Source organism: Sphaeramia orbicularis, chromosome 10 (assembly GCF_902148855.1).
Source record: "Sphaeramia orbicularis chromosome 10, fSphaOr1.1, whole genome shotgun sequence".
In the NCBI taxonomy this organism is placed as follows: Eukaryota; Metazoa; Chordata; class Actinopteri; order Kurtiformes; family Apogonidae; genus Sphaeramia; species Sphaeramia orbicularis.
The window spans coordinates 3,906,243-4,194,600 of NC_043966.1; the positions used below are offsets into that span (position 1 = coordinate 3,906,243).

Here is a 288,358-nt window from a genome sequence, read left to right on the forward strand (position 1 = left end):
CACTGACTTCAGTTTTCCTTTGACATCTGCAGCTCCGTCACATTAAAAAGGGTTAAATGTCTGATACTAACAGCTCAGACACATTAAAAAAACAGAATTAAAAGATGAAACAGGAGATAAAAGTCATTAAAAACAGGAACCCCAGATCTGATGCGTCTGAGGACGTCATGGTCAGAACCTCCTGGTCTGCAGATCTGCAGCTCATTGGTGGCTTCTGTGTGACTCAGACATAAATGAGTGGTTTTACAGTCAACAATCTGCTCGTAAACACAAGGAAATGAGTCACGGCTTCAGTAAATTCATCCCCTCTGCAGATTCTACTCAGATAAACTCATTTAATCACAGCCTTTAAAACGTGACGTCACGGAGGCAAAAACACCAACATGATGTCGACGTGGGAAACGATTTAACAGAAGAGTCAGAACCAGAACATGATCATGTGACCCATAAACAGCTCCAGTTCTGTTTCCACCACAGACTCATATATATAAACTATATAATCTATTACAGCTTATTCTTTATACAAGGTATTTATTCTTATGTTTTTACCTGTTTTTTTTTTTATTTTTATTTCAAGGTCTTTAACAAGAAGGAAGAGGGCCAACTGCAGCCGTTTTCAGTCCTTTAACTCTAGCCTTAGTTCTATCCATGGGTTCAATGCACAGGTATACCTCTGTCTGAGTCTGGGCTCTATCACTCTACCCTTTAGTTTTCTTCTGTTTTTCTTTCTGCCAGTCCAGCTCCAGTTCCAGTGTCCACCATTACAGCTAAAGAAATCCAACAAATCCCTTTGTTTAGTTCAAAGGACAGATCGGACTCCTCACTCGTTCATCTCACTTCTCTCTACTCAACTCTGCCGGTCGGTGTGTTGTTGTCATAGTGACATAAGTCTGCCATAAATCAGTCCAGCCTGGTCCGACCCGACCAGGAACGCTGGAAATAACCTATTTTGGTGAAGATAATCTCATTTTAAATTGCGGACTATGATCAGGCAGATATATAAAAATGAGACTTTTTATAGATCACGTATAAAGTCTGTTCAGCACTTTTAATGTGAACCAGATCAAGAACTATACATGTTTTTTTACATTTGCAGTACATATCTAAAGTTTACAACTTCACCTGAACGCCTCATTTTAATGTTAATATCAGACACTAAATATTATTCTAATACTCTGTTTTATTACGTCTAATTTCACTTCTTAGTGGTTTCTTTCTCCCAGTGTTTCAACTATTTATCCTTCATATTTATTGGAGCTCAAAACTATTCAAACAATGTATAAAGCAAAGAATAACTTACTACCAGGCAATATTCAAGAAATGTTTTGTGAAAGAGAGGGAGGCTATGATTTACGGGGAAAATTAAATTTAAAGATTCATAAAGTGCACACCAGGTTAAAAACTTTCTGCATTACCATCTGTGGAGTAAAACTGTGAAACAAATTGTGTGTGGAGATAAAACAAATATCTAACATAATTCAGTTTTAAAAAAGATATAGAGAATTGATCCTTGAGAGGTTACAGTATTTAATAATGACAATGAGGCCTGTTTGTTCATGAATGATGTATTGATAAATCTGCTGGAATTATTGAAGAAAACTGTTGAATAGTTGAGTCTGTTTGGATGACTGTACTGCCATGAACATTTGTTTTGTATAATTCAATTACTGCATTATGTATTTGTTATGGTTCGATGCTAAAATTAGGAAAAATGTATTGTTTGATTCTTGTATTAAGTCAGTGATAAAGGTGTAAAAGCACTGAGGGGTTGGATTAAATAAGTTCATACTTCTTCCTACTCCTTTTCGACCATGCAGAATTCAGACTTGTATGTGCTTGAAGAAAGATTCTGTTCATTTAAAAGTTTTGTTTTTGTCTTAATTTGCTTCATTTTGTTTATTTGCATGTTCAAAATAAAATAAATAAATAAATAAATAAATAAATAAATAAAATGTAATTATTCCAGCGTTTTTGCGTCACAGCTCATTTGTTGCGTTTCATTTATTTCCAGCTGATTTTCGCTCCGTTTGGACTCCTCTGCTCCTCTTTCCTACATTAATAATCCTCATTTATTCCACTGAAGTTGTAGTTTTTCTACAGGTTCAACTCTTCGACAGTGGCTGGTTTCGATGTGAACACAGTGGATTCTCATAAACATGTTGAGGAAACAGGAAGTGAACAGTGTGGAGGCGGCGGCGGTTTGAGGAGGAAACACTCACCTCCTCCATCTCGACGGCTGCCGTTCTGTCTCTTCTCTCCCTTCTTCCCTTTGCTTTTCTTCTGATAAAGACAGGAACAGAAACAGGATAAATTCAGTGACTTCATCTACAAAACAGTCTGACATAAACCAGGAACGAGTCCACGGCCTTTGAAGCAGCAGTTCCACTTTAATTCACGTCCACATCTGATTCTAAAATGAGTCGATTGGTGCATTTATTTCTATTCAATGTCTTCAAGTTTTCAGCTTTTAGTTGGTGAAAAAAAAAACTCTGAAGATGAGAATAAGGGAAAAAACGCTTCTAATGTCCCTGTACGTCAGCGTCTGTTCTATGTGGATCAGAACCAGGTGAATGTGTGAGGTTGTTCAGGTTCTGTTCTGTGTTCCAGTCCTGTGGTTCTGGATGCACATCAGTCTAACGATAGAAGTGGGCGGGACTTTGACTGGAGGAGAACTCGACTCATCCAATCACAGTCCATATCTGACTTCTATCAGTGATCAATGGGAACTAGACTGATATCTGGAACCATGTACATGTTCTAAACCATCAACATATGGACCAGGAGAAGGAAAGGAACATTTTTAACATTTAAAAAATTCGTCAAAACTTTAAAAAATTCTCAAAACTGTGAACAAACTCTGTAGACGTTGTCCCAAAGAAGACACGTCTGCATTAGTGTAAACAAAACGTGAATTAATTCACTCTGAAATTCTACCTCTTTTTTGGAGGAATTCTGTAACTACAGCAACAACTTTGTTTTTTTTGCTTTTTTCAACATCATTTTTTTTTGTTTTTCAACAACACCGCCACAGAAAACTACATGTTCCAGTTGTTACATTTGTTTTGGTTTTTTTACACTCTGCTAGATCAGGGCTGTCAAACTCATTTTGGTTCAGTTCCATATTTAGCCCAATTTGAGCTCAAGCGGGCCAGACCAGTAAAATAATGGCTTAATAACTTATAAATAATGACGAATCCAAGTTTTTCTTTTTGGTTTTAGTACAAAAAAAAAAAACAATTAAACAATGAAAATATTTACATTTTACAAAAAAGATGTGAATAACCTGAAAAAACATAAATTTCATTCAAAAAATTAGTGCAATTTTAACAATATTATGCCTCGACTTATTATTTCTACATGTACATTTACACACAATGTTCCATAAACATTTGGTAACAGGCAAATTATTGTTAAAATTTTGGAGTTTGGAACTAAAATTTCAACAATTCCTACAATATTCCATCTCTTACTATTAACACATGTAAAGATCACAGTGGATCCATAAAAGCACCAAACATTTAATAACAGGCAGAATATGATTATAATTGCACATTTTGGGTTTTTATTTGTTTTTATTTATGTATTTATTTGCATTTTATTGTGAAAGAATAGTTTTGTAAATGTAAATATTTTCACAGTGTAATGTTATTTTTTTCACTTAAATTTGTTCCACATAATTTTCACAAAGAACATTTGCAGTTGTCATTATTTATGGGTTATTGTGTTGTTCTTTTGACTGTAGATCACATTGGTCTGTATGTGGAACCTGAACCAAAAGGATTTGGACAACCTGGACTGTTCAGGTTCATTTTTGTACTTTCATCCCATGGGCCGGAATGGAACCTTTGACGGGCCAGATTTGGCCCCCGGGCCACATGTTTGACACCTGTGTGCTAGATCATAAAACAAAGCCAGCAATGACAATGTAGAAGAAACTATTTTTCACAGTTCCTTGCCCAGATGTGTCCGAAATCTAGACATTAGTGAGTTTGACCCTTCAAGGTCACTCAGGGTCAAAGGTCATGGACCTAAATGAACATCCATATATGACTTCTATCAGTGATCAATAGGGACTATATTGATATCTGTAACCATTTACATGTTATAAACCAGTAAAATATGGACCAGTAAAAGGAAAGGAACATTTGTAATATTTCAGAAAATTCAACAAACTTTGTAGACATTGTCCCAAGGATGAAAGGACAATGAAGACGACGTGGGACAGCGTCTTCACGGTCCTTTTCAGCATTCATCAGTTCAGGATTTTGGCCTCTGGAATCTGGGCGTCGCCCTCTGATAGACACTTCGGAGTCACATGTACCACCTCAGATCACCAAAATATTTACACCACATGAAAGAGGAGACTCTGCTGAACGTGCTGATGTATTTTTACGTAGGTTTAGTTGAAATTATGTGAAAATACTGAGTAAGTTTTTGTGGATTTGAGGTTTATTACTGGTTTTAAAGCTGTGCTTTAATGGAACTCCGGTCTTTGCTCAGGTTCTGTAAATAACTGAGCTTTGGTCGTTGCATCGTCTGAAAGAGGACAAATGCAGCTGCACCTGTGGTAAATATGACGAACAGGATGTAAACAGTAACAGTAAGAAAAGATCGGTTCTGCAATATATCACGATATTTCATTTCACAATACTGTATCGATATTACAAAGTACTGTATCAATATTTTTAGGTATTTATGCAAATGCAGATATTGTGGAGGTTCATTTTTCTTTTTTGTTCAGATTTTATTTCTTATTATTTAACACTCTTTTATTAAATAATGTTAGTTCCTTTGTTGGGATTGAACTCAAATCCTGTTCTGATGTTAGTTCTGAACTTACAGAATATGAACATTTGAACAGGATCTGAAACTGGAATGTCTGTAAAACATAACTTAAGTTTGAACACAGGAACATTTTGTGACATAACATTAGATCCTGTTGGGATCAAATAAAAATGTGTTTAGTATTTGTGCAGATTTCGGGTGTAATTCAATTCTTCCAGGAAATAATCATTTAAAAAAAGAAACAAACAAAAAATTGATCCTAGTATTGTGATTTGTATCATATCTCCAGATTCTTGCCGAGCCACAGCCCTGGTGAACAGTGTCAGAGGAACAGAAGGGTAAAGTCAGAACTTTCTCAGACCCTTTTAACTCTTAAGGCTGAACATTCTGACGAAAAAATGAGGAAAAAAACATTCAACTTAAAAAGCAGTTTCATAAATATCATATTAGACATGGAGACACTAATTGGGCCAAATAACGTCTGAAGACTAGTGATCGAATTGAGGTTTTAATGATGTTTCTGTGTTAACGCACGACAAAGTAATGAGGCTGTAAAAAGGGGTGGGTTCCATCACTGCCACAATGTATTCCCAATAGAAATGAATGGGAAAATTAACAAGGTTTTTTTTTATTTTTTTTGCAATTTTTCCATTATATTTACTCAAAAATTGAAAAACTGTATCATAACACACTATTGCTGAATAATTCCCATGTCCCATGTGATTTATGTACATACACGATGAACTACGTTCAAGAACATCAGGTAAATAATGATGATTTTAGAAGAAATGAGGAAATAAAACCACATTAATGGTGTTTTTCTGGTGGATGTTTGTTAAATGTTCTACTTTAATATTAACCTAGTTTATTTAACCCCCCCCTCCCTGTTCCTGTTCCCGTCCTGGTGCTGGTTCAGGTCTGAGCTCATTATTCTCCACATGACTGACGCTGGAACGTTCCCTCTGTTCTGAACTTACGTAACGTCAGAACCTCAACGTCGTCATGAATCCGGTTTTCTTCATCCAAACTCCAGATAATTCTGGTTCTTCTTCCACTTATGTCACATTTAAAACAGAAAACACTTCAGACCAGTTTAATGTGTCGCCTGTGATGGTTTTTCTGGAACTAAAACGAGGTCAGAACCGTTGAAGTGAACTTTACTGACCCAGATCTGAGTGTGAGGTCCATGAAAGGGCAGGTTTCTGTGACATCAGCTCCTGTTTATTCTGGTTTTTCATGGTTTATATCAGGGATGGTAAACTTATTTTATTTAATTCAGGTTCCACATTCAGCCTCCAGTGAATCACACCAGTAAAATAATAACAGAATAACATGGAAATGATGACAAATACAAGTTTTTCTCTGTGTTCTAGTGCAAAAAAACCCATTAAATTATGCAAATATTTCCATCTACAAACTATCATTTAACAAAAACGATGTAAATAACCAGGGAAAAAAATTGATTTAAGAAAAATAAGTGCAATTTTAACTTAATTGGAGTAACTTTTAGTAAAACTGAACTTTAAGCATATTTACATGGAAGTTTTTTAGTTTTTTTTTTTTTTTGCATTTTTTGTATCTTTTCTTTAAAATAAATGAACTAAATCATTATTAGATGTAAAATGTAGTGAGTTTTACTTTCATTCAGACCTCTGATCTTCATCAGAACCAGAGTCTTCATCACACCTGAACAAACATCTTGATATTTTGTGTTTTTTAAACTGGATTTTCTTCTTCACTTTGAACAGAAACATGCTCTGAAATGGTGTTAGGGCTGAAGGGGCACATGTTCGCCCCCTGCAGGTGGGGGGTGGGAATATGACGACGTTTTATGTGTCTTTTATACTTCTAGTGGCACTTTTTTATGCTGCTTTTTTTTTATAAGATATTTATGCCGTTTGGGTTTTTCTTTTGTATATAATTTTTTTTTATATTCTTTTATATACATTATCAGCTCCTGTTTATTCTGGATTTTTATGGTTTATATCAGGGAAGGTAAACCTATTCTATTTAGTTCAGGTTCCACATTCAGCCTCCAGTGGATCAGACCAGGAAAATAATAACAGAATAACCTATAAATAATGACAACTACAAGTTTTTCTCTTTGTTTTAGTGCAAAAAAACCTAAAACATTAAATTATGCAAATATTTCCATCTACAAACTATCATTTAACAAAAAAGATGCAAATAAACAGAAAAAAATTTGATTTGTTAAGAAAAATAAGTGCAATTTTAACAATATTATTCCTTAAATTATCATTTAGACATGTTCATTACACACAAACATTTGGTAAGAGGCAGAAAAAAAAGGAAAATTATTAACTAAAATGAGAATAATTTCTACAATATTACGTTGCAAATCTTCCATCTGCGTCTTCCATAAGCCCCGCCCACTTCCACCCCTCCCCCTCAGCCAATGACAGACCTCTACTCTAATGTGTTCTAGACCAACAGAAAAGAACCCAGCCTCAGATGAAAGATGACATTTGGGTTTTGTCAGTAAAGGTTCAGGAGTTACAGGCATTTGGACGACGACGGATGAAAAAATAGGGTTTTTAGCTGAAAATGTGACGAAAAACTAAAGAGGAAATAATTCAGCGTCATCATGATGAATTAATGTGTGAAAACGTTTAACCCGGGTGCGTGACCTTTGACCTCTGAGTCTAAAATCAGCTCCATGTGTTTGGTTCAGTTACAACAGACACATAATGAGGATGTGGGTTCACATTTCCACACACACACACACACACACACACACACACACACATCAAATAACAATCACACCCTGTACATACAACACAAAACACACTTAAACCAGCGCTGAACGCCTGAATGCACCACGTCACAAAAATGTACCAAGCCCCGCCCTCCCACTGTGTAAACACACTGTGGCGAGCTCAGCGACTGGACGCCGGACGCCATTCAGCACACAATCGCACACAATCACACACACCGAGACGTGGCACCCAGATAAACCACAGACACCTGAACGCCTCATTCCACTCAAACAATTCATCACAGAGGCTTTAGTTCCTCATTGGCTGCTTTTACTGTCAGTGGGCGGGGCTTAGGTTTAAAAATAGGCTCAGACCAGATTAATAGGATGAACTCATGAGCCATCGGTTCTGAATATTATCCTGTTAGTGAAAACGACTGGTTTAGTCACAGCTGGACTTTATTAACTCACTTTTACTCATATTTATGTGATTAATTAAACCTCAAAGATCTAAACGAGGGCGGACTGATGTACCTGTTTAACACCGGTGGATCCACTAATTCTACCAATACATGGAAAGAACTGAAGGGAAGAGTCTGTCATCTTTCATGGTCACATGTTTTATTCACAACTGAATATTGAAAACATGTTTAACCTGAGAAAATGGAGCATTTCAAGGAAAAATGAGGATAAAATGTACAAAATGCCAGTAAAACGAGGAAAAAACAAACCAAAAAAACCTTGAAATGTGGCATAAAAGTGAAAAATACTTTATGAGATGATGAGAAAATGAACAAAAATAGTAGAAACAAAGATGGGCTTAAATATTTTTTTCATGGTTTTCATAGATTTTTCACCATCCATTGTGATATTATCTTCTGTATTTGACATTTTTCGTGTAAATCCTGTATTTTCTTATATTTAATTCTCTGATGTCCATTAAAACTCCGTTAATTCAAAGGTGATTCAGTCATAATAGATCGATAAAATTAAGCTGTAAACGACAGCAGTACTGGTATGACACAAAGTTTATGATGGCAGTAAATGTATTCGTCTAATTTGCATATTGTGACGTCACAGGGCAGCGGCCATATTGGATTGGGTAACTTTTACTAAAACTGAACTTTAAACATATTTACATGGAAGTCTTGTTTAGTTTTTTTTTTTTGCATTTTTTGTATCTTTTCTTTAAAATAAATGAACTAAATCATTATTAGATTTAAATGTAGTGAGTTTTACTTTCATTCAGACCTCTGATCTTCATCAGAACCAGAGTCTTCATCAAAACTGAACAAACATCTTGATATTTTGTGTTTTTTAAACTGGATTTTCTTCTTCACTTTGAACAGAAACATGCTCTGAAATGGTGTTAGGGCTGAAGGGGCACATGTCCGCCCCCCGCAGGTGGGGGGTGGGAATATGACTATGTTTTTTGTGTCTTTTATACTTCTAGTGACACTTTTTTATGCTGCTTTTTTTAGATATTTATGCCGTTACAGTTTTTCTTTTATATATTAGTTTTTATACTCTTTTATATACATTAATTATACTTTTTATGGCACCTAGGACAATTGCACTTTTTTAATTTCGTTGTACCTGTAAAATGACAATAAAGACATTCTTCTTCTAATTATCTGGAGCTAAAGTCGGGTTCATTCAGTTACGTTACTTAAAGGGTTAATGGAAGCTGCTCATATTTTCACGTCTGTTGGAAAGTTTGACATTAAAGCGTCAGAAAATCTGCTCCGTCTGACACTAACATGTAAAGGTAATGGATAAACCGCTGAACCTGCGACTGCTCAGACCCATATGTGGAACTCACATGTTTTATTTGATTCATGTTTATTCCAGAGACGCCCAGCGCTGGCGCTCCTCTGGGGGCGTGGCCTCCTGTTCAGGGTTAAACTCACATAAAGTTCAGACCTTCCTTTTGTTTTTCCTCCAACCTGCCAAATGTCTCACCAACTGCCAGAGAGTTCACACTTTAACCCTTCACAGCCACTGTCTTCAGAATAAAGACGACGGAGCATCAGATTCAGTTTAAAGAAAAAACATCCAAATGAAACTTTGAACAAGGAATAAACGACTGGAAAGAGAAAGAGATGAGAAGGATCTGCGATAAACAGTGTTAAAAAAGCCTTAAATCTGCAAAATCTGGATCAACTTAACAAACCAGAGGTGAGAGCTTAAATATAAAAAAATACAACTTAACAATAGAAAATATAACTACCAAAATAAAACTTACATGTAAAAAACTAACTTAAATATAAAAAATAAAACTTAACCATAAAAAAGTACAACTTAAATATAAAAAGTACAACTTAATCATCAGCAGCATCAGGATGAGATGGTGAACCGTTTCCATGGTAACGACTCTCTGTACTTCAGTTCCAACCAAAGAATCTTTTTGCGTTTTTTGTTGTTCGATAAACTTTGTACTAAAGCTGCACAAATGAATTGTTTAAGTGTTGACCATTAAACCAAACACTGAGAAAAACTGAGCATTTTAGTACAAAACAGAAATAAACATCTCAAATGTGAATAACTCCTGTTTTTTTTTTTCCTTCATCCTTACGTTGTGAACACACGTCTGGGGTTCTGAAACACTTTCTGACATTTTATGGAAAAAAAAACAATTCACTAAAATATAAACATCACATAAATAAACTATATATGTAACTGTTGGATGCTGATATTGAACGAGAACAGTGATATGGGTGTGACGGTTATCATGTGCTGTTGTGTAGTGTGTGTGTGTGTGTGTGTGTGTGTGTGTTGGTACACTACAAACAAAAAGTTAAGGATATTTCTTTTTTTTTGTAATTTTTGCCATTTGTAAATAAAACTTTGTCTGGTTATTAAAAAAATATGTTTCAATTCAATTCACACACAAAAAAGTAAAAAGTGCTGTGCAAGAATCCCAACTGAAAAAAACAGCCCAAAAATTAAAAATATCCTTAACTTTTTGTTTGTAGTGTATATATGTGTGTGTATATATATGTCTGTATGTATGTACGCAGCTGTTCTGTTGTTTAGAGGAGATGGATTTAACTCTAATAAAAGAAGAAACAAATACTAAATATAATTTGTTCATATAGTTTATAAATACTGAGAAAAACACTGTAAATATAATGATCTTTGTGACGTCTGGTTTCGTTTTGTTGTGAATGTTTGGTCTAAACTGAACATGCTCTGGTTTACTTACTTAAATCATGTAAAAAAAAAAAAACAACAACAAATGCATGTAAGACAAAAACCTTATTTTTAAATTTTTAAATTCAACAAGAAGGAAAAATCTACACAAACTGAAACATCATGGACTCAAAGCATTAATATTTCAGTGTGATCCAAATAAAAATCCAACTATCAGATATAAAAACCAGTCTGACTCCGACTCAAACTCAAACGAACTTGTGTCGACGTGTTTACTGATGAAATCTGTGAATAAAGACTCGTAAACCTGGACTGAGAACCCGACGCCTCCTTAACATTCATCACACACTTCAGTTTCATTAAAAGTCAAAGAGGGAAAAACATCTGTTTACGAGACGACGACGACATCCACGAGGAAAAACAATCAACGAGCGAAACGTTGTCATAAAAACCAGAACAGAAGAGTCAATAAAAGAAGGACGGAGAAAAACCAGATCAAATAAAACCACCGTGAACATCAGAGTCTGGATGAAACCACATCTGTGAACGAAAACAACCTGCAACCGTTTCAGAAAGAAAAGCCACGAGAAAAACCAAGAAAGAAAAGCATGATGTTCAAGATTTACTGACAGTTTAATCTGAAAGTTTACTCATGTTTAAAGACAGCGACAAACTCCATAAAAAATGTAAGAAAATACATAAAAAGAATAAAAGACTAGATAAAAAAACAGAAACTATAATAAGTAATAAAATGTTAAAAATATGTATATAATAAAAAAGAAAAAAACTCAAATGAAACAAAATAAAAACCAAAAAATAAAATGACATTAAGTACATATATATATGTATAAAAATAGAATAACATGAAACAAAATACAAAACAGTTTTTTTCCTTTTTCGTTTTGTACATTAATTTATTTTTATATAATAAAAATGAAAAATAAATTAAACATTAAATAAATAAAAAAAGAAAAGAAAAATTAATTAGAAAAACAAAAAGTACAAATAAATAAAAATCTAAATTATGACCAATAAATCCATCTTTTTTTCTATATATATCAGAGGTTTTACTAGAAAAAATTACCAGGAGGGAGCACAGGTAGACGAGGGAGCGAAGCAACCAAGCGGGGGGGATGGTGCACGGTCTGAAAAGACGCCAATTCGTGTCGTTTTGAACCATCAGACGGTCTACCTAATATGTTTACAATAGTTTTGGAATAATTATATCGTTTTTGATGACCAGGCACATTGTCATGTGTTGTTACTGTGATAGTTTTGCCGGGAAAAGATCGTTTTTGGAAAGATTGCATGTTGTGTAAGTACTGTGTTGCATGTAACTATAAGTGTATGGCGTAACTTTGAGCTTTGGGGTAAAAAAAATTTGTAAAAAATCGGAATTTCGGTAAGGGGCTGCTAGCCGAAAGTATGAGGGCACAGCGCCCTTGTTCCCCGGTTAAGAAAAACCCTTATAAATATATATTATATATATATATATATATATAAATAAAATCCAATAAAATAAATTTGAATTAAAGTTTGACATTCTCAGTAAAAATAACAAACATATGTTTCTCAAATCCTCAGATTTGTTTAATTTTCTGGTATTTTTCTTCTTCTAGAGTCGATGAAATGATTGATCCATAAAAGAATCTTCATCAAATCAATGAAACAGATGATTTTTTTAATGACAGTTTAACAGTTTTCAGTCCGATATGACGGAGGTGGATCTGATTATTCACTGACTCCAACAGTAAATATGAATAAAACCTGTTGAACAGCACTAAAGGCTCAGACTAAAGGAAACTGCTGGACTGTGTTGTTCCAGTTCCAGCTTTTATCTGAACATTAATCCATAAAGAAAAGAATGTGTAGAAGCTTTGACTTATGACTGACTACGAGCGACGCCCAGATTTCTGGGTAATGAAGTCATTGGTGGTTGATTTTTTTACAGCGTTCACTTCCTCCATTCCTGAGGATTTCAATAGTTGAGTGAATATTTGTTCAGACAGAATCCACCTCTGGTCTCAAATGGACTCAAACTGGTCTAGTGGGCCCAGGATCCAGGATCCAGTGTTTACTTCACTGTCACTAAACACAGTCGGCATTTTTGCCTCTGGGTCACACTCATCCATTTGTCTCCGTCGTCCAGATGGACTGAGTTGTTAAAACAGGCAGACGGACAGATATACAGACACGGACAGACGGACAGACCTTAAAACCACAGACAGGAGGAGGACCAGGTCTCACCACATGGTCCAGACCTCAGAGCTGGTTCACAGGAACTATTTAAATCCTCATCGACCAGAAGAACAAAAAAAACAACAAAAAAAACAGGAACTATTTAATCACAGACGCTTCACAACCAGGTTCACGTCACAGATCTAAGAACCACTGAAACGACAGACCAACAGCCCCAGTGTCCCTGTACGTCAGCGTCTGTTCTGTCTGAGTAGACCCCAGTTGAATGTGTGAGGTTGTCAGGTTCTGTTCTACGTTAGGCTCTGTTCAGATGCAGGTAAATGTGGCCCAAAACTGATTTTTTTTTTTTGCAAAAATATTTACCTGGAGTTCTTGTTCAAGCCGACAACCCAAGAGCTGGATTGGTCGACCGGAGGCTGAGTGAAAAACACACCCCAACAGAACAACGTGGGGAAAAAAAAAAAAACGAGCGTGGACGAACTTACACAACTTCATCTCTTGAAACTCGTTTGTGCTTCAGGAGTTTTTGAAGCATTTTAATGAAGGGGAAACACGGACAAAACCATTTCTGGTAGTTAACTTGGAGTGGAGGGGGGCGGGGTTAACGCTAACGGCACAAAGGAAAATTTAAACGGCACAAATGAAGAACAAACAAACGCCACCATTTCCGCTAAATTTTGGAGCTGGGGTTGGGGGTGGGGCTAGCTGACCTCAGAATGACCTATAAAAGAATTGTTAAAAACTCGAAAACCATAACAGCACTAACGAAAATTTTAACAGCACAAATGAATGAGACTAGTTATCCGGAGATTTTCGTTGGGTGGGGGTCCAAATTCACGCAGCTACTTGGTAGACCTAACCCCATGGAACCTCTGCTACGAATTTCAATAGATTCTGGCTGAAGGTTTTGGAGAAGTTTCTTGAAAAATTGTTTATGGACGACAGACGCCGACTCACACCAACAGTCCGTCGGACCTTCAGGCAGTTGGACTAAAAACTGCTCCATCTGAGCCGACGCATCATCTCACACCTTCACAACAATGATCTAACCTTCATGAGGTGCTGACTCGGTTGCCATGGTGACGCACAACATCTCCACCCTCCTCAGTAAAACTAGCGGTCATGCGGATGTTCAGATGAGCGGAGCGAAACATCAGCTGAGGAACATGAGGACACAGAAGAAGGAGGAGGATTCAGACGGAGCTTCTGCACCTCAGGCCAAAGTCCAGCAGCCAGTCTGAACATGTGGCGGTGCGTTCAGGTCCTGGATCTGCTCCAGACATCAGGGCTCCACACGGAATTTATCTATGTAGAAGAAGAAGGGTTTGGACCAGAGCTACGAGACCAGAACAGACCAGACTCATAGGTTTATTAAATATAGACCAGTTCTGTGTGTGTGTGTGTGTGTGTGTGTGTGTGTGTGTGTTGTTGTATTTGTGCATCCTTTTGGTCCATATTACTCCAGTGTTTGTCCAATACGTCTGAAATAAACACTTGTCCACAATTGTGTCAGTGTTTCATTCCAACAGTTTTAAGATTTTAGAGACGATTTCTCACTGGTGCGACTCTTTCTGGGCTGGGTCCAGATGTTCCTCTGATGGTGTGTGCTGCTTGGTGCAGTGGACATGGGCTAAGGAGAAGACATGAACACCTCATGACCAGCAATCATGTGTTCGCATGGAAAACGGAGCTGTTTGAAATCCTGCTCGCTCCTCGGGTATGGCACTGTCAAAGCACTGCCACGAGCCCATGGGCCTCAAATTCTCACACTGTGCATGCGCCTATACAATAATAGCCAGCTACTGTAAGCTAATGCTAAGCTAACAGTAGCTGGCTATTGGTCTAGTGAAGTTTATCTGTTGCATCTTCCCTCTAGTTCCCTTCGCTGTAGGACTGACAGCCCATACTGTCCACGTGTGGACAAACAATTCCTGCACCAAACACGTGGTCGTATTTTCTTCTGTTTGGATTCCTCACAGATAATGGCACATATTACCAAAGCAGCTCGTTGGTTTTTGTTTAGCACTACCATTTTGTGACTCACGCCAATACACAATCGTCTATGCACTTCAGATTCCTTGGTGTTTTAACGTTGTATTTCTGGATTCAACACTGGAACATGTGGTGCGTCCTCTGGTGTATGGTCCGACAGTGTGGTGCATCCTCTGGTGTATGGTCCTACAGTGTGGTGTATCCTCTGGTGTATGGTCCTACAGTGTGGTGTATCCTCTGGTGTATGGTCCTACAGTGTGGTGCATCCTCTGGTGTATGATCCGACAGTGTGGTGCATCCTCTGGTGTATGGTCCTACAGTGTGGTGTATCCTCTGGTGTATGGTCCTACAGTGTGGTGTATCCTCTGGTGTATGGTCCTACAGTGTGGTGTATCCTCTGGTGTATGGTCCTACAGTGTGAGCAGTCAGGTCACATACGAGCATCGGTCCGTACAGTGTGAGAACAGGAATCGTGAGCCTGACTTTACGATTGAGTCGCACAGTTTGAGATGGAGCTCCGTGCAACAATCGAAATAATCGCACAGTGTATGGCCGCCTTTACCATGAGTCCAAATGTTTTCACCCTCTAATGTAACTGTAAAAGCATCTGTGGAAATCCGACTCACAACACGTTACACTTCACAAACCATCAAACATCCTCAAACACTCACAAATTCAGCCATGAGACAAAAGAAACAATCAAAAAAAAATCCCTTTATGCAGATGATCGTCTATTATATAGAACAAAAATATGCCACCATATTAGTGATCTGAGAAAAAACTAACATCGTTATGCAAGTCACTATTAATTCAACAGCAAAATAGATTAGATTAGATCAGATAAAAGTACACTAGATTATATTAGATGAGATAAAATTACAGTAGATTAGAATAGATTAGATAAAATTACACTAGATTAGATAAAATTACACTAGATTACATTACATAAAATTACATGAGATTAGATTAAATTGAATTTTATTATTCCCTGTGGCAGAGCCTCTGGGAAATTAACCCTTTAAGCGCTAAAATTGCAATATTGTGACAAGCAACATAACTGAATGAAATGAACAACTTTTTGAAATCTTGACATTAAAATTGAATATTTAAAAAAAACTCCACCGCCTAAAGGGTTAAGGTTCCAGTCACAGCACAACATCATGTGTTCAGGTAGAAGAACTGGAAGATAAAAAATTAAATAAGAAAATAATAACAACAATAACTAAAGAAACAGTAATAAAATAGGCAACTGAACCCTAGAAATAGTAATGAATAAAAAACAATAAAATACTACTACTAATAATAAACTTGCAAAAAAAACACTACACCAACAACAACGAACAAATGCAAAAGATAACAAAATAAGATGTTCCACAGAATCTGCAGGTTAAAGACACAAAAACCAAAGACCTTAAAGCAGAAACATCATAAATAAACATAATTAGACTGGAATAAACTCACTGGGCTAGCACATTAATGCTAACAGCTACCAACAACATGCTAATGTCGCAACACGACACCTTCTGTGAAATACTGTAAAAACAGAAGATCACATGACCTGTTCAGATGGATCACCATCTAAGATCAGGACCTGGTCTGAGTTAAAGCCTCCGTCTGACTCACTGCTCTTCCTCTGGTCTATTCTGAGCTCATCAAAGATTTACTGGGCTTTCCCGTTACGTAACAGATTTACACCTGAGTCTAATCAGAGCGATGGAAGTGTCTAATCTGCATGTGTTTGGAAATCCAACTACAATGAGAAGGACGGAGCTGTCACATGACCACACCTTTAAATGACCACCATGGTGAAGACAAGCCAGCAAGAACCACCTCCATGTCCTTAAATGCAGCACGAGGCTGAGTTAACCCGATAAGGACCAGAGGGGTAAGAAAATATCAGTACTGCAATAAATCACAATATGTCATTTCACAATACTGTATCCATATTAAAAAGTACTGTATCGATGGTTTTAGGTATTTATTCAAATGCAGATATTGTTGTGGAGGTTAATTTATGTTTTTCTTTTTTGTTTATATTTTATTTATTATGATTTAACACTCTTGTTAAATAATGTTAGTTCCTTTGATGGGACAAAAATCCTGTTCTGATGTTAGTTCTGAACTAATAGAATCTGAACATTTGAACAGGATCTGAAACTGTCATGTCTGTAAAATAGAATTTCAGTTTGAACACAGGAACATTTTATGATATAACATTAGATCCTGTTGTGATCAAATAAAAATGTGTTTAGTATTTGTGCAGATTTCGAGTGTAATTCAATTTTTCAAGGAAATAATCGTTTCAAAAAAGAAACAAACAAAAATTGCCTTTTTTAACAGTAACATGATATAATGTGTTCTATCATATTGTGATCTTAGTATTGTGATTTGTATCATGTCGCCAGATTCTTTCCAATACACAGCCCTGATAAGGACCACCACTACAACAGACCGGCTAGATTTATGTTGTTTTAACCCTTTAAATCCCATGTTTGGAATATAAACAAACTATATATTTGATACAAAAAAACTTTCTTTTTTTTTTTCAATATTCTACATATAAATTGTATTAGTTGTATTAGACCAGGTTCAGACCAGGTTCAGACCAGGTTCAGACTAGGTTCAGTTCAGGGTCAGTCCAGGTATGGTCTGGGTCTGGGCTCAGGTTCAGTCCAGGTTCAGACCATAGTAACAGTGTTCATGGTACCAGTGGTCATGGTACCAGTGGTCATGGTTCCATCTGCTCGTCTGCTGGGACCTGGTGTTGATCCACGTTCAACCTGTGAGGTGTTGTTTTATTAAAGTTCAGCTTCGGTTCATGGTCGAGCCGAAACATGCAGCTGTGTCTTGTCGATGACTTCATCGATGAGAACATGTTCGCCACAACACAGATAACGTAACCTGCTTCACACTTTCAATCCCCTTCGGCCAAATATAGAGTAAGATTCTGTTAAAGTTCCAGTTCTGGCATTTTAGATCAGACTGTTTTTGTGTCAAACTTATTACATTCATATAGTGTGAGTTCTGTCGTCCTCTGTGTCTTTTATTTATTTATTTACTTTTATTGATTTTATGCCTTTTTAACTGTTTGATTTTGTGTTATTTAGAGCATTCCTGTACTTTTATGTACTTATGTATTGTTTTTAGTATTTCTCTTAATTGTTTTATTCTTTGTATGATGTGCAGCACTTTGGAAACGTTCTTGTTATTTAAATGTGCGGTAAAAATAAAGTGGATTGGATATTTATGTGTGAAAGTACTCAGATATTAGAACTGCACAAGGACACTGGACCTGGAAACAGTAGGTCAAAGGTCACATGTGTTCAATATTCTTCTGCTCCATGCCCAGATGCATCCACAGGATAAATGTGGTGCAGATATCTGAATGTATTCTACAGATAAAGCGATTATGTCGTTGAATGGACAGAGACAGACAGACAGACAGACAGATGAAAAAATGATTACAACACCCCTTCAGCCAGAAGTTGACCAAAGGGGAAACAAAACCATCCAGAAAAACACAATCAATCACAACACAACCAGATGAGCCAGTTTTCTCCCTGATGACGTTCTCCAACCGTAAACAACCGTCATCACAGACCTTCATCATCAACATATGATCCTGACTCATGTTCAGCTTCGACTTCACCAAAAACAAAAACAAAAAAAAAAAAACACAGAAATATGAGTTTGAGTCGAATGCAGGTTAAGAAACTAGTTGACATACGAGAAGTTTGTCAATGTCAAGTCTGTTGAGTTCAGATTTGCGAATTTAGTCGTAGTAAAAATGGTCCAAGAGAATGGACTTCCTAAGAACACACGTGTCTGTAAGTCGACAGTAGCACGAAATGCATCCTGGGATTTTTGCCAGAAAAGTCCACATGAGTCACCAACCAGTGCATCCTTGGTTTAAGATAGCAGACAAGAATCAATAAACCAGCATCAGTACCAGTAAACCAGTATCAGGACCAATAAACCAGTATCAGTACCAGTAAACCAGTATCAGTACCAGTAAACCAGTATCAGTACCAGTAAACCAGTATCCGTACCAGTAATCCAGTATCAGTACTAGTAAACCAGTATCAGGACCAGTAAACCAGTATCAGGACCAATAAACCAGTATCAGGACCAGTAAACCAGTATCAGCACCAGTAAACCAGTATCAGCACCAGTGAACCAGTATCAGGACCAGTAAACCAGTATCAGGACCAGTAAACCAGTGTCAGCACCAGTGAACCAGTATCAGGACCAGTAAACCAGTATCAGCACCAGTAAACCAGTATCAGCACCAGTAAACCAGTATCAGGACCAGTATACCCACCTAGTGGACAGTGGGCCAGATCGGAGGTTACTGACAGAACCGAACATGTATGAAACAGAACTAAATGAACATTCACTCCAGGTTCCATTGAACAGGTTTTCCCAAAGTGTCTGAAGCTGCTGATGTTTGAGCGTAGAAACTGACACAGACGCTCATGACTGACATATTTACATGGTTTTAATTCACTACAAACTAAATAAAACAGTCTGTGAAACACAAATCCAGACGGTTCAGATGAACTGGACCTAAACAGGCCTGAACAGATGTCAATCAAAGACCACGTGTGATTAAATGTCAGTAACTGTTCTTCTTCATAAAGTGTATTCTTCTAAATTCTGTTCTTCTAATACTTTGACAGAAACAGAAGGTAAACAGAGGTTTGTTTCCATCCTCAGTGTTTTCCACTTTCTAAACACTGAGGATCCTGAACCTGTTTCAGGGCCTCCTGGGTCTGATCAGACCGGATCTACTGGATCTGGTTTCAGGCCTCGGGGTTGAACTTTCAATCTGACGACGACAGGCCTGAACTTCACTGATCCAGTCAGGTCAGGACCACCACCACCCCCTCCCCCCCAGGCCCCCGGACCTCAGGTTGGGCCCCTTCGTCATTGTCAACCAGCTGTTTTTCTGAAGCCATAAATAAAAGTGTCGACATGAAGCGGAGACGAGAACACGACCACGGACCCACAAATAAACCGTTAAATCGAGGCTGCGGACCAACAGGACCCACGTCACAGATCCAGCCCAGGGGTTTACTGATCGATCGGTTAAGACTCCGCCCACAGCGACGCCTTCACAGAGATATTTCTGTCTGTTCTCACGATGTCACATCAGGTGTTTATGGAGCTGGACATTCCTGAAAGTCCAGGACGGACGACATCGAAGAGTCTGAACCGAGAAGAAACTGATCGACATTAAATTTAAGTCCATATGAGCAGGAATTAGACTAAAATTAGACTAAAACTAAACTAAAATTTACTAAAATTAAACTAAAATTACACTAAAATTAAACTGTAGAACCACAGAAGTTTAATAACAATATTTCTGCACTTAGTTATGTATATTTGTTTAATTTTCATATTGATAATATATTGTCAAATACATATTGCTGTGTTTAATAGAGTGTTTACACACACATACATATACATATATATACACACACACACACACACACACATATACATATATATATATATATATATATATATATATATACACACACATATATATATATATATATATATATATATATATATATATATATATATATAAAATTGTTGGAATTAAATTCTTTTCATCTCTAAAATCGTTAGATCAGCAGAACTTCACAGATCTGTATTCTAAACACTAATGATCAGTTTAGCTCATTTTTAATTCTTTAAAGTAGAAATACAACACATAGAACCATAAACTAAGAAAAACCTGTTTTCTGTGACGTCTGAACCAGTTGCATGGAAACACTTCTGCCTCAGTTTGACCCAAAAATCCCCGTTTACACTAATATGTTTCCTAAATGATGCCAAGAATGCAGAGATTTGAGCCGAATCACAAACACACAATCACTGACTCAGGGTTTCATGAGCAGCTGCAGATTTAGGAAGAGAATGTGAAGATCATTTCAGGTAAGATTTGAACTGTTATTGTTACCAGACGTGTGTGCAGAGATAAATAAGACAAAAGCAGATAAAAACGATGCAATATGAAGGAGAAAGAACTCCTTAACCCCTGAAGAACAGGTCCTTTAGCTGGTTTCACTTGGATGTGGAAGCAGCGACCACCAGTAGAAAATAAGAACAGGACGTTTTAACAAAAGCTTCATGATCTGTTCGTATAGTTCAGGGTTTGACCTGCGGTTTAAGGCTCAGGTGCAGAATCACAGACAAACTCTTCATCTGTTTTAGTTTTTCCACAGTTTGGACTCAGGTCTGGTCTTAATAACTGATGAAAGGACAGATTTTTACTGGACATTTGAACATTTTTCTCCTAATTCTTCATGAATCATCAGTTCTATGTTTGATCATGTTTCACTTGTTGCATGTTTTCCATCAGTTTTATCTTTAAATCTGTGAAAAATAGAATAAAATACATGGAGGACTGGATAGAGGTTAAAGGGGATAAACTGTCTGTTAAAGTACACCCACTGTCACATACTGACGCAGTATCATCTGCTCAGTCTGGGTCATTTTATACAATTCTCAAAGCTGAAACTGCCTTTTAAATGTTTACAAAACTGTCAGAAACATCAGAGGTGCAGCCGGTGGTAACCGTAAAACCACACATGGACAGACCTCCATGGGCCGTCACCGTTCTCTAGCAAAGGTTCTCCGCTGTGGAACACACTGTCCACAGAAAGACAAGAAGACAGAAAATGATGTGTGTATGATCAGCATACACACACACAGCTGTAAACAGTAAACAGAGCTTTGTCCATCTGTCTTAGTTTGTCATTTTGCTCTTCTTCTGCTCTAGTGCTTTTTGTGCTTCACTGCAGTAACCTGGAAATTCCCCTAATAGGACAAATAAAGGCTTATCTTATCTTATCTAAAAACTTAACAAAAGTGTCAGAGGCTAAAGCAAAACTAGAGATGAGAGCATTTTTAACGATTCTGAATTTACTGAAGTTTTATGTAACTTTGATGTAAATATTTGCTATATTTGTATTGCTTTTTTTTTTTTTTTACATCTGTGACTGTAACATGTCATTTTATGCAATCTTAATGATCTCCGTTTCTTTCTTTCTTTCTTTCTTCTTCTAAAAGCCTGACCAGGGACTGCAGATGGAAACTACCAATAGTTGTAATCTCTTTATGTGACTCATCAGTTACTACAGCTGGTTTGTAACAGGTAGGAGTTATATTATGTAATTTGCATTGTCCCTATCAAATAAACTTTATACATAAATAAATAAAATTGGCAAAACTGGGTTGATTTTGTAACAGGTTTAGGAGCTGATTCTACCTGATGAGGCTAGCGTGTATAGACCCATGGAAACCTCTGGTTCAAGCTACACTTTAAATGTTGGGTTAAGGACGTAACGATTACCAGTATAATGATAAACCATGGTAAAATCCCCGACAGTTAGTATTACTGTTTAAATTCCAATTATCATGATAACTGTGTTCGATTACTGCACTTTCAACTCAAACTTAATCTGGAAAATGGTCAAACAATGGCTATAAGGTTCCATCTTTAATGCACATTTGCATGTTTGATGTTTACATGTTAATATTTGAATGTTTCTGCAACAGAACATACATTTTGCCTTTATTTATTTATTTATTTATTTATTTATTATTTATTTATTTATTTTTCAAAATACAACTTGGTTCAATTATTTCAGTGTGTGTATTAGTACTTTTTGAACATTTTGAGCACATTTCTACAATACCATGATAATAATGATAACCGTGATAATTTTGGTCACAATAACGGTGATATGAAATTGTCATATGGTTACATCCTTATGTCAGGTGTTCATCTCCTACAGGGAAAAGGGGTTCTGAAAGGAAAGGATGGAATGGAAAAAATACTAATTATTTCTCATAAACATTATTTGAGTTTTCTGTGTACATTTTTGTTCTTTCTGTCACTGCTCCTCTGTATGAATGGCTTTTTGTTTTTTTCTTTACATATATAGAAGTTCTATACATGATGTAATATACTGATAACATACTGCTGCCTGAAAATAATAAAAAGGTCATTAAATCATGTCAAATCAGCCGAACTCTCAGGATTCTTCCCTTTTCGGACCTGATGGGAATCCTTGTGGAACACATTCCTCTTCATCAGGTCATTTTCAGAGACAAAAGTTCTGGAAAACCTCCCTAAACTGAGTCCAACCTCAGAACAGTTCCATCAGCCTCAGAGGGTCCACACAGGCAGATGTTCAGGTGAGACAAACACTCGGCTTTTTTCGGACACAATCGTGGGAAAAACGACTCGAACACGATGTGAGATTGAAAACAGATGTTCACCAAACCACCAGCTAACGGCTTTTATCGCGTTACTTTGACTCCACAAAACTCAGCACCTGCGACAAAAGTTTAGCTTTAAGTATTTTTGACAAAAGTCGTGTTTTAAAGGAGTCCGGGTCGGTCCGGGTCCGGGTCCTGGTTATGGGGTTCATTCTCGGCACGTTTTGTGTCCGCGGACCAGCAGCGGATCCCGGCCGCCTGCTAATGAGCCCCCCCCTCCGACCTCCAGCGGACCCGGAGCCTCTTCTCTCGCCCGGACCGACGGGTTCGGGCCGGGGTTCGGTGCCGGGGACTCACCTTGCTGTGGCCGCAGCCCATTCCTCCCACTCGGAGCTCTGGATCCGTCCGAAGCCGCGTCCGTCCCGGGTCTGCGCCTCCTCCTCCCGCTGTTGACAACTTTCAAACTCTCCGGAAAGACGGGCCGTGAACGCACCGGGCTCAGGGGGCGGAGCATGCAGCCGGCCACTTCAGGGACGACTCGGAGATCGGACATTCCGACGTTTTTACAAGTTGAATTTAAAGGAAAAGTCTCCAGGAGAGAAACAAAACAAAGTCATATTCTGTTCCATCATGTCATCCAGCCCTGTTCAGGTTCAAGTGGGGTTTCTCAGCTGTCCTGCAGTGAAACAAACGTCTTATTTACACATCTAGAGGATTCACAGCTAATGCATTCAACGTTCTGCAGCGTTACTTTCTTAAAATAAAAAAAATCCTGGAACCGCTTTAGGAAAGGTTAAAAATACTGACTATAAAATAAAACAGATGAATCTTGATGTTTTCCTGAATCATATGGTGTTTGACTCTGATGCCAGTTGATACTGTATGAAAGGAAAACTAAAAACAGTAAAATATGGATCAGACACCAAGACAAGTGTCTTAGGCCTCTACATTAAAATAAATAATAATAGACATGATAGCAAAAAAATATATAAGAAATCCAAATAAAGACACACTTAAAAAACTTGAAAGAAACAAGAAATTAGTTACACCAAATAATGACAGCATTTTGCCATTTAACATAATAATAATAAAGTGTACATATATTTTTAATTTTATTCTTTAAGTGGAAGAGCATCAGCTGCAAGTAAAGATACAACAAATAATTAATTAATCAATTGGTTCACAGCTAGTAAACTAACGACACATTCTAATAATCAAAATCAGTTTGTGTAATTTGTTAATTACAAAAATCCTGATGTTCAAAATCATAGTACAATATAAGTTCTTCACTCTTTGTACTGAGTTCATCTCACTTTTATGACTTTAATGTTTTTATTCTATGCTGTTGAATTTTATGACTTCTTTCTTTTGGATAACTAAAGCTACTTTCTTTCACTATGGTCTTTTAAATGAACGCTTTAATTGCATGCACGTGTCAGTAATAAACAAGGCTGAAACTCACATGGCGTCACGTCCTGGTTCCTCCTCATCACGGGTTGAATCTGTAGTAGCTGAATTTCCGACAATCTGTGAAGGCGTCAGATTTTCATACTGTGACATGCGCAGTGGAGGGTCCATTGTGTCGGATGTAAACGGTTAAGGTGAAGACAGTGGAGCTGGTTGTGAACAGAGTCAGGGTCATGTGGTCCTGTTGTATTCATGACAGCAGAAATGTGGTTCAGATTAAAGTGTGGACGGGGGGGGTCTGCGGGTGTGTGTGTGTGTGTGTGTGTGTGTAGGGGGGGGGTACAACTTCCAGATTAGTCCTGAAATTAAACACCAACATATTTTTAGATGAAGCTGCCTCATGCAACCACATGACATTGAGACTTTTATTAATGTTATTGATGAAAGGTTTAATTCTCATAAAGAGTGAAAGTGAACGAGGTTTTATCGATTAATGTGAAACATTTCAACCACATAATATTTTATAACGATGAGAAAGGCTGTCATTACGTCATAAACTGAAGATAAAAACTCATAAATACAGTTCGATGCAGGTTTATTTACATCCTCATTAGGTTTTAGAGCGGCTGCTTTTCAGGAATTCACACCATCATCATCATCATCATCATCATCATCATCATCATTTTGTATTCATGAGGGGGGTTAAAATGTCCAGGTCCAGCAGTGCCACATGGACCCAAACTCAAAAACTGATCTCCATGTTTAATACATGTATGAACAGGTCTGAGTGGTACGACTGACAGAAAGAACATTTAGGGTAAAAATACTGAAATTCCTCCTGCGTGACATGTGGATGCAAAATGAACAACTATTATTATTAAAGTTAATAGTGCATTTACATATATGAGTCCTGTTTAGGTTTTGTTTTATATTAATTATATCTTTTTTTCTATCAGTGATACTGATACTTTGTAAACAGTTCAATAAAACAGAGTTCTTCAGATAAAAAATGAGTCTGTTTGAGAAATGGCACATGAAACTGTTTCTGACCCTTTAATTTAAGAGGGAAAATTAACTTTATTATTCTCTTAATATGAACGACCAGGATAAGTGTTTGTGTTTGAGACAGATTCAACATAGAGATGAAGGAATGTGTGCATGAAACTATTAAAACACAGGGACAGGGATGAGGGAGGGGTCACCGGGGGTTCACTGGGGTCATAAGGATGGACAAGCATATATGTGTGTATGTGTATGTATATGTGTGTATGTATATGTGTGTGTGTGTGTATATATGCGTGTGTTATTGTGTAATTATGTAAATTCTATTTATATTTCTTCTTAATAATATAAAGTCAGAAACAAAATTATTGAACAATAAGTATCAGTTTTTAGAGTATAGATACGTTAAACTAAGATGTTTATTATTGTTATGAATTATTTAAGGAGGAGGGGTGGAGTTTATAAGTGATACTTCTTCTCAAATATGTATTTTATGTCTTATGTTGAAATATTTTGTTTATTTATTTTTCTTTTAACATTCATATTCAGAATAAATACTTCAGTCATCATCATCATCATCATCATCACAGTTAAACCCGTCATAACACACATGCACTGAAACTAAAGTTATGAATAAACTAAATTCATCTGAACAACAGACAGTCCAACTGGATCCATCCTGTTTCTGAACACAAACACCATCATTTCACTGCAGGTCCAGAGTCATGAAACAATGAGCTTCATCCAAGAAACTGTACATGAACAAATATGATCGAATTCTGTTCAGAGATTTATGGGATTCACCAACGTTCTCCTACTGTTCCTGTAGTCACAAGAAAAGAGAAAAACATCACAGTCCAGGAAGTATTAGAAAGAAAGAAAGAAAGAAAGAAAGAAAGAAAGAAAGAAAGAAAGAAAGAAAGAAAGAAAGAAAGAAAGAAAGAAAGAAGGGAGGGAGGGAGGGAGGGAGAGGATGGATGGATGGTATAATTAAATATAACAGACCAATGAGACAAACTCTGCAGCGCTAAGCTAACAGTGCTAAGCTAACCCTCAGCACATCCAACAGTACAAGGGTTATTTATTTACCAACAGAACGCACTGAACGAGACAAAGAAGACAAATAAATGAATATTATGAAGACGTGATGAGGACTGTTGACTTAACTTTACTTTTTTCTGATCATAACTTGGTTTTATATGAATGGGGCTTGGCTATCAGCTAATGGCTAATTGCTAATAGTGAATTGCTAATGCTAAGTACTTTATATATGTGTGTGTGTGTGTGTGTGTGTGTGTGTGTGCGTGTGTGTGTGTGTGTTATGGTCCAAACACAGACTGAATGTCCCCACAGGGATAATAAAGTGAGTTGACCTTTAACCTCTGTATCCATTGTTTTGTGTTACGCTGAAATGATTCCTACTGGAAACAAATGGACCAGAGTTTAAAAACATATGAGGTCGATTGTGTCTGGAATGAAATGTGACGTTCTATAAAGTGAATCCAAAACCTCATTAAAACATGAACACAAACTATTTTAATGCACAACAAACACCTTGTTGATGAATGTGGTCTTATATTTACTGTTTTTAATCATAACTTGGTTTTATATGAATGAATTTTCTGCTGTCGATGTTCATCCATCAGTTTGTGTTGGACTGAAATGGTTCAGACTCAAATGAACCAGGGTTTAACAGGTTAGGATCATTTTATGAGTCAAGGAAATCACAGTTTGTGGTAAAAATAGTAGAAACATCTAGTTTTGTGTTAAATAGCTCAGCAGACTGAATATCAGGTCTGTTTTACCTCAGTCGTCGAGGTTTAATGTGGTTTTAAGAGTTTTTTCACCTGGAAAATAGTCTTTTAACTGAAAAATATTAATATGTGAAAATGTTGCAGTAATTCAATGAGGATTAAAATATAACTCATCTATCAACATTCACTGTAATATAACAACTATAATATCTTTTTTTTTTTTTTTAAGCTTAGATCCCGTAGGATGAAGGGGCGGGGCTTCAGCTGACCTAACGTTAGCATTAACTCCTGTTGTATTATAAAATAAGTCAGTGTTAAAGAGATAAATAAAAAGTCACTAATTGTTAATTAAGTCGGTGTTTTCAGCTGATTAAAGTTTTAAATATTAAAATCCTTGAATCTGACGCAATCGGATGCTGAGGATCATCAACGAAATGGACAAAAAGACAGAAAATAAATTAAATAAGCAAGAAAGTGAACAAAACTATCAAAAAATTAGCAGAAATAATCGATTAAATGAACAAAAAAAACATTAAAAATGAACAAAATACACAAAAATGATTAAAAATAATGAATAACTAGAAGCACTCGGAGAGCGCAGACCTCCGCCAAGGCTGATCAGTGGGCCCCCCCCCATGGGCCCCCCCACCCCCGATCACCACCAAAATTTAATCATTTCTTCCTTATCCCATTTCCAACAAACCCTGAAAATTTCATCCAAATCTGTCCATAACTTTTTGAGTTATGTTGCACACTAACGGACAGACAAACAAACAAACAAACAAACAAACAAACCCTGGCAAAAACATAACCTCCTTGGCGGAGGTAAAAATGACAAAACATGAACAAAATTTGCACAAAAATTTACAAAAAAATTAACAAATGATTTAAGATGAATAAAAAATAATCAATAAAATGAACAAAAATTGCAAAAATGATCAACAAAAAGAACAGAAGAATGTAATAATAACAGAATATCTGCAGATTCACCACTAGATGTCACTCATTTTCACACTTTAATGACATTAATTCCCTCTGGATCCAAACTGATGTTGTTTTTATCAGTGTAAATATGATGAGGTGTTTTTTTTTTTTCTCGTGCAGATTTTGCAGATGATGGCGTCATACGTGACGTCATACAGGTGGACACCGCCAACGCCGCCGTGTTGCCATGGTAACAGAAACAGAAGCAGCTGTTGTTGAATGGAAAGAAAAGAACAACTGGTGCTGAGGCTGAAAATAGAGACCATACATTCCACACATGGACGAGTCCACACGGCAACACACTGTCCAGCAGGACGGGACAGGGGGCGTGTCTGTGGGGGACAGGGGGCGTGTCTGTGGGGGACAGGGGGCGTGTCTGTGGCCTACAGGGGGCGTGTCTGTGGCCTACAGGGGGCGTGTCCGTGTGCAAACAGTACATGCCTGAGATACACATTCACACACTGCACACAACAGACACACAAAGGACGACAGGAAGACCAGGACCACAGAGACCAGGACCAGATGAGACCAGGACCAGATGAGACCAGGACCAGATGAGACCAGGACCACAGAGACCAGGACCACAGAGACCAGGACCAGATGAGACCAGGACCACAGAGACCAGGACCACAGAGACCAGGACCAGATGAGACCAGGACCACAGAGACCAGGACCAGATGAGACCAGGACCACAGAGACCAGGACCACAGAGACCAGGACCATATGAGACCAGGACCACGGAGACCAGGACCAGATGAGACCAGGACCACAGAGACCAGGACCAGATGAGACCAGGACCACAGAGACCAGGACCACAGAGACCAGGACCATATGAGACCAGGACCACAGAGACCAGGACCAGATGAGACCAGGACCACAGAGACCAGGACCAGATGAGACCAGGACCACAGAGACCAGGACCACAGAGACCAGGACCAGATGAGACCAGGACCACAAAGACCAGGACCAGATGAGACTAGGACCACAGAGACCAGGACCACAGAGACCAGGACCAGATGAGACCAGGACCACAGAGACCAGGGCCAGATGAGACCAGGACCACAGAGACCAGGTCCACAGAGACCAGGACCAGATGAGACCAGGACCACAGAGACCAGGACCGCAGAGACCAGGACCAGATGAGACCAGGACCACAGAGACCAGGACCAGATGAGACCAGGACCACAGAGACCAGGACCAGATGAGACTAGGACCACAGAGACCAGGACCAGATGAGACCAGGACCACAGAGACCAGGACCAGATGAGACCAGGACCAGGACCAGATGAGACCAGGACCACAAAGACCAGGACCAGATGAGACCAGGACCAAAAAGACCAGGTCCATCGAGACCAGGACCACAAAGACCAGGACCACAGAGACCAGGACCACAGAGACTAGGACCACAAAGATCCAGACCACTGAGACAAGGACCACTGAGAGCAGGACCACAAAGATCAGGACCACAAAGACCAGGACCACAGAGACCAGGACCACTGAAAGCAGGACCAAAAAGACCAGGACCACAGAGACCAGGACCACAAAGATCCAGACCACTGAGACCAGGACCACAGAGACCAGGACCAAAAAGACCAGGACCAAAAAGACCAGGACCACAGAGACCAGGACCACAAAGAACAAATACCGGGACCACATGAGACTACAGAGACCAGAAGGACCAGGACCAGATGAGAAAACGACAAAAATAATTAAACATTAAAAATAAGCAAGAAAAAAGAAAAAAAAAAATCCAAAATGAACAGAAATGACAAAAAAAAGAATAATAAAAAACAAAAAACAAACATGACCAAAAAAAAAAAAAAATGAATATGCAAAAGAAATCACTGAAATAGAACAAAACTGAACAAAATAATGAAGAAAAAGTGATGAATGAAAAAAAATGAACAAAAAGTAACAGAAATGACCCCACATGAGCAGAATAAACAAGAAAAAGAAGAAAATAATGAACCAAACTCCCAAAAATGAACAAACATTACCAAATACAAGAACAAAATATGTAATAAATTAAATAAAAATGACAAAAATGAATAAAAATATTCAACAAAATGATCCAAATAATTTAATGGTTTATTTTCTTCCTTTTCTTTTTATCATGAATTCACTTAAAAACAACACAAACCCACTTCTTTTGCAGCAGGTTTGTGTTAAATCTGAGCTTCATGAACAGAAACCTGACTTTTATCTGATGAACCTCAGCATACACACAATGCACCACCTCCTCCTGCTCCGTTTCCATGACAACGCAGTGAAAACATGAAGCGAAGGCCTGAAGGTTTAATAATAAATGAAGTCATGAGACGCGTTTCAGCTGCTTTAACTCTCATCCATCACATGTGACGCCGTTTTCAGCTCGTCATTAATCACAGCGAATGAAAAGACGACGGCGTTTGGGTAAAAATACGACAACGCCAAAACAGGGAGGAAGAAACGCCACGAGTCTGGAAACACGAAGGAAAAGACGATGGACGACAGAAAATCAGACAGAAAATATGAATTTAACAAAAAGACCATCATCATCTTCATCATCAAGAATCCAACAAAACATCGACTAAAAAACTAAAAACAAACACATTAAAGGTTTAACTAATGTTTAAAAACCTCCAGATATTAAATATTCATGTCAACAAACTGGAATTGAATCAGAATCAGATCATTTGAACAGAAACAGAAAAAAAAAACCGAGTCCAGTTCTTTAATGTGTTCAGTGTAATTCCACAGACAGACACTAGAGGCTGCTCCAAACATAGACTTCATACACTTCTGTGGTCAGATGGTGTTTATGTTGGTTATTGTTTATTCCAGTGTGTGTTGTTGTTGTTTATTGTTTATTCCAATGTGTGTTGTTGTTGTTTATTGTTCATTCCAGTGTGTGTTGTTGTTGTTTATTGTTCATTCCAGTGTGTGTTGTTGTTGTTTATTGTTTATTCCAATGTGTGTTGTTGTTGTTTATTGTTTATTCCAGTGTGTGTTGTTGTTTATTGTTTATTCCAGTGTGCGTTGTTGTTGTTTATTGTTCATTCCAGTGTGTGTTGTTGTTTATTGTTTATTCCAATGTGTGTTGTTGTTGTTTATTGTTTATTCCAATGTGTGTTGTTGTTGTTTATTGTTTATTCCAGTGTGTGTTGTTGTTTATTGTTTATTCCAGTGTGCATTGTTGTTGTTTTTTGTTCATTCCAGTGTGCATTGTTGTTGTTTATTGTTTATTCCAGTGTGTGTGTTGTTGTTGTTTACCTTTTCACATTTTTGACATTAAATATTTGCTTTAATTGGAAACAACATGATGCAACTGTTTTTTCAGACACATTTCTTTTGTTTACATATATAATGTCCTTTTCAGTGGACTTTTTTTCAGTAAAGCTGTAAAACTCGTCCACCACAGACGACAAACGTGAGTTGCTGGATCTCAGGAGGTTAAAGAAGCAATGATAGTGTTTTTTATTTGGACAAATTTGTGCTAAAAAAAAATTGTACTGTTTCCAAAATGTGCATTAAACATAATCATGACTCCGCCCACTTTGTCTTTACAGTGGGTGGCTCCAATCCTCTGACTCCACCCTCTTTTCCAAATACGGTCACTTCTGTTTCCAAAGAATCCAAAACAAATAGCATCGGCTAAACTCGAGGCGTCACAGTGTCCGTCTACAAACCGATAAGTGACGTCACGGAGGCTCCGCCCACTTTCCCTCTCACAGTCAATAATAATAAAATGCATTAAAACGAGCAGAAGGAACTCACAGCGGACGCTTCTGTCGTCGCTCCTGTTCTTTATGTTCAGGCTGTGGTCGTCATGTTCAACCGTCCACACGTCACATGGCCCTGAGTCGCCTGAGGGCGGTCCCTCCTGTTTGGGGGCGGTCCCTCCTGTTTGGGGCGGTCCCTCGTCTGATGATGTGTTTATAGAGCGGCTGTGTTCGCTGCAGCTGGAGGCGAAAATACCAACAGGGTATCATTAAGATGTTCTGTATGAGACGTTTATGATCCGAAGGAAAAGATATTTAACCCTTAAAGACCCACAGCTGTGTGTATGGGTGTGTGTGTGTGTGTGTCCACGTCCAAACCCACTTTATCTATATTTAACCTTTCAGAAGTCATTTATGATCATTTATGATCATTTATGATCATTTTTCAGTGTAAATCAGGTGTTTTCCTGTATTGAATTTACTGATAATTTAGAAGAATATGACGTAAAGATGAAACAAATGTGACAAAAACAACAGAAAAATGACAAAAAACATTAAAAAGGTGTAAAATAAGAAAAGAAAATGATGCAAAACACGTCCCATCCACGTCGTATTTGGTGGATTTTAGCTTTTGCATTGTTTTTTCAAGCAATATATTTTTATTTTCAGTCCCACAGACATGGAATTCTTTTTGTTTGGGAATCGCTGCAGTCTTAAAAACCTACAAGTATTTTTGTGAAGACTTTTCTGCATTTATCATCATTTATTATTGTATTATCTTCTGTGTTTTGCCTTTTTTTTTAGTGTAAATCTTGTTTTTTTCCATATTTAATTCACTGATCATGTAGACGTTCATTAAAACTCACATTAAATTCAAAGGTTATTTTATCAAAACTACTACTAAACTACTAAACTGAAGAAAAAAAATTACTTTTTCAGTCCAGTCTGTCATTAACTGAACATAATTTTCTTAATTTCACTTTTTTTGTTAGTTTTTTTCTTGTCTTTTATTCAGTTTGTGGCTTATTTTGTTCATGTTACTTATTATTTTGTTGATTTATTATTCATTTTTATTAATTTTATTCATATTTTTGGCTGTTTTGTTCATTTTGTTGCTTATTTTGTCCTTTTTTACTTTCTTTTGCTCACTTTTTTCCACATTATTTATTATTTTGTAGTTGTTTTTTTTTTTTTTAAATTGATTTGTGTTCATTTTATCCACTTTCATTGATCCAACTCCGTGGGTTTCACTGGTGAATCAATGTTTCAACTTTTTATTCATTTTATTATTTTACTTGTTTTTATTCATTTTTTTTCTTAAATTTTGTCAGTTTGTGACTTATTTTGTTGATTTATTATAATTCTTTTTCATTTCATTCATCACTTTGGCTGTTTTTGTTAATTTTGTTGCTTATGATATCCTTTATTACTTTCTTTTGCTTATTTTTCCCCCACATTATTTACAATTTTGTAGTTTTTTTTTTTTTAAATTGATTTTTGTTCCTTTTATCCACTGTCATTGATCCAGCTCCACGGGTTCTCTGATTAAAGGTGAATCACAGGCTGGTTCCAGATGTTTTAACCCTTCGGTGAATCAATAAGAACATGAAGAACATAAACTTTGTAGAATCTAAACGTCGACTGGAGGAAACTTTCACCTCTGGGTTTATTTTCAGGAAGAAAACTTTACGACATCAAGTGAAACCCTGTGTTTTTACGAGCCACGAGTTTCCGTCCATAAAACAGAAGCAGGAGGAACAGGATGAAACCGGATGGGGGTGGGGGTCCTGGTGGTGGTGGTGGTGGGGGGGTCGAGCCAACACACTCACACCTGATCCAGTTAAAACGGCAGCCGCTGATTGGTCGATGACATGCAGGTGTGTCATTGCAGACTTTAATCAGATCAGCTTCACAAACAGATTAAAACCAGCACGAGCATGAAGAGGAAACACAGGCTGCAGGAGGAGGAAGTGAGGCATGCTGGGAGATGGAGTCACACTGGGAAACTGCACACAGAGAGCCGCCTTCTGCAGACCACATCAAGTAAGGATCAGCCAAATAACAGCAGAAAAGGAAGGATTAATGCAAGAAAAATGAAGAAAACAAGTGTAAAATAAATGAAAATAAACAAAACGAATGGGAAATGAACAAAATAAATGACAAAAATTAAGAAAATAAGTATTAATTCAACAAAAATGAAGAAAACAAGTGTAAAATAAATGAAAGTAAACAAAATGAATGTGAAATCAACAAAATAAATGACAAAAATTAAAATAAGTGTAAATTTAACAAAAATTAAGAAAACAAGTCTAACACTAATGAAAATAAAGAAAACAAGTATTAAAAACTACATAGGCATCAAAAATAAGCAAAATAAATAAATAAATAAAAAGAAAATAAGTATTAATTCAACAAAAATGAAGAAAATAAGTGTAAATGAAAATAAAGAAAATGAATGGGAAATCAACAAAATAAATGACAAAAATTAAGAAAATAAGTGTAAATTTAACAAAAATTAAGAAAACAAGTCTAACACTAATGAAAATAAAGGAAACAAGTATTAAAAACTACATAGGCATCAAAAATAAGCAAAATAAATAAAAAGAAAATAAGTATTAATTCAACAAAAATGAAGAAAATAAGTGTAAAATAAATGAAAATAAAGAAAATGAATGGGAAATCAACAAAATAAATGACAAAAATTAAGAAAATAAGTGTAAATTTAACAAAAATTAAGAAAACAAGTCTAACACTAATGAAAATAAAGTATGAAAAAACTACATAGGCATCAAAAATAAGCAAAATAAACCAAAAATGAAGAAAATAAGTATTAATTCAACAGAAATACAGAAAACAAGTCTAAAATAAATGAAAATAAACAAATTAAGTATTAAATAAACTAAATAGGCAACAAAAATAAGCAAAAAAAAAAAAAAAAAAAAAAAAGGGGAAAAAAATTAAAAGCAAAAAAAAAAGACAAAAATGAGCAAAATAGACAACATAGATGTGCAAAAACACATTCATCTACCAGAAATGAACAAAAAAAAAATGGAAGGAAATTAGCCTAAAATAAATGAAAATGAATAAAAGAAAATAAGTATTAAATGAATAAATTATGCAACAAAAATGTGCAAAATAAATGACAAAAATGAAGAAAATATTAGATTAACAAAATATGAAACAAAAATGAGCAAAAACACATGAATCCACCAAAAATGAACAAAATAAACAAAAGAAAACACACATTAACTCACTGTAAAATCGTCCGACTGTAAATATCTGTTAATCTGTGAAAAAGTGCAGGTCGTCAGAATTCATTTCTTCTGTTTGTTCCAGATTCATTCACACATCTTAAAACCTTCTTTACGTTGATCATTTAATATTTACCTTGTGTTTCATATGTTTGTAAATGTGTCTTGTTATTTTTTCTGATTAAATAAAGACAAAATAAACAACTGAATAAAACTAAACCAGTGCTGTAAATGTTTTATTTAATTTATGCGACTCATAAATGAAACTGTAAAAGAGTAAAAACACATTATTCATGAGCAGGATTCGACTTTAATGCACTGAGTAAAAAACAACCAATGAGGAGTGAGGATCCGTCAAAGTTGGGTCACATCAGCCAATCAGAACCAACACATGAAAAACTATGAATGATCAATACACATGTGTAAACGTAATAAAAATAAATGAATAAATAAGAATAAGACGTTGGATCACATGATGTAGAATGACCTGCAGCTCCACCTGACGGCGTTTATGATCCGACGGCGCCCTCTGCAGGTTCAACGCATCATTACATCAGAACTTTAAAACAAAAAGAACTACGATAAAACATTCAAATAACTTAATATAAACAGTAAACTGGTCCAAGTGGAGGACGGCAGAACTGACAGACCTCAGACCGGCTCCTAAACACACCACGACCTTTGACCCCAACCATCCTGTCAGACAAAACCCAGGACCGAACAGAGCATGTGCACCAGGTCCAGGTTCAGGTAGATCCGACAAAACGAGAAGAAAACCCCGAGAGACGAAAACCCGATGAGGAGCCAAAGGATCTGAGCGCTGAAGTAGAGAGGAGCCAAACTGGAAAAAAGGGAAAAAAGGAGAAAAAAACAAGAATTAGAGGAAAATATGAGGAAAAAATGACAGGAAAACAGATAAAAAAAACAGGAAAACAGAAAAAATAACAGAAAAAAACAAGAATGAGAAGAAAATACAAGGAAAAAACAAAAGGAAAACAGAAAAAAAAACAAGAACGAGAAGAAAATACGAGGAAAAGATGACGGAAACAGAAAAAACTGAAAAAAATGAATGAGCAGAAAATATGAGTAAAAAAAGGAGAGGTGGAAAAAACAACAGGAAAATGAAAAAACAAAACAAGAATGAGAAAAAAATATAGGAAAAAATGACAGGAAAAATGGAAAAAACAAGTATGAGAAGAAAATGAGGAAAAAACGACAGGAAAACAAAAAAAAAAGAACAGTCAAAGAGAGGTCAGAGGTCATCATCAGGGGTCAGAGGTCATCATCAGGGGTCAGAGGTCATCATCAGAGGTCATCATCAGGGGTCAGAGGTCATCATCAGAGGTCATCATCAGAGGTCAGAGGTCATCATCAGAGGTCATCATCAGAGGTCAGAGGTCATCATCAGAGGTCAGAGGTCATCATCAGGGGTCAGAGATCATCATCAGAGGTCATAGGTCATCATCAGGGGTCAGAGGTCATCATCAGAGGTCATCATCAGGGGTCAGAGGTCAGTGATGTCCTACCGTCCCTGAGGTGACTGTGCGTATCCCCAGAAGTATCGCAGACGTCCGTACAAGTAGAACAGCCCACAAAGAGCAGACGCACCTGGACACAGAACAGAACCAGAACAGAACTGAACCAGGTCCATGATTGTTTATGTCACTGTTTATGTTTTTGTTTATTTACTGATTTGTTTAAAATCTGTTTCGTTAATTTTTGCTGAGGTTCAATTTTGTTCAGTTTTCTTAATTTTTTATCATTACTTTGCTTTTTTTTCATATTTTGTTCGTTTTCATTCAACTCTGAATTCCATGAAATTAGATCAAAACTAAATTTGTTCTCAAAGAGATTTAATGGTTCAAATAAATCTGATTTAATTATTTTTATTGATCTACTTCTATTTTAGTCTCATGGTCCTCGTCAGTTAATACAGTCTGAGGTCACAGGGGTCATGTGAGGTCACAGGGGTCATGTGAGGTCACAGGGGTCATGTGAGGTCATGTGACTCCACCTTCGCTGAAGAAGACTCCACTGGTCCACAGCGCGGTGATGAAGATGGGGAAATACTCGGAGCAGTTGGCTCTGACAGGAGAAAACACGGAACCGGATTAGAACCACGGCATCATCTGTTACTATGGCAACGGGAGCGGTTCACCCTCAAAAGCCCAGGACTGTGTTCTGGATTCAGCCTCATGTTTTTCTTCTGTTTTAGTGTCAGTTTGTATCAGAAAGTTTGTTTTTTTATTTGGAAATTCAGTGTTTTCAGATTCCAGACGACTGTTCATCCATAAAAGGACGTTAAACTCCTTTATTCGACCGTTTTCGCAGCTGTATTCATGTACGTTCATGAACAGACCCAATGACACAAACCTTTGTCATAAACTACACTTATCTGTTTCATCTGACTTCATTAAACAGACGTGTTCAGTTCAGACCTCTGAAGGTTAAAAACAGACTGAATAAACCATCAGGACGTAGATCCAGTTCACAGAGATTCCACTGTTTGTCCCAAAAAAATTACAATCGGACTTTCAAAATAATTAATCCCTCTAAATGCTATTTCAGGGTTTGAAACTATAACTTCTTACCTCCATCTTACACAAAACCCCATTTAATTTCCTTCAGTGTTCACAGACAAACGTGGGCTTGAATGGAAAAACCAACATGACACACTTGTGTTTTGAACCCATTTATTATAAATAAGGGGAAAGTTGAGCTCAGATGGACGATGGAAAAGAGATGAGTGTCCCATCACTTACTTTGATCAGTTCTGTCACTAAAATCCAAGTTTATTAAAACCTCAGGCACATTTCGTTTGGGGGTTTTGTGTCGTTATTTGATGCAGATTTGGTCGTAATGACACGAAACTTAAAGAACGAACTTCACAAATATAAAAATAACTGTAAGCCGAAGTTTAACAGGATCAGATAAAGGATCAGTAAGTAAAACGACAACATCATTTCCACTTAAATAAACCCGACTGTGACCTCACCACTAGATGGCACTAAATCACACGCACCGCTCCATTCAAACCAACAGGTGTCAAAGCCCCGCCCCTCCCTCAGGCCCCGCCCCCTCAGACTGACTGTGCTCTGAAAATCCTCTCGAACGCCGGCGGTCCAGACGTGGCAGGGGGCGCCACCGAGTACTTCCTCCGAGCGTAGATCACCTGCAGAGAGAATACGCTGCAAAAGATGCAAACGTGAAATTAAAACCACGAAGCGGAACAAACACATGGATTCTTATTTCATTTATTTATCGGAATTTTAGTAAAAACAGACGATTTTATACGTTTGAGTTCTGTTTCGACTGCAGTAAAATAAGGCATGTACAGATCATTTGCATATATCATCTCATTTATATTTTTTACTTATTATTTCAATTATGTCATATTTTGATTCTTTATTTCTTTTTTGTGTATTGTTTATTTCTGCCATTTTTGGCTTCTGTCCTCTTCTGCACAATGTTACTTAAATGATTTTTTTTTTTTTTTAATTCTTGTTTGTGATGTGCAAATAAATAAATACTAAATACATATGTTTGTATAAGGATGTATATATATGTCATGTTGCATTTTATTTTATTTTTAAATATTTATTTTATTCAAGAAAGGAAAAACTATATATGATGCATTTTAGATACAGTGTCTTGAATTGTTTTTCTTAGTTTAACCAAATCCCCTCCCACCCACGTACATAAAAAACTACCACTAAACATGAAACAAAACAACAACAAAAAGGGTGTGGGCACAATATTATAAATCATGGCATGGGTAAATTAAATAATAATTAAATAATGTTGCATTTTATTTGTGTGTGTGTGTACTATATATATATATATATATATATATATATATGCTTTTTTTGTTTGTGATCTTTTGTACTTCTGTTTAACTTACACTTTTACAAACTCTGTTCCATTTTTATTGTCCATGAGGATAGGTGGCTTATTTTGTCATTTTTTTCTGCTCTGTTCTGTATAGAAACAACAGTTTTTATTGCCTTGACATCTTTTTGCATTATTGCTGTAAAAAAACCATAGAACTTAAAAAAAAAAAAAAAAAAAAAAATCCTATTTATATCTAGAATATTGGAGAAAAAAAACTTTTTTGTGTTAAAAAAAATTGCTGTTTACATTACAAACGTGGTATTTAAAAGGTTAAAAAATATGACATTGATTGAATATTTGGGGGTTTTTTTCCCTCCAGTGTTCTGTATAAAAACAATTTTTATTGCCTTGACATCTTTTTGCATTATTGCTGTAAAAAACAATAAAAATAACTTTGAAAAAAAAACAAAACAAAAAATGTAATACAATTTATATGTAGAATACTGGGGGAAAAAAACCCAAACTTTTTTGCGTCAAAAATATGCTTTGTTTACATTACAAACACGGTATTTAAAGGGTTAAAAAATATGACGTTTATTGAATATTTGGTATTTTTGTTTGTGGCTCAAGTTGATCAAATACAAAAAAAAAAAAATATAAAAAAACAAGTAAAACCAACTGTCCGACAAACATTTTAACGTTAGTACGAGCATAGATTCTGTGTTTAATGAAAGGGACAGTTTGGGGACAACCCAGGGTAAACGTCCCATCATTCTCCGTGGACGTGTGTGGTTTTATGTGTCCTCTACGTCCTGAACCGTTGGATTTCTGCTTTTATTACATGTGAATGAAAACATGAAGCAGCTGCAGTGTCACATGGAGCAAAGTTCACTGAGAGTCGGACTAAATGTAAATGTGGTGCGTTCAGTGTCATCTGTTTGGAGCAGAAATATCACGTTCATCACAGAAAAAAACAAAAAAACAAACCCTTTCAGATTCTACAACTCCTGTTTTTATCAACGACTTCAAACAGACTCAGAAACAGCATTTACAGTTTAAATTTTAACAAGTGGTCTTTACTGATAAGATTCAACATATAGAACATAATTAAATCTGCAGGAAGTTCTGATGCTTGTAGAAATGTTTAAAAACAGAAAAAACAAAAACAGAATGAATATAATAAGAATAAAAAGTACATATAAGAAACATGAAGTTTTGATATATTAAATATGAATAAAATAAGAGGATGAAACATAAAAATAACCACAGATGTAAATAAATTAAATGTTTCTAAATGAGTAAAAACCAACAAAGTGATTTAAAGCTGATAAACAGAACGCAGGAGGATGTTTGTGGATATTTCCCATGATGCACTGCGTCTCTCACCTTGTTCAAGCAGAGCCATGACGGTGACGGCGCCGATGCAGACCGCCTCCATGTCTGAGCGACGACCTGAACAGACTGAGCAGACGGGAAAACGCAGGCGGAGGGTACCTGCAGGGGGTGGGGCCCGGAGCAACAGGGGGCGGGCTCACCTAGGGGTTGGGGCGGGGCCATGGGGTTTCCTGTACACAGTTCTGAGGTCAGTTTAAAACACCGGTCATCAGAATGATCCATGTGGGGCATTTATTCACACATTTTCTGTAAAAATTGATGTTTTCTGAAAGTTTGGACTTTTAATGAATCATTTAAAGGTTGTAAAAGAGTTAATGTGGGTTTTGTACTGATTTAACCCCAGGATGAATATTTACAGTGGATTTTAGACTTGAATACTGTCTGTTTTACTGGAAGGTGGGAGATAAAACAGTGAGGTTCAAAAATGTTTTTCAAGTATCAATTTCCATGTACGAGTTTAAATTTTGTATCATATTTGATCCATCAGGTCTCAATGCTCAAATATTATTATTTTTGAACAAACAAAAACATAATAGAACACAAACATGTCGAACAAATTGGTAATTCCTTTTCTAAATGGTCCCAGTTCTTCCTCATTAATGTCAGTCTTGTAGTGTCACTAAAGGCCTCTGGTGAATGAACTCCTCCCCCTGGTGGATTATCTGTGTATTGCATGTATCTAATTGTATACATCTGGTTTTACAAGAAAAAAAAAACATCACACTGATCATGTAGAGGGCTTCAAAACTCATGTATCAAACATGATACATTTGGTGTTATAGGGTTAAATAAAAGACAAAATGAAAAATAAACACATTTAGAGCTAAAGAAAAGAATAAAGTCAAACATGAAAAGCTGCATTTTCAACACTATTTAATTGACTAAATTCTTATTTTGCTGTTATTTTTTCAGGTTTGTGCTTCAGATCAGATGCTAAAATGCTTCTTTGTTGATTCAGACGATAAAACTGAATCTAATCAAAAGCTTTGATCATTTGGAACAGTTCAGCTTCTCACTATGTTCAGATGCATGTAAATGTGTCCACATGTGACCTGTATCTGATCTGTTACAGTCTGAACGCACGAATCTGACCCAGACCACTTTCATATGTGGTCCTGAATCTGACCCAGACCACTTTCATATGTGGTCCTAAATCTGACCCAGACCACTTTCATATGTGGTCCTAAATCTGACCCAGACCACTTTCATATGTGGTCCTAAATCTGATACAGATCTGATATTTTGCAGTGTGACTTCAGTCTGAACGTCCAGGTCGCATTTATCCGACCTTTACGTCATTGAAATGCGACAAACGTCAAAATTGTGCGAACCTGGGAGTGTCAGTTCCATAAACACAGTGTGTGTCTGCGTGGTCCCGTATTCCATCAGGACCTCTTTAGTGCATGTGGGTCACTTCAGGGTCACATTCAGTTCAGACTCAAAACTGATAGAAGTCGCATTTAATGTAGAATATGAATGAACACACACAAAAAAATCGGATTTCACCACAAAATCCGAATTATGCATTAAGACCTGCTGTGTGAACGGACTCTTTGTCAGAACCATGAGCTGATCGTCAGTTTTACGTCACATTAACACAAACCCTCTTCTAAACTCCATTTTCTGAAGCTCTGTTTTTATTTTCACATATTAAAGGGTTAATAAACCATGAGACAGTCATCGTCATGGAAACCACCCACTGAAAGACGACACAAACACCCAGATGAAGTTGTTTCTAAAGAACTATATTTACATAATACTCTTGTTTTACAGAGAACCATATCAAAAGTATAAAATACTTACAAAAACATCCGCTGCAATATATAAAAATAACATCTATCTTCTCCAGATCATTAGGAAAGGCTTACATACAAAAAATATATTTATAGACATTTACACAGAGCCCGTTCACAACAGTTAGAACCAGACAAACCCAGAGGATGATGGGTAGGCGGGAGATGAGCGGCGGCGAGTTGGAATGGACGCCAGAATCAGAACAGGACGAACGGGACACGAGCAAGCCAGCGTTCTGGAGACAAACGGTACAGTAGATACAGGAAGACGGGGAAATCTGCCCGGCAACAGGAAGTCTGAGCTCTGACTGGTCAAAATGAGCTGGAAAGTTAAATTATCAAACTGGAAATCGAATATGATGCTCTTAAGGTCAGATTAAAGACGCTCGGTCACTTCAGGCGGACATTGAACGATGCTGGGAGATAAAACGACCATATTTGAATATTCATTATGATTATTCCGTCAGTTAACCCTCCGGTGTCCCGCCCACACAGGCCCTTTAACCACCAAAAGCATGTAATCTGTGCAGAGCGGTGGTAATGTCAAGGATTTTACATGAAGTTTGTTTTTAATTTTTTTTTTCCTTTTTTTTGTGTATTTCATCAACTTGAGCCACAAACAAAAATACCAAATAATCTTTTAAATGCCATGTTTGTCATGCAAAAACAAAAACAAAAAAAATCTCAGTTCACTACATCCTGTCATCTGTGAGTGATTCACACCGACACTGGTTCATATTATTATTTTTGGTTCTAGGTCAAATGTTAAATGTTCAGTGTGTCAGTGTGTATTTTGTGCTCACATGGCAGAAGGGTGTTAGTGTAGGAATTTAACACTGTTTATTATGGGATGGTTTTAATGGATGGATCGGAATTTAAAAATCATGAAAAAAAAATGAACAACTTTTGAATTCTGACCCGAAACAAATTGTGAAAATACTGACCTTTTATGTCCTGAAGTGTAAAGTGTGTTTAATACGCTCACCTGGACACCGGAGGGTTAAATGGTGTATAATGTCACATTTGGCAGATCTTGGCTCTGAGAACAGATTTTTGGGACAATAATGGATAATCATTCTTACTAATACTTGGAATCGAACCCAGTTGTGCCTTCAGTATTTTCAGATTCACTCATTATTCTTCCGTCGCGTTGTTAATCTGTGTTTTCTCTTATAAACTCGTCACCACTCAGAGTTAAAGCCAAAGGTTCGGAGTCAAACCAAAGCCTCTGAGTCTCTGGTGATGCAGCGGAGTTTAGTCTAAGACCAGTTGGACCAGGATGAGCAGTTCAGAACCTTTAGACGTGGTTCTGAAGCAGACAGCCCTCAGCTTTTATAAACTAACCTTCATTTTCTGAGGGAACCAACAGCAGAATGAACCCACCAGCGCACACAGATGAACATGTGACTCAGTAAAAGGACCAGGTTCTGTGGGGTTTTTTTTTTAACGTTCTACTGAAATTACATTTTAATCTCAATAAATATCAGAACCGGCTCTGACACGGTGTCATTTTTGAGCCCGAAATAAGTAAAATCGTTGATCTGCGGCCTTAAAGAGACTCGAGGTGACGCTGCGTCGACGCGGTTTTCATTTAATAAGGACGACTGAACCCGTCCTGAGCTGAAGACGCCGGTCCAAGCGTGGAGCTGAGGATGAGGATGAGGATGAGGATGATGAGGAGGAGTTTAATGCTTCATCGTTGGGTTGACGTCCGGTCTGTGCTTCAGTGCTTCTCAGTTCATTTTATTTCTGTAACTTCAGCATTTACTGTCGGCGGCGACGAAGACGTTTCAGTGCAGCTCAGGCTCTTTACGGTTTCAACCAGACGACGAAAACACCAGTGGATCCTGCACCGGTGGACAGAACCTCCATCAGAACCGGACCATGGCACCGCTTCTGCACCATTTAAGTTCATGAACCCTCCGGTGTCCAGGTGAGCGTATTAAACACACCTCACACTTCCTGTGATTAAAGGTCGTTATTTTACACTATTTGTTTTAGGCCTGAATTCAAAAGTTGTTCATTTTTGCCCAATTTTTAAAATTCTGATCCATCCACTAAAACCATCCCATAATAAACAGTGTTAAATTCAACACCCTTCCATTAAGTGCGTTCAAAATACACAATGACATTTAACACTTGACCTAGAACCAAAAATAATAATAATATGAACTAATGTTGGTGTTAATTATTGACATGTGACAAGATGAAAAAATAAAACCTAACTAATATAATCTATATGTAGAATAGTGGGGGGAAAAGACTTTGCATAAAAAATATGCTTTGTTAATGTCACAAACATAACATTTAAAGAGTTAAATATGACAGTTATTGAGTATTTGGTATTTTTCTTCATGGCTGAAGTTGATGAAAAACAAAACAAAAAAAAAAAAAGGAAAAAAGTTCATCAACTGTATGAAAAGTATTTTCACATTAGTACGACTGTGCAGATTATGCTCTTTTGGTGTTCAGGAAGGGGCGGGGCCTTTGTGGGTGTGATACCGGAGGGTCGATGACACAAACTAACTGCTGCTGTTTAGAATCACTGATATTTTGTGCACCTGAAGTTTCCGTCCTTCATCCTGATAAAAGCCCCTGAACAAACACCGCTGGTTTCATGTGTGGGATCTGAGTTCACAACAATAATCACTGACTGGACTGCAGCTCATTTCCATCCACAAACACAGCCCTGTATTGTTGAAGTCCATTTGAATGTTCGTGTCATTTTCCGTCACGTATGAAAATCAATGTGTGTAGTGGTGTTGGTTTGGCATCGTGTCGGTTTGTTCGTCTGCGTGGACTTCGAGTCAATGGAAACACAGACGGGACTTTAAAGGTTCTATGTCAGATCTGCTCCAGTTAAAGTTTAAATTAAACGACAAATTGCTTTCATTCAAACGTCTGTTGAGGACTGGGTCCAATCATGTTTCACAGATCTGAGAAATTAAGGCCATTATATTCAGTGATTGAACGTGTTTAAAGAGGTGAACGTTGTCTAATCTACATTAGAACCAGTTATGGAACAGTTAGTTCTGACTGTTGGAATTCATTTGAAGATCTGTGTAAATATTTGACATTTTCAGATGTGTTTGGTCTGAATTAAAGCAAAAAAAAAGATGTACGCAATTTCTAGGGGTGTAAGAAAATATCAGTTCTGCAATATATTGCGATATTTCATTTCATGATACCGTATTGATATTAAAAAGTACTGCATCGATATTTTAGGTAATTATTTAAATGCAGATATTGTGGAGGTTCATTTTTGTTTTTTGGTTTTCTTTTTTGTTTATATTTTATTTATTATTATTTAACACCGTTTTATTAAATAATGGTTATTTGAAGCATCCTACAGCACTTTTTACTGTCTCAGAGGCAGGTGTTCGTTCCTTTGGAAACTAGGAGAATTAGAAACATTCTGTGATATAACATTAGGTCCTGTTCTGATCAAATAAAAATGTGTTTAGATTTGTACATATTTGTGGTGTAATTTAATTCTTCCAGGAAATAATCTTAAAAAAAAAAAAAAAATGCATTTTTAACAGCATCATGATATATCGCGATATGTCGTATTGTGATCCTAGTATTGTGATTTGTATCGTATCTCCAGGAAATTGCCAAAACACACCCCTAGTCATTTCCGATCAGACAAACCCAGAATAAACTACATTTTCACATGTTTCTAAGGGCGTTTTCACACTGCGTACCTGAGTCTGTACTGTACTTGGGTACGTTCACACCTTTCTGCTGATGTTGCGTTCACATGTACCCGAGTACCGGTGGGTGTTACAGGTCGAAACAGTAGGTGGCGCTGTGGAAGGAAGTCTGTCACGATCCAACAAATGCGAAAGTTAGAAGAAGACAAACCCTTATGTCATCAACGGAGCGACTGGTCGGTTCTTTTGTCTACAACGGTGGTCATACTGTTCTATCTGTTCTCCTGTTTGAGGTAAAGAGAAGCAGAGCCACCATCGTTGTCTCTGATCTATCACCCAGTGGTTCGGTCGGTAAAACGAGCCCACGCTGTGCAGGTCCGAGGCTTTTTCAGGAGACAGGAGCAGCGTCTATGGTGTCATGTTGATTAGGTCACTTCCGTTGTCAGACTGGTGATTAGGTCACATTCACACGACAACGTAAAATCCACCGGAGTCCACACAGTCCAGACCCAGGTCTACCTTCTCAGCTGGACTCTGGTCCGGTACTGGACCACGGAACGGTTGCATTCACATGGATCAAATTAAGTGGACTCAGGTATGCAGTGTGAAAGCGCCCTAAACCTCTCGTGTTGGTGTTTATGTTGGATTTAGTTTTTTTTTTTGGTGTTTGCTGACTACGTTTGTGAGCTACAGGATGAGATGCTGAGGCTGTAGAAGAGGCTTCTGTCCTTCACAGTTTATGACGGATGGACACAACAGTAGAAATAACATCAGCGAATGTTAAAAAACACAAACTGGACTCTAACGTGCAGATCTTCCATAGCTGACCTTTAAAACCACCAAAGTGTTGAGATAATGAACGTCAAAGCGACAGAATCTCAGTTTTTCTCCACAGTATTTGAAAGTAAATAATTTCCTGCATTAATTCTGTGTTCGCTGAAACCCTCTGGACCAATGAGAGCACCGGGGGGGCGTGGCCTCCTCAGAATGATGTTTTTTGTAAATTTGGCGTTCACTCCATCAGGACTTTAAATCTTTTTCAGGTCGTTTATAACACGTCAAACATTGGTCGAACTCTTCCTACTTATATTAAACTAATATTAAACTGAAATCATCCAGTTATTCCTGTTTTTTTGACGTTTCTACAAACTCTGAAGGATTATTTCACACCAGTCGGTTTGTCAAGATGATCTGAGCATCAGCTGTTTGATACTAAACCATGTAAAACTGTGCAGATGATTATGTTGTAGCTGAACTGTGATGTGGGCGGGGCTTATCTCCACCAGGTCTAATGGGCGGTGACTTTTCTAATATTAAACTGTTACATTTAGAAACAGATTCTGCTGTTTTCTCTGATTCTACAGGTCCGTTTCCTGGACTCCATGAATCTACAGGTGCAGAAACGCTCGGAGGCTCATGACGCGGTGCAGGGGTTTCTGGGTAAAATCGTCTGGTTTTCCTGGATACGTTTCACTTCCAGTTTTTACCAGAGTTCGAACCGCTTGCATTTCAACTCGAACTAACTCACGTCGTTGCAAACTACAAGACGTGAAAACGCAGCGTCGCTGGCCCGAGTGGCGGTCGGCGTCATGTTTTCGGACGCGGCGGCCGATTCGGAGGGAAGGCTCCGCCACTGCCGCTAGTGGTGGCTGGCCAACAGTTCGTCCAGGTCGTCCATCCACTCCTGCGTGCTCTGTCCCTTCAGCAGCGAATCCACCAGCTCGCTCTCCTCGGCGAAGCTCCCCGACGCCACATTGTAACCACATGACAGCTGCTGCTGCTGCTGATTGGCAGTCCGGCTCACCTGGTATCCTTGGTTACACTGCATCCCCGGCCGCCCGCTGCCGCCCTGTGGCGGCTGTCCGAAGGCAGCCAGGTCAGGCAGGACGGCCTGGTTCTGATTGGCCGCCTGCTGCTGCTGGGCGTTGGGGGGCGCCCTCTGCTGGGCCATGTTCGCCTGCATCATCTGCTGTTGGTTCATGGCTGCCATTGGACGGCCATTGGGGTTGAAGGGGGCGCCGCCGGGGGCCATCTTAGGAATGCGAGGCTGCTGCTGCTGCATGTGGAAAGGCTGGTTGTTGAACGGCGCCATGCCGGTGTTGGAAGAAGGTGGCTGCTGCCAGGCGGCATTCATGCTGTTGGACATGGTGCTGGGCATGCGGGCGGCGGCAGCAGCGAGCTGCTGCTGCTTCAACATGGCGGCGTTGGGCTGTGACTTCAGATGCTGCTGCTGGAGGAGCTGCTGCCTGTAGGGGGCGCCGCTCATGGGGCCCATGGGCTGCCGCTGCAGGCCGGCCTGCTGAGCGGTGTGCGCCGGGTGGTTGGGGTGGAGGTTCATGTTGTTGTAGATCACCTGCTGGATGTCCACGCCAGACCCGCCCCCTCCGCCGCCGCCACATGACTGCAGGCTCAGATCGGCCTGAGACGCTGCTGCAGAAGGCGGAGCCACACCGGCCGCAGGACCGCCACCCTGGCCCATGTTCATTCCCATCATACCTTGGGTCTGAGGGAACATGCGGGATCCGGGGGCGGGGCCTCCCATGGAGCCAACATTGCCCATTGGCTGAGAAGAAGCTGTGAACAAACAACAACAACAAGTCACAAACAAACATGAAGCTGAGGCTGGAATGGACTCAGTGTTTGAGTCCAGTCACATGGTTTTATTTACACTGAACTGTGACGGTGACCGAGATTCATCTGTTGATCCGTCAAACTAAACCTAAAACTAAATTAAACTTAAACTAAAACTAAACTAAACCCTAAACTAAACTGAACCAAACCCAACTAAGCCTAAAGGCTGAGACACATTTAACTACAGTTTCTTGGTTTTCAGTTGGACCTCTTACCAACTGTATTCACTGATTATTAAACCCTGCTGTAGATTCAAACCTACTGACTCGTGCAATACTAAGTCTGTTCATTTTATTAAACATATTCTACTTTCATTTGATCCAGTTATAAACTGTGTTTGCAGTTGATGTAAATGAACTCATGTACATATCACCTCTAAATACATGATCATGAACCTGTTCCTTTACAAATATTCTTAGACGATGAGTACTAACGGCGTCCTTTTACGTGTGTTTTTAATAAACACCTGTGGTTTGACATGTAAATGATGACTCAGACATATTAGTGCACTGATGCCGATCAGAACCAGTCCAGTTACTATTATTTTCCAGTCAAATGAGCATCATTTGTTTATATTTATTTACAGACAAAGCCTCGTTTGTCCTGATGGACACAACAACCGTCTGTCCCCTTCATTAATAACTGTTTTATTCTTTATGTCTCAGTGAAACCTGAGGAGCTGACAGCGCTGTGACCTCCTAAAAGAGGACGGTCTTTTCAGGACCAGTGAAACTAATCTGCTAATCTTCATACTCATCTTCACACACTCAGGGTTTTGTGTGCGGTGGCGTTCCCACACATATTGGATGATGGACGAGTCTGCGTCCCACTGATCCGTCTCATCCTCAGTGTCGACTATTTCAGATTCAGAATTTGTGGATTATAAAACAGATCCTTTAATGTCGCATTTAAGGAGAATTATTGACCTGCTGCTGAACGTATCTACAAACACCAGTAGAACCCAGGTTTACAGATCTGTCACATGTAGATAAGGTTTACAGACGCTGAAGACAGAGACGCTCATATGTGACACTGTCCACAGAACACACAGGTTTGCTTGTTTTGAGGTGGACGTCGACCCGTAGGCCTGCTCTATGCCGTCTTTTCGTACCTGTAAACTGGTTGACTGGTGGTTGTGGGAAGGGGTTCTGATTGGCTGGTTGACCCGGTTGGTCCTGGTACTGAGGCGGAGGTCTGGACAGGTGTCTCTTCAGCTGCTGGTCCTGCTGCCGCTGCTTCTCCTGAAACAAGAGTCGGGAAAGCAGATGTAAAAAAATAGGACAGATGACCCTGTATGTCAGAGTCAGGTTTTATCAGGTTCTATGTGGATCAGAACCAGTTGAATGTGTGAGGTTGTCAGGTTCTGTTCTATGTTCCAGTCCTGTGGTCTGGATGCACATCAATCTAACTATAGAAGTGGGCGGGACTTTCACTGGACTTCAACTCATCCAATCACAGTCCATATATGACTTCTATCAGTGATCAACAGGAACTAGACTGATGTCTGGAACCATTTACATGTTATAAACCATCCAAATATGGACCAGTAGAAGGAAAGGAACATTCAGAATATTTAGAAAATTTGTTAAAAATTCAAAAACCTAAATTTCTGAAAACTCTGAACAAACTTAGTAGACATTGTCCCAAGGAAACTACATAATTAAAAAAACAAATGAATCCAACCGGTAGTTTTGGAGAAGTAGATTGTTGAAATGCAGACATTGGTGACCTTGTGTTTGACCCATCAAGGTCACTCAAGGTCAAAGGTCATGGACCCAACTCCAAGTCCATAGATGACTTCTATCAGTGATAGTAACTAGATTGATATCTGTATCCATTTACATGCTATAAACCATCAAAAATATGGACCAGTATAAAGAAAGGAACATTTGAAATATTTCAGAAATTGGTCAAAAATTCAAAAACCAAAATTTCTCAAAATCGTGAACAAACTTTGTAGACATTATCCCAAGGAATAAACATATAAAATTTGAAATTAATGCGAGCAGCAGTTTTTGTCAGAGAAGGTGTTTGAAGGAATTGCTGACGAAGACGATGAAAGCAGTTCTCAGGCTTTTACAGTGAGGTCAAAGCTCAAAGGATGACATGGAAAAGTGAGAGAACACAGCTTTTTTGGCAGAATTTTCCCAAACTGCAGAACACAACGGCCCGATCTGATATCTGAAACTAGCAAAGAAAACAGACAAAACACCAAAACATCCAAAGGGGAGGATGTTTTGTTTCAGTTCTGTGTGAATGTGGGTCTGGTTCCTGGACGACTGTCACTGGACACACACACACACACACACACACACACACACACACACACACACACCTCATAACCTAATAACAGATCAGAAAAACCAGATTAACATGTCACTTTAATCCTGTTTCCTTTTCAAATATCAATGCTTTGATTGTATGTATTTTAGACTCATCTCTGCGTCTAACTGAAAAGTGTAAACTCATACTTTCTGAATCAGTGCTTTATAGAACAGAAAATATTAGAACAGGAAGGTACTTTGATATTTTGTAGACCAGAGGTGTCAAACATGCGGCCCGTGGGCCAAAACCGGCCCGTGGGATGAATTTGTGAAACACAAAAATTACACTGAAGATATTAACAATCAACGATGTTAAAGTCATTTTATTTCAGGTTCCACATTCAGACCCATATAATCTAAAGTAGATCAGAACCAGTCAAATAATAACAGAATGACCCAGAAATAATGACAGTTCTAAATGTTTGATTTAGTTTAAATGGTAAAATTGCTTAAATTTTTTTATTTCTTTTACAAACTATCTTTTCACAAACAACCATCAACAACCTGAACGTCTGAAGACAAATCGGTGTAATTGGACTGGTTCTGTCTGTTATTAAATGTTCTGTGTGTTTGATCCACTGTGATCTGTACGTTCTAATGTACATGTAGAAATGAGGCTTAATATTGTTAAAACGACACTTATTTTTCATAAGAAATTTCAAGTTGTTCACATTATTTTAAAGGATAGTTTGTACATTTAAATGTTGTCATGAAGTAAATGGAGTTTTTTCACTGAAAAACAAAGAAAAGTTTAGAGTTGTCATTATTTATAGGGTATTCTGTTATTATTGGACTGGTCCGACCCACTGAATGTGGAACCTGAACTAAAATGACTTTGACATCCCAGTTGTAGACCAACACTACCAACAATAATAATGTTTTTCTTTTTTGTTTTAAAGTTCAGTGTTGATTGATGAGCTGTGTCTTTATTTGAAGGTCAAACATGGACAAACTCGACTGCTGAATGAGGTCAAATATCCCTGTAGAGTTTGTATTAGTCTGTTCCTCTGGTTATAGCTCCCTCTGCTGGTGAACAGAAGGTACTTTTATCTTTTTTTTTTTCTTCACAGAAACCACTCATACCACTGCACTTTTCTGCTGCTTTTTGAATCAATGGTTCCTGTTTTCGAAACATTGCATCACTGAGCCTCGTCGTCACTCTGAAGGTCATTTTTTACCAACTGATGTCAGATTTTACTGTGGGTATTTTCAGTGTAAGTAGTTGAGATGTAATGCCATAATAACCTGTAAAAAAATGTCAAATCAAAAAAATTGGAACATGAACCTTAAATTTATTAAGAAAAATAAGTCTAATTTTAACAATATTAGACTTTATCTCGTCTTTACTGTTAATATTTGAGTTTAGTCTTTGCATTTCACCAACTCACCCCTGACCCAGACTGGACCCTTTGGTGGGGCAGGACTGGACCCTTTGGTGGGCCGGTACTGGCCTGTGGGCCTTATGTTTGACAGCCCAGATCTAGACGGTGTTTGTGTCTTACCTGTTCCATGAGCTGCTGCCTCTGCTGAATGTACTGCTGCTGTTTCTGCTGTTCCAGGATCTGTCTCTGTTGCTGCTGTTGTTGCTGTTGCTTTAGAGCCGCCGCCACCGCTGCTTGGTTGCTCAGGTACGCTGCGTTGCCATGGTTACCTGCCATGGCGTTGGCTCCCGGCTGAGCCGCCATGGCGTTGCTTCCAGGCGCAGACGGCATGCTGTTGGCGGCGCCTGGACCGTGAGGAGGAGCCGGGTACGAGTTCTGGTCCTGTTGGAAACAATGAGTCGCAATGTACATGAAGGTTTGAGTACAGGTGAGTACAACTGTGTACAGGTGTGTACAGGTGAGTACAACTGTGTACAGGTGTGTACAGGTGAGTAGAACTGTATACAGGTATGTACCGGTGTATACAGGTCAGTACAGGTGAGTACAACTGTGTACAGGTGTATACAGGTGTGTACAGGTGAGTACAACTGTGTACAGGTGTATACAGGTGTGTACAGGTGAGTACAACTGTATACAGGTATGTACCGGTGTATACAGGTCAGTACAGGTGAGTACAACTGTGTACAGGTGTATACAGGTGTGTACAGGTGAGTACAACTGTGTACAGGTGTATACAGGTGTGTACAGGTGAGTACAACTGTATACAGGTATGTACCGGTGTATACAGGTCAGTACAGGTGAGTACAGGTGAGTACAACTGTGTACAGGTGTATACAGGTGTGTACAGGTGAGTACAACTGTGTACAGGTGTATACAGGTGTGTACAGGTGAGTACAACTGTATACAGGTATGTACCGGTGTATACAGGTCAGTACAGGTGAGTACAACTGTGTACAGTGTATACAGGTGTGTACAGGTGTATACAACTGTGTACAGGTGAGTACAGGTGTATACAGGTGAGTACAGGTGTATACAGGTGAGTACAACTGTGTACAGGTGTGTACAGGTGTATACAGGTGAGTACAACTGTGTACAGGTGTATACAGGTGTGTACAGGTGTATACAACTGTGTACAGGTGTATACAGGTGTGTACAGGTGAGTACAGGTGTATACAGGTGAGTACAGGTGTATACAGGTGAGTACAACTGTGTACAGGTGAGTACAGGTGTATACAGGTGAGTACAACTGTGTACAGGTGTGTACAGGTGAGTACAGGTGTATACAGGTGAGTACAACTGTGTACAGGTGTGTACAGGTGAGTACAGGTGAGTACAACTGTGTACAGGTGAGTACAGGTGTATACAGGTGAGTACAACTGTGTACAGGTGTGTACAGGTGTGTACAGGTGAGTACAGGTGCATACAGGTGAGTACAACTGTGTACAGGTGAGTACAGGTGTATACAGGTGAGTACAACTGTGTACAGGTGTGTACAGGTGAGTACAACTGTGTACAGGTGTGTACAGGTGAGTACAGGTGCATACAGGTGAGTACAACTGTGTACAGGTGACCTCACACATCACATGGAAACCGTATATTAAACAGCTTTTCACTGTAAAGAAACATTATTTATTAACTCTAACACTACTAGAAGTACTCTAGATTATTTTCCGTGTCGATTAGCATATTTTTTTTCTGATAAATCAAATACTTTGGTAACAAATTTGTCACATCTTTTGTTAAAAACCAAATAAACACAGTTTCAGTTTAGAACCAGACTATTTTTATGTTATTATAAAAGGTGTCCCTATAGTCTGGACACAGGAATCTTATTAATTATATTTATTTTCTTAATTTTGAGTCAATCTTGCATCAACCTTTGAATCACAAATGATGGAAATCATAGATGTTATTTGTTAATATTCCAGTTGAACAAAATGTTGACGGTTTTCTTTCTTGAAAATCAGCATTTTTACATCCTGTAGAATGTTTCTGAACTTTGGTTTCTTTGTGGTTCACCATTTCTTTCTTTATCTCTATCAGTGAACTTTCTATTAAGGTTCATCTTATAAACCAGAGAATATTCACATTTAATAAACCGTATTCAGAACAGTCTCACTGTTACTTGAACTGAACATTCACAGGTAAACCAGCGCCCCCTAGAGGCTGCTGTGGTTGTTACAGGTGGACAGAACGAACAGGTTTAACCACATTCAGGACATTAAACCTGAGAGAAAATACCAGGAATCACCCAAAAAAAACAAAACAAAACAAAAAAAAAAACTCATTAAGTCAAAGTGAAAAACCTTTAACGGTGAAACTTGAGGCTGTCGTGTTAACAGGATAAAAACTAAGTTTGCAGCAGTGAGAGCTGCTTTGGTGATCAACAGTTGTGATAATAAAGCGTAAAGTACAGCAGGAACAGAGCGTTCAGTCCGCCCAGAGGAAAAATACAAGCAGGAGCAGCTATATTTAAATACACAGAGAATATGAAAGGCTGCTTTGTCATCGCCTCCCTTCACCCCCTTGTGTGAGCCTTAGCAACCAGCTGCCTGACCCGCACAACACACACACACACACACACACACACACACACACACACACACACAGTGGTGTACGCCAAGGCGAGGGGCCCCCGCCGCTCAGCTCAACAAAAGGCTCCAAACTCAAACTGCTCTGAACTGGAGTCAGCTGCACCTGTTGGACTGAAACCAGTAAAACCAGTGCACAACCAGCCCCCAGCAACCAGCCTTACTGCCCCCCGACGACCAGCTTTACTGCCCCCCCGATGACCAGCCTTAATGCCCCCCGATGACCAGCCTTAATACCCCCCTGACGACCAGCCTTAACGCCTCCCAACGACCAGCCTTAATGCCCCCCGACGACCAGCTTTACTGCCCCCCCGATGACCAGCCTTAATGCCCCCCGATGACCAGCCTTAATACCCCCCTGACGACCAGCCTTAACGCCTCCCAACGACCAGCCTTAATGCCCCCCGACAACCAGGCTTTTTACCCCCCGACGACCAGCCTTAATGCCCCCAACAACCAGTCTTACTGCCCCCGATGACCAGCCTTACTGCCCCTCCCTGTCGACCAGCCTTACTGCCCCTGATGACCAGCCTTACTGCTCCTTGTTGACCAGCCTTACTGCCCCTTGATGACCAGCCTTACTGCCCCTGATGACCAGCCTTACTGCCCCTTGATGACCAGCCTTACTGCCCCTTGATGACCAGCCTTACTGCCCCTGATGACCAGCCTTACTGCTCCTTGTTGACCAGCCTTACTGCTCCTTGTTGACCAGCCTTACTGCTCCTTGTTGACCAGCCTTACTGCCCCTTGATGACCAGCCTTACTGCCCCTGATGACCAGCCTTACTGCCCCTTGATGACCAGCCTTACTGCCCCTGATGACCAGCCTTACTGCCCCTTGATGACCAGCCTTACTGCCTCTGATGACCAGCCTTACTGCTCCTTGTTGACCAGCCTTACTGCCCCCCTGACGACCAGCCTTACTGCCCCTGATGACCATCCTTACTGCCCCTGATGACCATCCTTATCCTGTAGCTCTACCACCTAACAGTTCTTTAACAGGTTCTGACAGACAGAATGTAAAAACACATGTTTAATTTGATCGCTTCCCAGTCGACAGGTGTCTGTGTTTGTTTTTCGGAGGTTAGTGTTTCTGTGTCCTGTACTGAAATAATTTGTGCTTCATCCTGATTTTATTTGAATCAAACAGTTCCAGTAGGTCTGTTCGAGGACGCCTCAGTGCTCTGAGTGAACCCCTCACACCCCCCACTCCATCCACTCTAATCATCCAGTGAAATGAAACTGGGCTGTGGGATAAAACCCTCAGTATTCCGAACCAGTTGGATTCTCCTAAAGTGGTGGAATGTTGTCAGATCAGACTCAGAACTTCCTGCTTGGATGTGACTAAGAAGCAGCATTAGTTCTGCTCTAATTTTAACCCTTTAAACACTTATTTGTTTGTGTCCATCCCACTTGTCTGTGTTAAATTAAAGGCAGTAGAAACAGTAGAAACACTAACAGTTCACACTGCAGGTAAAACTGGAACACATTAGACAGTATGTCCATATTCTATCAATAACACTTATAGTTAAAACAGATCAGACTGTTCTGACTTCTGCTGATACAGACACTGGACACTCAGCCTGTTTACTCCCCCTCCTCCTCCTCTCTGACCTCCCTTCTGCTCCACCTCTTCTCCCTCTATGCTCCTCTCTGACCCCCTCCTCTCTTGTCCTCCTCTTCCTCTCTGACCTCCCTTCTGCTCCTCCTCCTCCTCTCTCTTCTCACCCCAGCCAATACAAATCCATGTTCCTGTCTCTCCTTTTTCCCTGGAGTCTTATGTCCTCACAGGTTTTCCCTGGATCATCTCTGGACCTCCTGCTGTGCTCCTGCTCCTCTCCTCCATCATTATCATTCATTTACCCATATAGTTGTGATAGTGTTTATTATATAATAACAGGGATGGCAGAGGTCTCTATTGTTGCCTACCAACTGCAGTAGTAGTAGTATATCCACTGGTAGTATTAGTAGTAGTAGTATATCCACTGGTAGTATTAGTAGTAGTAGTATATCCACTGGTAGTATTATTAGTAGTAGTATATCCACTGGTAGTATTAGTAGTAGTAGTATATCCACTGGTAGTACTGGTAGCAGTATTAACAGTTAACTTTCAGCTTTTTTACATTAATTAATTTCCTTGATTGAAAACAGCATGATGCAACAGTCTTTTCACATACATTTTTTTAATGTAATGTCCTTTGCAGCGGACAGCAGGGTTTTTTGTTTTGTTTTCCTAATGTAAAGCTGTGAAATCGTTGTCTCTTATAGAAAACAAAAGTACATTACTGGGTCTCAGGAGGATATGTGAAAGTCAACAGCATGAATTACATTTTTCAAATCAGACCCGGGTCACTTTCATATCTGGTCCTAAATCAGATTCGTATCTGATGTTTTATACTGTGACTTCAGTCTGAACGGTCAAGTCACATTTCATTTGACTTGTACGTCACTGAAATGCGACAGGCATCATAGTTCTGCAGTGGAGGAGGCAGGACCTGGACAGAGCCATATCATTAGATGATAGGTCATGGACCATGATGCAAAATGAAGCAACAGTGTTAGGAGAGTAGTCACACACATGTCACAATTTGCCTAAAAAAAAGGACTTTATGCTATGACAAGTATGCCATGAGGTGAACGATATGTACTTCCATATACACAGCGGGACGTCACTTCAAGACATAAACTGTCCAAATGTGTCTGATGGGGGCACATTTATATTATAATGACAACCATGCAAAAAAAGGGATTTCAGCCCAAAAAATTAGAATGAAGATCTGCAGTGTGAATGTAGCATTAGCGTCATCTCAGAATACTCTGTATCTGCTGGTAAACAAACAGGAGTGGGTCATAAAGACGAAGCAGGACGCCGTCTGCCCTGAATGTAAAGGCCCGTCCTCTGCTCAGACGGACCTCCTGTGTGTTTTCTGTTCAGACTGGATGAACCGGCAGGAGGCTCTGCAGCTCCAACAGACCACCATTGTTGAGCCTGTCCAGCTCTGTCGTCCATCAGCTCACTACAGCTGTGAGTGGGGGGGTGGAGCTGCCTCTGCATTAGCACCCGCTTCTGAAGCTGCACATAAATCACATTCATGAGCTGCGTCTGCCCTGTGAAGCAGCGGTTCAGAATAAAACCATTTGGACTGCAGCGGACCTGTTTGTGTGTTACAGAGCAGGAATGGAACGTGGGTTATGAAAGCAGAACGAACCCGTCTGATCCACGAGCAACAGGACGAGGACGCCAAAGGAACGCACACACGCCATTACTCAACATGTTGTTCCTGATGACAGAAGGAATGAGCTGCTACAGTATTTATTCTTATTCTTATTTGGAGTAGTTTTTGACCCAGACCACGATAATTTGGCCCAGTTTAATCAGAGACCAGATAATAAAGCTTGAAACAGGAGAATATTAGAACTAACCCAGAGGCAGTGGTTCCTTCAGTCTGACCCGCTCCGTTCCTGCTGGTACACTCATGAATGTTCATGTGCAGGTGTTCTTTAGTGTGCCTCTTACCTGTGTGTGTGGTATGTGTGGTCTGAAGTTCATGCTGTTCTTCTGTTTGATCTGCTGCTGCTGCTGTTGTCTGAGCAGCGACAGCAGGGCCGCCTTGTTCTGGCTCTGGGTGTTGGGGGGCCGCGGGGGTCCTGGTCCAGGCCCCCCCGAATCAAAGTGCGACAGAGGTTTGGTGTTGTTGTAGTTCAGCATGGCGGCGGGGGCCGGGGCCCCCGGAGCCTGCGGGTGGCTGAGGGGAGGCCCCGGGTGGCCCAGCATGTTGGGGTGTCCGCTGGGCCCCTGCATGTAGCCCCCGGGTCCCGCTTTGGGAGACCCCTTATTGGGCTGACCGGGCATCAGCAGCTGCTTCTGGGCCGCATTAGGGTTGAAGTCCTGTGGGTAGAGGGAGGGGCTCGTGGGTTTGTCCATACCAAAGGCGCCCCCTAGTGGGCTCTGGGATGTGTTGGCCATCTGGGGCCAAGGTGGGGGGTGGGCGTGGGGCCCCTGGCTGTGGAACTTGGCCCCCGGCTGTGGCGGTTTGTGCTGCAGCTGGCTGTGGAGGTGCTGCTGCTGCTGCGCCCTCTGCTGCTGCGCTGCCAGCTGCTGCAACTGCTGGGCTGGGGATAGGTCTTTAGGCACCGGGGGTCCTGGGGGGCCAGGGGCCAGGAGGTGGTTGGGGGGAGGCTGGAGCTGCCTGGGGGGAGGAGCCGGCTGGGAGGGGGGCAGGGCTGGGGAGGAAGCAGAGGATGAGGCAATAGGGGAGCTGGTGGGGTGAGGGGGCGGCGGTCCAGATGGGGTGGACCTGACGTGGGGGGAACCGGTCCGAGAGTCCTGCTCGAAGGCCGAGGCCGGGGAGAACTCCGCCTTGACGTTGGCCAAGTCTGGGGGCAGTAAACCCTGCGAAGACGGCCTCCCCCCACTGGCCGCTCCTCCCCCCACCCCCTCCGCCCCACCTGGAGTCGGAGCCATGTCCAGGGGGTCCTTTCGGTCCTCGAAGCCATCGTTGAGGATGTCCTGGATGTCCTCGTAGGGAACGGAGCAGTTGAGCTCCTCCATCAGCTCCGTCCACTCCTGCTCGTTGAGGTTGAGGTCGGGGAACAGGCTGTTGTTGTTGCCTCCTCCGCTTGGAGGCATGATGGGCAGGATGTCGTCCGGCTCCTGCTTCATCTCCTTCCGATGGAAGTCTGATCCGGGCTCCACGCCGCCGTCCGTGGACTCCGCCGACGTGCCGTGGGTCCCGTTGGCATTCAGGGCATCGCTGACCCCCAGTTTGGAGTCCAGGGGGGAGCCGTTGGCAGTGCCGTTGTCCAGACAGGGCTTCTTATTGGGGGGGAAGCCATCGCTGAAGCCGTTGACCTGGTCTCTGCCCAGAGGAGAACTGGCGCTCTCCAACTTCCTCTTCACCGTCTCCTGAAGCTAAAAAGGAAACACAAAATTAACGATTCAAAGCTTTAACAACAACCACTGAACAGGAAAAGAAGTTTAGAACCTTATAGTTCAACTTCATATTTAATTACGTGCATATTTTTTCTTTAGAAGCATCTCCTGATTTCATTATCGTTTATATTTTTCAAGACATTGAGTCAGAAAAACTTTACACAAAATGTCTTTAAAAAGGTAAATTCTCAGGAAAACATCTCGTCAACTAATTCAAAATAATCTTTCCATACATGTACTTTCACTTTTAAAGATATTTAATTTTTGATTAAAATTAAAATACACAGGACAATTCATATGAAATTTAATACTTATTTCACATAACTGACCAAAAGGGACAGGGTTGGTTTGTGATCATCCTTACAGTGTCTATATGAGGTGATAATTTAACATCAGGAGATTTGTTTATTAGTAACTGTATAAAATATTTGATATTCTCATTCAGGCACATTCAACTTTTGTTAAAAGTAATTTTATTTTGTTTCAATTGACAAAATACACATTTTAACAAAGCTGAAGACTGTTTTTTAATAAGAATGACCCTGAAACAGTTCTCGGCTGATCATAAACAGGGTTTCTGCAGGTGTCGGCAAATTTAATGCTTTTTAATGCCACTTTAAACACATTTAATGCCCATGTCCACCTGCACTTACACTTTTATATAGTTTTATATATACATTTACCGTCCATAGGCTTTCACCAGGTTCTGAATAGTTACTCCTCCAATCACTTCTGCTCAAACTTAAATTTTCCCATTTTTCCCACATTTGCTAATATTCCCTCCGCTCTTTCACCACAGCATGAACACGCTCACAGCACATTGCATTCCAAGCATCCGCTGTTGATGACTTCAATAGTCAATTAAAGGGTTCGGCCTGTCAATCATCACACTGTACTTGAGATCAAAATTATTCAGTGTTCATAGAATCAAAATAAATCGTGAATAACAATGATTTTTTCCATCTAGTGTATTTCATTTTTTAATGCTTCTGGACATCAAATTTAATGCTTTTTATGCCATTTAAGGCCTTAATTTTCCACAAAATCTATTTAATGACTTTTAATGCTTTTTAATGACCTGCAGAAACCCTGATAAATGCCTACAGTTTTTCTCCACATCCTGTTTGAATGATTATCAACAGGAATGAGCAGCTGCAGGACCAGTTTCCATGTGCAGGACCAGTCTCCATGTGCAGGTGGCGCTGTGGCTGGGCCTGTCGTGTTCAGAGGCTGCAGCCGGAGACAGAATGAGCTGCAGGCAGGTTTACGTAACACACAACAAAGGGCTTCAGATCTCCGAGGAGTCAGCAGATCAGACGGGTCCGGTCTGCAGAACCACATCAGCGGATCTGACAGAACATTCAGGACCTCCAGACTCAACCGCATCAGCTGATCCTCACAGGACCAGGACCAGGACCGCAGTCTGCAGCGTCCAACAGGAGGACGGAGCAGGTGAGTCCAGGTTCCACATACAGCCCCATGTGATCCAAGTGGACCGGACCAGTAAAAAAAATCATAATAATCATCATCATCATAATAATAATGATAACCTATAATCACACCTATGCACCTTCTTTGTAATTTTTTCAGGTATGTTTCCTTTTATTACCTGTATATATCCTTATATGTTGTACATATTTCTTATCCATAGTAGAGTTAGTTTTTGTATATTTTAGTGGCAATTCGAAGTATTTTTGTAGTATTTGTATATTTAATATTCTATCTCTGTAGTTTGTGTACATGGCCATTATTTTTCTGTATTTTTGTGATATTTTATAGTGTTTTTTGCAGTTTAAGAATTTGCTGCTAAATGGATTTTCATCGTTCCTGTAACAGTGACAGTAAAGATCTATTCTATAAATCTTAACGGTTTGACAGTGAAAAACAAGTAAAATTACATTATGAAAATATGAATAGCCTGAATATCATGTACAACTGAAACATATTCAGAATAATAAGTGCAATTTCAATAATATTGTGTCTCAGCTTATTATTAACACAACTCAGACACAGTGGATCTACAAATGCACAAAACATTTAGTAACAGGCAGAATATTGGTACAATTACACTTTTTCATCTTTAGAAATGTGATGATGTTCAAATTTGTTCAGGCTATTCACATTTTGTGAAAAATGTAAATATTTTCATAATGAATTTTTTCTATTTTCACAATAAATCAAGGAGTAACTTTGGAGTTATCATTACTGATAAGTTATTATGCTCATCAGGCCCCTGAACTAAAAGTTCGACACCCGTGATGTTTAATGTTGACAGTCACTTTTTGCACAAATTCACCTAGGACCACTGGACCATTTGGGGGGCTAGTTTTGGCCCATGGGTCGTATGTTTAATACCCTTGACATGCAGGAAATGGGCCAATACGTGAAAAAAACTGAAAAAATTACTTTGACAATTAGGAAAGTGACCATATGCAGTGTTTTCTAACAGTAGTTTTCCCAGTGCTGCTGCAGTTCTTCATTAAAAGAGCAGAAAAGTCAGGATTACATACATTTTGTGGGGGAATTCTGTGTTATTTTCATTTCTGTGTGGACTAAATTAATAAGAATAATAACTGTATCCACTCTACTTTCAACATTCTTCTCTATCTCTTCTTCAGTTTTATTTCCCTGATTAAAAGGTTGTCTTCTGCTGATGTAAAAGTGTGTAATGGCAATACTTTTTTCTTGCCACATGAACATTTACATGTTATTAATGGGAAGGTGATCTTCATTCAGAGTAACAGAGGATCCATGGAGCTGGTTAAAGGTCATGGGAGATGAACCGCCTCTGCTCATATTATCTGTTCATTACAAGGATGTCAACCTCATTTTGTTTCAGGTTCCACATTCAGACCAATGATCTCTAATGGATCAGACCAGTCAAATAATAACAGAATAACCTATAAATAATGACTCCAAACTTTTCTTTTTGTTTGAGTGCAAAAAAGTTTACATTTACAAACTATCGAAACAAAGAAGATGTGAATAACTGGGAAAAAAACCCTGAAATTTCTAAAGAAAACTAAGTGTAATTTTACCAATATCATGTCTCAGTTTATCATTTACACATGAACATTATAACGTACAGATCCCACTGGATCTACTAATACACAAAATATTTAATAACAGGCAGAATATTGGTATAATTATACTAGATTTTCTGAGGACTATTTCATGTTGATCACATTTGTTCACGTTATTCACATTTGATTCTTAAAGGATAGTTTGCTTATGTAAATATTTCTATGTTATTATGCTTTTTTTACATTTCAGATCATATTGTCCTGTATGTCGAACCTGAACTAAAACCAGTTTGACACCATTGTCTTAATATCTTCCGTGTCATTTTTGCAAATTTATCCCACAGGCCAGATTGGAACCTTTGGCGGGCCGGTTTTGGTCCACAGGCTCCATGTTTGACACCCCTGGTCTATTATATTATACTATTATATATTTTTTGTCTATATTTTGTCTATTTTACATCTGTCTGATGTTTAAACTCTGGTCACAATCCTATTTCCACTTTGCACCTCACTCATACTAAACATTACAGTTTATTTTTATTATATTAATTGTTTATATTTTATTTTGCATCCATCACCAACATCATGCGATTGGCTGAGACAGAATCAGCCCATCCTCAAAGAGACGTTAATAGAAACTGAACAGAAACAGAATGAGATGGTTTTGGTTGCATCACAGCTCTGAGAAAGTGACGTCTTGTCCAAAATATGCTGAGAATTTCCTTGTTGTTGTGACTGAATTCAGACCTGAACGCATCAGGAATCACTGAGTTGGCACCATAAGACCGATAATTAGAAATGAATAGAAGAAATATCAGGGATTTTTTTAATAAATAAGACAACTAGTTGACTCTCAAATGTGCCAGATTTTCTTCCCCTTTTTTGTTTTATCTTGCACTATCAATGAAACATGCATAGGTTTTATTCTTATCATGTCAAAACAATTAAATTGTCCTGGAATTCCCCCTGATTGACCCATTTACACCACATAAATCCACAAAGACAGAATCAGTGTGTCCTTGTCTAAATTAATGCCATACATATTTTCTGCAGTGACACTGTTGAGAAATATCAGATATGAGATTCTTTAAACACATGGTTTGTCTCAGTGAATAAATACAGAAAACATACTGTGTCTGACCATGTGACAGCGATAGGTGACATATCATGTCACATTAAATCAAATTAATCAAGTTCAGGCTTTTTGATCCATGTAAATAAACATAAATAACTGTTTTCTTCAACTTTCCCTCAAGTCTAAATATCAGCCTTAAACTTTTTCCAAAAAAAAAACAAAACAAAAGATATTTGTGGTGATAAATACTGATATACACTGATATGAAGATTTTAATGTGAATACTTTTATCTGTTTTCCAGTCATATGTATCTGTGAATGTTTGTATTTTTATGCAGTCGTTACTTAAAGCTGTCGTATTTTTTTGGTGTTGTCTAATCATTGGTGTTTTCTGATAGGTAGATATTATTATTATTATTATGATATATTAATAGATATTATTATATTATTACTATGGTACTATATAGGACAATATAGAATATCATACGTATTTATATATGTATATGTGTTTTTGGTTTTGTTATTTAGTTTTTATTCATATCTGAGCGCTGATACTGCTATGATAATTTATAAATAGGTATTATTGTATTAGTGTATATAGGAATAAGGATGTGTGATATTGTTATACTATTATTGTTGTTATTATTATATTGATATTCATATAAAATAATAATTGCTATATAGAGATCATAAGGAGTAGAGATTGGGGGTAAGAGTATATAAGTTTATACTTCTTCCTACTCCTTTTTGAGCATGTTTAATTTAATTTCATTTATTGTATTTTTGTTATTTTTTTCTCTTTTGTTTACTTATCAACCTTTTATGTATCATTACTGATATTTTGTTGGTTGATTTTGTTTAGATTTCACTGTCTACATGTTCGAAATAAAGATTTCAGTCAATAGGTAGGAGGGTTAAATATGTGATTGACAGCTGTAATTACCAATGGCTGATCAAATTGTATGAAATGACCTGGATGTGACTCTGGTTCATCTTCATATTGGTTCATCTTCATATGTTCATATTTAGTCATTTGTTTCGACCTTTTTGTTCCAGATTTCAGCTCCTGCAGCTTTAACTTGGGTGTTTGATTTTAAATTACAGCCGATCATTTATAAAAGCTGTTTCAGATTTATCAAAACCTGGATTTAACTTTGGTGCATGGAGTTGACATCAGGTGAAGTAGATGAAGCCAGTTCCATGCAGACCAGGTGGATTCGGCTCCATGGGTCTGGAAAGAGGATCTGTTGTCTGAACCAATTGTCTACATGATGGGTTTGAGGACCTATAAATAATGACTTCAAATTTAAATCAAAATTTCACTGTAAAATTTCAGTATCGGATCAGTATCAGATCGGTATTGGCAAGACTAATCCTAAAAAAAAAAAATCGGATCGGAAGCAAAAAATCCAGATCGGGACATCATTACTTTTAAGTGTGTATGAACCTGAGATGTCAGTTGTATCAAACTTGGTTAATTATGGTGCTAAAATAAAATAAACATACTTTTAACTAACGTAGATCAGACACACTGTCTATATTACTGTGCACTGATATTTGTCTAGAACATATTACTCTAATTGTGTTGTTTCTGTTAAAAATATACAGTTTTGTTGGGAATTATCTTATAACTTGAGTCTCTTTACATATACCATAGATTTCAGTTAATTTGATTAATATTCTGATCTGATCTGACACAGAGCTGAGGTGTTTCATTTCATTAACCCTCCGGTGTCCAGGTGAGCATAACACTTCATGTTATTTTATTTTTCACAGTTTTCTTTAGGTCAGAATTCAAACGTTGTTCCTTTTTTCGTGATTTTTTTATTTTTTTTTTTTTAATTCTGATCCATCCACTAAAACCATCCCATAATAAACAGTGTTAAATTCAACACCTTTTTACTAAGTGAGTACAAAATACACACTGACACATTTAACATAGAACCAAAAATAATACTGAATATGAACCAATGTTGGTGTTAATCACTGACATGTGACAGGATGAAAAAAACAAAAAAAAAAACAAAACCAAAAACTGATACAATTTATATGAAGAATATTGAAGTTAAAAGGGCTTTTGTGTTTTTTGTGTCAAAAATATGGTTTGTTTACATTACAAACTTGGTATTTAAAGGGTTAAAATATAACAGTTATATAGTATTTGGTATTTTTGTTTATGGGTCAAGTTGACGAAATGCAAAAAATATAAATAAATAAAAAAAATTAGCCCTGTACATATTATGCGCTTTAGGTGATTTAAAGACGTCTATAAGCAGGAACTGAAGTATTTAATTTCTTCTGATGATTATTTTATCATTTCATAAACAGCATAAATGAACTTTAAAAGACTTCTGATAATCGGATCAGAGGACCCACTGTCAGAATAAGTCATAACTTTAAACAGTGAATATGATCAAATGTCGCCTCTTTGACTCTGACATCAGTCATAGTTTTACTGTCGGTGATATCTGCGGGATTGGTTTCAGGCTGACGTTAAAGAGACCGAGGCCAACGCAGCCAATCAGAGCGCAGATAATGTGAGGCAGCGGCGGGAACGAGGCGTTTCCTGACGCTGACACACACACATGAACAGACACACGGCGGTGAGTCAGCGGTGTGTTGGCGTCTGCCGGGGGTTTGTGTTGGTACTGAGTCACGTCTCAGGACTTCAGTCTGTGAGGTTTCCACTCATCGAACAGAGAAAACTGACTGAGGACATGAGCAGATTACCCAACAGCCCGACACACCGAACAGCAGCAGCAGCCACATGGAACTGTACAAGCACCACAGCCCTGAGCAAAGACAGGCACCGCACAGGAGGAAATGGGTTTAGACAAACACACAGGATGGAATTCAGCACTTGGAAAACATTTTAAGGTCAAATTCAAGAACTTTTAAGGGTAATTTTCTTTTTTTTTCCCCAATCACAGCACTTTATCACTGAGGTTAAACGCATATCTACAGGAATACATTAATTCAGGATTATGTTTTTTCACTTTTTATCACAGTGATGTACATTGTATTATACTATAAATAGGGCTGTAAGAAAATATCAGTTCTGCAATATATTGCAATATTTCATTTCACGATACTGTATCGATATTAAAAAGTACTGTATGGATATTTTTAGGTATTTATTCAAATGCAGATATTGTGGAAGTTCATTTTTGTTTTTCTTTTATTTCTTATTATTTAACACTCTTACTAAATAATGTTAGTTCCTTTGTTGGGATTGAACTCAAATCCTGTTCTGATGTTAGTTGTGAACTAATAGAATCTGAACATTTGAACAGGATCTGAAACTGTCATGTCTGTAAAACTGAATTTCAGTTTGAACACAGGAACATTTGGTGATAGAACATTAGATCCTGTTGGAATCAAATAAAAATGTGTTTAGTATTTGTGCAGATTTATGGTGTAATTCAATTCTTCAAGGAAATAATCATTAAAAAAAGAAACAAAAAATTGCCAACAAACAAGTTTACCTGTAGATCAATAGTTTACCCTTAGATCAATAGTTTACCTTTAAATCAATATTTTACCTTTAGGTCAATACTTTACCTTTAGATCAATACTTTACCCTTAGATCAATACTTTACCTTTAGATCAATACTTTACCTTTAGATCAACAGTTTCCCTTTAGATCAATAGTTTACCCTTAGATCAACAGTTTACCCTTAGATCAATACTTTACCTTTAGACCAATAGTTTACCTTTTGAATCCCTGTGGCTCAAAGTCAAAACTGACCATAAACATATTCATGAACTCTAGTAGACTTCACTGTTTCCTTGATCCTTTCTGTTGCATTTAACAGGATTTGAACTTCTGCTATAAATAAACATCTACTAATAACTGGTAAGATTCAAAAACACCCGGTCCAAGTCCAGGTTCTGGTCCAGGTGGAATATTTCATTCCAGAGTGGCAAACCTCTGAGTTGAAGCACCTGAACTGAACCTGAACCGGTCTAATCCTGGTTTTGACCCGCCTCCAGTTGAACCTGACTAATCCGTCAGCATCAGCTCCTCCAGACCAGAGGAGTCCAAGGTCCATCTGATACGGAAACCTCCACATTCCGACAGACACGGATTCTATTGACATTAATGAGAATTTGGCGGCTCGTTACTGGAGCCTCGGTCCCATTTCCAGACCTCACATTAGTTGGATTATTAAAGGTCGGATCGTGAATGTGAATGGTTCCGTTTGTTGTCATTAAAGACAGAATAATGAAGGACTTGAACCCTTTAACCCTGTCCATAATCTGCACAGTGTCCAACTAATGTCAAAATGGTTTTCATACAGTTTGGTTTGAACTTTATTTTCTATTTTTTTGTATTTCATCAACCTTAGTGGATGGGTCAGAACCCCACCCCCTTGTTTTCTGTTTTATTTTAGCTATTTATTTTCTTTAATCAGACAATTGTTGTATCTATTTTGTACTGATTACATGTCAATATTGGATTTACATTAAGAATTGTCTTCTTTTGGGTAGGGTGGGACTGTGGGAGGGATAAAAAGAAAAATGAAAGTCTTTTTTATCACATTGCACTATCATGCTGCTGTCTGTGAAATTACTTCCAATAAAGAAAATTAATAATGAAAAAATAATTTTAAAAATCATGTAAAAATTAACAATCTTTTAATTCTGACCTAAAACAAATTATGAAAAATAATATGAATTTTTATAAGTGTAACATGTGTATAATATGTTCCTTGGATACTGGAAGGTTAAGATGTTAAAACACTTCTACAAATCTATAACATGAACCAAACTGCCCGATTAAAGCTTTTGTGGTCATTGAAGGTCGTTTCAGTCTGAAATGTTTCATAAATTCCATTTCTGACCATAAATGACCTCCGGGTTCAGGTTATTCAACCTTCTCACCCTGTACATTTACTCTGTTTTAATAAACATTTCAGACAAAAAATGAATCAGAAATATTCTCATTCTATCAGATGCATTTTTATCATCATTTGAGTTTTCTTAAAACCACTCCATCGCTGTTTGACTTGCTCTTGTTATTAGAAACAGAACCATGTTTCATCTGCAGATGCACTTTCATTTATCATCTTTGTCTTTTTAGAATCATTAAAGTCTAATGAAAAAAAAAAAAGAAAAGAAAATAAAAAGAAAAAACTTAACATCAGCCTTTGTCCTGGTCATTTTCTCCTAATTTTTTTAAACATATTTTTTTTTGCTTTTTAATGAAATACCACTGATCTGATTTGACATTATAAGTTATCTATTCATCTATTTACAATATTATAATCATGAGGTTTAAGCCATTACTGAATGTTTTTAGAAACACAATGATGAAATAAATTATGTAACAAGGTCAATTCTGTATGTGAACAAAAACTCAACATTTCCAGTCTGCTAAAAGGTCATGAATAATCTATTAATTAAACATCCACACACTTCAAAGTCAATAATTATTTCATTGCCGCAACGTCTGATCATATTTTCACTTTGATTTTATTTGAAAAGTTTCTACAGATTGTGGGAAACCATTTCATGTGGTTAGAATGTGTTGTGTTACCCAGTTTTATAATTGTTTTGAAGCTGTTTGATGCTAAACTGGAGCATGTCTGACTATTTTCTATCATGTTCTGGTAATGAATGAGTTTTAAGAACTTTTTAAACATTAAAGTCTATTCTGGTCCAATCAGTGCGAGTCCACCGGGGAGGGTTTCACTTACAATTTAGGTGTTTTTTGTCTTTTCAGGATCTAATTTTTGGATTGATGTGCACATTAATCATAAAATCAAATGGAAGAGGTCAAAGGTCAGGCTCTAAGGCTGTTTTCATCTGGTTACAGACGGGTTGAACACAGCCTGTTTGGAAAAGAAGCCACAAGCAGACGAGGTCATGTGACCAGAGAGCACAACACTTCCTCTGTCTCACACACGCACACACACGCACACACACACACACACACACACACACACCAGTTTCACCTGAATTCAGAACTCGTGGTCACATGTCAGACTGAACATCCTCAGATCAATCGGCTCTGATTCTCAGACACATCATCCATTTGATCGATCACCACAAAACCAGATCCGAGTCAAACATGAAACTGTGATTCCCACTTAGATTAGACTGGAATAGATTAAACTAGACTAGATTCAATTTGACTAGACTAGACCAGATTCCATGAGGTTAGAGTACATTCTGTTACATTCTGTTGGGTCTCTGTAAACTTAATTTGATTCTGATTTGAATTGATAAAGCACTTTGTGACTCTGTCTGTGAAAAGTGCTCTATAAATAAATAAATAAATAAATTAGATTAGATTAGACTAGACTAGATTACATTAGATTAAACTAGATTAGATTAAACTAGATCAGATTAGATTAGACTAGACTAGATTAGACTAAATTGGACTAGATCAATTTAGACTAGACTAGATTAGATAAAACTAGACTAGATCAGATTAGACTAGACTAGATTAGATCAGATTAGATTAGACCATATTAGACTAAATTGGACTAGATCATTTTAGATTAGACTATATTATATTATACTAGACTAGACTAGATTAGATTTGATTAGATTAAACTAGATTAGATCCGATTAGACTAGACTAGATTAGGTTAGACTAGACTATATTAGATCAGATTAGACTAGATTAGATCAGATTAGAGTAGACTAGATTAGATCCGGTTTAACTAGACTAGACTAGATTAGGTTAGATTAGATTAGACAGAACTTTACTGATCCTTCGGGCAGAACCCTCAGAACAACGAGGTTCAACCAGCAGCACAAACACCGCATATAGACACCAGAAATACTCTTTAACTTTGAGACGTTTCTTTATCGGCCTGAGGATCTGATTAACTACAGAGTCTGGGTTTCCACAGGTTTGTGGAGGCGCTCTGGGGGATCATGGGAGTTCATCACTGGAGATACGCTGATGTTATTTGACTAAAAACACACATTATTAAACCGATACACTTTAAGTTTGTGAAAGACAAAAGGGAAGTTTAGAGGTCTTCTCAAAAGAATGTTTTTGAGATTGAGATTTTTTTTCTCAATAAAATCTAAATATAATTAGATGATTGTCTTTTATTTTAACCTTCATATGGATGTGTAAACACTGGAAAGTCCTGCAACGGATAAAGAATAAAAGACAAAGAGCTCCAACAGGAGACGGCTCCTGCTACATGTAGGAAAAATGACGTAGCTTTGATGTTTTCTACATTAATTTCACATTCATCTGATGAGGTGGTGATAAAATGGTTAGTCTTCCAAACCCTGAGATGCAGATCAGTAACTGTAGGTTCACACAGGCGTTAATATTCCACTGAGAACGTGCACCAATGTCCACTCAGAATAAAAACATCTCATGTGACCTCCTCTGTGTTCAGACACTGGTCCAATCAGGACGAGTCCTCTGGTACAACACAAACCATCAATAATCGGATCAATAGGGAAATATTAACATATAATAAACAGGTTACCATTTAATCTGATGGTTTCTGATTGGAATAAAACTATTATTTCTGCTCATGTTTAGAGGAAACGAGTTTGTAACAGAAACAAATACAAAGGGAAAAAACTAAACTGACAGAACAGAGAATATGACTTAAACACATGTTAGAAAAGATGAATGAACAAGGATCAAATAATAAAAAAAATACACAGAAAAGAGGAACACAGGCATCAGCGATCGACCACGATGTTTAAAACATCAGTATCTGTACTGGTCCCAAATCAAACTGATCTATTCTGTTTTCATTCATCTCTTTGAGACATGTAAACTAGAACTGAATGATAAAATAAAATCAAATAAAATCAGCTTTAAACTGTTTTGAAATAAAAATGATCAGTTTTAGCTGGATAATAACATCACGTGTCAGAGTTAATTTATCATGAGGTGTGACTTTTTCCTTGACTGGAATTTGGATGTTGTACTTGGCCATGGTGAGATTTTGGGTTTCTGTATGGGTAGAACCCAACCGAAACACACATTGGACTGTTTTATTTAACGCCCATGTGAACAGTTAACCGTTACATTAGTGAGGTCCATGTGAACACAACTGGTGCTGATTTTACAGCTGATACACGGACGGACTGTCAAAATATAAATCAGTCATAAAAGTTGGTTCATTCTGAGATCTGTACGAAATTTTTCTATTAAATCTAGTTTAAGATCTGATTTAGACCAAATAGTTAAATTTGTAGCCTTGGTAAAAAAAAAAAAAAAAAAAATCAAAGACTGTTAAACTTTAAAACATGAGGGACCTGATCTAGTTGGATGATGGTAGTCTAAGGTGAACAGTAAGGGCAAATTGATTATCAGTTATCAAAATAGTTGTCAGTTTAACTGAAGAACTCATCTGACATGTTACTGTTGTTAACCCTTTGCTGTTCATAGTTATATTCTGTTTATATTCAGATTCTAATCATAATATATTCTGTTTATAGTCAGATTCTATTTATAGTTATATTCTGTTTATATTCAGATTCTAATCATAATATATTCTGTTTATAGTCAGATTCTATTTATAGTTATATTCTGTTTATATTCAGATTCTAATCATAATATATTCTGTTTATATTCAGATTCTAATCATAATATATTCTGTTTATAGTCAGATTCTATTTATAGTTATATTCTGTTTATAGTCAGATTCTATTTATAGTTATATTCTGTTTATAGTCAGATTCTATTTTTTTATATTTTTCTACTATATTCATTATTGCACTGTGGGCTTTAGAGGTTTGCCATGTCAGTCTTCTGTATGTGCTGTGCTTATGGAAAAACTGACAACAGAGTTGACTTTGACTTGTTATTAATGGAATAATAGTGCATTATTATATCAGTGTTGGTTATAACCTTTAACCCTTTAACCTCTGACGTGTCTGTGGTGAGCGTTCTGAATGTAAGATTTATTTTAAATATTCATAAAAATTCAACTGTTTGCTCAATATGAACAATTTCCAATCATGCTGATAGAATAGACTTTGTTTCCATAGACATCTGAGCATGCTCAGTTTACCCCCCACTGCCTGTGGAATTAGGGGGTAAAACACAGAGCAATGCACTCATTTTTTTTTTTTTTGTTTTGACTGTTTTTTTTTTTCAGTGTTGTGGTGATTTTCCTAATTGATAACTCTTTTTTTTTTTTTTTTTACTGAGTTTTGACCGTGGAACTGCTTTATGGAGTTAAACCAGGTGTCAAAAACCAGCTGGACTGATTTAGAAAATAAAGAGCCCGAAACTAAAACTACTGGGCCCAAATTCAAATCCTTGTTGTTCAGTGTGTTCCAGTTCACAGTTCATGTTCAACACCCTAAATCTCTTGTTGATGCACACTGGGGGTTAAAGGGTTAAAACTGGAGTCGGTTTTATTCTTAACCTGTTCCTAAACTCTTATAATCCTGTTACCAATGACCGTGTGTGTGTGTGTGTGTGTGTGTGTGTGTGTGTGTGTGTGTTTTGATGCCCTGCAGCCTGCCTCGGCTCCTCCATCCTCCCTCCCCGGGTCCACTCACCGCTATCAGGGTGCTGTTCCGGCTCTGCTCCGCCGCCATCCCGCCGCTCTCTCCCAGCTCCGCGCCTCCTCCTCCTGCGCCGCCGCCGCCTCCGCCGCCCGGCGCTCTCTGTCCGGCCTGGTCGCCGCTGGCCTGGGGCTGCCGGTGCTTATTGGACCGCTTGGCTTTGGCTTGCAGGCAGCGCTGGTGCAGGGCGAAGGTCTGCTGCCGCTCCAGCTCCAGCCGCTCCAACGTCGCGTTCTCGTAGCGGCTCTCGCATGTGTTGTGATGCTGCCGGAAGAGCTCGATCCTCCGGCGGAGCCTCTCCATCACCGCGCTGTGTCGCGGTGTAACAAAATCCGCCATCATCAATAAAGACTTGTAGTAAACTCCCGGTTTCTCAGGTTTCGTCCATAAAATGCTGAATTTGGCTCTTTTCACCCCCCCTCGCCCTTTACAAAGACTCCTGTGCTGGCTCCATGGAGGCGACCTTTGTCTTGCTAATGGCCTTCAGTCACAGCGGCACTCACTGCCGGAGAGGAAAATTAACGTTTGTGGGTGCACTTACATGTATTTTTTTTTAAATCATCGTACACCCCTGATGGTTTATCTTCACTATGAATCCCATTTTAAACCGCAGCTGCTTTAACGTGCTGGGTAAAACAGACCCACCGGAGTCCTGCTGGAGCCACAATCCGCCCCAAATTTCACCCCAAATCTAAATCTCAACCCGCTGATTCACCCCCGGGGTCTAAAACAAACCAAACCCGGATCAATATTCTACAAACACCGTGAAGGCTGTACCTTCCGTCTGAGTTCTAATCAATGAAACAGCGGGCTGCCTCTGCCGTCAGACCCACTGCCATCGGGCTAAGTTCAGTTAGCACATTCCTCCACTCTAAATCAAAGTTGGAGCGTCGAAAATTCCTTAAAAACTACCCGAGTCGCCTTAAAACTCGGTTATCTTACATGTGACCGACACCAGCCCCTGCCTTCACGTGTATTTATTTGTTAACAGTCAAATCCAACCCAGTGGGAGCCTCATAACGGACCTCCAACTTGGTAGAAACTTTATTTTCGAGTATTTGGAGTTGTTAGCTCGGTTAGCAAGAGCTAGCTGGCTAGCAACTTGGCTTCTACACAAACTTATAAGCAACGTGTTAGACCTAACACCGCCTTTAAATGAGCGACTACACTTTACAGACAACATAAGCTTATGTGTGTGTTAAATTAACTTACTGTGAAGCTGTAGCTGTCGGTTGTTCCTACAGCATCTGTCTACAAACAGCTGATCCTCCGCCTCCTTGTAGCCGTTAGCCGCTAGCTGCTGTGTTTTGGGCAGACGGGCTAACCTAATGCTAGCTGTGTGGCTAGCTTTAAACGCGTAAATAAAGCATGATACTTTAAACTTAGTCCTCCCGAGCGGCCGCCGCGGATAATCCTTCCCCGGTCGAATCCGAGCCGGGGATGTGCGCGGTACGGGTTCGGTTCGGGGCGGAGAACGGGCTAGATGAGTCCCTGTGTGCTGTTTCTATTGTTTTCCAGCGGACAGGCAGGTCTACGCCGCCATCTTGAAAACTTTCTCTTTTTTTCCAGCAGCGACAGGAGGAATGTCACCGCCCCCGCGTCACCCTGATTGACAGCTAAAGGAACCAATAGACCGAAGGATTTGGGCGACAATTCACAAACATAACAAAAAGACGAAAACTTAATCAGAAATAATTAACGACTTTTGTAAAATGTGTCTGTAGAAGTTTATTTTGCTTTTACAAAATAAAAAACACGTGATCCCGCCTCGTAAATAGTAGGTAAAATGCTAGGTCTTCATTAAAGGTGTGATGGTTAAAGGGACATGTCCCGCCCACTTCTATGTTTCTTTTCCGTTTTGAAATTTCATAAAAATGTAAAACTATTGATGTCGTTCTTCTGCAAAGAAGAATATATTATTCTTTTTCTCTCATTTTTAAATACATTGACTTAAACACAAACAATAAAAAGAATGCATTCAGTAAGGAGTTGTTGAAAATATGAATAATTCAATCAGTACATTCAAGGGGGCAAAAAGACCTTTAGAATTATTTTAATTAAAACATTGTATTTCATATGCCATTATTCTATAATGAGCCTAAAGTATAAGATACATCTTAATCATGACTTTCATGATTACAAAAGACTTTGTAATAATTATCCAGTAATTTATGTAGAATTAAGCCAAATACACTGAAACACTAAAATTAACCTTATTCATTTATCCACTTTAAATAATTTCAAACAAAAATATGAAGAAGAATGTTTAATTTCTACAAAAAAAAAAAAAAAAAAAAAACAACTGTTAACTAATTATTTCTACAGCTGTGTGTTTAGGTTTTTTTGTGGAAGGTACCCCCTGACGTGAATGTTATGTGTTCATATAAAACCAGTAAATCATAAAAAATGAGCCGCCCAGCCTCGTTCAGTTTCCATTTGTCCTTTTTATTCATCAAAACAGTCGTTGACTGTGTGTCCACACACACACACACACATCAGGCTCCATCGTCACAGTATTTCTAGTCAAAGTCGGACTTCCTGTGGAGTCGGCGGTCCGTCTCTACATGACGTGTACATCAGAAACAGGCCAACCGTTTAAAGTCAACAAAAACAAAAAGAGTTACAGGTTTATGTTAAATTCACCAGCAGATGTGGAGTCTACAGTCTGTTAAAGGAGGCGGATTCAGGCCCACGACGCACAAACTCTACAGAGGACGGAGACGTCAACACGGCGGCGGACAAACGCCACGCTGCCACCGTCGACTCGCCCTGACACAAAGTGAAGAAAACAAAAACTAAAAGCAACACAAAACTGTTTACTCTAAGAAAAACAAAAGTTAAAGGTCACCTGACACGGAGCCTCGAGGCCCGAATTATTAAACAGAAGAAACTAAAAAAAAGCCAGAGACACAAACACATCTGACACTCAGGCTGTTTATGTCAATCACCCTGGCTTTTCCCCGCCCACTTTCATTCTAATTAATTAATCAGTCAACCGCCCATCGACCAATCAGTGCAGAGCTGGGTGGAGTCAGACAGACAGGTGTGTTCATAAAGAGCTCAAACAGCCACAGAACTGGACTAAAGCAGGTTTCACAGATTCACCAAACCACGAGGATGCATGCACACATTCAGCAGACGGAGGCGCTTCACACTCAACCAGGCGGAAGGTTTTTAGAGTTTCACGGTCTAGAAACAGCTTCTTCGAGTTGGAGGTTGAATTCAGATGGCACTAAGGTGAAGGTCAAAGGTCAAAGTCTAGAAGGGAAGGGACACGCGCTCCTCTGCGGACGTCAACAGTAACACGTTAACTCGAGTCGACGCTGCCTTTTGTCCGTTTTCAGGGACCAGCTGCTTTGTTCTTATTTTAACTGCCCTTCATGACGTCTCAAGTGAGAAGAGACGCACAAAAGGGACGAAGATCGGTCGAAATCCGATCACATCTGACAGAAGCGCAGACAAATCTGAGCGAGCAGGACAAAACCACGGTATGTTTATGATGCATTGCCATGACGACCAGACAAGCTGCAGGATGGACTGGCTGCTGCCGTCGGTCTGTGTCTAAACGCACTGATGCTCTGAGAAGCTTCAGCGTCATGACTTCACATCATAAACACGGAAGGTTTAGTTTTGACCCTCGTGTATTTTCTCTTTTTGTACGTGTTTGATGGAAGGTGGAGCATCCACACGACCACGACAACGCATTTCCAGTCAAACCAAACACGACAGCAGCTCATTGCACCTTCACATTTATAGGACAAAACTCAAAGCACATGATCAGAGGCTTTGAATGGATCTGACTCCATTATGTAAACAGGAATATGTTTTATTACTCCAGCTGACGTGGTTACATGGAGCATTCTGCTACATTAATACATGTTAAATCAGATCAACACATCCAGTCTGGACCGGATTACTGTACACACATGACAGAAACAGTGCACTTCACTTCAGCAGATCATTTTTACCCTTTAAATTAAAAAAAAAAAAAAAAAAGACAATAGAAAGCCTCGACATGCAAACATTTGCCATTTCTTCCATTTCATTTTCCACTTTTTGCAGATGTTTTAGATATTCCATAAAACTGTTTAACGTATTAACTGCATTATGACCAGTTTATTAGTTGTGAAATTGACGTTGTAGCTTGGGAGACCAAACAGAGAAAATGAATCGGTGATTAATGATGTAATAAATGAGCTGCTGTTATGTTTGGTTCATCTGAAAGTAAGAAAAAAAAAAAAGGACAAACATCTGCAGTGACTAAACAGAAGAGAGCGGAAACCTCGTATTTCCATCAGATTGACAGACAAACAAAAACAGACTGAAACTGGAGATACAAGGCTTCCACACATCGTGTTTTTGGGACAGATGCTCGTCTGCTGCTGCTATGGCAACCAGTGACCTTTGACCTTCCCTGTCGCCACAATAATAAACACTGAGGAGCTACGTTTTCAACCCAACATGCTAAGGTGAACGTGATTAACCACTAAAAATGCCAAGAAATGACTGAAGACGGACGATGCTAACATTTAGCTTTTGGAAATCACTGCTGTAACAGGTTTAATCTGAAGGTAAAGACACTGTTAGCTTGTTGTTGGTTAGACGTGTTGGTTAGCCATGTAGCAAGACATTTAGTAACTGTAGATTAGCATATTTTGCCTTCACAGAGACTGGTGAAATGCAGATTGTAGATTATACTAATCGGCAGAAGATCTAAACGCTGTTAGCCAATTAGTCAGACCACTTACAGGCTAATTAGCAAGACATTTGGTTGTATTTTATCACAGAGCACATTTAGCCAAGCAAGTTGACTTAAGCAAACATTAGCAGGTTGTTGACAGGCTAATTAGCATGATGATTCCAACAGGCTTATCCTGCCTGGTACACCGTTTGTAGTCTCATTAGCACCAAAGGGATGAGCTAATTAGCAGACATTTGATAGTCAGGACAACTGCAGTTGAACTTACAACTTTTCAGCCAAATGCTTTCTTTGCTTAGTGACTCCTCAGTGTTGATGCCAAGCTTTATTATTGACTCAGGCTTCTCAGTAGTTGCTTGGAGGTTAATTAGCGTCAGGCTTACGAGTTATTAGCCCAGTCATCTAAGCTGCGTTATGGCTACTCGTAAAAATGTATTTCCTTAAAGTTTCAAGGACAACTGCGATGTCTACGCCTGTTTATCTGGCTGTTGTTTAGCTAATTAGACAGTCTGCAGATTAACTGGTAACTATTAATTTATTAAAATTAGCCAGTTGCTACTATTCATGCATTTTAGCTAATGTGTCTGTTAGTAGGACAGTCATGACTGATGTTGTCTAATTTGTCTCCAGTTTGTAGCCTGACTGTAGATTAACAACAGCCAGCTCAGAAGCTGATATTAGGCTAATTATCTGTGCTTTTGGTGATAAATTCTTTGTGTGCTCGTTAGATGGTAGTGTTTGGTTTGTTAGCTTGACAGTTTTCATGGCTAATGTTCTTTTTTAACCCATCAGGAACACAGATGGACCGTTTTTAGCCAAATTATGTCAAGATGTACAAGCAAGTAGTTAATGCTAACGGTTTCTGTTGGCTAATTCGAAACCTGCTGCTAGTATTTTAGCAACATTTTTATGGCTAATTATTGGCTAATTGACACACTGCCTGCAGACCGGTCGCTAAGGGCATAGGCTAACTGCTGGATGCTAGTTAGCGGCTGTTAGGTGTGTTAGCTTAGCGCGGTGATGGGCGGTGATTCTGCTCAGGTGTTGTAAAGGAATGATGCAGGAAGTTGTAGTTAATCTCTTTCATAAACAAAAATGGTGCTAACTCGGTCCTGTTCACACTGGAATCATCGGGTTTCTTCCACGTTGGAGGTCTCGATTAGCTTCCTGTCGGCGTCGCTGCTTCCAATGGGCTTCATCGCCTCAGAGCGGAGGAGTAGAAGAGGAGGAGGTCGGGGGGCATGGGGGCATGGGGGGTGGGGTGGGTCTGGAGGTGGGGGGATCTGGAGGTCAGGGCTGTCAATTCAGACACATCAGTCCCTTCTGACCTTCCTGTTCCTGGGAGATCTCCGCAGAACGTCATCCTCCAACTTCTGACAAGAGAAGAAGAAAAGTTAGACCTGTTGAATTATGCATCAGCTGTTTTCAAACCAGTCGAGTCTAAAAAAGCCAAACAGCAAACGTACAGTACAGGCCAAAAGTTTGGACACACCTTCTCATTCTTCGCATTTTCTTTATTTTCATGACTATTTTCATTGTAGATTCTCACTGAAGGCATCAAAACTATGAATGAACACATGTGGAATTATGTACTTAACAAAAAAGTGTGAAATAACTGAAAACATCTCTTATATTCTAGTTTCTTCAAAGTATCCACCCTTAGCTCTGATGACTGCCTTGCACACCCTTGGCATTCTCTTGATGAGCTTCCAGAGGTAGTCACCTGAAATGGTTTCCACTTCATAGCTGTGCCTTGTCAGGGTTACTTAGTGGAATTTCTTGCCTTATTGATGGGGTTGGGACCATCAGTTGTGTTGTGCAGAAGTCAGGTTGATGCACAGCTGACAGCCCTATTGGACAACTGTTAGAATGCATATTATGGCGAGAACCAATCAGCTAAGTAAAGACAAACGAGTGACCATCATTACTTTAAGAAATGAAAGTCAGTCAGTCTAGAAAATTTCAAAAACTTTGAATGTGTCCCCAAGTGCAGTCGCAAAAACCATCAAGCGCTCCAACGAAACTGGCTCACATGAGGACCGCCCCAGGAAAGGAAGACCAAGAGTCACCTCTGATGCTGAAGATAAGTTCATCTGAGTCACCAGCCTCAGAAATCACAAATTAACAGCAGCTCAGATTAGAGACCAGATGAATACCACACAGAGCTCTAGCAGCAGACACATCTCTACAACAACTGTTAAGAGGAGACTGCGTGAATCAGGCCTTCATGGTCAAACAGCTGCTAGGAAACCACTGCTCAGGAGAGGCAACAAACACAAGAGATTTATTTGGGCCAAGAAACCCAAGGAATGGACATTAGACCAGTGGAAATCTGTGCTTTGGTCTGATGAGTCCAAATTTGAGATCTTTGGATCCAACCGCCGTGTCTTTGTGTGACACAGAAAAGGTGAACGGATGGATGCTACATGCCTGGTTTGCTGGTGACGCTGTTGGGGATTTATTCAAGATTGAAGGCAACCTGAATCAGCATGGCTACCACAGCATCCTGAAGTGACATGCCATTCCATCCGGTTTGCGTTTAGTTGGACCATCATTTATGTTTCAACAGGACAATGACCCCAAACACACCTCCAGGCTGTGTGAGGGATATTTGACCAAGAAGGAGAGTGATGGAGTGCTGCGCCAGATGACCTGGCCTCCACAGTCACCGGACCTGAACCCAATCGAGATGGTTTGGGGTGAGCTGGACCGCAGAGTGAAGGCAAAAGGGCCAACAAGTGCTAAGCATCTCTGGGAACTTCTTCAAGACTGTTAGGAAACCATTTCAGGTGACTACCTCTGGAAGCTCATCAAGAGAATGCCAAGAGTGTGCAAAACAGTCATCAGAGCTAAGGGTGGCTACTTTGAAGAAACTAGAATATAAGAGATGTTTTCAGTTATTTCACACTTTTTTGTTAAGTACATAATTCCACATGTGTTCATTCATAGTTTTGATGCCTTCAGTGAGAATCTACAATGAAAATAGTCATGAAAATAAAGAAAATGCAAAGAATGAGAAGGTGTGTCCAAACTTTTGGCCTGTACTGTACTCCCAACGTGATCGTAACAGTTTCGTTCAGGTCTTTACGATCAGATCGAATAAATGTTTGTGGCTTTGGTGTCAAATAATGTCACAGAAAACTGTTCTGTTCTAATTTTGCAAACATTATGTTCTAAAGTTCTAACTCTACGTTGGTGGAATGTTCTGACCATGAACAAGCATGTAGAACAAACAAACAAACAAACAAACAAACAAACAAAATCTGCCTTCATCAACTTCAACCAAATGTCTCTACAGTTTAAAGCATTCAAAGGACCCAAACTCCTGAACCGTCCTCTACATTTATTATGATCTAAACTTAACCTGAACTGAAATAAGAAGGAACATGGACACAAAGATCCACACAATCTCAAATGTTCAAACACAGGTTAAAGAGTTGAACGTTTATTTCTATCTCAAAGTTTCCTTCTAAACATTTACAAATGTTTTTCATATTATACTGTATACGATATTAAAAAAAAAGTCCAGGTCTTCTGTTTTGCTAGAAAACACTGTTTTCAGCCTTTATTACATATACTAATGATAATTAATGGACAGATATTGAAAGTGAAGTTCTTCCTGAAAAAAAGGTGCAAAAGAATTGACAAAAAAGAGGGTTTCTGACACTTACTACAAAAACAACATCAAGAACCTAAAGAACCTAATTCTGATTGATTGAATCTGACTGACTGGTGTGACTGTAAAACCAACAGTTCCCCCTGGAATTAATCAAGTATTCAGATTCCCATTGTCATTTACTTAGATAATTATTGATCGACTAATGGAGAAGGTTTTACTTTTATATTTTTGCTTTTCTTGGGTCTCACCTCCTCAGCTGCTTCCTCCTTCTCGTCCTCCTCTTCGTCTTTCTCAGGCGTTTCCTCCTCTCCTTCGCTCTTCTCCTCCTCCTCTTCCTCTGGAGCTGAAACAGATCAGATCAGTCAGACCTGAAGGACACATGGGGGGGTTGGGGGTGGGGGTTTATCCCGTCTGTTTGATCCATCGTCTACCTGGACTGCTCTTCTCGGCCTCCTCGGCCTCTTCAGCCTCCTCCGCCTTCTCCTCTTCCTCCTCCTCCTCTTCCTCCTCCTTCACGTCGGGCTGAGGTTCGTCTGTCTTCTTGTATTCTGCCGCCGGCGTGGCTGCGCTCTTCTTCTGTTAAAACAATAATGAACACTCAGAACTATCGAAAAACAAGTTAAATAGGAAAACAGACAAAAATTAAACGTGCCAACGACCGTCGACTGTTGATATAGAACGGAGGATTCAGACGTATATTAGTTCAGGTTCTACATTCAGACCAATAAATAATAAAACAACCGATAAAAAATGACAAATACAAAGCTTTTCTATGTTTTACAGTGAAAAAACGTAAAGATTACATCATGAAAATGTTTACATCAACATCGTCTTGTAAATATTCAAAATGGAAAAACTGACTTCCTCTGTCAGAATCCAGAGGGATACATTTGATCATATTTAGGACAAATGGATCAAGTTTGCATCCTCTTGCCACCCAGAATTTGAAACCCTCCTCTAAAAATGTACTCTTTTTTTATCATCTCCCTGTATTTTTTTCTTTGTTTTATGTTTTTCTGCATTAACATGAGTACTGTTTAAAGAACCCAGAGGTTTTGTAACACTAGGATTCTTTTTAAGTGAGAAATACCAAAACTGTAAGCACCTGATTCATGTTTTTTGTTTTTTTACACGCATTTATAAAATAAGAAATATGAAAAGAATTCTAATAGATAAAATATGTATGAATGGTAATGTTGAAGATATTTTGTAATTTTTTCCAAAACAAAAATGAAAAAAAAAAAAAGAAAGAAAGAAAATGTTTACATCTACAAACTATCCATAAAAAACCTTTGAAGAACATGAACAGGCAGAGACCACTTCAATACACAGCCTGTGGAATGACAATAAAACCTATTCTATTCTATTCTATTCTACTTTAAGTCCAGATCAATGTGGGATAAATTCAACAGACTCTAAACTAATTCTGTTCAGTTTTTTGGAGCTGGATGGAATTTGTGACATTTTTAAGCATGAATGAAGACGATGAGGACTTATTCACTACAGCGTCTGGTGTTTATATAACGTCTGACTCCAGTAAACAGAGGAAACAGACGAACAGCTGATTGTAACCCTGTCCTTTCACAGATGAACTAAACACACACCACATACACCCACATGACACCAAAGCAGATTCTGGAGATTTGACGTCCAATGCAAACTCTGCCAACGCCTCCTCTTCTCAGTTTTAGTCTTTATTGGTTGTTGTCAAACCAGCCCAGAGGTGCAGTAGTGCCACCTACTGGACTGATTCTACATTCCCATTCAGCCAGTGTTAGCGTCTGTGACCCCTGGAGGCAGAGCTGGACAACTTCTAATATACAGTAGAACCCCTGGACTAATAATAATAATAATAATGGATTAGATTTATATAGCACTTTAATTTGCTTCACCTGTCTAACAGCGCTTCTGTTTTAAAAACCATTAAAAGGATTTTCAGGTGTTTTTATGGGGGCTGGAAGTCACGGGTACAAATTCTTAGCCATCCTTGTTTTTTCAGTTTCTTGTTCATTTTAATGCCTGGTCCAACTAAAGGTCCATTTGTTTGGACAAATACAATGATAACAAAAATAGCTCATAGTAGTTTAATTTCAGAGCTGATATCTATCCATTTAACATGTTTTCTTGATAAAAACCAAAATCACTTCAGTTCTTACATCAATATCCATATCATTATACTGACAAAAATAGACAAAAGAAAACATGGAATGAATAAAAGCACTGTTTTAGTCACATAACACGCACACAGGAGTTAAAACTGGATTACATAACCACTGTTTTTGATGACTTTGGATGGTCTAATAATTTTTTCCGCAACTGTATATTTCAATTCATTTCAATGGTGAAAACTGATTTGAAAAACAAGTAAAAATCACAGAAAGAGCTCAGTAATGAATCAAATTAAACTTGCACTGCCAGGTTTTACTGTACGATTATTCTTTCAGGTTTTGTTTTCTGAAAATCATGAAAAATGCAAAAATCACCAAACTGAAATCATTTCCTGGAGGCTTATTTCTCCAGATGTGTATGGGTTCTTCTCTGAAACTGGGTTTATTTTAGTATCTGTCACTTTTCCACCTTTTTAGACCCAATAATAAAAAGGTAAATGTAGACATACTTCCCCCCAGGATGGACCTAATGATGACCTCAGATAAATGATCCATCCCATAATTAATGAATTTATAATCAAATATTGGATCTAAAAATAGGACCCAAATATGGACATTAAATCGCCGTAGGTGTCAGTGCATTAGATGTGTAAACATGTATGTAAACGGTCTTCTATATACTCTAAATACAGACACTGTGTTCAATGTGTGGATCCTAGTGGTTTTCTAATCCACACATGTGGGTTTTTCATCAGTCTCATTCCAGGTTTGGTGTGGAACCCATCGTGTCCACTGGTGTTACATGTGGAACAGGAACATTTAAACATAAATAAATCATGAGTGATTTTGCAACAGTGGTCATTTTTATTTAACACTCTGCCTTGAATAATTAGATTCCCAAAATGTACCTGTGAGAGAATAAAGAGATATAAAAAAATAAATAAAAAATAGTAGTGTGTAATTTTCGTGTCCTTTTGACCGTGTTACGTGCAAATTTTTGTATTAAATATAATGTAAAATAATATAAAAATGTGTTTTATCTGAAAAGTAGTTTCTCTTTTATCTCAGTATTTTTTTTTTTCAAATGGACCCAAAGTGCTTCCAAACCTGCTTCATAACATTAGTCTACATCTGATTTGAATTTCTAGCCCCATGTCCTGTTTTTAGACCAGTTTCATAGAAGCACCCACACAGAGGAGTGTTTCAGTAAAGACAGTATATTTTATATCCATAAACAGCTGATTATAACTGTATTGTATTGTAACTGCATTTTTGGGTCATATTCTCCAGCTTTACCTCCAGCTCAGACGTCGTTGTTTGGTTCCTATTGAACCGGTCTGATTACATTAACACTGACCCACCCGTCGTCCACAGTGGGTTCTACTCTACAGAACCAGAACCACAGACACAGCCACACCACACAAACCACTGAAGCGTCTACACTACGACCATCAGTCACCGAGGCCGAAGCTCCGGATCCACGGCGCCGTGGACGTCCGCTGTCTGTCAACTCGTCCTGTAAACTGTTGAGACTCAACTGACCCTGAGCCGAGCCCGACGACCTCTGTGGACGGTCACACATAGGCGTCACCACGGCAACAGGAGGCATGACGACCAACTAAGGTCACATCCAAGGTTCATTCATTCAATGTAGCATATGAACGAAATGTGTCCTCAGGTCGCAGTAATAAGATAACAGGATAAAAAAAAACAAAACAGTAAAAATATCTAAAAAACAGCCATAAAAAACACATTCATATGTAAAACAGAGTCAAATCTGCACATTGAACTGTAACCGCTGCTCTCTTTGTCCATATGAGGCCTTTAGTTACCTCTGAAACACATCACATGACCTGCAGATGGAGCTCATCAGAACGGAATCAGAAAAATCACCATAAAAGCAGAATTTAATAGAGACGACGTCCACGCCCTTCTGAACGGGTCATGTGACAGAGGCTGCTCAGGTCAAAGGTCAGTGAATGCAGCATTGGTGATTCTAAAAGTGTGTTAAATTAAAGCCTTCATTTGAATGTATTGGACATGTCCCTCTGTAGTTAACTTTTGGACATCAGTTCTCAATACCCTATCAGAAACCGTTCCTCACCGAATTGAGCCCAATCCCCAGACTGGTCTTTTTGGCATTGCTCCAGATTCAGAGCTCCCTAAACCCATACTCAACTTCCTGGCCTTTGCTTCTTTACTAGCGTGATGGGCTATTTCACTAAAGTGCACAGATCCAGCTCCTCCGTCCTGTTCTCATTGGCTCAGAGACATGATGTCCTGCATGAATCTAGAGAAGATCAGATACACTGTTCAGGGATCAGAGACTAAATTCAGCAAAAATATGGCACCCCTTTTTGGTATTTTATGAGAAATCAACAACAATAATCTCTGAGTAGCTGCCCCCTCTTTCAATTAAAAAAAAAAAATTAATGTATTATTTTTTTTATTATTTTTTTTTTATTGTCCGTTTTTGTTTTTTATATTGTTCTTTTACACTGCACTTATTAAAGCTGTTTAAACATGGTTGTTAATATTTTTTTATAATTTCCATCCCATCTTTTCATACATTTTTTCAGTGGTTGTTTGTATCTGTTCATGTTTGAGTGGGTTATGTGTTGTGTCATGGGTGGATGTTGTTCAGAAAATCAAAAATCTCCTTCTTTTATAGTGAATAATTTATTCATGATCTGTTATTCATAAAAAGACCTTTGAAAGAAAGTCTTCATTTGGGAAACAGACCATCTAAAACAGGGGTGTCAAACATACGGCCTGTGGGCTAAAACCGTCTGCTGAATGGTCCAATCTGGCCCACGGGATGGATGTGAAACACAACAAGAATGACACTGATGATACTAACAGTTAAGGATGTCCACAACATTTTAGTTCATGTTTACTCTAACATTTGACCAATATTCTGCCTGTTATTTAATGTTTTGTGCATTTGTAGATCCACTGTGATCTGTAAATTAAAATGTACATGTGGAAGTGATAAACAGAGGCAGAATATTGGTAAAATTACATGTATTTTTCTTAAGAAATTTCAGGTTGTTCATGTGATTCACTTTTTTTCATGATGAATGACAGTTTGTAGATTTAAACATTTTCATCATCTAATTTTACTTTTTTCACTCTAAAACAGAGAAGACTCAACTTCATTCATATGTAATTGTATTAATATTTCAGTGGTTTGGTTGTATATGACCCTAGAACTAAAATTAAGTAAAGCATCAAACCCAACTAAAACAACAACAGGTTGTTTTATTGTGAAAAGCTGCTGTTCAGTTTTAATCAGCTGCAGCTTCATCTCAAGTCTTTTCAGTCAAAATCCTTCTATTTTTCATGTTATTCAGTGTTTTGTTGTTGGTTAAATTTGCATTAGTTCTGCAGAAACATCAGTTATATGGGAAATTTCAACATTTTCATAATTTATTTTTGTTTTTCTTGCACTAAAGCATAGATACATTTGTAGTTGTCATGATCTCTATGTTATTCTGGTATTATTTTACTGGTCTGACCCACTTTAGATGGAACTGGTCTGTATGTGGAACCTGAACTAAGATGCATTTGACAGCCCTGCTCTAACCCTGTGTGTGTGTGTTGCGGTTACCTTGCCAGTGCAGCAGAAGACGATGATGAGGACGAGTGGTAAAGCCACAGTGAGGACGTAGACGACCCAGAGCCATGGACGTTCCTCTGCAGCGTTCAGCATCTGAGTGGCCAGACCGGGCTACGACAACAAAAAACAACAACAAATAAAAAGGGCTGTTCCACCAAAAACCACAAAACACACACAAGACTGTCAAAGTCATTTTAGTTCAGGTCCCACATTCAGACCAATATGATGTCCAGTGGGTCAGAACCAGTCAAATAACTTCATAATTCTATAAATAAAAGTGGAAGTATAACAATATTCTGCCTCAGCTTTTATAACGTACAGATCACAATGGATCAACAAAGGCATGAAATATTTAACAACAGGCTGAATATTGGTACAATTACACTGACTTTTCTTTACAAAATGTCAGTTTGTTCATGTTATTCTCATTTTTCAAAGTGTTCATGATGTAATTTTACCTTTTTCACAATAAGACACAGATGAAAGTTTGTATTTGTCAGTATTTATAGGTTGTTCTGTTCTTATTTGACTGGTCCGACCCCTTTGAGTTCGTATTGGTCTGAATGTGGGACCTGAACTGAACCTGAGTTCGACGTCCCTGCCTTAAACGGAGGGAAACCCCTGTGTTGAAGGTACAGGAGGCTCCACCCACCTCAGCGGCACCCTCTGCTGCCTTCTTCAGGCCCCAGCCGTCCGTGGCCCAGCGCTCAGCCGTGTTACGGTCGTTCGTGATGAAGAAGTTGTCGAAGAAGATGTCGGAGGTCATGGACCACAGCTCCAGACCCACGGCGCTGAACGGCGTCATCTTGTACGGGTGGAGGTCCTCGAAGAACGCTGGGTTGGGGATCTTCCTGGGTTTCCAGACACCCTGAGGACGGAGACCAGCAGGTCAGTTACACCTGATCCACAGCGGATTTAACCCTTTAAGGACTAACAACAGAACAGGCAGGCCTACATTTATTATGTTTATGCAAAAAATGTCTTATTTTTGTCAATTATACTGCACATTTTTTCAGGGAAACCTTAACTTTCACTATATGTCCATTAATTATCATTATTACATGTAACAAATGCTTAAAACAGTGTGCTACAGGAAAACTGAACAAAACTGACTTTCATCATTTATTATGAAAAACTGAATGTTTTCTAAACTAAATGTAAATGCTTTCATCTATTTTCCATGTGTTCGAACATTGTAGTTGTTCTAGATCATTGACTGTCCATGTTCTTGTTCTTTTTGGTTCTTTGGTGTCATTTGGATACTTTTGACAGTCTGTTCACATTGTGTCTAGTTTTAGACAGAGCCCCTCATTTCACTGACAAAAACATCCATCATCTGATTCAAATTCAGACACTGCATCTGTTTATGACCCGGATAGATCTGCATAGAGATTTACACATATATACAGCCATTTAGAGAAGATTTACAGATCAAATACAACTATCAATAAACTATACAAACCACAAAAATACAGAGAAAAACAGTGAAAAAAGGTGAAGCCCCCCAGCACAACTCAACAAAAAAGCAGCAAAACACGAGTAGAACACTCCAACAGTACTATGACTATTATATACAATTATTTACAGGAGTTCACCATGAAAACCTCACTAAAACACTGCTCAAAGTCATAAAATCTTCCATTTCCCTCTCTCACTGACTGCACTCTGTTGCTCTAAGCTCCACCCACTTCCACCCCTCCCCCTCAGCTAATGCAGACCCCTACCTTAATGTGTTCTAGACCAATAGAAACAACCCAACCTCAGATAAAAGATGACATTTGACTGTTGTCAATAGTACAAATGGACATTTCAACGTCCTCCTAAAAGAATTAAAGGAGCTTTGAACATTCTGAATGTGGGAGGGGCTTCGTGGCTCACCTGGTAGTTGGGGTTGTCAATCATGGGCGGCTTCCACTTGCCCTTGTAGTTGGGGTTGTCAATCATTGGGCGTTTCCATTCGCCGCAGCCGGGCGCCGTCTCACAGGCAGGGTTGGGGACCTGAGGGGCCTCCCACTCTCCGTCCATGTCCTCGTCCCTGATGGACGCAGTCACATGATCAGGCAAAGACCCAATCAGGATGGAGTGTGAGATGAACTCAGATGTTCAGTTTAATCAGTTTTATGTTCATCTGCGTGTATGTACGTGTAAGTGGACGCAGTTTAAGAGTTCATTTACGTTTCAGTTTTAACCAGATTAATGTGGAACCACTTTAACAACATGAATGAAGGTCTGAGGTTGGATTAAAGGATGGTGTAAGTGTGCATCTGTAGGTGGACCGCCCAGTACACAGCCAGTACATGCCCAGTGGACTGCCCAGTACGCACCAGTCCTCAGGTTTGACGGCGTCGGGGTCTCCTGTGTACTCGGGCTCGTCATCCAACCAACCGTCTGGTTTCACAGCGTCTTCATCTGGAATCTGAGCAGGAGCGTCTTCATCCCTGAACAGAAGAAAACAATGAATCTACCTCAAACATCACACACTGGACATGTGGCATCAGGAGGAAAATGGAATGTGCTGGTGAGATGTAAAGATCTGAGGATTTAAAATATGTGTTAAAGCTTCAGGTTTAGAGTTCAAAGACCTTTGGGTTTTAACCCAAAAAAAAAAAAAAAAAAATCAGATGGACGCTGAAACACCCAGGAAAGAAGAGAGATGATCTGAGAATGATAATAGATGCACTGACGGAGGAGAAGGAGGAGGAGGAGATGAGGGAGGAGAAGGAGGAGAAGGAGGAGAAGAAGAAGAAGAGGGAGGAGGAGGGGGGAGGGAAGGGAGGAGAAGAAGAGGAGGGAAGGAGGAGGAGGAGAAGAAGGAGGAGTCTGTTATGTGATGCTGCAGAAACATTTTTTGTTTCCTTAGACAAAAGTTGTTTTAATTTTCATAAACTAATTAAAGCTGTGACTTTTCTGAAGGTAAATCTTTCTACATTGTCTTTAAACTGACAGAATCTAAAACAGTTTATAAAAACAGTTTTCATGGACTAATGACAGAACCACAGAAGTCCATGACCAGAGGTTTATGGAACAGGGTCTTAGTTCAGAACCTACTGGACCTTTAAAGGCGGCCATACACCGTGCGATTATTTCTATCGTTGCACGCAGCTCCATCTCAAACTGTGTGAATCAATCGTAAAGTCAGGCTCACGATTCATGTTCTCACACTGTACGGACCGATGCTCGTACACGACCTGACTGCTCACACTGTAGGACCATACACCAGAGGACGCACGACACATTCGTGTTGTATCTGGAAATACAACGTTAAAATACCAAGGAATCCGAAGTGCATAGACAATTGTGTATTGGCATGAGTCACGAAATGGTAGTGCTAAATAAAAACCAATGAGCCGCTTTGGCAATATGCGCCATTATCTGCAGGGAATCAAAAAGAAGGAAAGACGACAACGTGTTTGGTGCAGGAATTGGTTGTCCTGATGTGGACAGTATGGGCTGTCAATCCTACAGCAAAGGGAACTAGAGGGAAGCTGCAAAAGCTAAACTGCACTAGGCCAATAGCCAGCTACTGTTAGCTTGTACGCTACTGTACGCTTCTGTGTTCCCGCATGCACAGTGTGAGAATTTGAGGCACATCAGCTCGTGGCACTGCTTTGACAGTGTGATACCCTCACGAGGAGCGAGCAGGATTTCAAACAGCTCTGTTTTCCTTGCGAACACACGATTGCTGATCGTGAGGTGGTCGTGAGGTGCTAATCGCTTCTCCTTACCCCATGTACACTGCACGAAGCACGACACACGATTAGAGGCACATCTGGCCCGATCCCAGAAAGAGTCGCACGAGTGAGAAATCGTCTCTAAAATCGCACAGTGTATGGCCGCCTTAACTCCTACAACTAAGACCAAACACACTGTGTTCAAAATCCAAACGTAAACCTGAGGACGCCTCTACGTCTGCAGTTTCATCACAGATAGAATTCAGGCAGACCAGCTCTGAGGTCAGACATGAGGACACGGTCAGAGTCCAGTCCTAATATTAGCTTCTACTGTCATTTAACCTGCGAGGTCCATGGCGACAGACGACTCACCAGTCCTCGGGTTTGGCGGCGTCCGGGTCCTGGATCTTGGGTCTCTCGTCCCAGTCCTCAGGTTTGTGGTCGTCGGGGTCCTCGATCTCAGCAGGGGGGTTGACTGGGGGGGTCATGTCTGTCAGCAGACTGCCGCTGTTCACCACCGTCTGATCCACCAGAACTTCGAAGGTGTTGTCAGGGTTCACCACTGGGGGGCGACAAACACAGACGGTCAACAGCACATCAACAACAACCACCTTAGTCCTGTCTGTTGTAGTTTATAATATGTCAAAATGCAAAGAGTATTTTAACATTTTTTACTTGTTGTCCAACGTGTAATTGTAGAGTTGTGTATTTTAACCCTCGTCTTGTACTTGTCTGTGTTCAGGTATTTTAAATTCAGAATAAACATTTTTTTTTTTACTACTTTTAGGGTGATAATCTAACATCTGTCCAGTTACTGCAGACGAAAAACAGCCAGTCTGATTCTGGAGCATTTACAGCAAAGTGAACTGAGGTACAATGTCCCTGTTAAATAAACCAATAAGTAAAAATAATGTTCATAAAATAATAAAAACACAGCAAAAATAATTATGATTATTATTAATAATATTAATAATAATGTTCAACAAGTTGTCTCCATGGAGACCGTTGATGCCGTCTCACCCAGTGTGTACAGATGCGTCTTCTTGTCGGTGTAGTACGTCCTCAGGTCGGCGTCGGGCTTCTTGGCGTGTTTCTCTTCAAACTCTCCTGTTTTTGGGTTCTGGTGTCTGAAGATGAAGTGCAGTTTGTAATCTTCTCCACATTTATCTGGTCCAAACATGATGGTGTATGGAGTCTTATCCACAAACTGGTCCTGTACAAACACAAACCACAGGAAACCATACCTCTACATTATCATTCAGTTTGTGTCTGTAGATCAGCTCTATCAGGTCTAATTCTACATCTGTGTTCGTGTCTGTAGATCAGCTCTATCAGGTCAAATTCTACGTCTGTGTCTGTAGATCAGCTCTATCAGGTCTAATTCTTCGTCTGTTTGTGTCAGACTGACCAGGTTGAGTTCAGGCGTCTGCGTCAACAGTTTGACATAAGCTCCTCCACAGTCGATGCCCGACTGGAAGTTCACCTCGTACCTGAAAACACAAATGAATCCAAACCCTGAAGATGAAGCATAAAAACAGAAGGATGAAGAAGAGGAGGAGGAGGACAAGGGCTCTTACTGGATGATGAGGGGGGTGGAGTCAAAGGTGAAAGGTCGCAGCAGCTGGGCGGAGATAGCATGATGTTTAGCCCGAGACTTCAGAACCAGACCTTTATCACCAGGAAGTTTACTGTCCTTCATCTCCTCCACGGCCCATTTACCTGAAGAGGAAGAGGAGGACGAAGAAGAAGAAGAAGGAGGAGAAGGAGAAGAAGAAGTAGGAGAAGGGGGAGGAGGAGGAGAAGAAGGAGGAAAAGAAGAAGGAAAAGGAGAAGAAGATCATCATCATCACCTCTTTTCTAAACCCTTTCAGATCCAGGTTTTTATTCCGTCACCTCCACATTGCTCCTTATTTTATGGATAATTTCAGTGTAAATAAATACATTTTTATCAGTTTCATATTTTATATAAAAAATAAATCCTGTCGTCATTGATAAATAGACAGTGTTTGTTCTTAGAATTCAGTCTTTTTTTTAACAGTTCATTGATGAACTGATGCTGAGACTGGATCAATAAACACTGAAAACCAGTCAGTCTTTCCTGCTGTCTGAACGTCCTCCTGATCCACCTTTACTCCATCTTCTGAAACATTCCATCTACAAAAACATTCCATCTATGGAAACATTCGTTTGGACTTTTCGCGTCACAGTTTACATTCAGTTTATTGTTACATCTGACTGTTTTGTCTGAATTTTCTACCATTTCTGTTTTTTTTAATTCTTCTATTTTATTACATACAGTCTGTTTGCTCGTGTTCCATTTTTATTTTTCGATTCTATTTTTACTGTCTCATGCTGCTCTACTACAGTTTTATCATTATTATTTTTTTGTACTGTGTGTGTGTTCAGTTCTTACCGTCGTACTTTGCGATCTCCTCGTCGGCGTCGTCCTTCTTGGCGCTGGACACGACCCACCTGAAACCGACACAGACCAGGATCAGACCGGTCTAGAACCCCCAGACCACCTGACAGGGGTCATGGAGAGTCCTGGACTACATTCACAAGGACCGGATTATCATGATTCTATGTTATTTTAATTGATTATCATTTACTGATACATAAAACTGATTGATTGGTGATGACACAAAGTATAAACACTGACTTTTCTGGACTCTATCTTCTAATGTTTGTTAACGTTCCATTGACTCCAGTCCAGGTTTATCCTTTGGTTTCTGAGGTTCAGGTGTTTAGTTTGTAATATTTTCCTTAGTTAGATGTTACTTAGATGTTTTATTTTAGTTTCCACATTCAGACCAATATGATCTGAAGTGGATCAAAACCAGTAAAAGAATAACAATGAAATATTTAAATTATATTATGAAAACGTTTACATCTACAAGCCGTCCTTTAAAAATGTGAACATGAACCTGAAACCCTTCATTTCCTGAGGGTTCTGACAAAGGAATCAAAGTTCTATCTAATCTACTTCAGAAAAATAAGTGTAATTTTAATAATATTCTGCCTCAGTTAATCATTTCCACATAACGTACAGATGACAGTAAATCTACAAATACATGAAACATTTAATAACAGACAGAAAACTGGTCCAATTACACTGATTTATATGAAGGTTGGTCATATTTGTTCAGGTTATTCACAGTTTTTGTGAAAAAATAGTTTGTCAATATTTACATGTAATTTGACTTTTTTTAAACACCAAAACAAAGAAAAATTTGTATTTGTGATTATTTATAGGTTATTTTAATACAGGGTGTTTTCTCTTTATCCAAATGAAAATTAAAGACTTTTTCTAAACTGATATCCCCCCCCCAGACCTTGACTTTATGTACTTTAATACTATGTCATCATCATCATCATTATTACATCAGATAAAACTGGGTTTTTTTTAAGCGGACCAGAGGTGTATATGTTACAGAAACTGATGTTGTTTATTGTTTATTCTAGTGCAATGTTTGTTTGTTGTTGGTCATTTAGTTTTCTTACTGCTGCTTATTAATATTACTTCATTATAATTATCAGTTCTGATATTATTAAACTCTACACAAACACACACTGTACATACTGTATAATTACTTTCATTAATATTATTACTGTTTTATTATTTAATTTCACTAGTACTTTCTAATGTGCTCTTGCCTGTTTATCACTACTGTTCTTCATATTTTTCTGGTAATATTTCTGTTACATGTACTTTCATAGTTGTGCTCTGACTGGAACCTTAATTTCCTGAGGGATCAATAAAGTTCTATATGATCTAATCTAATCTACTCTAAACCCAGAGTACTGGACCCATAAATGTAGAATGTGATGTTCTGGTTCTGTCCCTGATCGTGTCCTCACCCGTCCAGTGTCCCTCTGTCAAAAGACTCAGCGAAGAAGTGTTCCCCCATGGGCTCCGGAGCTTTATACGTCACCTGGACACAAACAGAAGGACATGTCCAACCAAACCATCAGAGCTAATGACACGACGTCAAACCAAACATCTGGACCTCCAACATCCTACTGGTGAATTTAATCCTTCCTCCTCCTCGTTTTACCTTTGGTGCTGGTGGACTTTTCGGTGTGGGCGGGGCTTCGTCCTGTAAATCCCCTTCAGGCTCCTCCTCCTCGTCTCCGACCAGGCCCGGGTCCAGCTCGTCCTCCACGTCCACGTCGTCTCCCAAGTCGTCCACCAGGTCCTCGGTCTGAGCGACGGGGGCCAAAGTGAGGACGAGCAGGCCTGCCGCCAGAAGAACACACAACCCGACCCTCTGATCCATAATCTGAGGAAACAGAACAGAACCAGACCCTCTGATCCATAATCTGAGGAAACAGAACAGAACCAGACCCTCTGATCCATAATCTGAGGAAACAGAACAGAACCAGACCCTCTGATCCATAATCTGAGGAAACAGAACAGAACCAGACCCTCTGATCCATAATCTGAGGAAACAGAACAGAACCAGACCCTCTGATCCATAATCTGCAGAACCAGAACAGAACCAGACCCTCTGATCCATAATCTGAGGAAACAGAACAGAACCAGACCCTCTGATCCATAATCTGAGGAAACAGAACAGAACCAGACCCTCTGATCCATAATCTGAGGAAACAGAACAGAACCAGACCCTCTGATCCATAATCTGCAGGAAGAGAACAGAACCAGACCCTCTGATCCATAATCTGCAGAACCAGAACAGAACCAGACCCTCTGATCCATAATCTGCAGGAAGAGAACAGAACCAGACCCTCTGATCCATAATCTGCGGGAACAGAACAGAACCAGACCCTCTGATCCATAATCTGCAGAACCAGAACAGAACCAGACCCTCTGATCCATAATCTGCAGAACCAGAACAGAACCAGACCCTCTGATCCATAATCTGCGGGAACAGAACAGAACCAGACCCTCTGATCCATAATCTGCGGGAACAGAACAGAACCAGACCCTCTGATCCATAATCTGAATAAACAGAACAGAACCAGACCCTCTGATCCATAATCTGACTAAACAGAACAGAACCAGACCCTCTGATCCATAATCTGACTAAACAGAACAGAACCAGACCCTCTGATCCATAATCTGAATAAACAGAACAGAATCAGACCCTGTGATCTGTAATCTGAGGAACCAGAACATAAGCATCTTCTATGAGTCCATGTGACCTGATGGACGTTAAACTGAACCAAAATCATGTTATACTGTTTCTCTTCCTGCCTTTGAGAGGTAAAATTCTACTTTTCTGTTGTTTTGTGGAATAAATCAGATTTAAATTAAATTATTTATTGTCTAATTGTAAATTAATGTTCATTTTTCTGTTATTATTGAAGTAAAAATTCCAATTTTCTGTCTATTTTGTTTGTTTTTAAGTCATATCATCAGATCATTTTGTTTTTTTTACTAGAATAAGAATCACATCTCATCTTCTCTGCTCTTCTATGGGAATAACTGCCCCCCCCCCTTTACTCCACCCCACAGGGTTCAACAGGATGAAGACACCGTTTCACCTCCGTCTCTCACAGGACGCCTATAAACAGTATAAATAACACAAACTACGCGTCCATCCTTCCATGGTTCATCGCCATGGAGACGCAGCAGCACCCAGAGGACGCTCATGTTGTCCTTAATGAGATTACACCCCCAAGGATTAACGTCAGCACCCCACAACACATCTACTGACACAAACACCGAGCCTGTGGAGACACATACGGGTCATTAAACACAACACTGGAGCGCTCACATTCCCTACGTTACACAAACTATCCACAGACTTAAACCAAAACTAGAAACCAACATAAACTGGTGAAAAAGCATCGATACCACCATAAAGAGTTTCCTTTTTCAGATGTTTTTTTTTTAATGGGATTAAGAGTTTTTTGATGGGATTAAGAGTTTTCTGTGGAATAAAAGCAATTTTTAATGGATTAAAATTAAAGTTTTCTGTCTGTTATAGAGTAGAAATCTGTTTTCAGTTTTTGTTGTATAAATACATCACAACATTCTTGCCATTTCTAAAATGAAGCCACTTCTTCTGGTCTTTTATGGCATAAAATCCAAACTTCATGTTTTCTATGTGGATTAAATTCACATTTACGTCTTTATAATAGCACCAAAATGACTTTTTTCTGCTTTTATGGTGTAAAAATGTGCTCCATTCTGCTCTACATCCATGAACTGAACTGGGGAAAAGTTCTGACTTGTGGGGAATCTGGTGTTGAATCGTCCATAAATAAACCAACCGGTCTAACGCCAACACGTCCAGTTCATTAGTCAGTTTATTATTATGGCGTCATTAATTCTTCTGTGTTCATCTATTTAATGTAGATTTAGTTTTTGCGAAGCGCAGAGTGTTAACCACAGACCAGACCACACCAGGGGATAATCTGATTAACCTGCTCAGGATTAGCATGCCTGGCTAACAGCCGACCGCCGCCATTAGCTGCTAAACGTTAGCTTAGCATTGCATCCAAATCTCCACGTGGCGCTGGAGGAAATTAATGACAGAGAAGAAGATGACAACACTTCTGACTGGCTGAAGAGTAAAAAAATGATGCATTTACTGTCAAATGGGTGAGTTCAGCTCATAATGTTTATTATCTCCAGAAGTCTGTTTACATGAACATACTGCAGCGTTTAAGCTTCTATTCCTCCACAAATGAAATCTCATGTTGTGAATAAAAACTGTTCAGATTATTTATGATGATTACATTTTCACCAAAAATTAGAGACTGTGGATCCTCCTGTAAAATGTACCTTTTTCACTGCAAATACTTATAATTTAAGGTTTTTCATTATCCTCTATTTCTCTATTATTATTATTATTATTATTATTATTAGTAGTAGTAGTAGTAGTAGTATTAGTATTATTACCTTGTTACTAATTTAGTTTGTGCCAGAAGAACAAAAAACATAAGTTTTAAAGTTTTTAGAACCTTCATCATATAATCTCTGAACGAACACAAATTCAACCTGTACATATTTGTGGTAAAAACATCACTAAAACACCACGTAAGAACAGGTCAGTCATCTGTGAAATGACAAGGCTGATCTATCTGTGCATCTACAATCATCATGACCATATGTGTATGAAAAACCTGGAGCAGATTATATTCAACAGCCAAGACGGTCAAACATAAAGACAACTAGAACACTGGTCTAAGAGTAGCAAACCTACAGAACCAAGTTTGAGTCACTGATAAATGTAAATTCAGTCTAAATGCTGTGTTTTTTCCTCTAGTTTCACACATGCTAAATGATAACAGCCTCCAGCTGAACTCCAGCAAAACTGAGACCCTCATCATTGCCCCGGATAGTGCAATCCCAGGGATCAAACATCACCTTGGAGACCTGAGTTCCTCGGTAAAGACAAAACTGAGGAATCTGGGTGTCATCTTTGACCAGGACATGTCTTTAGAATTCTACTCCAAACACCTAGTCAAAAACTGTTTCTTCCACCTACGCAACATCTCCAAACTCAGATCTATGGTGTCCACAAATGAGCTCGAGATGATCGTTCACGCTTTCGTATCTTCTCGCTTAGACTACTGCAACAGCCTGTTTACATGCTTAAACAAGAAGGAGCTGGCCCGTCTACAGTTTGTCCAGAACTCTGCTGCCAGGCTCCTGACCCGCACAAACAGGAGAACCCACATCACTCCCATCCTTAAATCTCTCCACTGGCTCCTGTTCTATATCGTCTTCATTTCAAAATTCTTGTGCTAACTTTCCGGGCCCTACATGGCCAGGCCCCTGCATACATTGCTTCTCTGATCCAGCCCTACAGCTCGACTCGTAGCTTGAGGTCTTCAGGACAGCACCTGCTGATGGTTCCACGGACCTGTTCTAGCACACGCGGTGACAGGTCTTTTAAAGCTGTGACACCACGTCTATGGAATGACCTGCCTCTACACCTACGGTCCATGGACTCTGTAGAGAACTTTAAGAAACACCTCCAAACCCTCCTGTTCACAAAGGCTTTTTAGTCTCCCACCTGACCCAGGACCACCACAGACTGACTACACTCTATGTATTCATCATAACATACTCCATGTGTCATCCCCCCCCCCCAGTCTCTCTATATCTCTATTGCTCTCTCTTTTCTCCTCCTTTACTCTCTCTCTCTCTCTTTAACCCCAACTGGTCAAGGCAGACAGCCATCCTTCAGGAGTCTGGGTCTGCTCGAGGTTTCTGCTGTTAAAGGGAAGTTTTTCCTCGCCACTGTCACCAATCACAAGTGTTTGCTCCTGAAGGATTCTGTTGGGTCTCTGTAAACTTAATTTGATTCTGATTTGAATTGATAAAGCACTTTGTGACTCTGTCTGTGAAAAGTGCTCTATAAATAAAATTTACTTTACTTTACTTTACATACAGTCTATGTCTAAATGTGAAATATGTGAATTAATGATAGAACAGGTTTGTGTCAGAGCAAAAACACAGTCTGTTTGTTAAATACATAGACTTTACAGGTTCGATTTAAGCGGAATATTTATAAATTTACTGGATAAATGGACATAAACTAATATATTTGTGGAATAACACTTTGAATGTACTTTGAAAACAACAGACAAACAGCACTGTGGTCATTTGTTTCCAACTCGTCTTATTAAAATATGTCAGATTTAACACTTTTAATCTGAGGCAGAGAATGTGTTAAACCATTGTCGACCAGTGAGTTCAGTCCGCACGATACGTTTATGGACCAGGTTTCAGACTCATCCATGTGTTTTAGAGTCCGTTTGATGATAAAGTCCAGTTTAGTGCATTTAGTTCTGAACTTAATGTTCTTCATCTGAATGATGTGGGCTGATCTGATTGGCCGATAAACCCACATCCTGTCCTAATTGGTCCAGTGAAACTAGCTGAAGCAGCCATTTCAGATCCAGACCGTCAGCTCCATCAGGTCTGGAGACGGTTAATCTACAGTCTGTTAATCTGATAGAACGGAGTCGAGGCCCGAGGACATCTGCTGCTCAGACTCATATGAAGACGCCGAGCTCAGATTATCAGAAAAACGCCAATGATGAGAAACCAGAGACACAAACGACCATGTCATGAGGAGGCAGTGAATGCACCCTGGCTTCCACTGCTCCACTCCACTCTGGTCCTCATTCAACCCATTAGATGTTTGTCTGTAAAATGTCACTTTTATGTCGACTCATGTTTCTTGAAGCCACAAATATCCTGTTTGGTTCAAAGACACTGATGTTACAGTCACAGAGGAGAAATATTCACATTTAAGAGGAAGGAAAAGTCCGAAAATTATCACTTTTCTATTAAAAAACTTTTAAATTGATGAAATAATAGCGGCAAAGATATTATATTTTACATAATTAAATCTAGTCCTGCCTGTGGCCATCAGACTGTTTAATTTGACCGTATAATCACATAATTATAATTACACAACTATATGTTTGTACACACACATACATATATACATATATATGTATATATGTGTGTGTGTGTGTGTGTGTCTTAATTATTACATTGCTAATATATTGTCGAGTACAAACTGCTGTTGTAATTGTGTTTTAATGTGTGTATTTAGTGTGTATACATATATACATACATTTAAGGGCTGTCAAAATTAATGCATTAACACTGATTAATCCATCATCATGATTAATCTAATTAAACACTTCAATCGTTTGACATCACTAATATATTTTACTTTTTTTAATATTGATCATTTCTTTGCTGCTACTTAACGAAGCATGGGCTTAATAAAGTATTCTGATTACTTTTCCCTTCTAACAGGTTTCACATTGTCTCTAAACACCAACTCGTACAAGGACAACAGTCAAATATTCAAGAACCCAATGGGAATGTTTGGACAGCTGCTGAAACATTAACGCTGGACACATCAAAGGACGATGGCTCCAACAGCACTTATTATTACTGGAGTTACAGTCGTCTGTTCCAAAAACTGATTATACTTTATAATAACAGTTTATAACACTAACAGCATCAGTGAGAAGAGTATGTCTGTGTTTGTTTAAGACACTTTACAAACACAGTCACAATAAAAGGTCCAAAAATTATGCAAAAATGCAGAGTTAACAGTCAACCACAAAACCATCCCAAGTCCATAGACAAGCATGAGGTCAGTGAACGCACCAGCAGACAGACAGGAAGAACAGGTTACTGTTTAACACCGGTAGAGTATCAACAATGAGCCAAGTGGATCAGCTGGACCGACCAGAGCCAAACCCTTCACATGTACCACCCAACACAAAACACAGGCTGAAGAAGGGAAAACCTGCTTTAACAGCATGTTAGATTATTAATGCATTTTACTTCAGTTTGAGGCAGACGTACAAAAACAGGTGAGGATGTTCCCACATAATCTATCGCACGTCACTGTATTTTCATTACATTTACTACCATATTTGTGGACAAATATTTGCTAAAGCAGATAAACGGAAAACAAAACTGGCTAAAAGGGTTCACTTTGGACCAAATAGATTTCGGAAAAAGGACTTTTTTTTTTTTTTTAGCTTCTTTGATTAGATTTTTTGTCTTAGATTAGAATCAAAAACAGCTCGGCCTTTCTTTCCCAGTCTAAAGGGAAGACAAATTAAATTATGGGATATGAGCTTTATCTTATTTAACTGGTAAAAACTGAGGGATTCATTCCTCACTGAGTTCTAAAAGACAATCGGTCCAACTGTAAAACCTACTTAGTCCTCTTCAGCCAATAAATCAGAAGGTGTTTTAATGTCTGATTAAACCCAGATCAGGTTTAACAGGTAAAAATGCCCATGTTACAATCCCTTCCCTCTGGCGAAAAGAAACCACATATATTCACACACATGACATCCAGCCAACAGGCCTAAAGCTAAACGAAGCTGGAGTTTGTACAACATGTACATTATGAAGACAGACTGATTAGTTTACTTCTGTATTTGTTGTTGCATATTTTAGGTTGAAGTCAGTCATGATGTTGTGGAAAAAAATGATGCAAAATAAAGAAATGATCACAAATTTCCTTTAAAGAAGTAAAAGAAATGGGGTGTTGGATGTCTGTAAAAATGAAAGTGAAATAAAAGTAGGAAAGGCCAAGCTCTTCTTCAGTCCAATAACAGATATTTGGTGATTTCCACATCAACCCTTTAGTCCAGGGCTGTCAAAGTCAGTTTAATTCAGGTTCCACATTCAGACCAATATGATCTAAAGTTAAATAATAGTGAAAAAGTGCAATTATTTTGTGACAATGTTTTCATCTACAAAATATTCTTTAAAAAATGTGAACATGAACAACTTTAAGTTTCTTAAGAAAAACAAGGGCAAATTTACCGATATTCTGCCTCAGTTTATTGGCATGTATCCAAGACAACAATAATAATAATACTAATACTAATAATAATAATAACAACAATAACAACAACAAAAGACATGCCGGGGAAGCCAAAAACCAAAGTGGTTTATCGTGGGCCGCCCCAAAGACTTGAAATAAAATAAAAAAAATATTTGCAGTGTCTAATAATGACATACAACCATAAGTGAACAAAATTAACTAAATGAAGGAAATAAGTCTCAGTTTATCATTTCCACATGTGCATTATAACGTACAGATCACAGTGGAACTACAAATACACAGAACATTTAATAACAGACACAATAATGGTCCAATTAGACATTTCATGTTGTTCATTTTTGGTCAGTTTATTCACATTTTCTGTGATAGTTTGTAAATGTAAAAATGTTCACTTATTTACACTACAACAAAGGTACAAATCTGGAGTTGTCATTATTATTTACATGATATTCTGATGGTATTTGGTTCTGATCCATTTCAGAACACATTATTCTGGATGTGGAGCCTGAACTAACATTATTTTAACATCTTAGATAGTTAATATGTTCAGTGTAATTTTTGTATTTCACCAACTCCTGTCACGGGCCGGACTGGACCGTTTCCTGGCCCGGTTCTGGACCCGGGCCCGTATGTTGGACCCCCCTGCTTTAGTCCTTCAGTCTCCGACGCCTCCAGGTTCAACTCCGGCTAATTTAACTAGCCTAGCTTCACTTCAACAACTACACAGCTGCAGAAACCAGCGGCAACACTGGGTCACTTTGTTTAACTTTACAGAGAAGACACAAGCGGAGTGTTTCCGTCACCTGAATTCTCCAAAATGAACCGGAACTGCCCCGTTTTTCATGTGTTCATTAAACGTCAACGTGCTAACTAGCTGTTAGCTGCTAGCTAAGTGGCTAGCGCAGTTCACCTGTGGTTAATTAGCATCAGTTAGCCTCACGGGGCGATGCTAACAGCACGCACACCACACTTTAGCTGCTGTATTATTAGTATCTCTGAGTCTACCCGGGTAAAAGGCACACCGGCAACACAGCCCTCTGAAAAGACTCCACTTAGTGCGTGTTTTTCAGTCATAAATGTGCTTTTCTGGCGCATTCACTCACCTCCTCCGGCTCTCCGTGTGACCGCCTGGGAACTACTGAGGAGGATCACGTGGGGCTTTGGGAAAGAAAACCCGCCTTTCCCCACCGCTGATTGGTCAACTCGGATAACTGTTCGACGTTTCCTGTCAACTGTCAACCGCTGATTGGCCGAAATTAAATCTCAGTCAACCTGGGTAGTGCCCGCCCCCTGGAGCTGAACCTCGTGGACAGCGATGATTGGTCGCGGTGGCAGTGGAAGTGGGCGTTGATTGGCTGGAGTAAAACTGACGAAAAGACATGCGTACATTTGGTCATATCCTAAAGAGCAGGTACAGTTTAAGAGAGGGTTGTTTATTCACATGTTCTGAGCTTTTCATCATATTTTCTACTTTATAACTCAGTTTTAGTCATTTTAGATTCACAGCATCGTGTGGGATCGGAATTTATAAGAGAAACGCCATTTATAAGAGCTTTAAAAGTTGATGAGGATGAACTTTTCCGCACATTTCCAGTTATTTTTCCATAAATATAAAACCTTTTAATTGTCAGTCACATATTTGTTGATGCTTTTAACATTTTCGAGCAAATTATATTGCATCATGCCCATAAAAAATGACTCATACTGGACATTAAAATAATACAAGTATGTTGTGATATGTATGTTTTTCACCTTTACTTTATTTTAGTGTGAATATCTTGTTATATCCTTTTCATCTTGTGTGTCTTTTATGGTTCTTATACTTTTCCACTATCCCATGATGTCATTGTACCTTTTATAGCCTTTTTTATGACACCTGATTTCCTTTTATGTGTTCAACTATTACATTTTATTGTCATCATCAATTTTATTTGTGCTTGTTTTAGTATCATCTTTTCTTTGTACTATCAATATACTGTCTATATGTATATATGCCCGTATCTCATAACTTCATCAGTTTCTCCCTTTTTTGGATTTGGATTTACATGTTTTTTCATGTATGTTGAAGATTTAAAGAGTTTATTGTCATATTTGCAGCAGAAACACAGTAGTTACACAAACTAATGACATTCATACTCTGAGCTCTAACCCCTTCACTCAACTACAGTAAAATAAAGGAATAAACTTAACTCTGAGCATAGAAAGTAAATAAAATACTATTAAAATACTATATACAAAAGGGTAGAGTACAGTGAATAGTATAAAATTCTATTATCTGTGCACAGAAATACTGTAACAGTGGTGAAAGATTGACAATGTGTAAATATTATTTAGAACATCAACATGTAAATCTCAGATATTTGCAGCTGCAGCATCGATATGATTGAAATGAAGTGATTATTTTACCTAAATTCCACATATTTCCTTTAGTTTAGGTCTACTTGTAGGTTGTAAATATGTCATGTTCCTATTAAACTTTCTGTCTGTAAATTCAAACTAATGTCCCAGAGAATATTAGAGCTAAAGGAAAACTGACTTCAGTTCAACAGTGTTCAGTAATCCTTTATCTGAGTCAGAGTGGTGACAGTCATGTGATCTTCAGCCATGTGATGGTTCAGCCACAGCACAAGACGAGGGCCCAATCCAAATTCACCCCATGGCCCTCCCCTGGGACCCCCCCCCCCCTTACCCCTACCACTTGAACCAGACTTTGGTGACAGTATTCTCCATGTCGTCAGCAGCTGGAACCATCTCTGTTCCATGAGCTTTGGACTTCAGTTTACGTCTATCAACCACAAACCGCAGAAGTGCGATCTATAACACATTCAAACGGCATTAAACGGACGATCAAATGATTCAGTTGTTTACGAAGAAAATTTGTGTGTTTCTTTCATCACCGCTGCACCTTTTTGCTGTGTTTACCTCCACCTTAATAATAATAATAATAATAATAATAATAATGATGGATTAGATTTCTATAGCGCTTTTCTATGAAGGCATACTCAAAGCGCACAGACGGTGGATCCATTATTCATTCGCTCTCACATCCTCCCTCTGGTGGTGGTAAACTACATCTGCATCCACAGCTGCCCTGGAGCAGACTGACAGAAGCATGGCTGCCAATCTGCGCCTACGGCCCCTCCCACCACCACCAACATTCACACACATTCATACACCAGTGTGAGTAGCAGCACTGGAGGCAAGGAGGGTGAAGTGTCTTGCCCAAGGACACAACAGCACATGGACAGAGGGGTTCGAACCGCCAACCCCTCGGTTATTGGACGACCCGTTCTACCATCTGAGCCATGACTGCCCCCAACGACTCAAACAGAATTATGGCAGATTTGTCAGACCCCTCTGTTCGTAGTGTGGTCCTGAAAAATCTGCATTTGGAGGGTCAAACAGCCCTCCCCCTTAGCCCCTCCCCCTCCGACTCGTCAAGAATCGGGACACTACCTCTTCACATGAACGCGCAAAATGGAGGGGTAGGGCTAAGGGGGAGGGGCCAAGGGGGATTGGGCCTATCGGTCGCGCCTCATTTTATCTCCACAGAAGTTGCATTTTTACATTAATTTCTGGACGTTATTAGAGTGAATCTGCTTCATTTAAAGGTAAAATCTGAGCTAAAGGTCCGCTTCATCCTGGGATCACAAAGGCTCCGTTCAGACCACAGCTAAATGTGGCCCAGATCTAATTTATTTACCCATATGTGACCTGGATCTGATCTGTTATAGACAGTCTGAACAGCACTAATCTGACCTGGACCACTTTCATATGTGGTCCTAAATCCGACCCGGACCACTTTTATATGCGGTCCTAAATCCGACCCGGACCACTTTCATGTGTGGTCCTAAATCTGACCTGGACCACTTTCATATGTGGTCCTAAATCTGACCTGAACCACTTTCATATGTGGTCCTAAATCTGACCTGGACCACTTTAATGTAGAATTTGAACCGACACATAAACAAATCAGATTTCACCCATAAATCCGACCTGTGCATTTAGACCTGCTGTGGGCGGAGCCTTAGTTTTCAGGTTTAAATAGAAATAAACTCACCTGAAATCCACATAAATCCACAGCAGATACAGAGTTTAACCCAGAACCACACGTCATTCAATTAAATATCTGTCTTTATTACAATTCACAGATTGGATAGAAGTTTAAGATCATTTAAACATCTTTATCTAAAGGATACAAAAGACAAACACCAGGTTATAGTAATGCATTCCAGTGCATCTCACAGGAAAAGAAAATTAAAAAAAAAACTCTCAGGACATTTTTCCTGAAGCTCACAGACGCTCACGATGATCGGAGGCGAAGTCGGGTTTGACGTTTTTTATCCAGATTCAGGAGACGTCGATGTAAACGGATCCAAAAACAAGTCTGTGTGTCCGTTTAACCACCGCACCAGAACCAAGTCACCAACAATGAACCATCTACAGGGATTCATCTGGAGGAAACACATGCCTGGACAGAAACTCTGAGCTCGTCTGAGAGATGAGATCTGACAACGCATTTGGAATGAAGCGGTTTTAGAATGAGTTACAGAAAAGACAAAAAGAAACTAAGAATTGGTTTGTACGAAGGAGACGAGGACATGAGGGGACAAGGACATGAGGACTGAAGGAGACAAGGACATGAGGACTGAAGGAGACAAGGACATAAGGACTGAAGGAGACGAGGACATAAGGACTGAAGGAGACGAGGACATGAGGGGACAAGGACATGAGGACTGAAGGAGACAAGGACATGAGGACTGAAGGAGACAAGGACATAAGGACTGAAGGAGACGAGGACATGAGGGGACAAGGACATGAGGACTGAAGGAGACAAGGACATGAGGACTGAAGGAGACGAGGACATAAGGACTGAAGGAGACGAGGACATGAGGGGACAAGGACATGAGGACTGAAGGAGACAAGGACATGAGGACTGAAGGAGACAAGGACATAAGGACTGAAGGAGACGAGGACATAAGGACTGAAGGAGACAAGGACATAAGGACTGAAGGAGACGAGGACATAAGGACTGAAGGAGACGAGGACATAAGGACTGAAGGAGACGAGGACATGAGGGGACAAGGACATGAGGACTGAAGGAGACAAGGACATGAGGACTGAAGGAGATGAGGACATGAGGGGACAAGGACATGAGGACTGAAGGAGACAAGGACATGAGGACTGAAGGAGACGAGGACATGAGGGGACAAGGACATGAGGACTGAAGGAGACAAGGACATGAGGACTGAAGGAGATGAGGACATAAGGACTGAAGGAGACGAGGACATGAGGGGACAAGGACATGAGGACTGAAGGAGACAAGGACATGAGGACTGAAGGAGACGAGGACATGAGGACTGAAGGAGACGAGGACATGAGGGGACAAGGACATGAGGACTGAAGGAGACAAGGACATAAGGACTGAAGGAGACGAGGACATAAGGACTGAAGGAGACGAGGACATGAGGGGACAAGGACATGAGGACTGAAGGAGACGAGGACATGAGGACTGAAGGAGACGAGGATCTAGTCTGCTCCAGGTTTCTGCTGTTAAAGGTACTTTTTCCTTCCTCTGTCTCCACTCACTAGTGTTTGCTCCTGGAGGATTCTGCTGGCTTCTGTAAATTGGCTTAGAGTCTGGTTTGGACCAACTCTGTGTAAAGTGTCATGAGAGAACTTCTGTTATGATCTGTCGCTATATAAATAAAATTTGATTGACTGATTGATTGAAGGGACAAGGACAAAAGGACTGAAGGAGGCAAAGACTTAAGACCATAAGATAAAAAAAAGAATGAAACCAGGAATGAAGGAGGCGAGGACATAAGGACTGAAGGAAGGTCCTTCTGGTCCACAGGTCCTTCTGGTCCTCCTGGTCCACAGGTCCCTCTGGTCCTCCTGGTCCACAGGTCCTTCTGGTCCACAGGTCCTTCTGGTCCTCCTGGTCCACAGGTCCTTCTGGTCCACAGGTCCTTCTGGTCCTCCTGGTCCACAGGTCCTTCTGGTCCTTCTGGTCCTCCTGGTCCACAGGTCCTTCTGGTCCTCCTGGTCCACAGGTCCTTCTGGTCCTTCTGGTCCTCCTGGTCCACAGGTCCTTCTGGTCCGGTCGGTCCTTCAAACAGGTGTTTATTTGGTTCCACTGTCTTCACTGTGATGTTCTGTTAGTAAATCCTAATTAATAGTTAATTATCTGTGATTAGTTTGCAAGCTGATACAGGAGACTCATCTACTGATGCCTTCAGGTGCTGTTGGGAAGATGATCATTTCCACTAGTGAATTTGAAATTACACGTGTGTTGTGTTCAAGTGTTTTTGTAGCAAAAGGACAAATGTGTGAAACACAGCTTATGGTGCATTCAAGGACCCGAGGTTTGGACGGGGTCATTCATCGGATACAGCAGGGGTTTTTTTCTACGTTGTTTATTCTATAAATGTCTAAATTCATCCTCCAACAGCAGCACAACGTTGATAAAACCATCGTTTATCATTGGCCTTGAATCCATCGTTACTCTCCGTCATGTTAAAAAGGTCAAAGGTCATTTTCAACTCGTGGATCAACCTGTTTTTCCCAGTTCTCCAGTGGAAAATAAGACATGAGGAGGCGTTTGTGTGCAATTTACCAATTCATAACTAGTATTTCCCATAATTCCCACAGCACCTGAAGGCAGCATAAATCCTGTTTGGTGCGTTTTCCTTTGTGGTCGTGTGTTGAACTTTTCCTGGTTTTAAAAACAGGACCAGCGTTTAGAACCTCAGACTGTTTATGGGAAATACACTGAGCTGATACTGTAATGACATGATGATGATGTCAAAGGAGGCGGAGCTTCAGCACAGTACAGTTAGTTACAGCGTTTTGATCCTTTGTCCTTCGATGTTCAACGACGTCTACATGATCAATGAATTAAATATAAGAAAACAGGTGATTTACACTGAAAAATGTCAAATACACAGAATATTTGAATAAATGTGATAAATCCCTTCACACGCGTTTTTTCATTTTCTTCATTTTTGTCGATCTATTCCATATTTTGGTGATTTAATGCTAATTTTTTTTCATTTAATTTGTTTCAGCCTCATTTTCTTCATTTTGTTGTTAATTTTTTATTCAGTTTTGTTGAATTAATGGTTATTCTGCTCAATTTTGATTCAGTATCTACTTTTTCATTAATTTAACAGGTATTTTCTTCTTTCTTGTTGTATATTTTGATCATTTTTGCTGAATTAATTCTTATTTTGCTCATTTTTGTTGCAGATTCTGTTAATTTAAACAAATGAATTCCACAAACCCATGAGTTGAATCAAAGACACTGGGTTTATGTTCAGTTTATGATAGATTTGACTGACAAGTCACTTTCCTTCAGTTTTCTATGTATTGTTAAAATAACCTGTGAATTTACTCTGAGCTTTAATGAACATCTAAAAAAGTGAATTAAATATAAAAAAATACAGAATTTACACTGAAAAATACAGATGTTCAAATGTTTTTTTTTTTTTTTTTGTTGTTTACAGATTTTCTCTAAATTTCATTAAAATTTGGAATATTTTTGGACGTAAACATGACTTTAATCTGATTGGACCTGTGCATTTTCTGAAAATCTAAACATGGGTCACGGTCATAGACAGTTTCCGAGTCTAGACCTGTTGGAGGAATCACGGGTAATTAGTTTCCTGTGGTTCTACCTTTGGTTCTGATCTGGGTCCATTCATCCTGTTTCTGGGTCAGTTGCATATTTTACTAAAGGGGACTCTGACTGTATTAAAAAATAAGAGACGGATCAGATATAATGAGGCCTGTTGTCTCCATGTGTGGGACAAAAGATCAAACCGCTGTGGGACCAGGGTCAACAAAGTCCAGGAGAGTCCAGGGTCCAGAGCAGGTGGTCGTCAGTGACAAGGCCTCAGGAAAAGCAAAGTGTAAAAAAAAGTAAAACACCAGCTCTTCTCGTCATCAGTAGTTTCATGTGTTGAGAAGGTCAGAGGTCGCAGTGAAGGATTCTGGGTATTTGCTACTTCTGAAGTGAATCTGCTCGTTTAAGGCATCACCTACAGACACAAACCAGCACACGGACAGAGGGCATTCATATGATCTAAGTGTGTACATCTCATACATGTGTTACTGAGGGGGGGTGGTTCTGGGGGGTGGAGGTCCAGACCGGCCGCCTAAAAAACCACAACCAGGTCCGAACAGTCTCAGCAGTTTGACCTCGACCAGCGCGTGTCCCAGTGTTTGAACATCTACCTGGTCGTATGTTTGTATATTACACATAAATACAGGGCGGGGGCAGGGGGGGTTCCAGCGTCTTCTGTCGCCCCCTGCAGGTTCATCTGATCCGTTCAGTCCCTGCAGTAATGAGGTCCGGCCACACGGTGGCGCTGCTGCACCGTGGTTCCACTGGAGCCTCCAGGTCGGGTGGCTCTGAGGCGCTGAGGTATCACTGAGGGGGCGGAGCTTCACTCGGCTTTCTTAATGAAGATCTGGAACCAGAGACAAGAGACCAGTAAGACCAGTAAGAACCAGTAAGACCAGTAGGACCAGTAAGACCAGAAGGACCAGGATTAAGTGGAAACAGATCAGCATTAAAGACTGAAGTGACACCAGACACTGACCCTCAGAACCCTAAACTAGTGTCTCAGTCACTGATTCTACAAAATAAAACTAATATTAAAATGAATTCAACATACTTAAGTCATTTATTCATAAAATTTTTTACTATTTTCACTATAAATATTTTCACACTTTAATGTAGAAATGAAATGGATCCATTTTACTGATTTATTTACTATATATTTTGCTTTAATATTTTCTTTTCATTTGCTCTGAACAAAAGGAAAACATTAAGAAAATAAACATACGAAAAGGTGTTAAAGCAAAAAGATAAAAAAAACGTAAAAAGTAACACCTTAAACATTTATTCAACACGGTTTAAACCATTTCAAAGGAAAAAACTATGCAAAAGTAAACTTTAACATAGAAATGAAATGGATCCATTTTACTCATTTATTTACTAAATATTTTGCTTCTGAAATGATAAAAACCCTCTACATTTACTGTCAGTGATGCTTTTAGGATGTTTCAGCTTCATTTTCCACATAAAACTTACACTGAAGTCATGAATGTTTAAATTAAGTGTCTTTGAACAAATATTCAAATGAATTAAACATATTTAAGTCATTTATTCATTACATTTGAGCAATTTTCACTATTAAAAAACTACTAAATAGTCAACTTAAATGTGAATAAATAGTGATAAATATTATTTTAGTCACTGATTCTACATAATAAAATTGAACCAGTAAATAAAGTTTAATGATACGTAAAAAAAAAATATATATATATATATATAAAACACTTATTTCCTTCATTTGTTTATAAGCCATTTAATCCATTTATTTATATGAAAAGTGAAGTAAGTTTTGCATAAAAATCAATAAAATAGACAATTAATAAACCGAGCATAACAATAAAATTAACAAGTGAAATAAAATAAAATCAAATGAAAATTACAAAAATAAACTGAGGGATTTTCTTGTATTTACACCAAACATAGTTTATCAGTAAATATACGACTTCACTGATTCAGAGGTAGATAGTGCGTTTGGATCCGTACCTCGCTGAGGATCACCCAGACTGGAGAGTCTGTCAGCACCGTCAGACGCATGGCCTCCAGGGGCCCGAAGGTGGGGTCCACCTCCCCCTCTGCGATGCCGTTCTGGAACGTTCCTGGAAGATACCACAATCAATGGGATCAATAACCTTATGGATCAATAACCTCAAAGATCAATAAACCCATGGATCAATAACCGTGCAGATTGATAACCTCAGGGATCAATAACTTCAGCAATCAGTAACCTCACGGATAATAACCTCATGGATAATAACCTCACAGATCAATAAACTCACTGATCAATAACCGCACAAATCAATAACCTCACTGATCAATTCCGTCATGGATCAATAACCTCACTGATCAATAACCTCATGGATCAATAACCTCACTGATCAATAACCTCATGGATCAATAACCGCACAGATCAATAACCTCATGGATCAATAACTGCACAGATCAATGACCTCATGGATAATAACCTCACAGATCAATAACCTTATGGATCAATAACCTCACTGATCAGTAACTTCATCGATCAATAACTGCACAGATCAATAACCTCACGGATCAACAAACTCACTGATCAATAACCTCATGGATCAATAACTGCACAGATCAATAACCTCATGGATAATAACCTCATGGATCAATAACCTCACAGATCAATAACCTCACGGCTCAATAACCTCACAGATCAATAACTTCATGGATTATAACCTCACAGATCAATAACCTCATGGATTATAACCTCACAGATCAATAACCTCATGGATTATAACCTCACAGATCAATAACCTCATGGATTATAACCTCACAGATCAATAACACAGGTTTCAGTCAGATCTTCATGTTCATCAGCTGATATCGTCAATAATCAGAATACATATCAAATCTATTCTAATATTCTAATAAAAGGTGATCAGTGACTTCAGTGAGGTCAAACTCATTCAAGCAGTTGTGGTTCTTTAAGGGTTCATGGGTTTTGTTTTCTTTTTTTTGTGTTTTCTTTCAGATCCATAAAGTGTTTCCTCCTGTTCCATCTTTTCTGCCTTTATTTCCATTATTTCCCCGTTCATCCTCTCGTTGCTTCTGTTGTGTCTGCTCGTCAATAATCCCTGCAGGATTTGTTCACTGGATTATGGTTCAGCGTGTGATGCGTTCAGGTACCAGCGTCCGTGTAATCCCACACAGAACAGCGTGTGGGCGTGGCACTTCTGAGAGCTGATCAGCCTGTATTATCTGATATTATTGACAGTATTATTATGGTTTTCAGTCCACATCTGTCATGTGTCTGACTGGTGGAACTCAGAGTCACATGACACAGAAAAACAACAACAGACGAACAGAAAAAGGTTCAAGGTTTCCGACTGTCCCTTAAAGGCAGCACTGCACTTTGATTTCACTGTCAGGACATTTTAGTTCAGTTTAAATGAGTTTGGTCATTTAGTTTAGGTGTTTTTGTTTTTTACTCTCTAGCTCTATAATAATGACTTTATTAACCCTCTGTTATCCCGTTGTTTTTTGTTTTCAGTTCTAATTCCTGCACTAAACTCACAATTTGAACTGTTTTGATTAATTTTAATCCAGACTGTTATTAGCTTTTGGACGAAGTCAGCGTAAGGTTAAGAAAGAAAGACAGAAAGAAAGGAAGGAAGGAAGGAAGGAAGAAAGAAAGAAAGAAAGAAAGAAAGAAAGAAAGAAAGAAAGAAAGAAAGAAAGAAAGAAAGAAAGAAAGAAAAGAAAGAAGAAAGAAAGAAAGAAAGAAAGAAAGAAAGAAAGAAAGAAAGAAAGAAGGAAGGAAGGAAGGAAGGAAGGAAGACAGACAGACACCTGCTAAAGAACTACCTTTAAAAGCGCTTCCTGTAGAATACTGTAAATACAGACTTGTGGTTGTATTGACACATTTCAGGGCAGTGACAGGGGAAGGCAGCTTTATTTCTATAACTCATTTCATGTACAAGACAATTCAAAGTGCTTTACATAAAATGATGTAATGATGTAAATATTGTAAATAAATGTATATGATATGGATAATTGAAATAAAAAAAAGTTTAATTTGATATTTACTTTTTTGGTCCATCTGTGATGCAATAGTTTTGGATATTTTTCATTTAAGAATATTCTAAACTAAATCTTGCCTTTTGAGTCTGTTTCAGATGGTATTTAGACCTTTATATTTATATGGAATATTTGTTTTAGATTTGTCTGGTTCAAAAATTATCAATCTAACAGTAGTGGGCGGTCCTTCTGTGACCCTTGAACTGCCTCTTATTATTGTTTTAATTTCTTCTGTTATTTCTGTTTTTTAATTTTCCAGAAAAAATGACAAAAATTTAAAAATATTTAACCATTAATACTGGGATTAAAAGCTGACATTAATGCACAGATAATGGCGATTGACCCATGACTGGTCAGAAACAGATGAAGAGCTTCTGTCATTTATGGTTCAGACGCTGCAGCTTCGCTTTAGTTCACACCTTCAGTCGCTTCTTTAAATAGACTTTCATCCATTTACACAATAATTACGTCATTATTTTTGGATGAAAGTTGGAACAAGATTGTGTCAGGATTCATTGGTTCCAGGGCTAAACTTCAGTGTCTCACATCTAGTGAAGAAAAGTAAAAAGTGAAAAAAAAAAAAAAATCCTGTCAGAGGTCAAATATTATACTACGATGAATTTCCTTAAGAAGATAAAGTCTATTTAATCTGACCTAAACATGGTTGCGTTTTAAAAATGGGTTAAATATATAAAAGTCCAGAGATATTAACACATGTAGTAGTTTCTAAATACTAAGAGCTGAAACGTGTGTGTGTGTGTGTGTGTGTGTGTGTGTGTGGTGTTAAACTACAACTCCCAGGGTGCATTTCAGAGACAAACATCCACTTCCGGAACGTCATGTTGTTGTATTTCAACAAAATATGCAGTCGCTAATAAATACTGAGCTGTAGCAACAGATTTCAGAGTGTAGGAACAGTTTGAGCCCTCATCCCCATGGAAACAGCAGCTGGGGTTTATGGGTAATGTAGGATATAAACTGTAAACTTGAATAGAAAATCTATGACACCAGAACACCCAGGAAATGAATTAGACTACAACTCCCAAGGTGCATTTCAGCAACAAACTACAGCCACAGATTACACCCTATAAAGGGAATACAATACCCAAAAGGATTATGGGTATTGTAGTGTCTACAGTCAGTGTCGGAGCTGAACTTTACCTACAGTGAAGTCATACTGATGGATGTGGCAGCTGGAATGAACCTCATTTCCCACAAGCCCCCACTGCGTTGGACTTGTAACTTCCTGCAGGGGTTAAAGGTCAAACAGAAGCTGATGTCTCACCTATTCTGATGAAGCCGTCCTCTGTTCGATGGTACTTTGGTGTTTTTTCCCTCCCTTCTGTCAAGGCCTCTTTCTCTGCCTGGATATTCTGAAACAACACAAATGTCCCTGTCGTTAGTTTATCATGAACCGCGGCTTGGATGGACGTTTCCTGTCATCACACAGTGGAGGATCATGGAGACGAGGACAGAATCAGAGGGAGTTCAGTATCTGGCCGGTCGTCAAGGGCAACCGGTCTGGAAACGGTCACATCAGGGAAGGAGGCGTGGTGTTGGCATCTACGTCACAGAGGTGGAAAGTCTGGGTTTGGACGTCAGATCATCAGTTCCACTGTGGACCCTGAGGACGGTGGGGGTACACACTTAAGAGGGACCAGAACCAGAACCGGAACCAGAACCTTCAACCAGGATGAGACCTGATGAAGACCACCCGCTGAGACACGTGGGTCCAGTTTGAACCCTCTGGTTTCCATCTACAGATGTCCTTGAACCACCGACAGCCCATCATCTGAACAGTGGACTCATGTCAAAATGTTTATTACACAGTTTGTTTTTTCAACTTGAGCCATAAACACAGATCCCAAATACTCAATAAGTGCCATATTTTTAACCCTGTAAATGCCAGGTTTGTAATGGAAACAAACCATAGTTTTTGATGCAAAACACACAAAAACCCCTTTTTTTTCAGTCTGGATCTATTAAATTAAACAGATTAATCTATTATATTATTATTATTATATTATTATAATATTATATTATTATTATTATTATTATTATTATATTATTATAATAATAATATTATAATATTATATTATTACTAATCTATTATATTAAACAGATCCTTTATGGTCTGACATTTCTGACGATAATTATCCATATGAACTGACGGGTTGAGCTCCACTGACTCTGTCCACGTCTGGAACTCATTCATGGAGTAAAGACCAAACACTGAGACTCAAATCCCTAAAAACTATCTGTCAGCCTTTGACTTCCTCCTCTTTTCTGTTTATCTGTTTCATCCTCCTTCTTTTCCCATCAGGCCTCGCTGTCATCTCCTTTCTGTCCGCTCGCCTGGTCAGCGTTGCCGTGGAAACCGCCTCTCTGCGTGTCCCGTATTTCTGCTGGTTTTCTTCCTCCGTCTCCTCTCGGCAGGAGCCCCCCCCCCCATCCTCTTCCGTCAGTAAACCTCCTCTTCCTGCTCCTCTTCTTCCTCCATCCTCCTCCTCGCCTCCTTAATCAGATTCCATCTCCATTCATCTCACGGCCGTCAGTGATAGACAATGTTACATTCGTGCGCCGCTGACCCTCCACGTCTTTAATCTGCATCGATACTCAACTCAGAATGAAACTGAATGCCGGCTGGAGACGATGTTTGTAAATGACAGACTCACATCGAACGGCAGGACCTCCACCGACGTATTGAAGAGTTTGTCTCCTGGATGTTCAATGTTTCCGCTGCGAAAGAAATACCTGAAAAACACACGAAAACACAAGATTAAACCCGTTGACCCTTTTAAGACGGTCGTGTCTCTAATGCCACATTTTTGCATTGTTTACTCAAATTACTGCAACTCCTGAACCGTTTACACTACTGACAAAATTATTTTTCCAGTTCATATAGTTGATTGATAGTTGTATTTTAGCTGTAAATACGATATAATAATAATAATAATAATAATATACATATATATACATTTATATAATTTCTAATGAAGTTTTCTCTATATTTAACCTTTCCTAAGGGATTTATCTCCATTTATTCTAATATTATTCTCGAGATTTAGTATTTTTCAGAGTAAATCCTGTATTTTTAAAAAATGTATTCATTTTGAATATGGAAATGGTACAAGCTTCACGATAGCTACTAATTGACTTTTTTTGCACAACATAATATAGAAATGAAAATTCAAGGAAGCAAAAATAATACACACAAAAACAGAAAAAGAGAAAAAGTCATATTTGAAAAGGAGTAGGAAGAAGCATAGCTTATTAGCTCTCAGCTCTTTGTCTAAACCAGCAAAATTTATATATATATATATATATATATATATATATATATATATATATATATATATATATATGCTTCTGTCAGCCTGCCCCAGGGCAGCTGTGGCTACAGACGTAGTTTACCACCACCAGAGGGGGAATGTGAGAGCGAATGAATAATGGGTCAATAATGTAAAGTGCTTTGAGTGACTAAAAAAGCGCTATGTAAATCTAATCCATTATTATCATTATTATTATTATATACATACATATACACACATATACATATACACATACCCATGCACATACACTCACATATACACTTACATTTTCTGTATTTAATTCACTGATCATGTAGATGTTCATTAAAGCTCAGAGTAAATTCAAAGGTTATTTTATTAAAACAGAGAAAACTGAACAAAAGGTGATGTTTTCAGTCCAATCTATCATTAACTGAACATAAATTAAGTGTTTCCATCCACTGTCATTTATGAAACTAAACATGAGCACAGATGTTGCAGATTTTTTCAGACTTTTACCAAATTTATCTTCAGACACATAACTGGACTTGTCTTCTCTAAACGTGGCGCCCCCCTGTGGTGAAAAACAACCCACTGATCACACGTATCAGACGGTTTGTCTGATACCAACCTCTCGACCCGGACCGGTGTGAAGAAGCGGATCCGGATGAAGTCTCCGGCCACTGGGGTGAAGGCCCAGAAGAAGTCCTCGCCCAGGTAGGCCTTCTCCAGGGTGAAGTGTTGGTAGGTCTTCAGGCTGGTCGTCACCTCTGCCAGCGGGTTGGCGTGGCCTTTGTGCAACGTCTGCTTCCCAAAGTCCTTATCCTGCAAGCAGACCCACACAGGCCGTCACATAAAACCCAGTTCCGATCCACTAATCCAGTCCAGATCCAGGTGGTTTTTATACAAAGGCAGAAGAACATCAGTGTCCTCCACTGCACACATGAATATTTCAGTGGTTTCTCACTCTGGAACTAATCTGGACTCTATTTTACAGAAACAGGAAAGGGAAAACGAAAAATATGACAGAACATTTAACACTTTTATACAACAAGAAACAACAGAAAACATCACATGAATCTGTCCTTTAACCACATAAATACATATTATTATCCAGGGGGCGGGGCTTATGACCTATACCCCATCCAGCCACCAGGGGAAGATGGAGACGTCATTGTAGAAAGATATGAAGATTGTTGTGTTTTTGTTGCATTTTCATCATGTTTTGTCTGTTTTTGGTGTTTTTCATTTAGTTTTAATCTCATTTACATCTGTTTTTCATCCTTTTGTCTTGTTTTCTTGTTATTTTTATCTTTTTTATGTCATTTTTGTATTATTTACACCTTATTTCTGCCTTGTTCATCATCATTTTCACCTCGTTTTACATCTAACATCAGTTCGTCATCGTCTCGATCTAGACTTCTTGATGTGGAATGAAGACCTGGTTCTGTTAAAAACCGAAAGACTTGAATGACCTATATCACATCCAGCCACCAGGGGGAGATTGAGGCGGCACAGAAACATATGAAGAAGATTGTTGTGTTTTTGTGGCATTTTCATCACATTTGGACTTGTTCTGTGTCACATTTTGTCTCTTTTTCATCTTTTATGTCATGTTTTTATTTCCTTTTCATCCTTTTGTCTTGTTTTCTTGTCATTTTTGTCTATTTAAACTCATTTTTGTACTATTTAAACCTTGTTTTTGTCTTGTTCTTCATCATTTTTGCTTAATTTACATGTAACTTCAGTTCATCAACTTCTCGGTTTAGACGTCTTGATCTGGAATAAAAACCTTAAGACAAATTAGACAAATTGAACTTAAAAACATCATGGGGTGGAGTCTCCTGTTACCATCACATCTTCATCTTGATTGTGTTTTACCTAAATGTGAATGTTTTACTTGCATGTGAAATACAAGTAAAAGACGTTTCAATATTATGTTTTCAGTTCACGAATATAAAACTACTACTACATAGCTTCGAGAATATAAATGAAAACATGCAAAAAGGGCAAATACAGCAGTTAAAACCTGGTTTTGTGCAGAGTGACTGCTGTGGAAGCGTGTTCCACTCTGGTTATTTTAATTTCACTTGGATTCTCCTGCTGATTTTCCTCCTAAACTGCAGTGAACGTTTGCTTGTGGAGGGTGCCGGCGTGTTTGGCCTCCATCTGTACACTGAGCTTCAATCTGCACACGGAGCCGCCGGGCCACGACGCTGCGATCAATACTCGATCGATCGGAGTAGATTGCAGCAGCAGTCGGCGGGTTAATATCCATCGCTCTTAACACAGTAATCAGAGGCATTAAGCCGAAGCGCAGAAGCCTGTGAATCTTCATCTCTCCGGAGAAGAACCTGGACCAGAAGGACTCCAGTAAAAGCCCAAATGGGAAACATCAATATTACATGTGTTTCAGTTCAACTGTGCACAATCCAAAGCTTTATGTAAATATTAGATGATTTTGCAGCTTGATTTGTGTGGGTACGTTTCAGGTGGTGACGGAAGAGGAGGAGGAGGAGGAAGAGGAAGAGGAGGAGGAGGAATAGGGGGAGGAAGAAGAGGGGGAGGAGGAAGAGGAAAAGGAGGAGGAAGAGGAGGTGGAGGAAGAGGAGGAAGAGGGGGAGGAAGAGGAAGAGGAGGAGGAAGAAGAGGGGGAGGAGGAAGAGGAGGAGGAAGAGGAGGAGGAAGAAGAGGGGGAGGAGGAAGAGGAAAAGGAGGAGGAAGAGGAGGTGGAGGAAGAGGAGGAAGAGAGAAAAGAGGAGGAAGAGGAAAAGGAGGAAGAGGAAGAAGAGGAGGAGGAAAAAGAGGGGGAGGAAGAGGAAAAGGAGAGGAAGAGGAGGAAGAGAAGGAACAAGAGGGGGAGGAAGAGGGAAAAGAGGAGGAAGAGGAAAAGGAGGAAGAGGAAGAAGAGGAGGAGGAAAAAGAGGGGGAGGAAGAGGAAAAGGAGAGGAAGAGGAGGAAGAGAAGGAACAAGAGGGGGAGGAAGAGGAAAAGGAGGAGGAAGAGGAGAGGAAGAGGAGGTGGGCACAGGTGAACCAAGTGTCAGACTAAACAGCAGGTTTCACCAGGACACGCCTCAGTCGATGTTAGTGGGAAATGATCGTTGTCGTTAATTTAGACTAGAACAGACTTATCTATTATTACTACTCTATTATTAATTATTTCTAGTACTAGTTCTTTACTGTAATCTTTAATCTATTTTTCAGCTTGTTTTTTTGTCTCTTTTTTATGTTTTTGTCTAATTTTTATCTTGTTTTCATCTTTTTGTCTTGTTTTTGTGTCTTTTTGTCCAATTTTATCTCACTTTATTGTCATTTTTCATCTTTTTTGAAAAGTTTGCACAATTTATTATGATTACTTCTTAATTGTTCATTTCTACTAGTACTTTCTAATGCGCAACTGATTGTTTGTCACTATTGTTTTTTATAATTATTGTTAATAAATGTCATATAAGACACAACAAAATGAAGATATAATATAAAAATGTGAAAACACTTGAAACGATGCAACCAGAAAAAAGGTTTAAAAAGCTGCAAATAAAAGAAAGTTGTCATGACAAAAAAAGATGAAAATTATGTAAAAAAGCCAAGAAAATGACAATTTTACAAAAATTACAAAAAGAACAAAAAATTACAGAAGAAAAAAGAAACGTGCAAAAAAGACAAAAAAAGGGTTAAAGATGATATGAAGTTAAAGAGACAAAAACACATCTATAGGCTCCAGAAAAACACTGAAAACATTATTAAAATAAACTCTTTCAGATCAATCGATACTGAGAATGAACAAAATAAAATGATGAAACTGACACAAAACATATAAAAATTTGAAAATGAACAAGAAAAAATTTAACAATGTAAAAAGAAATAATTGTAAAAATCCTACAGTAAATTCTCTGATTTAATGATTCATTTGTTATTTTGTTCATTTTATTGTTTCTCATTCACATTAACATCTACTAATAAAACATTAAATTACAACTATGAAACGTTTGGAAATGATTTAACTCAGAATGTGAAGAAAATAAAACTAAAATAAGAGAAAAGAAAACCCTGCGTCATGATGAAGTGAGCGGTTACAGGATGAACCGAAGCTTTTAGACCCATATTATTTTCACTGTTTAATTAAAAAACTAAAGCAGCTGAAGTCGACCGCAGTGACAGTGAACGTAGCAGAGCAGCGTTAAATAAAACACACAAAGACTGAACCTGTGAATAAAACATGAGTGGAGGTTTTATCGGACGCCGAACCCACTGCTGGCGCCACATTTCATCACCTTGTTTACTTTACCTTGAGTTTCTGGATTTTTCCAGCCAGAGACGAGTGAGTGCCAACGTGTTGGAAGAGCGACGGCTTGAATCGGATCCTCAGGTTGGCCTTCTGCCGGTCACAGTGTTTCTGACGACACAACAACAACAACAGCGTCAACCACATTCACCATTGGCCACTACAGCTGTCAATCAAACCTCTGTTAAAGCATCACATGACAAATTCATATCAAAACTGATCAGAAAGATGTTAATCAACTGGATAAAAGTTAATTAACTGTAAAAAAAGAAGAGTTGCATGAGTGTAGTCTTATTCTATAACATGCAGGGGGCGGGGCTTATGACCTATACCCCATCCAACCATCAGGGGGAGATGGAGACATGGTTATAGAAAGTTATAAAGAAGATTGTTGCATTTTTGTTGCATTTTCATCACTTTTTGACTGGTTTTGTGTCACATTTCATGTCTCTTAGTATTTTTTCATCTTTTGTCATGATTTTATCTCATTTTAATCTCATTTTCATCTTGTTTTGTTGCAGTTTTTATCATTTTAATCTTATTTTCATCTTATTTCTATGTTGCTTTCATCCTTTTGTCTTGTTCTGTTGTCATTTTTGTTGTTTTAATCTCATTTTTGTCTCCTTTACATTTACTGGTCACAGTGTTTCTTACAACACAACAACAGCATCAGCCAGATTCACCACTGGCCACTAAAGCTGTCAATCAAACCACTGTTCAAGTATCATATGACAAATTCATATCAAAACTGATGAGAAATAGGCTGATTTGGACATGAATCAACTGGATAAAAGTTAATTAACTGTTAAAAAAAAAAAAGAGTTGCATGAGTGTAGTCTCATCCAATACCATGCAGGGGGCGGGGCTAACGACCTATAATCACATCCAACCACCAGGGGGAGATGGAGACGTGGTTATAGAAAGCTATGAAGAAGATGATTGTGTTGCATTTTCATCACTCATTGACTTGTTTTGCATCACATTTCATCTTTTTTAGTTTTTTTTCATATTTTGTCATGATTTTATCTCGTTTTAATCTCATTTTCATCTTGTTTTGTTGTAATTTTTGTTGTTTTTATCCCATTTTCATCTTGCTTTCATCCTTTTTTTCTTGTTTTGTTATCATTTTAATTTTTTTATCTCATTTTTGTCTCATTTACATTTGCTGGTCAAAGTGTTTTTGACGACTTAACAACACAACAACGTCAGCCAGATTCACCAACACCATTGGCCACTACAGCTGTCAATCAAACCACTGTTAAAGCATCACATGACAAATTCATATCAAAACTGATCAGAAATATGATGATTTGGACATGAATCAACCGGATAAAAGTTAATTAACTGTAACAAAAAAAAAAAAAAAAAAAAAAGAGTTGCATGAGTATAGTCTCATCCAATAACATGCAGGGGGCGGGGCTAATGACCTATATCACATCCAAACACCAGGGGGAGATGGAGACGTGGTTATAGAAAGCTATGAAGAAGAGGATTGTGTTTTTGTTGCATTTTCATCACTCATTGACTTGTTTTGTGTCCCATTTCATCTTTTTTAGTTTTTTTCATGTTTTGTCATGTTTTTATTGCATTATAATATCATTTTCATTTTGTTTTGTTGTAATTTTTGTCATTTTAATCTCATTTTCATCTTGTTTTTATCTTGCTTTCCTCCTTTTGTCTTGTTTTGTTGTCATTTTTGTTGTTTCAATCTCATTTTTGTCTCATTTACATTTGCCAGTCACAGTTTCTTACAACACAACAGCGTCAGACAGATTCACCATTGGCCTCTACAGCTGTCAATCAAACCACTGTTACGGCATCACATGATAAAAGAATATCAAGACTGATCAGAAAGATGATGATCTGGACATGAATCAACCTGATAAAAAATAATTAACTGCAAAGAAAAAAGAGTTGCATGAGTTTAGTTTGATCCAATAACATGCAGAGGGCGGGGCTTATGACCTATACCACAATCAGCCACCAGGGGGAAATGGAGACATTGGCATAGAAAGATATGAAGAAGATAGTTGTGTTTTTGTTGCATTTTCATCATGTTTTGTCTCTTTTTGGGGTTTTTCATCTTGCTTTAATCTAATTTTCATCTGTTTTTCATCCTTTTGTTTTGTTTTCTTGTCATTTTTGTCCTTTTAATCTCATTTTCGTATCATTTACACTGTATTTCTGCGTTCTTCATCATTTTTTTCTCATTTTCACCTCGTTTCTTGCATTTTCATCAGTTTTTGACTGGTTTTGGTCATATTTCATGCCTTTTGGGTCTTTTCCTTTAATTGTGTCATGTTTTCATTTCATTTTAATCTCATGTTTATCTTGTTTTTATCTTGTTTATGTCCTTTTGTTTAGTTTTCTTATCATTTTTGTCTTTTTAATCTCATTTTCGTTTCATTTACATCTTACTTCTCTGTTGTTCATCATGTTTGCCTCTTCTTTTGTCTCATTTTACAGTCAACATCAGTTTGTCATTTTGATCTAGACCTGATGGAACCACTTGGGTCAGGATTATTGTGGAGAGCATTTGACAACTAGAAGCACTCGGAGAGCGCAGACCTCCGCCAAGGCTGACCAGTGGCCCCCCCCGTGGGCCCCCCCACACCAAGGAGGTTATGTTTTTGCCAGGGTTTGTTTGTTTGTCTGTCTGTTTGTCTGTCCGTTAGTGTGCATCATAACTCAAAAAGTTATGGACAGATTTTGATGAAATTTTCAGGGTTTGTTGGAAATGGGCCCCCCACCCCCGATCACCACCAAAATTTAATCATTTCTTCCTTATCCCATTTCCAACAAACCCTGAAAATTTCATCAAAATCTGTCCCTAACTTTTTGAGTTATGTTGCACACTAATGGACAGACAAACAGACAGACAGACAGACAGACAAACAAACAAACAAACAAACAAACAAACCCTGGCAAAAACATAACCTCCTTGGCGGAGGTAATAAAGCACATAAACTTTTGTCTGATTTTTTTTGTCTCATTCTTCATCTAAATGGTCTCACTTTCATCTCATTGTCTTTTTCGTTTGGTTTTTCTACTGTTCTGGTCTCATTCATCGTTTTGTCTGCTTTTTACTTATCATTGGGTTCTTTTTTAATACTTTCTGTCCAGTTTTTCATCTTATTTGAATAATTTCACATTAAATCCATCCTCCTCATTCATCCAGACCTGATGGAACCACATGGTAACTGTTCATCTGAACATGGACGACTCACCGCATCCTTCTCTGGGTTGCAAACCTTCACCCACATGATGTGGTCGAGCAGCCAGTCGATGGGTTTGTCTTTGTAGAACATCAGCATGAACTCGACGATCAGCGACAGGTCCAACGACTTAAACATCTTACCTGAAGGAAAAAGAAAGAGAAACGAGAAGGAAATGTCAGAACATTAGGAGAAGTAAGAGGAAAGGAAACAAGGAGAGGAAACGAAAGGATAAGACAAGAGGCAAGAAAGGAAATAAGGAAAGAAAGGGAATAAGAGAGGAAAGGAAACAAGGAGATTAAATAAGAAGGAAAGCACAAGAAAAAATACAGAAATGAATGGAATAAGAGAGGAAGGAAAGAAGAGAAAAGGAAAGAAAGGAAGCAACAAAAGGAAGGAAACATGAGAGGAAAGGACCCAAGGAGAAGAAAGAAGAGAAGGAAAAAAACAAAAAAGAAGAGGCAAGAAAGGAGATTAGGAAAGGAAGGGAAGAAGAGAGGAAAGCAAACAAGGAGAGGAAAAAAGGAGGAAAAAATAAGAAAAGGCAAAAAAGGAAATAAGGAAATGAAGAGATAAGAGAGGAAGATAAAAAGAAACATGAAAAGAAAGAAAGTAAAGGAAGAAGGAAACATTAGAGGAGAGGAAACAATGATAGGAAGACTTTAAGGACAGGAAGGACATGACATTGATCAGACAGTAGAAGTACATCTGCAGCCAGGGGGCGCTACAGCATCAAACAACAGGAAATGGAAGGAAATGACTGAACAAACAAGACAAAAACGAATAAATGAACAAAGTACAAACATCAGCTGACATTCAGACACTCAACCATTTTACTCATAAACATCTGAGAAAGGCTCAGATTGAACTGATTAGTTTCTAAAACAGGTTCATTTCCTTTTTTCTGAAGGTTTTCCAACTGTGGACATTATTTTATAGAATGAACCCAATCATAAAACATAAACTCTTCTTTTTTCCTCTGATTCTTCTTCATTGTTCCATTCTGTCGAGTCGATGGAGGTTAAAGGTCAAACCATCGGCCAGGCAGATTCATCTCATTGGACCCCAACGCTGACGAGGGCGAATTAGAGGCCCGTCAGAGTGCTGACCCCGCCCCTCGCCAGTATCGCGCTCGGCCCTGATCGCTTCGGACACTTGAGCGTCCGGAGGGCGGAACGCGAAGCCCCGGCGGACGCCAACGAGGCCGGACGGAGGCTAAACTTAGTAAACGTACAAAGCTGATGTGAGCAGCTGAATTACAGAGACGCCAGCGGCGCCCAGCCTCGGCTTCTGATTTAATGCAGTGAGTCAGCGGCAGCAAATGAATGTATTAAAGCGGCCGCCGCTTAGAGGCGACATGGGGTCGACGGTGATTCACGAGGGCAGAGAAGAGGAGCAGAGGGAGCGGGTCGAACAAACACCAGATAGACTCTGACCTCCTGCAGAGAACGGAATGAAACAACCAGCAGATGATGCACGGAGGCGAAGATGACGTGAGGACGCCGTCCAGAAAACAGACGAATGCACACGAGGGCGACAGGATTCAGAGTCACATGATCTGATCAAATATTCAGATTATACTGAGACAAGGAGAGGAGGAGAGGAGAAGAGGAGGAGATGAGGAGAGGAGAGGAGAAGAGGAGGAGAGGAAAAGAGGAGGAGATGAGGAGAGGAGAAGAGGAGGAGATGAGGAGAGGAGGAGATGAGAGGAGGACAGGAGAAGAGGAGATGAGAAGAGGAGAGGAGGAGACGAGGAGAGGAGAGAAGGTGAGGAGGAGACAAGGAGAGGAGATGAGGAGAGGACAGAAGGAGATGAGGAGAGTAGAAGAGGAGACGAGGAGAGGAGATGAGGAGAAGAGGAGACGAGAGGAGGAGAGGAGGAAAGGAGCAGACAATGAGACGAGGTAAGGAGGAGACAAGGAGATGAGGAGAGGAGGAAAGGAGGAGACAAGGAGACGAGGTGAGGAGGAGACAAGGGGACAAGGAGAGGATGGGAGGAGATGAGGAGAGGAGGAGGTGAGGAGAGGAGGAAAGGAGGAGATGAGGAGACAAGGAGACGAGGTGAGGAGGAGACGAGGAGACGAGGAGAGGGGAGGAGGACCACAGAAGAAGGAAAGGAAATGAGATGAAAGGAGTCAACAAAAGAAATGAAACAAAGATAGGAAACGAGATTAGAAGATGGAGGAAACAAGCAGAGGAAGTGACACAAGGAAGGAGAAACGAGGAGAGGAAATACGGAAAGAAAGGAAAGGACATGAGGAGGACACAGAAGGAATAGGAAGAAAACAAGGAGAGGGAGGAAAGAGAAAGAGGAGAAATAAGGAAAGGACATAAGTCAAGAGGAGGAAAGGAGTCAAACAAGGAAACAAGGAGATGAAATGTCATAAGAAAGGAAGGAAACAAAGAGAGGAAAGGAGATTAAAGGATGAGACGAGGAATTAACACAAGGAAGAGAAAAAAGGAAAGGAGAAAAGGAATAAAGAAGAGGAAAGGAAACAAGGGGAGGAAATAAATGAAGAGAGAACATGAAGAATGAAGAAATGACAAGGGAAAGATGAGATGAGAGGAAAAGAGACAGAAGAGAAAGGAAGGGAATAAAATAAAAGGAGAGAAGAAAGGAAGGAGGAGATGAAATAAGAAAGGAGGAAAGGAAATAGGCAGAGGAAGGAAACAAACATTCAGTCAACGATCCATCCATCTCCCCCTCTCTCTGTTTGTGTATTTCTGTGTATTTCTGTGTGTAAATACATGTGTGTTGTGCATCATCATGTCGGTTGAACCTGTTGTGTATTTTCTTGCGTCCGTTTCAGTTTCTGTCTTTCAACAGAACAAAGACTCGACCCATACGACTCCATTAGCATCACTGTCGGACTACCCACAATGCAACAGTTTCATCAGCCTTTACAGGACACGTTTGGGTTTGTGTGTTCGTTGTGTCACTGTGTCGTCAGATAAAGCAGAGAAATGAGTGTGACGAAAACAGGAGGGGAAATGAAAACACTTTCACTTCCTGTCATTGGAATTAGAACTAATCTGTCAGTACAAGTACAAATGTTTGATACAAGTTTGCTAAATGAACATGGTTTAATGTGAGCTGAGGTGTGTTTAATCAGCTCCTGTTCCTTCTGTTTATCATGGACGTAGAAAGAAACAAATATGACCCGATTAAAAAACTGAAAAAAACAGATAAATAGCTGTGTTTACTGTGATTTCTGAGTAAATATGTCTGTATATTAACTAATATCTACAATATAAACCCATGTAAATACAGCTGCTGTTTAAAGTCAGCACAGGTTTGTCTTCAAACCTTTAACCCTTAGAGGTCCACGGTCACAGCCATGTGACCCAATCACATGACATTTTCAACACGTCATAGCATCGGAAGTCAGTCATGTAGACCACTGGTGATAACTGCATTTAAAAGTACGGACTTGAAACACTCTGGCACTTTTTATTTGATGTTGATAGAACAAATACAACCAGAGATATGATGGTTTGAAACCAGAGCAAACAAACATGAATAAAAGCATGAAAATGAGGTGAGGGGGTGTTAGAATTCTGACCATATCTACGCCATTTTTTATCCATTTTCAAAACAGAAAATCTGTCTGAATCTGCAGATCCTAATCCACCAACTGCATTAGTATTAGGGGTGTAAGAAAATATCGGTTCTGCAATGTATTGCAATGTTTCATTTCACAATACTGTATCAATATTAAAAAGTACTGTAATGATATTTTTAGGTATTTATTCAAATGCAGATATGTGGAGGTTCATTTGTGTTTTTCTTTTTTTTTATATTTTATTTATTATTATTTAACACTCTTTTATTAAATAATGTTAGTTCCTTTGTTGGGATCACACAAAAATAATGTTCTGATGTTAGTTCTGAACTAATAGAATATGAACATTTGAACAGGATCTTAATCTGTAATGTCTGTAAAACAGAATTTCAGTTTGAACACAGGAACATTTTGTGATATAACATTAGATCCTGTTGTGATCAAATAAAAATGTGTTTAGGATTTGTGCAGATTTCTGGTGTTATTCAATTCTTCCAGGAAATAATCATTAAAAAACAAAGAAAAAACTGCCTTTTTAACAGTATCATGATATATCGTATCATGATCCTAGAATTATGATTTGCATCGTATCACCAGATTCTTGCCGATACACAGCCCTAATTAGCATTACAGGTAAGGGTGAAGATGACCCCCACCTGAACTGGATGAGGAAACGGGGGGAACGTAGAAAACACCTATGTAAAGATCTGCTTTTATAATAATAATAATGGATTGGATTTTTACAGTGCTTTTCTAGACACCCAAAGCGCTTTACATTATTGACCCTTTATTCATTCACTCTCACATTCACACTCTGGTGGTGTTAAACTACATCTGTACATCTGGACAGACTGACAGACGCGTGGTTGCCGATTTACGCCTTGGGCCCCTCCCACCATCACTGAACATTCATACGCATTTATACACCAGTGTGAGTGACACTGGAGGTAAGGAGGGTGAAGAGTCCAAGGACACAATGAACTAACTAGCACAGAGCGGGATTCAAACCGCCAACCCTTTGGTTATTGGACGACCTGCTCTACCACCTGAGCCATGTCAAATATTTGAGTATAGTTTTAATTTATTACAATTTTAATTTTCTATACCTAATATTTGGAACCAATATTCACTTTGAAAGTCTTTGAAAAGGTTTGTTAAGCATCTTGTGTTATTTATGCAATAAATTATATACATTTTTCAATTCAGATTTTCTTTTTTGTGTGTTTTTTGTCCTTTTGTGTTGATATAGTAGGTTAAAGTGAAAAATAATAGACAGATGAGACAGATGAAGTAGTGCTGAAAAAAAAAAAGATACCTAACATGGGTATAATAAACATTTGTTTATATAGTATATAAATGCAAAATCAAAAGTACTGAAAAACAGCCAAAATAGACTCAGACTCCTAAGGGTTAAAATCTAATGTTATTTCTACTTTTTCTATGAAACTTGAGTTCAACAAGTATCTGTTTGTCATTCTATTATTACAATTTTCATTATTGCCTAAATAAGTCAATATTTTTGTCATCTGCCACATCATCAGTAATTAACATTTCAGATATTACACAGACACACAGAAAACTGTACAATTATTGTAGCTTTATATCTATTTAACTTTTAAATCCCATTAAAATAAACCCATTCAAAGCTCCAGTCTGTTGTTTTGTTGATAAAAATGTCTATGTCTAAAGGTTGAACCGAAAACTTCTGCCTTTAAACTCTGCAACTGAACACTTTTAGTGAATTAAAGTTAAAATATTGGCTGAACATCATCCCACTGAACTGTAAGAAAAAACACAACATCAACAGCTGTGTTAGACTACGACTCCCATGGTGCTTTGCAGCAGTAAAAAGATGAACAGACGATGAGACTGAGTCAAAAAGACACTGAAACTGAGTCGAGTTGGAACAAACAGTGAAATAAAACATGTTTAATGTCGGCGAGTCCTTGTCCTGGTAAGTTTCCACTGTGTCACACACACAAACACTCCGGCGCCTTGTTCCCATGAGGCTTTGCTGCTCCACTTCCCTCTAATAGGTCCCCGAGTGCTGAGAGTGTCATTAAGGAGACCGAGGGGACGGACGAATCCAACGCACCCTTCAGGACGGTTAGAAACCAATCAGACAGCTTCAGACGGAGATGTTTTTTTTTTTTTTTTTTTTTTTATCTGTGTTTTCTATCTGTTTTCTATCTGTTTTTTCTCTGTGTTTTCTATCTGTTTTCTGTTTTCTATGTGTTTTCTGTTTTCTATCTTTTTCTGTTTTTTGTCTGTTTTCTGTTTTCTATCTGTTTTTCTGTCTGTTTTCTATCTTTTTCTATCTGTGCATTTGTTTCCTCCTCAGTCATTCCATTCCATCCTTTCTTCCTTTCATCCTTTCTTCCTGTCTTCCTTCCACCTCATCCATGGCTGTGTCAGTATTTCCTGTCAACCTTGGTTTCTTCTAATTGTGTCCTGGCGTCATTAATGGTGACGGAGCCCATTAAACCTTTTCCGTTGGATCTAAATGTCAGCGCGTCCCCTACTCTGGATCTGGATCTGAACCGGAGCCCGTCGCTGGACCCGGTTCAGAGGACAAACCGGCTCTGATTGGATCCAGGAGTTGCTGATTAACCCTGATAGAATCATTGGAGCTCTGATCAAACCCGGACCGCGCTTCAGTGAGTCGGAGGGTTTCATTCACAGATGGACACGGACTGACCCCACCCCCTGACCAGGAGGAAGAGGAGGGTCAACACCAGACTGACCCCACCCCCCGACCAGGAGGAAGAGGAGGGTCAACACCAGACTGACCCCACCCCCTGACCAGGAGGAAGAAGAGGGTCAACACCAGACTGACCCCACCCCCCGACCAGGAGGAAGAGGAGGGTCAACACCAGACTGACCCCACCCCCCGACCAGGAGGAAGAGGAGGGTCAATGCCAGCTCTTCATGAGCTCAGAGGTTTTAATGAAACTAAAGCCAGGATGGAGTCGAGTTTCTTTTAGAAAAAAAAAAAATTCACGGAAAAACGGATGCTTTAGGATTAAAAACACATTTAATGGATAAAACACATCAGAGTAAAACAACAACATGAAGACAAAGGAAGAAAAGGCTGAAAGTTCAAAACTGAAAATATATTTTTATTTTTTATTTTTGTCTACCATATTAAAGCTGTTATTTCCTCAGTTTCAGATGTTTTTTTCCGATTTACTGTAGTTTTTAAAGTTTAAAATCCAAATTTTTCAGTTTCAAATTATATTTTTTCAGTTTTAAAAACACATTTTCTCCATTTTAAACCTTTTTCTTTTTTTTAGATTGAAGTGTTTTTGTTTGTTGTTTTTCTATACACTTTTTCCAATTTAAACTCTTTTCTTTATTTCAAAATAAAAACAACATATTTCTAATGAAAGTGTCATTTTGTTTGTACTGTAAAATCACATTTATTTAGATAAAAATATTTTTATTTTTTCAAATCCTACTTTCACTTTCAAATATTTTTTCCAAATTGAAATAATTAAGTTTTTTACATGAAAATTTAATTTTGGATATTTATGTATTTATGGATGTGTTATCTTATTATCTCAGAGTCACTGAGAAACTGAAATTCAAAACATCAAATATGAAAATATATGAAAATGAAAAAAATAATCAAAATATTTTCAAGATTGAATGAGCTCTATGCACAGCCTCACTACTTCCTGAACTTCAGGTGGGTCCTTTATTTCCTGTCTTTCATTATTGGACACACTAATTAATCCAGGTGTGCCTGCTAGTTCTTGTTGTGACTACTGATTAATTAGGCGCACCTGGATTAATTAGTGTGTCCAATAATGAAAGACAGGAAATAAAGGACCCACCTGAAGTTCAGGAAGTAGTGGGGCTGTGCATAGAGTCCATTAAAATTATATTTCAATAAAATTAGTTTTACATGTTGAATAAACTCTATTCAACATTAGCTTAAAGTCACAATTTTAACTGTCATTTTCAGATTTTGTTAGTTTACCATATTTTTTCACACAAATAAAACTTTGGTCCAGTTTTGTCGTCAATGTTTTTTTTTCTCTTTTTCTCTAAAACCTCCTGAAAACTGAAGTTGAACCCTCCTGGTTTGAAGGATGAGCGTCGTCGTCAGGATGTGGTGAAGGTGAAACTCACCGATGAAGCCAAGTTGAGAAAACTCCAGGATCATCCACTCCTCTGACGGCTGCTGCAGCGCAAAGTTCTTCATGGTGGTGAAGTAGTTTGGACGAGCAACGATGTCGTCCTCCAGCTGCAAAAATGAAGGGAAGACAGAAGAAAACATTTTTTGCTTATTTTTTCACATTATTTATTATTTTGTACAGTGTATTATTGTACTTTGTATTGTTGATGTTGGATGTTTGGGTCTTTATGGGTTAATATTTAATTCAGATACTGAACAGGACGTAAAGACCTAGCACGAAACAAAGTCAACGTTAAAACCTGAACCCAATGAAAACTAAAACGACCTCGACTTCATCCACAGAACGTCGACACAGTAAAACCATCGAGCATCAAATGAAACCAGAGAAGATAAAGTGGAGACAGAAAGGCGTCTGTTATCAGGTTCATGCAGAGGTCAGAGGCTCACCTGGACGTAGTAGGTTCCTTTGGACTGGGCGTACATCATCAGGAAACAGTAGTCCAGGTTCTGCTTGGTTCTCCACCTGAGGAACACAACAACCACCTCAGTCACATGTCACACTCAAGCCGTTTTAATTAGCGCTGTTATTTCAGGAGGCGTGAGAGTGTTTCCACTTCCTGAACCTTCACATTCAGCTTGGATTTCACACATAGAGGTTTTCCACCTTTAAGACTGGATTCTGAAAACAGCCATAGAGTTTCTGTTTCAGGATGTTAGAGGATCTGGAGACCCTGAAAATGATGAAAAAACCCTGAAAATGATGAAAACAATGAAAACCTGAAAATGATGAAAACAATGAAAACCCTGAAAACAATGGAAACCCTGAAAATGATGAAAAAGGATGAAAATGATGAAAAAGGATGAAAATGATGAAAAATGATGAAAACGATGAAAAACTTGAAAACCCTGAAAATCACTTCAGGTTCCACATTCAGCCCAATATGACGTCAAGTGAACCCGACCAGTAAAACAATAACATAATAACCTATAAATAATGTCAACTCCAAACTTTTCTCTGTATTTCATGCTATTCACATTTTTTGTTAAAGAATAGTTTATAAATGTAAACACTTTAATGAAAGAGAAACAAAGAGAAATAAAACACAGAGAAAAATTTGAAGTTGTCATTATTTACAGGTTATTACGACCTTATAACATCCTTGATTATTAATATCTTCAGTGTAATTTTAACATTTCACTAATTCATCCCTTGGGCTGGTTTGGACCCTCTGACAGACCGGTTTTGGCCCACGGGCCACGTGTTTGACACCCCTGCTCTAGACTAATGTCTAGAACACACTCAACTGTGAAGGTAGACATGTTTTTTTATTGCTTTAACCGGAAAAAATATTTTCCATCAAAAAAAAAACCCTTTTAAATCAAAGTAAAAAAGTGTTTGACTGCAAAAAAATATTTGAGATCCAAAAAATTGCATTTGAGCACTTTTTACTTTGATTGAAAAAGTTTTTTTGATTAAAATTAGTTATTTTTTGATTGAAAATAATTTTTTTGATATAATCTTTTTTGTATTTGGGCCATATTAGGGGTAGGATATTTGTGTCTTTATGATTCAATCCCAAAAATATCACTTCAATCAAAAAAAATATTTTCAATAAAAAAAAAAAAACTTAAGTTCAAACAAAAACACCTTTTTAATCAAAGAAAAAGTGTTCAAATGCACGTTTTTTTTATCTCAAATATTTTTTTGGATTCAAACACTTTTTTTCTTTGATTGAAAACGGTTTTTTGCTTGAGGTGAAGTTTTTTCTTTTTGAATGAAAATATTTGTTTTGGTTAAAGCAATAAACAAACAAATCTACCTTCGTCCTCAACCACAGACAAACAAAAAATATGTAGAAATATCTGATGTTAATAAACAAGTGACAAAAAACATGTCCTATTTTAACGAAACATGACAGTTTTTAACCAGATTTTCTGAAAAATGTGAATTCATGCACATTTCCATCCACTGCTGTCGAGTGAATATTAGTATCTGTGTTTGAAAAGGTGGTTAATCTGCTGAAAATGGACAAATAATGGACAAAAACATAAAAACATCCATTTAAATAAACATCATAAGTGTAATGGTAGAGGTTTTTTTCTGACTTTAAATGATTATTTTGTACAATTTATAGCTTTTTTCTGTTCGTTATGTTCATTTAAATTCAACTAAACTCAGTAAATTCATACATTTTTAGTGAATATTTAATTTTTTTGTTATTTTGAGTTAAATATTCAGATCGAAATTGTTTGTAGTTAATGAAACACTGATGAGGACATTTTTGAGGCTGTAATCCATGATAGTGAACATAAGTGTTGGTTGTTTTTCATGTTTTCACTGCTCAAATGTGTTGTAATCTGACTTTTGCGTGTGATGCTGTGTTTTTTCATCGTCGGCTCTATTTTTACTCCTTGTGTTGGTGTTTTTTCGTGTTTCCTTCAGGTGATGATGACATGATCGCTCTGTCGTTGCCACATAAACTTTGTGTTTTGTTTCCAGACGCTGTTTGCTGTTGTGTTGTGGTTTTATCCTCTGTGTCCGCCGCTGTGTAAAATCATCCGCCAGTCGCCGTGGGAGACGACAGAGTGTGAAACCGGGCCGTCGCTGTGTTCATGTTAGCGCTCCTATAAAAACCTCCTCTCCTCAGGACGTTTTCAGACTCAGCGGGTTTTTACAAAAACACCATCGACCGCGTGCAGTAAAAACACTTCACATAGCGGCATGAAGGTGGGGCTAGGGGGTGGGGTGGGGTTATTTATTCATTTATTTATTCATTTACGGAACAATGAGGAGAAAGAGATGCAGTTTTCTGGTCTTTGGGGCTGAAGGAGGAGACGCCATGTGTTTATCACATGACCCATAAACCCCCATGAACACCACAGGGCCCGACGCACGGGTCAAAGGTCAGATTCCAATACCCTCAACACAAATAAGGCCAGTCCTTCGGTTTCATAAAGCTGTATTACACTGGTCTACAGGTATTAGAAATGATCTGCCTCAGATTAAATGTGCTCCATCGGACATACTTTAATAAGATGAATGTAAATTAATTGACCAAAGTGCTGCTCCGCTTCTGTCGGACAAATGGAATGAATGAAACACTGCAGCGTCACAGATGGACCTACAGTTAGAACACGGACAAACACTGGAATAATTATACTTTCCTTTTTTTCTTTTGTTCAGACGAGGTATAGTTTTTAGATGTCACCAGCTTGACATCTAAAAACTATACCTGGTCTGAACAAAAGAAAAAAAGAAAAGTATAATTACACTAATAGAAGACAAAACGAACATCGTTAGCCTTAAACACTGGAATAATATGGACCACAATAATGCAAATACAACTACACAAAGCATTACACACACATTAAACATACACAAACCACAGCACAATACAGGGAAACTGGAACCAGACTGGATGGACCTGGACCACACGTTCTGGTTCGGATTCAACGACATAAACCTGTTGAATGACTGTGTGTTTTCATTTTTCTCTGACAGGATCCACAGGAGGTGGAACAGCTCAATGACCTAGTGTCGGCGCTCAAACCCACCTGACTCTCTCCTTGGGGTCGCCGAAGGACTCACGAAGGCGAGAGAAGTCTGGGTAGAAGTGGACGGATGGCGACACGACCTCCAACAGACCGGACTGGATCTCTGCTGGAAAACTGAAACACACACAAACATGTTCAACAAAACCACAAACTATGTGCTCATGGGTTTAGTTTATTAAAGAGTCTATCTATTTAAGCAGAAATGGACAATTAAGGTACATCAAGTTAAACGAACGCACGAGAATATTATGAAAAGGAACAAAATCTGTCTTTTTTTTTTTAACTGAAGCCCAGACTGAAGGCAAGAAGAATAAGTAAAGATGAAATGGAAAAAGAAAAAGAAAGAAAAAAGTAGGAGGGGAGAAAGGAAAGAAGGAAATGTAATAGAAAACTTTATTATCTATTAAACTCCATGGCACGAAAAAAAAACTGAATTATAGCTTCAGTCCGATTAAAACTGGAGGATCTAAGGAGGCAGGAAAGGAAATATGAGTGTAGGAAGGATTTTATAAATGAGGATGTAAAATAGGGAGGAGAAATTAAGAGCTGAGGAGAGAAAATGAGATGGTAGGAAAGAAAAAAAGGAAATTAAGAAGGAATGAGTGGGTAGGAAATGAAGGAGGTAGAATAAAAGAAAGGAAGGAAAGAAGGAGGTAAGGAGGGAAGTGAGGATGGAGAAAGGAAACAAAATACCTGAAAATCTATAGAAATACATGGAAAAATAAGAGAAAGGAAAGGACATAAGGAAGCAGGAAAGGAAATATGGCTGCTGGGGAAAACAGGATGAAGGAAGGAAGGAAGGAAGATAAATGAAGTAAAAGAGGAAGGAGAAAGGATATGAAAGGAAGAGGCAGGAAAGGAAGGAAGAGTACATTAAGAAGGAAAGAAGATAAGGAATTTAGTGAAGAAAAAGATGGAAATGAAATTAGGAGGTAGGAAGGTAAGAGAAAATGAGAAAAGAAAGAAAAAAACTGGGGAAAATATGAAGAAAAATAGGTTAAAAGGAGAAAAATTAGAAATGGAAAAGGACAAAAGAAGGGAGGAAAGGAAATAAGGGTGCAGGGAAAAAATGGGATGAATGAAGGAAGGATGTAAAAAAAAGGGGGGAGGAGAAATTAAGAGCTGTTAGAAAAGGAAAGGAAATGAGGAGGTAGGGTAGGAAAGAAAAGGAAAGGAAAGGAAAGGAGATGAATGGGTAAGGAAGGAAGGAAGGAAGGAAGGGTGTGGTCTGTGAACCATGGCGACGCCTTCACACACAGAGGTGAGCGAACGCCACCGTGTACGAGCCGACATCAAACACAACATGCTGTCTTTAACAGGAAGTGAAGAACCCCCTCCATTTCTGTTGCCGTGGAAACAGCATCCCATCATTCAGGTGGACTTACAGGCGCTTCAGGTTGTCTGCTACACTGGTGGCGTACTGCTGGTCAGCCTGCACACACACACACAGACACACACACACACACAGTTGAACACAGTGAAGGCATGTGAATGTGAGATAAACAGAGTAAACAGTCAAACAGAGACCTGGCCTCATTAAAACACAAAAAGAAACTTTATCCAATGGAGTTTTTATACGTACACACATGAAACAGGAAGGTCAGATTCACAGAGGCACTTAAACGCATCATAAAGGGTTCAAATGCACCATCATACTGTAAATAATTACAGTTATGGTTATTACTGTGTGTTCTGTTCACTGTAATAATAGTTTAACTCTGCATAAACACTATATAAGCAACAAGTAACACTTACATTAGTATTAATCTGACAATTCATGGGTTTTTTTTCACTTGAATTATTTCCCCCTGAAGTTGGACATGGACTGTCATCTCTGAACACAACACCATCATTCATTAGTATTTGGAATTTAAAAAAACAAAACAAATATTTCAGGTTCGTTTTGTTAGATTTTCAACTCTACACAAAAACTTCAAACTATCCTCATGTCATCACTTCCACTGATGAACGATAACCATGTAAAATGGGAATTATGTGTTATAAATCGTGCAATAACCCTCTGTTCTTACAATAACTGTAATATTTATTCACATACAAATGCATTATTTTTCACTTTCATAGCTATACACATTGTTAATATTGTAAAAATTATGTCTATTCATATTTTATGTATTTTATTCTACTTGTAGTTCTAGTCTTATTTTACTTTTGTTGAATGTTCTGTTCTATTTCTGTTTGACACAAATGTGTTGATAATATCTAGTTTAAATATGGATATATGAATATATTATTACTATAGTACTATATTGGACAATACAGAATATTATAAGTATTTATATTATATATGCATATGTGTTTTGGGTTTTTGTTTGTTTTATAGTTTTTATTCATATCTGAGTACTGATACTGGGAGGATAATTTATAAATGAGTATTATTATATTAGTGTATATAGGAATAAGGATGTGTTATATTGTTATTGCTATTATTATTATCATATTATTATTGTATTGATATTCATATAAATTAATAATTGCTATATAGAGATTATAAGGAATACAGAGTAGGGGTAGGAGTACATAAGATTTTACTTCTTCCTACTCCTTTTCGAGCATGTTTAATTAATTTTTTTTATTTTTTCTCTTTGTTTACTTATCAACCTTTTATGTATTATTACTGATATTTTGTTGGTTGGTTTTGTTTTGATTTCACTGTCTACATGTTCAAAATAAAGATTTCAATCAATCAATATTTCAAACATGTAGAACAATAAAAATATTTCAATTCTTTTTATTGTTCATGTCTGTAATATGTTCAAATGGTTCTAGGCTGAGGCAAAAGCTTATTAGTTCCAACCACAAATTCAACTAATTTCAATACAACATAGAAACTATATACATTTATATTAATACAATATATAAATATAGTTAGATCAGTTACTAATAATTATCATATACATAATTCTACATCATAATCCACCACGTGCTAAATTCAAACCAATATAAAAACAATATACAATCTGCTATAATTTATAATTACATATAACTTATACAAAAAACTCTATTAGTTTATATAACTACTATGTGTATCTATACTACATAATACAATTCATATATTACTGAGAAAATCTGGGTTTTATTGTCATTTATTTATAAACTGTTTATTGTTTTCATTCATTCATGTGTTTTTTGTCAGATTTTGGACTCATGCGCTCATGTTTTTTAGCCACGCCCACAGATATTGCTGTGTTTTGTCATGTTTCATTCGATCCAGAGCAGGTTTCTGGTTTTATCTGAAGCCCAGACCAGGAATAGCAGATACGAGGAGAAGCAGAACCGGATTATTTCACATTATTTTCACACGTCTTCTCAAACACCAACAACAACTTGTGCAACATCAGTGACATCATGCAGCTGCTCGTCCAATCAGAGGCTGGAGGGCAGGGGGGGCTCCCGGTGGGACGCGGGGGTCGCCTCGGGGTCACACATGTTTCCTGCAGCCGTGTGCGGTTTGTTTTGGCGTCCTGGAGCAGCCTGGCGGGTGGAGCTTAATGTTAACGAGGACCAGACAGAGCTTCGAGGGTTCAGTCTCAGACGCTGCGCGGCGCTGGATTTACTCAGACCATCAGGGTGAAGAACTGGGTTCAGGAGGGTTTCCCAGACCTCCAAGACCACCTCCAGGACCACATCCAGGATCTGGTGGATCTGGTACAGGAGCCAAAGACGGAGGATTTACAACAGGTTTGAACAAGAGCAGCTGGAAAACCACCACGGAAATGTGACCGAAAGACAGAAGATATGAGTGAAAATAAGACCACATCAACCTCCTTCTTCTTCTCCTTCATCTCTTCCTCCTCTTCCTTCTTCTCCTCCATCTTCTTCTTCCTCTTCTTCTTCTCCTCCTCGTCCTCCTCCTTCTCCTCCTCCTCCTCCTCTTTCTTCTTCTCGTCCTCCTCCTTCTTCTCCTCCTCATCCCCCTCCTCCTCCTTCTTCCGCTTCTTCTTCTCCTCCTCGTCCTCCTTCTTCTTGTCCTCCTTCTTCTTCTTCATCTCCTTCTCCTCCTCCTCCATCTCCTTCTTCTTCCTCCTCCTCCTTCTTCTTCCTCTTCTTCTCCTCCTCTTCTTTCTTCTCCTCATCTCCTCCTCCTTCTTCTCCTTCTTCCTATTCTTCTTCTCCTCCTCATCCTCCTTCTTCTTCTCTTCCTTGTCTGTCTTCTCCTCCTCTAAGGTGACTGATTTTGCTGCTGTTAAAGTCCATCACTGACTCGTCACATTAACCCTGATCTGAACCTGTTCCTTCCACATAATTAGTGTTAATTTTCTCCTGTTTATTAAGTTCCAAAGCTTAGAACAGTAGAACCACAAGGACTAAATAAATCAGAGACACTTCATTTAAAGGTATTAGCCTCTAGTTTCACAACATTTACTTTTGTAGTTTATGGATGAAACACAACTTGAACTACATCAGGTTCAATTTAGCTGAGACACTTTTGTTTCCTTTGTTTTTTTAACAGGAATATTCTCTCTCTCTCTCTCTTTGTCTGTTATTAAATGTTTTGTGTATTTGCAGATCCACTGTGATCTGTAAGTTATAACATACATATGGAAATGATAAACTGAGGAAGAATAATGTTAAAATTTCACTTATTTTTCTTAGAAATTTCGGACTGTTAATGGTTTTTCATTTCATTTATTTGGTTCATGGTCGTGCATTTCATCAGCAGACATTCAATAATCATCAGGTGGACAAACATGTACACACCCATGATCAAAAAGGTGCAGGATGGAAAAAATCTTCTATTTCCTGCCCCCTTCTAAATAACAATAGCCTTAATGGTTAGCCATACACAACTAGCTATAAAGTCATACTGTATAAAGTCAGACAAACCAAACAAAATACATCCAAAGATAATACAAAAGGAATAAAAAACCAAACGCAAAACTACATGTCCAGGAAGTGCAAAACAAACAGAACATAGGTAAATATATGACGAAATGGTGCAAAACAATTACAATACCAGACCAAAATAAGTAAATAAATCAAATATGAAGCAAAATGTACCAGCTCATAACTGTTCATATAATCTCATTGTTCTGTCTTTATCCACTTTTTTCAGATGGAATATGTTTTTACAGTCCCTCAGCTCATTATAAAGACAATTCCAGAGTTTAACACCAACCACATTTTTTTTAAAGGTTTGTAGATGTAAAGTTTTTCACAGTGTAATTTTACATTTTTCACCCTAAAACATAGGGAACCGTTTTGTTATTTGTGATGAATTCTTGGTTGTTCTGTTCTTATTGTACTGGTGGGGTTTGTTTGCGATCATACTGGTCTGAATGTGTTTGACACCCATGGGTTAAAGGCTCCGGAGTGAACGGGTTTAAATCCTAATGTGAACTGGTTCATCAGAGTTTCTTCAAAAAAGATGAAAATTAGAGCAGACAGTGATATATGTGGAAGTCTACAGCGTCTACATTTAATTTTCTAAATAAGAAAAACAGGTTTTATCTGAGTTACATTTTAACACCGTTATTATTTTTGGTGAAAACTGTGACTTTAAATCAGGGGTGTCAAACTCATTTCAGTTCAGGGGCCACATACAGTCTAATATGACCTGAAGTGGGCCAGACCAGTAAAATAATATAAATAATAGGATAAGAACTTATAAATAATATCAACTCCAAAGGTTTCTCTATGTTTTTGAGTGAAAAAAGTAAAATTCCGTGATGAAAATGTTTACATCTACAAACCGTACTTGAACATAACAAGAATAACATGAACAAATATGAAGAACCTGAAAATTCTTTAGAAAAAAAGTGCAGTGTTAACAATATTAGGACTTCGTTGATCATTTATACATGTGCATCACAACTTAATTTGTTCAGGTTATTCATATTTTTTGTAAAAGGCTAGTCTGTAAATGTATCTTTTTTTTCTAATTTTACTTTTTTTACACTAAAACAAAGAGGAAAATTTGCAGTTTTCATTATTTATAGGTTATTATGATAATATTTTACTAGTCTGATCCACTTTAGATTGAGCTAAAATGATTTTAACATCCTTGATTATTAATTTCTTCAGTGTAATTTTTGCATTTCACAAATTCATCCTAGGGGCCAGATTGGACCCTTTGGTGGGCCAGTTTTGGCCCCCGGGCTGCATGTTTGACACCTGTGCTTTAAATGAACTGAAGTTGTTTTACAAATTCAGTTCTTGGTCGTTCTATTTGTATAAAACCTCCGTGTTTCCTCTGACATCATCAGGTGCATGTTGTCGTTGCCAAGGTGACGCGGCGGCGGCTGTGTTCCCCTGCTGCGTTACGTCCCGTGTTCCCGTTTTCGGGTCATGTAATATTGACGCTACATGTCTCCGCTCTAAAAGCTTTAAGTGCCTTCACTGCTCATTTGTCGTCACGAACACAAACCTGATGAGACGTTTGTTCTTCCTCGAAACGTCCGGTTAAACGCAGAAAAACCAAAGCCCGACGTGTCAGGAACCCACGTCAGGTTCACGTCATGAAATTCAGAGGAAATCAAACAAAGGGAGGATATTACAAAGTGTGAGTCTGAGATAAAAACAGAGATGCCCAAAGGGAGTTGAATATTAAATCAGCCTGGACGGAAACCAGACAAAGACTAAATGTGAAAGACAAATGGATGAACGCAAACGCAGGACAGGAAATGAAACGTGGAAATTCACCCAGAACCGGCTCTGACAGGAGCTGAGGACCTGCATCTGGACCTGGACCAGTGTCTGGTCCTCCTCAAAACTCAGGGTTGAATCCCACAGAGACCGGATCAGACCCAGACCTGGTCCTGCAGGACTCGACCGACTTTAACTTTCAGTCAACGAACGACTCGATGGAAAACTCACAGTTACTGACTTTAACTCAGATTTGTAAATTCAACACTTTTTAAGACCCCCCGGGAACCCTAAATGTATGTTTTGTCTTGAGTTTTTGTATTCAGAAAATCAATTAAAATCTGAATCCATCCATAACATTAAAATAATCTAATAAAACAATCAGCTGACTGTTTGGGAAAGACTTCGTTTTGCTCATTTCTAGGTCACATGACCAGCGTTAACCTGAACATGTTAGATGAAACCTGTCCTGGTTTTATTTTCTTGTGTTTGTGATCTGAACACAGACACAGGGTTCATCCACACATCTAAAAACATCTAAAACAGTTCAAACCTTTATTAAATGTGTCCTCAAATGTGATCAGATTTGATTTATCACCCACATTTACAAACCCATGAACCCTGTTAGCAAAGTTAGTTTCAATTTTTAAAAATGAATTCATTATTTATAATCATAAAACATTTTAAGTCTCTAAACTCAGAAAGCAAAACTATGTTCTTACTCATATTATAAAGTTGATTTTTAGCTACAATTTTAATCAACAAATACTAAATAAATAAGTTTAAAATTAACCTTAGTCCCTTTATTGAAGTTAATGTTGGTGTGGTTTCTTTTATTGTTGACATCCAACAGCAAAAAATATCGTAAAATGACAGCGTGTTGTGTAATTAAGTAAATATTCATGGGAACATCTGACAACAGTCGTTGTAGGATTTGACTTTTATTTAAGGCTCAACGTGGAACATGATCAGTCTGTTCAGTGGTGGAACTTTCTTCAACTACTGGTGGTTATAGGCCTCCTCCTCCTCTTCCTGGTTCTCTTCCTTCTCATCCTCCTCCTCTTCTTCCTGGTTCTCTTCCTCCTCCAGCTTGTCCTCCTCTTCCTCCTCTTCTTCCTCCTCCTCCTCCTACTCTTCTTCCTGCTCATCCTCTTCCTCCTTCTGCTCATCCTCCTATTCCTCCTCCTCCTCTTCTTCCTCCTTCTGCTCCTCATCCTCCTCCTCTTCCTGCTCCTCCTCTTCTTCCTGGTCGTCCTCCTCTTCGTCCTTTCCACAGTTCCTTCTGGTCTGTACTTTCAGCTGTACATTCGTCTATTAGTCAATTATAATCCGAACACATCCATTGTTTATATGGACATGCAAGGGTGAAATGCATCCTGGGAGTCGTAGTTCTCTTCTCTGCGTCTGTATCTTCTGACTTTTCATCACATGTTGTAACCTTTTGGATCTGAAGTCCACATGCTGAAATGCTTGACGCTGCAGTGTAACGACACACCTGAACATCTCCACACAAACATGCCGGCACCGTTTGCCGTTAACTCCAGCAGCTGTGACATTATCACTGAGCGTTTGGGCTTCATTAGCTAAAGCTCTGACCTTTACACAACACGCATCAACACACACACGGAAACCAACACCAATTATCCACACACACACACACGCACTGACCTCGGCGATGAGGACGACGATGACGCAGTCGTCCTTCTCGGCAGCACTGAGCTCCGACATCAGAGAGGTGAGTGTGTCGGTCAAGTAGGAGTGGACCTCCCGCTTCACGCTGGGAACACCCATGACGATGGACACTGCACACGAAAAAAACCACACAAAAACAATAACACAGTGAGTGAATCACACACAAGGCAGCGTTTCAGCCTTCAACCAGATAACCAGATGAAATAAAACACCAAACGAACAAAACTGACCAAAATATGATCAAAACAGATCAAAGAATAAATGATAAAGGAATAAAGGAGATCATGTAAATGATCAAAAATGTATCAAAAATAAAAATAAAGGCACATATGCATGTGCTGACCCTCAGTTTATAGCATATTTATTTATTTATGAAAGTAAGTTTGTACCCAACAAACAGGTTAAGCAACAAGTTTTCTATCTGTTCTGTTCTGTTCTATTCTGCTCTATTCTATAAATAAATTAACAATATAAGAAACATTAACCAAATATTAATATCATCAAAGAAATGACTGAAAAATTTAATGACATTGTGAATAAAATAGGAGAAAAGAACAGAATCAAGAAAGAAGACAAAAATGACCAAAAATGAACAAGATAAAAAAATAAAAATGAAAACTCTGTGGTTTAATAAAGAGTCTGTTATCTGACCAAAGAGGTTAAACTGAGGCTGTGGCGCTGAACCGGACCCAACTAGACTGAACCAGACCGAACCGGACTGGACTGGACTGGACTAAACCAGACACAACCGGACTGAACCAGGACCCAACTGGCCTGATCTGGACCCAACCGGGCTGAGCTGGACTCAACCAGACTGAACCAGGACCCAACTGGACTGAACCAGGACCAAACCGGACTGAACCAGGACCCAACTCAACTGATTCAGACTGGACCAGGCTGAACAAGGACCCAACTGGACTGATCCAGATCAAACTAGGCTGAACCAGACCCAACTGGACTTTAACCGGGACGCAACTGGACTGATCCCGGACTGAACCAGGACCCAACTGGACTGATTCAGACTGAACCGGGCTGAACCAGGACCAAACCGGACCCAGCGGCGCCGGCTTCGTGTGTGCGTTTCCAGCCTGTATCTGTTTTTTCTGTGTGTTCGTGACCATGTAAAACAGATTTGGACCTCTTTCTCTTCTTGGTTTTATCTCCGTCCTTCTCTGCATCATAAAGCTCTTTACGTCCGACTAACCCTTTTTACCCAGAATGCATCATAAATACATCTGACTGCACGCACACTAATGTCTCCAGCCTCTGATGTGTCTGTTCTGCGCCGTTATCTGCATTAGAAAACGCTTTACGGACAAACAACGGCGTTTCCATAAATTCCACCTGACAACACGACCTTGGACCGGTCGGCTGGAGGTGGACGCGTCGTCCACGGAGACGCGGACGACGCGGACGATTAACGTCTTCACATGGTGATAATGATCGGAATAAATGTCACAGTTTAAAGGCTGAGTCCAAGTCTGAGATGGCAGACTGTTAGAAATGATTTAGAACAGATCTAATTAAAAAAAAATTATGTGAAACAGGAAAAAGATGAAAGAACATCAGAAAAAGAACAAAACAAAGATTACATCAGTGAAGAAACTGAGAGAAAAAACACAAAGAAATAATAGAAATGACAGAAAAGATGGAAAAACAAAAATGACAAAATGATGTAAGAGTTAAAGAAAAAAACACATAAAAGATGGAAGCACAAAGAAGAAAAAGAAATAAGACGACAAAAACCACTGAAAACAATTAAAAACATGAAAGAAGAAACAAGATAAAGATGAAACAAAATGTATAAAAGAGAAAAAACATTAAAGACACAAAAAATTTACAAACAGTACAAAGGATGAAAAACACGTAAAAAAATTTTTTAATAATTAATTAATAAATCATTAATGAAAAAAATATAAAAAAAATAGGACCAATGGCCCTGTAGCTTACTGGCCAAATTAAAAGCTTTGGGAAATGTATCCAGATGCCATTTATTCTCACCCAGTTATGTGTATTTATTCTATTACAGAAATAGTCCATGTTTTGGTCATATTCCAATCAGATCTGTAAAAAATTCAGATTTTAACTTGATATCATTTATATTTACTGAGTTATTGCATCAATCCACTTCCTATCTCTTATAATGGGGAAATTTTTCAAAGTGGCACCAAATCCAAAATCAGATCCGGATCCAAATAATTTCACTAACTTTTGTTGACATCATCATGAAGAAGCTGTATACCAAGTTTGAAGTCAATCGGAATTGTAGTTTTGGAGAAGAAGATGATTGAAATTTTTGTAATGGACGACGGACAACAGATGACGCCCCCAGACGACAATAGTTTACGGCCTGTTGGCCGGTAAGTTAAAAACAGAAAAAGACAAAGACCATACTTGAACATGGTATAAAAGAAGAAACAGACAAAGAGACACAGGATGAAAATGTTTAAAGTCACAAAAAGAGAGGCAAAACAAAACACAACAAAACAAAATGATAAAAACCTAAAAAACAAATAAAACGTGAAATAAAAACGATGTAAAAGAAGAAACAAAATAAAAATGAACACATCAGTTTCTTGTGGTTCTGGTCTCTCCAGAACCAGGTCTCATGTGTTGTGGTTCTGCTGCTGGTTCTGCTTGTGGTTGTTGTGATACTGGTTCTGGTTGTTGTTCTGGTGGTCTTACCTCCGGTGCGTCCCTGTCCCAGGTGGACAGCGGGCTGCAGACTGTCCTCTCGGTTCAGAAGGTGTGGAAGGTGGTGGAAGATGGATGGAAGCTGGAGGACGTTCTTACTGCTGCTGACGTTCCACAGCTTCAGCCTGGTCTCCTCTGAAACACAGACCACATGGGACCAGTTAGACCGGGTCAGACCAGTAAGACCGGGTTGGACCATGTTAGACCAGGTTGGACCATGTTAGACCAGGTCGGACCATGTAAGCGTCTTATTTTATTCACTTTCTCAGTTAAAACATTAAAACTTAAACATTTTACTTAATTCTGAACAACTATTTGACCCAGACCCCATCTCCCTGGACCAGGATCCAGACCCAGACCCCTGGACCCAGACACCACCCCCTCTGGAAGTGATCCCACCCCCCTGGACCCATTCCCCAGACCCCAGACCCCACCCCCCCAGAACCCGTCCTGACCTGAAAGGCTGCTCCAGGTGCGGTTGATGTCCCGTAGGGCCTGCTTCTCTGCGATGGCCCTCTTGATCTCCTCCAGGACCAGGTTCAGTTCTTTGGACCTCCTCAGGTTCTCCTGTTCGGCCGAGTGCAGCCGCTCCCTCAGGGCCAGGAACTCCCTCTGGTAGATGTCCACCACATCTCCTGCACAGACCAGGATCAGGACACAGACTGGATCAGTGACAGTCCTCTGGTCCGGACCCACATCCATAACTGGGTCCAACTCAGAGAATCTGGATTCGAACCAGGAGTGACTTTGGAAGGTGGACTAGATCAGATTTACTGAGACAACAGAATCTGGAGGAAAATGTTCCCAAAACATTTACAACTAGAAAAGCACTCGGAGAGTGCAGACTTCCGCCAAGGCAGATCAGTGATCCCCCCCCCCCCCCCCCCCCCCCCCCCCGATCACCACCAAAATTTAATCATTTATTCCTTGTGCCAGTATCAACATTTCCTGAAATTTTCATCCGAATCCATCCATAACTTTTTGACTTATCTTGCACACAGATAGACAGACAGACAGACAAACCAACGCCAGCAAAACCATAACCTCCTTGGCAGAGGTAATGAACTAAATGAACAAAAGTAAAAACTGCATAATGAAGTAAAGCAAAATGAACAAAATGAAGAAAAAGTAAATACTGTTTACTGAAGTAAACCAAAATGAACAGAAGGTGACAAAAAACATCCTGAAAAATATGATCAACATGAACAAAAATGAACAAAAAGGACAAAAATGAACAAAATGGACCAAAAAAATACAGAGGGATGGTAAAATCAGAATAATAAATTAATATATATACATAAGTATGAAAATAAATACATATGTATAAATATAAATACATAAGTATTAATATAAATACATATATATAAATACTCACGTTGACAGATGGAGTCCAGGTTTTTAATGTTTCATTCATTTCCGATTCATTTGTTACATTATTATTATTATTATTATTACTATTATTATCAATATTATTCATAATATGTGGCTGTGCGTCAACAGGTAGACTTCCAAACCCACTCATATAATCTGAGTCTGAAGCTAAAAGGCTAAATCCCACATCTGTTCACAACATCATCCCCATCATCCCCGTTAATGCACCGGGACGCAAATCTGCACTAATCCTGTCATGCACCCCCAGGTCCACCACGTCCAGCGGGTCCACCACATCCACCAGGTCCAACAAGTCCACTGAGACCAGATCCAGATCTACGAGGACCAGGATACAGAGACCACAATACAAAGACCAAGACATGTGGACCGGGACACAATGAACAGAAATCTGGACTAATCCTGTCACGCATCACCATGTCCACCAGGTCCACTGAGACCAGATCCAGATAGACTAGAGGACCAGGATACACAGACCAGGATACAGGGACCAGATCTATGAGAACCAGGATACTGTGACCAGGATACAGGGACCAGATCTATGAGAACCAGGATACTGAGACCAGGATACAGGGACCAGATCTATGAGAACCAGGATACTGAGACCAGGATACAGGGACCGGATCTATGAGAACCAGGATACTGAAACCAGGATATGAGAAACTCAAATCTGCACTAACCACACACCACCAGGACCACCAGGTCCACCAGGACCAGATCCAGATATAAGGCCCAAGATACAGGGGACATGAAAACTAGGATATGAGGACCTGAAGACTGGGACACATGGGCCAGAATACGAGGACCTGGACACAAGGACCAGGTTTTATATCAGTTTTCCTGTTTTATTTCTGTATATTTTATGTCTTATTTCTGTATATTTTTCTGTTTCATTTCTGTAATTTTGTTTTATTTCTGTATATTTTTCTGTTTTATTTCTGTATATTTTTCTGTTGTATTTATGTATATTTTTCTGTATTGTTCCTGTTTCCGTCTCTGCTCCACCGGTGTTGCTTAAACCCTGTCAAATGTCTGGATGCCCTCTGATGGAACATTCCAGATGTTGGGTCTGTGTGTGCCCTGTTGTGGGTCTGTGTGTGCCCTGTTGTGGGTCTGTGTGTGCCCTGTTGTGGGTCTGTGTGTGCCCTGTTGTGGGTCTGTGTGTGTCCTGTCCCCGTCCACACATGGGTCCAGTGGGCCTTTAGTCCTCATCAGGACCTCCAGCGTTAATGGAACATGTTGGTGTGTTGGACTCTTCTGCACTAATTCTTCATGTAAAGCCTCATTAATGGAGGACAATAGTCACATCTGTTTGGCTGATAACACACTCACACTGAACTGATGAGCTTTTAATGAAGCTTCTGCCACTTATTTATCTGGGACCATGAAATAATCTGCTCCTGCAGTAGGAGCTCCGTTAGACACAACAACACCGTGGAAACACTATGGAAACCCCAGACGGCATCTGCATCAGGATGTAAAGGAACGCTACAACATCATGAAGAACCTCTGAGAAGATGGATTAAAGGTCAAAGGTCAGGATGAACCTGGGCCCTGTCTGTTATTATCATGGATGGAGAACATTAGAGATATGAAAAAAAAAAAAACACAAAACACTCTAACACAAACTATAGACCAGTGGGCGGAGCCAGAGAAGATGAGGAATCAAACAAGAGTATCCGGAAAACCTCAATTACTGTCACAATAAACCCCGCCCACACAATCAAAGTGTCACAATCAACCCCGCCCACTTCAAATGTCTCATAATAAACTCCACCCACACAATCAAACAGTGTCACAATAAACCCCACCCATATAAAACCGTGTCACAATAAACCCCACCCACATCAAACATCTCACAATAAACCCCGCCCATATCAAACAGTGTCAAAATAAACCCCGCCCACATCCCTTATTATTGTTTTAGTATATATATTCGTGTTATTGAATACTTATTATATAGTATTAATTAATTATATATTTTTATTAATGATTTTGCAATTGTTTTGTAACTTTCTTCATTTTTGTTGATATTGGTCATTTTTGTTCTCAAGTTTTTGTTCATTTGTGTTGAGTTATTTTGTCTATTTTCATTAAACCTATTTTTAATTATGTTCATATATTTTTGTTAACTGTTGATCTTGTTGTTTTTGTTGTACGTGTTATTTTGTTCATTTTTGGTTAATTGTTGATTTTGTTGGTTATTTTGTACGTTTTATTTTGTTGGTCACAATTCCTCTCCTCCTCCCTCTCCTCTACTTCTTCTTCTTCCCTCCTCCTCCTTCTCTTCCTCCTCGTCCCTCCTTCCTTCTCCTCTTCATCTTCCCTCCTTCCTCCTCCTCCTTCTCCTCCATCTCCTTCTTCTCCTCCTCTTCCCTCCTTTCTCCTCGCTCTCCTCCTCTTCCCTCCTCCTCCTTCCTTCTCCTCCTCCTTCTTCCTCTTCCTGAATGATGAGCTCCATTAATTGGAGGTGAGTTCATTATTTACTCATCTAAAGATAAGTCAGTAATTAACTGGTGATCGACTCCAGATAACGGCGTTAAATACTGATTAGAACGACCTTCAAGATTCCAACCCACTGCTTTCACATCTTCTGGGTTTGTCATGTTTGAAGTTCCATCAGACGACGCTGGGACAGGAGGAGTTTAAGACAAATACAAAAAAGATGATGGAATTACAATAAAATAAATAAACACCCATTTCATGTTTGATTATTTTCTAAGATTTAACTACATCTGATATTCATGTCATGATTATATGAGAAAGGAAGATGCAATAAAAACAAAACCTGACAAAATGAAAAAAAACAAAATCAATAAAATGAATGATCAAAATAAGGAGTAAAATACAGAAAAATGTATAAACCAATCAACATAATGGGCCAAAATGAATTAAAAAAATGAATAAAAAAAGAATAAAAACTGGATAAAATAATCAACAAAGTGAAGAGGAATTGACAAAATATTCACCAAAATGAACACAATAGTGAACAAAATGAACCAAAATAAAGAAAATATCTGCTAAAAAAATACAGAGTAGTGAACAAAATGAACCAAAATAAAGTAAATGTTCACCAAAATGAAGACAACAATGAAAAACAATAAAGAAAATAATCAACAAAATTAACAAAAAGATTTTTTTAGAAGAAAAAAATCACATTTTAACACTTTTAATTCTAGTTGTCAAAATTCCCACTGGAAACAAATGCAACAGCTGTTGATTTTGCTGTAATGTTGTTTTTTAATTTAATATCTTTATTGTAAGTCGTTATTTTGTTACATCATTTCTTTTTAATTTTCCATTAAATAAATGTCATACACTCAATTACTGATTTATTCTGCATTATTATGACTTAAATATTATGATTTTATTCACAAAATATCTGATGTTTTTATCCTCAGTGTGTCTTTAATCATCTAATTATACTTACATAGTGTAAAGTATAATATCAGTTCATAAGTATCACTTTATTTTTATTTACCTTTTTATAATATTGGTGTTAATACCACATATATAATGTTATTCCATTAAATATTTGGAGTAAATCTTACATCACTTTGCTTTTTACTTAATGGAGGCATTTTCTAATATTAAACCTTATTAAAAGAAGAATAAAATCTCACTTTTACACAAAATGCATAAAACGATGCATGAAAACAGTAGTTCAATGCTGAGTTTAACGGCTTTAGATCAGACGTTAAAGGGTTAAACTTTGTCATGGATCCAGTTTCTTTTTTCTAAATGACGATGAAGTCGACATCAGTGAAACAGCAGAGACGTCCTGAAGGATCATCTGCCAATCAAAACATGACCAGTGATTGGAACGAACCAGTGGGGATGTGTGACCTTTGAACTCTCTGTCCACTCACAGACAAATAAAGAAACAAACCGATTTCATCTGATTCAGCACGGTAACGTTTAGAACAGACGCAAAACAACCGAACCGCCCGTCACACGTCCTGTCACACGTCCTGTCACAGTCTGGTTCAAGTCTACAGGAAGTGGGCGGGACACGGCCACAGGAAGTCAGCACTCTGAGGTCACCTGCTGAGTCAGAAAAAGGAGGGAAGGAAGCCGAGTCAGCGAAACGAGGCAGGTCCCAGAACTGGACCTGGTCCCAGTCTTGGTCCTGACCCTGGTCCTGGTCCCTGCAGAATGCCACCGCAAACAGGAAATAGAACTGACTCAAAGAGATCAGACGCAGCCCAATGGAACTATGGGAGATTTTAGACCCATAAGACTTATAAAATGATGTCATATAATTTGACAGACGACAACAACAACAACAACAAACAACCTCAATCCACAGACAAAGGTTGACATTCATCGCAAAATAACCAACAAAATGATGAATAAAATGTATCAAATAATCAACAAAATGAGCAAAAAATTAATGAAAAAAATAGATAAAAAGAATAAAATAAACAAATTAATCAGTAAAATTAGCAAGTTTTTGTGGGGGGTTTATTCATTTTATTGACTGTTGGTTGTTTTGATCACTAATTAGGTAATTTTTGTTCACATTCATTTATTTTTTTGGTTATTTCAGCCATTTGGATTATTTTTTCGCATTTTGTTGATTATTTTTCATATTTTATTTTTCACATTTTGTTGATTACTTTTTCATATTTTGCTGATTATTTTGTTTCTTTTCATGATTATTTTGTTCATTTGATTATTTTGTCCAATTTGTTGATTATTTTGTTCATGTTCTTGATTATTTCTCAGATTTTTTTGGATTGTGTTGTCCATTTCATCCTATTTTAACCCATAAACATGTGTGAAACCACAGCCTAGTGTTGTACAGATCCTGAACCTGAATCTGTTCTCGCTGTAGTTGTATATTTGATGTGTTTCCTACACATTCCGTTGCTGATTTTATTCCAGCTGATTATCCCGCCCAGCTCTTATTCCACCTGTTGGCCTAGTCTGTTGCCTTTTATTGGTCCAAATATGACCTGATTCTCTTTAAGACTCTGGTTCCACCTCCTCCGTGTGCTCATTTCTGTTTTATTCACTAAACCTCCCCCCCTCCCCCCATCCCAGTTTGGACCCCGTCCTGGTTTGGACCCCGTCTATCCGTCCGGGACATTCCGGCGTCGAGGCTGGACTTCACTGCAACTGTTCACACCTCGCCTGTGATTTTTCACACACTCCCACAATCCTCCTGTGCTGTTGACGGCAGTTTATAAGGTGAGAGCGGCGGCCTTTCCCTGAGGTTAAACGGACGTAAAAGCAGCCGATGCTGCTGCCGAGCGTCTTATCTGCGGTTTGGGAGGCGAAACCTGGCAGAGATAAGAGCTGAGGTTGTGGAAAACGGAGGCAGAAACAAAGCACTGTTCTTTTCTTTGGGAGCAGAGGCTGGTAGGAACATTAGCATCGGAGCCAGACGGTCAAACGCCAACAAGACCAAGTGCACAACAACAACGGCAAAAATAATACAATACAAAGTACAGATGGGAGTATGGGGTTAGGTTGGTGTCAAAATATAACACAAAATAAAGATGGAGTATGGGGTTAGGTTGGTGTAAAAATATAATACAATACAAAGTACAGATGGCGTATGGGGTAAGGTTGGTGTCAAAATATAATACAAACTACAGGTGGAGCATGGGGTTAGGCTGGTGTCAAAATAAAATATAATACAAAGTACAGATGGAGTATGGGGTTAAGTTGGTGTCAAAATATTATATAATAGAACTTACAGATGGAGTATGGAGTTAGGTTGGTGTCAAAATATTACATAATACAACTTATAGAGCGGGTGTGGGGTTAGGTTGGTGTCAAAATATAATATAATACAAAGTACAGATGGAGTATGGGGTTAGGTTGGTATCAAAATATAATACAAAATGAAGATGGAGTATGGGGTTAGGTTGGTGTAAAAATATAATACAATACAAAGTACAGATGGAGTATGGGGTTAGGTTGGTATCAAAATATAATACAAAATGAAGATGGAGTATGGGGTAAGGTTGGTGTCAAAATATAATACAAACTACAGGTGGAGTATGGGGTTAGGCTGGTGTCAAAATAAAATATAATACAAAGTACAGATGGAGTATGAGGTTAAGTTGGTGTCAAAATATTATATAATATAACTTACAGATGGAGTATGGGGTTAGGTTGGTATCAAAATATAATACAAAATACAGATGGAGTATGGGGTTAGGTCGGTGTAAAAATATAATACAATACAAAGTACAGATGGAGTATGGGGTTAAGTTGGTGTCAAAATATTATATAATAGAACTTACAGATGGAGTATGGGGTTAGGTTGGTATCAAAATATTACATAATACAACTTATAGAGCGGGTGTGGGGTTAGGTTGGTGTCAAAATATAATATAATACAAAGTACAGATGGAGTATGAGGTTAAGTTGGTGTCAAAATATTATATAATATAACTTACAGATGGAGTATGGGGTTAGGTTGGTATCAAAATATAATACAAAATACAGATGGAGTATGGAGTTAGGTTGGTGTCAAAATATTACATAATACAACTTATAGAGCGGGTGTGGGGTTAGGTTGGTGTCAAAATATAATATAATACAAAGTACAGATGGAGTATGGGGTTAGGTTGGTGTCAAAATATAATACAAAATGAAGATGGAGTATGGGGTTAGGTCGGTGTAAAAATATAATACAATACAAAGTACAGATGGAGTATGGGGGAAGGGTGGTGTCAAAATATAATATACTACAGAGTACAGATGGAGTATGGGGTAAGGGTGGTGTCAAAATATTCATGTGCATAAGACAGATATGTGTGCATATTTGTCTATAGTTGTGCAAAAATAAATATTTGTAAACTCTTGAATGAGTTCAGTCGTACATTAAATGTATTGTGTGTATTTTATCAGAATACAAATGAATACGTTTTGACAAGAATCACAAATAGGAAATACAACTTTGCGATTCTACATGACGAATATGAATTCACCAACGTGACTCTACTGTCCAAAATCCATCCCCACTTTACAGACATTATTTATGGACAGAGGATCCATGGATTCACAGACTGACCATGAGTTCAGGTTCAGAACACCGGACTAATGGTTGGATTGGACCCGGTTTGGTTCTCTGACTTGGTCGGCCATCTTGGACAGTGATCCTGCCTGATCTGGACCTGATCTGAACCTGACCTGAACCTGACCTGAAATGTCACTTCCTGTCTTTAAATATGCCGTTGGACTACATAACCCTGGGTCCTATTTTTTGGGTTATTTTGATGAATAATGTGATCACTTTTGTTCATCTTTATTCATTTTTTGATTCCAGTTTAATTTTTGTCCACTTTATTGATTTGTTTATCTTATTCATGTTTTACTGATTTGTTTATTTTATTGATTATTTAGGCCATTTTTGTCCAATAAACTTACAAAACAATGTTTTTATCCTCAGATTCTTACTCAGTTTGAGTAAAAACTCTTATTTTGGGGTGAGTGACAAATCTGTGTGTTTAGAGGGCGATGATGTGAACCCTAAAATTGAAACAACGGATACACAACAACAACCCCAATCCACAGACAAAGGTTCACACTCATCACAAAATAACCAACAAAATGAACAAAACAATGAATGAAATTTATCAAATTATAAACAAAATGAGCAAAAAAACAATGAAAAAAAAAAGATAAAAAGAATAAATTAAACAAATTAATCAGTAAAATTAGCTATTTGGGGGGGGGGGGTCATTTTATTGACTATTTTATCCTTTTTTGGTTGTTTTGACAACTAGTTTAGTAATTTTTGTTCATATTCATTGATTTTCTTGGTTATTTGAGTCATTTGGATTATTTTTTGCATTTTGTTGATTTTTTTTTTTATATTTTGTTGATTTTGCCCAAATATTGATAGTTTTTGCTCATTTTGTTGATTATTTTTTCATATTTTCTTGATTATCTTAATCCTTTTCTTGATTATTTTGTTCGTTTCGTTGATTATTTTTCACATTTTGTTGAGTATTTTATATATTTTGTTAATTATTTTGTTTCTTTTCATGATTATTTTGTTCTTTTGATTATTTTTCACATTTTGCTGATTATTTTTCATTTTCTGCTGATTATTTTGTTTCTAAGAGGAGACATAAATATATAATAGATAAATATTCAACTCACTCACTCACACACACACACACACTCACAGGCCAGTTGTATTCTATTGTTATATGTGGGGTGTTTTTATTAAATATAACGCTCTTCTTCGTTCCCCTCTGCTTCTTTCCTGTGTTTAATGGACGTTCCACTGACCTCCGTTCATTTCCTGTGGATTTACTCTAACCTTAAAACACTTAACTCTGTAATTCAATGATCTCCACTCAGCGCCATAACATCACTAATCCTCCGCACACACTCCAGCTCAGACCAAACACCATCACCCGACACCATGACTTCATCCTCCGGCCGTCTGAGCTCTGCTTTCAGTCAATACGTGGAACTGCATTTGTGTTTATTTGAGCCTTTGGTCGATAATGTGTACGTGTGGACGCCGCCGCTGGACGGACTGGGACTAGGATGGCGTTGTCGAGTCCGTCGCTTTGGCAGTGATCAGACATTTTCACATTCCAGTTCCTCTCAATATCAGCTGTCACATCCAATCGAGGCTCACAAAGAGACGCAGGAACAAACGTCTGGCAGCGTTTTGGTTCCTACCCTCCAGTCGGAACAGATGAAGTCGACTGGTTTCACTGGTTTCACTTTGACTCCACAGTTACCACGCTCCTCCCCCTCCTTCACACCATCATCATCATCATCATCCTCCTCCAAACTCAGGACCGGCTTCACCGACTCACTACAATGACTTCATACCATCAGCTTTTCCGCTGCAGCTGCTTTGTAGCTTAAATATTTTTGGATTTGAAGTCGGGGCTCAGAGGGCGCTCATGGTTTGGACCATGTGACTCCCATACAAACAGGAAATGACATCACAGACTATGGCAACATGAGACACTTTCAGTCCATCTCCTTCACCGTTTATGTCCAGTAACACTGATCTACAGTTTTTGTTTTTTTTAAGATAAATGATCTGCCTCAGATTAAATGTGTTAAATGATCCATATTTTAATCAGATTAATTGTTAAACCACTGTTTTTCAATTTTGGGGTCGGGACCCCATGTGGGGTCGCCTGGAATTCAAATGGGGTTGCCTGAAATTTCTAGTAATTAATAAAATAAAAACTCACTGATAAAAAATATATGGTGAGGTGACACAGACAATCACTATCCATAACAGACATGACAAACTCTGAAGTTGAAACTGAAGCACTGTGGTTCTGTTTATCATTCAAATGTTCATTGTGGTCGGTTTCAGATGCTGCAGCGCTTTCATAATTCAATTCATTAGAGTTCTTGTTTGTTCAGTGTTAATTTGCAGCTTTGTAAATCCAAGCTGGACTGACTGTACATATCCTGACCAAAGAAAATATAATTCTCACTTTGTGCAGTAATCTACACCTGGATTTTCTGCCTCTGTCCATAATAATATACATTATATAGACTAAATGTCATCTAAAGCTAACTATTACATGATCAAAAACAACTTAATTTCAGCAAAAAAATTTTCTCCATTTCTAATGTCTGGGGTCACCAGATATTTGTGATGTTAAAATGGGGTCACGAGCCAAAAAAGGTTGGGAACCACTGTGTTATACTAATGACCAAAGTGATGGTTTGCTGCTGTTTTCCAGTTATATGATGGTGTGTTCTTCCACATATATGTTGGTTTGTGTCCATTTATCCATTAGATGTCTAAATGTTCCACTGATAGAACCTGTCCAGTCCGTGTATTGTCATGTGCAGACAGTGTTTGAAGTAGATCCAGTAGATCTGACACTAATATTCCTTTGGATTTAAACTCATTCTATCATTAATTCTACTATTTCACATTTTGAGCCCAGACTATCTGTGAAACTACAACCAACCAGCATTTAGGACTGGATTAGTCTGGATCAGTGACTCATACGTGGTCAAATTTCACTCCCTTTATTCTGAAAGTATTTGACTTGTAAACCAGTGGAACAGGGGTGTCAAACATACGGCCCGTGGGCCAAAAGCGACCCACCCAAGGGTCCAATCTGGCCTGTGGGAGGAATCAGTGAAAGGCAAAAATTACACTAAAGATATTAACAATGATGTCAAAATCATTTTAGGTTCCATGTTCAGACCAATTCAATCTAAACTGGGTCAGATCAGTAAAATAATATCATAACATCACCTTCCAAAAATAACTGAAAAGTCATTTTATTTTTTCAGATTTTTCAGGAAACACAAAACACTGAACTGGGAATTGAGTAGTTGATGATTTAGGCAAAAAGTGATTTCTGTCCAAAAAAAAAAAAAAGCCTGCAAATAATATCAAAATTTCTCTGTTCTAATGTAAAAAAAAAAAAAAAAAAAAAAGCAAAATTACATGAAAATATTTACATTTGCAAATTATCCTTTCACAATAAAATGTCAATAAATTGAACCTATATGAACAACCTGAAATGTCTTCATATAAATCAGTGTAATTGGACCAATATTCTGCCTGTTATTAAATGTTTTATGTCTTTGTAGATCCACTGTGATCTGTATGTTAGAATGAACATGAGCTCCTTCTGCTGCCAAAACAACACAGATGGTCTTCAACGTTTTATTTATTTATTTATTTTTAAACTTAAATATTAAAAAATTATCTAAAATTCTCATTAGTATTTATAATAAAAGATCTGTGAAGTTCTGCCAAAGATGCCCATGTACTGGATTGTAGATATGAAGGGGGGATTTATGTGACCACTTATATTACAGATGAGAACCAGAAAGAAACAACTGTCAGTCAAAGAACAGAAGTGATAAAACTACAGTGGTTGTTTTTTCTACTGGACTCAGCTGTAAATGGACAGAATGGAGTTGGATGGAAATGTCAGCGTTTCTTCTACACCGGTCAGGTGGATTCTGAGACTTATGACGGCTAAAGTTATTATGAGATGTTCTTATCTTTGCTAAGTTTCCGTTTGTTGACCTATGGTTCAGAGTAAAATGTGACAGTTCTGATGTTGTTTGTTGGATTCAAACAGATCTTTAGTTCAGTTATTGATGACACAAACCAACAGAAAACAGAGGTTTAGTGGTTTTACTGTGGCTTTTAGTCTAAAAACAGAGCTAAGCTAACAGAGCTAGGCTAACAGACGTAAACTATCAGGTGACGCAGCACACAAACATTATAGGACAGTGTTGTTCTGTGTTAAAATACGCATGTGTGAGTTTTAGTTTGAAGAAGAAAACTTGAATTTGAATCGATTATAAATTCACTAAACTCGTCTGTGATCAAACATACAGTTTAAATCTAGACTAAAGCTTCACTGGTGCTGCTCGTTTTCCGCCGCCGCCACATTAGCATTCCACTAAAAACAAAGCGACAGACGGAGGAGGCAGTGATGCGTTCAGGATCTGACAGCTCTTGGAAAACACAGCGCTCAGCCTTGGCTGTGAGTTTTTTGACGTTTGACTGAAAATCTGAGGCGTGTGGAGGAGTGACAGCCTGACAGAGGCGAACGCCACCTGTTAGCGCCGACATGCAGCCCGCTGGCCCGTTACCATGACAACCTGGGGCGTGCGAGCAGAGGGATCGCCTTCATGCGCTCAGAGATGAGGTGAGATGTCCTCTGGACCATGAAGCATGTCCTCATCCAACTCACCGACTCTTCACCGCTGCAGATCACACCAACACGAACACACATGTATGAACCCAGTGGGTGTGGATGCCACGCCACCGCACACCGCTGCACACCGCCGCAGATGAGGAAATGACTGAGGTTATGGATTAAATTAGTATTTACGTCCAGATACAATATTCACTATGAAGCAAAAGCATAAAACACAAACACCTGTGTGAGTCTGATTAACATTTAGTGTTAATTTAGTTGATTTATTTTGACTTAATGTGGTGAAAGTCAGTGAACACAACAAAACAACACAATGTGAGATTAAAACAACTGGAAAGACACGACTTGAAAGGATGGATTACAACAAAAACACAATGATTACACGTCAATGAGATGAAAATGGCACAAAAGACACAACAATGTAAAACATACAACACGAAAACAGCAAAAAAAGACACAAGATGCAACAAATAGGAACCAATAGGACTTTTGTTTTGTGTTTGTTTGTTTAGGGTTTTTTTTTTTGTTTCTTTTCCTTCTGCGTTTCTGTTTTGTTTTATTCTGTCTTTTCTTTCAAGGTGGGTGCAAAGGGATAATGGTTAATTACAGTTCATTCATAGAAACCATTTAGGTTAAATTAAAACTGTTGTTCTCAGGATCCATTGTATGAAGACAACTGTCTACTACCTTCAGCTAGAACACTTAGAAATATTGGACATGTTAGATATTACCATGTGGGCATGAAAATCCAATAAAAAAGATTTTGAAAAAACAAAACAAAACAAAACAAATAAGACCCAAAAAGGAACAATGTAAAGGAAGCCACTGGATGAAAACACCTAAAAACACCACAAACGGAACAAAAACAACACAAGATGGAAACAACACAACAAAACACAACAAATGGGACCAACACACACCACACAAGACAAAAAAGACACACCACAGAAACAACACAAACGACTAAAACCAGCAGAATTTACCGGTTCTAAAAATCTGCAGAAAATCCAAAACAGATCACTGACCTTCTGAGAAGCAAATGTTTGCCATTTTTACTCAAACCACTGCAAACATGAATCCATTTGTGAAAACAGCTGCATATGATGATGTTTTCAACCTGTGAACATGTGTAGGATGATGAAATGAAGGAAAAAAACAGCTGATTTTATTGCCTTTGAGATCATTCATCTAAAAAACTGAACAAGATTTTACTGTGAAGGAGCGATTACGACGACAAAAAGAGGTGGAGTGAAGAGGCATGCTGGGAAATACAGGACTCAGATGTAACAAACAATTTTTATTTTAATTATATATATATATATATATATATATATATATATATAAAATACTTTTTTTAAATTGAGTTATCAGTTTGTTTTCTGTTTTCAGTTTAGTTTGAATCTGGATATGAGTAAATAAGCTGCTTTTGTTTTAGTTTACTCTGAGGAACAGCCACTTCTAAGTAGGCTTTTTAGTTTTTGCATTTTTGTTTGATTTTGTTTGATTTCAGATTAAATGAAGTTTGTTAGTTTTGCGTTATTTTGCAGTTTTTAAAGTCATTTTAGTCTCATGTTTTTTTCCGACGTTTTCTTATTTTTACATCTTTTTAGTCATTTTTTTCTTGTGTTTCTTACATAATTTCCATGTTTTGACTTAATTTTCTAATTTTTTTATCAAGTTTTTTTTAGTTTGTTTTTCGTTTTCGTTTAGTTTGAATCCGGATATTAGTAAATAAGCTGCTTTTATTTTAGTTTTAGTTTGAGGAATGGTCAGTTCTAGATAGGTTTTTATTTAGTTTTAGTGATGAGTTTTTATTTGTATCACGAGGTAGACTTCATTACAACGCTGCATCAGGTTAAAGTAGTAAAAGACCATCATCAGTTCATAAAGGAGGGTATATTTATGACAAATTCTCTACAACTTACAAACAAGCAAAAAAGAGATTCTAAAGTATGTGAAAAAAACTGAACAAGCTTTTACTTTGAAGGAGCGTTTACTATGACAGGAAGAGGCAGAGCCAGGCGCCCTTTCTGCTCTTTGAGAACAACATCTGCAGCTGCTCTGGAGGAATGTAAAGAAGCATTCTGGGAAATGTAGGACTGGGATGTAACACAAACCAGATTCTAAGAGCAGCAGGAGTTGTTCTGTCTTTTTCAAACCACAGGGAAGACAGAGCCGTAACATTCCCATCATGCTTTGCTCCTGCCATCCGTCACAGTTGGCGTGTCGTCCATAAAGAACATTTTCATGGCGTCGTAGCGAAGCCTGTGTTATGCTGCCGACACAAATAACTGGCCTGTTCTGACCCACGGCGCTGCCTTTTCGCCGCCCTCTCATAATGGGTTTGACCTTTGACCTTTAGTTTGTCGCCTCGGAAACGCCACTCATTAAAACAGCAACTGTTTCTGTTCCACTGAGGTGAGTACGTCTGGACTGACGGTCAGTTTTAGACGCAATTCAACACAATCCACCCAGTTCAAACCTGAACTGTAGTTTAGACCAAAGGACGGAGGTTCAATGTGTTCAGACGTTTAGAAAACTGCAGACATGTTCGTGTTTTCAGATCGATAATCGGTCAAATCAGTATACTGTACTTTCTGGACTATAAACTGCTACTTTTTTCTCACACTTTGAACCCTACGGCTTATACAACGATGCGGCTTAAGTATAGATTTTTACGAGCTAACGGCCTTCAGGGGGCGCTCTAGCTAGAAGCGCAAAAGCTCAATATTTTACAACTTAATTCCCGCAGTGACAATGTTTTTATTTTTTTAGTGCGGCCCTAAAATGCCGTCGTAGGCTTTTAACTCCCATTCACACAATAATAATAATAATCATTCACATCATCTTCTGTGAACATGAAATGACCGCCATCATAAATAAACACTCCTCAAAGCCTGGTGGGAGGGGCTGGACTCAACATGGCCTCCATATGTTGCCTGATAAGCCTCTAGCGATGGCATCAGAGCCACTTCCTGTCTATAAGATAATGGTTTCCTGTCTAAGTTGGCGGTGGTCCACATTGGCTGCGTTCACCGTCCACCGTTTACACATTCCCCGCCATCATTACCGACCTCCGACCTCCTCATTAGTCGACTGTAGCTCCATCACAAACACCTGCTGCTGCTCAGGGAGGGGGGTGACTACACGACCCACAATCCCCCTGGGAGCACCGTGGGTCTGGGTACTTCCTGTTTACTGCCTGAACGATGAGGCGATGATTATCAGGTGAAAGTTCATTATGTGTTTATGTTGAGGCTGAACATCTGGAACATCTGGAACATCGGGTCCAGGCATCCACGTCTTCATCTGTTTTTTTGTTTTATTTAGAATAGTTTTCTTTTTTTGGAGTTAAATGTGAATCTTTGTGCATGTTTAATGTGGTTAGACTTTACTCTCTGACATGTTTTTATGTGATGAACTAATAAAAGTTCATTTATTTTATATATCTGGACCTGCTTTAGAATTTATTTATTATGATTTCATATAGTTTTATTGGGTTTTTAAGTTTAGGTTTTTTTTATTCCAATATAAATTGCATCAGTTATTGCATTATTTTGCAGTTTTTGTATCATTTTTAGATGTTTTTCTTCTTTTTGCATCTTTGTCATTGTTTTTCTTGTGTTTCTTTCAGAACTTGTGCGTATTGTTTGTTTTTTTAGTTCAATTTCATTAGTTAGTTTTATGATTTTTAGATTTTTTTTCACATTTTCCTATTGCATGTTTTAAATGCTCTTGTTTTTCTTGCATCATTTTTCCATTTTCTGTTTGATTTCAGTTTAAATTAAATTGTTTATATGAGTTTATAAATTTTTAATGTCATTTATATCTACTGTTTTTTTCATGGATCTTTTTCTTATTTTTGTAGCTTTTCAATAATTTTTTTCTTGTGTTTTCTTTTTGCGTGTTTCTAATGTTCTTGTTTTTCTTGCATCATTTTTTTTTTAAATAAGTTTTTCATTTTGTTTGATTTCAGTTCAAATTAAATTGTTTATATGAGTTTAAATTTTGCATTATTTATGTTATTTCTGTCTCCTATTTCTTATTTTTGCATCTTTTTCGTAACTTTTTTCTTGTGTTTCTTATATCACTTCCATGTTTTCATTTTTTATAGCGTTTTTCAGTTTGTTTTCAGTTTTCAGTTTAGTTTGAGTCCAGACAGGAGTAAATGAGTTGCTTTTGTTTTGGTTTTACTTTGAGGAATGGCCACTTCTAGGTGGGTTTTCATTCGTATTATGGGGTAGACTTCATTACAACATTGTATCAGGCTAAAGTAGTAAAAAAAAAAAAAAAAAAAAAAAAAAAAAAAAAAAAAAGAAAGAAAAGGATAGTATATTTATGACAAATTCTCTAAAACTCACAAGCTATAAGAAAAAAAAAGACGTCCTAAAAAACTGGAAAACTCCCTTTCATCTCGTTCTATTTATTTGTCATTTATTCAACAGAGCTTTTATTTTGAAAGATGCTCAGACTGACTTTCAAATGTACCATCAAACCTGGACCACATTTGTGAGGCGTTGAGGTGACGTTATTAATGAACGGTGAGGAGGACTGCCAGCACCCTGGTTACCACGGTAACCTAATATGTTACACTACGCAGTGGAATCGCTAACTGAAGTGTAATATGGTAAAAAAAAAATCCAATCAGTGACCCGGCCATTAACGCATTAGAGCAGTAATTAGACGGAGCTGGGTCATTAATAACACAACAGTCATCCTGCTTCACCCTGGGAATAGGTTTAATTAAAACTTCTGCTGTAATAATTAAAGCCCAGGTTATTAATTAGAACATATTTAATAATTTGTGATAACTGTTCGTGTCTCTGGGTTCACATCTCGACACAAGGTGGAGGGTTACAAGAGTCGCCGTGGCAACCGCATCCCATCGACCGGCCGCCTCGCCTGCAGGGTCAGGACCGGGTCAACGGGGTTAAAAGCTCTGACAAACCACAAGACGTGACCTTTGACCCCTGGGCTGCACCGCACAGACAGCAGAGTCCACAGGGGACTACTGGACCAGGCACCACAGAAGAAGAAACGTCCATTTAAAGACGGGATGAGGTGGTCCACAGTGTCCTCAAGTAGAACAGACACATGTCCACAGTGTCCTCAAGTAGAACAGACACATGTCCACAGTGTCCTCAAGTAGAACAGACACATGTCCACAGTGTCCTCCAGTAGAACAGACACATGTCCATAGTGTCCTACAGTAGAAGAACAGACACATATCCACAGTGTCCTCCAGTAGAAGGACAGACACATGTCCACAGTGTCCTTCAGTAGAACAGATCCATGTCCACAGTGTCCTCCAGTAGAACAGATCCATGTCCACAGTGTCCTTCAGTAGAACAGATCCATGTCCACAGTGTCCTTCAGTAGAACAGAGACATGTCCACAGTGTCCTCCAGTAGAACAGACACATGTCCACAGTGTCCTCCAGTAGAAGAGACACAGGTCCACAGTGTCCTCCAGTAGAAGGACAGACACATGTCCACAGTGTCCTCCAGTAGAACAGACACATGTCCACAGTGTCCTCCAGTAGAAGAGACACAGGTCCACAGTGTCCTCCAGTAGAAGAACAGACACATGTCCACAGTGTCCTCCAGTAGAAAGACAGACACATGTCCACAGTGTCCTCCAGTAGAACAGACACATGTCCACAGTGTCCTCCAGTAAAACAGACCCATGTCCACAGTGTCCTCCAGTAGAACAGACATATATCCACAGTGTCCTCCAGTAGAACAGATCCATGTCCACAGTGTCCTCCAGTAGAACAGACACATATCCACGGTGTCCTCCAGTAGAACAGATCTATGTCCACAGTGTCCTCCAGTAGAACAGACACATGTCCACAGTGTCTACCAGTAGAACAAACATATGTCCACAGTGTCCTCCAGTAGAACAGAGACATGTCCACAGTGTCCTCCAGTAGAACAAACACATGTCCACAGTGTCCTAGAACAGACACATGTCCACAGTGTCCTCCAGTAGAACAAACACATGTCCACAGTGTCCTCCAGTAGAACAGAGACATGTCCACAGTGTCCTCCAGTAGAACAAACACATGTCCACAGTGTCCTCCAGTAGAACAGAGACATGTCCACAGTGTCCTACAGTAGAACAAACACATGTCCACAGTGTCCTAGAACAGACACATGTCCACAGTGTCCTCCAGTAGAACAAACACGTGTCCACAGTGTATTTTAGGTTATGTTCATCTTGTGTCTTTTCCATTGTTTTCATCTGTTTTACAGCTTTCATGCTGTTTCAACATCACGTCTTTGAAATTGTTTTGGACTTTGTGCATCTGTTGTGTAGCTTTCATGTTTGAACTTCATTTGTTGTTTTAGTCCTCTACATTAAACCATTTTCATGTTTTTTTCACCTTTTGTGCATCTTTTACATTCCTCACATTGCCTTCAGTTAAGTCATTTTCATCTTTTGCTTTTCTACATCATCTACATCATGATCATTTTGTCTTTTCCATCCATTTGTGTTTAACTTAATTATTCTCCTAAAATACAATAAAACTACAATAATGAGGCTGTTTTAAAATGTGATGAATGTATAAAATACAGATATATGTGAAAGGGAAATAATGACAGGAAGCAGAAATATCGAAACTATATAAAGTAATAACGAACAACCAGGAGAGTCTTTAGAAACAGATGCTGCATCCGGATTAAATTCCTTCATCATATATTCATCATCATCATCATTTAGACATGTAAACAAACAGTAATAAATTAATGAATCCAAACAACAAACAAACAAACATCGGGCCTATTTCTTATTTTTGTATCTTTTTCATCATTTTTTTCCTTGTGTTTCTTATATCACTTAAATGTTTTAGACTAATGTTCCATTTTTTATTGAGATTTTCAGTTTGTTTTTGGTTTTCAGTTTAGTTTGAGTCCAGATACGAGTAAATGAGCTGGTTTTGTTTTGGTTTTACTTCTAGGTGGGTTTTTATTTGTATTACGGGGTAGACTTCATTACAACTTTGTATCGGCTAAAGCAGTAAAAAAAAAAAAAAAAAAAAAAAAGGGAAAGAAAAGGAGGGTATATTTATGACAAATTCTCTAAAACTCACAAGATGTAAGAAAAAAAAAGACGTCCTAAAAAAACTGGAAAACTCCCTTTTCATCATGTTCTATTTATTTGTCATTTATTCAACAGAGCTTTTATTTTGAAAGATGCTCATCATTATCATCGTCGTTTAGACATGTAAACAAACATGAATAAATGAATGAATCCAAACAACAAACAAACATCGGGCCATAAACTGCTGACTTTATGAGTTTTAAAAGCTTCTTTCAGACGGGACTGACATCAATTATTCACAGAGTGAATTAACATCAGCGAGCGCTTTGCACAGTCGGCTTTTTATTCACAGGTAACGGAGAAAACAACTGGCGGTAGGTCATCGAGAACTGATGGCAACAGGAAAAACATGTTAAGATTAAACCCTACGCCTCAGAATAGTTCATATCGTCATTTGTCATTTTTCTCCATTCATCCATCCAAAGGTTAAATCTTAGAGTTTCTCCGACAGTAAAATTCACAGTGGTTGTAATCACACACGATGGAGCTGAAAATACCCGAGAAGGTGTTGAAACACCCTTAAAAAGTGATAAACTCTTCTTCCACTGGGAATATTTCCGTATTCTCTAATTAATAAATGAAACATTTTCAGTTCAGACTAAAAGCATCACCTTAACCTGAGTGAACCTCATAGAGAAGCTTCCATTTTCTCAGCCTCATTTTCCTGTTGTTTCCAGAAAAAAGCTGCTGTGATTTGGTCTTAATTAAAGCAGAAGGACAAAAGGTTCACTGGGTGTCTTTCCATATCATTATTTCTAATTGGTTTTGTGACCTTGACAATCTTTCAGGCTCATGAAAAACACTTTTCAGGCAAAATACAAACTAGAAAACATGAAATATGATGTGTAGTATAGAGATGTAAACACAGAACGACTTAATGGCAATGTTTCATCTACGTTCTACACGCATAATATTAGAAAAGGATGCACAAACATATGAACAAATGAGTCCCAGGGGACGCAAAGATAAAAACTACATTTACAATAGTTTTGTCCCCACAAGCAGTCAATAAAAACGTCTGTTTGCATTTTCCTATGACCCAGCCATTTAATACAGCCAAACACCCAACTAGAAAAGCACTCGGAGAGCGCAGACCTCCGCCAAGGCAGATCAGTGCCCCCCCCATCACCACCAAAATGTAATCATTTGTTCCTTGTGCCAGTATCAACATTTCCTGAAATTTTCATCCAAATCCGCCCATAACTTTTTTCAGTTATCTTGCACACGGACAGACAAACAGACAGACAGACAAACCAACGCCGGCAAAAACATAACCTCCTTGGTGGAGGTAAAAAGTACACGAAAAATAGGGATGCACCGATACTGATCTCTTTTTTCAGCCCAACTTCATCTATTTCATCTGTCTATTATTTTTTCACTTTAACCTACTATATCAACACAAAAGGACAAAAAACACCCAAAAACTATAAAATCTAATTTGAAAAATGTATATAATTTATTGCATAAATAACACAAAGATGCTTAATGAACATTTTCAAAGACTTTACAAGTGAATATTGTTTCCAAATATTAGATATATAAAATTAAAATTGTAATAAATTAAAACTATACTCAAATATTTGACATAAAAGCAGATCTTTACATAGGCGTTTTCCACAGTCGCCCCCCCCCCCCCCCCCCCCCCCCCCGCCCCCCCCCGACAGTCCTCCCACTTTCCTCATCTGGTTCAGGTGGGGGTCATCCTCACCCTTACTTGTAATGCTAATGCAGTCTGTGGATTAGAATCCGCAGATTTGTCCAGTTTTTTCCCATTTTGAAAAAGGACAAAAAATGACATAGATATGGTTGAAAATATAATGCAGGCTTTATATCACTATAATAACGCTATATCGTTTGTTTGCTGCGGGTTCAAACCATCATATCGCCGGTTGTATTTGCTCTATTAACATCAAATAAAAAGTGTCAGAGTGTTTCAAGTCCGAACTTTCAAATGCAATTATCACCATTGGTCTACATGACCGACTTCCGACGCTACAACGTGTTGAAAATGTCATGTGATTCAGTCACAGAGCCGTGACCGTGGACCCCTAAGGGTTAAGACCGTTGAGTGTCAGATTTAAGGATGAATGATTAATTTTAAGGAGAATTAAGGCTTAAATTCAGACTATTTTAAGGATCCAGATAACACACATCTACATGATCACTTTATGGAATCTGATTCTATATAAATCTCTGAGCTGCTCTTGGTTGAGTTTCAGCTGCAGGACTTTTCCACAGGAGGTAAACAGAGATCAGTGTGTGTGTGTGTGTGTGTGTGTGTATGTGTGTGTGTCGACCTTCAGGCGTGTTGAGTGGACTCAACACTGAGCGCTCTGTTCTCATTCAGCTCAAGTATCACTTGACTTTAAACAAGGCGCCCAGTGTCCGTCTTCAGCCTCCCAGTGTGTTTAACCTCTGTTCAAGCGCCCGTTACCGTCCACACGCACATCCACCGTTCCCATCAGCACCGTCTCAATCACTGAAAAACTGTACGATACGACCCGTCTTTAGTCTCTGTTTCCAAAAAGCATTGTAACTGAAGACGTTTGCACCTAAAACCCCCAAGACGCCAGAGCTGAAAACTATACATTTATGACTAAAAACACCTGCTTTTCCATCAGATCTCTTCTGCTCGTTTTCCACTCACATGAAATAGAATCGACATGTTTATCAAGACACACAGCAGACATGACTTCATCCATTATTTAGCCTTTTTTTTTAGAATAGAAACCATTAGAAAAACAGCATTAATACAGTTCACCCTTTATGGACGACTGCGTCTATGTGCGTCCACCATCAGTCACAACGACCGTAACTTCTGAACTGTTTGTGCTATTGACAAAATTAAAATGTTATCTGAAAGCTGAGATTGGGCTCTTTCTATTGGTCTACAACACATTAGGGTAGAGGGGGAGGGGTGGAAGGGGGCGGAGCAGAAAACAGCAGAGGGCAGTCGTGAGAGACATGAAAGATTTTTATTACTTTTGGGAGGTTTTAGTGGTGATTTAGTGGTGAATTCTTGCAAATAATTGCATATAATAGTGATAGTGCTGTTTTGGAGTGTTCTACTAGCGGGTTCTGACATGTTTTTGTTGAGTTTAGCCATTTATTACCTCCGCCAAGGAGGCTATGTTTTCATCGGGGTTTTTCTGTTATGGACGGATTTTGATGAAATTTTCAAGAAATGTTGATACGGGCAACAAGGAACAAATGATTCAATTTTGGTGGTGATCGGGGGGGGGGGGGGGGGGGGCTGATCTGCCTTGGCAGAGGTCTGCCCTCAGAGTACTTTTCTAGTTTCACCTTTGCTTCCACTGTTTTTATCTGTATTTTTCTGGCTTGTATAGTTCATTGACAGTTGCATTTTAGCTGTAAATTATATATAATGTCTATTGTGTGTCTATAGAAAAAGATGCAGTGTCTGTAAAAGAAGCAGATCATAGATGTTTTTCTCAGTGAAATGAGGGGCTCCGACTACAAATACTGACAATTAATGGACAGATATTGAAAGTTAAATTCTTCCTGAGAAAAGGTGCAAAACAATTGGCATAAAACACATTTTCTGACAGATTTTTTGCTAAAACAGCATAAAGAAATCTGGGCCAGTTATGATTTGTGGGAAGTTCAATAATAAACTGACCTCCAGCAGTCGTCCACCATCAGTAAACTGGTCCGCTTCATTCAACACCAACACCATAATATCAGCATGTGTTTGGGAACTCCTATGGTTGAAACATTTATGATTAAGAGCACTTTAAGAAATATGATGATGTTCAAAAGGGACAGACTTCAGAATTAATTATTAATTCTAAGAATTAACTTTACTCTACAGACATGTTTGGTTACTAGATCTTCTTCAAAACACTGTCTGCACATGATGACACATTCATTTTACAGGTTCTTTATACTGGAACATTTATAAATCTATGGATAAATCAGTGATTAAAGCAAAAATTTTTCATCTGACTGAAAATTTTCTTCTGGTCAAAATCATTGGCCACTATTAAAAATGATGCAATACAATACTACAATAGCGTATAAGTTTATAGAGTCAAATTTGGCAATACTGTAAAACACACTGAATGGGAGAGTGTACAGGTGTAGAAGATTAGTAGCATGGATAGAAAAAATGTCATGAGTGGTATTGGTGGGGGGTCTGGGGGTCCACACCCAGAAAATTTTTAAAGCTTCAGGTCAATTTTGGTGCTCTCTGGTTAATTTTAAAGGGTATGAAAACCTTTGAAGCAGTGAAAATAATAACTAGAAGAAAACCTTACTGCAAAAAAATGAGTGAAAAACTTTTTATTTAACAATTAGGAACTCCTAAAACATAACTCCAACAGCACATGACTTTTGGGGAAAATGTCTGTGTAAATGTAACCCTAACCAACTAATCTTTTATTTTTTCTGCTTTTATATATATATATATTTATATATTCCGTTACAGATACTCTCTGAGGGTATTTAAAATACAGTGGCTTTGCAAATACCAAGGGTGTTACTCATTCATTCAGTTTTATCTTCGTACTGTACCACACAGATAGAACTAAGATGCTAAACGGGTCCAAATAAAGCACTTATGCAGTCGGGCGCGTAACCGCGTAAGGCCGCGGCGCGCACAGCCGCACGCACGGGAAGGGCACATACACACAAACACAAACACACACACTAGTCATATACCCGCAAGAGGAGATAAGCTATGAACCCAAACATGAAGGTACATGCAGATCAGTTCTGTCTTCTTCCCTTTTCGCTGTGGTTCTTTCATAATGAAAGCTACTTGTTAGCACTAAACTAAAGTTAGCATCTGGAGGCTGAACTTCAGTAAAGCTGAACTTGTCCATGTGTTTCTGAGGCACAGAATGAGCAGCGTTTCCTTCCAAAGAGAAATAGTCATCAATCTCTCCTCCCGACATAAAAATAAAGAAGTCATCTTATTATCATCACTGTTAAACCTATCAGCCCCCTGTGCGTGGCGTGCCTGTGTTAAACACCTGCAGATTCAGGACAGGATCGCGGTGCAAACTGGACTCCGCGAACACGTGGGGAACTTACTTCAATATGACTTTTTTCCCCCCTCAATTTTCCATTTGACGGAAATCCGTCGTGGTGACGGAGAACTTTAATCCCTGGGATAAATGGACAGAAACCGATATACATGTGTAATAAGACTTTATATGCACTGTAAATATCAGTGCTTTGGTCATTTGTTTTCAATTCATCTTATTAAACTATGTTAGATTTTCCATATTGAATCTGAGGCTGGTATAATTTATAAATATCTGTAGACGAGTGATATCTGTGAAGGTTCTCCAAACACCTTCTGTCCAAAGTCTCACATTTAAAGACAATGTGTCAGAAGTTTTATCACAAACTACAAGATTTTACAAAGACTGTGAATCTTATACAGAATCAATAGCTACAACGAGACGGAACTAGGGGTTTGTTTTTTGAGGTGTTTTCAGTTTGTAGTTTATCTCAACATAAAAAACCCCGTCCTTATTAAGTCCCCTTGTGACTTCTGAGTCCAGTTTTTAAAAACCTACATCACTGCTCGTGTTAATAGAACAAGTTTGGATTGTAAGGATTTTAAAATACATATATTAATTTATTAACAAATCATGAAGTGGGCTTATTTAGAACACACATGGGCTTAAAGGGTACAATTAGTACCCATTAAGCAAATGCTACACTTTTGACATATTTTGATAAATTAAACAATAAAATGAAACAAAAAAAAAAGATTAGCCTATCATTTTAACTCAAATGTTCTCACTTAAATTGGGGTAGTATATATTAAACATGTCAGAACAGCAGATTTGGTGGGCTTAATAGGGACATTCACCCTAACAGTAGAAATCTACATGATAAGATTTGACATTTACTGAATAAACATCTTTTTTTGTGCCTTGTACTTTGATGTTTAGGCTGTTAAAGACACAGCAGCTGAAATCAGAGTTAAAATGGAAGATGCACCTCTTCTGTCTGCAGACGCATGTTACTTCCTGTTTATTTACTGTGTTTTTGTTATTTATTAGAAATCTTTATTAATAATATGAAATAGTTATTTGAAAGTCTTTCAGTCCTTCATCTTATTATCTACGAATGAAATCAAATTAAACAAACACATTAATGATAAAATGATAAATATTTGACACTGGCATCGGTGTAAAGACGTCTGACAGGATGATACTGTCGTCTTACTAAATATAAATACAGATGTTTGATGCCCTCGCACATGTGGAGCGACAGCACAGCAGCTGACATCTGACTGAATCTGATCAGTGATTGGTAATTACAGCTGTCAAATCACCTCCCACCTGTATGAAAACATCTGTGATTGGATACAAATCCGCATCAGGAGGTAGATTTTCATCAGTCTGGAAACGCAGTAAAGGAGGAGAACTTTAATGTCCTCACATCACTTGAAACACAACATGAGGAAGAGAAATAAGGGATTTGTACCTAAAGACATTAAAAACCATCGAACACCAGAGCTTTAACTCCAACAAAGAAAAGTTACTGTAGACAAACTGACAGTCCTGCCTGTAGGGGGCGCTGCAGCTACTGTAATGATTTAACACCAGAGGAAGAACAGAACAGTACTTTGATCACCTGATTTTGTAATAACTCGTCTTCTGGTATATTTGTGTCTCGTTACACATTTTACAGTTTTCATCTCATTCTATCTTTTAATGGTTTTGTCTTTTTTTGCATTTTATTCCCACATAATTTCCATATTTGACCTCAGTTTTATCTTTCATCTCATGTTTTTTATGTTACTTGTTGTGTAGTTTTTATTTCATTGCCAGTTATTTTAAGCGTTGGGATATTTTGTACAAACGCTCACATGGACAGAACTTCCTTTCAGTGGAGGGAAAGTGAAAATGAGGTCCATAACAGAGTGGACCCAGCCTTGGTCTCGGTCTAATGGGATCAGTCTGGCCTTTTCATTGCTCCTGCCCCAAGAATAAAAACATTTACACACTCATTCAGACGTGAAGCAGTTCATCGTCTGGGCTTTAACGTGAGACTTTTAACCTTAAATCCACGTCTGTGTTTGGATGGGCGTTCAAACCTGCTAAAACCTCCCCGTTTCCGTCAGCGTGCTGGTGTTTCAGGTCTGAACCTGAACATCCACACACTGCATTTCTGTTTCCACTGTGTGCAGACAGACTGGACGTTTTCCCACTGTGTGTGCAGAGGGTGGGGGGGCGGGGGACGAGGGGGTCTGGCGGGGGCAAAACGGGAGCCTTTGTTACCGTGGGAACAGACGCTTGATGGACAGGGTGCTCAAGCGTTGACGTGGTAACGGGAGATTCTTATCTCTGCGGGCCAATGGGCTTCGTCCCAGAGGAGAGAGAGCGACCCGGAGCCTCCTTCCCCGTACAGTGGCCCACGGGCAGGCGGGTCACGGGTTCGATTCCCACCACTGCTCATTTACAGCGGACAGAAGAAGAAGAGCTGGAGCAGTGAAGGGAAGGAGGGAGGTATTGTTCGGAGACTGAGAGGATTTCCCTGCAGTCCTCGTGCTTTTATGGGGGGGGGGGGGGGGGGGCTGTGACACCCCTAAAGAGTTAGCGTAACAGAGAAAATACTGTATATTTATATTAAAGCTAAAAATAAACCGACTGTGGGCAGGCAGCGAGGGGGAACAAGACAGGATCAACATTTCAAGCAAAAACTCCATTAACATCCTTTATTTATCAGCCAACGTCACGGCTGTAAAACAGACTTTCATCATCACAGAAATGTGTCGACTTATGAAGAAAACTCACAGGAAAATAAATAAAATAAAGTAAAGGATTGTAGATAAATGTTCAGCAGTGGTTGCCAAACATTTTCAGCTCAACACCCAAGAAAATAAATACAATTTGTATGTGATCGGGATGAACGTGTACCAAAAATAAGCTATGAGCTGCCTTAATAGTCTAGTTTTTCAGAGTCATCCAGTTAACCTGTTCCTTCCACCAGATTAGTGTTTGTTTTTCACCTATTTACCACAATTCAAAGCTTAATGATATTCAGATTTACATGAACTCTGCTCCTGAAAACACTCTCTGTATTTTCAGGGAAAATCTCTCCATGACAGGAGGGTTAAATACATGATTGACAGAAGTAAACACCAATCACTGATCAGATTTGTTGTTGTTTGTTGATTATTTTCTAAATTAACTGGTTTTTAGTTGACAAAATACCCAAAGAAACTTACAAAATTATGAAGAAATGACATCCTCTAAACCAGTGGCTCTCAACTAGTCTGGTTCAGGACCCACCATCTCCCCTAAATGACAAGTCAAGACCCAAATTGATAAAAGTTAAACTTCTCAAACTTATTTAATGAAAATATGGTATATTTTGAACCTGAGATGATACAAAATATCACAGTATGAAAACACAGAAGACCACTTTAATGATAAACCAAACTGACCATCAGGTGGCGACAATAAATATGGAAATATTTCCTTTAACACTAAATTAGGTCCATTTGAACCTAAACCAAAAAGTGCATTTTATCACTTATTCAAGCATTAATCATAAAGTTGAACAACAACCAGAACATTTCACCAACAGCCATTTTAACACACTGTTTTCATGCAAAATGAATTCAATAAATTGCAACTAGTGATTCTTAACATTTTTTTGTTCAAAGGCCCACGACCCACTGAAAACAGGTTTGAGACCCACTTTTGGGTCACGACCCACCAGTTGAGACTCACTGCTCTAAATCATAGACGTAACAGAGGGGGATAGAAACCAGAAAATATTCACATATAAGAACCTCGACTAGGAATCCTGGATTTTGAGAATGTGAGACAAAAAAAGCAATGCAGAAATTCCATAACTACAAAATTTAAGCTTCACGTTAAAACACAAACAGGTTCATCCATCTTTACATTTTGTTTTGGACTGAGAGGAGGGGCTGCAGAATGAGATCCTGGTCGGTAAAAGAAATCTGATGGGAGACAGTTTCAGCCGGTGTGAGCTTTAACAGCGTCTGAACCCCCTCCTCCTCCTCCTCCACCTCCTCCTCCTCCTCCGTCTGGGAGGTGGAGGTGAGCGGAGTCAGGTAGCAGCTCGTGAATGAGAGCGTTTGTGGAAAAAGACTGGAGCAGCCTCTGACACAAAGAGGGCATTTAGAGAGCGAGGGGCCACATCTGGAGGGAAACTGAAATACCAACCAATTAACCACAACACCTCAACCTGCTCAGTGTGTGTGTGTGTGTGTGTGCGTGTGTGTTACACGCTCAGGTTTCTGTTGTGTTACTGTTACAGATCGTCTCAGCACCGGATGAACCCATCACTCCGACCTGCTCAGTGAGAACAAAAACGTATAAAACAGAGCAGGTCGACCTTTGACACCAGAAGAAATAATTCACATCTAATTATAGTTTATATCAGTGGTTCTAAACTGGTCTGGGTTCAGGACCCACTATCACACCACAATGACAAACCACAACCCAAACTGATAAAAGTTTAACTTTTCAAATGTATTTAATAGAGGTCAACTGATATGGGTTTTTCTAAGGCAATGCCAGTTTTTTAAAATTTAGTCAGCCAATGGCTGATATCTATAGATGAGTTTGGAGTCCAATATTCAAGGCCTGTTTTTTTATAAGCACATTGACCATAAAATACAACACTCAGATAATTAAGATTTTTATGCAGTAGCAATATAACTGAAATTATTAATACATGCACACATAGTACTCTTTTAACATTTGTTGTACTTCATGTGCTGCCCACACAAGGAGAGGAGACAAGGAGGCAGGAGAGGAGACAAGGAGAGAAGGAGAGCAGACAAGGAGAGAAGGAGAGGAGACAAGGAGAGAAGACAAGGAGAGAAGGAGAGGAGAAAGGAGAGGAGACAAGGAGAGAAGACAAGGAGAGGAGACAAGGAGAGAAGACAAGGAGAGGAGACAAGGAGAGGAGACAAGGAGAGAAGACCAGGAGAGGAGACAACTAGAGAGAAGAGCAACCAAGAAGACTAGGAGAGAAAACAAGACAATAAGACAAACAGATAAGAGATGTGACGAGGAGACAGGAGAGGAGGCAAGGAAAGAGTAGAAGACAGATGGAGAGAGGAAAGGAAACGAGGAGAGAAGTTGGACATGTATGTAAAGAAGAATTACCAAAGACTTAAAACAGATGGGAGCAGAAGACTGCAGTGAAGTATCTTCCAACTCCATTTAGAACATAAACAGGTTCAGGTTTTAGTTTGGTCTGAAGAACGAGTCTACGGTTCAGATGAAAACAGAAGAAAATCCTCAAAGACTCAGTTCAATGACGATGACTCAGAACAACCTGATGTTTCTGGACAGAAGTTTAACAAACGTCTGCGGAGGAGGTTTAACAGAGGATTTGGAGAACGGACATCTCAGAGCCTTTCTTCTGTGTGTCGTACCGTCCATTTGGTTTTTTAATGGACCAAACAGCTGTAGACATTGAACATCTCATCCGCACAGACCCACTTTGTGAATTAACGTCAAACAGAGCGCGTTTATCTGGGACAAATGAGCCTCACAAAACTCAGACCAGGACCAGTAATTAGTGGATCATGTAAAAACACAAAACAGGCCTTCAGGAAGTCAAACAATTAACATAGTTATTAAAACAGCAGCTGATTATGTGGGTGGTGCGTTCACTGGTCGGCCGTCTGGTGGAAACTCTTCATTGTCAGAGTTGGAGTCGACACAAACGCACACAACGGCGAGTGTAAAGTTACAGCGTCTGTTCCACATGTGTCTGCACAGCTGTGGACGGACGCCAGCGCCGGTTCAGCCCAGGTCACATGACCCGGCCCAGTGCAAGCCCGTCTGAGTCTGTGCGTAAGTGTGTGTCTGTGCGAGTGTGTTGTGTTGTGTAGTGGACGCCACCTGGTTGATTTCAGTTTCATGTTTTAATCAGATCAGCACCAGCTTTGTGCTTTATTTTCCATGACGTCATGTTCTGTTCATGTACAGTTGCATGTTTCACAGCTGCCGTTTCTTGTTCATTTATTCATTTTTCTGTCGTTTAATGACTCGTCGATCTGCAGGATCAGAAATCCACCTTTAGCTGCAGATTCCATGACATAACTCAATACTAACTCATTTATTTAACATTCAAGACATATTGAAATGTTTTATCTAGTTGTTTTTATGATTTTTTTCTACCTAAAATGGCTGATTCCACTAGTTTTAAAGTAGTGATATTTAGCTTTTTTAAATGGAATTCTTCATTTTCTGACATTTCCCTGTGGTCTACATAAACTGTAAATGCTCTGCTTGGGTCTGAATTCCAAATGTCTTAAACTGGCTTAAAAGGCTCATTCATCTAAACCCACTTTTCTTAGTCTGTGGTTCATTTCTTTGTGTATTTGGACCCTAATAGTTCATATAGCTTGAATTTGAACCCTCCAGCTGCTGCAAAACTATCTTTAGATTCATTTGGACAAAAATCCAGTGGATTTCTACAACCTGTTTGAATTCCTTCTTAATTAGTTCCGTCTATAACTAGTTCCGTGTCTCCACATTTGCTCATATCAGGTCCAGACTTCAGACCAACATTTCTCCAGTATTTCTCCATAATTGTTTGTCAGCAGCAGTGGTTGGAGTCCAGACTGAAAATATGTCCAAACCTGGAGCCCATTACTTAAAATGTTTAGTTGTTGGTTGAATGAGAGTAGCACAGCCAACAACCTGGAGGGGGCGAGGCCTGAAGTGGCTCATGTGCATTTAAAGGGCCAGCGCTCCAAACCACCTTTCTGGTGTCATTACTCAGAAATAGGGTTGAAGATGGACCTGTGGAGTTGAATGAATGAAGAATTCAGACCCAAGCAGAGCATTTAGAGTTTATGGAGACCATAGGGAAATGAGGGAAAAGGAAGAATTCCAATTAAAAAAGAAAAACATCACTCCTTTAACCAACGCAAATTAATTTTTTTTCTCTCTATTTAACATTAATTATGTGATCTATCACCATTTATTATGAAATTATCCAGTTTTTGTTTGGCATTTTAAAGTGAAAAATCATGCATTTTCCTACATTTAATTCACTGATCATGTAGATGTTCATTAAACATCAGAGTGAATTCAAAGGTTATTACATCAAAAACAGAAAAAAACTGAGGAAAAAAGGACTTTTTCAGTAAAATACATTGTTAACTGAACATAAACCCAGCGTGTTCATCCACTGTCTTTGATCCAACTCCATGGGTTTTACTGAGGAATCAACATTTCAGAAGATGACGGTGTTTCCACGTTCACTACGGAGCCTCTGAACATCCAAATGGGTCATATCTGACCATTTTCTAACCATGAAAAGATGTATTTTACACAAATTATTGACATGACAATCATTATTATTATTGACAATTATTAACTTCTTCCTACTCCTTTTTGACCATGCAAAATTCAGACTTGCACGTACTTGAACATAGATTCTGTTCTTTTAAATGTTATTTTGTTTTTGTCTTAATTTGCTTCATTTTGTTTTATTTTGTTTCTTTGCATGTTCAAAATAAATCAATAAATAAAATACAATATAATAAAATAAACATGTATTGATAGGATTAGTGGATCAACAGGTATTAAACAGTTTGGGTCAGTAGATGCTTTTGGTGGATGTTTGGGTCTTTATGGGTTAAAACATTCATCACTCATGTATCATCGCTGCCTGTTTGACCTGTATTAGACTGTATATGTATGTCATGTGTTAATGTTAATGTGAGCATCGTTTCGTCTTAATCTCTGTATTAGATGTTCCTGTTTCGGAGCCTGTGGGCACCAGGCGGTGGCAGATGGTTGCTTCAGAGGAAACGGCGATACCTGAAACTCTGAGCGATTACAACTGATCTAATGAAAGCCAATCACACACACAGATACAGCAGAGTGTTTTCCTGGATGTCCCATTGCTCATTGATGGTAAATGAGTGGGCGGGGCTGGAAACACACCGACAGATGGTTTCTCTGTGTGAGGAAGCTGATCTGATTCCTCCTCCTCCTCATCGCTTTCATCTTCACCTTCCTTCTCAACATCACCTTCATTTTCCTCAGGCTCCACCGATACAAACAGCCATGTGTAAATCTGAATAAACCATGGATATTTGTGTTTTTAATTTTAATTGCTTTGATGTTGTGGTGTTTTATTTAATTTTATTTGTAATTCTACATTTATACAAATACCAAATTTCTTATTTTTCTCTTTACATTTCATTTTTCCGTCCTTTTCTCTGCACTTGTTTGTTGTTTGTTGCTGCTGTTAACTGTGAAATTTCCCCACAGCGAGATAAATAAAGTCATATCTTACCTTTATTTTGTAAAGCACCTTGTTTAGTTATTACTAGTGTAATTCTGAATGGATGGTCCCGACTCACCTCACAGTTAGAAACCCATTAGATCAGTTATCTATCCAGCTTTAAGGACATTGTGTTTCCGTTGCAGCTGATTGTCTGTTTACAACAATTGGACAGGGTTGTTTGTCTTAGTTATTGATCCTGTGAATATCGTCTCTGTACTGAAGTTGTGGCCATGGTCTGCAAATTGATGTCTGTGTTTGATAAACGAGGCTTACGCTGTCAGGGGCCGACAGCAAGGGTATATCCCCGAAATCCCCCCTATCCTCTGCTAAATATAAATCTATCCATGATAACTGTTAGACAATCGATAAGAACTCAGTTTGAGCTCCATGGACCTGATAGTGGCAGAATAATGGTCACAGAACCAATGTTTCCCCACAAAACTCCACCTAGTGAATGAAAATGAGCCCATATGAAGTCTGGATGGTAGACAGAACATGGACATTTGGAAGGCCATCAATATGAACCACATTTGATTTCAATCAGCCTATTAATGCTTGATTTATTTCCAGAAAACAGATTTTCAACTAAAGTGCCCCCATGTGGGTGACTTACGGCTCATTTATGTTCACTCTACCTACATAAATAGGTTTGTGCGTTTCTAACGTTGTCATGGATCACTGCCTTCATACTTCCATACATCCTGTATGTTGGAATGAGTGTTTCTCAATCAATCCACCAGAGGGCGCCGCTCTTAATTACCATACTGGCTAAATACCATGACGAAGAGTACAGTTTTTTGAGAAGAAGAAGAAGAAAGTCAATAATAACAAACATGGCGCCGGAAGAGTAGGTTTTACTAAGGTAGATACTGTTCAGGGTAGTTGTCATAAAGATGTTGGTAGTTTTTCACTAACTCACACAGTCGCTCTCTGAAAAGTTCCGCTATTAATGGAAATTATTCTCTTCAAATCTCAACACTGCTTCCATGGTTCCCAGTGGTACTGCTCCGTATTCTCCGTCTGGGTTTGCATCTGCAATCTCCTAGAGAACGGACAGAAATATGTATGGAATATATGCAGAGGACAGACAGAACACTCCGTCCATTTCCATCTTTAATGAAGAGCTGTGTTTCCCAGTCAGTGTGAAAATTATCCAGTTTCACCTGATTGGCATAAGCAAGCAGTGTGATATAGATACACACGACTACACACACCAATGATCCACTCTACAACAACAGTCTCCTGTTTCCCTTTGCAAAAATAAATATAAAAGTGAAAGTGAACCAGACCCGATGTGGTGCGTTCTGTTGATACAGCCCCCTCACTAGTAGGGCTGTGTATTTGTATCAAATCTGGTGATATGATACAAATCACAATACTAGGATCACGATACGATATATCACGTTATATCATGATACTGTTAAAAAGGCAATTTTTTGTCTCTTTTTTTTAAATGATCATTTCCTGGAAGAATTGAATAACACCAGAAATTTGCACAAATACTAAACACATTTTTATTTGATCACTACAGGATCTTATGCTGTATCACAAAATATTCCTCTGTTAAAACTTAAATTATATTTTACAGACATTACAGTTTAAGATCCTGCTCAAATGCTCATATTCTATTATTTCACAACTAACATCATAACATATTTTTGTGCGATCCCAACAAAGGAACTAACATCTGCCTCTCTCAGACAGTAAAAAGTGCTTTTAGGATGCTTCAAATAACCACTATTTAATAAAACAGTGTTAAATAATAATAAATAAGATATAAACAATAAAGAAAAACAAAAAACAAAAATCAATCTCCGCGATATCTGCATTTGAATAAACACCTAAAAATATCTATACAGTACTTTTTAATATCAGTACAGTATTGTGAAATGAAATATCGTGATATATTGCAGAACCGATATTTTCTAACACCCCTACTCACTAGTGATGCACAGATTAACGAGTTACCTGTGAACCCTGGGTATCAGGTTGGGGAGGGGGAGATATGCCTCCCATACTATTATACAACAGACCTCAATCCGGGGGTCCATCCCAGAGGTTACTGACACACCCCTTTCAGCTTTCTTGTTCCAAATGCCTCACAACAATGTCGCCCGTGCACCCCCGATGTGCTCACCCCCCCGTCCCGAAAAAAGAGAAAGAGGAAGATTTATGTGTGTCTTTCTTCAATTTGTGCAAGAATATCATCTTTGTGTTCAACTAAACAGGCCCAGGTTTCACACTGAGGAAGTAAACTGAAACTAGATTTGCATTATATTTCAATAAATATATTTTTTGTGACATTTTTGTTAGGTGGTGTGCCTTGGGATTTTTCTAATGTAAAGTATATGCAGCGGCTCAAAAAGGTAGGGAAAAACGGACGTAGAGAATAAATGAGCCCTAATAAAAGTCATAGAGAAGGTGAATTGGATAGGGTTTTTCCACTAGGGGTTCACTGTGTTGGTTATCAAGAAGAAGAAATCCAACCAAATCTGTCCTAGTTATCGACAAAACACCAAGGACATCCAGCAGAGGCAGATCTGGTGGCATTTGGGGTAAAACCATTATATCCCCAAAATCGAGTTTCAGGGATATAATAACTATTTTACAGATTCAGACAAAGACAATCTAGAAGTAATATAAGTGGGAAAAAAAGCAAATCTGCACTGAAAACAGTACATGTGTCATGAAAGATGAGAATTTTCCACCCATATTCAGCTGCAGTTGTTGCTTCCTCTGTTGATATGAGTTGCCAAAGTGTTATCATCACATATTCAACCCTAAAATCACAAAGAATGACACATCCTCAGAAGTGCATGCACGCACACACACGCACGCACACACACACAGGGTGTGATATTTTTAACAGATGAAATTAGTTGTCTTCATCTCCAGCTGAATTGTGTCGGTGTGAAGCTGCATCTGGCACCAAAACAGAGACCGAGTGTCCTCGAAAAGAACCGAGAACAAGAGGTTGAAAGGTCACGTCCGAAAACATAAAATCACACACACAGTCACATGCTGAAGGCAGTGGGTCACATGTTGTCCTCCTGATACCTCACAACGACGCACACAGACCCACAACGGCACACACAGACACACACACACACAGCTTACTCAACATATCACAGTGTCAGCGTGTTGCCCTGCAGACCAAACACTCATCAGTGCTGTTATACACAAAGTGTTTCTGTTCGACTGAGGGTGATCTGCGGTTCACAGTCCTACACACACATACACACACACACAGAAATGCAACATGCACAGAAACGCACACAGAAACACACGTTACTATCTACGCCGGTTATAACGTAGGACTGGATGTGAATATTTGACTATTCAAATGCGCTGGTTCAGCTGCTGCTACACACTGGGACTGTGGTCCAGGGGGTTTAGACCAGTCCTACAGAGTCTGTTTTCTACATGTGTGATAGTTCAGTTCATCTACACAACGCCATGGGTCTGATTAGGGTTAGGGATAAAAACAGCTCAGTTAGGGGCTAGAGAAAGGGTTAGAAAGGGCTAAAATAGGAAAGAGAGGACAAAAAATACAAACATGAACATGAAAATGAACCCAAACCCTGGTTTTTACGGTGAAGGAAAGGCACACTGAGAGAACATGTGTCAAATCTGAAAAGCATTGAGTGAATAGTGGCCAAGAAATAATTTGGACATATTATCTAAGTTGAAATTTTCAAAAATGTGTATAAAAAAATATAATAATAATACAATAATTTCAATTCAGCCATGGAACTGTGCAGGGCACGTCTCCTAGTGGTAATGAATATGTGTCAAATAGGAATAGAATCTGGTGAACAGTCTCCGATAAAACTCTTGGACGGACAGAATTCCTAGTCAATATATAATTATAACTCCACCTTCTGGGGCAGTGGGGGTATAATTAAACCTATTACATTACTGTTCAGGTGTTCCTGTTCTGTGTTACTTGAGTATAAATGTAAAGAACAGAACAGAATAGAATATTTATATTTTAAAAGGGAAATGGACTCTGTGTGTGTGTGTGTGTGTGTGTGTGTGTGTGTGTGTGTCTCAGGCATCACACTAACTCTGTACAGATCTGACTGCTGCAGTTTGTCATACTTATGTACTTTTGGTCGAAGAACAGACTAGTGAAAACAGTAGGTTGATAGGACCAATACTTTGGGAGATATTTGTACATTTTGAATACAATAGCTTTACAATCACGTTGCTATGCCCAGAATCACGTTGTCTACACTTACAACAATGGGGTAACGTTACGCTTTGGCGGTGCCTGCTGGACAAATGCAGTACAGCATGCATGAATACACAGATATCCGTGCTGGGGGACCAGGGTGTTGCCTTTTCACATCCCACCCTCAGTACTGACAATGATGAAGTCCAGGAGGTGGAAGATCTGTTCCCAAAAGACAGCTGTACCCAGCACAAAAACAACCACATCTAGAACCAGAAAAGAAAAGAAAAGAAAAGAATAGAATAGAATAGAATAGAATAGAACAGAACTACAGTACTACAGTGCTGCTCCACTCTACTTGTGGACTGAACGCTGCAGTATCAGATGGATGAGTGTGTCCAGCTTCGTACATTCACTGTTGACTCGTGGCAAAGTTCCAGAAAAACAGAAAAGACCTTCAGGCCAGTCTTACCACAGTGTTTGCTTTTACTGTTCAACATCTGACTCTACACAGAAACCCATCCCATCAGAGGACATCCAAGTGCTTTACACTCACTTCCTGGAAACCTAATGTAAGTCCAACCTTAAAACATCTCATGACCCTCGAATGTCATTATTTACATGACCTGCACTTTGTCCCCATATGCGTGTCTAAACAGATTCAAGTCCACATAACAGAGGAAATCCTCTGATCGTACACAAACGGAGGCCAGTGTCAGGTGAACGGAGCAGCTGAGGATAAACATCAGTGGTCCATCCGACACCTGCCCACATGTCTGTGTTCCTGTTCACTGGACTTTGACTAAACCAGACCCTTTTCAGTTAGATAACGTCACATGAACATGGAGGAAACGAAGACGGCAGCAGCGTCACCTCAGGACTCACCTCTGTATCTATTCATCTATTAATCCACATATGACAGGTGACTTTGGTACACGACATGGAAAAAGTACAAATATCATTTTTCACCACTAATTCCACGTCATTTTCCACTGGGGATGATGCTCTTTTAATGCAGACGGGTATTCAGACACTTTTCAACCAAATCCTACAGTTTTACAATGACAAACAGTGATTTAGACACAATATGCCAAAAATGGACAAAATAATGAATATATCCCCTGAAAATTAACAGATATGTAAATACGTCACAAAAACAATCAACAAAAAGACCAAATATAAGCTAAATAATCACCAAAAATTGTTACTAATGACCCAAAAATTAACCAGAGGGTCAGGTCAAGGGAACACACATCTATGACAAAAATCTAAGTTTCTTTTATCCTGTTTTGTATGCACTCATCTGTTAGTTTATTGATTTGAAGTAGAATAAATGCTTGTATTAAAAATATTGGACTTGTTTTTTAGACACATTGGTCCTTACATCATAAGAGGACCATGAATTCAAACTGTGTTACTTTAAATCTGTGTCAATAGTCCAAAAGTTTCCAATATAATAATTTGGGGGCGGCTGTGGTAGAGCGGGTCATCCAATAACCGAGGGGTTGGCGGTTCGAATCCCGCTCTGTCCTAGTCAGTCCATTGTGTCCTTGGGCAAGACACTTCACCCTCCTTGCCTCCAGTGCCACTCACACTGGTGTATGAATGTTTGGTGGAGGGGCTGTAGGCGCAAAATGGCAGCCACGCTTCTGTCAGTCTGTCCCAGGACAGCTGTGGCTACAAACGTAGTTTACCACCACCAGAGGGAGAATGTGAGAGCGAATGAATAATGGGTCAATAATGTAAAGCGCTTTGGGTGTCTAGAAAGTCCAATCCATTATTATTAATATTTTTTCCTAGATGTTGTTCCTAGAAGTTATTGAACACATCAGAGGCACATTGAAGTGAATTTCCAGTGGGATCCGCATGATAAACACCTAAACCTTGTCAAAATCAGTGACATTTTGATGAAACCGTGTCATCAAGCACATTTTAAAATAATTTTGGTCAAAAATTTTATTTGACACAATAATCATCCTTCCTATGTTTAAGTACTTACAAATACCTACTGAAATATGGAACACACATAGATATAACCTATATATGTACACGAAACATGGAACCGTGTCAACGCTTGACCTGACCCAAAAATCAAGATAAAGTGAACAAAATAAAGACCAATGAACAAAAATGACCCTAAAATGAGCAAAGTAATCACCAAAATGCCCAAAAATGCTCCATGAATAAACAAATATGACCCATAAAAGAACAAAATAGTTACTAAAATGACCAAAAACAAACAAATATGAAGAAAAATGAAAAGAATAGTCACTAAAATGAACAAAAATGACCAAAACATGAATGGTATGATGACCAAAAATGACAAAGATTAACAGAAAATAAAAAAATATATATATTCAACTATTTTATTCAACAGATATAAAAGATGGTTAAATCTGAGGTTTATGTTCATTATTAATAATCATCACGACAAAACCTACAAAGAGTGAAATTAACACCAAAACCCTGAAGTGTTGAGTCAGGGCTTTAGCTGCGAATATGAACAAGACAAATCAGAATAAATCAGTTCAACGGCTGAATCCTCCATTAACACGTACAGGAGTCCACCTGCTGATGCTTAAATCCATCAGATGTCCAACAGAGTGTGAAGACCCTCAGACTCTGGGTTTTATCCGATGAGAGGAAACAGAAGAGGGCCAAGGCCCAGTCCTTCAGATGGTTTCTCTTTTCTCAGAGTGCAACCCGACCTCCCAGCGCTCACATCAAATATTCATCAGCTCCTTTCACAGCGCCTTGGACTCTCCAGGAAACACAGCGAGGCCGTGGATGTAAGCGCTGGAGCTCCGACGGTGGCCTCAGTGGGACCTCATTACATTACAGTTAAACACATTAGGATCCCATTATGTCCCGTAAATGATTTTACAGGAAGGTTCCATCTATAGTGGCCCATAATCACATGTTGATTCCAGATGCAGCTCTCAGCTACCACAGCCTCCTGCAGACTCATTAAAGTCTGAATGCTTCGTCACCTGAGGATGGCTTTAATCACGCCACCGTCCACGTGTGCGACTGTGTCACATGACAGCACACATCAGGTGGTTTGACCCAATCACACCCTTTATGTTGGTCATCATTTGGACAACAACTCACATTCTTATATGGGTCAAACACCACATTTATCATAACAGTTTTCCTGATTCTCATACCAGCTGAAACAGATGATTATGAGGATGAAGGTCAAATCATGATTTCACAGTTTAAATGCCAATTTCTAGACCGGAGTAGAGGAAACCACAAATATAGGCTAGATAAGGATTTCAGTGATTAGTAAAAGATGCAACAAGACAAAAACAAGTTCATTTTAAGGTTGCACCAATCTGATTTTAGGATTGAATATCGGCCCTGATATTAGAGCCCAGCCGATTAATCGGGCCAATTATAGTGTTTCACCATTTAATCAACATCGGCCAATACGTAGCCGATGTATTAACTTTTTTGCTGCGCAGAGATTCTGTCACTCGCCGCTCCTGTGTGTGTGTGTGTGTGTGTGTGCGCGACATGTAGAGTCAGACGAACAGTAAAGCGAGTTAGTTTCACTTTCACTCCTGCTCGGACAATGACGCTATCACCCCCACACACACAATCACATTATCACGGAGCTACTGCTAATCCCCCCGCTCCGACTCTGACCCCGACCCCCCCCCTACACACACACACACCCTCCGGCGAAAATGACGGACCGCTGCCACATGCTCTGACGAGGATGGACTGCTAAACCCCCCCCCCCCCCCCCCCCCCCGAAAATCATGTATCCCCTGTCTTATGAAGTATTCACCCCCACACACACACCCACGTCCGTGCACTTCCTGTCTACCTCACAGTTTCATTCTGCCAACAGGCCTGGGTGTTAATAGTGTAGGGGAGACTGGGGACAGCTGTAACACGGGTCAGTTGTAACTCTTGCTATTGCTCCAATCAGGAACAACTTAGGACTCACCTAATTCACTCTGCACATGCTCAGTTTAGTCCTTAGTCCACATGGGAAGTTGTAGTGCCGTGAGGCAGACACATCCAAATTTATGAGGGAAAACAGAATTTTGGGTAAGTAATATTTTTTGCTCTAATTATTTTTGTGATTGCATAGTTTGCATTTGAAAGTTGTGTAAATTATATTTGTGAGATAAACAAAGATTTATGCAACTGTTTATCCACCTGTCCACAATTATCTAATATAAGATTATTATATCCTGTGTAGATCAGTGTTCTTATTTCATATATCGGCCAATATATCGGTTATTGGCCAATATCAAATATTGGCCAATATATTGGATATCGCCTTTTTTTAGCCCCCAATATCGGTATCAGCATCGGCCCTAAAAATCCCATATCGTTCGGGCTCTACCTGATATCAACATTTTAGCTGGATCAGGGACCTGTTAAAGCAACCAATCAATAAGACCGATCCTTCCCCTCTAAATTTTGGTGACACGGGCTACGTCACGCATGTCCAGAGTTGAGTGGAGTTGTTGCAAACACAGACAGGAACATGGAGCGAACTAAGGCTCTGTGGTTCGGAGGTATTTCAGCCTTAAAACACCAACCAGCTCCACTGCAGTTGGTAATGCTTACAAAGTGAATGTTTCCAGAGGTGGTGGTAGCACTGACGAATACAACAGCACACATTTAATGAAGCACCTGCAGAAGCACCACGCAAAGGAACACCAAGAACTCCAGCAGCTTAACTAATGTTAGGACAAATGTGGAGAGCAGGTGGTTAAGGTTACAAAGAACAGTGATGAAAATGAAACCACAAACTACAATTTACAACACATGTGCACAAAACACACTGAACCAGACCCAGAACCAGCAGCCCCTGAAACCACCAGAGCAGAACCAGATCCAGAATCTGATCCAAATCCTTTCATTTTGTTAAATATGATCTAAAGTTGCTGCTTTCAACATTAAATGACAAAAACAACAACATTCTTAATCAAACTGGAATGTGATGATGATGATAATGATGATGATGAACCAACGGTGGATGGAAAATGATATTAAAGCTCATTTATTTTACTGATTTTCTTTCAATTCAGTTGAAATCAGTGATACATTTCAACTAAAACCGTCCTGTTAATGTCACTCTGTCCTGTTTCTTTTTCTATCACCGTCTGTTACCATCACAGCTCATTTCGTAATCGTTTACTTTCAGGCACAACTTCATTGATCGCTCTACAGAATTTAGTCACAAAGTGAAAAAAAGTTGAGACAAAAGCCAAGTTGGACAAAATAAATTAAGGAGATGATGCTTCATTTTTGGGCAGGTCTGTGCTGTACTTGGCAAGTTGATGATAAAACCTGCAGGGGTCCAATCACCACCAGCCCAGTGTGTGTCTGCGTTGTGTATCTGTGTGGTGTGTGTGCGTTCATCGCGTTCGCCTGGCGTCCTTGCGGCCGCCCTCCCCTCAGGCTCCACCCCCCCCTTCACACAGTCACTCTGCTGCAGGCTCTTGTCACGGAGCGAGTTGTTTCTGCAGACCCCGTGGGTGGTTTTCAGCTTCATACACCACGTTTATGTGTGTTTGTTCTGCACTAAATCTGCCCACAGACAAGACGAGTCGGTTTAGTTTTTACACCGACCTCCTCTAACACTCTGCATCCTCTGACAGTTAAAGAAACAGCAGCGCTAACGTCTTTATTGTCCTGTTACAAAGGAACCGTGAATAAAACACACAGTAATAGCCCCATCATGGATCCACCCTCACTTAGCTCCGCCCTCCTTAGATACAGTTGCTACCTCTGTCAAGCTTCGGTCCTCAGCGTTTTAAACTACGACATTTTCAATGATATAAACAAGAGATATTCCAAAGGAAATCAGTGAAAAGGCCTCATATCATTTATGTTAAATTCACACTATCATCAGTTTTGTGAAAGAAGAGGAAAATAAAACAGAAGCTAAACATCACCACTCGCAGTGTCAGATCCAGACACATGACAAACATACAGTATAAAGCACAGGTGTCAAACATGCGGCCCGGGGGCCAAATCCGGCCTACCAAAGGGTTTAGTCCGGCCCTTTGGATGAGTGTGTGAAATGCAAAAATTACACTAAGATATTAACAATCATTTTAGTTCAGTTTCCACATTCACACCGATATGATCTAAAGTGGGTCGGATCAGTAAAATACGATGGTAATAATCTATAAATACTCACAATTCCAAATTTTTCTCTTTGTAAATGTAAACATTTTCATGTATTTACACTAAAACAATGTATAATTTCACAAAAACTGTGAATAAGCTGAACAAATATGAACCACCTGAAATTTCTTAAGAGAAGTAAGTGTAATTTTAACAATACTTCGTCTGTAAATGATAAACTGAAGTGTAATAATGTTAAAATTGCACTTATTTATTCAGTTTGTTTGCTCTATTTTGTATTTTTATTTTATTTTATTTATTTTTACAGTTGTTCTATGTTTTTTAATCTATTCTTGTATTTTACTCTGTTAATTTCATTTTTATTTATTCTTCTGTACAGCACTTTGGTCCACTGTGGTTGTTTTAAAGTGCTTTACAAATAAAGTTGGATTGGACTGGATCTTCACGACCAAAAAGTCCACAATGACAGAATATAAAACATCCATGAGATGACATTTATGGATAGATTACATTTCTCCTTAACACCACATAGTGTTTTTCTAGTGCAGTCCTCAAATAAACTATTGTCACTTTCAACCACAACAATTTCTCTTCCACAATCCAGAGAACTTTTACCCCCATTCCAGGACAATAGTGGAGGTGCCAGACCTATGTCCAACACTGGCACAAAGCAAACAAAGTGTGAAGACAGATCTGGACATGCGAGACCTGCCCTCAAATAGTGAGCTAGCTAAAAACACTCTTCTAGGTTACAAAGCAGATCACAAGGTGAAGGTACAACTGCAACCTAAGAAGTGGAGTGTAAGCTGCCTAATTAACATTCAAATGGTCAGTGTCAGCGTCCTGGACCCTAGGGTGACCACATCTACACAAACCAAACACAGGACAGTACATTGGTCTCTTCAGGTCTGCTTCATATTCCCCTCCTACTAAAAATGGTATCTGTAGAAGATGACCCGTAGATATCAACCAATAATATTACAGCAGAGAATCAGTGATGTACAGTTTAAACCTAGAGCAGAGTGGGCCATCCCTCTGTTAAACATTACACACCCCTCTATGTTTACTTCATCATGTCATCACTCCATCGGAGCAGGTCTGGGCGCTCTGACCAAAAGATCACATGTGGGTATTTGGAGGTAAAATCACGATCCATGACCCGAGTCATCATTTTATCACCTCAGATAAAATACAGGAAAGTTCCAAACAAACTATACACAATTTTGTTTTTAAACTTAGTCTCTGGTTTATAGAAGTTTAGTCTGTGTGTGATGCTTTGTGTTGCTACATCTGCATTTTGCGTCATTTTGGACTGAAATCCTTACAATATTTTTGGCAATATGTAAATTAAGCACAAATTAGTTGACATTTTTGTCATACATACAGCTGTGTTTCTATTAATTACACCAGGGGTGTCAAACTCATGTTAGTTCAGGGGCCACATACAGCCCAATATGACCTGAAGTGGGCCAGATCATGAAAATAATAACATAATATATAAATAATATCAATTCCAAAATTTGTATGTCTAACTTCTATGTTTTAGAGTGAAAAAAAGTAAAATTATATTATCAAAATATTTACATTTACAAACTATCCTTTAAAGAATGTGAAAAACATGAACAACCATGAACAAAATGAAATTTATTAAGAAAAAAAAAGCACAATTTTAACAATTTATGCCATTATTTGGCCTCAGCTTCTCATTTTCACATGTTCATCCCAATGGATCTACAAATACACAAAACATTTAATAACAAACAGAATATTGTTACAATTACACTTAATTCTCTTAAGACATTTCAGGTTGCTCATATTTGTTCACGTTGTTCACATTTTTTCTAAAAGGCTCGTCTGTAAATGTAAAAATTTGTGTGTAATTTAACTTTTTTTTACACAAAAACAAAGAGGAAAATTTGTGGTTTTCATTACAGTTTATTATAGTATTTTACTGGTCTGACCCACTTTAGATTGAATTGACCTACAATTATTTTAACATCCTTGATTGTTAATATCTTCAGTGCAATTTCTCTATTTCACTAATTCATCCTGTGGACCAGAATGGACCCTTTGGCGGGTTGGTTTTGGCCCCTGGGCCGCATGTTTGAGACCCCTGAATTAGACAGACTGTGGTGGTCTATTTCAGCCTGAGCTTTATAATCAATCATGTTATACTTTAGTATCTGTGTAAATCTGAATAGTGGTTGGACTAGTAGATCACAGATCTCAATTATTCACTGGTTATTATTTCTTCAGCAGCGGCAAAACAATGCATTATGCAAACTCAGCAAGTTGATGCAAATAAACCCCGACACTGTAGAGCAGACAGATGCAAATTTACTTCCTTCATTTTCACCATTTCTGGGCCTCTGTTAGTTTACGGTGGTGGATCTACCTGCAAAGACTCCACCCTCTGTAGGAGTTTTATAGCTTCCTCTTGTTTTGCTGTGTTCAGGATCTATCTAGAACATCCCTGTAGAGTTCTGCAAAAGTATGTTAAGCTTGATCATCATGTTTCATAGATAAATACAGCTGTGTCATCAGCATAACAGTGGAAATTTCAGTCAGGTTTCCTTATAAAATAGCAAAAAGAAGTGGTCCATGTACAGAACCCTGTTAGATGCCATAATCAACTTTAGTTTAGATTAATTACTGATCATTAACATGCACAAATTACTCTGCAACATGTGATATAAACCAATTTAGCATAGTTCATAGTTCTTTAAATTTATGCTTGTGCTGAAATCTCGCTCATTTCATGTTAGTGATGCAAAGTCAGAAATGCCCATTTATTCTAAACCGCCCCTCTTCACATCCATTTATTTTATTTCATTTCTCTGCAGAGTTTATTTAGTTCTACTCCATAAATGTCATTACTGGTTCTGTATCCAATGGCTCAATAAATCAATCATTAAGGAATATGACATGTTTTTCATGAAGTATATAAACAACATTTAGCTTTTATTCTTATAGACCCTATTGAAAGAGAAATTCAGGTTCTTAGGAAAATCACTGCTTATCAATTAATTGTTAATTGATCGATAAGGTCAACCAACTAATGATTAATGGATTAATCAATAATTTGCATCCCTACTTAGTATATTTAGATCATTATCAGGTTTCATACATAAATATATTAGCGTAACAGTGGAAAATCAGGCCATGTTTCTTTATAATGTAACATGTATATGATAAAAGCAGTGGTCCCAGTACAGAACCCTGTGGAACACTATAGTAAGTTAGAACAGATGGATGTTGGAGAAAGAAGTTTTAAGATTACTGTAAATCTATGGGAGGAGGGTTTATGAGAAGAGCCTCTAGTGGCCATCAGTGGTATTACACATTGCCTCGTTAGCTCTTGGTTACATCAGTGGCAGAGCTGGAGCACTTACACGGTGGATGGGGATGTTTATGTAAGCTGTCAGCTGTAATGTTTACCATCCTGTCACTGGTCGTTTGTTCAGACAGTCAGTGAAAGGTTTTATTTGCTTATTGAGATTTTCCAGGAGGCTGATCAGAGGCACCAGCTGACGGAATTAAAGACTGTATCGCACACAAACACTGACAGTCGGTACAGTCATTCTGAGTGTGAGTGACACCTCCGACAGCAGCTGCAGTAACAGATCGCATCGTTAATCTGCAGCTCATGTTACTCACATAAAACACACACAGACACACAACACACACACAGCTCTCAGTTCCCTCAGATTGACCGAACTGTCAAACATCCTCTCACGTTTCCAGATAAAACCTCAGAAGACCAGAGACGAGGAGACAAGGACCGAGGGAAGAAGGACGCCGTTCAGGCTGACACAAAGGGATTATGGGGCAGAAGAAAAAGCCTCTTTTCCACAGACTGGAAGTGTCGCCGCTTTATTCCGCCTCAGCGTTCTGGATCAAAAGTACGGACACAGAATGAGGGTTGTCGCTGTATAAGAGTTTAAGAGTCAAAGAGCTGAAACAGGAAAATCACAAATAAATGTAGGTCTGTTGGATATTTCAGTTGATGCAACAGATCGGACAAACTAACTAGAGCTGAAACAACTGATCTATTAGTCGTCAACTGTTAAACTGATTCACAACTAGTTTAATAATCAGTTAATTAATCAGAAATTCATTTTTAATAGAAAAAAATGAGGATTTCCTCTTGTTAAATGTGAATACATTCTGGTTTCTTTACTTCACAGTTGTGACTAAATGGGTATTTGTCATCTTGTGTTTTGGGGAAAAAATTAACCACATATCAATAGTCAAAATAGTCAAGAAAATTAGTAACAGATTAATCAAGAATTGATCATCTCCTTTTCATCCTGTTGCATTTTCACATTCTTCTTTGTTGTGTTTTTTTGTTTTTGTTCTTTCATCTTTAATCTGTATTTCTTGTTGCATTTTTTACACTTTTATTTGCCATTTTTTATTTTGTTGCACATCTTTCATTTTACACCATTTATCTTGTGTTTTGAGAAACAATGGTTGATATTTTTCATAGTTTTCTGACATTTTACAAAACAAATACATTTATCAGCTCTAAAAATCCTCATCAGCTGCACTGAACTTTCACACAACAGAAATAAACTGTTAAACAACAATTTGCAGTTTGTTCGTAAGTTAAAGTAAATTATGTATTCATTTATGTAATTAACTATGACACACAGGGACTTTGTGATGCATTCAAGTGCACCCCGTAAATGCTCGATGTGGATCCCAGAGCTTTGGTTTGGTTTTTCCTAAATGGTCTGTTAATAAATGCCACCATCGACATGATGATGCAAATACTTAAATAATCTTCACCTGGACTAAAGACGTGCAGCTCTGAGGTTGTGACGGTGTCAGCGCTAAGATGTGGTTCAGTTCAGACACAAAAACACATAGATGGAGATGATGATGGAAAGGAGGGTGGAGAAGAGGAGCTGAGGATGCAGAGAAGAGGAGAGTATAGAGGAGGAGAAGCCACAGAGGAGATCGATTGTGGTCTTCATCTCTGTCTGACAGACGACTCTGCTTCTTCTTCTCTGGTTTCATGACCATCAACACAACAGTCGATAAAACTACAGCCTGGATCACGTTTCACACAAACACTGAGTCTGATCCAGCTTCATCCCATCGCAAATCACACACTTTCACTCTGGATTTAAACAGTCAACATTTCAGTTTTACTTTATCCATTTTTATGTTGTGTTTGCTTCAGTTATTTCTCATAATTTGACCTGCAGTTACAGCCAAAGCTTTGAGCAGTGACAGATTTAATTTTCACAAGCTTTGCTGCTTCAGGTTTTTTTTTTTGTTTCTGAGGTAAATTGAAGAATAATTACATATATTTTCATCTGTTCCAAAGACTTGACAAAATATTTGGCCATAACTATATATAAACTATAAATCATTTATAAATTATAAATTATAAATGATCAAATAACTGACGATAATTATCACAAAATACAGTATGTTTTTATATTTTGCCTTGAAGGTTTACAATATTCACATTTTCAATTACATTAATGTTATTTTGCAGTATATTTTGACGTTGAACAAACATTTTATCATTAAATATTTTACTTGGATGAATGTTCTACCTTCAGATGTGTAAAACGTTCTGACCATAAAGAAGAGAAGTAAACCACCAATAGCCATCAATAACCAACATCAGTTTCATCTTGTTGCATATTTTACAAAGGTTTCATCTTTTAATTCACTTTCATCCTGTTTTGTCTTTTATTTAAAACCACAAACATCTGGTTCCTTCAACTTCGAACCAGGTCCAAAAAACAGCCTTGAACCTATGAATCCTGATAATGAAATCCTCATAATCAATAGTTTATGGTGAGTTTCACAAGTGCAGAAGGAGTTTAAGTTATTTTTTAGATGAAATGACAAGTTTTTGGGTTTAGTGAGAACAGCCTTGATCTGAACAGTGCATTTGGTTTAGTTGCTGTCATTTTGTTTTCGATTCTTTTTCGTAGAACCTCATAGTTGTACTTTTAGGAAATAGAATCATCCCGTTTCCTACTCAGCAGACTGTCCTCAAATGCATCAGTGATGCCGCTTTATTTTAATGAATTGTCTAGTTTTACTTTGTTATTTATTTACTTTTACAATTAATTTTATAATAAAAGATCAGATGAAAAAAACTAAAAAAAAAAAAAATTCACTATGTTTTACATATAATAATCCTGGTGAAATGTAAGGTGGATAAACACTACCAACTCTTCTTTGTACATAAACGCAACATGTATTATGCTAATTTTGGGTGGTAAATCAGGATTAATGTTGCAAAACGCAACAGCTACATTGACCACAAAACATACAAAGCATTTAATGACCACTGTAGAACAGTTTGGTGCAACAAAGGACAGAAAACGGCACAGAGGAAAGTAAAACCAAGGTTATGACAGCTGAACAATGCCAGGCAGGATGTGTGTGTCTGTGTGAGTCTGTGTGTGTCTGTGTGTGTGTCTGTGTGTGTCTGTGTGCGATGGCAGGACAAGGCCAAGCATGTTCACTTCCAGACCGAGAGAAGCTGATGCGTCATCTAATTGCTATGAGCAGTCGGTTGTTTTCATGTTTCATGTTGTAGTAAATCAATCCGTGTGTGTGTGTGTGTGTGTGTGTGTGTTCTTTGTACAAACAAATCCCCAGGTCTGTTTAGTGAGATTTTAAAAATGTAACACAACAGATTAAAATAAGTCCACTCCACTAAAAACCACGTTAAAAAAAAAAAACAAACAAAAAAATAAAAACAGCAGAATTCTCCTTTAGTGGTTGGTATTTGAGACACCCCTGACCTCTGACCTCTTGCTGTTAACACGTTGACATGACATCACAGCTGTAGCATCAGACAAAGGATGAAGAAATGAAATGCACCCTCGTCTGCAGCTTAAGTGATTTACCATGAACGCCAACACACAGCAGCTAACACCACCAAAGTGACAATCAATGTTTTCACACACATGCAGAGGGGCATGATGGGAGTTGGAGTCCTTATTAATCAAGTTCAATGTTCAAATCTGCAGGAGGTCAAAGATATTGTTGCACTGTGTATTGCGGTGCTGCATTTCCACAGTGCACTTCAGACTACTTCTTTTGTCCAATGGCAGACAAGTCAGATTTGGTGCTGGAGTTCATTTTGTTGATAGTGATGCCTCGTCAACATTAACCCTTTATCCGGCAAGTGACTATTTTTGGTACTTTCCGAATACATTACAAGACAGCGCCAGTTCCAGTGAGGACAGTGAGTCCCCAATCTGAGGTCCAATGTGGTCTCCAGGGTCTGTAAGATCCAATGTGGTCTCCAGGGTCTGTAAGGTCCACCTCTGCATGAACAGTGAGTGGACCTGCTTTGTTCGGTTCCATGAAGTAATGGTACTAATGTAAGGAATGATGTTCAAAGGGGTCATGTGGATGTGGACAGGGGTCTGGACCAGCACGCATGGGGATCTAATGGGACCAAAGTGATGTTCGGATGTTCTAAAAATACCTGTTCCTTTCACCTTACATGTGTTTTCTTGTATTCTTTACATTTACTTTTTTACTTTTGCCACTTACGGAAAAGGAACCAAATATGGTAAGTTCATTGACCTTGATTTTGTACATAACGAAATTTTGTGACATATTTCACAAGTCTTCTTATCTCCTCAGTGTATTTCTATAAGTGAATTATATAGGATTAAAGCAGATTTGCAAAACATATTTTTCTCCACATTTGTTCTAAATTTCTTCTAAAATTACTGTGTCTTTTGTACACAGTACTTTTATATTTTTTATTTTTTATATATATATATATATATATATGATCTGCAAATTGTAATGCACATGTGGAAAAGATGAAAACCTAAAATATTTCCGGTTGTTCAGGGCTGTTCGCGTCATTCACAAACACGCCAGAATAACATGAGCAGCCCTGAACAACCTGAAATATTTTAGGTTTTTTATCATTGCCACATGTGCATTATAACTTACAGATCCCAGCTGATGGACAAATACACAGAACATTAATAACAGATTCATATAATTTTACTTTTTAACACTAAAACAAAGAGAAACATTTGGAGTTGTCATTATCTACAGGTTATATGATAATATTTTACTGGTCCGACCCTTTGTCGTTTTTGGCCCACAGGCTGTATGTTTGACACCCCTGGTCTAGACAGTGGTATCACCCGATAACGGCCAATATAATATCAGTCTTTTCTGACACCGCTGTGTTTCTGTATTCTGTTTTTGTTGTTTATCCCTTTAATGAACAAATCTTCATTCTAAATCTAGACCTGGGTCCTTCAGACCTTCATTCCATTCTGACTCTGTTCAGATCCTGTTTGTCCTCACAGTGTTTTCTCATCGTCCTCTAGAGTACAAACTGTCCAACAGGTTGAGACGGATCAGAGACATTTAACATGAACAGACGAGTCCGAACACGTCCGACACCCCGGGAAACGCTCGCACGACTCAGAGTTCAGATCAGCAGGATCAGAGCATAAACACGACCCACAAACACACAATATCTACACAAACATCACAGAAAACAGATGACGGCAGGTGGAAGGAGCTGAAACGTTGGCAGACGACCGACACACATCGACTCAGAAACCGGAGGAGTTTCCATGCAGATGTTTTTACATCTGGAAGAGAGGTTCTATCAATAAACACAAATATTAACCCTCTGGTATTGGACCCACAGACGTCCTTAAATCACCAAAAGCACGTTATCTGCACAGTACCAGAGTATCGACAAACTGTTTTTCATACAGTTTGTATTTAACTTTTTTTTTGTATTTCATCAACTTGAGCCATAAACAAAAATACCAAATACTCAATAACCATCAAATGTTTAACCCTTTAAATGTCATATTTGTAATGGAAACAAACCATATATTTTGATGCAAAAAACTTTTCTTTTCGATGTACTTTATAAATATTGTATTAGTTATTTATTTTTTCCTCCTGTCATATGTCAGTGATTAACACCAACACTGGTTCATATTCACTATTATTTTTGGTTCTAGGTCAAATGTTAAATGTGTCAGTGTGTATTTTGTACTCACTTGGTAGAAGGGTGTTAGTGTAGGAATTTAACACTGTTTATTATGGGATGGTTTTAGTGGATGGATCAGAATTTTAAAAATCATGTAAATATGAACTTTTAAATTCTGACATAAAACAAACCGTGAAAAACAAGTGGTTCCAGGCACAACAAGCCCCGCCCCTCACTCATATTGTACCTTATTTTGTCATGGATCCAGCTGATGTCATCATGTCTATGTATGTGCTGATGTCATATCAATCACTTCTATATATGTGACAAGTTTGAAGTAAATTGAAACTAAACTGATGTTTTTATAGACATGTGAAATTTCACCCATTATACGTAAATGGGAGAAAAAAAGATTTGACGAATTCATAAAATATTTGAACTTTGACCTACTTTTCCCAAATGTAATCGCATCTATTCTGGGTCAATGGTAATTTACAAACCCAGTTTGGTATGAATTCAACCAATAGTTTTGCTGCTCAAGTGTAAACAAAGAAAGAAACTGGATCAAAAACATAGCCCATGCCTCCCCTGCAAGGGGGGTGGGGTGTACTAGTATGACCTTTCACAACATGAAGTTTAAAGCGTGCATAATATGCTCACCTGGATACCGGAGGGTTAATAACGTATTCTGTGAGTATTTTCTCACATACTGACAGTGAAACATCCACCTGAGTGTCTCCAACAGCTGCTTAAAACAACACCAACAACCATTTGTGTTTTTGCAAAACAAATGCAAAAACACACTTTCATCACTGGTATTTTTCCTAAATGTCATTTCAGGTTAGTTTTACAAGGTTTATTTAGAAGAACTGACTTGTTTCAATTGTGTTTTTCAGGCTTTAGGTAAAAAGTCTTGGATTATACAGGTTGAATGAAGCAGGAAGGAAAAAAATCCCATGAATATTCAGGTATCAAATCTAAATAAACACTTGCAAATTCCTTCCAATTGCACATAAAATGTAAAATGACTGGTCTTACAGAGGAGCAGCAAAAAAGAATGCCTGTTTTCCCAGTTATTTCTCAGTTTGATTCTTGGATCCCTTTAACCTGTTTTTCCTGTCGTGTCGGTGTTAGTTTGAGTTGCACTTAGATGAGATGACTAGTTTCAGCTGAGTTTTTCCTTAGTTTTAGTGAAATGCTTTAAAGGCTACAACACATAACAGTAAACTAATTTGGAAAGTTTAGATTAATGTTGCAAAAAGCTGCAGCTACATGATGACAAAACATTCTTGGATGTATGTGAAGAATTATGTATACAGAATTGTTATAAGTGAAATAGGGATGTAACAATTACCGGTATAACGATAAACCGAGGTAAAATTGCCAACAGTTAGTATTACTGTTTAAATTCTAATTATCATGATAACCGTGTTTGATTACCGGATGTTTAGGGGAAAAAACCCTATATAAAGATCTGCTTTTATGTCAAATATTTGAGTATAGTTTTAATTTATTACAATTTTGATTTTCTATACCTAATATTTGGAACCAATATTCACTTTTAAAGTCTCTGAAAAGGTTCATTAAGCATCTTTGTGTTATTTATGCAATAAATGATATACATTTTTCAAATCGGATTTTATATTTTTTTGTGTTTTCCGGCCTTTTGTGTTGATATAGTAGGTTAAAGTGAAAAAATAATAGACACGAGATAGATGAAGTTGTGCTGAAAAAAAAGATACCAAACATGGGTATAGTAAGCATTTGTTTATATAGTATATAAAGGCAAAATCAAAAGTACTGAAAAATGGACAAAATAGGCTCAGACCCCTAAGGGTTAATATTTAAATGTTTCTGCCAACAGAAGATACACTGTACCAATTACTTTATTTATTTATTTTTTTTAAGTACAACTTGGTTAAATTATTTCAGTATGTGTAAGTACTTTTTGAACATTTTGAGCACAATTTCAACAATAGTAATAATAATAATAATAATAATAATAATGATTACCGTCATAATTTTGGTCACAATAACCGTGATATGAAATTTTCATATCATTACATCCCTAAAGTGAAATTATATTATAATTGTTATATGTTATAAGAATTAAGTGTAGTTTTGTTGTTCGGTTTGTTTGTTTCTTGTTTTTTGCAGAAACAGCTTCATTCATTGTGTAGTTTTAGTCTTAATTTGAGTTTTTGCATTTAAAGAAGCTGAAAAGGGTTGGATGACAGAATGCATCAAAACTCCAGAAGTAGTTTATTACAAAGGTTGATATTTTGCAAAGAAATTCAAATCACACTGAAAGAAAAACCTGCACCAACATCATTCAGTTCAATTTAATTTAGTTTGGGTTTTTTTTTCCTTTTCCTTTTTTTTCCTCCAGTTCAAGATGGTTTTCTACTTGTTTTTGTGAACTAGAATAACCCCATGTCCTACTCATCTGACTGGCCTTGAATGCACCAGTGAAGTAGTTTCCTTTTGGAGAATGGTTGAGGTTTATTTGGGTACGTCTCTAGTTTTAATGTTAATTTTATGAGAAAAGGTTGGATGAAAAATGCATGACATCACTCTGATTTACCCATAATCCTCCTGGTTAAATGCAGGTTGGATCAGCATCAGCAGATCTGTGTATGACGCTGCTTCAAAGAGCTCTACTTTGACTTCTAATTTCTTCGGTTTTAAAGCCTGTCCCTGAACACACCAGTGATGAAACGTTTCAGATGGATTTTCAAAGCAGGTGTTTGTTTTTTTCCGCCTGGAGAAGAACTGAAACGATGGAATGTTTCCTCTGTCCGACTTCACACAAAACCTGTAACACATGCTCGACTCATGACCTCTGACCCTGAGTGAGTCACAAACCGAGCGCCGTCTCCCATCACCGCCTGGTGTCCACCTGTCCAGACCCTGGTCTACGACAGCTGCCCCGCCCCTCTGCTGGGTGATGATCAACAAACCTTTGAAAACCTCCTGATCCGATAATGAAACAAACTGATTAACTCTCATTATGATGATAATTAAACCTGAGGCTTTAATGTTTATTCTGTTCTCATCAAACAACAGCTTTAAATGTTATATCTCTACATTTGTGAATTGTTCTGCAGAACTCGTCAGGTTCTGATCAGATAGTTCATATAATCTTAAATATCCTTACTCTGTCTTTTTTTTTTAATCATCTTTTCCGTATCATTCTACTCCAGTTTTTTTTCACCATTTATGTTGTCTCTTGTGTCTTTTATAACCTGCTGGTCTATATCCGGTCTTTGTCGTTTCCACTGTTCATGTTTTCATCTTGTTGCATCTTTTATGTTGTTTCTTTTTCCATCATTGACACATTTTTGTGTTTATGGTTTTCATCTTGTGTCTTTTTACGCTTATTTACATCTTTTACTTTGTCAATAGTTGCTTTTCCATTGGACATCTGCGCAAAACTTCACCAATATTTACTAAATGTCGAAAGAACAGAAGTGCTTAAAGTCAGTTTTTCCATTAAATCACAAATGCGATGATTTGTTTCTTTATTATCGCGAGATGACACGAGAAGTTATTCCATAAACATGGTGACAAACATAAATATGGTGTTTATTTACAGATATAGTCATTATAATTATATATTGACCCTCTATCTCCTACCAAATTCTAAAATGATTTGGTTTCTTGGTGTGTCCACACATACCACACCATGTATGTTTTAAGCTCTTCTTCTCTTGTTGTAACGTCCATCAGCATCCATTTTTTTTTTAATTCACGTGACTCTTGTTGCAGAAAAAGGTCTTTCCATTGCAGTTTGCATGATATACCGTTTGTGCTACAACTGAAAAACCACCTCTTGCCAGCGCAAAAACTTTTAATCGAAAAACAAGAGTTTTGGCGAAATTGTCATTTTTCCATTTGGCAAATTTTTATGCACAAGTTATAGTCATGCAATTTGAGGGTCAGTGGAAAAGAGACTATGGTCATGTTTATTGTTCAACTTTCACTCCAGATGTTGACGTTCAACACGTTTTATAATTAAACCAATGTTCGATGTTCTACCTCTGCATTAGTTCCATGTTCTGACCATAAAACCACTAATGTTCCTTTACGGTTCTTTTTTTGTGGTATTTTCATTCTGTATTATCGTTTACGACACCTACTTTATCCTTGTCATTTTTGTTTCAGTGCATCTTATTTTGATCTTTAATGCCGTTTTTATCTTGGTCCGTCTCTTACGATGCTGAGTTGTTGTTGCATCGTTTGACATTTGTCTTTTCCATCTTTTTCCTCTTGTCTTTTATAACCTGTTCTTCTCTTTTTCCTTCTCATTTTTGTCGTTTTCATTCATCACATTTTCATCTTTTCGCGTGTTTTATGTTGTTTCTTTTTCCATCAGTTACATGTTTTTTTTCTTTTCATGGTTTTCATCCTTTTCATCTTGAGTCTTTTAAGCTGTTTTTCATCTTTTACTTCACTTTCATGGTCTTTTTTCTTAAACCTTCACTCAGGATGTTGACCTTCAACAAATATCTTATCATTAAAACAGAGTTGAATGTTCTACTGCTGCATTAGTGAAATATTCTCACCATAAATATCCTTTATTCTTTTTGTCTTTTGTGCTATTTTCATCTTGTTGCATCGTTTATGACATCTGCCATTTCTTGTGTTGTTTTTGTTTTACTGCTTATTTTCGTCTTTTACAGGGTGGGGAAGCAAAATTTACAATATTTTGAGGCAGGGATTGAAAGACAGTGTATGACCAATTAGTTTATTGAAAGTCATGAGAATTTATTTGCCACAAGAAAATGTACAGAATAGAAAATGTTTTTATTCTATGTATCCTCCTTCTTTCTCAATAACTGCCTTCACACGCTTCCTGAAACTTGCACAAGTGTTCCTCAAATATTGGGGTGACAACTTCTCCCATTCTTCTTTAATAGTATCTTCCAGACTTTCTGGTAATAGTTTTGCTCATAGTCATTCTCTTCTTTCCATTATAAACAGTCTTTATGGACACTCCAACTATTTTTGAAATCTCCTTTGGTGTGATGAGTGCATTCAGCAAATCCCACACTCTTTGACGTTTGCTTTCCTGATTACTCATATGGGCAAAAGTTTCTGAAAAGGTATGGATAATAGTGTTAGGTATGATTATGACATCAATATATGTTTGGTTTCAAAACAATTGACGTAGTGCCTGCTGAGAAAAAACAACTAAATGTTCATTGTACATTTTGCTTCCCCACCCTGTACACCATTCTCATACAGGCTTCTTGTGTCTTTTTCACCATTTTTGTCTTTATTCGTCATATTTATTTTGTGTTTACCTTTTATATTGTTTCCATCTCGTGCGTTTTTCCATCAGTTCTGTTGTTTTCACCTTTTTTTACAATCTTTATCCCTTTTTCTTGCTTTTATGCCGCTGTTGTCATCTTTTTACAGCCTATAAACTGTCAAGTAACAATGACTTGACATTAATTGTGATAATTATCGATGTCGACTGCCACCCGTACCATCCATCCATACCAAGCGCTCCTCTTAGCCTCCTGCTGCATACAATGACCCACAGCATTTGCAGAACCAGGCTGTGAGGTTCGACAAACCCGGCGAACCCGTGGACTGGAGCCGATAATGCAGCTCCGACGCCTACACGTCACGGCTTCACAGAAAAGAACTGAACGCTGCAACTCACAAAAACAAACATCCCCCCCTCCCTGGTCGAACTGTCCACCAGGCCTAAAATGCACTATAAATTAAGCGCTCCCTGGCTCCGGCAGCTGAACTCCAGCTGAGGCTGCAGATTCAAGGTAAACATCCAACAACCACACTGAATGCAGAGCTAAACACCGGCATCTCCTCCCGTCACAGACCAGAGAAGAAACGCCATCTGCTCGCACACTTCATTATTTATTGTCTTTTTTTTTTTTTTCATCTCTTTACTTCCTTTGTTAACCAGAGGGATGACATTGCAGAAAATCAGCTGTAATTAAGAAACTGCACTGGTCAATATATTCTGTTTTTGACTCAGACACAAGTAGAACACACAGTGAAGATGCTCAAAACAACCCCGTCAGTTTTATTTCACCAAAATATTTAGATATTTGTCGAGTAATGCAAGTCATTCATTAAATTCATTCATTGTTTAAAGGATCTATATGCAGTATTTCTACTTTCACATATGACCTAAGCATGTTAATAATAAAGATCCGTGAAGTTCTTCCAAAAATTCCAACGTATTAAATTGTAGAAATGAAGAGAATTTAATTCCATTGATGGGTCAGGGGATTTATGTGACCACCAGAGGGAATACTGAGTCCTTCTGTCAGTCTCCCATAGTGAGGAAAACTAAGACAAAGACACAACTTTTATAGAGGGTCAAAGTGAGTCGGTGCTGTGTTGTTTTCTCCTCTGGACTCAGCTGTAAATGGACAAAATGGATTTGGATGGAAATGTCAGAGTTTCCTCTACACGGGTCAGTTTGATTCTGAGGCTTACGAAGGTATAAAGTTATTATGGGATGTTCTTATCTTTGTTAAGTTGCCATTTGTTGATCCGTGGTTCAGACTAAACTATGACAGTTGGGTTAGATTCAAACAGATCTTTAGTTCAGTTATTTACACAAACCAAACACAAAACAGAGGTGATTAGTGGTTTTACTGTGGCTGTTTTGGTCTAAAAACAGAGCTAAGCTAACAGAGTTAAGCTAACACAGCTAAGCTAACAGAATTAAGCTAACAGAGCTATAACACAGACTATTAGTCGACTAGTCATTACAGTAGTCGATGACTAGTCGACTACTGAAATAGTCATCTGTTGCAGCCCTACCGTACAGTTTATGTAACATCTTATCTTGATGCTGAAGAAATAAGGACTTCAGTTTTTTCTCACGTTACTGCTACAGTGACACATTTTTGTTGCGTGTAACAGACTATCATCTCCATAAAGGGATGTGTTTTGGCGTTTCTATTGCCTCGTAGCTGAATTCATGGATGTTTGAGGATTTCTGAACTTTGACGTGCAGTGCGTCTGATTTCCACACGTTACATTAAAGTGTACAAACATTTGGAACATGTGGACTAGTGTTGATTTCACAAACACTGGAATAATATAGATAAAAATGATGCTCAAATACCACACAAAGCACCACACACACTAAACCTCCACAAAGCACAGGGAAACTGGACAGAGTCTGATATCAAACTGTGATTCGACCCTGAAGACCCTCATGACCTTTAGACCAGACCTTTACATACACTATTTACATATATATGTTCATCACTAAACCAGTTGTGAATATATACATGTTCATCACTAAACCAGTTGTTAATATATATATATATATATATATATATATATATATATATATATATATATATATATATGTTCGTCATTAAACCAGTTGCTAGCCTTGAAACTTGTGCAGATATTGCTCTAATCTTCACACCCTCTTTATTTAGAGAACATGTGAACGCTGCGTGTTTTTAAATCGACCTTCCCATAGGAGGTGTGGCTTCTCTGCTCTCACTGAATGAGTCAATTGAACAGTGCCATGTGGAGTTCAAAGGTCACCTCTGTCCAAGATGACAGTTCCATTTAAAGGAAGAAGGTGGCGCTGTCTGTTGTATCAACAAAACCAGAGTAAAGCTTTAGTTTCTGCAACTTTTACACTTAAAGTTTCCAATTTTGCAGAAAATATTCAGCATTTTTCAGCTTTAATTACTATGAGAATTAGTGAAAATAAATACTAGTTGTATTCCAAAACTGATTCATAGAAAACTATGAATTTTGTACCATAAACTGTACAATTCCGGATCAAAACATCCCGAGACGTTTACAACCAAGAACAAAGACAAACTCTGGATCTGCTTCTTCACCAAGTAGAATATTCTTAGGAAGCATCTTCTGACGGAGTAAAGACCACCCATATTTACATTATCATCATCACAGTGTTTCATCAGCGTATGACGTCGTCAACATGTGGCTCAGTCACCGGTTGACGATGCATAGATGTTTTCAGTCCGTAAACACTCAGATTCCTCTAATGTGCAATGTGTGATAAAGTCTGCATGATGCACTTTCAATACATTTACCACAACAATCAGGATTCATGTGACGTCGTTCCTGCCAATAACACCTGTTGTGATGATCATCTCACTCTGTTTCTTCACAATACGTTCCTTTTAAGCCTCTGGTTATGATACTTTTCTATCTGATGACGTCACTCGAATGTTCGGAAACAACCCCATCCTGTCAGATTCTGACACCAGACGCAGTAACGGTCCACGTCCTGCTGTAAAAACAACCTGTCACCTTAACTCATAATTGGACAGTTTCATGTTTCAGATCAATTGTTCGATGTTGCCCAGCCCTGCTTTGTAACCAGAGTATTTATACCCTTCATTTGTCCAGGAAAGTCCCACTGAGATACATGATCTAAAAGGGAATCTGGTCAAAATGGAAAACAAACCCATGAAGTCAACCTGGTCGTCTCCACATCACACCAGCCCCCCAGGACGGTTCACATCTGACTGATGACTTTAAGGCTCCTCACAGCTCCACAGCACATTTTACTAGGGCTGTGTATCGGCAAGAACCTGGCGATACGATACAAATCACAATACAAGGATCACGATACGATATATCACGATATGTCATGATAATGTTAAAAAAGCAACTTTTGGTTTGTTTATTTTTTTTTAATGATTATTTCCTTGAAGAATTGAATTACACCAGAAATATGCACAAATACTAAACACATTTTTATTTGATCAGAACAGGATCTAATGTTATATCACAAAATGTTCCTGTGTTCAAACTGAAATTTAAACTTTTACCCTTGCACAGACTCGCCGTTTTGCACAGACTCATTCATTGCGCAGACTCTCTAAACACCTTCTCTTGCACTGACTCCTTGTAGAATTTTAAGTATTTCTTACGACTGTGTTTTACTATTGTGTTTTTAGTACTGTTGTTTTTAAGTTTGTGATACTGCTGGAACCAGTAAATTTCCCTAGGGGATGAATAAAGTATCTATCGACTGATCTATCTAAATTATGTGCGATACGATACAAATCACACTACTAGGATCACGATAAGCTATATCACGATATATCATGATACTGTTAAAAAGCCAATTTTTTGTTTGTTTCTTTATTTTCAAATGATTATTTCCTTGAAGAATTGAATTACACCAGAAATATGCACAAATGCTAAACACGTTTTTATTTGATCAGAACAGGATCTAATGTTATATCACAAAATGTTCCTGTGTTCAAACTTAAATTATCTTTTACAGAGATTACAGTTTAAGATCCTGTTCAAATGTTCATATTCTATTAGTTCAGAACTAACATCAGAACAGTATTTTTGTGCAATCCCAACAAAGGAACTAATATTATTAAATAAAAGAGCGTTAAATAATGACAAATAAAATAGACAAATAAACAAAAAACAAAAATGAACCTTCACAATATCTGCATTTGAATAAATACCTAAAAATAGATACAGTACTTTTTAATATAGATACAATATTGTGAAGTGAAGTATTGCGATATATTGCAGAACCGATAGTTTCTTACACCCCTATATTTTACACCTTTTCAGTCACACGTCACCCACGGACCAAAACACCATCATCATCTCAACCATCTCAAAGCTCCATCTGGACAAAGTGCATGACAAACCAAGCGCTCCTCAGACCCTCAGCCTCCTCAGTGTGATGAACCTGATGCTGTGATGCACAAGCGGCTCACACTCCTGCAGCTGGATCTGGAAAACTGGAGCTAAAAACAAGCCCCTAAAGCCTGGCATTAGCGCAGCTCCTCCTCACGTCAAAACACAAACCGAGCGCTCCCCCTCTGCTTACACATCCAGCATCCATCACCTTCACTCCACAAGCAAACCGAGCGCTCCCCTCATGACCTCAGAGCATCTTTTTTCTGTCACATCAATAGCAGCTGCAACCAAATCGAACCGAGTCCCCCCCTCCCTCCCCCTCCTTTCCCCGGTTCCCTCCCCTCCTGCGGTCCCTGATCCGGCGTGTGGTGCATCCTAAAGACCCGTCACATCCACACCGTCATGCGCTTCAGCCGCAACATCCACAACACAAAGCGCAGCTGCAGCACAACTCAAACTAATCTGTGCGCAAACGGACCAATTATCCGCCGCGACGCAAACCGAGAGCACACGGTCCGGGTCCGGGTCCGGGTCCGGGTCCGGATCCGGATCCGGTCCTAGTCCGGGGTCTTACCTCTGGAGCTGCTGAAGGCGGTGTACCAGGACAGGGAGACCAGCCCGCACAGCCCGAACAACAAGACCGTCAGGAAGGAGACATTTCTGAGCCTCATCTCCGGAGCCCCGGGAGCATGTCCGCGCCGAGAACCGGAGAGCACCGGGAGTAGGAGGAGGAGGAAGAGGAAGAGGAGGAGAGGGATGGAGGAGGGGGTGCGGAGGGAGGAGGAGGAGGAGGGAGGGAGGCAGGTAGACGGAGACAGGTACAGACCAACGGAGACGGAGGGAGAGGCGGACGGAGCTGGAGCTGCAGCCGACGGAGCAGCAACAGCGACTGAGACCCGGGAGGAGAGGCTCCGATGAGGAGGAGGAGGAGGAGGAGGAGACACGCACAGGTAGAGAGACATTCACCCTAACAGGGAGAGAGAGACACAGACTATGAGGTAACAAACCAGAATAAAAATACTGAAATAAATAATCGTTTTTTTCCTTTTCTTTTTAAAGTTGGAAGAGATTCAGTTTTCCGTTCATGGACAAATTAATTTGTTTTATCAACAATGAAACCCTTTTTTCTCTACTGTCAACAACAGTGTCCTGCTGTCTCCTATATGTCCTTTTGACGGAGAAATGTGTTGTTAGTTTACATTATATTAACTCTGAATCAGCCCTGAGCATTGGAAAGAGTACTTGATAATATTATTTATCTTGTTTTTTTGTTGTGTTTTTTTTCTGGTTTTTTTCTCTTCTTTGGGGTTTAACAGGTTTGTTGCATAATTTGTTTGTTATTTTTTATATTGTGTCTGTGTGGTTCCTTATGCATAAGTACACGCTTATGTACATGTATAATTTAAAATAATAGTTAAAAAAATACTGAAATAAACAGAAAATAAAGGAGCTTGAATGTCATCTTATTAACGGAATCTATTATTATTATTTTGATCATTGATTTGTTGGTTTAAGTGTCTAATTTATGAAGAAAAAAGTCTAAATTCTTTCATTCCGTTCAATGAATATCAATATTTCCTGTTTCTTTGCTCTATTTTGGGTTTTAGATTAAAAAAGAGACAGTATTTCAGGACCATGTAGATGATTAGTGGATAAAATAATCCTTATTCGCAGTATTACAGAAATCTTTAGAAAAAAAATCAGTCCTTTTGTTGAGTCTGTCATCACATTATTTCTGCATTAACACTTCAAGTACTAAACAACTTTTTTTCTCTACATTCAACTTTTCCTAAGTGATTTTCCACCATTTATTATACTATTACCCTCTGTATTTTGGATTATTCGGTATAAATCATGTATTTTCCTATATTTAATTCACTCCTTATGTCGATGTTGATGAGTAAATTCAAAGGTTATTATATCAAAAACAGACAAAACTGAACAAAAATGGACTTTTTTCAGTCCAATCTGTCATTACCTGAACATAAACCCAGTGTGTCCATCCACTGTCATTGATCCAACTCCATGGGTTTTACTGGTGAATCAGTGTTGTAGAAGACGACGGTGTTTCCACGGTAACTATGGAGCCTCTGAACGTCCAAATTGGTCGTGTCTGATGACCATGAAAAGATAAAGAACTGTATTTTACACCAATTATTTACATATATTGACAAGATTAGTGGATCAACAGATATTAAACAGTTTATATCAGTCGATGGTTTCAGTCATTAGTGTTTGTTTAGATTTTTAAGGGTTACAACATACACATTAAGGAAAAAAAGACCTTCAGTATAACACAACAGATAAATATTTGACACTGACATCAGTAAACACACATATGATATCGGCCAGTCTCAGTGTCGTCGTATCAGCTGATACTGACGTCCAGATAATATATCAGTGAAATGTTGAGAACAAACAGTTATTGAGAAAATAATCCTTATTTGCAGCTCTGTTACTAGTAGTGAACACACACACACTTCACTCAATGTAAGTAATAATAATGGAGGAAACTGGTGTAAAATAGAGACAAAAAAATGTAAAAGGGATGAATAACACTAGTAGGTTTCAACATATGATGGTGTGTATTGTTTTATTAAAGATTCCTTTGAACTGATCAATATTTATCATGATAAATGTCAAAGCGTCTTCTTCAAAAGCTCGGTTTTGGTCCCGAGGGAAAGTTACAGAAACCAGATGGTTGTTTCTGAGTTTTACTGATGTGGAACCAACCAGTGTACCCATCATGAAATCAAAATAAAGAAAATTAACACAATCAGAATTCCCATTCCACAGGATAAAATGACGTCAAAGATGCTCATTTGTAGTTTCAGACTCTTTAGTCAAAATGTTTCACAGATCTGGAGGCAAAACATTCACAACTACAGTATTATCACAATAAAATGTTCAATATCAAAATTAAGTAAAAACTAAAGAAATCCAGAGGAAAAAAAAACATATTGCCATAATTATCATTTAAACAGTTATCACAATTAAATTATCAGCTTTCAAAGCTTTATCAGCTCTAATGCCAGGGATTCGTCTGCTTTATTTTCTTATTTAGAATTTGAGGATATTTTTTTCCTGTTCTATAAACTTCTTCAAGGCCTTTTCCAGTCATGATACAATCACATAATAAAAACTGGGGGATTTTATCCGTTCTTCATTGCAATTTTTTCTGGAATATAACTTTTTGGTCAAATTACACGTACATTATTTGACCTATTCTTCAGTATTCATCTCAGTTTTCTTTTAGTTCAACCTCCCCCTCTGTAAAGTCACTGCAGCTTGTTAAATCATGGCGTTTTGTGGTAAAAAGAATGAAAAACAGATTTAAACAGTGCCTCCTTAGTCGCTGCATTTCCAAATTCCTGTTTACAGTGTCGTGAACTCATAAAGATCAGGCTTTTATTAAATTTTGGCACCTTTGGAAAGATCTTAGCTGTAAAAACAGAGCCTAGACTGCCCCCTGGTGGTCAGTCAGTACAGGACTCTACTAAAATACAGGCCTTTATGTCTGACAGCAAGTAAACATAAAGCCAGATGTGTTTGTCAGTTTTATCTCCTAATGTTTACAACAACTTGATTTGGTCCATTTAAGTAGATATTTTTGTTCCTATCATAAGGTTTGTTATGAGACATGATACGATTGTGGTCCAGTGTAAAAGTCCTGTTACATTGTGTTTGTTGGTTTATTATAGTTCTAATGTCCATACATATGCATTTGTCTCTGCATTTAGACCTAATCTGATATATGTATGTATGAACAGCAGGATATATGTGATGTATGAACAGCAGGAAAAACTACAGTTTCAGGGTAAAAACAGCTTCTATAAACCAAAGTGGTCGTAGTTACTGTGAGCTCCGTTTGTACTTTAACAAGTCTTTAACCCTTTTGTTCAGACAGTATGACATTTATGCATTAATATACTGTTTTATACCAGGTTTCATTCAACACATGTCAGATGTTAATAACTGTTTGTGCTGCATTTTGTCATGGGGTCAGAGGTCAAACTAAGTAGTGACTTTAACCTTGACAACTCCTTTAGCTCAGTTTTTGGTCTGTTTTTTAAGGCTGTGTTCATATTTTATGAATTTTCTTGTATCTGAAGATAGAAGACTAACAATAAAGTCTATTCTGATTTGCAGAAAAAAAAGAAAATCAAGGAAAAAACAAGAACATGGTAAACAAAGGCCACTCACAATAAAAATTTAAAAAAAATAATAATAAAATGGCCAGAAGTCCAAGATAAGCTCAAAGAAATCGAAATAACTGGATTTCTACAGAAAAGCAATTTTTTTTTTTGTTTTGTTTTGTTTTTTTTTTTTTTGGGGGGGGGGGGGGTCCGCAAAAAGGTTAAACAAAAAGAAATCAAGTTTTCAATTCTCAAAAATTGATCCAAGTAAGCATTCTTCCAATAACTCACCAAAACCCATCTCGGGCATTTCAGTTTAGTTTTCCTCACTTCAGCACAGTTTATTCCCCATCTTTAAACCCATCTCCTTCCAAACATGCTAACTTTACCTCCGGTACCGGCGGCGGGTCTTCGGATACAGACGACGTCACATCCCGTTTGAAGTCCATTTTCCATCGGTTCAGACATACCGGGAGCTTGTGGAGTGAATAAAACAGGTAAATGCCGCCTAAAGCCACACGCATTCACCTCAAATCCGAGAAAACCAGAGCTAGCAGCGGCGGATTGACAGGAAGAACGCCATTGTTTACTTCCGGATCCCGCCATTTTTTTAATTTTAATTTTAATTTTTAGAAACAGGGGCTGATGTGATTGGCTGAGAGCGGGTAGAGTGGGCGGGATTGATTATTGATGTATTAATGATGCTAGTATTTATTCATTATTATTTTTGCTTGTTTTTATGAGAGTTTTTTTTTTTTTAATTATTCTTAAGCCTGACATTTGACTGTTGTGTGCATTCATTTTTCGCCAGTAAAAGAAAAAAACTCACTACTGTGTCATTAAATGCAAAAAACTTTTGTAAAATAAATACTACTAGAATGAAAAGTTTAACTACGCTGTTTAAACACTTGATATAAAATTGTATTTCAACTGAATTTAAGATAATTTTAACTGTTTTACAGCATTGTTATCATGTGACAGCCAAAGCTCCGCCCCTTTCAGTTTCCATGGCACTCATTGGGATGAAACTGGAAGTCATTGGATTCAATGATGGGATAGAAGTATTGTTATGATTCTGTGTAAATTACTCCATTATTTCTACAAATAAGATTTGGAAGTTTACACATATGTTTCCAAGTAAATTAAGTGTGAGTTTGTTGCAAAACTGTTGACATATCAGACTGTGATAATCCATAAATATCAAGATTTAACACATCAAAGTCATGGAGGTGACATCATTGTAACGGTCTTTGTCCACAATCTGTTCAATTTGAAAATGGAACAATTAACCCCAACCAGAACTCTTAAACCAGACCAGACCCGTTAAACGTCTTTACCCTATAAAAGCATTTGTATCGTATTTGCTACACCAGGTTCTGAGACCTTTATCTCATCAATAAGATCAATACTTTTCTTAAAAACTAGTTGTATATGACCTAATACGTGTTTTCTGCCCCTTGGTGGATTATTGTCCCACTATGGCCAATGGAAAGGCTTTTCAGTGTGTCCACTAACGATAAATCATCCAAAACACATTTTGTAGGAAAGTCTTTGTCAGTTTTCAAAAAGTTACATTAAGAAGAATATTTATGTTGTTATTCAGTTGAAAATCGAAAAACATAAAAAAAATATTGAAATAACGGTGCCATGAAAGTGAAATAACAAGGACAAAATGATATGGCAGTTTTTTGGGGGGATTATATTAAAAGGGATACTAAACATTTCAATACCAAAAAAATCTGAATTTTGTGGCTAGTTTTTAACAGGTCAGGTTTTTACAGGGCTAAATACTTTTCCCTCTCGCTCTTAAAGTTCAAGGAAAAGTATGTCGCAGTAATGACAAAAAGCTACAAAGGCAACACAAAACAGCCCATTAAACCCTTATTAATGATCTAAAACACTTTAAAAACATAAATGAAAATCTAAAAATGACCTTTTATGGAACCCATTCTGTAGTGTCATTACTCCACCACCAGAGGGCGCTCAACCACCTGGAACATCTAAACACTGACTTAAATGGGCTCTTCTGCTTCCTGCTGTTAGTACTTGCTCTCAAGACTTTGATGTTTTGTTTTTTCTCTCTTTAATATTGACAGGACTTGACCTATCAGTGCTTTGGGATTTTTTTTCCTTGTATAAATAAAGTTGTATTCAACAGAGTCCTGGTCCTGTCAGTCATTCACACCTGTACATAATATATTCTGTACATGTTTATTCTATTTTCCCTTCTGTTCTTACGGTTTTGACTCTTTTTTTTTTTCTTCTCATGTGTCTCTACCATATTTTATTCCATTTGGTGTATAAATATCCTGACATTAACAAACAGGTGTCAGAAAACAGGTAGAAAGTAAGGTTTTAAACATTGTTTTTGCAGAAAAAATATCTACAATGACACAGCGTCATGTCACGTTCTAGTGGCATCATGAAAACTGAACCGCCCTGAAGATCTACAGTCCTGGAAAAAATGATTAGACCATCCAAAGTCATGAAAAACAATGGTTATGTAATCCAGTCTTAACTCCTGTGTGTATTGTGACTAAAACAGACAGAAAAGAAAACATGGAATGAATAAAAGCACTGTTTTTGTCAGTACAATGACATAGATACTGATGGAAAAACTGAAGTGATATTGGATATTATCAAGTAAACATGTTAAATGGATAGATATCAGCTCTGAAATTAAACTACTATAAGCTATTTTTGTTATATTTCTCCAAACAAATGTACCTTTAGTTGTACCAGGCATTAAAATGAACAAGAAGTGAAAGAAAACAAGGGTTGTCTAAGAATTTTTTCCATGACTGTATAATAAAAATATTGTGGACTTGGAAGATTTAATGTGTCACATTTACAGTCGTTAAATAATATCACATTGAGTGAGATTTAGTGTTTCACATGGCTTCAAAAGTTAACTATTTTTAATGTTTATTTAATTCAGAAAATTCATCAAATTTTCAGCTACAAAATGTCATTACCTCCGCCAAGGAGGTTATGTTTTTGCCAGGGTTGGTTTGTTTGTTTGTTTGTTTGTTTGTCTGTCGGTTTGTTTGTCTGTCCGTTAGTGTGCAACATAACTCAAAAAGTTCTGGACAGATTTGGATGAAATTTTCAGGGTTTGTTGGAAATGGGATAAGGAAGAAATTATTAAATTTTGGTGGTGATCGGGGGTGGGGGGGCCCACGGGGGGGGCCACTGATCAGCCTTGGCGGAGGTCTGCGCTCTCCGAGTGCTTCTAGTTCCAAATAGTTTCATTTGCTGTAGTGGTCAATATTTTAACATTTCTGGAACATTCATTAGTTATAAATTCACTAATTATGTAGTACTTCTGCATTATTACCTATTTATTACCAAACTATTCTTATTTTCACCATTTGATTACTGTTCTGCAAAGTCAAACAGCTTCTTTATCTTATGTTTATAACAAACAGTCGGCAGGTTCTTTGTATGTTTTTAATATTCAGGAAGTTTAACAGAAACTTCAGCTTCTAGTTGATGAAGACGTTAAAGTCATAAAAACAATCAAATCAGCGGTTAATGAATATGTATTGAATACAAAGTAGTAATTACCGCGTACAATTACAGAACAATTAGAGACTCTGATTAAAGATACTATCTGTGTAAATGTATGACATCACTCCACACTGATGATGTCATCAGGGCTTTTGTGGGCGGGGCTGTTTGGCGTACTGGATGGCATCGAGTGCGGCGCCGATGTCGAAGCCTTTGGCCTGAAGGAGGCGTGTGAGCCATCCGCCCTCATCTGTGAAACCCATCGACAGCATCTGAGACAGGGACTCCACCAGGCGGGGGTTGGCCTCTGGGGGCACAGGTCAAAGGTCAGAGGTCAGATCAGAGAATAAAACTACGACTGACTGACACAAACGTAAGGAAAACAGTTAAACTGATCTGAAACAGTATGAAATGAAGGAGTTTGGTTTTCCTCCAGGGAAGAAGAAGGAAATGTCAGAACAGAAACAATAAAAAGTGACAAATGTTGACGAAAATGTCCAAACATCCTGTTGAATCCAAACTGACAGACGACAGAATGAAGCCCATGTGGACTCACCCTGAGGCAGATGAGGGTACAGCGCCGCCTCTCTCAGTCCTGATGGTCCCTGCTGGGCTGACGGAGGCCCCCGGTCCTGGTCCTGGACCTGGACCTGGTCCTGGTCCTGATCCTGCAGGGACTGCAGCTCTCCGGTGGACGGGTCAACCTCTCTGCAGCTCAGGTCGGTCCACTCCTCATCCGAGTCTCTGGAGACCTGAAACACACCAAGTCAGGTTTAACCCTGGACCAGATCTCAGATACAAGTCTACATGGTCTTCTATTCAATGGAGGACACATTTATTTATTTATCATTTGGGTTTTTTTTTTTTAAATTTTGTTCATTTTCTAGTAGGTGGAGGATAAAAAAAACACTTGATGAACTGACTGCTGGTCCCTCTTTGGCTCCACCCTCCTGGCTGGCTCCGCCCCCTCCCTCTGCTCCTTCCATCTCCACATCGCCATCACTCTGAGTGGGCGGAGTCACCTTGGTCCTCTGGCCCTCGTGTTCCACATCGATGTCCACGTCGATACCTGAAACAAAATGTGAAAAAAAACATCAAAACTCACATTGAAACCTGAAATAAACTGAATCAGACACATTTCACTTGGTTTGGTTTTTCCTCCAATGTTTAATTAACAGTGGTTTTGTAAAATATCAGAAGATGACAAAAAATTAGCGAAATAACCAACAAAATAACTAAGTAATTAGCAATGTAACCAAAAAAAGACCAAATTGAACAAAATAATCATCACAATGACTCAAGATGCAAAAGATGTCTAAGAAAACAGCAGAGATGACCAAAAATAATGAGCACAACGCCCCCAAAATGACCAAAGTATTCAATGAAATGACTAAAAATGCAAAACATAAAAAACTAATCTTAAAAATTACCAAATTAATCTCTAAACTGAACAAAAATAAGCAAAACCGACAAAATAATCAAAAAGAAAATAACTAACAAAAACACCAAAATGAACAAAATGAGTCGTTCATTCTTTCATTTGAACTTTTTCAGCTTCAGTGAAACGAGGCTTTTCTTATAAATTGAATTGAATATTGAATGAACACCTGAAAAACTTAAACTGTGACTTGTAGTCCCTAAGTTTAGGAAAAAAAAGTTTAAATGTGATTTCTTCTTCTTAAATTAAATTTTTTTAAAAAAAATTAATATTTTAAAACTTCTTCTCTGCACGTAAAACAAATCAAACACCTGAGATTAAAACTGAACAGAAATCAGACTGACCCAGTGGACTCAACATGGCCGCCACGCCCTCCCCGATGTTCTTCAGGAACTCCACGTTGGCCTGAGACGCTGCAGGAGACGGTGTCACACAGAAAACATGAGTTCAAACTAGAACCTGATCCACCTGATCAGACAAACGACTGAAAACTGACACAGAATGGAAATAATGGAACATAAAACCTGACGCCTGAATGAAAGGGAGAATAATGTCACTGTTGGATGGAAACCTCTTATGTCCATGACAGTTATATTTGAGGAAAAACGATGTATATTCAAAATCAGGGGTGTCAAACTCAGTATAGTTCAGGGGCCACATTCAGCTAAGTTTAATCTGAAGTGGGCCGGACCAGTAAAATAATAAGATAATAATATATGAATAATGTCAACTCCAAACTTTCCTCTATGTTTTAGTGTGAAAAAAGCAAGACTACATTATGAAAATGTTTACATCTACAAACTATCCTTCAAAAGCATGTGAATAACATGAACAAACTGAATAAATAAGTGCAATTTTAAATTAATTTTAAATTATACTTTGTTTTTTCTTGCTGATTATTTGACTGTTGATGTTTACACCCAACTGACTCTGTAAAGCCCTTTGAGATAACCTTGTTGTGATATTGGGCTATACAAATAAAATTGAAATTGAATTAATGTAAATACATGAAAATGTTTCCATTTAAAAAGAGAAAAATTTGGAGTTGTGAGTATTTACAGGTTATTACCGTAGTATTTTACTGATCCGACCCACTTTAGATCAGATTGGTCTGAATGTGGAAACTGAACTAAAATGATTGTTAATGTCTTAGTGTAATTTTTGCATTTCACACACTCATCCAAAGGGCCAGACTAAACCCTTTGGTGGGCCAGATTTGGCCCCCGGGCTGCATGTTTGACACCTGTGTTCTAAATAAATGAATGGAGTTAAGAGATGTCATCACAGGCCGTCATGGGTTAAATATTTCTAAAACCATCAGGCCAACGTGAAGACTGACCAATAGAATCGCTTTATGACCAAATTAAAAAAAGACCAAAAATGGACTTACGAGGTTTCAACCCCGACAGCAACGAAATGCTTCTCTGTGTCTTGTACATTTTTCAAGTATTTTTTCGTTAGTTTTCTTTATGTGTTTTTTTTTTTTTTTTTTTACTTGTTACTGAAGTCATCCCATGGTACAATGAGCGATGAAAACGAAGGCTCTGATTGGCTGATAACAGCTCACATTCAAAATTGAAAGATTTTTTTTGGTAAATTCACCAGATGCACAGAACAAACAGAGAATTGAGATACTGTTTCTTTCTCACCTTGTTATTAAAATGTATGCAATTTTTTTTTTTAAAAAAGAGGTAAAAATAGAATAAGAATAAATAGTTGTATGAAGAATAAACTGTGATGGAATTCAAAGTGTACGTATGAATCTGTTTACAACAGCAGCATTAGTGCAACAGTGCATACTGACCAGAGGGGGCGCTGCCATTGGGGCCAGGGGCAGCAGTAGAAGGAGGAGGAGGAGCTGTGGAGCTGCTGGAGGCTCCAGGGCGGTCCTGGTCCTGGTTCTGGTTCTGCTCCTGGTTCAGGTTCCACATGCAGTGTCTCATCCTCTTCATCCACTTCCCCCGAGGAAACCACTGAAGGCACACTTCACGTTAAGTCACACAGAGACACACCCAGAGCCCCGCCCCCTCCTTTTCCCATCATGCCTCTCACCTGCAGCGGGTGCCAGATGGGCAGCAGAGCGTGCTCAGTGTGGATCCCTTGGGCCTGGCAAGAAGAGCACAGGTCGTAGTTTGGACACACCGAACACTTGAAACGCGTTCCCATCACGGCGCCGTTGCACCCGTCGCAGGTCACGTTAGGGTGCACGGCGGGGGGCGGGGCATGGTGAGGGGGCGGGCCGTGAGGGGGCGGGCCATGAGGAGGAGGGGGGCCAAAGGTAAAGGGAGGGAAGGCATGAAGAGGGAAGTCCCGACGGTGCTCCTTCTTCTCTGTTTAAGAAACAAAACATTATGTGAAACAAAATAAACATTTGATGGATTCACCGTAAACTGTCTCGCTTGTTTGTTTGTTTTTGTTTGTGTGTTTGTTTGTACCTTTGATGTAGAGGCGGAAGGTGGCATCCTTCACACAGGCCAGTCCCATCATTAGCTCGTCATCAGAGGAAAACGCCACCAGGTCTCCATCCTCATCTAAAAAAAAACAAAACAAAAAAAACACAGCGACATCATCATCAGCATGTTGGTCTCCATAGCAACGTGACATGTAACATCACACTAAAGAAAGTAAAAAGTAAAAACCCTGTGATTTATCAGTGCATCTGAACCTTTATTTAATTTAACTGTTGTATTTGGTGGGAAAAAAGAAATCAGCCCATGGTTATTTTGGGTCAATACTGTGATGGGTTTTGACGGTTACACGTTGTAAAACATCCACTGTCACTTAGAGTCTGAACCAGAACTGCTGTAGTTCAGAACAGTCCTGATCCTACTGGACACTGGGACCGTCTGACAGTCCTCCACCTTGTGTTTCAGGTTCTACCGGTCTGGGATTGTTCTCAGATGAGGTGAAATGTGAGGCCACTCCTTCAGAAAAGCAGCTGTTTGTCCAAGTGTTGACAGAGGAACGGTGTCCTAAATGTTCCAGAACCCTGCAGGTCCAACACACCCAAGCCCACCAGGTCCAAACAGATCTGATGAAAAACATAAACCCCCGACACCACGGACTGTTCCCACACCGTTGAGCTCTGAAGTCTATATTTTCTGTGTTTTTCTTCAGTTTTACCTGTGTAGCAGGTGTTGAAGTCTCTATTTTCTATATTTTTCTTCAGTTTTACCTCTGTAGTAGGTGTTGAAGTCTCTATTTTCTATATTGTTCTTCAGTTTTACCTCTGTAGCAGGTGTTGACGTCTATATTTTCTATATTGTTCTTAGTTTTACCTCTGTAGTAGGTGTTGAAGTCAGTATTTTCTGTATTTTTCTTCAGTTTTACTTCTGTAGTAGATGCTGAAGTCTATATTTTCTGTATTTTTTCTCCAGTTTTACCTCTGTAGCAGGTGTTGAAGTCTGTATTTTCTGTATTTTCTTTTGTTTTACCTCTGTAGTAGGTGTTGAAGTCTGAATTTTCTGTATTTTTCTTCAGTTTGACCTCTGTAGCAGGTGTTGAAGTCTATATTTTCTTTGTTTTTCTTCAATTTCACCTCTGCAGTAGGTGTTGAAGTCTATATTTTCTGTATTTTCTCCAGTTTTACCTCTGTAGTAGGTGTTGAAGTCTATATTTTCTGATTTTCTCCAGTTTTACCTCTGCAGTAGGTGTTGAAGGCTATATTTTCTGTGTTTTTCTCCAGTTTTACCTCTGTAGTAGGTGTTGAAGGCTATATTTTCTGTGTTTTTCTCCAGTTTTACCTCTGTAGCAGGTGTTGAAGGCTATATTTTCTGTGTTTTTCCCCAGTTTTACCTCTGTAGTAGGTGTTGAAGTCTATATTTTCTGTATTTTCCCCAGTTTTACCTCTGCAGTAGGTGTTGAAGGCTATATTTTCTGTATTTTCTCCAGTTTTACCTCTGTAGTAGGTGTTGAAGTCTATATTTTCTGTATTTTCCCCAGTTTTACCTCTGCAGTAGGTGTTGAAGGCTATATTTTCTGTGTTTTTCTCCAGTTTTACCTCTGCAGCAGGTGTTGAAGTCTATATTTTCTGTATTTTCCCCAGTTTTACCTCTGCAGTAGGTGTTGAAGTCTATATTTTCTGTGTTTTTCTCCAGTTTTACCTCTGCAGCAGGTGTTGAAGGCTATATTTTCTGTATTTTCCCCAGTTTTACCTCTGTAGTAGGTGTTGAAGGCTATATTTTCTGTGTTTTTCTCCAGTTTTACCTCTGCAGCAGGTGTTGAAGTCTATATTTTCTGTATTTTCTCCAGTTTTACCTCTGTAGTAGGTGTTGAAGGCTATATTTTCTGTGTTTTTCTCCAGTTTTACCTCTGTAGTAGGTGTTGAAGTCTATATTTTCTGTATTTTCCCCAGTTTTACCTCTGCAGTAGGTGTTGAAGTCTATATTTTCTGTATTTTCCCCAGTTTTACCTCTGCAGTAGGTGTTGAAGTCTATATTTTCTGTATTTTCTCCAGTTTTACCTCTGTAGTAGGTGTTGAAGGCTATATTTTCTGTATTTTCTCCAGTTTTACCTCTGTAGTAGGTGTTGAAGGCTATATTTTCTGTATTTTCTCCAGTTTTACCTCTGTAGTAGGTGCTGAAGTCTATATTTTCTGTGTTTTTCTCCAGTTTTACCTCTGTAGTAGGTGCTGAAGTCTATATTTTCTGTGTTTTTCTCCAGTTTTACCTCTGCAGTAGGTGTTGAAGGCTATATTTTCTGTGTTTTTTCTCCAGTTTTACCGCTGCAGAGGTGTTGAAGTCTATATTTTCTGTATTTTCTCCAGTTTTACCTCTGTAGTAGGTGTTGAAGGCTATATTTTCTGTGTTTTTCTCCAGTTTTACCTCTGTAGTAGGTGTTGAAAGCTATATTTTCTGTATTTTCCCCAGTTTTACCTCTGTAGTAGGTGTTGAAGTCTATATTTTCTGTATTTTCCCCAGTTTTACCTCTGCAGTAGGTGTTGAAAGCTATATTTTCTGTTTTTCTCCAGTTTTACCTCTGTAGTAGGTGTTGAAGTCTATATTTTCTGTATTTTCCCCAGTTTTACCTCTGCAGTAGGTGTTGAAAGCTATATTTTCTGTGTTTTTCTCCAGTTTTACCTCTGTAGTAGGTGTTGAAAGCTATATTTTCTGTGTTTTTCTCCAGTTTTACCTCTGTAGTAGGTGCTGAAAGCTATATTTTCTGTGTTTTTCTCCAGTTTTACCTCTGTAGTAGGTGTTGAAAGCTATATTTTCTGTGTTTTTCTCCAGTTTTACCTCTGTAGTAGGTGTTGAAAGCTATATTTTCTGTGTTTTTCTCCAGTTTTACCTCTGTAGTAGGTGCTGAAAGCTATATTTTCTGTGTTTTTCTCCAGTTTTACCTCTGCAGTAGGTGTTGAAGTCTATATTTTCTGTGTTTTTCTCCAGTTTTACCTCTGTAGTAGGTGTTGAAGGCTATATTTTCTGTGTTTTTCTCCAGTTTTACCTCTGTAGTAGGTGTTGAAGGCTCCGCTGGTCAGGTGACTGAACACGGTGGCCGTCTTCCGGCTCAGGTATTCGAAGCTACAGGTGACCTCCTGGTCCACGGTGAACCTGCGGATCTCCTTCACCGCCTCGTCCTTCCCCAGTAGGTAGGCCTTCACCGTCACAGACATGTCAGCTCCACTCGGTTTTCCACGGTTCGGCTAAAGTCCTCCCGTTCCAGGTTCGTACGGTAGTTGCTCTGTGACGCAGCCACAAATCCGTTCCTTTATGTTTACTGTTTACTTCCGCATCCAGCGTCATGACGTCGCTGCCCAAACGCGGCCTCTCATTGGCCCGTCCCAGGAAGACCTCCTTAAGGCGGAGAAATGACGAAGCACTTTCCAACGGGGAATTCCGCCGATTACTCACGTGACCTTTCGGTGTCTGTGCAAAAGTTACGTGAGAAAAATCCTGCATAGTCATCATGATCATATTATATAATAAAAAAATATGTACAGTATGGCGTTAACATGAATATACGGGAAAAAAAAGAGAAAAAAATGAACAAAATAATTAAAATATTGATCAAAGGTAAGAAAAAAAATGACCAAAAAATAAATAAAATGGACAAAATATTGACCAAAAATAATAAAAATGGCAAAAAATAATCACTAAAATGAAGAAAATTCTGCAAAATTACTGACAAAATAACCAAAAACGACACAACCAACAACAACATAACTGACAAGATGACTGAAATAACTGAAAGGGCAACCAGAATTAATGATCAAAAAGACCAAATCACTCACCAATGAACCAAAAAATGTAAACAACCTATAAAAGAACAACAAAAATAAACAAAATACCTCACCAAATAAATTACCAAATATGAGCAATATAAGCAAAAAAAAAAAAAAAAGAACAAAATATCAAAGAAATGGCTCACATAAGTAACAAAATGGCCAAAATAATCACCATAAAGTCTAAAAATGCCCAAAATAACTAAAAAAAAAAAAAAAAAAAGGTTAGTAATTCCCAAAATATTCCCTAAAATAAACATGAGCTACATAACTGACAAAATACAAAAATATTTACCAAAAAAAAGTATTAAATGGTCAAAAAATGAACAAAACACCTTGTTAAATTACCAAATACAAACAGTATAACCAAGAAAAACACCAAATAGAACAAAACAGCTGACAAAAATAACAAACAAAATGACCCTAAAAATTTAACAAAAATAATACATTTCGTAAGTAAATATGAATATAACAACAACAAAAAAAGACCAAAATTTAAAAAAAAAAAAAAAAAAAAAACAAAAACTAATGCACAGCTGAATAAAAATCTGTGTGTAAAGTGACGTCTGTATTATCACTACATAACAACACAATAACTCCTGGACATAAAGTAAACAATGTCTCATTTCAGATTATATTTTTTCCATCCATTTAATCTGAAGTCATCATGTTGTCACTTAAAACCCTTGTATAAAAGTAAAGCGTGTCGTTAAAATAGTTTGATAACATGTCAAACCACTCTTGTTGTTCAACCCTCATTGTTTTACCTGCAGGTTTTGTCTGTTATTAACACAAACAGAAAATTGACACGTTTACTGACATGTTCTCAGATCAGTGATGTGTTTCAAGTGGTGATGGACTGATAACATTAAAGGAAATAAAACCCACAAAAATATTCAAAAAAAGAAAATCCATCAGATTTGTTCTTGCACCAACTCTTATGTAACGACGTAATGAGTGTGACGGGGTTTATTCAGTAAATAAACATGTTGAGTGAGAAAATCTGTTTTAGAAAAGTTTTGATGGAATACACACCGAGGCCACAGTTTTAAAGCAGATGTTGAGCTTTATTTGACGTCCAAACAGACCCCTTCTACGCTTTAACTCTGATACTTGGGACCTGTGGCTGTTTGTTGGTGTGTTTGTGATCACATGGACGTTTTGTTTCTGCTGGATCTGAGTTCCACTGATGGGACTTTACATTCCAGGCCTGATCTGAACTCAGCCCTTCAGTGACTCATTCAGGGACTCCCCTCAGCCAATCAGCAGCTGAGTCTCGGGTGAGCTGACGACGACCTGGCCGTGAGTCAGAGTCACAAGACGAAGCAGAAAAAACAGGAGTTGACGCCCCACAACACATCACTCTGACACAAACGCAAAACCAACAAAGGAGATTAGTTTAACACGGAATGAAAACACACACCTGAACATAATCCATCTGACTGACACCCAGCAACGACAGAACAAACACAAACCCACAGTAGAAACAGTAGAGAGAGTAGACACCCACAGTAGAGACACAGAGTAGAAACCCACAGTAGAGACACAGAGTAGAAACTCACAGTAGAAACAGTCAGTAGAGACACACAGTAGAGACACACAGTAGAAACCCACAGTAGAAACAGTCAGTAGAGACACACAGTAGAGACACACAGTAGAAACCCACAGTAGAAACAGTCAGTAGAGACACACAGTAGAAACAGTAGAGAGAGTAGACACCCACAGTAGAGACACAGAGTAGAAACCCACAGTAGAGACACAGAGTAGAAACCCACAGTAGAAACAGTCAGTAGAGACACACAGTAGAGACACAGAGTAGAAACCCACAGTAGAGACACACAGTAGAAACCCACAGTAGAAACAGTCAGTAGAAATAACACAAACCTAATACTAGAAAAGCCCCCCCCTCACAATACCACCAAAGTTTCATCATTTGTTCCTTGTGCCAGCGTCAACATTTTCTGAAAATTTCATCCAAATCCGTCCATAACTTTTTGAGTTATCTTGCTAACAGCCAAACAAACCCCGGTAAAAATATCACCTCCACCGTCCTTGGCAGAGTTAATAATTATTATTATTATATTCTCATTACTATAAATGTATGGATGTAATTTCTGTCTGTATTTAATGAATATAAACATGTGTCCATGAAACATTCTGATCAATTATCAATAAAAAAAACTCAATCAGCTGGATTTGGAGGAGGTGCATCGCTGTTTAATGTTGGCATCAGAAACAACAGCACAACCACAAATAATGTCAGCACATCCAGAACAACAACAAGGGTGAAACATGCTGAGAAGGGAACTGTGATGATGTCATCAGGGGGCGGTCCTTAGACAGCAGTTATCCACTGAACATTTCTGAAGGTGAAACACCTGAAACAGGTAGAACAAAAAGAGGAATAAACACACAGACACACACTTAACAGGCGCCTGCCTGCAAGATAAGTCAAAAAGTTATGGACGGATCTAGATGAAATTTTCAGGAAATGTTGATACTGGCACAAGGAACAAATGATTACATTTTGGTGGTGATCGGGGTGGGGGTGGGTTTGTATATAAACCCCCTCCCATTCTAAATATTCTCAGTAGGATGGAAACCGTCCTCCTGAAGTATTAGACACACTGCAGGAAGGAGTGTTCTATTCACTGAAGCACTTCCACATTCAAACACAACAGGAACACCAAACAGATGTTAGTCTGGATTCTGTTAAAGCACTGCAGCTAACGAGACGTCCAGCTACGACAAACACCTGAAGTACATATATGTTTAAGTCCATATATATTTCAGTCCATATATATATTTAAGTCCATATATATTTAAGTGCATACATATTTCAGTCCATATATATTTAAGTCCATAAATATTTAAGTGCATATATATTTAAGTACATATATATCAGTACATATATATCTAAGTGCATATATATATTTAAGTGCATATATACATTTCAGTGCATATATATTTAGGTACATATATATTTCAGTACATATATTTAAGTGCATATATATTTAGGAAGATATATATATTTAAGTACATATATTTTTCAGTGTATATATTTTTCAGTACATATATATTGAAGTGCATATATATATTTTTCAGTACATATATATATTTAAGTGCATATATATTTACGTGCATACACTATCGGTCAAAAGTTTTAGAACACCCCAGTTTTTCCAGAATGTCATTGAAAATGATGCAGTTTAATGTCTCAGTGTACTCTGAAATTAAAGCATAGAACAAATAAATAATTGAAGTTAAAAAAGAAATCATGGAATCAATTTAGAAACCAAAATGTATTCTAAACTTTTGACCATCAAAGTAGCCACCTTTGGCAGATAGAACAGTTGAACACATTCGTGGCATTCTTTCTACGATGGAAGTCACATGTTCTACAGACAGTTCTTCCCAACTATGTTGCAGAAGTTCCCATAAATGTGGAGCACTTGTAGGTTGCTTTGTTTCTCTCCTCTGTCCAGTTCATCCCAAACCAGCTCCATGGGGTTTTAGTCTGGAGACTGTGCTGGCCATTCCATGTTTTCAAGCGGACCATCTCATTTCAGATTCAGAAAACTTTCTTTATCCCATACGGGCAAGTCATTTGCAGGTTACCACAGACATCAGCCCACATCCAAAGTGCAATGTGACAAACATAAATAAACCAGTGCACAAATACAGGATTATTGAAAGCAACTACAAATAAATGCATTTAAATAATCAACAATAAATAATCAATAAATACCAATGCAGACTAAAAGACCCTATTGGTTCTGCTAATATTAAAAAAAAAAAAAAAAACAACAACAAAAAAATCATATAAAATGACTAAAATGGCTTCTGTTTTTTCTTCAGGTAGTTCTGGCAGAGCTCAGACTTTCGTTTTGGGTCATTCTCTTGCTGTAGGATGAACCCCTGACCAGAGGGTAGTGCATGGCACAGCCACAGAATGCTGTGGAAGCTGTTTGGGTTCAGGGGGCCTTTCACTCTGGACGAGTCACCGACCCTGGATCCAGCAAAACAGCCCCAGACCATCACACTTCCTCCTCTATGTTTGACAGTTGGTGTCACACACTGAGGAACCATCCTTTCACCTACTGGACAGTGTACATACGACCTGCGGGATGAACCCAAGAGTTCAAATTTGGATTCATCAGTCCAGAACACCTTCCTCCAGTCTTCAGTAGTTCCACTGGTGCTGTTTCATGGTCCAGACAAGCCTCTGTTTCTGATGCTGAAGTCTCAGCAATGGCTTTAGCTGCAACTGGACCCATCAAACCTGCAACTGGAAGTCTGCTGTTCCCAGTGTAAACTCATCTGTTCAGTCCAGTGTTCCCAGTGTAAACTCATCTGTTCAGTCTGTTCAGTGTAAACTCATCTGTTCACTCTGTTCAGTGTAAACTCATCTGTTCACTCTGTTCAGTGTAAACTCATCTGTTCACTCTGTTCAGTGTAAACTCATCTGTTCAGTGTGTTCAGTGTAAACTCTTCCTCTCTTCCTCCTCCTCTCTCTTCTCTCTTCTTTCAGCTGTTGTCCTGTCAGTCTCCTCTCCTCCTCCTCTATGACCTCCTCTCTTCCTCCTCCTCTCTCTTCTCTCTTCTTTCAGCTGTTGTCCTGTCAGTCTCCTCTCCTCCTCCTCTATGACCTCCTCTCTTCCTCCTCTCTCTTCTCTCTTCTTTCAGCTGTTGTCCTGTCAGTCTCCTCTCCTCCTCCTCTATGACCTCCTCTCTTCCTCCTCCTCTCTCTTCTCTCTTCTTTCAGCTGTTGTCCTGTCAGTCTCCTCTCCTCCTCCTCTATGACCTCCTCTCTTCCTCCTCCTCTGTCTTCTCTCTTCTTTCAGCTGTTGTCCGGTCAGTCTCCTCTCCTCCTCCTCTATGACCTCCTCTCTTCCTCCTCCTCTCTCTTCTCTCTTCTTTCAGCTGTTGTCCTGTCAGTCTCCTCTCCTCCTCCTCTATGACCTCCTCTCTTCCTCCTCCTCTGTCTTCTCTCTTCTTTCAGCTGTTGTCCTGTCAGTCTCCTCTCCTCCTCCTCTATGACCTCCTCTCTTCCTCCTCCTCTGTCTTCTCTCTTCTTTCAGCTGTTGTCCGGTCAGTCTCCTCTCCTCCTCCTCTATGACCTCCTCTCTTCCTCCTCCTCTCTCTTCTCTCTTCTTTCAGCTGTTGTCCTGTCAGTCTCCTGTCCTCCTCCTCTATGACCTCCTCTCTTCCTCCTCCTCTCTCTTCTCTCTTCTTTCAGCTGTTGTCCTGTCAGTCTCCTCTCCTCCTCCTCTATGACCTCCTCTCTTCCTCCTCCTCTCTCTTCTCTCAGCTGTTGTCCTGTCAGTCTCCTGTCCTCCTCCTCTATGACCTCCTCTCTTCCTCCTCCTCTCTCTTCTCTCTTCTTTCAGCTGTTGTCCTGTCAGTCTCCTCTCCTCCTCCTCTATGACCTCCTCTCTTCCTCCTCCTCTCTCTTCTCTCTTCTTTCAGCTGTTGTCCTGTCAGTCTCCTCTCCTCCTCCTCTATGACCTCCTCTCTTCCTCCTCCTCTCTCTCTCTTCTTTCAGCTGTTGTCCTGTCAGTCTCCTCTCCTCCTCCTCTATGACCTCCTCTCTTCCTCCTCCTCTGTCTTCTCTCTTCTTTCAGCTGTTGTCCTGTCAGTCTCCTCTCCTCCTCCTCTATGACCTCCTCTCTTCCTCCTCCTCTCTCTTCTCTCTTCTTTCAGCTGTTGTCCTGTCAGTCTCCTCTCCTCCTCCTGTATGACCTCCTCTCTTCCTCCTCCTCTCTCTTCTCTCTTCTTTCAGCTGTTGTCCTGTCAGTCTCCTCTCCTCCTCCTCTATGACCTCCTCTCTTCCTCCTCCTCTCTCTTCTCTCTTCTTTCAGCTGTTGTCCTGTCAGTCTCCTCTCCTCCTCCTCTATGACCTCCTCTCTTCCTCCTCCTCTCTCCTCTCTCTTCTCTCAGCTGTTGTCCTGTCAGTCTCCTCTCCTCCTCCTCTATGACCTCCTCTCTTCCTCCTCCTCTCTCTTCTCTCTTCTTTCAGCTGTTGTCCTGTCAGTCTCCTCTCCTCCTCCTCTATGACCTCCTCTCTTCCTCCTCCTCTCTCTCCTCTCTTCTTTCAGCTGTTGTCCTGTCAGTCTCCTCTCCTCCTCCTCTATGACCTCCTCTCTTCCTCCTCCTCTCTCTTCTCTCTTCTTTCAGCTGTTGTCCTGTCAGTCTCCTCTCACTCCAGCTGTTTTCTGTCCTAAACTCTTCTTCTTCTTCTGTTGTGTCTGTGCTTCTTCCAGACCTCTTCTGTCTGCATTTCCAGTCCAGTTTCAGTGCCTTTGGATGCTGAAGGAAACTGGACTTCCTGACACCTGGACTTTCTTGGACATTTCTCTGGAGGACACACCTCCATTTTTCCCTCTTCTGATGCTCTGTCTCTCTTCTCTGGTTCATTCCTTTTCCTCTTTTCCATTTTTACAGTACCACACTCCTTTCTTCAGTCCAGTCCTGTTCCAGTACTGCTCCATGGGTCTGGTACCACAGTGTGTTCCACACTCCTGTTCTGCAGACACAGGGGGTGGAAGGAATTCACAAATGTTGGGACACCTGCAGGAATTGAACCACCAACTTTCCAGACTTGATCAACCTCCATTGCTGCAGAACTGCTTTCAGTTGTTCACCCATTTCTTGTTCGCTGAAAAAGGCCTTTTTCTATCATTCTGAAATGTACATTATTTTTCAGTTTTCTTGAACCTTACCTTTTTTTTTTTTTTTTTTTTTTCTCCTCTGGCAGTTCACCGCTTACCTTTGTACCATTTACAGCTGTTCATTGGACTGGAACTGCTGGAATTTCAATACAAAACTGGAAAAATTGGAGTGTTCTAAAACTTTTGACTGGTAGTGTGTATATTTAACCCTTTCATGCATAGTGGTCACTACAGTGGACTGCTATTATACATCTGTTCTCTAATATATTCATGGGTTTTGTTGTTTTAGTTCCATATCAGTCAACACAGTGGACGCTTATGCACCATCTCATACACTGACATTCATACCAGTACTGTAACTTTGCTTTACCTGATAAACCTGATCTGTAGTGACATGTTTGAGTGTAAATCAATTGCTAAAAAAATTGGGAATATGAGAAAACATCAGATTAGCTGCATTAAAAATATTTTGATTTTATAGTTTTCATACAGTATATCACTTTCTGATATTGCATTCCTTCCTTCAAAAATTAAACACATGGTGTCCAACGGAGTGGACATTTTTGGAACTCCACAAAAAATTATGAAGGTAGATTTGTTTCTTTATTGCTTTAACCAAAAAAAAATTCATAAAAAAAAAAAAAAATCAATAAAAAAAAAAAAAAAAATCACTTCAATCAAAGAAAAACGTGTTCAAAGGCAATTTTTTTGGGTCGTTTTTTTTTTTTTTTTTTTTTTTTTTCCATTCAAGCACTTTTTTATTGAAATTTTTTTTAGTTAAAGCAATAAAGAAACAAATCTACATTCATAAAAAAACAGGTTTATTAAAAATATTCAATTGCATTGTTTTTTCATGCCTAAAGAGGAATAAAAACACTCAAGAAAAAAATCTCAACTAAGGTTCTCATAATTCATGCATGAAAGGGTTAAGTACATAAATATTTCCATACATATATATTTAAGTGCATATATATTAAAGTACATATTTATTCAGTGCATATATATTCCCTTCTGTCTTGAGTCTGTTCATGCAAAATGAAACGCGATTAATACAGATTAAAAATAAATTATATTTAATTGTGATTAATGTAAATTAATCCACAGCTACGCTGTGATTAATCTGATTAAACATTTGCTCTAATAGTTTTACAAAAATACTGTGAAGGACAATTCAGGTCTGCTGTTGTCCTCTAGTGGTTGAACAGGAAAACCACATTCAATCATATAATGAAACAGAGTAAAGTCAGCTCTGCCCCCCCCCCCCAGTAAAATGGGTCTGGACTGAATCAGTGACAAAAACCTGTGGGTTTGAATGAACTGGGATCAGTTCCATCTTTACCTCTGACGTAGACGGAGAAGGTGCCTTCCCACTGACATCCACGTCCCATCTGCCACTCCTCCTCTGTCATGAACATCACCAGGTCTCCATCTTCATCTGAAAACACCAAAATCATCATCATTATTAAATTGTGACAGTTTCTCCTATTGTTATGTACAGATGTGTTTTTCCAGTTGATCTTTACCTTTGTAGAACAGGCTGATTTCATCAGCAGGCAGGTAGAACAGACCCTGTACTGTTTTATGCACGAATTCAAAAGTATTGCTAAACGGGGCTATCTGGATTTTGCGGATTACTTTCACCTTCTGCTCTTCCCCCAGCAGGTGGAACTTCATGATCAGAGGCATCCCACTGATGTGTCTGGGTCCCGTCTAGTCTGGTCTGGTCTGGTCTGGATAATGCTAGAGTGAGTTCAGGTTCAGTTTTGAGGAACTGAAAGTAAAACTTAACCCGTTAAGGACTACCATTACAAACAGGACACATACATGACTCTGTTTTAATTTTTTCTTTTTTTAATTTTTTTGTTTGGAATAATAAAAGTATCTTTTTTGCCAATTCTTTTGGACTTTTTTTTCAGGAAGAACTGAACTTTCTAGATCTGTCCATTAATTCTCATCATTATATGTACTGTTTAAAAGTGTGTGTTATATGAAAACATAAAAACGGACTGGAGGTTTGTTTTTAAATCAGATCTATTATAAAAAAAAAAAAACAAATGTAAATGTGTATAAAGAAACTTTATGAGATTCTAGAAATAATCTCTCAACAGTAGAACTTCACTGAACAATTTGAACTCCTCTGACAGAGCTCCTGCAAGACTGAAAAAAACAGCCCAAAATAAAACAGAATAAGCACAACTAGACAGAAATAACCACTAGAAAAACAGAATAATAGAGAATGGCAAAGGCATTATCTGGTTTATTAACATATTTACCTTAAAGGCGAGACAGTCCAGCACGAGGAGGACGACAACGGAGGAAGAGGATGAGTGGCATCACCTTTTACTGTCATGACGTAGGGGTGGGGTGTGGATGAATGGACAGAGTACAAAACTGGACCTGTGTGAAGTTGGCCCCCACCCAACGAAATTCTCTGGATAAATATTCTCATTCGTTTGTGCTTCGTTAGTGCTGGTTTGTGCAATTAAAAGTGTCGTTTGTGCTATTATGGTTTTATAGATATTACAAGATTTATTTTCAGCCGATGACATCACACAGCCCCCCCCCCACACACACACACTTCCTCTAAACTGAGTAGAAATGTTTGCATTTGTTTGTGCTAGTTAGTGCTGTTTAAAGTTTTGTTTGTGCTGTTATGGTTTTATAAATATTACATTTATTTTCAGCCGATGATGTTATGCAACCCCCCCCCCCCCCCCCCCCCCCCGGCTACAAATTCACCTGAAATGGTCTTTAATGTATTTTTCCAGGAGCTCCATTTGCAGTGGGTTCCACATTGTTCTTCCTCTGTTCATCACAGCTGTCTCGGTGGTCTGACCTGATCAGAACTTGTTGATGCCTCGTCCTTGTTTACCTGCTAACGTTGTCCTGTCAACTATGTTTGAAATTTCAATAAAAAAGCAACGCAAAGTAAGTGTTTTGTTCAGTAGTTTTGTTACTGATTTATGTAGATGCAGCATCATGAGACTCACAATTGTCCCACTAGTGGGGGGTGGACAGGTTTGAACCTGAGGTACACCTGTGGAAAAAATTTAATGCTGCAGGAATTTCACATCTAATGTTGCATGTTTTTACAAGTTTGAGCTCTGGTTCAGGGTGACATCCCAAGAGCTTGACTGGTCGACTGGAGGAGGAGTGAAAAACACACCCAAACAGACAGAACCAGGAGGAAAAAAGACGAGTGTGGACCACAACAGAACCTGTAGAATCTGTTTGGGCTTCATGTGTCTTTAATGCATTTGAATGAACAGAAACACGGACCAAACCATTTTTGTAGTTAACTTGGAGGGGGACGGGGTTAATGCTAACAGCTCAAACAAAACTTTAAACTAACAAAGCACAAACAAACACAACCATTTCCGCTCAATTTAGAGGAAGTGTGTGTGTGTGGGGGTGTGTGTGACGTCATCGGCCGGAAAATAAATCTTGTAATATCTATAAAACCATAAAAATCATCTTAGTTATCTAACATCACAGACAAATAAACCTGATTTACTGATTAATGGCATTAATATTTTTAGTTCGAGCTTCGACTTATACGCAATGCATTGAATGAAAAGAAGAAAATTCCCCCAGAGGTAAAGCAGTATGGAATTCAACTGTTTCTAAAGTTGAGTGGTCAAAAGCATGGGCATTACCGTATAAATACTGTATTACAAACAAAATTAGAAATTTACATCTCAAAATTTTACATAACATATATCCCTCCAACGCTATTTTGTGTCGATTTTATGATATGGAACAAATATGCAACTTTTGTCAATCTGAATCTGAAACTACTCTACACTTATTCTTTTGGTGTGAACATTCTTCTAATTTTTGGTCCAAAATAGAAAACTACATCATTTCTAAAAGTAACAATAAAATAAATATAACATCCCAAAATGTAATTACTTATTTTAAACATGATACTGACAATCTAGAATTTATTGTAAATTTGTTCATATTATTTGGAAAATTTCATATACATAAAAACAAATATACTAAAACACTCCCAAATTTTCCTATTAGAATTTGGAAATTATATTAAATCTTTAGAACTCATTTATAATAATAATAATAATAATAATAATAATAATAATAATAATAATAATAATAATAAAAGCACTAACACCTTGGTCATTTATAAACATTTTTTTAATACTAACTGAACTCTCTGTTGCATTTATTTATTTATTTATTTATATTTGTCAGAATTATTATTTTTTATTTATTTACTTCTTTTTTTTTACGATTATTTACATATTATGCTTTATATTTTTAAATCTATGCATTATTTTCTTAAACTTATATGTTCAAATGCATTTTCCCCTTTGACATCTTGTTGTTTGTTTAAAATGTTGTACTGTATACGCTAATGTTAATAAAGTTGAAAAAAAAAAAAAAAAATCTATAAAACCATAATAGCACAAACAACAATTTTAACGGTACAAGCCAGCACAAACGAAGCACAAACGAATGAAAATATTTATCCAGAGACTTTTGTTGGGTGGGGGGCCAACTTCACGCAGGTCAAAAACCGGCACTGATAGAAAGATAGAAAGTCAAATCAATGGTGTTGAACTGGTTTTTCAGGTTCCACAGTCAGACCAATCTGAACTGAACTGGGCTGAACCGATAAAATAATGACAGTGAAAAAAGTCCAATGACATTATGAAAGTGTTCAAATCTACAAAGTTTCCTTCAAAATCTGAATAACATGAACAATCTGAAATGTCTGGGGGAAAAAAAGTGTAATTTTAACAATATTCTGCCTCAGTTTTTCATTTACACATGTTCATTATAACTTATATTACAATTACAAAAACATTTAATAGCAGGTAGAATGTTAATAGAAAATGACACTTATTTCTCGGCAGACATTTCAGATTGTTCATATTTGTTCAGATTATTCACTTTCTTTGTAAAAGGATAGTTTGTAAATGTAAATATTTTCATGTAATTTTTTTCCTTCTCTACACTTAAAATTATACTAATTGCAGTTTTCATCATTTGTCAGTTATTCTGATACTATTTTCCTGCTCTGACCCACGTTAGATTGAATTGGTCTGGTTGTAGAACCTGAATTCAAACTCTTTTGACTCCAGTGGTTGTTAACGTCTACACCAGGGCTGTCAAACTCATTTTAGTTCACTTCCACATTCACCCCAGTTTGATTTCCACTGGGACCAGTAAAATAATAACAGTGAAAAAAAGTACAATTACATAATGATAATGTTTACATCTACAACATTTCCTTAAAAATCTGAATAACATGAACAACTTGAAATGTCTTAAGAAAAACAAATGCAGTTTTAACAATATTCTGCCTCAGTTTATCATTTACACATGTGCATTACAACTGACATTACAAATACACAAAACATTTAATAACAGGCATAATGATAAAATTGCATTTACTTTTCTCAAGACATTTCACCTTGTTCATATTTGTTCAGGTTATTCACATTTTTTGTAAAAGGATAGTTTGTTAATATAAACATTTTCATGTAATTTAATATTTTTTTTACATTAAAACAAAGATAAAATCTCCAGTTGTCATTATTTATAGATTATACTATTTTACTGGTCTGACCCAACTGAGACCATATTGGTCTGTATGTGTCTGTATGTGGAACCTGAAATAAAATCATGTTGACACCATTGATTAATACCTTCAGTGTAATCTTTGCATTTCACAGATTCATTCCACGGGCCAGATTTGGCCCCAGGGTCACATGTTTGACACCTGTGGTCTACAGTCATTTGCATTTCATATTCATCCCATGGGCTGGTTTTAGCCCACAGGTGCACGTTTGACACCTGTGATCGAAAATTGAATAATAATAAGCTATAAATGACGACTCCAAATGTTCTTTTTGGTTTAATGTGAACGTAATATTACATTACATCTATAAATAATGACAACTCAACATTTTTCTCTTTATTTTACTGCAAACAAACCCATTAAATTATAAAAATATTTACATTAACAAACTATCCTTTATAACAATAAAAATGTGATTAACCTGAAATGTTTGCACTAAAACAGAGAAAAGTTTGTAGTTGTGATGATTTATAGATTATTACGTTATTTTCCTGGTTCTGATCCAACGCAGATCCAACTGAACTGATGTGACTTTGACCCGGTTCTAGATCCTTCTGGGCTCATGTTCCAGCTTCTTATATTTTATTATTTCCAGTCATTTTTTCTCTGTTCACTTTCTGTCTAGTTGTAAACACAGCCTCTTCAACATGAACACTTTCAGGTTTTCAGCATCTTTGAATCGTGACAAAACAAAACCTTCCATATTTTCTTCTGTTTCACAAACCAAACAAACCCAACAGGTCGTGACCTCCATCTATTTACTGAAACTCCATCCATTCACTGTGAATTCTGCCCGTTTTATTTATGGAACAAAACATTAAATCAAAGTTAATCCAGGTTTTGTTCATGTTTCAGGAACCTGGACCAGACCTCATCCTGGTTTGGAGGAGTCCTGTGCAGGTGGTCTTTACAGGTCTCCATCTGATCCTGGATCAGCGAGGCACCACCAAAGATGAAACAGAAAACAAGGACAGAAATTTTAGTCACCTGTGGAATGGACAGGACTGAAAAAATACCATCCAACCATTTTAACCGACCCACTGAAATGACTGAAAGGTGATGAAAGTTTGTGAAGATTCAGGAGCAGGAGACAGAGAGTACTTAGAAACATGTATTAAGTTTCACTTTCACTTATGTGGTCTGTGCCGCACCACCCCGTACATAAACCCCCTCCCATTCTAAATATTCTCAGTAGGATGGAAACTGTCCTCCTGAAGTATTAGACACATTCTGCAGGAAGGAGTGTTCTATTCACTGAAGCACTTCCACAGTCAAACACCACAGGAACACCAAACAGACGTTAGTCTGGACTCTGTGAGTAATCTAATTCAACATTTGCTCTAATAGTTTTACAAAAATACTGTGCAGGACAGTTCAGGTCTGCTGTTGTCCTCTAGTGGTTGAACAGGAAAACCACATTCAATCATATAATGGAACAGAGTAAAGTCAGCTCTGGCATTCTGATTGATTATTATTGGACCCACTGAACGGCTCATCATAGACACCATCACATCAGTTACCTCTCCCCCCCCCCCCAGTGAAATGGGTCTGGACTGAATCAGTGACTAAAACCTGTGGGTTTGAATGAACGGGGATGAGTTCCATCTTTACCTCTGACGTAGACGGAGAAGGTGTCTGCCTTGTGATACCTCAGTCCGATCCGCATCTCCTCATCTGACGTGAACATCACCAGGTCTCCATCTTCATCTGAAAACACCATCATCATCATCATTATTAAATTGTGACAGTTTCTCCTATTGTTATGTACAGATGTGTTTTTCCAGTTTATATTTACCTTTGTAGAACAGGCTGATTTTATCGGCAGGCAGGTTGAACAGATCCTGTACTCTTTCAAGCAGAAATTCAAAGGGTTTTTCACTATATATGTCTAACTCGATTTTGCGGATTACTTTCACCTTCTGGTCTTCCCCCAGCAGGTGGAACTTCACAATCAGAGACTTCCCACTGATGAGTTTGAGTCCCATCTGGTCTGGTCTGATGTGGTCTGATGGGATGTACATATATATATATATATATATATATATATATATATATATATATATATATATATATATATATATATATATATACACACATACATACATACATATACATATATATATATATACACACACTGTACTTTCCAGACTATGAGCCGCACTCACCCCATCTCCAACATCTCACCATCAATTTCATTGATGCCAAGCTAAAGTGAAGCAGCTCTATTTCCTTCTTCGTCAGCCGGATCGATCGTTAGCCGAGAAAACATAAATTAGCTGCATAATTTTAAAGCCGCGGGTTCACAGTGTGTGGAAAAAAGTAGCGGCTTATAGAGATCAGAAAGTACAGTATACAGTCGTCCTCAAAATGATTCATACCCCTGCCATTTTTTGTAACTTTTTGTTTTTGTAATGAAATGAATGAGTTTTGTCAAGTTTGTTTGTGACTTATATGTGATACACAAGTGAGGAAATAAGAACAAATGATACTTGGAGAAATACTTTATTTCAGGAGTATTTTATTAGAGGATTTCTAAAAAACACCATGTTCAAAATTATTCATACCCTAGGTTTATTAAGTCCAAAGTCTTTTCTTAATAGTCAGTAGAATAGCCTTTGTTCTTGATAATGGTTCCTGTAAGTGTCCACAGGTTCTCTTCTGTCTCCTGTGGGGTTTTGGTCCACTCTTCCTGGACCAAAGCCTCCAGCTGGGTCCGGTTGGATGGTCTCCTACCCATCACTCTGGTCTTTAGCTCCCTCCACAGATCCTCTAAATGATTTAGGTTAGGACTTTGACTGGGTCATGTCCTTGAACCACTGCTGCACTACCTTGGTGGTATGCTTGGGGTCAGTGTCCTGCTGGGACGTCCAATCAGGACCAGTCTAGAGTTTCTCAGCACTTTCACGCTGTCATCCAGGACGTTGATATAATTATGTTAAATTCATGATGCCTTGTAACTTCATGAGGTTTCCAGTACCACTAGCAGAGAAGCATCCTAGCATTATAGGTTATAACCATAGCATTATGTTGCCACCAAAATAACCGAGGTATGAAGGTATCACAGACAACCATCCAGCCAGTATTGCACAAAGGAGTTCTCCATGGATGCAGACACAGGAAGATGGCATGACTCAGGATGAAACATCAGGAGGCTCATCTGGCATTTCCTAGAGCTCTTCTTAACCAAGATCCAAGCTTTTGGTCATCAATCCAGTGATTTGATGAAACAAAGATGGAGTTGTTTGGCCACATGGATGTTGACTGCATCTGAAGGAAGCAAGGAGAAGAACGCAAGCTGAACACAGCCCCAACCATCAAGCATGGTGGTGGCAACATAATGCTATGGGGCTGCTTTTCTGCTAGTGGCACCGAGAACCTCATCAAAATACAGGGCATCATGAAAAAGGAGGATTATATCAACATCCTGGATGACAATGTGGAAGTGTCTGCTGAGAAACTCTAGACTGGTCCTGACTGGACGTCCCAGCAGGACACTGACCCCAAGCATACCACCAAGGTAGTGCAGTAGTGGTTCAAGGACATGACCCAGTCAAAGCTCTGACCTAAATCATATAGAGAATCTGTGGAGGGAGCTAAAGACCAGAGTGATGGGTAGGAGACCATCCAACCGGACCCAGCTGGAGGCTTTGGTCCTGGAAGAGTGGACCAAAGTCCCACAGGAGACAGAAGAGAACCTGTGGACACTTACAGGAACCATTATCAAGAACAAAGGCTACTCTATTGACTATTAAGAAAAGACTTTGGACTTAATAAACCTAGGGTATGAATAATTTTGAACATGGCATTTTTTAGAAATCCTCTAATAAAATACTCCTGAAATAAAGTATTTCTCCAAGTATCATTTGTTCTTATTTCCTCACTTGTGTATCACATATAAGTCACAAACAAACTTGACAAAACTCATCCATTTCATCACAAAAACAAAAAGTTACAAAAAATGGCAGGGGTATGAATAATTTTGAGGACGACTGTATATACTTAAGTCCATATACATATTTAAGTGCAGACATATTAAAGTCCTTAGATATTTAAGTGCATATATAAATACATACATACATACATACATTAATGTGCATATATATTTAAGTGCATATATATATATATATATATATATATATATATATATATATATATACACATATATACATACATACATACATATATATATATATATATATATATATATATATATATATATTTATTTATTTATTTATTTATTTATTTATATTTAAGTCCCCCCAGTGAAATGGGTCTGGACTGAATCAGTGACTAAAACCTGTGGGTTTGAATGAACGGGGATTAGTTCCATCTTTACCTTTAATGTAGACAGAGAAGGTGTCTGCCTTCCTATTCCTCTGTCCAATCCGCATCTCCTCATCTGACACGAACATCACCAGGTCTCCATCGTCATCTGAAAACACCATCATCATCATCATCATCATTATTAAATTGTGACAGTTTCTCCTATTGTTATGTACAGATGTGTTTTTCCAGTTCATATTTACCTTTGTAGAACAGGCTGATTTTATCAGCAGGCAGGTTGAACAGATCCTGTACTCTTTCAAGCAAAATTTCAAAGGTATTTTCAACATATATGTCTAACTCGATTTTGCGGATTACTTTCACCTTCTGGTCTTCCCCCAGCAGGTGGAACTTCACAGTCAGAGGCATCTCACTGATGAGCCCGGGTCCCGTCTGTTCTGGTCTGATGTGGTCTGTTCTGGTCTGATGTGGTCTGTTCTGGTCTGAATAATGCTAGAGTGAGTTCAGATTCAGTTTTGAGGAACTGAAAGTAAAACTTAAGGACTAAACTAAACTTAAGGACTACCATTATAAACAGGACACTGAACAGGAAGAACTGAACTTTCTAGATCTGTCCATTCATTCTTATCATTATATGTACTGTTTAAAAGTGTGTGTTACATGAAAACATAAAAACGGACATGAAGTTTGTTTTTAAATCAGATCTATTATAAAAACAAATATAAATGTGTATAAAGAAACTTTATGAGATTCTAGAAATAACCTCTGAACAGTAGAACTTCACTGAACAACTTGGACTCCTCTGACAGAGCTCCTGCAAGACTGAAAAAAACAGCCCAAAATAAAACAGAACTAGAAGCACTCGGAGAGCGCAAACCTCCGCCAAGGCTGATCAGTGGACCCCCCCGTGGGCCCCCCCCACCCCTGATCACCCCCAAAAGTTAATCATTTCTTCCTTATCCCATGTCCAACAAACCCTGAAAATTTAATCAAAATCTGTCCATAACTTTTTGAGTTATGTTGCATACTAACGGACAGACAAACAGACAGACAAACAAACCCTGGCAAAAACATAACCTCCTTGGCGGAGGTAATAAGCGCAACTAGACAGAACTAGACAATTTCCACACGCGGAAATCGTGAGAGGGGCTCGGGGGTCGGGGGTGGTGGTGGGTGGGGCATGCCAGTTAGAGTCCATGTTCAGGCTGAAGTAGCATGTAGCTGAACAATGACACTGAGAAATTTTTGAGAGACACAGCTGACATGACAGGAGACTGTATTCATTAGATACTGTCATGTGTGACCTGATTGGCTGATGCTGATCACCTGACACCTGAGCTTCAACTGTCTGTGTTCTATACTCTGTGTGTGTGTGTGTGTGTGTGTGTGTGTGTGTGTGTGTGTGTGTGTGTGTGTGTGTGTGAGAGAGAGAGAGAGAGAACTGATTGAAACTGATTCTGTCAGTAATAAGAGGAGAAGGAGAAGTAGTAGAAGTAACAGTAATAGTAATATTTGTAGTAGTAGTAATAGTAGTAGTGGTATTTTTAATAGTAGAAGTACACACACACAGAATGAAACTGACACAGAGCAGCAGGAATAGGCTGAGACTGGAGCAGAACAGGTCCCTAAAAACTGCTAATTACAGGAAAACCGTAAAAGATAGGAGAAAACCGAAATGACCGTGAGAGTCAGAGAGACCTGGGGAACACAATGATATAGGATTTTTTTCCAGTTCTGTGAAAAATGACCGTGTTAGGGCAGTTTTAAAACAGTCAACTGACCAAGACAACAAAAAAATCTGGTACAATGGAGAGATAATGGAGGAAAGAAGGTATGAGCCTCCAAACTAGTGCCTGCTATTTCACTTTAAAAAGAGCTAGGTCTTCAAACATGGGTTCATATGAAGCCCAGGAACCATGGCTATGTTTTTGGAAAAGATCATTCACCTGCGATGTGTCGTTTGGCCGGGAGGGCGATTTATTCAGAGGATTTTCAGTTGAATTTTCTCTGTTCTTCCACTCTAGTGTGATGACATCACACACTCTAACTCAGGAAATTTTGAGAATTTTCACTCAACCCAGGGGTTTTTGAAGACTCACCTATTGAAAACCGTAAACACCATCCTCATACCAAGTACATTCGTGCGGAGAGGACAAAAATGCCTGCGTTTTAAAGTTTAAATGAAGTCTGTAGGTGAAAGTATGGTGAAGTAGTAGTGTCTGGAAAAAAGTGGAGTTTTCTGGCTGATTTTTGCCTCTCCCCATTCATTTCTATGGGACTTTTTTCGCATGTTTTTTGCGAATAACTCTGCGAAAAATTCATGAATCTCTGCGAAAATAACATAGCACAGGAGTCCTGATGAAACCGCACGTTGTGATGTATAATTTGCAGGGGTCTTTCCAATGGTTTGGGCCCTATTAATCGCCGAAAATGTGTCCGGAAGATGAAGATGATGATGAAAAATAATAATAAACGAGCGGAAGAACAATAGGTGCTCGTGGCGAATTGCAATGGGGGAGAGGTGCTCGTGTCGATGCCCGAGCCCCTAAATAACCACTAGAAAAACAGAATAATAGAGAATGGCAAAGACATTAACTGGTTTATTAACATATTTACCTTAAAGGTGAGACGGTCCGTGCATGAGGAGGACGACAACAGAGGAAGAGCAGACCCCGGACCAGCTTCTAATCAAACTAAAGAAGTTAAAGGTGGACAACAGGGACCAGAAGACTACATGGACGCAGCGGACGGCCTGAAAGAACCCCACCTTTGGACCCGCTGGACGGGGTTAAGGGAGCAGTGAATCCGACTTCCGGTGCCCTGACCTGGGACACAGCAGACACGGACTGGAGGCTGTGGTTCAAACAGCGGCAAAGGACACTGGAAGTTTGGATTCTCAAATGCATGGTTGATGGTTCACAAAAAGTCGACTTCGGAGATTAAAGTGAGCTACAAACGTTACGGATGTTAAATCGCTATCTGCTGGTATGCTAACAACAAGCTAACAACATTTCTGTGTTGTCTCCGAAACGCTGTTTCCTCAGTGGGTTTATTAAAGGTAGAACTGAACCGAGTAGTGTTCCAGTGGACAGGGTTCTGGTTCTAACTGTAGTGAACTGAACTGTGTTCCAGTGGACAGGGTTCTGGTTCTAACTGTAGTGAACTGAACTGTGTTCCGGTGGACAGGGTTCTGGTTCTAACTGTAGTGAACTGAACTGTGTTCCAGTGGACAGGGTTCTGGTTCTAACTGTAGTGAACTGAACTGTGTTCCAGTGGACAGGGTTCTGGTTCTAACTGTAGTGAACTGAACTGTGTTCCAGTGGACAGGGTTCTGGTTCTAACTGTAGTGAACTGAACTGTGTTCCAGTGGACAGGGTTCTGGTTCTAACTGTAGTGAACTGAACTGTGTTCCAGTGGACAGGGTTCTTGTCCACATTATGGAGAACAGGTCCAATTAAAACACGGTTTCTTTGTTTTGTTCTTTTCAGTTCTCCATGGACGAGGAGGCAGATTCTCTTTGAGCCTTTTTTTCCTTCAGTGCGAATAAACCCGTTTAAATGCATAAAGTTCATTTTGTCCATATTTTCTTATGCTTCACATTAATTTATATATATATATATATATATATATATATATATATATATATATATATATATATATACACACACACACACACACACACACACACACACAGGGTGGGGAAGCAAAACGTACAATGAACATTTAGTTGTTTTTTCTCAGCAGACACTACGTCAGTTGTTTTGAACCCAAACATATACTGATGTCATAATCATACCTAACACTATTATCCATACCCTTTCAGAAACTTTTGCCCATATGAGTAATCAGGAAAGCAAACATCAAAGAATGTGTGATTTGCTGAATGCACTCGTCACACCAAAGGAGATTTCAAAAATAGTTGGAGTGTCCATAAAGACTGTTTATAATGGAAAGAAGAGAATGACTATGAGCAAAACTATTACCAGAAAGTCTGGAAGATACTATTAAAGAAGAATGGGAGAAGTTGTCACCCCAATATTTGAGGAACACTTGCGCAAGTTTCAGGAAGCGTGTGAAGGCAGTTATTGAGAAAGAAGGAGGACACATAGAATAAAAACATTTTCTATTATGGACATTTTCTTGTAGCAAATAAATTCTCGTGACTTTCAATAAACTAACTGGTCATACACTGTCTTTCAATCCCTGCCTCAAAATATAAATTTTGCTTCCCCACCCTGTGTGTGTGTGTGTATATATATATATATATATATATATATATATATATATATATATATATATATAAAACAACTTTATTTACAACTGAGTATACAGTTCAAATTTTTAAACAAACATCAAGATGTCAAAAGAGAAAGAGCATTTGAACATATAAGTTTAAGAAAATAATGCGTAGATTTAAAAATACAAGGCATAACATACAAATAATAACAATAAAAAAAAGATAAAATAAATAATAAATCTGATAAATATAGGCAAAGAAATGCAACAGAGTTCAATCAATATTGAAAAATTGTTTATAAATAGCCAATGTGTTACTGCTTTTTTTTTTTATTATAAATAATTCTAAAGATTTAATATAATTTTCAAATTCTAATAGGAAGAATTTTTTTTACTATAAATGAATTCTAAAGATTTAATATAATTTTCAAATTCTAATAGGAAGATTTTAAAATTTGGGTGTGTTTTAGTATATTTGTTTTTATGTATATAAAATTTTCCAAATATGAATAAATTTACAATAAATTCTAGATTGTTAGTATCATGTTTAAAATAAGTAATTACATTTTGGGATGTTATATTTATTCTATTGTTACTTTTAGATATGATATAATTTTCAATTTTGGACCAAAAATTAGAAGAATGTTCACATAAAAAGAAAAAGTGTAAAGTAGATTCAGACTGACAAAAGTTGCATATTTCTTCCATATCATAAAATCGACACAAAATAGCATTGCAGGGATTTATGTTATGTAAAATTTTGAGATGTAAAGTTCTAATTTTGTTTGTAACACAGTATTTATATGGTAATGACCATGCTTTTGACCACTCGATTTTAGAAAAAGCTGAATTCCATACTGCTTTACCTCTGGGGGAGATTTTCTTCTTTTCATTCAATGCATTACATATATGTCTGTTATTACAGCTATGCCTCACATTAACTTGAGTAACAGTACTGTTTTGGTGACCTCACTAATTATCTGTTTACAGACTATCCTAGCATTATGTTTGTACATATGTCATATAGAAACCCACATATTTATGTTTATCACAAATGCCACAGAGTGAATATTTGTGTTTTGCGTTACTGGATTTATAGTATTGTAAACACAAGAGCACCACTTGCTTCCGAATGAGCATGTCCCGTACCAGACCCAGCCACGTGATCACGTTTTACGATGACGTAATGACGCAGCTCTGACTTGGCTCTTGGCTCATGGAAAAGCAAACCGGTTCTTTGGAGGCACCAGGCTGGTCCTAGCACCGGCACCGAACTAGCACCAGGTTCTTTACAGAGGAAAAATACACACGAAATTCTCAATACACACAAAATTCTAAATGAAAGAACAAACTTAAAGAAACAACAACACTGAAACATGTAAAAACCAAACAAGCCTAATTTGTATACGAAATATGGTTTTAGCCCACAGGCGCACGTTTGACACCTGTGATCGAAAATTGAATAATAATAAGCTATAAATGACGACTCCAAATGTTCTTCTTGGTTTAACGTGAACATAATATTACATCTATAAATAATGACAACTCAACATTTTTCTCTTTATTTTACTGCAAACAAACCCATTAAATTATAAAAATATTTACATTAACAAACTATCCTTTAACAATAAAAATGTGATTAACCTGAACTGTTTGCACTAAAACAGAGAAAAGTTTGTAGTTGAGATGATTTATAGATTATTACGTTATTTTCCTGGTTCTGATCCAATGCAGATCAAACTGAACTGATGTGACTTTGACCCGGTTCTAGATCCTTCTGGGCTCATGTTCCAGCTTCTTATATTTTATTATTTCCAGTCATTTTTTCTCTGTTCACTTTCTGTCTAGTTGTAAACACAGCCTCTTCAACATGAACACTTTCAGGTTTTCAGCATCTTTGAATCGTGACAAAACAAAACCTTCCATATTTTCTTCTGCTTCACAAACCAAACAAACCCAAGAGGTCATGACCTCCATCTATTTACTGAAACTCCATCCATTCACTGTGAATTCTGCCCGTTTTATTTATGGAACAAAACATTAAATCAAAGTTAATCCAGGTTTTGTTCATGTTTCAGGAACCTGGGCCAGACCTCATCCCGGTGCAGGTGGTCTTTACAGATCCTGGATCAGCGAGGCACCACCAAGGACGAAACAGAAAACAGGGACAGAAACGACCATAACGTAGACGGAGCCCACGAGTTAAACATACGACAGGTTTAACAACATGGACAGAACACTGGTCTACGAAGTGCACCAGGACCATGGGACCACCAGGACCATGGGCCTCATGTATAAAGACTTGCGTGGACTTCAGACTGAAACCTGGCGTACGCTTAAATCCCAAAAAGTCTGTACACACACAAAAAAAAATCCAGATGAATAAAACTGAGCGTATGCCTGAATCCAAGTACATTTCTTTTATACATCCCAATCAGCTGGAGTTAAGTGCATATGTTGGAGTACCAGACTCCTCCCTCTCCACACCCACATTTAAATACGCAAATCAGTATAAACAGGGTCTGCAGGTGGGATTCCCTCTGGGATTCCCTCTGCATGATCAGATGACGTCAAGGTGGATGCGAAGTGGAGGCTGAAACAGGTGGAAGAACAGAAGAGGATGAACTCAGGCCGTTTGAGGAAAGAGTCGACGATATTGTGGGTGACACTGGTCTGACAGGGCTGACATGGATCACCCCCAAGGTAAATATATATGTAGTACTAGTGTAAGTCACACATTAGTTCATTCTATGGGTCATACACAGTCTGATCACAGCCAAACTAGATAAAGGTTCATGTGTGATCATGTCAGAATATCAAAGAGGAAATCAAAGACTGTGACTCATGTTTAATCACTCAAATTATTATTTTCCAACAATGGGTCAGAAGACGGTCAGACGCAGTACCATCTTCCTGTTGCCTCCCTGGTGTTTGTCGATCCTCTGGTCCTACAGCCTGCTGCTGATGCCTGTCCGACCAGTATGAGTCCATGCTGACCCGGGTCACAAGAGGATATTGAAAGGACAATAGACGGAGTCAATGAGCGACTGGACCAACTCATAAATGTTCTCACAGACATTAATATTAGATTAAATGCATTTATCAACCAGTGAATTCTGTGTCCTTGTCTCTTTATTCAGTTGTTGCTTAATGTCCTCCTGGGCAGGATTGGCATTGGTGGGTCCAGGGTCTGGTTGGTTCTGGTTCTGGTGGTGGATGTGCTGCTCTGACAGTAGGATGATGTGTCTGTGTGTTCATTGTTCTTCTGTGTGTCTCTGATGTGCACATCAATCGGAGGAATGACCTTTGTCACATCATTAACAGTTTCTCAGTGTCACCTCTAAGTGTCGCCAAAGGTTCCAAAGCACTAGAAACGTGTGTACTCCTTCTATGGAGTTGGCATGAAGGACTGCACATTTCCATTGTCATTTCACTCGTTATACATCTGAACGTGAGCGTGGAAAAGGGCGTACGCCAGGTTTTTGTGTGTACACATGTTTTCAGGCCCCAGGTCCCACAGTAACAGGACTCTACCGTTCATGGTCTCATCTGTTCACATCGACACCAGGGCCTGAATCTGACCAAAACCAGGATAAAGACCCCGGGTTGTGGTCTCAGTCCACTGATGTGGATCGATGACACGTCCGCAGTTTTGGACCAGTTGTACGGTCCCGTCAGAACACACGATTAGAGACGACAGCGCCGACGCCACGGCTCAGGTTAGTTTCTACATTTTCTGGTTTTATTGTTTTAACTTAAGCAAATTGAACAAAAGATGCAGGAAATATTGAGACTGTCAATATGGTGGACACGTTTAGGGGCGGTCCTCAGGTCTGTGATGATGTCAGAACAGCAGGGGGCGGTTCTCAGGTGTGTGATGATGTCAGACCTGCAGGGGGCGGTTCTCAGGTGTTTGATGATGTCAGACCTGTAGGGGGCGGTCCTCAGGTGTGTGATGTCAGACATACAGGGGGTGGTACTGGCGGGGGGTCAGTTTCTTCCTGCAGGTGGGACAGGTGTGCGACCTGCTCAGAGTGTCTCTCAGACATTGGCTACAGAACACGTGACCACACTTGGTAGAAACCACCAATCGGCCGCTGTCTACGATCTGACATCACAGGAAACGACAGGAAACGCATCATTAATGGAAGCCGTGTGTGACGTCAGCATCATGTGACACGTGTCAGGTGTGAGTCTCACCTCAGAGTACGAGTCCATGCAGACAGGACAGCTGATGGTCCCTGGAGTACACCTGAAACACACAGGTCACATGACTGAGTCTGACCAATGACCACTAAAGTCAAAAAGACACTGAGGCTCCGCCCACACAGCAGGTCTAAATGCACAGGTCGGATTTTTAGGTTTGGGTTTAGATTAGATTGAACTTTATTGATCCTTTGGGCAAAACCCTTAGAAAATGGAGGTTCCAACAGCTGCACTTTGGGTCTATTTTAAAAATAAATATATACCAAGATAAAAGAGAAACTATTTTTCAGATAAAACACATTTTTATATTTTTTTTTTACATTATATTCAATACAAAAATCTGGATGTTACACGGTCAAAAGGACATGAAAATTATACACTGCTATTTTTTTTAACATCTCTTTATTCTCTCACAGGTGCATTTTGGGAATTGAACTAATTATTCAAGGCAGAGTGTTTGACAAAAATGGCCGCTGTTGTAAAATAATTCGCAATTTATATGTGTTTAACTGGGTAGGTTCTGTATGTAACACCAGTGGACACGATGGGTTCCACACCAAACCTGGAATGAGACTGAGACTGATGAAAAACCCACATGTGTGGATCAGAAAAACCACTAGGATCCACACATTGAACACAGTGTCTGTATTTAGAGTCTATAGAAGAGCATTTACACATGTTTACACATCTAATGCACTGACACCTAGGGAGATTTAATGTCCATATTTGGGTCCTATTTTTTGACCCAATATTTGATTATAAATTCATTAATTATGGGATGGATCAGAGCAAGAGTATAATTTTTTGTGCATTTATCAGACAGACAGATACTTTATTAATCCCAAGGGAAATTCAAGGTCCATCCTGGGGGGAAATACATAAGTAAGTAAGTAAATTTTATTTATAGAGAACTTTTCACAGACAGAGTCACAAAGTGCTTCATCAATTCAAATCAGAATCAAATTAAGTTTACAGAGACCCAACAGAATCCTTCAGGAGCAAACACTTGTGATTGGTGACAGTGGCGAGGAAAAACTTCCCTTTAACGGGCAGAAACCTGGAGCATCTACATTTACCTTTTATTATTGGGTCTAAAAAGATGGAGAAGTGACAGATGCTAAAATAAACTCAGTTTCAGAGAAGCACCCACATCTAGTTTAATAATCACAGGATGAAAGTTATAATAAATTGGTAGCAGTAATAGTAGTCATAACAACGATATATACTAACTAGAGCATTGACCCATGAGGAACCATGGGCTCTAGATCCTCTGATACAGCACTTACCATAATGCTGGAAGGTCTCACAGCATCTGTCTGTATCTGTGTGTGTGTGTGTGTGTGTGTGTGTGTGTGTGTCCATCCAGCTGTCTGTCCATATCTGTACGGTTCTGACTAATGTAGACATTCAGGCCCAAATGGTGTCGTGGTCTGAACCCTCAGATCCAGTTCATCCTTGGACTTGTTTCAGGACCTGCTCTTTTTCCTACCTGGCCCGGCTGTTGTCCCGTAGTGATGACATCAGAGCGGCGTTGAGAAGGGGGGGCGTGTCTTCATCTTCATCACTGCTCACTATGTAACTCTGCGCTGCTGTTCTGTTCTGAGGACCTGAATGGGGACACCCACAGGAAAATGTTGGACTGTCTTTTAAACAGACAGAAGAGTTAAAGGGGTGGGGCTTACCTTCGTCCACCAGCTGCAGAAGACGAGGACGTAGAGAAAAAAAAAATACAACACAGAAGAAACAAAGACACCACGTTACACCAGAGTGGACGGTGTGTGTGTGTGTGTGTGTGTGTGTGTGTGTGTGTGTGTGTGTGTGTGTGCGTTACCAGTACAGAGTCGCTGTGCGTCAGGTCGACCACGGTCAGAGGTTCAGATCCTTCACAGGTCAGATCCACCACCTCCTCCACACCTGAAAACAGACACCGTCACTGAACAGGTCATGTGACTGAGTCTGACCAATGACAAAGTCAACATCTAAACTAGAGGACGAACCAGGAAACAGATTAAACAGATCTAACAGGTTGAAAAACACAAAGAAGCACAAGATAAAAAAACAGATACGACATGAAAATACACAAGACACAAAATCACTCATCAGATCCTTCCATTTCTAAACAGGGCTTTTATTCTGAAAATGTCGCCATCTTGTGGTGTTTCTCGGTCACTACAACACAAACGCCTGCAGCTGCTGGAATCGCACTACAACCCTCCGATTAAGGTTTTCTATCGTATCATCAGATTCAGCAGAACCTCCGCTTCATCTGGTTCATTTTAAGTCACAATTGAATTTATAAGAAAAAATATCATAAAATTGATAACTGACATATGTAGTTTTTTTTTTTAACTTAGTGTTTTCCAGAAGAATTGTCATCTACATCTAACTTTACAGCCATTTATTGAATTAAATCTGCACAATGTACTGTTATGCACCATCGAGTCGCACCACTGAAACAGCCAGAACCCACACTTAACTGGCCTGTTTAAACCAGGGGCTCTCAGACTCATTTTCTTTCAGGTTCCACATTCAGCCTGATTTGATCTCCAGTGGGCCAGACCAGTAAAATAATAACAGAATAATCTATCACTAATGACAACTCCAAATTTTTGTCTTTGTTTTAGTGCAAAAAAAAACAAAACATTAAATTGTGAAAATACTTACTTTTATAAACTATCCAAAAAAAAAAAAAAAAAAAAAAAAAGATGTGAATAACCTGAAAAAACTAAAATTTCTTGAGAAAAATCAGTGCAATTTTAACAATATTCTGCCTAAACTTCTCATTTCTATATGTGCATTATGGATCAGATCTACAAAGACACTAAATACTTATTAACATGCATAAAATTGTTCAAATTGTGCTTAATTTTCTTTACACATTTCAGGTTGTTAATATTTGTTCAGGTTATTCACATTTTATTGTTACAGGATAGTTTGTAAATGTAAATATTTTCAGAATTTAATGTTATTTTTTGCACTAAAACAAAGACAAAAATTTGAAGTTGTCATTATTTATAGACATAATATCATATTATTTTTTTCACATCAAACCGAGAAGAAAATCTGGAGTCGTTTCTTGTAGGTTATTATGTTATTATTTACTGTAGATCATATTGGTCTGAATGAACTAAAATGAGTTCAACCTTGACTGTGGAATTTTTGCACTTTGCAAATTCATCCCACAGCCCGGACTGGAACCACTGGCGGGCCACATTTGGTCCCCGGGCCACATGTTTGAGACCCCTGGTTTAAAGCATCTGGATCAGATTAGTTTTGAAAACCTACGGAGTATTTAACCCACAGATGGTCTTGGTCGATAAGGGCTGTAATATAAACTGGGGTGGTGTAAAGTCATCAGGTCTCGTCTTTACTCATCGTCCAATCACAGGTTACCTTTATGACTCATCCTTTACATCTAAACTCCAGTTTTTGAGACGTTTCCAAACACTAGGTTGTTCTAGTTTCTACACTGCTCATGTATAAATATGTAATTTCATATCATTTCAGTTATTATTATTATTTCTCTGTGTAAACATGGTTAAAACTAGAAAAACAAACTACATCTAAAAAGCTGATTTTAATTAGTCCCTGTCAAACTGAACAGCACACCATCCCTGAACACACCAAGTTGCATTCATAGGTCAGTATGAGAGTGGGAAACATCAGAACTATCAGACTCACTGTCTTCAGTGTTGTCCATCACGTTGATGGTCTCTGTGGGGGGGGTGGCATCCACAGGGTTAGCCGTCCTGTTAGCATTAGCCACTCTGCTGGTCTTGGATCCGGTTCTGGAGGCTGGAGGTTCACCGGGCCTCCTCCTCTTCCTCTGAGCCTGAACCAACAGTTATCACATGACACGTTCACCTCAGATCTGAGTCTTTAAAACCGTCTAGAAGTTTAGATTTAGATTCTCCTGCTTTTTTGAAATCCATTAACCATCATTCTGCATTTTGTTCTTTTCTTTTAGTTTTTTTTAGTCGTTTTAGACATGATTCCACCTGCAAATGTTCCACCAAAACAGAACCATAGTGGACTGAAGCAGACCTGATCTGTTTAGTTACTTCCATTGTTTTTATTCATTCTTTTATGTGTTTTATTTGTTCTTATTTCTGTGTGCAACACTTTGGCCAACTGTATTGTTTTTCAAGTGCTTTATAAATACAGCTGAGCTGAACCAGACGCAGATCAGAGCTAGGGAAATATGGACAGATGTAAAAACCAGAGGCTCATAATTAGATCACAAAATCAGATAAAGACCCCGTTCACGTCTAAACCTACACTGAAAAGTCCTGTCAAACTGGTTTCATCAAACTCCATAAATTTCCTGTAAAAAAAGCATGTCTGATCATTTAGCCCTTAAAGTGAAAGAAGAAAAGACAGGACTTACAGAAGTGCTCATATCAGCTCAGACAGATCCACCTCAGACCTGCAGAAACACAAACCAGGAAAACATCTGATCATCGCAGACCTGGACCCAGAGCCATGACCCTGGACCAACAGAGACACACAGAACACCCATCAGCCCCAGAGGTTCCATGACGGTGGGTTTCGGTTCATTCTGTTGTCACAGGGTCATGTACGTGGACAGGTCCAGAAGTGCTGCAGGTTCAACACAAGGACAAACTCAAATATTCACCAGATATGAGGAATGGGCGGAGTCAAGGGAAGGTTCACATCTGGTCAAAATAATTTAAAGACAATAATCTACACCAAACTTCTATTTTTGGTTCGGTAATTATTTATATTTTCAGGAAAATGTATTTTGAAATGAGAAAAAAATTGTGGAAAAAAAAAAAAAAAGTGAGTAGTTTTGTGAGTGTGAATGTTTGTACAGTGACCCAGTTTAGTGCCGTCATTCTGGGTTCATTTTATAAACTCTATAAATAAACTACATTTATTCCAAGTAAACTGATATTTGACTATTATATTATTTATGTCATATTCTAAACACAGTGTTTAAAATCAATAAATGCATATATCTGTGCAAAATACATGTGAATATAATGTTAATATTATTTGCATGTTGTAAATATTGTAAATAAATGTATATGATATGGATAACTGAAATAAAAAATGTTTAATTTGATATTTACTTTTGTTGTCCATCTGTGATACTGACATTTGCCTAAACTCTTTCTATTTAGGTTTGAGCAAATATTTTTTTCCTCTAACCAATTATTGGGTTGTAAAAATAGAGGGTTTAAGGTTTACACTGAATACATTTGAGGATGAAAATGTCAGAGGAACTTCACTTTGGAGAACTTTGGAATTCTGGAAAAAAAATAGACATTAGATTTTTGTCCATCTGTGATGCAGTAGTTTTAGATATTTTTCATTTAAAAATATTTGAAACTAAATGTTGTTGAGTCTGTTTAAGATGGCATTTAGATCTTTACAATTATGTGGAATATTTGTCTGAAACCGGTCTGGTTCAAAAGTTATGAATCAAACAGTAGTGGGCGGTCCCTCTGTGACCCCGCCCAAATGTAAAAACAGGAAAGGAAGCAAAAATGTAAACATGTGACCTCATATTCAGATCAATTTCACTCATTTAGGATCTGACTAGAAATATAATCCTGCTCTGATTCAATTAATGCTGCATAATTCAACTGAAGCCTTATTCTGTCATCCTGTTACTGTTTTACAGTCTGTGTTCCACTGTAAAAAGTCTGAGAACCACTGATTTAAATAAATACAGTTCGTTAAAGTGAAACTGATTCTGTCCTCTGTCACCTGGTGAGCTAAGCTAGCATTAGCATCTGATACCAGCGACCCGATGGCTTCATGTGTGACTTGTGACACTCCTAACGATCGATAATCACCGGTAAGAGGAGAAGGGTTAATGGTGAACCGGTGGAAGCTTTTACACCGGGAGCAGACTCTGACACTACACCTGTTAGCCATTAGCGGTTAGCTCTGTACACACACACAACACACTTCATTATATTCACCGATAACCGCACTCACCTGCCGTCAGAGTCACGTGTTTTTACCTGTTCAGGTGCAGACGAATAGTTAATCCAACTAAACCTCCAAACAAACGCATAAAATCCGCGGCAGGCGAAGCTAACGGTGCTGATGCTAATACAAACACAGCATCCAACTGATGCCGCTTCTCAGCTTTTCTTCTTCTACGGTTTCTTCTTCTTCTGCGGATTCTTATACCGCGACACCAGGCTGTATAACTGTGGGAGCGCCCCCTGTGGTGAGGACAACTGACATACTAACCACTGAACTAAACTGAACTAAACTAAACTGAACTGAAATGAAATGAAATGAAATGAAATAAAATAAAATAGAATAAAATAAAATAAAATAAAATAAAACAAAAATAAAATAAAATAAATAAAATAAAACTAGAAGCACTTGGAGAGCGCAGACCTCCGCCAAGGCTGATCTGTGCCCCCACCCCCCCACCCCCGTGGGCCCCCCCCACCCCCGATCACCACCAAAATTTAATCATTTCTTCCTTATCTTCCAAAGCCTGAAAATTCCATCCAAATCTGACCATAACTTTTTGAGTTATGTTGCACACTAACGGACAGACAAACAAACAGACAGACAGACAGACAGACAAACAAACAAACAAACCCTGGCAAAAACATAACCTCCTTGGCGGAGGTAAATATGGATGAAAAACACAGCTATAAGAACAATATTCAGTTTTTAAATTAACGCATAAAGACCCAGTGCTATTTTTATGGCAATTACAAAAACTATTTTTTCTCTCTGTTCAACTTTTCTTAAGTCTTTTGTCACCATTTATTATAATATTATCTTCTGTATTTTTTCATTTTTCTGTAAAAATCAGGTATTTTCTTCTATTTAATTCACTGATCCTGTAGATGTTCATAAAAGCTCAGATTAAAGTTGGGGGTTATTATATCAAAAAAAGAGAAAAGTGAAGAAAAAGTGACTTTTATCAGCAAATCTGGCATTAACTGAACATAAACCCAGTGTGTCCATCCACTGTCACTGATCCAACTCCATGGGTTTTACTGGTGAGTCAATGCTGTAGAAGATGACGGTGTTTCCATGGTAACTACGGAGCCTCTGCACGTCCAAATAGGTCATATCTGATGACCGTGAAAAGATGAAGAACTGCATTTTACACCAATTATTGACATGGATTGATAGGATTAGTGGATCAACAGGAATTAAACAGTTTTGATCAGTAGATGGTTTAGGTCAAAGGTGGACGTTTGGGTCTTTATGGGTTAATATTTAATATAAGATGATGAACAGAGTATAAATACTTCAGTAAAAGTCATAAAATAAAATATGTTTTGCATTTTTTTGAGTCAACAAACCATGTATTTTAGAAAACGTTCTAACTTTTCCTGAACAGGGGGTTTGTATTTCAGTGTAAACTTATGCACTTATAGAAATCCAGTGTAAAACAACACGTCTGAACATGAACACATACATGTAAAGAAGCATGTGAGCAGAGGAGATGAAATGTTTCCTCATGGGACGGTGTGTACCTGAACGCTGACATATAACATTACGTACAGAGACTTAGGCTCCGCCCACTTCACACACCTGTACAGAGACAGGGGCTGGAAAGGGCATAACATGGTCTTCTTTTTATTTACTGTGTATTTTGACTGTGTTTTAGGATGAAATGGGGACAAAAAACACATAAAAGTGAGAAAAGAAATGTAAAAAAGGGATAAATGTTACCAGTTCACATTACCTTGTCCATGTATTTTAGTCAAAGTAATGCAATTAGTGTAAAACATAACAGTATTTGTCATGTATGAACATATGTTGATCCATGTAAATTGAAGATATCTGACTCTAGAAGTAAAACTAATGTGTAATAAATGTGTTTGAAAAATATTATATAAAATATTGTACAATTACAGTTAGGTCTGTTACATATTTATGAATACTGTAGTACTTTTTACAACACAAATAAGTACATGTTCTTCAACAAAAGCAAACAAAGATGAAATGTGTTAAAAACTTGTCTTACACAATAAAATACTTAAACTGTAATTAATGGACTCTTTCTTCTACTTCTTCATTGAGGTTTTAACATCATTTTGCTGCATTTTTAAAGGGCTGGTGCAAAGAATTGTGGGAGATTAAACACCGGCGAGGACTCAGTCTGATCCTGGACGCTGGAGCAGTTGTTCAGCGAAACCTGAGGACAGAGCCGTGTGTAAAGAAACCCTTTAAGGATCTGAACCCACTTTAAGAAACACCTATAGAGTCAAACAGAGGCTCCACCCACATCACACACCTGTACAGGTAAAGACACAGAACTGGACTGAGAAGAGCAGCTGATCTACGGATATGAACAAAATCAGGAGCTGGTTCATCAAAACAAACAAGGTAAAACAGTATTATTATTATTGTTATTATTATTATTATTATTATTATTATTATTATTAATAATAATAATAATAATAATAATAATAATAATAATAATTATTATTATTATTATTATTATTATTATTGTTGTTGTTGTTGTTGTTGTTGTCTTCATTTTCACTGTTAGGCACCACTTTATATTGACAGTATCCTTATATAGGGTTAAAAACTGATGTATAATTAGGTTGTTAACATTTATTATTTACTCTAACACACATAGCAGGGACAGAAGTGATCTGTTGTAAACAAAAAAAAAAAAACGAGTCTAAATCACATTTAATGTTGAACGTGACTCATCTGATATAAAATTAAGTTTCATTTAAATGTATGAAAAGTGTCAATTTGTCATTAGTTCACACTTTAACTTAAATGAAAGATGAAACATGCTATTTGTTGTTTTAAGGGACACGGTTTTAGAAATATAGTTTTTCAAAGCTGATTTTATATGTTCATGTTGAAAAATATTTAATCACATGTTTGACACTAAATATCTTGCTTTGAGGCTTTTACTCTAAATAATAAATTTAAAAAAAAAAAGGTCTGAATAAATGATCATCCTTTATTTTACTTTTAAATGTTCAATTTTATAGGTCCAGGTTAAACAGGTGATCTGTGAAAATGCAGTTTGTTGTTTTATTATGTAAAATCATTGTTAAAAATGAAGTGAATGAAAAAACAATACGCACAGACTATGACCTGAATGACTGTTGTTCAGATTAATCCACATTATCACAACCTGTGAAAAACCAGAGACAATTAGATCATACAATGTGAGTAAAGTGTTAGAAACTAGCATGTTAGTGGCTGTCATGCTAGCTGTTAGCGCACTAGCTAATTGTCCATTTTCTATGCTTGAGTAAGATGTTAAAATAACTTTTACAGTTTTTGACTTTTATAGTAATGACAAAAATAGCCTTGTAGTAAAAGATAATTGTGTTATTTGTAATATTGGTGTAAAATTAGTAACATGACAAGGATAGTTATAATACTAAAATAGCAAAATAGCAGCTAATTAGCAGCTAACTAGCAGTGCTTTATAAGTCTAAGCTAAACAAGGAGCTCTGGTTTTCTATGTTAAATAAATGGGTTGTTCCAGTTGAACATTTTAGCTTCAGAATTATCCAGAATAGTGACCTTTATTTTACTTTCAGATATAGAATAAATGTTAATAGTTAACAGTTACAGGACAGATTTAAGAACCTTCTGTAGATAAACCTCTTTTTGTGCCGTGTCAGACATGTTTGAATTTAATTGTTACTGCATAAACGTGTATTGAATCATTATGATGTTTAAAACACATTACAATAAATGAAGTGTGCTGATGAAACAGACATTTATCATTCACACACAGAAAAAATGAGTAAAGACAATCTTCAGAGCAAATAAATGAACAGATTTTAGTCTGCAGACAATATGCAATATTTAATACATGTTAAAATACATGTTAATATTGCTTGATTTTTTTCTTTTAATTTGTATTTTTCACTGTTTGTGATTGTGAGATCTGTTATATTTTCTTTTTGAGAACTTATTGATGTATAATCTGACTGTAATCTTACAATGTAATCTTATTTTAATGCATCACCTATTTTTATTATATTGTAATGATTATCAGTCGTATTATTATTATTATCGATCCCCATTCAGTCCATCACTGTTGGTTCTAATAGAAGTCGACACCTGAGACGACAGGTGAACATACATGATGTTCTGCAGTGGTCACGTGCATCTGAAACATGAGATGAAAACATGACGACACAATAAAACACAACACAATAAAACAGAACATGACTCAGAACGTAACAGTCACATGTCACCGAGCGACTGTACGAAGACGACAGTGAGAGACGAGACGGAGTGAGACGAGACATGACAAGACGAAAGAAGAAAAGACACGAGAACGCAAGAGGACAAACAACAAGAAGACAAAACAGGACAAGATAAGACACAACACGATGAGTGGAGACACAAACAGACTCAGGAAAATCAGACGAGACAAGAAAAGCATTCGAAGAGCGCAGACCTACACTGAGACAGATCTGCCCCCCCCCCGACCACCAAAATTTAATAATTTCTTCCTTGTGCCAGTATCAACATTTCCTGAAAATTTCATGAAAATCTGTCCATAACTTTTTGAGTTATCTTGCTAACAAACAAACAAACAAACAAACAAATGCAAACACACAAAGTGATCACAATACCTCCTGGCAGAGGTAAAAAAAAGACACGATTTAAGATGAGACAAGAGATTATTAGATATGTCAAGACACACTAAGCCCATTTACATGACCATAAAAATCCGATAACTGGGGCTAATCCGATAACTGCCATAATCAGATGTGATGCATTTTCATTCACTTCATAAATGCGATAATGGAAAAACCCTGGCTCACATGTCTCAGTCCATTATTGGATTTATTTCGGAGTACGTACATATGTTATGATGTAAAATGTGCATTTCCTGTCATTTTCAAAACATCCGGTCTTATCTTGTTACCATGGCAACGCCTATGGTGTCAGTATTAGCTGTCCTAATGTGGGAGGAGCTAATAAGATTATAAAATCGGTCACATGTTGCTGCATTCCATTTCATTTCATTGTTTGTTTACCTTTTTTCTTCTACTCATGGTGTTGCTGCGGAACTTCAGTTTATATAGATTTGTTTTTTACGCATGTGCAGATGTAAAAATCAATCAATCAATCAATCAATCAGATTATCCTGTATACATGCATGAAGACATCGGAGTATTGGAGAGAAATCTAGGTGTGTTAATCTGATTTCAAAATAATCAGATTATTGCTGTTATCGGATAAAACTGATCAGATTATCCTGTTTACATGATCAATAATAATCTGAGAACTGCAGACATCGGATCATGATCGGAGTATTGGTGTGAATGTAAACGGGCTCAACGTAACTATGATGATCAGTGTTTGGTCCACTGGCCTGAAACTCCTGTTTTCTTCCTGGTTTGATTTGTGGTGAAACGCTGCCCCCTTCTGTTCATGTTTGCTTTTAATCTTATGTTTTGTACCTTTAAACCTTCACATGATGAAGACGAGGAGTTCGTCCGATGGTCTGACCTATGACATCATCGGAGAGGGTCTCACTGGGGGCGGAGCTGCTGTCAGACCCCTCCCTGTTGCTCCTCCCCCTTGTTCCTCCCTCCCCCCCTCTCCCTGTCAGAGTGGGAGGAAGAGGAGGAGGGGAGGTGGCTTCCCTGCTCACTGCCATGCTCTCCTCTGCTGAGGGGGCGGAGCTCCGCCCTGTCGTCCCCCGCCCTGTCGCGGCTGTGGGTGGAGGCGGCGCTGCAGAGAAGCAAGACCGAACGCCGCTCCGACGCCACACCTGAGGAGACAAGCCCCGCCCCCCCACCTGTAGACGAGGAAGAGGAGGAGTGGAGCGGTGAGGAGGACGACGAAGGTCCGGTGCTGCTGTTCGTGGAAGCCGATAGGTGGCGCTACTGTCAGCTGACGCCCTGCAGCTGCTCCAGGTGAGAAGCAGGTACAAGGAGTAAATGAACCTGAGGGACACCACGGATCCAGAGCCCAGACTCAGCCCTCCACCACAACCAAGACATTCAGAACGTACCACCACTAGGGATGTAACGATTACCGGTATAACGATAAACTGCGGTAAAATTGCAGATGGTTAGTATTACCATTTAAATTCTAATTATCATGATAACCATGTTTGATTACCACACGTTTAGGGGAAAAAACCCTATGTAAAGATCTGCTTTTATGTCAAATACAGGGTGGGGAGGCAAAATGTACAATATTTGGAGGCAGGGATTGAAAGACAGTGTATGACCAATCAGTTTATTGAAAGTCATGAGAATTTATTTGCCACAAGAAAATGTCCATAATAGAAAATGTTTTTATTCTATGTGTCCTCCTTCTTTCTCAATAACTGCCTTCACACGCTTCCTGAAACTTGTGCAAGTGTTCCTCAAATATTGGGGTGACAACTTCTCCCATTCTTCTTTAATAGTATCTTCCAGACTTTCTGGTAATAGTTTTGCTCATAGTCATTCTCTTCTTTCCATTATAAACAGTCTTTATGGACACTCCAACTATTTTTGAAATCTCCTTTGGTGTGACGAGTGCATTCAGCAAATCACACACTCTTTGACGTTTGCTTTCCTGATTACTCATATGGGCAAAAGTTTCTGAAAAGGTATGGATAATAGTGTTAGGTATGATTATGACAATATATGTTTGGTTTCAAAACAACTGACGTAGTGCCTGCTGAGAAAAAACAACTAAATGTTCATTGTAAATTTTGCTTCCCCACCCTGTATTTAAGTATAGTTTTAATTTATTAAGATTTTGATTTCCTATACCTAATATTTGGAACCAATATTCACTTTTAAAGTCTTTGAAAAGGTTCGTTAAGCATCTTTGTGTTATTTATGCAATAAAGTATACACATTTTTCAAATTGGATTTTATATTTTTTTGTGTTTTCTGGCCTTTTGTGTTTTTAGAGTAGGTTAAAGTGAAAAAAATAATAGACAGATGATATAGATGAAGTTGTGCTGAAAAAAACAGATCCCAAACATGGGTATAGTAAACATTTGTTTATATAGTATATAAAGGCAAAATCAAAAGTACTGAAAAACGGACAAAATAGACTCAGACCACTAAAGGGTTAATACTTGAATGTTTCTGCCACGAGAAAGTACATTGTGCCAATTATTTCATTTGTTTTTTTGTTTTGTTTTGTTTTTTTTAAATGCAACTTGGTTAACTTATTTCAGTGTGTATCAGTACTTTTTGAACATTTTGAGCACAATTTCAACAATACTGTGATAACAATGATAATCGTGATAATTTTGGTCACAATAACCGTGATATAAAATTTTCATATCGTTACATCCCTAACCACCACTGGGGGGGGGGGGTGTCCCAAAAAAATCCTCCTTTTATAGAAATCAAACTGGTAAATTCACAAAGAAAAGATATATGACAATAAAATGATGTGCCCACTCTAGAAAACCCTCGACCTTCAGTCCACCTGAAAGTTTATGCACAGATTGACGACAAACTGACGACAAAACCCTGCGGTGAGGGCCGAGAGTAAAAGCAATCAAATTTATGAGAAAACATTCATTAATTAAAACAAAACTCTGAGTTAATGAGGACTAAGAAAAACCAAAAAAACTGAAATCAAAGGATTAAAATAATGAAAAAAAAAACCCTGGTTTTTCACACAATGTTGGAAAATTCATGGTAAAAGATGTTGATATTCTATTTCCATGTTGTTTATATTTTTTTTTAATACATTTTGATATTTTTCAAAACTAACAAATTTTGTTCAATATCATATGATAAGAAATACGTATTTCTCATATTGCAACATTAGATCACATCATCTCGTTACAGTCATTTAGTCAATTATACTTTTCTGAGAAAAGTTTTCACAAAAGTCGCCGTTGCATTCGAGAGCAGCATGAAGTGCATCTTGGGATATTTTCCAGCCAAGTCTACACGAGTCACCAACCAGTGCATCCTTAGTTTAAGCTAGAACAACATCCTGGTATTCCATGTGTTCTTGCTTTGCGCGAATTTTCAGTTGGAACAGAACTTCGGCCGCGACCGATGACGTTTCATGAGAATGAGAGAACGGCAGAACAGACAAGAACACGTACTGATAAACGGCCATTATTTGCACCAGTTGTGACTTCCCCTATTTATAAAATTAAATGCTCTAAAACACAGGTGTCAAACATGCGGCCCGGGGGCCAAAACCGGCCCACCAAAGGTTCCAATCCGGCCCATGGGATGAATTTACAAAATGCAAGTTAGGGCATCAAACTCAAAAATAATATCATAATAACCTATAAATAATGACAACACCAATTTTTTCTCTTTGATTTAGTGCAAAAAACATTAAATTATGAAAATGTTTACATTAAAAAACTATCCTTTAACAATAAAATGTGAATAACCTGAACAAATATGAACAACCTGAAATGTCTAAAGAAAATCAAGTGTAATTTTAACAATATTCTGCCTGTTACTAAATGTTGTGTGTTTGTAGATCTGCTCTGTAATGTACATGTATAAATGATAAGTCGAGGCAGAATATTGATAAAATTGTGCTTATATTTCTTAAGTAATTTCATTTTGTTCAGGTTATTCACATCCTTGTTGTTTGGATAGTTTGTAAATGTAAATATTGACATAATTGAATGTTATTTTTTACACTGAAACAATTTGGAGTTGTCATTATTTATTGGTTATCATGTTATTATTTTACAGGTCCGGCCCACTTCAGATTAAGTTGGGCTGAATGTGGCCCCTGAAAGAAAATGAGTTTGACACCCCTGCTCTAAAACTACATGATCTTGTCGACCTTAACACTCTTATCATAATGTCTAAAGTCCATGACCACATGTTCCTCTACAGTCGACAGAAGATGTTTGAGCCCAGGTAAAGGAATTAGAATTTAAGGGGAACTGAAATCCACAAGAAAATGAAGTGTAGAACAATCATAGAAAGCCAGTGTGTCTGTGTTAGAGGGTCCATCTGTGGAATAATTTGGATAGAAACTGAAAAATGTCTTCTTCAGGTTGTGCATTTAAAAGGAAAATATAGAAAATTATTTGAATAAGTAAAAATCTAGTTATAACATAGATGCACGCATAAAATAAGATATTATTGTAATTAATTATCATGATTAGGAAACATTATCATTTATTGATCATTGTATTTGTGGCAAATATTTAAAGTGCATATAAATATTATAGTTTATATTAAAAGTGGTTAATTATGCAAATCAGATTGTGTGTGAGGTGACTCAAAAAGTGTTTGTGAATGGTTTGTATGGACGTTTTGTTATTGTAAAAATATACAGGAAAAAAAGGTGTGTTAACAAAGCAAAGGAAGCGGAATTAATTTGATTATTAGTTTGTAAAAAGGGGGTGGAGTCTATAAGTTATACTTCTTCCCACTCCTTTTCAAGCGCAGAGAAATTTGGTTTGATCGTGTTGCATGGTTCTGTGTGATCTGATGATTCTATGAGCTCCAAGTACAAGTACAGTAACTAACATCACTTCCTGTCATTGTGAAATTACTACCTGTTGTTATGACATCGCTTCCTGTTGTTATGATATCACTACCTGTTGTTATGACATCACTTCCTGTCATGACATCGACCCTGTTGTTGTGACATCAGTACCTGTTGTTATGACATCACTTCCTGTCATTGTGACATCATTGCCTGTCATTGTGACACACTTCCTGTCATTGTGACATCACTGACTGTTGTTATGACATCACTACCTGTCATTATGACATCGCTCCCTGTTGTTGTGACATCAGTACCTGTTGTTATGACATCACTTTCTGTCGTTGTGACATCATTACCTGTCATTGTGACATCACTTCCTGTCGTTGTGACATCACTTCCTGTCGTTGTGACATCACTTCCTGTGTGTTCACCTCCTCAGCTGCCCCAGCGCTCCTCCGTTCGACGCTGCCCTTTTCTTCCCTGAACACCTCCAGAGGACAGAGGGGGACGGTGGACAGAGCGTACCCACAGACGGAGCTCCTCAGCTGGGTCCCAGGTCCCGCCTCTACCCCAGTCTGGGCCTATGGCAGACGGGGGCGGCGCCCAGGTGAGTCCATCCCCCTGGAAACGCTTCAGGTCAACCTGCAGCTCCGTGTTGATGTTTGTCCCAAACTCTCCTCAGACCGACGGACTCAACGCAAACGGTAACAACAACTGTCTCCATGGCAACGGCAGTGACGCCCACCCTCAGCAGCAGCTGTCAGGTGAGCTGAGGTCATGTGACTCGTCCACACACCTGTCCTGTATCTGTTTAGGGTCTTTCACATCCTTTCACCTTCTTCACTCGTCTGCACGTTCTTTATGAAGCGTTTCTGAGATTTTCATGTGAATTTCAACATTCAAACAGGAAGCAGATCAAACTTCAATGCCTTTTTTTTTAATCCACCCCAAATTTAGCATCGTGAATTAAACATGACCAAGTTCATACTAAGCCTGTTGCCATGGTGATGGGGTGGATTTCAACGATTCCCTTTGAAACAGGAAGTTATTATTACTGTAGTTTATCTGACATCCGCTCCATCGACAGGGCAGATGAACTTGAATTTTCATTCTGTTTTTCTGTCCATGTTTCAGTTTGTGTGACCGTTTCAGACTGAGGACGTTTCCTGTTCAACATGATGAGGATTAAAGTCCAAGAAATAAACGTGTAGAACCTGGACCTGAATGAACCTGATCCAGAGGAAAGAACTTTAACATTTATACTGATTTTACTCAACACTTTAACCTTTTAGTTTAGTTTTTTATACTTTATTTTATAGCTTTATAGACTGGTTTATGATCAGTTGTTTTTTTTTATTATAATTGTCACGTTTTAAACGTTGACTGTGACATTTGTGTTGAACTTATTGTTTTTTTTACTCCGTACACAAAGCCCTGTTCAGATTAATGCAGAGTTTGTCCCATAGTTTATTCTAACATTCTGTTGGTTTTGTGCTTTGATGTTCGTTTCATCTAAAACATGTTCATGCCATCACACTGGGCAGTAAAACCATAATCATAGTTGGCATAATTCCATAATATCATAATACTGGAAATAGGAATGTTTCTGCACTGATTTATCTGGTTAAATAAAACTTAAAATAAATACTTCTCAGTTCAGGCTTTAAAGTGTATGTCGTTTACTTTCTGCGCTGAAACAAACTCTTTTGTTTTACTTAGGTATATTTTGATTGATATCTATATTTGTTGAACCTTATATTATTATTCTGGTTGTAAATGAAATAAAGATGGTTTAAAACTATTCTAACGCTTTATTTGGAGTCCACTGCTTTTCACTACATAAATCCAACCTAAACCACAAAATCATTACACGTCTTTATCTTGTTTCAAAAACCCTCCAGGTTCCTGTTCATGTTGTATATTTATTTGAAGGGTTTTCACAGATGTCAAATATGTACGTTTACCGCTGAACCACAGCATTAAAGATAAAAAACAAAAAAACATTTAATTTCCACCACTGCATTATTTTAGATCAGGGCTCTCAAACTCATTTTCTTTCAGGTTTCACATTCAGCCTGATTTGATCTCCAGTGGGCCGAACCAGTAAAATAATGACAGAATAACCTATAAATCATGACAACTCCAAATTTTTGTCTTTGTTTTAGTGCAAAAAAACCCCCAAAACATTAAATTATGAAAATACTTACTGTCATAAACTATCCAAACAAAAAAGATGTGAATAACCTGAAAAAACTGAAATTTCTTAAGAAAAATCAGTACAATTTTAACAATATTCTGCCTCAACTTATAATTTCTCCATGTGCATTCTGGATCAGATCTACAAAGACACTAAACACTGAGGAACAGGCAGAAAATAGTTCAAATTGTGCTGAATTTTCTTTAGACATTTCAGGTTGTTCATATTTGTTCAGGTTATTCACATTTGATTGTTTCAGGATAGTTTGTAAATGTAAGTATTTTCATAATTTCATGTTATTTTTTGCACTAAAACAAAGACAAACATTTGAAGTTGTCAGTATTTATAGGCATAATGTAAGATTATTTTCACATCAAACTGAAGAAAATCTGGACTCATTCTTGTGTCGGTTCTTCTGCTGTTATTATTTGACTGTAAATCAGATTGGTCTGTATGTGGAACCGCAACTAAAATAAGTTCCACAGCCTGGACTGTCGAATTTTTTCACTTGGCAAATTCATCCCACGGGTTGGATTGAAACCTTTGGTGGGACACATGTTTGACACCCCTGGTTTAGATAATATAAATTTCATCATTTTAATAATTTTGTGAATTCTGAAAATGCAGGCCTGATATTTAAAGTCTTCCATGGACTGGCCCCTCCTTCCTGGACAGATTTGATCAAATCCCGCTCTGTCAGTGGGAGGGGCCACGCAGGCGCACTACAGTTGGACAAACCACACCTTCAGTCACTGGAACTGAATATTGGAACTGTTTACCTCAACATAAGAGGCTCACAGTCATACGCCTCCTTCGAATCACAACTGAAGCATTGGATGAAGGAAACCCAAACCTGTGAGCATCAGTAGATCGTCCTCACTGTGTTGTTCTGTGTTTTTATAACGTTTTGTCTTTTTGTCAGCTGTCTTTCTTATCACCTGCCTAAAGACTACAGATGGAAATTAGCACTGCTGCTACAGTCTGGCATATTTACAGCTGCAATTCTTGTAAATGTTCATTAAAGCTCTACCTACCGATGTGGCATTTCTCACAGCACTGAGTAAAAGTTTGAACATGAACAACCCGCCTCCCTCCAAAGCCCCGCCCCCTTCCCTCTGCCTGAGCTCTGAGGCTCCTCCTCCTCTAATCTGATGCGCGATGGAAACGGAGGAGGAAGCAGAGGTGGAGGTCCGGTCCGTTTTGGCGTGTTCGTGGACCCCTCCCTCAGTAATCAGATACATCATCCACCTGCCGCGGGCCCACGGCTCCTGTTCCATCAGTAGACCTGGTCCATCAGTAGACCTGTTCCATCAGTAGACCTGGTCCATCAGTAGACCTGTTCCATCAGTAGACCTGGTCTGTGCAGTACTGGGTCAGGGTCTTCACTGCAGTGCCCAGGGGATGGGCGCGCGCACTGTGAACGCGCGGCCTCCGCGAATTTTCCGTGGACATTTGAGGTTTCATAGTCCATACAGTTATCATCCTACATCATCTTACATGTGTGACACCAGGTACATGTACCTGTATGAGTCCCACCGTCATAAAAGCTGAGCTTTATGCAGACCTGTTCAGTCCAGTACAGCTGACTTCCGGACTTTTATCTCCATCCTTCATTCATCAGACTCCCGTTTGTTCCCCTCAGTTGTCGTTTCTGTTCATAAATCCGTTTTTTCCCTTCCACATGTGCGTGTCAGTTTTATCCAAACACATCCTAGACAGTAGACTGTGGTCAGTGGTCAGTAGACTGTGGTCAGTGACAGGAGGAGCAGCGCCAGTGAAGCGTCAGATTCAGGGGGACACATATCAGATGTGAGGCGGCGAAAATGGATCGGATGCTGGACGGCCGTAATGGATGATTGACAGGAGGCTCAGTCAGGTTCAGCCAATTATTTTATTCGGACCGACTAAAATGATTGGTCAGACTTTAATTAGAAATATATGAGAATTAAACATTTTTGAGTTTCAATACCTGGTGGATTTCTTTTACATTTTAGTTTGACACACACTTATTAGGAGCATTTGAAGATGACAAAAGAAAAGTGTAAAAATGCCACATCATACGGTATAGCTTTAATATGCACAGTCCCTAATAAATAAATAAATAACATCTGCAGTAATATGACGATGTTCTGCTTTGAAGACTTTAACTCTTTCGGTGCCAGACAGTTAAGGGGCTAATAAGCCTTAAAAGTGCCACAGAATTTGGCCGTTCTTCAGTATTCCGCGTCGTTTTTATAATCGAAGTCTGAATCGTCATCAGAACTCATTTTCTAGCAGATGGGACTGTTTTGACAGATCGCTGTGTTTACGATATTACTACAAAATGGCCATCTAATTTGCATATGATTTCATTCATAAATCCATTCATAAAATTTCCCAAGCAGAAAACGAAACGCGAGCTCTTCCTTGGTCAAAAACCGCTCGGTAACATCTGACCGATTGCTACTTAGATTCAAAACGCACCAGACGCAGCCGATTCATTATTGATCGTAATTTGCAAGAAGATTTGAAAGAACGTCATCGAAATGTGAGAAAGAAATGGGGGTGGATGGTTTGTTTGTACACAAATATGGCGTGTTCTCCAAAGCCGATCTGATCGGCCCATGGCACTGAAAGAGTTAATGACTGGGATTTAATTCACTGTAGGTACATTTAAGGAAAATAAGACATTTGTAGATGTAGGCTGAATCCCAGTTCACCCCTTGGCCCCTCCCTCTTCCCCTCCATTTTGTGCGTACACATGAAGGGGTAGTGTTTTGCTGATTCTCAATTAGATGGAGGGGAGGGGCTAAGGCGGAGGGTTGTATAGCCCTCAAAACTGAGATTTTCCATGACCACACTACAAATGGAGGGTTAGGAGAAACTTCCCATAATTCAGTTCCAGTCATCGGTCAAATGGAGGTAAACACAGCAGAACAGAGCAGCAGTGACCAAAGAAACACACAAATGGACAGATTTACTTTAGAAACGACTGAATCGTTTGATCGTCTGTTTAATGATCGCCTGTTTCAATGTCTTATAGATCGCATTTCTGCAGTTTGTGGGTGATAGTCATAAACAGATGTCCAAAGCCCATGGAACAGAGACGGTTCCAGCTGCTGACCACATGAAGGATTCTGTTACAAAGTTCAAACATCTGTTTATAGCGACATCGATGACTGATGATGACGGAACAGGTCTGGAAGGGTTGGACCATTTCAGAGAGGAATGTTTACACCACCACCCCTTAGAACTGGGTTTAAAGGGGGAGGGGTAAGGGGGAGAGGCCAAGGGGTGATTTGGGATTGGACCTTAGATTTTTTTGTTTCCGACTCCAGAACAAGAGCCTCGATCAGAATCAATAATAAACGGTGACATCACGTCATTTTACATCAATGCCAAAAGACAGTGATCTGACAAAATGATCAATGAAACTAAATAAGACTGAAGCTTTTAAAACATAGATTTTTTTAGACTGACTTTTATTGTTCATTTGATAAACTGTAAACGTCTGCAGATGAAAAATAAACCCTGATCAATAATCAATGAATATCTCCATGTTCAAACACAGTTTTGTCCATGAGTCACTGAACCAACGTTTGTCGTAAATGTGACTTTAAGACACCGGGGTTCGTTTTACAAATGTAATAAAGACATGAAGGATTTTTAAATTAATGATAAAACCCCGATTTTGTCAAGAAAAAGTAACAAATAAATGAACATTTCTACATTAAAAACTGTTTGAACATTCGTGACAGAAGGTCCAGTTGAAGAGCTGCTCTGATCATCACTAACAAAACCAGAGTTCATCATCAAATTGAGGACAGATGTGGATTCATTAAGTCTAACATCGTACCAAGCTAAATAAATAAACAGTCTACAGGTGCATCATGGGTAGTGGAGTCCAGAGCAGAGGGAGCGCCCGTTTGGTGGCAGGGAAAACATCGGGCCGAGCTCTGCAGAGTCTGCTTTAGAGCCGAGCCTTCATCAACGCCAGCGGCCGAACGTCCCACTGCAGCGACAGGACCCTGAACGCACCACCGACACCTGAACACACCACGGTGAGAGACACAGGGAAGTGGGGGGCATGACACCTGAATGCACCGCCAAAATGTGACACGTACACATTTACACACACATCTGTTTCCTGTTGTTTTGTTGTTTTTCTGTTGTTTTTGTGTGTTGTTTTCAGTGTGTTATTTTTGTGGATTGTTTACAGTGTGTTGTTTTTCTGTAGTTTTTGTTTTTTTCAGTGTGCTATTTTTGTGCGTTGCTTACCCGTGTCCACAGCTCTAGGTGGAGCTGAAGCTCATTGGATCCACCTGGTTCATCTTCAGGTGGTTGTCGAGGATCTGAAAAAGCTCCTGGATGTTCGGGACGTAACCGGACTGAAGCTTCGACCAGATCGGAACATCTGTCAGAGAGGACGAACAACGCCGTTACTATAGGAAGTGGGTATTAGTACTTTCCTTGTAGTGCAGTATTCGTAGTGAGTATTTCTTTGTAGTGCAGTATTCGTAGTGTGTATTAGTACTCTCACCGTTCAGCGTGACCTCGAAGGCGCCTGTGGACAGGAAGTGAGTCTCCATCATGTTACAGAGGAAGAACGCCATCAGACAGGAGAAGATCTGACCAATAAAAACACTGTGTTAATGTGTTTTAACATGTTGTACTTAATGACCTCCTCATTGCCATGGTGACCAGGTACCTTGTTGTCCTGGCTCCAGATCCAGGCATACGGCGTGGCCACACCCATCATGTTGAAGGGGTTCTGGCCACTGACGATCAGCACGATGGCGAGCAGCTTCAGGTATGAGATGAAGTTCCCCAGGTACCTGCAGAGGGGGGCGGAGCTTAAAGACGCACTAGATTCACAGACTGGATAAAAGAGATGGACTGAGGAACCGAAACCCAGTGGAACGTCTTAAATGTTCTAGTTTTCACTGAGTGGGTTATTTAGAGCCAGAGGAGCTGTGGACAGCAAGGGCTCATGGGAGGGCTAATGCTAAAGGCTATCTTACAGACTGGGTAAAACAGTTAACGCCAAACATGAACCTGAACAACGTCCTTTGACCGTTAGGATAATGTGTTACTCAAGAAAAAAGATTTACTAAATAATCCAACTCTGAAAGTGTGATTCAGCAGGTGAGGGAGCTGTCAATCAAACCCAACATGAACACTTCTATTTGTGTTGACATTGCATTCATGCAGCAGTAAATTAAAGATGGACCAGAATAATATCACTGGTCTACAATGTTTTAGAAACGATCTGCTTCAGATTAAATGTGTTAAAGGTTCCATATTTTAATCAGATTAATTATTAAACTAATGACTGAAGTGCTGGTTTGCTGCCGTTTTCCAGGTATATGATGGTGTGTTTTTCCACATATATGTTGGTTTGTGTTCATTTATCCAAATGATGTATAAATGTTCCACTAATGGAACCTTTACAGTCCATGTATTGTCATGTGCAGACAGTGTTTGAAGTAGATCTGGTCGATCTGACACTAATTTTCCTTCGGACTTCAACCCATTCTATCATTAATTCTACAGTTTCACATTTGGAGACCAGACTGGATCTGTGAAACTACAACGAACCAGCATTTAGGACTGGATTAGTCTGGATCAGTGACTCACATGAGGTCAAATTTCACTCCTTTTATTCTGGAACCATTTGACCTGTAGACCAGTGGTATTAGAGGTTACAGATAAAACATCCAGACCAGAATGATAGTATTGTCGGTGTTGCACATGTACACGCTTCATGTAGGAGCTGAGGTCCTGATGCCAGGACTAAAACACCGCAGTGGGACACACGTCCACACAGATGTTCGATGTTCCTGCTGTGGTTTCACAACTATCACTGCAGGTATCGAACTGAGCCAAGTTTAACTGGGCTCCTGGAAAACACAGCAAAACAATCCGTGTATCATTCCTTCTTTTCATATTTAATTGACAATCAACAATCCGAAAACAAAAAAAACAATTCTATATTTCATTATTCATGTACAAATCAAAAACAAGTTGTTTTTCATTATTTCAAATGAATGCACAAATTGAAAATTGAAAATAAGCAAATGGACTAAATGTCGGGTTTCATGTTTACATTTTTGATATCCTATTTGGTCGGTGCTTAGGCGGTGGAAACAAACAATCAGTGCTAAGTCAGGCATTGGCTCCGAACCAGCCCAGGAACCTGTTTGGTGGAAATGGGGAAGGACGACATGACAACTGAAAAAATATATACAATAGAGAATAAAAGATAAGAAGAAAGAAAGTGTGGGGGACGGGGGTGTTATGTTAATATTTTTATAATCACACGAAGAAGTCAATAACTTCTGGGTCAGACCAAATCGGATATCAACAATGTCAACATGAATCCCCACATTTAGTCCATTTGCATATTTCCGATTTTTAATTTGTGCGTTCAGTTGAAAGAATGAAAAACAACTTTCTTGATTTTTAATTTGTACATGAATAATGAAATAAGGAGTCATTTTTTTTGTTTTCCAATTGTGCATTCTTAATATGAAAAGAACGAATGATACACGGATTCCAAACAAAGAACCCAACCCACCCAACCACCAAACCAGGCGTAGCAGCCACCCACAGGGTCATGTGACCTGGGACTCACCTGTTGAAGGGTGTGGGGGGGTGGTTTTCCCCCTCGATGCGGATGTCCGGGTACAGCTGGCTGATAGCCCGAGAGTACTCCTGGAACACCTTACTGTACCCTCAGGAGATACTGCAACACAAACAGACTGTTAGCTAAATGTGAGCCTCCTGAGGACACATCCAACACAAACAGGACTGTCCTCCTGGGACCAACACGGATCATCTGAATCTGAATCCGAATGCTAATTAGCACTCAGAGCTAAGTATTAGCCTCCTACTGTGAAGTTCAACACACATCAGAGCTACCATTAGCTTCCTGTACCACTTTAAACACACACTATTTTCAAGGGATGAACAAAGTTAATCTGAATCTTGACGCTAAATTAAACACATAGATTAACTTGGTAAGGCTAACCTTTAACTTCCTGATGCTAATTTAACACACGTATCCCAGAGCTACCTGTGCTAGCTGATAGCATCCTTATGCTAATTTAAACACACTCATGTTTTTAATCATACATTTAGTGCAACCACAGTCTGTTCTTACCTGTTTTTACTAAACTGTGGTTTTACTCTTTTCTAATTGTTTTACAGCCCTTTGATGGAAGGCACTTTATAAATAACTGTATTATTATTATTCTAATATCCCAGAGCTAGCCGTTAGCCTCCTAATGCTAACTCACCAGTACTGGAACCGGAGAACGGGTCCGGTGTACATGGAGGCCTTCGCCGTCTTTCCGGGTTGTGTGTCGGTCAGGCTGTCCGGGTAGGCTCCGGATCCGGGTGTGGGTGTGGGTCCGGGTCTCTGTGGGGTGGTCCTGCCCACATAAACGTCCCGCACCGTTAGAGCCGTGAACAGCAGCAGAGCCGCCAGCAGGCCCGTCTGGCTGTACTCCGCCATGTCCGACGGGGAGGCAGCACCGACCACAGCTCGCACACCGGAAACACCACACTACACTTCCGGTAGCAGACTTTCACAATAAGAGCCGGAGTCCGTCTGCTGTCACCCCCCAAACCTCCATCAAAAGATGATCAAATCTATTTAATTTGAAACTTTTCTTTTAGCTTTCAAATAACATTTTCAAATTAAAATATCTATAATAAATAGAAGGAAATAGAATGGTTGTAATTCCTAAACAGTTTATGTAATATTTTAGTTAAACCTCTTGAATTAAAGCTGCAACTCCTTAAGTCACTTCTGGATCGGTTCATTTCAGACCCATTATGGTGGTGAACAGAGGAAACATTAGAACATGTTTGTTGCTGTCCAAGCGTGTATTAAAGAAATTTAAAGAATATCTACACCAGGGGTCTCAAAAATGCATCCTGGGGGCCAAATGTGGTCCGCCAAAGGGTCCAATCTGGCCCGTGGGATGGATTTACAAAGTGCTGTTGAACTAATTTTAGTTCAGGTTCCACGTACAAACCAATATGATCTACAGTCAAATAATAACAGCAGAATAACCGTCAAAAAATAATGACTCCATATTTTCTTTTCGATTTGATGTGAAAAAATAACATTACATTATGTCTGTAAATAATGACAACTTCAAATGTTTGTCTTTGTTTTAGTGCAAAAACTAACATAAAATTATGAAAATATTTACATTTATAAACTATCATGTAACAATAAAATGTGAATAACCTGAACAAATATGAACAACCTGAAGTGTCTAAAGAAAATTAAGCACAATTTTAACCATTTTCTGCCTGTTATGAAGTATTTAGTGTCTTTGTAGATGTGATCCATAAAGCACATGCAAAATTCGGAGTTGTCATTATTTACAGGTTATTCTGTTATTAATTTACTGGTCCGGCCCACTGGAGGTCAAATCAGGCTAAATGTGGAACCTGAAAGAACATGAGTTTGAGAACCCTGATTTACATAATGTGTTATGACTGGAGTTAATGAAAGTCAGACTAATGCTCAGATTAGAGGCAGTAAACCAGGATGACAAAATGTAACATAAATAAACCAAATCACAGCTCCAATAATGTCGCCTAAGGCAGAGGTGTCAAACATGTGGCCCAGGGGTCAAATTGGGCCTGCCAAAGGGTCCAATCCAACTGGTGGGATGATTTTGTGAAATGCAAAAATTACACTGAAGATATGAATAATTCTAGTTCAGGTTCCACATACAGAACAATTTAATTTCCACTGTAGGTGTAGGTGACACTTTTGGGTTTGGATCTGAAACCCCCCCGGATTAAACAACAATCAGAGATCCAAGAACAGTAGCAGTAAACCAGGATGACATGAAGAACATAAAAGAATACCACCACAAAAGGAAGGAACAGCAGAGGTGTCAAACAGCGACTGGTGCAGGTCTCATAGCGTAGACTTTGTTTTTTAGGTATCCCCATAAAAAAGAGTCTAGTGGTGTGAGGTCTGCTGACACAGGGGGTATTCAATGAAACCCCTCCGTCCAATCCACCCGTTTGTCCAGTTCCCCAGACCTCACACCACTGGACTTTCTTTAATGGGGATTCCTAAAGACAAAGTCTACGCTATGACACCTGCAACAGTCACTGAATTGAGAGCAGCCATTGAACCTGAATGCACACAAATACCAAGGGAATTATTGGGTGATGTGTGTGATTCCACTGGTTGGCGTTGTCAGCAGTGTCTGGACCAGAACGGACATCAGTTTGAGAACAGGAGGAACAGACAAAACAATAAAAGGATGTCTGTAAATTCTATTACATTTGGAAAATTAATTTTAATAAACACCTACTTCACAATTTTTTAAAGTGTGTATACATTTTTTGGGACACCCTGTGTGTTTGTATACATGTAGGCAGAGAGACTATCATACGGACTAAAAATGACTAGAAATAACTAAAACTAAGAAGCTGGAACAAAGACACAGAATGATCTAGACAAACTCAAATGCTTGAGCACAGACAATAGTTGAAAGTTTATTTCTATTATCTAATAAAGTTTCATTATTAACATCTACAGTTGTCTTTCATAATAAATACGATAAAAATTCAAGTCAGTTTTTTAAAAATGTTTTACTTTAACACACAGTTTTAAGCATTTATTACATATAATAATGATAATTAATGGACGGATATTGAAAGTTAAGTTCTTCCTGAAAAAATGTGCAAAAGAATTGACAAAAAAGACATTTTCTAACTCTTTAATTGCAAAAACAACATGAATAAATGGAAGTATAATGGTAGTCCTTCCACAAGTAAAACATAGAGCCTGACAAAGGACGCAACACTTGGTCCATTAAATGTCAGTGTTTATGATTCCATACAGAACAGACAGTGAACGTGTTGGTTTGTAGATGTGGAGCTGATGTGTGTTCATTCAGCAGATTGAGCGATTGTTTTCTACACATCACACAGAGACACTGAGGAACCAGAATATAACCAAAACTCAGCTTTCGGTTCACGGAAACAGCCATTGTGGGTGAAGATGTGGTTCAGTCTGTCCTCAGAGACTTCATAGAAGGACAGAGCTCCAGCAGGACAGTCCAAAAAGACAGCTACTCTATCACAGAAGGACCATTTACATGGACCTAACATGGGTATGGCATTATGAGAAACACCGTAGTTATCGTCAGAACACCTCAAACTCCAGAACTCATCAACTATATTTAGCCAACGCTCTATACTGTTTCTTTTCCTTGCAAATCCTCTGCAAACCACATCCATTTCAACCTCTCCTCTCCTCTGGAACTCCCAGTAACAGCGGTCAGTCAGAGCAGGAAGACACACCACCTTACATCTGCAGGAATATGAGTCCTGACCAGGGAGCACGACATGAATTGCCTCCCTGTTACAGTCAGACAGAGTTACAGTTGGAGGTACAGTGTCTGGGTCCAGGGTGAGTTTATGGTAATCTGACGGAGACAAAAGTGTTTGTTCAGATTAAGAACACCATGGCATAACAGTTGGTAAAGCTGAATGAACATACAGATCTGAACTCTATATTAAACACAAACTGACAGTGAGGTTTTATTGTGATGGGTCAAACTAAATCCACACTTACACTTCTTCACATCAGCTTTTGACAGGTTCTTATGATCCAACCTAGGGGAAAAACCAGTCAGAATTATCTTCTATCTAACATCAGTACTATGATTTTATTTCCTCTGCTCCAATACTTAGGAAATATCACACTATGCAGATGATACACAGCTGTATATTTCTGTTCCCTGATGACTTATGCCGTGTTTCTACTACATCAGGGGTGTCAAACTCATTTTAGTTCAGGGGCCACATTCAGCCCAATATGATCTCGAGTGGGCTGGGCCAGTAAAATAATAACAGTGAAAATTAAAATTAAATTATGTTAATGTTAACATCTACAAAAATCTGAATAACATTAACAACTGGAAATGTCTTACGAAAACAAGTGCAATTTTAACAATATTATACCTCAGTTTATCATTTACACATGTGCATTACAACTTACATTACAATTACAAATGCACAAAACATTTAATAACACGCAGAATATTGGTAAAATTGCATTTACTTATCTTAAGACATTTCAGGTTTTTCACATTTTTTGTAAATTAAAAGTTTTCATGTAATTTTACTTTTTTACACTAAAACAAAGATAAAATTTGCTGTTTTCATTATTTATAGGTTTAATATGATAGTATTTCACTGGTTCTGACCCACTTGATATCTAATTGGTCTGTACGTGGAATCTGAATTAAAATGATTTTGACATCCTCAATTGTTAATATTGTCAGTGTAATTTTTGTATTTCACAAATCCATGCTATAGGCCAGATTGGATCCTTTAGCGGGCCGGATTTGGCCTCCGGGCCGCATGTTTGACACCTGTACATTACATGGTACTGGCTCAACTTGACTCAAATTGACTCGACTTGGCCTTTTTGTGTTTTCATTACATAAGACGACCTAGAATCTGGTACCCGGTACTAGTTTTTTGGTATCTGCTTGGCTGAGGTCCCAAAACGGGGGAAGAGAAACTAAAACATGACATGTGAACACTGCAGACCACTGACTGGTCAGAGTTGTCTCTGCATCATTGTGTCATCAATGTGCAACCCGCCATTTTAAAAAAACAGATTCTTAAGTTTACAGTAAATATAGCAGTGGGTTAATCCACATAATGACAGCCCACAAAACGACACCGTGGTCGGTCCAGGAGGTTCAGACATTTCTGTTCTTGGTGGAAGATGGAAAAAATTCAGTGCGAGTTTGACGGGACAACAGGCAACGAAGAAGTTTATCAGCAACTAGAGCTGAAATGATTAATCGACTCAAAGTGATAAAAAAAAAATCATTCAACCACAATTTTCCTGAATCAAAGCTTTGTTTCCTTCATTTCTCTGCTGTTAAACATTGGTTCCACTGTTGTGTTTCACACGGACGCTTATTGTGACGCACAAAGAAACTTCAGTTCAGGAAAACTGCAATAGAATATTTCCTTTCAATCAATTCGAGTTGATTAATCAAATCATGAATTTTTTAATTCACTTCAAGCACCTAATCGATTAATCGTTTCAGCTCGATCAGCAACTCTATGAACAGACGACACGGAAGTTACGTGCCACGTTGCTATGACGACCAGATACTTGTCATTAGTATCCTGTAATGGAAGCGGTCTCCAGGAATAGTACCTGGTACCCGAGTCGAGCTGGTTCCATGTGGTAGAAACGCGGCTTAAGTCCATAGTTTGTCCTAGAACAGGAGTGTCAAACTCATTTTAGTTCAGTTCCACATTCAGCTAAATTTGATCTGAAGTGGGCTGAACCAGTAAAATAATAATATAATAATATATAAATAATATCAACTCCAAACTTTTCAATGTGTTTTATAGTGAAAAAAGGAAAATGTCATTCTGGAAATGTTTATGTCTATGAACTATCCTTTAAAAAATGTGAATAACACGAACAAACTGAAACAATAAGTGTAATTTTAACAATATTCTGCCTCACTTTATCATTTCCACATGTACATTATAACTTAGAGATCACAGTGGATCTACAAAAACACAAAACATTTAGTAACAGACAGAATATTGTTAAAATTGCACTTATTTCTCTTAAGACATTTCAGGTTGTTCATATTTGTTCAGATTATTCACATTTTTTGTGAAATTATACTTTGTTTCAGTGTAAATACATGAAAATATTTACATTTACAAAGAGAGACATTTGGAGTTGTCATTGTTTCTGTTATTATGATAGTATTTGACTGGTCTGACCCACTTTAGATTGAATTGGTCTGAATTTAGAACCTGAACTAAAAGGATTGTTCATATCTTAGTGTAATTTTTGCATTTCACAAATTCAGCCCAAGGGCTGGACTGGACCCTTTGGAGGGCCGGATTTGGCCCCCGGGCCGCATGTTTGACACCTGTGTCCTAGAAGAAGAAAAACAGAGTGTGTGTGAGTTGTAGTTGTGCGTCCGTACTTTGGAGAGTCCGGTGTCAAGTACAGATCTGATGGAAGAACACATGGGGGTAGGAGTAATAATGGAACTGGGTCTGGTTCTGGAGGGTTTTCACTCAGGTCTGGGTCTGTGACAGTGAATCAGAGTCATTGTGTTTATTAGTTGAATATCAGACATAAAACACTTCTAAAACTACTGTGAGGGGTCCGGGCAGAACTTCCCAGTCTGCTGGACAGTGTTGGACCTCAGTATTTGGAGGCTTTTCTGGAGTTCTCTAAACCCAGAACCCAAACCCACATCAACAGGTTGAACTGGTAACTCTGAGGCGTTTTAATGTTATCAGGGCACAACTAGTGTCAGTATTTCTACTGTATCTGTGACGATAACGACATAAACACAGTTTTTATTCAGTAAAGTGGAATAATGACACATTCTGTTCCTGGTTAAGTTTGAAAGAATAAGTACAGATCTGAACTCTGTATTAAACACAAACGGACAGAGTGATGTTTTACTGTTATGGGTCAAATTAAATTCACACTTACACCAGTTCAGGTCTGTGTTTAAACCGTCTTGTCCACCATCGTCCACCCTGGATAAAGAAATGACGGACACAGATTGATTTTCTATCCGATATGAGTCCAACATCAGCTCAACATGAAGCACGGTTCATCAGTTTACAGCAAATACAAGAGAAACATCTGCTCCATCAGAGTCCATAAAGACAACCAGTGTGTGTGTGTGTGTGTGTGTGTGTGTGGGTGTGTGTGTGCGTGTGTGTGTGTGTGTTCACTGGAATAAATGTCCACATCTGTCCAGTCCATGTGTGTGTGTGTCCATACTTTAGATTGTCCAGTCTCCAGGGTAGATCTTCAGGTCCAGCAGATGCCATCATTAACCCTGATGGTCCTGGATCTGGGTGTCCCCCTGCGGCACACATTCATTATCAGAGTCATTCCAGAGGACACTCACATCCTTTACAACACATCGACTTCAGTGTTTTCTGTGTCTTTCAAGGCTGTGCATGTATTTCCTGTATTTTCTTGTTGCATTTGAAGAAAAGAGAATAAGTCATAAATATATATGTTAATTTTAACTCAGACAAACAACCAAGATAATGGTGGACTTTAGCGCTGAACTGTAGAATGAAACTGCATTCAATTCAATCATCTAAAAGAGAAAAGTGTTTTAGTTTGAGCGAAAGATGAGTATGATCTTCAAGTTCGTGGTTTACTCTCAACTCTCTGTTAATGATGGTGGATCATGTGACTTTAACGTTACCGTCTTTACTCCAGTTAACGTCAAATGACTGGTTGTGAAGTTTTTGGATGAGTTGACCCGGTCTCATGTCGTCATGAACAGCTGAAGGACCTGCTGCTGCTCCACTCTCTGCAGACGGTTCTGAAAATCAGACCCGTTCCATCAGGTTAAACTTACATCGATGTAAAGTCCTATTATTTGTGTTGGGGTTCGTTTATGTTCAGTGTGTTGTGTCACATGATAAATGTTAGTTTTTTTTAAAGGTTTTACCTGTAGGTTCTGAGGTTTTTTTAAAATGTGTCTTCACCAGATCATTCCTCTTCATCTTCACCAGAACCATGGTGGCGACTTTAATGATATTTGCATCATAGGTCTGGTCCATCAGGTCCACCACGTCCAACTTGTCCGCATTCTCCAGTTTACTTTTTGGGATTGCACTGAAGCCGTTCTGGTTCAGGATGTCACCCTGATGCAGGTACCACTTGAACATTTTAAAATCCTCAGAAAATAATTCACGCAGACTTCCCAACAGCATCTCTTTAGGCGTCTCCATCTGTCCTCACTGCAACGATACATAATAATATCATGACGACTTCAACAACCACCAGCCTGTGCGTTGAACTAACAACTACTGCAACACAGTTCAGACTCAGACCTGTTGATAACAGGTCGTTCAGTTCCAGACTAACCAAACACACTGGACTCAGGATCATAAAGACGACCCACCAACGCCTGTACTTGTTGAGGAGGCGGAAGTGGGCCGGCCTTAGCCCTGATGACCCCACCTCATAGAACACTGACCTCCCCCATCACTGAGCCTGTTTACATGACCATACGAATCCAATAACTGTTATTAATCAGGTAATTGTAATAATCAGATCTGATGTGTTTACATGTACTTCAGAAATGCAATAATCCATAAACTCTGGTTTAGATTTTTCAGTCCGTTATCAGATTTCTTGCAGAGTTTGTACATTCTCTTCATAGTGACAGTAGCATCAAACTTCCTGTTATCGTCTTCAGCTGATGTTTGACTACGTAACTTCAGTTTTCTATGATTTTAATACTTTTTCCACATGTTCAAATGTAACTGAACTAAATAAATCAGATTAACCTGCACATGCATGAAGACATGGGAGTATTAGGACTAATCCAGGTGTGTTAATCTGATTACTCTGACATGTCAGATTATACTGACCAAGGTGCTGCAATGTGTGGTTAGATCTGCCCAAAAAACCACCAACAGCAGCCCCCCTCCCTCCCTCCCACCCATAGAGGACATTTATGTGAGCAGGTGCATCAGCAGGGCAACAGATGTCATGAAAGACTCCGCCCCCATCAGCCTCAAAGAAATCTGTCCTCTACATTTACTACACTTTATTACACTTTACTGCTGCAACATGTTTGTGATGTCAATAAATGTAACCTTTTACCATAGCACAGAAAAAACCATCCCATAATAACTCTATACCTTCATCAGCCTCATAGTCAAACTCACCTGTGTGGAAGAAACGCTGACACTTCACCATCAACTGCATTCTGTTTATTTACAACTGAGTCCAGTGGAGATACAAATATTTACCAATATTTAAAAGTTGAAATACTACATGTAGATCCTTTAAATACTACATATAGATCTTTTATGTACTACAAATAAATTCTTTAAGTACTACATATAAATCTTTTAAGTACCACATATAGATCTTTTAAATACTACATATAGACCCTTTAAATACTACATATAGATCCTTTAAGTACCACATATAGATCCTTGAAATATTACATATAGATCTGTTAAGTACCACATATAGATCCTTGAAATACTACATATAGATCTGTTAAGTACCACATATAGATCCTTTAAATACTACATATAGACCCTTTAAATACTACATATAGATCCTTTAAGTACCACATATAGATCCTTGAAATATTACATATAGATCTGTTAAGTACCACATATAGATCCTTGAAATACTACATATAGATCTGTTAAGTACCACATATAGATCCTTTAAATACTACATATAGACCCTTTAAATACTACATATAGATCCTTTAAATACTACATATAGATCCTTTAAATACTACATATAGACCCTTTAAATACTACATATAGACCCTTTAAATACTACATATAGATCCTTTAAGTACCACATATAGATCCTTTAAATACTACATATAGATCCTTTAAATACTACATATAGATCCTTTAAATACTACATATAGATCCTTTAAGTACTACATATAGATCCTTTAAATACTACGTATAGATCCTTTAAGTACTACATATAGATCCTTTAAATACTACGTATAGATCCTTTAAGTACTACATATAGATCCTTTAAATACTACATATAGATCCTTTAAGTATTACATATAGATCCTTTAAATACTACATATAGATCCTTGAAATACTACATGTAGATCCTGTCATAAAAACTGAGAAGAGTTCAGCTGACAAACAGGAAGTAAAAACTCATTGAACATTTCACCTCTTCCCTTTTATTCTGGATTTTACTTGTAAATGTTGTTCATCTTTTCTGATTTTAGGGCAAATATTCACATAAATAATTTGGAATAAATATGTCAAGGTCCATCGGAGGATCATTTCATTCACTAAGGTTCATATAATACTGAAGTACATATAACGTCTTGAATTAACATGTAAATGGAGGATGTTTGATCATCAGTGCAAATGGATGTGTGCTATATTTTAAAGAGCGTTTGTGGCTCATGTTGCATTTGCTTCCGTTTTACAAATAAGAAGAAACAGAGTTTTCCTCACATGTGGGACTTGGTCTGAATCCTGTCAGAAACACACTGACACATGTGAACAGTCTTATTCTTCTAATGCACAGAACACTGTGAGTCTGTGCAGCTGAAACAGACCTGAAGAAAAAAAAACAAACTGTGAGCGAACCCAACGGCGTCCTCACACTCACAGGAAATGATGGCTTTACACAATGATCAGTAGGTTTGTGTGAAACTGATGTGAAGCATCAACCTGAAGGAAGTGAAACAAGACAAACTAGAAGCACTTGGAGAGCGCAGACCTCCGCCAAGGCAGATCAGTGGGCCCCCGTGGCCCCCCCACCCCCGATCACCACCAAAATATAATCATTTGTTCCTTGTGCCAGTATCAACATTTCCTGAAATTTTCATCCAAATCTGTCCTTAACTTTTTGAGTTATCTTGCACACAGACAGACAGACAAACCAATGTCGACAAAAACAGAACCTCCTTGGTGGAGGTAACTACAGATCTGAGCTCAGTTTAACTCCACAGCCTGGTTCTATTTACTCTGAACTAATGGGTTTTTGAACTTTGTCCCTTCCAGGGACCCCTCTTGTTCAATCTTTACATGTTGCCCCTGGGCCAGTTAACACACAGTAATAACATGTCCTACCATAACTATGCAGACGACACTCCGATTTACATCTGTCTGACAGCAGGTGAACATGGGCCCGTGGACTCACTCTGGGACTGCCTCCAACAGATCACTGTGTGGATGCAAAACAACTTTCTCCAGCTAAATTCAGACCAGACTGAAGTCATTGTCTTTGTTCCACAAAAACCCAGAGAAAGTGTCATCAGTCATCTGGAATCTGTTCCTCTAAAAGCTAAAAACTAGGTTAGAAATCTAGGGCTAATAATGGACTCAGACCTAAACTTTAACGGCCACATTAAATCAATTCCATCATCAGCCTTTGACCATCTCAAAAACACTGGTAGAATCACAGGTTTCCTGTCTAAACCAGACTTAGACAGACTTATCCATGCATTTATCTCTAGCAGGTTAGACTACTGGAACGGCCTTCTGACTGGACTCTCTAAACCAGCTGTCAGACAGCTGCAGAACATCCAGAACACTGCTGCTGGAGTCCAGACTAGAACCAGGAAGTACGACCATAACAGTCCTGTGCTCAGATCTGTGCACTGGCTTCCTGTGAGAGAACAGACTTTAAAACAGCTCTGCTGGTCTACAAGTCTGTCCATGGTCTAGAACCAAAGTCCATCTGGCACATGTTGGTCCCATATGAACCATCTGGGACCCTGAGAACCTCAGGGACTGGTCTTCTGCTGGTGTTCAGAGTCAGGACTAAACAGGGTGAAGCTGTGTTTCAGTTCTATGTGTTTCAGTTCAATGTGTTTCAGTTCTATGTGTTTCAGTTCTATGTGTTTCAGTTCTGTGTGTTTCAGTTCTATGTGTTTCAGTTCAATGTGTTTCAGTTCTATGTGTTTCAGTTCTATGTGTTTCAGTTCTGTGTGTTTCAGTTCTATGTGTTTCAGTTCTATGTGTTTCAGTTCTATGTGTTTCAGTCTTCCTGATGACGTCACACAGACCTGAACTGTGACAGTGTTTGAGTCCAGGCTGAAAACAGCTGTTCAACTGTGCACAGAACAACTGAAAGGGTTCTATCTGACCTCTGACCTTTGACTTTGTTTTAATTGATTATTATTTATGTTTTATTAATTATGTTTTAATTGTAATTGTGTTTTTAATCTGTCTCTTTTCTATTTTTGTAAAGCACTGTGAATTGCCCTGTGTATGAACTGTGCTCTACAAATACATCTGCCTTGCCTTCCAGGCTGCTGTCGTCTGTGGATGTTCAGTTACCTACAACACACAAACAAAGACAAACTACGACAAATGAAGACAAAGGAAGACATACTAAGACAAACAAAGACAAAGACAAACGAAGACCAAGACAAACGAAGACAAACTCACCTTTCACATCTCCTCATGTGGTGCCCCCCCTCCTCCTCCTCTCTTCTTCTACTCTGAACTTCCTGCAACGACAGAGTGCAACTAAAGTTCACTGTTGGGGCTGTATTTCCATTAAGACACGCCTCCAAAGACGCTAGAACAACCCTTTAATGTCCTCTGAGTGTCATTAAGTTCCAGCAGGGGGCAGCAGATCCCAGGGGGTCAGCTGCCATGTGGGTTATCTTCGGCTAAATCCTTCCATGTTCTAAACCCACGTCTGTATAAAGGCTGATGCTGCGTTCAACTAATGAACACTATCAAAGTAAAGAAAGCAGCCTTTAACATGTGATCACAGGTGAACGAATGTGAGCAGAGAACTGAGCGCAGAAGGCCTGACTCATCTGTTTCAGGACTCGTTTCCTCTTGTTAATCACATTTTAAGGACAATGACCTCTGTGTTGATTGGTACATAAACAAAAATAACCAAACCAAGCACATTTACTAATGAAGCTGGAGACAAACTGATGATAAAGAAGACTACATATTATCGTTATGACTACTACTAGTATGATCACTTCAGTAGGCCTGAGCCCAGGCACACGAGGGCCGATTAAAATCACATGGTTCTGTTCTTCTTATTATTCTGTCACCGCTTTGCACGTACATTTGACCCCCTGAACGTGAACAAAAAGCCAATCTTACTTGACCAAAAATTCAAGCTTGGCAAAAATGAATTTTATTTTAAGTCACCAAAAAATTTTTTTGCAAAATGACTTGGCTACGCCCCCTCAGAAATCTAAATACAGTACGTGGATGGGAGACCTAAACAAATTTTTTTCCACATAGAAAAATGAAACTTGGTACAGACAGCCCATGGTAGGACAAGTAAAAAATTAAACCCAACAGGAAGTCGGCCATATTGGGCGGAAGTGTGGACCTACAGAATCACACCCCTCATACTTTCATCTCCTCCGAGGGTTTGGTGAAACTCATCTACGCATGTGTGATCAAAAGTGATCAGTTACATTATAGATCAAATACTGGGCGTGGCTGTGATGAGCTCACAATGAAGCCGCCATTTTCAGAAGTATAAAAGTGTGTGTATCTCACAGAATGTCGGATCGAGCCCACGATATGGCATCCTCTCACTGTTGGGGGCCTTGGTGGGCGGGCTAGGGTTAGGGACTGGAGGTAAAGAACAGAAAGAAGAGGGGGAGGGGACAGACAAACAGAAGCATACACAATAACAGAATAACTCAACTCTTCCTGCAGATCCAAGATATGGATAAAACATTTGCTCCAGTGTTTGCCAATATATTTAAGGTAAAATGGGAGGCATCAGCGCCGTGTTTCCTTGAATATTTCAGATGTTTACATCTGGGTCACATGGAGGTTTACAACAGTGTGTAAACACATTTAATGGTCAAATCCAAACTCAAACCACCACAAAGCACACGTCAGTGGATTTTCAGACACAACTGTACAAAGGTCTGTGATTAAAAAAAATAATAAAAATGTTCCGTGTTCCTTCATTTCCTTCAGCTCCTTCCACATATATTCACTATTTATGTAATGTTTGATTTTATCTTTATATTTAGTGCTTCCCACAGACAGTGTACATGTTTATGTCTTAGCTGGTTACACTTGTGGAGTTTATTTATGAATTATCTGAATGTGTGTTGAGAGCAGCTCCTTCTGGAATTGATCAGCTCTTAAAACTATATTTTTCTCAGCTGTTTCAGTTAAATGTGTGTATTTTTTCAGTCTCTCCTCTGTGTAACTGTTTTGTGGAACTGAAAGCTCAGTCTGCAGAATTTTTTTTTTAAATTGAAAATATTTAGGTATACAAGACATAAAAATTTTGAAAAATGCGTATATTTAAAGACACAAAGCAGAAAATAGAAATAGTGTATATATATATATATATATATATATATATATATATATATATATATATATATATAAAGCATACCTAACAAAAATAAATGAATAAATACATCAGTGTTCAGTCTATTTTAAAGAGTTCTTTATAAATTACCAGGGTGCTAGTGCTTTTTTTGTTAAAGATAAATTCTAATGATTAATTATATTTTTTCAAGTTCCAACAAAGATTTTAAAGTTTGGATGTGT

The 288,358-nt window shown here is 38.5% G+C and overlaps 11 protein-coding genes and 1 long non-coding RNA gene across 47 annotated transcripts in view; all 12 read right to left on the bottom strand.

Moving 5' to 3' along the window:
• The window catches only part of ccdc69 (coiled-coil domain containing 69), a 31,660-nt gene extending 8,137 nt beyond the window's left edge, over positions 1–23,523 (bottom strand). The window contains exons 1-2 of one of the 2 annotated variants that reach the window (XM_030145821.1): positions 23,438–23,523; positions 2,223–2,280 (exon numbers count right to left, since the gene is read on the bottom strand). In XM_030145821.1, coding sequence (XP_030001681.1) covers positions 2,223–2,280; positions 23,438–23,458 — 79 coding nt within the window. In that variant the 5' untranslated portion in view covers positions 23,459–23,523. Of the gene's footprint in view, positions 1–2,219; positions 2,281–23,437 lie in introns of both variants that reach the window. The other variant, XM_030145820.1, reaches the window with a different exon arrangement.
• An 11,875-nt stretch (positions 23,524–35,398) lies between these two features.
• On the bottom strand, positions 35,399–40,662 carry ltc4s (leukotriene C4 synthase). Its single transcript, XM_030145811.1, has 5 exons — positions 40,398–40,662; positions 38,269–38,369; positions 37,194–37,264; positions 36,706–36,787; positions 35,399–36,020 (listed from the first exon to the last, which is right to left on the bottom strand). The coding sequence occupies exons 1-5, from the start codon at positions 40,446–40,448 to the stop codon at positions 35,879–35,881; spliced, it is 447 nt and encodes a 148-aa protein (XP_030001671.1). The 5' UTR covers positions 40,449–40,662; the 3' UTR covers positions 35,399–35,878.
• A 6,786-nt stretch (positions 40,663–47,448) lies between these two features.
• Positions 47,449–74,874, bottom strand: maml1 (mastermind-like transcriptional coactivator 1). Of its 2 annotated transcripts, none has more exons than XM_030146238.1 (6): positions 74,529–74,874; positions 73,311–73,626; positions 58,296–59,690; positions 52,309–52,569; positions 49,594–49,723; positions 47,449–48,425 (listed from the first exon to the last, which is right to left on the bottom strand). In XM_030146238.1, the coding sequence occupies exons 2-6, from the start codon at positions 73,617–73,619 to the stop codon at positions 47,491–47,493; spliced, it is 3,030 nt and encodes a 1,009-aa protein (XP_030002098.1). In that variant the 5' UTR covers positions 73,620–73,626; positions 74,529–74,874; the 3' UTR covers positions 47,449–47,490. The 2 variants fall into 2 exon arrangements, with proteins under 2 accessions (XP_030002098.1, XP_030002097.1); XM_030146237.1 differs by having other exon boundaries at positions 73,311–73,818.
• Positions 74,875–75,740: 866 nt separating this feature from the next.
• canx (calnexin) lies at positions 75,741–103,561 on the bottom strand. 6 transcript variants are annotated; one of them, XM_030146241.1, is made up of 16 exons: positions 103,448–103,561; positions 95,088–95,312; positions 94,891–94,964; positions 93,446–93,504; positions 92,610–92,751; positions 92,441–92,522; positions 92,053–92,245; positions 91,405–91,594; positions 89,686–89,799; positions 89,240–89,396; positions 88,014–88,229; positions 87,353–87,472; positions 85,202–85,306; positions 82,066–82,207; positions 81,883–81,977; positions 75,741–79,388 (listed from the first exon to the last, which is right to left on the bottom strand). In XM_030146241.1, the coding sequence occupies exons 2-16, from the start codon at positions 95,307–95,309 to the stop codon at positions 79,329–79,331; spliced, it is 1,971 nt and encodes a 656-aa protein (XP_030002101.1). In that variant the 5' UTR covers positions 95,310–95,312; positions 103,448–103,561; the 3' UTR covers positions 75,741–79,328. The 6 variants fall into 6 exon arrangements, with proteins under 6 accessions (XP_030002101.1, XP_030002102.1, XP_030002100.1 ...); XM_030146242.1 differs by having other exon boundaries at positions 75,741–79,385; positions 82,066–82,210; XM_030146240.1 differs by having other exon boundaries at positions 82,066–82,210.
• A 2,899-nt stretch (positions 103,562–106,460) lies between these two features.
• On the bottom strand, positions 106,461–108,198 carry LOC115427071 (endochitinase A-like). 24 transcript variants are annotated; one of them, XM_030145450.1, is made up of 4 exons: positions 107,786–108,198; positions 107,210–107,744; positions 107,122–107,168; positions 106,461–107,080 (listed from the first exon to the last, which is right to left on the bottom strand). In XM_030145450.1, exons 1-4 carry the CDS (start codon positions 107,849–107,851, stop codon positions 106,913–106,915), a joined length of 816 nt encoding a protein of 271 aa, XP_030001310.1. In that variant the 5' UTR covers positions 107,852–108,198; the 3' UTR covers positions 106,461–106,912. The 24 variants fall into 24 exon arrangements, with proteins under 24 accessions (XP_030001310.1, XP_030001314.1, XP_030001312.1 ...); XM_030145454.1 differs by having other exon boundaries at positions 106,461–107,568; positions 107,610–107,656; XM_030145452.1 differs by having other exon boundaries at positions 106,461–107,656; positions 107,698–107,744.
• A 1,252-nt stretch (positions 108,199–109,450) lies between these two features.
• On the bottom strand, positions 109,451–210,361 carry mgat4b (alpha-1,3-mannosyl-glycoprotein 4-beta-N-acetylglucosaminyltransferase B). The gene is made up of 15 exons (XM_030145428.1): positions 209,956–210,361; positions 147,502–147,681; positions 147,038–147,181; positions 144,329–144,462; positions 137,443–137,489; positions 136,058–136,171; positions 132,950–133,025; positions 132,496–132,610; positions 124,811–124,941; positions 121,587–121,694; positions 117,931–118,124; positions 116,685–116,763; positions 115,295–115,382; positions 111,952–112,064; positions 109,451–110,818 (listed from the first exon to the last, which is right to left on the bottom strand). The coding sequence occupies exons 1-15, from the start codon at positions 210,341–210,343 to the stop codon at positions 110,795–110,797; spliced, it is 1,935 nt and encodes a 644-aa protein (XP_030001288.1). The 5' UTR covers positions 210,344–210,361; the 3' UTR covers positions 109,451–110,794.
• Positions 164,472–167,875, bottom strand: LOC115427070 (uncharacterized). The gene is made up of 2 exons (XM_030145429.1): positions 166,050–167,875; positions 164,472–165,894 (listed from the first exon to the last, which is right to left on the bottom strand). The coding sequence occupies exons 1-2, from the start codon at positions 166,342–166,344 to the stop codon at positions 165,161–165,163; spliced, it is 1,029 nt and encodes a 342-aa protein (XP_030001289.1). The 5' UTR covers positions 166,345–167,875; the 3' UTR covers positions 164,472–165,160.
• A 6,508-nt stretch (positions 210,362–216,869) lies between the features above and the next one.
• Positions 216,870–224,198, bottom strand: sqstm1 (sequestosome 1). 3 transcript variants are annotated; one of them, XM_030145935.1, is made up of 8 exons: positions 223,908–224,198; positions 220,901–220,996; positions 220,518–220,795; positions 220,270–220,438; positions 218,810–218,878; positions 217,951–218,096; positions 217,584–217,779; positions 216,870–217,334 (listed from the first exon to the last, which is right to left on the bottom strand). In XM_030145935.1, exons 1-8 carry the CDS (start codon positions 224,074–224,076, stop codon positions 217,171–217,173), a joined length of 1,287 nt encoding a protein of 428 aa, XP_030001795.1. In that variant the 5' UTR covers positions 224,077–224,198; the 3' UTR covers positions 216,870–217,170. The 3 variants fall into 3 exon arrangements, with proteins under 3 accessions (XP_030001795.1, XP_030001797.1, XP_030001796.1); XM_030145937.1 differs by lacking the exon at positions 223,908–224,198 and adding an exon at positions 222,157–222,267; XM_030145936.1 differs by lacking the exon at positions 223,908–224,198 and adding an exon at positions 221,641–221,672.
• LOC115427397 (uncharacterized) lies at positions 221,014–222,298 on the bottom strand. The gene is made up of 3 exons (XR_003936485.1): positions 222,261–222,298; positions 221,744–221,951; positions 221,014–221,640 (listed from the first exon to the last, which is right to left on the bottom strand). It is a non-coding gene; the product is annotated as an uncharacterized LOC115427397 (long non-coding RNA).
• A 25,003-nt stretch (positions 224,199–249,201) lies between the features above and the next one.
• On the bottom strand, positions 249,202–255,830 carry rnf4 (ring finger protein 4). 2 transcript variants are annotated; one of them, XM_030145533.1, is made up of 8 exons: positions 255,681–255,830; positions 254,075–254,113; positions 253,369–253,519; positions 251,519–251,601; positions 251,370–251,382; positions 251,177–251,294; positions 249,682–249,733; positions 249,202–249,589 (listed from the first exon to the last, which is right to left on the bottom strand). In XM_030145533.1, the coding sequence occupies exons 2-8, from the start codon at positions 254,084–254,086 to the stop codon at positions 249,440–249,442; spliced, it is 579 nt and encodes a 192-aa protein (XP_030001393.1). In that variant the 5' UTR covers positions 254,087–254,113; positions 255,681–255,830; the 3' UTR covers positions 249,202–249,439. The 2 variants fall into 2 exon arrangements, with proteins under 2 accessions (XP_030001393.1, XP_030001392.1); XM_030145532.1 differs by having other exon boundaries at positions 255,655–255,830.
• Positions 255,831–270,722: 14,892 nt separating this feature from the next.
• Positions 270,723–274,816, bottom strand: selenot2 (selenoprotein T, 2). Of its 2 annotated transcripts, none has more exons than XM_030145531.1 (6): positions 274,558–274,816; positions 273,894–274,004; positions 271,968–272,094; positions 271,800–271,887; positions 271,542–271,673; positions 270,723–271,310 (listed from the first exon to the last, which is right to left on the bottom strand). In XM_030145531.1, exons 1-5 carry the CDS (start codon positions 274,773–274,775, stop codon positions 271,552–271,554), a joined length of 666 nt encoding a protein of 221 aa, XP_030001391.1. In that variant the 5' UTR covers positions 274,776–274,816; the 3' UTR covers positions 270,723–271,310; positions 271,542–271,551. The 2 variants fall into 2 exon arrangements, with proteins under 2 accessions (XP_030001391.1, XP_030001389.1); XM_030145529.1 differs by having other exon boundaries at positions 270,723–271,306; positions 271,538–271,673; positions 274,558–274,814.
• A 1,905-nt stretch (positions 274,817–276,721) lies between these two features.
• On the bottom strand, positions 276,722–286,371 carry LOC115427121 (uncharacterized). Of its 2 annotated transcripts, XM_030145528.1 has the most exons (9): positions 286,250–286,287; positions 284,306–284,409; positions 281,788–282,079; positions 281,539–281,658; positions 281,100–281,184; positions 280,803–280,849; positions 280,282–280,387; positions 277,878–277,918; positions 276,722–277,728 (listed from the first exon to the last, which is right to left on the bottom strand). In XM_030145528.1, the coding sequence occupies exons 3-9, from the start codon at positions 282,068–282,070 to the stop codon at positions 277,217–277,219; spliced, it is 1,194 nt and encodes a 397-aa protein (XP_030001388.1). In that variant the 5' UTR covers positions 282,071–282,079; positions 284,306–284,409; positions 286,250–286,287; the 3' UTR covers positions 276,722–277,216. The 2 variants fall into 2 exon arrangements, with proteins under 2 accessions (XP_030001388.1, XP_030001387.1); XM_030145527.1 differs by lacking the exon at positions 284,306–284,409 and having other exon boundaries at positions 286,250–286,371.
• Positions 286,372–288,358: the final 1,987 nt, after the last annotated feature.

Coding starts and splice junctions, on each gene's coding strand:
- ltc4s (XM_030145811.1), bottom strand. CDS start 40,448: ATGGAGGCGGTCTGCATCGGCGCCGTCACCGTCATGGCTCTGCTTGAA. Junction 37,265..38,268: donor GAGAGGATTTTCAGAGCACA/GTCAGTCTGAGG, acceptor TTCTCCTGTCAG/AGCCAACTGCTCCGAGTATT. Junction 36,788..37,193: donor TGGAGTCTTCTTCAGCGAAG/GTGGAGTCACAT, acceptor TTCTGTGTCCAG/GTGCGTCTGCTCTTTGTGGG.
- maml1 (XM_030146237.1), bottom strand. CDS start 73,658: ATGATGGCGGATTTTGTTACACCGCGACACAGCGCGGTGATGGAGAGG. Junction 59,691..73,310: donor GGAACAGCACCCTGATAGCG/GTGAGTGGACCC, acceptor TTTCCTTTTTAG/CTTCAGGAGACGGTGAAGAG. Junction 48,426..49,593: donor ACCAGTCAACCAGTTTACAG/GTACGAAAAGAC, acceptor GTTTGTTCACAG/CTTCTTCTCAGCCAATGGGC.
- canx (XM_030146240.1), bottom strand. CDS start 95,309: ATGGATCAGAGGGTCGGGTTGTGTGTTCTTCTGGCGGCAGGCCTGCTC. Junction 82,211..85,201: donor GATCCGGAGCTTCGGCCTCG/GTGACTGATGGT, acceptor TTGTTTTAACAG/AAGAAGAGCGCAGCCACGCC. Junction 79,389..81,882: donor AGGAGGAAGCAGCTGAGGAG/GTGAGACCCAAG, acceptor TTCTCTTGTCAG/AAGTTGGAGGATGACGTTCT.
- LOC115427071 (XM_030145431.1), bottom strand. CDS start 107,851: ATGTCCTCGTCTCCTTCAGTCCTCATGTCCTTGTCCCCTCATGTCCTC. Junction 107,162..107,193: donor TTATGTCCTCGTCTCCTTCA/GTCCTCATGTCC, acceptor TTCAGTCCTCAT/GTCCTTGTCCCCTCATGTCC.
- LOC115427070 (XM_030145429.1), bottom strand. CDS start 166,344: ATGAAAGCTGTAAAACAGATGAAAACAATGGAAAAGACACAAGATGAA. Junction 165,895..166,049: donor GGAGGACACTGTGGACATGT/GTCTGTTCTAGG, acceptor CTGTGGACATAG/ATCTGTTCTACTGGAGGACA.
- mgat4b (XM_030145428.1), bottom strand. CDS start 210,343: ATGTCTCTCTACCTGTGCGTGTCTCCTCCTCCTCCTCCTCCTCCTCAT. Junction 124,942..132,495: donor TTCTCAACTTGGCTTCATCG/GTGAGTTTCACC, acceptor TTTTTCCTTCAG/GTAAGATGTTTAAGTCGTTG. Junction 116,764..117,930: donor ACACCGGTCCGGGTCGAGAG/GTTGGTATCAGA, acceptor TGTGTTTTTCAG/GTATTTCTTTCGCAGCGGAA.
- sqstm1 (XM_030145935.1), bottom strand. CDS start 224,076: ATGTCTGTGACGGTGAAGGCCTACCTACTGGGGAAGGACGAGGCGGTG. Junction 217,780..217,950: donor GAGCCAAAGAGGGACCAGCA/GTCAGTTCATCA, acceptor GGTGTGTTTCAG/GTCTCCAGAGACTCGGATGA. Junction 217,335..217,583: donor GTACCCTCATCTGCCTCAGG/GTGAGTCCACAT, acceptor CTGTGCCCCCAG/AGGCCAACCCCCGCCTGGTG.
- rnf4 (XM_030145533.1), bottom strand. Junction 251,602..253,368: donor GATGGACAACACTGAAGACA/GTGAGTCTGATA, acceptor GTCTGTTTTCAG/GTGTGGAGGAGGTGGTGGAT. Junction 249,590..249,681: donor GCATGGACTCGTACTCTGAG/GTGAGACTCACA, acceptor CTGTGATGTCAG/ATCGTAGACAGCGGCCGATT.
- LOC115427121 (XM_030145527.1), bottom strand. CDS start 282,070: ATGGAGACGCCTAAAGAGATGCTGTTGGGAAGTCTGCGTGAATTATTT. Junction 280,850..281,099: donor TGGAGACTGGACAATCTAAA/GTATGGACACAC, acceptor TTCTTTATCCAG/GGTGGACGATGGTGGACAAG. Junction 277,919..280,281: donor TTGACACCGGACTCTCCAAA/GTACGGACGCAC, acceptor TTTTTCCCCTAG/GTTGGATCATAAGAACCTGT.